The following is a 272425-nucleotide window of genomic DNA, read 5'->3' as shown; positions in this document are numbered from 1 at the left end:
TTAAAATAAAACTGTTGACCACTTACACATGTCTCATGCTGATATAGCTCTTTAGGTCAAGGCATCAGGTTTCAGATGTAAAGGAGGGTGGTTCAAGAACCACCACTGAAATAACATGTCTTTCAATATTATATACTTTACGATTTATAATAAAACTGTTGGACACTTAAACATGTCTCATGCTGAAAGAGCTCTTTTAGTTAATGCATCAGCTTTCGGATGTCAAGGAGGGTGGTTCAAGACCCACCAATGAACCAATATGTTTTTCAATCTTATACAGGGTGCACCACATAAATCCGGACTTTTTCTTATTTTTAAACAAATAAACATAAAATCGTCAATTTTAAAGATTTTATTGAATTTTAAAAACTGGGAAGCCACCTAGGTTTATGACTATTAGATTATTTAATAAAATCGCTGCCAGCCTCAATCACCGCCTCTACCCGCCCCCTGATCTGCCCGTTGACCCTGGTCACCATGTCCCTGTTCAAGCAGGCAAAGTTCTCCATGATGGGAGCAATGAGAGATGTCTTTTTGGTATGGGCGCGTCTACTTGTTCATGCTTTAATGGCGCTCCAGGCCCAAAAGTCCGTTGGATTAAGATCGGGGCTGCTGGGAGGCTACATCTCCATAAGGACGGGAGTAACCGCAGGATCCAAATTAACCCATCTTTAAAGCTACCCTTTAACACGGTAGCTCTCATTTGGGCCACAGTTAGGCTATAACAACGTTTTATACCTTTTTAAAAATGGCATGAAGATTAAGATTGGGTTATCAGCGCAATACATAGTCTAAAATGAGTTTCAAGGTTACATATTGGCCCCTGACGTTTTTGACATCTTAAAATCTACCACTATCCACTTTGTCGGATTTATTCAGCCAAGTCAGCTGGGATAGAGAGCTCTAGTCTTTTCTAGTGTTTTCACAAGGTATCTGATAGTATCTCCAGCAAGTTTTATTAGTCCATCTCACCTACAGATGGGTTGAGGTCAGATTTAGTAGGCCTAAGTCATAAATCCATGGTAAACTATCTGCGCAATTCGAATCTGCCTTGTTGAACATATGCGCGGCCAGCTCTGCGTACACGTCCTCTATCGTCCAAAGATTTTCATGGGAAAAAAGGTCATTACCTAAGCTTTTTATAGTGGGTTCAAACGTCCTGATTGGTCAAGTAGTTTTGGCGCTATGGTCGTTTAAAAAAAGTCTGGATTTATGTGGCGCACCCTGTATACTTCGGCATTTCAAATAAGACTGTTGAACACATACACTTGTTTCATGCTGAAACAGTTCTTCTAGTTAAGGCATCAGGTTTCAGATGTCAAGGAGGGTTGTTCAAGACCCACCACTAAAACAATATTTTTTTAATCTTGTATACATTGGCATTTAAAATAAGACTGTAAAACATATATACAAAAGTCTCATGCTGAAATAGCTCTTTTGGTTAAGGCGTCATGTTTCAGATATCAAGAAGGGTGGTTCGAGACCCACCACTGAAACAATATTTTTTTCAAACTTATATACTTTGGCATTTACAGTAAGACAAAACAATAAATCTACAAAACACAAATACCCCTTTAGAGATTTGGAGGTTTGGTGAGAAAATATTTTGTTTCAGGTCTCACCAAAAACAAATTAAAAAAATATTTTGATATTTTAAGTGACTGTATAATGTAAATGATTAAAAATATTTTTAAATTTTTTTATTACTTATTGTCTCAGACAGTGAAAATTAAATTTGGTGTTTGGGTTGTTGCAAACTGAAAACTTTTGGAATGGAACCTCATTTCTACCCCTGAGCTATGATGACAGAATGGAAGAGTGTGAAATTTTAAAGGATACTATAAGAAATAAGTTTTTGTATACATTGTCTATTTTCACAACTGATAATTGGTCTCCAATATAGCTCATTTATAGAATGTTGGTTACCTTATCTGTATGTTGCGGGTTTGAGGCTATCCGAGAGGGGCAGAGATTTTGTTGTTGTTAAAAATTGGGAGTTTCTGTGTAATAAAAGTTGTCACAAATATAAGTATTAAATAATTACTTTGTCCTCTAGGGGAGGGCGTGAGAGGTCAGGAAAATAGCTTAAATCCGCCCAGTAAGATAAGTATAAAGCTTATCTGAAAAGAATAAAACAATTGAGATCACCAATTTCTATGATTTTTAACTGTAGACAGAAAAAAAACCTTAAAATACTTAAAGTTATTGAATATGTTTTAACTAAAAAATAAAAAACTTAATTTTATCATAAAACAAGAAATATTCAAGCTATCTGGCTATTTTTTTAATATGATAGAGATGTTTTATGCTTAACAACGTTGCTTTAATTTTTTGTTTTGAAAAAATCAGTTTAAAACCGGTTTAATTGTGTTTGAAAATTTAATTATGAGTAATTAGTGCCATAAACAGCTTGAGTAAGCCTAGAGTAACCCTTGTCAAGCGGGAGAAGGTTAGTCTACTCTACCCTTAACCGTCAACTAGTTATAGGCACCTTTTCCTACTTAAGGGCCCTTAGACTACCGTAATCCAGCCTAAAGACACTCTTCCTTAAGCCAGGACACCAATACCCAGGTTATCTAGTACCCAGGTGGGCCAGGGTAACACCAAAGAAGTCCTCTGTAAGCTTGAACCAAAGATCTTTAACCGTTACTAAGATATCTTCAACCGTTGTCTACTTTTCAGCCTTCTATACTACGCTAAAGGGTCTCTAACTACCCCCTGAAGGACAGATTTACATCGTAGAGTACCTTAGTAGACACTTTTGTGTTGTCATATTACACTAAAACCTCTACCGAATTAATAAAGGGTCACCGTGGACATTCGGAGATAGATGCACATCATAGTTCCCCTAGAAAATACACTATACTTGAAATTTCACTTATAAATGTTTAAAAACATTTAATTCCAAATTGACAAAATCCATCTTTCTTCAATAACTAGCGAACGGATTGAGCTAGAATCGATGTTAAGGTGTCTAAATGACCGTCTCGACCCCACGGACTCACACAAAAAATTTGGGGGACTTAGGACAATTTTTAGGGGGGTAGACCAAACGATGTTTGATTTTCTGATGCAAGTTTTGGCAAATTTTTTAAAAATTTTTCTTTAAAAATCAGTTTTTCCTAGAAAAACTTTTTTATTTCTCAACCGATTTTGAACTTCAAGGTGGCAAAATGTCCATCTTGATGAGATACACACGTGTACAAAATTTGGGGTCAAGATTTCAACTCCTTCCCTGTCGGACCAAACGATGTTTGCTGAAAAAGCTACGCCAAAACTTGTATCGATGGACTTACATCTTGTGGTCCAGCCCCCTAAACGCTGAGCTATCAACCTAAAATTTTTTGTGTAAATTCTACTCATTAAGACGGTCATTTTGCCGTGTTTAAATCTTCTGTAGCTCTATCCTAACCCAAATGAGAAAGAAAATGAGATTTTTCAGTGGCACCCTGCTGGGTTCACGCCAAAACTTGTATTGATGGACACAAATCGTTTGGTCTACCCCCCTAAATATTGTCCTAGATATCTTCATCTTTTGCAAGCTGATGAGGATCATTGAGACGGTCATTTAGACACCTTAACCTCGACTGTAGCTCTATCCTAGCCCAACTGACAAACTTTTGCCAAAACTTGTATTGATGAGTTGAGAGGCCAAAGTCCAACTTCGCCAAAACTTATATTGATGGAACATACATCGTTTGGTCCAGCCCCCTTAACTTTGAGCTACTGACGTCAAATTTTGCACAGGTGTATGGCATGATAATGCGCTAATTTTGCTGTGTTTAGATCCACTCTAACCCAATCCGTTCGCTAGTAATAGGGGATTACTGAAATTAGTTTTAAATTTTTTTTTTAAATGAAGCTAGAGTGCTGGTTATGGAAAAACTGGATTAGAATCAGTTCTTAGCCATACTAAAAATCCATGTATACCATCGCATTATAGTAAATTTCCTTGTGTACCAAAATTAAAATCGTCAAATTTTCAACAGTTTTGTTAGCCCAGACAGTCTCCCCTTAAGACTAACAAAACAGGTTAAATTAATCTAATTTTTTATTTTAATATCCGCGGAAAGTTGTCTATATAGGATGCGATAAATAAATATCGTTTTAATGTGGAATTGATAAAAAGAAAATTTTCCTAGGGACCAAAAGGGATAAGACAATGGCAAATTGATGTACATTCCCAATGATGATAAAAATTTACCCCTTTATTTAAAAATATTTAAAATTTATGGGCTATTTATTATACTAGTCCCCAAAGTTATATAGTGAAGTTTTCATATTCGTTGGCTCAACAACTTTGGGAACAACATTAAAGTTTTATTAGTTGGATCATTCATTTGAGTGTTTAAACGTTTCAACCACTAATTTTACGCTACAAAAGGGGCAATTTTGTGTAACGTCATTGGGGATGTACATCAATTTATCGATCATTGTACTATCCCTTTAGATACCTGCATAATATATCTATGGTTACCAACACCCATCAGACAGACAACCAACCCTTTGATTGCATGACCTTTGTCTAAAGAGTTCTAACTGTGCATGGTAATTAGTGGCGCCTATTTATGACATAGAAGCAGTAGGAACCAAATTTAACGTCTTTAGTTTTGAAGATATAATTTTTAGAAACATAACTTTATAAGAAATTCAAATATTTTCAGCTAACTTATAATATGTTTTGTCATAGGCTTCCCTTTATACGAAACTAGTGGCTTCGCCCCTAGCCTCTAGGGGCTTCGCCCCAAGAGGTAATTGAAAGTCAACCCTCCAGAATAATTTTATAGTTATATTTTCAAAAAAGTTATTTTTTGCCGAATTACTCTTTGGTAAAATTAAACCCAGGTTATACGCCGTATGCACAAAAATTTCAATTCGTAAAAATTAAACCCAGGTTGTTCACCGTATATCTCGTACGGGGTGAGCATAAGCGAGTACCCTGTATGCGGCGCAAGCTCTGATAGTCCCACTGATTGGACCACATATACACAAAAATTGAAAACTCTCCATTGTAAATTTTATTTAATACCTATAATAGCAACTACTTTTTAAAGATGACAAAAAGCACAAAAAAAATTTTTGGTGAAATTTTTTTTTTTTTGGGGGGGGGGGTTCCTGGTGGCTTTGCCCCATGGTGCAGTGGGGTTCCCCCCACCCAATTCCTGGTTTTTGTTTACAAAAATAAAATAAAAATAAAAAATTTGGAAATAGGGATTTTTTTATTTTTAGTGGGGTTGGGGTGTCCCACCCTCCTAGAAAATAGCCTAAAACCACCAGAGGACCAGTAGGTATATTCCCAGAAGAGTAGAGCCCAATTTGTTCAGCAGTTACTGAGATTTTACAAAAAATGTAAAAAAAATTTTTTTTGGGGGGGTGATTTTTTTAGTTTTTGGAAGGGGTTGGGGGTGTCCCACCTCCCAGGAAAATAGCTTAAAACCATCACAGGACCAGTAGGTATAATCCCTGAAGAGTAGAGCCCAATCGGTTCAGTGGTTACTGAGATCTTAAGCTTCAGACGGACAGACAGACGGACAGACGGACAGACGGACAGACGGTCAGACGGACAGACATCAAGCTACTTTGTATTATAGATAATTCACCCAAGAAAAGCTTTATCCTAAGATATGCGTTAATCTACACAGAGAGAGAGAGAGAGGGGACAATGGGCTGTTTATTACAAGAGTTCCCAAAGTTTTATAATAACGTTTCCTTATTGGTTTGCTCAACAACTTTGTGGATTAAATTGAATTTTGATTGGTTGGCTTATTAAGTTTTGTGTCCAAACGTTTCAACCACTAATTGTAATCTACAGAAGGGGTAATTTTTGTGTATCATCAATGGGGATGTACGTCAATTTATCGTCTTTTGTCTTTTTATGCAAAATAAATGCAATAGTTAAGCCCTAAAATCTGTACAATATTTCAACCAATGACATAACCGGACTGTTACTCCGCTGTTATCCTATAGGCTTCCAACATTCATAAGTAGCAAAGCACACAAAAACGAAGTTTTTTTACATTTAACTTAAGTCCGTCCGCCCGTCCGTACGAGACAATTATGTCCTTTTTGACGAACATTGACAAATATAGAGTTCTATCTCTCTCTTTCTCCTAAATTACACCTAAATCATTAACCTTTAAACCTAAACGTATCTATAGTATCTATCTATCTATTTTTCTCCTTCTTTCTATCTTTAACTAATACATTTTAAAGATACTTGTTGCTTCGTCCCTGGTCCTTAGGAGAGGGAAGGGAAGTTATAAGCAGAATATTAACTTAAGGTATATAAACTTACTGTAAAATTGTAAAGATATAGGATTCTCTTTACAGGCATCCTTACATTTTTACAAAAGCAATTTATATATATTCTTTGCTTAAAATATTGTACCTTTTGGTCCTAGGAATCATTGCTCCATAAATCAGATTAAAGGGATAATTACATTTTATAAAAGATTGTCAAAAATTTAAAAATTTAAATTTTGGTAAAGTCAGTTTAAAATACACTAGTCCCCAAATTTTAAAATAAAGGTTACTAATTGTTGGCTTAACAACTTTGGGGAATTTTCTTGACTTTTGATTAGTTGGTCCATAAAGTTGAGTGACTAAACGTTTCAACCACTAATTGTAATCTACAGAAGAGGTTATTTTGTGTATCATCTTTGGGTTTGTACATCAATGTATCGGAAATTGTCTTATCCCTTTAGATCCCTGGTTATATTATAACCATATCTTATTTATCATTATCTTTAAATTGCTTCTTATGTTATCTTTTTTAGCAGCAAAGCTACTCTATAAATAACTTAATGCGTCTGTCCGTGCGTCCATCTTTATAACTAATGGGAAACGTGTATTTCTTGACTACTATTTAAGGTAGAAAGCTGAAATTTTTGTTGAAAACTTATAAAACCCATGCACATCTTGAGTGAGCCATACCCCGAATTTTTCAAGCGAAGATTCTATATCAGTGAGCATTAAGTGTGAATTTATCTTTTACTGTTAAAGAAAACAAATAAAGCTCTAAAAACGAAGGACCATAGAACATTAATACATGAAGAGAGTCAAAACTTTGGGTACTTATATTTAAATTGATAAGTATACTGACTTCTTAAATTTTAAAACGTCCCAACCTTTTAACCAATAATTTTAATCTAAAGAATGAATAAATTTGATAATCATCATTGAAGAAGCATAAACATTTATCTTATATTGTCTTATCCCTTAGAAACCCTTCAGAAAATAGATCTTTTAAAAGTTTAAATGCTAGAATTAAATAATTTATTGTCTGAGATTTTCGCAAACTCTAATAATCACAGTTAAGTACAATTTAGAAAGCGTAGAAACTCTATAATCGTTACCAGAAATTTCGTATATCCAATTAAACATGCTGATTTTCTTGACACTTTGACAAAATAATTTTGTATTACATAGTTATCTTATTCATCTGATTTTTTAAATAATGATTCTTAGGACAACAAGGTAAAGTATTATAAGCAAGGCAACTCTATAATCAAATCCTAAAATTGAAAGTATATATTAGAGAGAGAGAACAATGGGCTGTTTATATCACATGTCCCCAAAGTTTTATAAAAAACATTTTCTTATTTGTTGGCTTAACAACTTTGGGGACTTTTCCTGAATTTTAATTGGTTGGTTTAGTAAGTTGAGTGTTCAAACGTGTCAACCACTAATATTAATCTACAGAATGGTCAATTTTTTGTGTCATCATTTGGGATGTACATGAATTTAACAGCCATTGTCTTATCCCTTTAGATCCCTGCCCAATTATTTCCTAAAAAACAAAACGGTCACGTATTAATCTCTATTAGACTATAGACTATTGTCTGCCCATTTATTTTTATTTGACGGTCATGAGTTAATCTGTACTTGATTTTACAAAATTTGGGTTAAACTACCCTCCCCCCCATCCCCAGCTCTACAACCAAACAAGGAGAGGTTAAAAGCCTGCCCAGGATTTATATAATACATAATTATTTTAATAGAGATGCTTTTCCTAATACATTGAACATTGTTGTCCTAGGAATCAATATTCCAAAAATCAGATGAATGTCATACAAAAAGATGTTGTAAAAAAAACATTAAAAATCACCCTATTTTAAATGGACATTTGGATTTTCATAGAGTTGCTATGCTTTCTAATTCGTACCTAACTGTTATTGGAATCGTCATGCAAAATTTGAAAACAATAGAACAATTCTAACCCATCCAAATTACCATGCAGACAGAATTAGAAAAAAGTTTTGTTTAAAAAAAGGTTTTCAAGAAATTTGAACAGTATAATGTAATAATGGAACATATATAGTCTGGATGACATAGATCTAAAGGGATGTGACAATGGCAGATATATTGATGTAAAACCCAAAAGATGATACACAAAATTACCCCTTCTGTAGATTACAATTAGTGGTTGAAACGTTAAAACACTTATTGGACTAACCAATCATTATTCTTCAAAAGTCCCCAAAGTTGTTAGACAAAAAAACTTTGTGTAGAAGTGTAATAAACAGCCCAATGTCATCTCCCTCCCTGGTATTATGTAATAAGTGGAAATGTATGTAGCCTTGATGTGCATAGGTCTTACAAGTTTTCACCAAAAATTTCAGCTTTCTACATTAAATAGTAGTCAAGAAATTTATGTTTCCCCTTAGCCATACAGATGGACAGACGCACCAAGTTATTTCTAGAGTAGCTTTGCTAAAAAAATATAACATTAAATGATATTTAAATATTTCTGTATAACAAATTGTTATAATATAACGAGGGATCTAAAGGGATAAGATAATGGCCGATATATTGATGTACAACCCAAAAGATGATAAGAAAATTGCCCCTTCCGTAGATTACAATTAGTGGTTGCAACATTTAGACACTCAACTTAATGAACCAACTAATAAAAAGCCAAGAAAAATCCTCAAAGTTGTTAAGCCAATGACTAAGAAGAAAACATTGTTATGACTATAGGGACTAGTGCATTAAACAGTCCAATGTCCCCTTCCTCCCTGAATCTACAGAAGGGCTAATCTTGTTTATCATCATCGGGAATGTACAAGATTTGACTATTGTCTTATCCCTTTAGATCCCTGAGGTAACACCATGAAAGAAATGTGAATTTAAGATTGTTTTTTTTCCAAATATATTAGGGATGCTAGGAAAATAGCTTAAATCCGCCCTCTAAGATATTTATAATAGAGAGAGAGAGGGTATAATGGGCTTTTTATTACATTAAACCTCAAAGTTTTATGATTACATTTTCTTACTCATTGGATTAACAACTTTGGGGACTTTTAATCAATTTGATTGATTGGTTTATCAAGTTCACTGTTTAAATGTTTCAACCACTAATTTTAATCAACATAAGGGGTAATTATGTGCTTCATCATTGGATATGTACATCAATTTAGCGTCCATTGTCCTATCCTTTTAGGTTTTTTCTATTGATAAACACTTTGTCTGTAGCCTCTGGAGGAGGGCGTGGGATGTCAGGAAAATAGCTTAAATCAACCCTTAAGATATCTATAAAGCTTACCTGAAAAGAACAACCAATTGGGATCACCAATTTTCGAGAATTTTACTTTATATTAAAATTTTAAGTGGATAAAGTCATAGTGATTTATTCTATAAATTGTAAAGTATCTGGATGTGTGATTGAGTGTAAGTCCTATAAACGGCTTAACTATTCAATGTTAAATTGTCATAAAAGCTTAGCTTTGTTATATGGACAGGTTTCAGGTTATTTCTTTTTATTTGATTCGATCTATCTATCTGTATATCTATATATCTAACCATCTATCTTTTAATCTATCTATCTATATGTTTGTCTGTCTGTCTGTCTATCTGTCTGTCTATCTATCTATCTATCTATCTATCTATCTATCTAACTAACTAACTAACTATCTATCTATCTATCTATCTATCTTTCTTTCTTTCTTTCTTTCTATCTATCTTTCTATCTATCTATCTATCTATCTATCTATCTATCTATCTATCTATCTATCTATCTATCTATCTATCTATTTATCTATCTATCTATCTATCTATCTATCTATCTATCTATCTATCTATCTATCTATCTATCTATCTTTCTTTCTATCTATCTATCTATCTATCTATCTATCTATCTATCTATCCATCCATCTTTCCATCTATCTATCTATCTATTCATCCATATTTCCATCTATCTATCTATCTATCCATCCATCTTTCCATCTATCTATCTATCTTTCCATCCATATTTCCATATCTATCTATCTATCTATCCATCCATCTTTCCATCTATCTATCTATCTATCCATCCATATTTCCATATATCTATCCATCTATCATTGTCATTGTTAAAAAACAAAGTTTAACCTTCAGTTTTTCTAATGGACTTTCCCTTATTTTAAACATCTTTTAAACAGTTGAAAAATATCATGGATAGATAGATAACATTTGTTTTGTTTTATGAGCCCTAAAAGTAATTAAGGGGGGTGGGGGGGTAAAGAAGAAAGGGGAATAAGTGCTAAAACGAGCTTCCAATAAACAGGAGGATATGCGCTAACTCTCGGAGCCACTGTCTTCCCTTACTCCGTAAACTTTCACTCATATTATAGAGTGAAGGGGGAAAAGGGAGGGGGGGGGGACATATGTGTGTGTGTGTGCAAAAGACAGACTCCTTCGTTAGACATTATTGTAGATATTTTAGTAGCAAAGCTACTCTATAATTTACAATGTTTGTCCTTTAGACACAAAATAGGGGAAACATCATTCTCGGATCCTATAAACAACCAACTATTAAACATTCATGGTGGTCGGGCTGATTTTTAGTAGATTTTAGGCTATTTTTATATTTTTCATCAGACTTTTGGTGTTTAGGGTTCAATTTTCAAATGTTTTCGTAGATACAATTTTTTGTGCTTTTCTAATTATGGATGTTTTCATCCTTGTTTCTCTTTTCAACAGTTGACATATAAGAAGGATATATGGACCAAGATATGTGAGAGAAAAAACATTGTAAACAGGGATATTAAGGGATAAGACAATGAATGATAAATTGATATATGTACATCTCTAATGAGGATAAACAAGCTTACCCCTTCTGTAGATTAAAGTTATTGGTTGAAATATTTGGACTAGTTTTGAACTAACCAATCAAAATTTAGTAAAATTTCCCAAAGTTTTAAAGTAACGAATAAGATATCGTGGTTATGAAACTTTGGGGACTAGTGTAATAAACAGCCCATTGTCCCCTCCCTCCCTGCATTGTAAAGAAGTACTATATCTGAGAGGGGGGGGGGAGGTGTGTGTGTAACCGTCTCCTCTAAAATTTTTGACTTTTTTCATAATAAAATACAATGACCAGTACTAATTTTAATAAATACGATTTTTTGTCTGAAGCTAAAATTCTCAGAAATTACTGGTCCTAAGGGTTTAATTTTCAGAAAATCTTTATAAATGTCTTTGGGTTGTTTTAGACTATTTTTCCAAACTTCCCCTGTCCTGCCTGTCCCTAGAGGTTAGGGACGAAGCAAATAGTATGTTAAAAAGTAGTAGAATTTCCGTCTATTCATTCTACGAATTTTTAGAAAAACAAGGACAATGTTTAAAATAACAAGGACAATCTAGTTTATGTTGATATGTAGCGCAGCATTTAAAATTTACACATTTTAGGATGAAAAGGTGAAAGAAATGAAAAAAAAGATAGAGACAGAAAGAAGAATAGAAAGATGGACATACTGATATGTCCTTTAATTATTTGTGAAAAAAGTCGTTGAGTTCAGACCTTTTTGGGTGTTAGAAGATATTTAATGCTTTGATGGCTTCAATAAATTTTAATGTGTGTTAAAAGAATATTTAAAATTAAGGACAATAATGTTGACAGGTAGCGCAGCATTAAAAGCTTGTTAACCTATTAAATAAAACAGATGATCTCACTAATGGATGAACCGATATGGTTCTCCTTTACAGAGAAGCTTCTTATAGAGACTGCAAGGGGGCAAAACTGCTAGTCTTAATATAAAGAGAAAGAGAGAAATATCAATTTAAAAATAATTGAAGGAACAAAAAGTATGGATGGACATACTTTAATCATAGAGTAGCTGCACTTACAAATTAGCAACTTTCACAGTGGGGGGGGGGGGGGGGGGCAGGACAAGGATTAATATAAGCTTAGCCAGAGGTAGCTTAACAATTATACTAAAGTTTTTTAATAACAAAATGTTAATAATTCCAAAATACCTGGTTGTATAGTTTTACTAAAACAATAAACCTTGATTGGTTGGTTAAGAATAGCATTATTCAAACTTTTCAACAAAAGTAATTTTGATTATCATCATTGGGTGCAAACATTAATTTATCGTCCATTGTCTTATCCCTTAAGATCCCTAATTACATAAACATATGTACTCAAGCTACTCATATGTAAAACCCACAGAGATATAAAGGGATAAGACAATGGCCAATTAATTAATGCACATTCCTAATGATAATTCACAAAATAATTTCTTATTTATTAGCTTAAAAATAAAATCTGATACTTTGCAAGAAGGGAGGGGACATCTACCTTCCTTTAGTTTTAGACTAACCCATTCTATTTCCTCCTCCTTGTTTATCTTATCCTGTTTTAAATACATATGAAAATTGTTGAATAAAAAGTTTTTAAAATATCAATATGTTTTAAATGGACATATTTAATTTCTGATAACAATTATGGAGTTGCTTCGCTATAAAAAAAAATTTATTCAACTGTTATAAACTGTTACAGGAATCATCATTTAAAGTTTGAGATCGATATAACAATTCTAACATGCCTAAACTTAATTTAAAAATCAATATTTTTCAAATCATAGGTCAACCTATTTTCTCTAACAATTATAGAGTTGCTAAGCTCTGTAAATTGTACTTAAATAAACAAACAATTAACCCTTTGATTGCACGAATTTTTTTTCTGAAAAGTTCTAACTGTAATTGTTAATGAGTTGCGCCTTTTTAAAGGCCAAGGCATTATCCCTTCTCTAACTGTTTATGACGATCACATGACAAATCCAAAGTAGAGAGGATTTTTAACAACTTTAGTTATGACCTAGTGTCATTCAAACCTATCACCTCAATTTTTAAATTAACAAAAAGAGCTAACCGTTACGAACGGACGACCTTAATTGTAGTTTTATAAAAAAAATACTAAAATAAAAATTATTTCATATTTCATTCTGAATACTGAAAAAGAAAAAAAATATTATTATTACTTATCGTGCTGTGCTAATTTTGAATAATTTCATCCTTTTAATCAATTTTATTAAAATCTTTGGAAAGGTTGTGTGATTTAAACAAGACATTTTTGGTTTTCATATGTGAAAACTCTTAAACTGGCTCTAAAAAAAATATTGAGAGCCATTACATATTAGATTCCAATGTTTATCTCTAGATCAAGGTATTTATGACTTGGTCCTTATCTTAGCTAAAATCTTTTACATATAAGATTCAACAATGGCTCTTTAAAATTCTCCAATGAGCCGGCTCTCGGATTTTATATTAATACATAATTAAATCACATATTAATTTAAAGGAACTATCATACATTTAAATTAAATAAAACATAAACATTTTAAAGAATAATAAAAATTAAAAACATTAAGCTAACTACACAGTTATAATAGTGTTAAAAATTTGTAATTGTCAAATTATATGACATTTGACCCGTGGGGCTTCGGGTAGGTTGAGCAAGCTACTCACAATGAGCTATAATGTGTACAAGCATATAGCATTCATCAGTATTTTTTTCATTAAATACTGGAAATAATGTTAATGGTAAACATATACCACAACAAATAATGGATTCTTAAAGTAGCGCTTTTGTTCTTAAAATTGTATTAATTTTCGACATTTTCCTGAGCTAAAAATAAGACACATTTTATCAAAATTGTTTTTGGCGAAATTAAAAATTTAAATCTTACCTAAGGCATAATCCAGCATAGATGATAGAAACTTTGGTGACACTTGCATTAGAACAGCAAAATCCAAATATGTTAGATTTTCTTTTTCCTCCAATAGTTTAAACCCAGATAATGACACTTTATCTAAAAAAGTTCAACAACACTTAGATGAAAATGATAATATTTGAAAATGATTTCCAGTACGGCTTCAAAACAGATTAATATCCGCTATTATAGAACAAGTTATCAGCCATACTGAAAAATTATGTATTGCATCCTATTACAGAAATTATCCCAGCTTATACCAACAATAATTCGAAAAAATCACGAAAACAAAAAATACATGATTTTCAGCTATCGTTGGGGGGCAACAATACAATTTATCATATCAATAAAATATCATTTTAGATTTTTAGATTTATTGTTGGATATACATTATTCCTAGAATTGTCCACGAATGTTAAAATAAAAATCATTAATTTGATACCAGTTTATTTAATATCAGCGGAAAGTTGTCTATAATACGATGCGATAAATATTTATTAACTTTTACAAATACTTTCCTTCAGACAAAAATCATCGTGATTTTCTTAAAAACAAATATTTTAAAAGGGGGGGGGGCGAAAGTGACACTTTTTGAAACCAAAACTAAAAGTCAACAAAAGAACTCAACTAAAAAAAGAGTTACTGGTCTGAGATTTTGCATGGCAGTTGCTTTAAGGGGGTAAAATATGGAACTGTGAAGAAACGGCGGCGCAACCGCCGAAAACCGCCGTTTCCCGCTGAATTTTTTTTTGCCTTTTTTCGGCGTTTTTCGGCGGTTGCGACGCCGTTTCTTCACAGTTCCATATTGTACCCCTATAAAGCAACTGTCATGCAAAATGTCAGACCTGTAACTCTTTTTTTAGTTGAGTTCCTTTGACTTTTAGTTTTGGTTTCAAAAAGTGTCACTTTCGCCCCCCCCCCCCCCCCTTTAAAGTATTCAGCTAAAACTTGAAGGTGCCAAATAAGAATAACCTGTTCCTTCTGTAAAATCAGTCTTTGGAACATCTTTTAGAAATAGTTTAGCATCTAAACCAGTTTTCAATACTTCTTGAAGTTCAGCTATATCATTGTTCCTGTGCAAAATAAAGAATTAAAAGATTATGCAGTAATGTTTAGCTAAAAATTAAGCAAAATGAAATAATCGTTGATCAATGTTTAAGAATTTTGGAAGCAGCTTATAGTGCCTAATGAAAAATGACGTCATACAATACAAATGACCAATTATAGGCCAGTATACATTATGTTAATAGTCAATTACAATGTAAACTGGACTATTATTAGTCATTTGTATTGTATGACGTCATTTTTTATTAGGCTACCTCCAAATTTTGATTATGTATTATATAATTACCTTATTGCCTTAATCAATTCATTTTCGGGGTTCTTTAAAGCTGGTTGTTCTGAAACAAAAAGTGTAATCAATAAAAGTAAATTTGTTGAAAAACTGCTGGATACAGGATAATTTTATGGACATACTTATGTTTTTAGGACTTGATTGTAGAGTTGCTTCGCTTAAAACATTATACTTTGTTGTCCCAGAAAACAATATACCAAAATTCAGATCAATCGAATGATTAGATCACATAAAAAATGGTTGTTAAAAAGTAAAAAAATCAACATGTTTAAAATGGACGTAATCATTGAGTTGCTACGCTTTCTAAATCGTACCTAACTACTAAAGGAATCACCATGCAAAGTTTGAAATTGATAGGACAATTCTAACATGCCTTAATTAACGAAAAAAGCTATCCGTTACGGACGGACGGGCGGACCGACTCCAATTATAAGGCTTTGCTTTTAAAAATAGAAAATATACAAGTTATTAACGGTTTTTTTGGTGCTTAAATTCAAATATTCCAATGCAATGAAGACAGCCAGAAATTAAGGCAAATATGTAGATTACCTGGGCTATTGGGTATAATATAGGCTTCTTCATCAAGTGGTACAATCTGTATTATTTGCACATTTCTCACAAAAAGGATTTTTACAGCTAAAGAAAGAAGTATACTCCATACTTACAACTCTGTCAAAAATGCTAAAAAACAATTCTCTTTCGACCTAAGAAACTCAAATGGTTCCTTTACAAGCTTTTGTTGCAGACAAATAATGATGAAACATATAAAAAAGGAACAGATTGTAGATATTTTATTTCCAATTTCAATTTTAAAAAGCAAAACATATTTTTCTTACAATTCAGCTATTCACTCTAATAAGTATTAATTGTAAAATTGTGGAAATTCCTCAATTTCATCAACTTTCTTTTCTACTTCATGTATGTTATTTCCATTAACTTTTCCATTCGTGGTTTTATTCTCTTCTGATACAGTTTTATCTTTAACAACTCCATCTAAACAAAAAAAAAACAATTCATTCGTATCATCGTATCATTCGTTGATGTGATTACACTTGTAACAAAAGTTCTCAGATTGTTTTATATACGACTAGCGGCTTCGCATCTAGGCTCTAGGGGCTTAGCCCAAGGAGGTAATGTTAAGGGATCGCAAATTTTTGCGAATAAATGGCAAAATTGGCAAAATTCGTAAAAAAAATTTTTTGTTTTTGGGAGGGTTGGGGGTGTTCCACCCCCAAGAAAATAGGCTAAAACCGCCACAGGACCAGTAGGTATATTCCCTGAAGAGTAGAATCCGATCGGTTCAGTGGTTACCGAGATCTTAAGACAGACGGACGGACAGACAGACAGACATCAAGCTACTTTGTATTATAGATTGCACAAAGTAAATTCTTATTGCATTCAAATAAAATCATTAAAGACCTTACCTTATTTTTTTTAGCTAGTTATAGTTTGTTTAATATCTTTTTCATCTTATTTAAGAATTTATGTTTACAGGAAAAAATCACAGAATTTAATGAAAATTGTAAATATATAGCCTGGTGACAATAGAATGTTTATAATCTTAGAATTCATAAGCACAAACAGTCATAGATATATTTGGCTGTTTTCAAGACATTAATTTAATCTCATTTTTGATAGATTCAAATCAGTGTCTAACAAAAGCCTTTGATACTAAACTAAATTTTTTGCTAGGCTGTAATTCCAATTTCAGTATGGCTTCAAAACCGATTAATATCTGATGGATTAAAACCGGTTCTCTGCTATACCTAATTCTTATTGTGCTACATCCAATTTTCTACGAATATTAAAATAAAAATCATAAAATTAATACCAGTTTTGTTAGCCTCGGCGTTTTGTCTTTATCATTTTAATATTCGCTGAAAGCTGTCTATAATACAATGCGATAATTAACTATACCTGTATTTGCTGGCGTTTTGTTGGAACTTGATGGTTCAATATTTTCATAATGATTTTCTAATTCTATATAACAACACTCTTTATCAGAGCTGCTGACCATGGTAGGGGTTCTGTAAATCAACATATAATTATTCGGATATAGCACCAGATTTTTGCTACTCAAATGGTTCTTCCACCAGGCTAATATAACGATCCCCCATCCACCCCTTTCACCACATTCCCTCCCCTCTTACTAGATGAGCGAATTGACCAATAAATGAGGAGCCACTAAAATTGATGACAAAGGGAGGAGTAGGTTGCGCTAAAAATCCGTAAAAGTTGTGAGTTTTAAGTTTAAAACAGTAGTAGAACGATAAAAATTTATGTAAACTTATTGTTATAACTAGTTTAAGCAAAATAACGGGTGTTTTTTCTTACTGAAAATAAACTAATAATTTTTTTAGAATTAAACATTTAACACATGTAAAGAAGAAAAATCAAAATAAAGAGTAGCTACAGACAACTAAGATCCTAATCTTAAACGAAGAAATTTTCTTTTATGGTAATTTGAATAAAAATCATTCATTTTTTGGTGTCGGCTCGAACATTTTGAAAGTTTAATTTTAAACGTAGAATTATGAGATATCCTTATATAAAAGTAATAGGTTTTCTGTGTGTGTGTCTGTAGCGAAAGATCTGGCTATCCGCTGATCCGTTTTAGTTCTCCTTCACGTTTAAGCTTCTTTTAGGTCAAAATTTTGAGTAAGGGGTACCTCAACCCTCTCAAAGAAATCCCTTTAAAAAATAATCCCCACTCAAAATTTTTTGTTTAATCTTTATTTTAAATATAAAATTAAAATCAAAAGGGTAAACCCTTCCCTTACCCCAAGTGCCCTTTAAGACCTATCCGCTATTGTAACCTTTGATAAAAATTATTTCCAAGATAATTTATGTGATAGAAAAAAATCTATCAAAAAGTTTGATTCTCTTGACTTAAAATGATTTTGTATGCATTAATTCTAAGCTGACTTCTGAGCATTTATCATCTATAGTGTTAGAATGAATATGTTGTCTTAATGTATAATAATAGTTTTATAAAAGTAACAGGGTGTCTTTCTGTAGCTTAAGATTTCGCTAACCGCTAATTTAAAGTGAAACTTCTTTTAGGGGCAAGAAATTTGAAATTTAAAAGAAAAAGTTTATCTAACCTAATTCAGGATACATTCAGATATAGTATACTAACGGCTACGCTCCTATAGAGGCTTCTAGGGGCACTTAAATGAGGGGGGGGGGGGGGAGTCGGCAATAGATCTATACTTTTACTCTAATGAGTCGTCTATTAACCGGGGGAGGGGGTGTTACTTTTTAGCTTTTCAATCTTTTAAGCTTTGCTTTTATAGATAGTGCCGTTCTTGATTCTTCTGGTTTCTGTTCTAAGCCTATTAAATTGTTTGTATAAGATTGCTTCTTTAGATAGCCTATTTTAAACTCTACAATATCGTTCATTTTTCATTTCATCAAATGTCAAAATATTTAGTAAAAATTTATTTATTTTTAAACAGAGTGCGTGTTTTCTATCCACCGGATTCGAATGAATACGAAAAAGATACTTATTGACATCTTAATAGAGTAAACCTGCTCAAAGTAATTTGTAATAAATATGTAAAATTCATACTTTGTCTATGAGTTAACTTTTTATATATGTATCTTTTCTTCTAAATTTGTAAAGATAATTTCTGTAATGTAAAGTCATTTATTTTAATATCTTCAAATATAATCAAATAATGGAGATAATATCAAGTCTTGATGCAAAGTTTTAATAAACTTTAAAAGGTCGTTCTAAGATACAAGTAAATAGTTAACATTTCACAAACACCATTGGTATTCAAGATTAAAGTTTTTAAAACTAATGGAAACCATCTTTCCCAGATATCTAAAGAAATAAGACAATGGCCGATAATTTTTTTTATATCCATAATGATTTTACAAAAAAAATTATCTTCTGATAATTACGATTTGTGGTTGAAACGTTTGGACATTATATTTTTGGAACCAACCATTCAAAATTCAATAAAGAACCAAAAGTTAATAAAACTTTGGAGACTAAAGTAATAAACAGACCAATATCCCCTACATCCCCACATGCTTTCCCTTTGCAAAACCCTGTTCACCACTGATTACAATTTAGTTTTATAAAATAATAAAATAAATAACTAATAGATATTATCTAAAAATTTAAGTAATAGACTTTACTTTTAATTGGCTTTTATCATTAAAGTTAATTTTGATTAAAATTCCTTTAATACAACTATGCACAAAATATTCAATTATAATTTAGCCTATGGGACATCACAACTAATTCATTAAATTATTTTTTTTTATCTATTTATAAGTTAACTAAGGGCTGCGCCCCTGCAGTTAACTTGGGGGTTTGTTTGTTTTTGCACTGATTAAGGTAATGTTTTAACTACTAACAAAAAATATTTTTACGAGCACTAGAAAGATTTATCGATTACTATAAAGATTAGGTTTTCAATGATCTTTTTTAATTTGTTGAGATTTATTTAATAAAACAAAATTTAAATTAAAATCCCAATGTATTAAATGATCGAGCGATAGATAAAAAACCTTCTCCGATCTATATTCATTGCAATTTCAATGTTATGGAGACTCTAATCTGTTTAAAGCAATTTGCGAGATCTTCAGGTATAAACAGATAAACAACCAAACAACAAAAAATCTTCTCTAATCTTCTCCCTAGCACTAGATACTAGGGGCGCCTACTCTAGTACAAAAAAATTGCTGAATCAAACAGACATACACGTATTAAATGTGAAAAAGCTGTTATTTTAAAAAGCTAAGCTTTTCTACAATTAAGAATGGTCCGTCCGTCTGTACGGCCGCAACGGTTAGCTCTTTTCGTAAGTTTAGGCATGTTAGAATTTTCAAATCGATTTCAAACTTTGCATAATGAGTCATATAACAGTTATTTACGAATTAAAAATCGTAGCAACTCTTTAATCGTTTCCAGAAAGTCCGTATGTCCATTTAAAACATGCTGATTTTTTAACATTTTGACAACATATTTTTTGGATTACTGATTCCTAGGACAACATGTTAAAGTATTAAAAGCGAGGCAACTCTATAATCAAATCCTAAAAATTAAAGTAAGTTCATTTACTGTATCCTATGTTTACCCATGTTTATGTACAAATTCGTTTCGACTAAAAAATTAATAACATTTTTTTTAAATTTAATTATGAAAAGTAAACACAATTGGCCACTTTTAAATGCATAAAATGCCTTTAAAATCACAATTGATAACTCTTTTTTTTTTATAAATTTTATAACAATGTCCACATTCTTCCTCTAAAATAAATGAATTATAAACATTTAAAGGCCCATAAATATAGTTGTATTTGTGGGTGCTTGATTTCTCACACTAAACCATTTAAATATTTAACCCCCCAAAGCGATAGAGCTAACTTTGGAATAGACTGGAAAACAACCAATATTTTTTTATTGTAATTGAGAGTTCAAAGAGTTATAAAATTTCTTTGGTTTGCTCGTTAAGGTCTCTCTAACCGCTATATTAATTAAGTTTTCATCTCTGTTTAGGCTTTTATCATTATGTATTAAAGTATTGGGGTCGGTTTTAGGCTTTATTCTGTCTACTATCTCCACCTCAAATACGAACCCCTGAAATCTAGTAGCGAAGCCACTAGTAAGAAATATAGTACATGAAGAAAAATATTTTACACAGAGTTTTGTTTGTTCGTCAAAAATATGAAATTATACAGCAAAAATTTATTTAATTGTTAAGTAACTACGAAAAATTATATTATTATTATCCATTAAATTAAAAGTAGCATTGACTTACATATTGTTAGTATAATGACATTATAACAACATAATTTTGTTGACATAATAAAGGCACAAATTGTTAGCAATTAGCTATTTGAAAAAATTGTGTGAAATGGAGAAACATATTTTTACGCACGCACACCAAAGAAAAGCGCAACATTTTTGGTTATTGAGAGAGAGAGAGAGAGAGAGAGAGAGAGAGAGAGAGAGAGAGAGAGAGAGAGAGAGAGAAAGAAAAGAGAGAGATTTATTCATGGTATTTTAAAATAATCAATAGCATAAGCCATATGGTTTCAAACATTCTTTTTAAAAAGTATTTAGAAGTTTAAAACTTTTTCTTAAGAAAAAAACAACAGTCAAAAATTAACCAAAACCAAAAATCTTTGTTATATAAGTAATTAATATTTTATGAACCCGGCAAACATAAAATTAAAGGCCCTCCTCTCACCATCAAAGCTAAAAGTATAATATATCATCGAAAGTTGTGCATATAAAACTGTAAAACTTTATTAGATTTTCTCTGTCAAATTTATGTGCCGATCATATGTTGACTACTGCGACTGTTGCATGACATGTAGTTAATCTTATAAACCTAAGGAAGCTTTTTTGATAAAGGAAAACCATATCAGTTCAGAGTTCAGTGAGATCTTTATGGGCAAATATACAGAAAAAACATGGTGTTTCTTTTTATATAGCAATAAGTATATGTACCACAAATCAATAAATAATCAAACTTTTTGCAAATAAAAAAAAAGTTTTGCTACTTTAATAAAAAAAAACTTAGTTGATTCAACTGAACACCTTTCTTATTGACTGGACGAATGGACACACCTTAAAATCAAGTTGGCATACAAAATAGACAAACTATTTCTAGCCGCAATTTGTTTTCAAATTCAGAAAATCTGCTGCCGAAAGTTAAATACAAATTATTTTTGGTTAGGTTAAGTAAGGGTTTACAGAACCTCACGGGAATGGATATAGAATACATGGATATATTGACAACAGATCTATAGTATAGATGTACATATATACAGAACAGACAACTACCTACCTTCATTTTTCAAAGACCTCTTTCGTCTGCTTCTAAATAATTTTCTGCTACTTAGCTGTGTTAATATAAGCGATACCATAGGTTGATTTTCAATGACCCAATAGTAAAGTTACACAAGACGATTGCGATGGGGAGATACAGTTATTAAACCCTTTCTGCCTCCAGTGTTTTACTCTAATATATTGACAGGAGAAATTTGTCGTTAAAAATAGGTTGCTAATATAACCTCATTTATTGGCCAGTTGGTTCATCCAGTAGGTGGGGAGCGGATGGGATTAAGTGGGTTAAGGGGTTAAGAGGGTGGATGGGGGTAACCTTTTATTAGCCAGCTGGGAGTATCACTTTATAGGAGTTAACGGAAATCTGTTGAATTTGATACATCCAAGTAATTATATATCAATTCTATTTAAACAAGTTTTTTTTTTCATGGTAAAATAGAAGATCCAATTGGTTTAATGGCCCATATAAAATTGTCATATTTTCGTATTTTTATCAATATTGTTTGAACATAACAATATTCATGCATACATTATAGAATAAATATATATGTATATTGTTTATACCTACTAAATTTGTACTGTGAATTTGTGAAATCTGCTGGATTTTACAGTGAGGGCAAAAAAATACATTTTTTTCTGATAAAGAAAAAGTATTTTTTTTTGTTAAAATACGTCAAATCTATTACAGGTTTTTATCTCAAAAAGCAGAATGATACTTTAAAAGCACCAATCATTTCCTTAAAAATACAAACCTTTCAAAGTCCTCAAGCCCTAAAATGTTCCGTTGCTTTATGAGATAACTAGCGGCTTCGCCCTAGCCTCTAGGGGCTTTGCCCCAAGAGGTTTGATCAACCTATTTTTTGTATTTTAAAAAAAATTTGGGGGGGGTTTTCATTTTTTTTTTTTGGGGGGGGGTGTCCCACCCCCTAAGAAAATAGCTTAAAACCATCACAGGACCAGTAGGTATTAGGGTGGGTCGATTTTGGAATTTCACATTAGTAGACATTGGCAAGGGTTCCTGGGCCAATATAAAACCCTGTGAAACTTGAAAGAGTTTTTTTTCATCCAAAAACAACGAGCGCGCTCGGGGTGTAAAATGTGCCCGCCCCCTTATAAAACTAAAAATTGAAATTCCTTCAAACACATGCATGTTGCATATCAAAATGACCGCATTGAAATGCTGATTACAGATCTGAAAACCGTTTTAAAAAATATTGATTCAGTCTGGAATGATTTTCAAATAACCTACCAAAATGAACATTTTTGACAAAATTTGCTGTTTTTAGGTACTTAATGAGATCTTATTCGAACTAGGAGCAATATTTTTCAAAACGGTTTTCAGATTCGTAATCAGCATTTCAATGCGGTCATTTTGATATGCAACATGCCTGTGTTTGAAGGAATTTAAATTTTTGGTTCTATAAGGGGGTGGGCACTTTTTATACCCCCCGCGCGCCGGCAGCCATAAAAGCCAAGTCACTTTTGAAACTTGAATGGGGCTTATCATACATAATATATATATGACTTCCACAACTTATGATAACAGTAAAATCTAAAAAAAGGGGGAAATGGGCCCACCCTAGTAGGTATACTCCCTGAAGAGTAGAGCCCAATCGGTTCAGTGGTTACTGAGATCTTAAGCTTCAGACAGACAGACGGACAGACAGACAGACATCGTACTACTTTGTATTATAGATAACTAATACATAAAATGATGAAATAAATTTGATGTATTTTTTAACAGAGAACGAGAATATAAATGTCTTCACTAATTCTGTAGATACAGTCGGAAAATTGGAAAGCGCATTTTTTTCCTAAACACCCTGTACAAACACTCAGAGACATATTGGAGCCTTTTGTCTTATATCAAACACATATTTTCTATTATCCTTATACTAAAGTAACAGGATGTTCGTCTGTTTGTCTGTACCGAAGGATCTCGAAAACCGCTGAACCGATCGGGTTCTCCTTAACAGGGTAGATTCTCATAGGTCCTGGGAAGGTTTATAACTATTTTGGGGGAGGGTACCACCACCCTCCCAAGAGAAATCACAATAAAATCGAAAAAAATTGAAATATTCCCGCCGCATAGTGTCGCTAGCGTAGTGGCGCTGCGTAGAGACATGAATTTAACGGCTCAAATTAGATATTTAAAATTTTTTAAAAAATTAAATGTCACTAGAGGCCTCTAGGGGCGTAGCCGCTAGTCAAATATATCCTATCAACTAATATGTGGGTACTTTTTAGGAGCGAGGGAACGTAACATTGACTATAAATTTTACTGGTTCCCCAATGTTTTTTTACTTGATTATCTTATTATTCCTTGGCTTTAAAAATTATGGGTACTTTTTTTAAATGTTGTTTTGTTAGTTCAGACAAGCAGTGTTCTCACTTTTCAGGGGGTAATTTTGATAATGATCATTGTGAGTGTAAATTAATATATCGTCCATCGTCTTCTTATCCCTTAAAAATTTTTGGTGCTTTGTCTTTGTTTGCCAACGAGACCTTCTTAGACAACAGCCCATAAGTTGAATAAGAAAAGGTAATACAACCCCCCCCCCCCCTTGTTATTTTCAATTTTATTTCAAAAATTAAAAGGGGGTTTATCAGGGCTCAACTGGTATAACATACCAAAGTGTGTACGCTTTTTAACCAATAATGTTTACGGATTGTTCCTAAACTGGGTTACAATTGGTACAGGTAATGAATTGTTCATCTAGTCTTTCTATACCATTAAATACCAATATTAATTTTGGGTGTTAAAATACTTGGATCATGGAAAGAAAACGAAGTAGCGGGTTTTGTCGTATTTAAACAGTAGCTTTTGATATTGTATTTTATTTTAGGTTAGGTAAATGTTGATGATTGCCCCGCAGGGTTAGAGCGCCTGCAGGGGCTAGAAATAGGAGAAAAGCTACTGTGAAAATAGTAACCTGCTACTTCGTTTTCATTCCATAATCAAATATTTGGGATCTTGGACAAAGTAGCTTCAGGACAAAGTAGCTTCAGGACAAAGTAGCTTCGGACTAAGTAGCGTCGGGCAAAGTAGCCTCCACTGTTAATAAAGGTCATGGCCGCAGCGCTCGGCCTCCTGGCCTGCCTAGCCGCGGGCGCTCGGCCCCATAGCCTATAACCTAACCTAACCTAACCTAACCTAACCTAAAAATTGTAAAAATATAATTTTAAAAATTGTAAAAACAATATTAAAAATTGTAAAACTCTACCAACCACTTTTTGTAAAATCCACGAAATTCCAAACCACCTATGTATTAGAAGTTGAGGATATTTTACTTAAATAAATGTCCTGAGGCTAACATAGATTAGGTTAGGTTAGGTTATAGGCTATAGGGCCGAGCGCCTGCGGCTAGGCAGGCCAGGGGGCCGAGCGCTGCGGCCATGACCTTTATTACTATTGGAGAATAATTTTTCTTAAGAAGCTACTTTTCTTAAGTAAATGTCCTGAAGCTACTTTGTCCTGAAGCTACTTTGTCCGAAGCTTCTTTGTCCAAGATCCTATAGATACATGTTCTTTCATTCATTGGCTAAAAACCAGGGAGTAAGGGAGGGGACAATGGGCAATTAATTTAATTTAAGAGTTTTCGAAGAAAGGCTATGAAATCCAGAATAATCCAGAAAATTTGGTGGAAATTGTAAAGTGATTGTTAAGAGAAAAGAGATTTGGGGGCAAGTGATGTGAACAGGGAAAAAAGGGGCGTGTAGGGTAACTGCTAGCTGGCTGGGCTAGAATATGAGCCGCACGCCTTCCTGCCCTTTTTTATCCTGTTTATTTCCCTTGCACCCACCTCCCTTCTTCAATTCCCTTTCTCGTCTGCTTTTAAAAAGGAGGTGGGGGAGAAAGAAGTGAAATAGAGTATAAGAGGGGGGCCGTGAATTTATATTTTAACTACTCTCTGTCTGCAAAACTATATATATTCAAAGCTAACACAGCGAGTAGCGTCATTTCTTGCGCTAGTACCCAAACTCAGTCAGAAACTGCTAAATTCTTGCACATTCCCTTTAGGCCAGTACCCAAAGTCTGAGACTCCTAAAGATTGAATATTCGATCCATTGTACCCTCCCTGCTAAAAACCTTTTAGTCATTATGTCGGTCAGTACGGCTGTAATAATTTCTTTCTATCTAGGGTCGGTCCGTCCGTCCGAGATAGATAGCTTTTTTCGTTAATTTAGGCATGTTAGAATTATCAAACTTTGCATGGTGATTCCTTTTTTAGTTAGGTACGATTTAGAAAGCATGGCAACTCTTTAAGCATTACCAGAATGTCCTTACGTCCATTTTAAACATGTTGATTTTTTTACTTTTTAAACAACAAATTTTTATGTGATCTAATTATCCGATTGATGTGATTTTTGGTTTATTTATTCCTGGAACAACAAAGTATAATGTTATAAGCGAAGCAACTCTGTAAGTCTTAAAAATGTAAGTATGTCCATAAACATTATTCTTTATCAAGCAGTTTTTCAACAAATTTACTTACAATTTTGATTCGACTCTTATACTATATAGGTATTTGGGACAGCCACCTCTGCTTATTGTAGCTTCTAATATTTTTTTTAAATGGATAAGTTTTCATGTAAGGGGGGGGGGGGGCAAAGTGTCTTAAAAAATCAGCAATGTGACATGATAAAAATGAGGGATTATCCATCCCTTTTTTTAGGGGTTTTCTTTCCCACTTCTCCTCTCATCTCCCTCATTTTTATGATGCTACTTGGCTGATTTTTGAGACATGTTATCCCCCTACGTTTTTATTAAAACAAGTGATTTTTAGAGATGATATAAGAATATTAATATTCTTATGTAAAAAAAGCCATAAAAAATGAAAGAATGAGAAAAAAAACCTTTTTTTAAGGACCATTGTTTCTTAGTAATCATAAGGAAAAAGGATAAGAGGATGAATACTCACCCCAATTTCATTGTAAAATATTACTTCCCCCCTACTAAAATAATTTGTCTGCTATTTATCTAAACCGTCCGCGGCTTTTTGCATCTTAATCATAACCTATTCTATATATGTAAAAAAAAATAAAAAAAATTTTATCTTATTAATTATTATTATTTTTCTGTAATTTATTATGTTTTAAAAAAAATTAAAGAAAATATTTAAAATATAATTTGATTTAGAATCTTAAAAAACAAACAGCCGCGGACGGTCTTAGTGCAGCAGAAAAGTATGTTTCGCCTAGTTTAAAAATAGGAGGGTTCACCTTTTATGATCAAAAATTTATTTTTTTTCAAATTAGCCTAAATGCAATATTTAAATCTAATTAACATGATAAAACTTTTAAATGTTTACTAATAAAAAATTAATAGTTTAGCTCTCAGCCACCAGGTTCGCTAGTTGTCTACTTCAAAGACATACATTAAAACTAAGGCTAAATATTAAATAAAAAATTTCATAACTGAATAATCTAAATAAGTGAATAATCTGTAATGCTATCTATGTTCTTTCTCAGACAATACTCGTTTTTACAATATTTTTAACATTTTCAAGTGATGTTATTTACCCCTCAGGGTTTGGCCCTTTAGTGACAAAAATCAAAAACAAGAAAAATACAGGCAAAATAAAAATTGATGAACGCTTTGATATTCTAGTTCTATGTCCAAAGCTAGATGGCACTGAAAAACTGATTATTATAATTTACAATCAAATGTTCATATTAAATTTGTAAAAACGTTTATTTATTAAAAAATATAAGTTAGATAGACAGCAATATAAATCTTATAAGCTGATAATGAGTGTTATGATTAAAGTCAGTAGCAAAGTCATGAAAAATTAATAATGATAATTTTATATTCTTTCATTAGGTTTCATCAGAATGGATGATACTTCAAAATATTTCTATATCATCCCTTAAAAATTAGATTTATGCTTCAAACAGCAACTATATTGTCTTGAAATTATATTTAATTTTAAGATATTCCCATTTTGAAAAGTGGTGGAATAACATTAAAAATTCAGCGCGGCAATTGCTCAATATAGGCCTCTAGGCCCACTGCCTATTTTAGTCCTTCAAATACCTCGATTTCTCTCTTTTATTATTTTCTCTATGTTAGTAATAGTTTGAAAAGCTTGAAATATTTTCAGACATGATGTGCCTTACCATAATATACATATCTGTATAGATAATATACAGTGTGTTTTTTTTATAAGAACTTTTTAGACAGCAATTTTACCCCACTTATAATATCAGAATTTAATGATTAATGGCTTATTCTCTTCGTTTTGGAAAAAATTCTCCGCCATTTTGTTAAAATCTCATATCAGCCAAATTTTAAAAAATTCGTCGTCAATAAGCTATTGAATGTGATTTCACTGTTTCTTAATTATACAATTTCTAAAAAAGGATTATCAAAATTCAGCATCTAACATTAGGAAACATTATCCTATTATATAAAGTAGTAAGCTTTTTCTTGTCTGTAGCGAAGGATCTCGGGTATAAAGAGGGAGGTCATTTTCTAGTAAATCCCGTAAAGGTGTGTGTTATAAGGCCTAAAAATAGTAGTAGAACGATAAGGTGCTCTATATATTTGTATTTCCTATTGAATAGAACAATAGGGAAGCAATTTTTTTTTTTTTTTTTGATAACCGTACCTGGAATATCTTGAAATTTCTATCAAACGCTTTGTTTGGCTCAAACTGACACAAATAAAAAAAATATAATTATAATAAATCAACCTGTAAAGAATGACTTCTTCCTTTGTTTAATGGTATAGATTGTTCTTAACCTTTACCTTGTACCTATAGAAAACATTATTATTATAATTATATTTTTTTTTAATTTTTGTCAGTTCGAGCCAAACAAAGCGTTTGATAAAAATTTCGTATTTTTTAAAGATATTCCAGGTTCGGTTATCAAAAAAAAAAAAAAAATTCCCTATTGTTCTATTCAATAGGGAATACAAATATATAGAGCACCTTATCGTTCTACTACTATTTTTAGGCCTTATAACACACACCTTTATGGGATTTACTAGAAAATGACCTCTCTCTTTATGCTATTTTTCTGCACTTCCTTATTACTTTTTATATAGAGCCCCTAGATGCCATGGGCGCAGCCGCTAGTCCTTATACTAAAGTACCAGGATGTGTTTGTACCGAAGGATCTCGCTTAGGTTACCTCCCTCCCTGGATGTTTAGACTCTACAGACAGTAGACACTAGTAGAGAGTAGCTGCGCTGCTAAAATAATAAATTGTAAAAAATATTTTTATTTCTGAATGAATAGTATTACAAGAAACAAAGACAAACAGAATTGTTAAGGAATTTACATTAATAAAATAATATTCACATAAATCATAAATCACATAAGTTATACATTTACTACATAAAATACAAAAATAAACCATTTTCTCAAAATAAATAGTTAGTTTTTCATTTTTATTAAATTGAAATTTATTAAATTAGTATTTTCGAGAAAAAAAAGTGCAAGAGTTGCTTTACAATTTCAAGTGCTTATATATTTACAAACTTTGTTAAATTAAGAACCTGTGCCTTTAGAGGGGGGGGGGGCAATGTATAGCCCCTGTGATCAATTAAACATCGGATTTTCCATATTGGGACAAGGGGAAGGGAATACAACCTTCTTATCCCCCTTATTCCTTTGATCATTTTCTTTTTTTGAAGTAGAAATAACATATTATTAGCTGTGCTTTTTTTCGGGGGAAGGGGGGTTTAATACCTATCCCTTCTTCTATCACGGCTGCGGCTCCTGCCTCTCCTTCTTTCACCTCTGGATCTAGATCTATCCCTTCCATGTCCTTCACGTTCACGTCGTTCCCTAGAATAATAGTTATTTATAGCATAATATAAACAGCTTTCCGCAGATATAAACATGTACATTATAAGATCAAAACATATTTCGGCGAGCCAGTTTTAACGTCTTTAGCTAAAAAGGCGAGTAGGACAAGAAATCGAACCAATTGAATATTCAGATTTTTAAAAAAAATTGAATACCTGATTCTAATTTCTGCCTGCAGTTGTTCTCTTTGATCCTCCTCATAATGTTGGGCTAAGTTGGCTTTCCTAAATACAATGTTATGTAAACGTAAAATATAGTTTTATGTTATCCACTTTAAAAAATGGCTTGCATTTGGTTACTTATTAGTAAAGTATTAATTTATCGCATCGTATTATAGACAGTTTTCTGTGGGTATTAAAATCAGGGGCTGAAGGCCTGAGCTATCAAAACTAGTTTTAATCTTATGATTATTTGTCTGTAATACGATGATTTTTCAGTGAGGCTGAGAACCGTTTCTATTTTTTTGGCGAGAGGAGAAAATTTTCGTATAGGAGTTGATTTATAAAACGTAAATAACCCTAATTGGAATTAAAGGAAGCTGCAGTGCACTGTAGAGGAAAAACATATCACATCAGCGGTTAGCAAGATGGTTTAATATACACAAAAGATAAGACAACCTGTTACTTTAGTAAAGGGGATGGGTATTCTGTAATTGACTTGTTACTAACCTGTAATTAGTACGTCTATCATCCCCATACAGATGTGGGTTCATCATTCTTTCCCACTCCTCCTCTTTGCTCAGCTCTGCACTGCGCCCAGATGGAATGACCGGCAGCTGACGTGGTCCCTCCTACATTATAGAGTAAGTTAAAATAATGGATATAGAATCAGGGAGGAAGGGGACATCAGGCTGTTTCTAATGATTGAGTAGACAAACAAATAAATAGATAGATAGTAGAACAATAAATAGATAGATATGTATACTTTTAGACAAGCTAGAGAAGTTTAAGTATATGCCCCTTCCATACAAATAAGATAGATAGATATCAAACAATAGACAAATAGATAAATTATCTTTTAAGACAAGCTAGAAAAATTTTGAGTATATGCCCTTTATTTTTCTTATGTTAAGTTATACAGACATATACTTAGATAGATAGATAGATAGCTGGGTAAATAAAATAAAAGATACTAGATAGATAATTAAATACCTTTTTAGCCAAGCTAGAAAAGTATTGAGTATAAGCCCTTTCCATTTCTTTCTCCACCTCCTCTTTGCGCATTCCTTGTTGGCGTAAAAATTGATTCACCTAGACAAAAAAAGTATAACATTATCTCATTAAGAAATTGGCAAATGACAAAAGTTCTGGATTAGACTGAAAATTATACTGGTACCAAAAGTTTTAGAAACACTTTTCTCTCATAAGCTGGTATAGGATCGATGGGTACTTTTTATTAATACTTGCATTGGTTAGTTGGTTTTAACAATTATTCTAATATAAACTAAAGGGTTTAAAAACTTTATTTGAACTTTAAGGGGAAATATAAATTATCATAATTCAGGGCGTCCATTAATTTATCGTCCATTGCCAAATCCCTCATCAGTATCTCTATACTAAATAACTATTAACTAATTTATACTTGTATACATTACCTATATGTGAATTAAAAAAATCAGTAAGGAAACGCTTTATCTATAGTTTTTATTCCTTTTCCATTGGAATTTTGTAATGTGTTGGATACATTTTTATTGCTGCTCTAACTAGGGGTACAATTGTCCTTGTTCAATAATTATTATGGAACTGTATAAATCTTGACTGAAGATAACCAATGTAAATTTACTAACCCTTCTCATTTTAGAAGCATCTACAAACTTCTTTCTCTCCCTCTTATCTCTCTCTCTGTCATCAATATACTCATCATCTCCTACACAATTAAATACTTTAATCAAAATATCAATTCAAAAAAAGTTTGACAGCTATTAACCTATCCCTCACTAAGTTCTATGAATCAAACTTCAAATATTTGCCAAACTAAGAAGAAGGAGGGGGTCTTAGGCATAGACGTCCAAGGGTGGGGGTAAAGGGGTGTTTAACCCCCCCCCCCCTCAAACCTTGAAACATCTCATTTTACCCACTCAAACCTTTAAAACCGCTAATTTAACCCCACTCAAAATAAAAAGCTTGGACGTCCCTGGTCATAGACTTCAATACATTCCGTCTATTACAGACAACCACCCCATTGTTTGCATGGTCTTTGTCGTTTAATTTAAAAAGGGCAAAGATTACAGTTATAGTAACAATAGAAATTAACAGGGAAATAGGTGCCATAATTCTATACCCACCCCACTAAAAACCAAAAATTTGCTAGAGCAAATACCTTAGCAAACCTTGGGGCATTATTAAATTAAAAATTAATTGAGTAAAGTTATAATAATGCTTAAGCTAAATGAAAGTGCAAAAAAGAAAGAAGAAACGAGAGAAAAGACTATAATATTTACAGACAGTGGGACAGACAGAGAGACAATGATACTTTTATATAGAATAGAAGCTGATTAATCTATTTTCTTTAAGTTATGGATATAAAAAAATAATACCTGGAGAATGTCTTCGCCTCTCAAAGTAATCCCTACGCAATGAAAACAAAGATGAAATTAAAAAAAAAAATTATTTGAATTCCTAACCAAAAAAAATTACGACTGGGCAATAGGACAATTGGTAAGGTTTCCTAATTTATCTGTTTCTTTGGGGCCTGCTTTTTTAGTAATGAGAAATGACAAGTATATAAGTACACCCTTAAATTATTGCCTGCTCTGTCCTATCTAATATAAAGTTTGTAAATTGGACTTAGACGGGGACTAGGGACGAATGAGAGCAAGTGATGTTCAGCACCTTCCAATATATAATGAGTTCAGATTGTTAACTATTAAATGCTTTGACACAAAAGTACCTAAACTTTTTTGCTGAAAAAAATAAATTAAGGAACAGGGGTTATTAAACTGTAATAATGTAATCAGTTAGGTTAAGGTACTTATGCGTTTTGCAGCAAGGGGGGGGGGGGAAGTTCTGACACATTTGCGTAAACGGTGAGTATAGGCTTTATCTTTGGACTGAGAGGATAGGTTATTAGGGATAAAATCATTCTTATATGATGAATTTCCCCCAGATTTAAGATTTTTTGGATAGGCCTCCAGGTTTCGGAGCTCCAGGCCTCCAGGTGGTCTCTGTACAGGTAAAAATGAAAAAAAAAAAAAAATTTTAAAGTTAAAAATCAACTTATAAAACAAAATATGCATATTTTTTCTTCAAATATGTGAATAATATTAAAAAAGATGCATATTTTGTTTTATAAGTTGACCTGTAACTTTAAATTTTTTTTTTTTTTTTTTTTTCATTTTTACCTGTACAGAGACCACCTGAAGGCCTGGAGCTCCGGAACCAGAAGGCCTATCCAAAAAATCTTAAATCTGGGGGAAATTCATCATATAAGAATGATTTTATCCCCAATAACCTATCCTCTCAGTCCAAAGATAAAGCCTATACTCACCGTTTACGCAAATGTGTCAGAACTTCCCCCCCCCCCCCTTAATGATGTTTTGGCGTGTTTTTTATATATATCTTATTGGGCACTTTGAACTAAACAAAGCATTTGGGGATATTTGATTCTTCAAAAGTATTATATTAAACACATAAATCTAGTATATTCACTAAAAAAAATATTAAAATTTACTGCTAGAAGGTGCCTAAAATCACTTGCTCTTGTTCGTGCATATTCCCTTTTCTTGAAAGTATGCAAAAATATTGTATTTTGTCTTTTGACTTTGTTTAAACTTTCCTAATGCCATAGTAGCCAGTCGGGGTTCTTTCTCTTTCATCATCCCGACGTCTTCCACGTCTATCCCTAAATAGATCAAATATTATTATATTAACTGCTAAATAATAGAGATTTGAATTATTAGATCAATAGTGGATGTAGTGTAGAATATACGTGGATATGATGACAGGAAGAATTTAGTTTGCTAACATGGACATCACTTGTGAACAACATCGTTCAATTAGTAGGAGCGGAGGGGTAAAGTTAAGACTCTAGACGTTTCGGGTACTAGGTAAATATACATTTCTCCACGCACCTTGAAACATACTCCGCTTATGATTGCGGTGTAAAGCGTCCATTCGTCCATCAGACAACCAACTCTCTGAGATGCACGATCTTTGTCTGAGAATCCCAACTGTGCATGGTAACGAGTTGCGCCTGTTTTGGGCCAAGGCATTCCCCCCACTCTAACTATTTACGTCGCACATCTGACATAGGGAACCATTTTTAACGTCTTTAGATATGACGCGGTATCAGGCCGAGATTCGAACCTATCACCTTCCCGACGACGAGCGGATGCGCTACGTGTTGAGCCACGGTCGCGGGTTAGGAGCGGAGGGAGAAAGGTGGTGGATCGTTTATTTTTAATATTCACTTTATTTGAGTACATGATATCTGGTGTTAGGTCCAAGCAATAATAAATCCATTTGGATAATTGAATGAACGCATCAACGAACCAAACAGTTATTTATAAAATGGATGAAAAATTGATGCCCATTTCCAATGATGATAAACAAAGTTTTAAAGATCAAATTTGAACCCAGTAAAAGTGTCAGACTGATTATGACGTAAAAAAAAATAATTAGCCAATGAGAGGCCACTATAAATTTTACCATTGGTCAATAAGGGCCTCTCATTGGCTAATTTTTTTTACGTCATAATATTAATCAGTCCGACACTATTACTGGATTCTCAAAATTAATCGTTAAACAATAGGTGTGAACCAATCAAAAACTTTGGGTATTATCTAAAAGACCCTTCTCCTTGTTATATTATTTCCAGTGTGGCTTCGAAATCGATTAATATCCGCTGGATAAGAACTGGTTCTCAGCCACACTGAAAAACTATGTATAACATCGTGTTAAATTCAGTTTCTACGAATACCAATCATAAGATTAAAACCAGTTTCTGTAACCCGTGGCTTCGTCATCTTGGTCTAACAAAACTGGTTTTAATCTTGTAATTGTACACTTTATATCCGCGGTGAGCTGACTATAATACGATCCGATACATAACTTAACTATTGCTTACCTGTCCCCATATTTATCTCTTTCTCTGTCATATTTCTCATGTTCCCAAAGATCTGCTCGTTTATCTTCCCTAAGAATTTTTTAAAATGAAAGCTTTACATATACATAAAATATTTTTTTTTTTTACAGCAACATTTTTGTTTATCCTTATCAAGCTTTCTTTAATTTGTACTAGTATAGATAGTGCTTTTTGTTAGTTAAACACACCAAATAACCTAAAAACCTGACATAGGACAGCACTAAGCTTCGAACATATGGATGTAGTAACCTTGTTATAAAAACTACATAAAATCTCAAGATATTCATATCATTTGGTTCTTCAATTCTATATGTCAATATCATTAACTTTATTTATTTTGTACAAAACTTATAGCTATTTAGGACTAAAAACCTTCAAATTATTTTACCTTTCTGGACTTGATCTTTTAGCAATCCTTTCTGCCTTTCTGATTTCTCTTTCAAGCTCTCTTTTTCTATCGCTGTCTCGATCCCTACAATAAAAAAATAGCTTTGAATGAGAATTTTTAAAGCAGAACAACTGATTTGATTTCCAGTTACATTTGAATTCCCGTCTTAAAATTATTTTTCCAAATTTACATGCATGCTGGATATAGCAGGGACAAAATACCTAGTATATTATTGTTCAGTTATAAAAAAAAACATTATTATGTTTAATGTGTGTTAATTAAAAAATATCAACAAGAAAATGCATTACCTTCTCTTATCATCTTTCTTTCTTCTATCCTTGTCTCTGCTTTTCTCTCTTTTCTCCTTCTTATCTTTTTTCACCTTTTTCTCTTTCTTTTTCTTCTTGGATTTTCTAAAATAACAATGATGACAACATCCATAAAAGCGAATATTTAAAATCAAAATGTAGGACAAACAAATATCAACACTTGTTGTGTGTCAGAACTAAATACCTAAGCAGAATATAAATGCAGAAGTCTAAACAAAATTTAAAAACTGCTTAAACTCATAGGTACAATATATACTTTTTTTTACCAGTAGAAATAATTCTTGAATCCCTTTAAAATCTTCTATCTTGCAATTTACTTGTAATCATAATCAGTACATTATAAGAACATATAATCCATTCCTAACTATCTATCTGATTATCTATCTAGGTATCTACCTGTCCTCATATTCGCTATCCTCATCAGTAGACGTGAGCCTTAAATCTTCTTCTTCGCTATCTATTTCACTGGCGCTTACACTCTGAATCAAAATTAAATTTCATTGTGTATTACTTTTAATTAATTTTCTTTTCTTTTTTATATTTTAAGAATACCTAGGTAATTCATTCTCTAAATGTTTCTTAAAATTAATTTCAATATTGAATTTAAAGCAAGCTATTTTTAATCTCTGCTAAAAGTATCTTATAACTTAAGACAATGGACGATTAATTGACGTACGTCGTACATCCAACGAGTAATGGTACAAAGGGGGGGGGGGGGGGTTTAATGCAACCATCTCGTAATCAATGTATAAATGGCACTTAGAATTTGAATTTCGATCTGAAATTTTGCATGAGTAATCCTTGGTAGGTCTATTTTCTCAAATCGAACAAAAAGTTGAAAAAGTAACGGCTAACGGCTTAGCCGTCTTTTGGCTATTTTTAGGCCAAATCTGTCATAAATTACGTAGAAATCAACTTTTTAAAGCATATTTTTGCTTCGTGTGAAATGATACAAAAAAACATTTTTTTTAGATTTCTAGTACCAGCAACTTCCGGCTAGAATCGTTTGAAAACATTTTGGAGCAGCAAAGAGTATTATGTTGAGATAGGTTTGGAGATGGATTTGCATTGAAAATAGCCAAAAAATGGCTAAACGGCTAAGCCGCCAGCCGTTACTTTTCCAACTTTTTGTCCGATTTAGGGAAAATAGACCTACCAAGGATTACTCATGTAAAATTTTAGATCGAAATTCGAATTCTAAGTGCCATTTATACATTGATTACGAGATGGTTGCATTAACCCTCCCCCCCCTTATAAAACTTTGGGGACCAGAATAATCTACAGTCCAATGTTTCCAATATCCCGTACAAAATAAGAATAGATTAAAATCAGAAACAAACCTCAACATCAGACAACTCCTTGTCAGAAATCCTTTCAAGTCTCAGTTTTTTCCTTCGCTTTGTAGCACTTTCTGATTCGGTGTCAGAGACACTCTCGAAATCTGAAAATATTTATTTGTTGTTAAATATTTTCTCAAAGATATGTGTCTTCCTAGTAGTTCTTATATCTCAATTCTAGTGGTTACAGTTAAAAATAATAAATTTGGATTTATTTGAAACTTCAGCGATTTCTCTCAAAGCTCCTAGTCTAGCCCAGAGCCCCCTATCCCTTCTCTTTTTTTTGCTTTTTTCGAGTGTAAATGATTTACCACTTCTCAATTTTATTATAACGCCATATTCTTATTTTTAGAAAACAAGAAGAGAATATTCCCTCCAACAGTCAAGATCATATAAATATGGCTGATGTAAATAATGACGACAAGATAATCATGAAGAAAAGTCAGCTGCCAAGAAATATGATAGAGAAGATTTAAATGAAGATCAAGACTAAAATTGGCAGTTAATCTATCCATGATGTTATTACAAATGTTTATTTGATGATGTATGACTAATCTCTAATTGGCTGATGTATTTTAGAGTGGATCAAGCCTAGCCTATAATACTAAGAAGGTGCGCACACTTGTTTATCTATAATACAAAGTAGCTTGATGTCTGTCCGTCTGTCCGTCTGTCCGTCTGTCTGTCCGTCTGTCTGTCTGTCCCTTAAGATCTCAGTAACCACTGAACCGATTGGATTCTACTCTTCAGGGAATATACCTACTGGTCCTGTGGTGGTTTTAGGCTATTTTCTTGGGGGGTGGGACACCCCCAACCCCCCCAAAAATAAAAAAAACCCAACCCCCCAATTTTTTTTTTTTACATTTTTTGTAAAATCTCAGTAACTGCTGATCAAATTGGGCTCTACCCTTCTGGGAATATACCTACTGGTCCTTTGGTGGTTTTAAGCTATTTTCTTGGGGGGTGGGACACCCCAACCCCCCCAAAAATAAGAAAAATCCCCACTTCCAAAATTTTTAATTTTTTAAAATTTTTGTAAACAAAAACCATTAATTGGGGTGGGGGAACCCCACTGCAACATGGGGCGAAGCCCCCATAAATCCAACCCCCCCCCCCGACAAAAAAAATAAAAATATTTTTTTTTTCAATTTTAATTTTTGTGTATGCGAACAACCTAGGTTTAATTTTTACGAATTGAAATTTTTGTGTATACGGCAAACAACCTGGGTTTAATTTGTACAAATTAAAATTTTTGTGCATAAAGAGCACAACCTGGGTTTAATTTTACCACAGAGTAATTAAATAAAGAATATTTTTTTTGAATATTTTTATTAAGGAGGGTTGACTTCCCATAACTATATAGGGCGAAGCCCCTAGAGGCTAGGGGCGAAGCCGCTAGTTCAAAAATAAGGTGATAAAGTAGTTAAGTTCCTTGCTCTCAAAGCACTTTAAGTGAAAGCACTGAAAGTTTGAATGTTCCCTTAATGAATTTTTTTTTTTACAAAAAACGTAAATATCAAAGACAAAATTAGTACAAAAAGCGCATTGCTAGATGGCTAGAGAAAACATTGGGTAATCTAGGTATAGCATGTCTATTATGTAAACTAGGGTTGGGCCGGATATCTGGCCAACGTTCGATATCCGGCAATTTACCGGATATCCGGCCGGATAACCGGATATCTGGTGTCAAAAATCAGCCGGATATCATGTTACCGGATAGTTTTAATATCCGGTATCCGGCCGGATAATAAAAATGGCCGGATATCCGGCCCAACCCTAATGTAAACCTTACTTACCATCATTCTTAGACTTCTTTATTTTAGCCAGCTTTTCATTATTCTTGGAATCATCTTTCTTCTTTAGTTTCATAACCAGCTTATCCCTGTACTCTTTCTCTTTAGTCTTTAGCTCTTCATCTGAAAATAAATATTGTTGTATCGCATCGTATTATAGACAGCTTTCCGCGGATATCAAATAAGAAAATATAAGTTTAAAACGAGTTTTGTTAGCCCCGAAGGTACTAGATACCTAAACAGGTATTAATCTTATGATTTTTATTTTAATATTCGTTAAAAATTACGATGCTATACATGATTTTTCAGTAAGGCTGAGAACCAGTTAAAATTCAGCAGATATTATCGGTTTCGAAGCCATACTGGAAAAAATCTTCTTATTTTAATTTCAAAAAGCTGGATTTTCCAGTACCACCTTGATTGGGGTAGCCCACAGATATTATACAGCTTAAAACCATCCAAGGACAGGTATGTATATATCCTAAAAGGCAGAGCCTAGTAGGTTCAGCGGTTTATGAGATAATAAGCTACAGACGACGGACAAAACTTATATCAAGATATATTACCCTAATAAAACAAACACTGTCGCAATGTGTAAAAATGTTATTACACAACCTTCTTTTTAACATTGATTGTTAAATGTCAAGTACTTTCATTCATTCAAACTATTATGTTAAACATCTGGCTATTTGTCTATCTACCAATCATTAGTACCTGATTCAGAAGCTTTATCGCTTTCCTCTGATTCACTTTCATCCGACTCCTTTTCAGCTACCTTCTCCTAAATTCATTCAATTATATTTTTAGATAGTATTAAAAATAAACTAATCGTACTACTTTCTATAATAAGAGCGGCAGGGTTAAGCAAAAATAGCAACAACAAAAAAAACAACCCAAGACTAACAGGATGGAGGGAATCGTTATATTAGCCAGCTTAACTTTATTAATCTGGTGCAACATCCAATTAATAATATAAGAAAATTAAAGATATGTCTAGTCATTGCCTACCTTCTCTTTTTCCTTTATCTTCTCCTTTTCTTTCTGTTCTAACTTTGCTTTGAGGCCGGTGTTGATTTTACCTACACCCTAGAAGTGGAAAAAATGCTTTACAATTTAATTTTTTAAGTTTCTCGTCAAAAGGGTTTTGGGGGTTTGCTGCGTGATTTATGGTTGAACTTTTAAGAAAGATTAAATTTTAAGCCTATAAAAAGACATCCTACAATTAAGAGAGCAATAAAATCACGTAAATGTTAAGTTTTGATAATTAAAATGCATTAGAATTGCATTTGGAATCTACATTATTTTCAGAAGTATCGGATAAAAGAAAATGTTTGTTTTTTGTGATGTTCCATATAAGTATATGTAGGACTAAAATCCTGTGATGTTTCATTTTCTTCAATGTTATTGTAGATATTTCTTCTTGTGAGTTTTTGTGATATTCCTTAATTAGGTATTCTATCTTCATGTTCTCCATAAATCTACTTCAGACCTCATCCATTAATAGGGAAAGTTCTTAGAGATGTTATTCATGCATTTTTTATAAAATAACTTTAGAGTTTTAATTACCTACTCAAGATGAACTAAAAATAGTTTCTTATGAAAGAAAACAATAGATTTAAAATACATATTAAGGCTAGAATTTTTTGAAGATAATAAAGAACTAATTTATTGACGACACTTTCCCTCCAAAAAGATTGATATCTTGATAAATTAAAACAACAAATAAAAGCACAAATTCACAAAATTATAATCACAAACACTTATTTCTTGTATTTTCTATTTCATTTGTTTAAAATCACTGTTTAATTTCTGTATGTTATAGATAAAATGTCTAAAATGTCTCTTTTTAAATTTCTTAACTGATGATTTTCCAATTCTTGAATTCTTGTCTGATATTAGCTCAAATAATCATTTTGTTATAGCTTTTGTTAAAAATATTTAATCAACAGATGTCACTATCTATCCTAAAACCTAAAATACAAATATTATTTATTCATGAAATGCTAGGTATTATTAAATAAATTCAAAAGCTATGCACAGTATATTTTCCTCTGTCTAGTAGCTTCACTTTTAAACTATTTTCAATCACTCAATCCAATAGAGTTCTTTTCACAAAAACAATGTTAATTTTTCAGTTTAATGATGTTAAATTTTTTGCATCAATTTCACTCTTTCTCTCATCATCATAAAATCACTTTAATCACAAGCCCCAAAACATCACAAAAATAGCATCTTTCTCCACAATAACAGCCAAAACACATTATAGACTGTCTTTTTTCTTCTTTAGTTCAATCTCCACAAGACCAGACAGGCAAGATATTCATCTAGAAGCTCCACTCCAAAGAATTAACCAGAATACGGCAGTCAACAAAAAGCATATTTTTTTATTTGCGCATTTTCCTAATTTTTTTCTTTATGGGTTTTTAGTATTTTAAGTAGGTAGGAAACAACTAACTAAATACCTAATGTTTTTTTTTTAAATATTAATTTCAAATATGCTTTGTAAAATCCCTTATTGCTTTATCATTTTCTGTATTTATTTGATTTTAATAAATTTGTTAATCTTAATAAAGAAGAAGTTCTCCACAAATGAACTTTATTTATCAGTCAATTGGTGTATTTGATTTTTGAAAAACAGAAATATTATAGAAAAAAAGCGGGATTGTTCTTTTTCAATAAATTAAATGTAGATTTTCTCGTAGGTATTGTAGTTTTATTATAAAAAAAAAATACATTTTTATGAAAGGCTTTATAACTTAGTCTACATTGCTTGAACATGTTTATATTTATAACCTTTCATGAAACTATTCCTGTAAAAAGAACAAAAAAAAGAAATCGTATCTCGAATTTAAATAGGTGGTAAAAAATGGAAAATGATATTTACACCAATTGAACTCTTGAGAACCGTGTATCTGTATGCCTAGAATGACCAGTCCAGGTAGAACCTGGCTGCTGGAGGCCATTCTAGCCTCCAGAAGTATACCTGAAGAGATGCTTTAGTGTCAGTTAGAGGCCCTAATCAGCTTTTTGAATAGAAGAAGTAGGGTAAAGCGGGGCGATCTCGGTTTTGAGGTGAAGTCGGTATTTTTTTGACCACCTTCATTAAATGACATTTTTCTCCATGTTTTAATCGACTGACAGAAAAAAACATAAAATCAAATTTGTTCCTTATTAAATTGCCTACAAAAAAGTATAAAATTAAATTTTTGTGAGATGAATTTTTAGGGTACTTATTGGGTCTTAAAGTCGGACGACAAAAAAAATTTTTTTCGATTTTTTTGCTTCGGTCGGAAAAACGGTAAGTTGGACAAAAACTGGTAAGAGCTAGAGCTTAGACGTCTTCAGGGGACTTATTAAGAATCTAATAGGCTATCCATTTCCGTTTAAAACTTTAAAAAAGCTTGTATAGTTTTTTCTTAAATCGACTAAAAGTGAAGCGGGGCGAATTCGGTTTTTTCACTTTTTATACTAACTTTTTCAATTTTATATAAAAAAGTGAAATTTTCGAGAAAAAAAGTCAAATTTCTCGTACTTAGAAAAAATTTATTTTTTTTTGTAGAAAAAATTGTCTGATCTTCATAATTTTTTTGTGAATGCTCTTTATTACATTTAGCAACTTTAACCTTTAGGGCATGCTGTAATTAAATCACTATGTCATAGGTTTTTTGAAGCTGGAAAATCGACCACAGATTTTGCCAAACTTTTCTCTTTTTTTCAACTTGATTTTTTTAGGAAATTTTGCTAATAGAACTAATTTTTTTTTGGCCAAATCTATTCAAAATTGCCAGAATTTTAAGGATCAGGCCTTTAAAGTCATAAAAAGTTATTTTTTCTAGTAGTATTTTTATGTTTTTTATCAAAAAAAATTTCGAAAAAAAAAGTCAAATTTCGCGTACTTCGGAAAAATTATTTTTTTTGGTAGAAAAAATTGACCTATCTTAATAAAATTTTTTGTGCATACTCTTTATTACATTTAGCAACTTTTACCTTTTGGGCATGCTGTAATAAAATCAATACGTCATCGATTTTTTGAAGCTTGAAAATGCCCTACCGACTTCGCCTCAAGGCGGGGCGAAGTCGGTGCCGTTTTAGAGATCAATTTTGACAAACTTCCCAATGTCCTAGGTTTACGTCCCTTTAGGACCTGATCGACTTTTCCGAGATCTTTCTACTGGTCTTGGTCACATTTAAAAAAAATTATTTTTACGATTTGCAGGTTCAAAAAAGTGAAAAAAAGACCGAGTTCGCCCCGCTTTACCCTAGATTTGTAATATTTTACAAAAGTTTTAGTTGGAAAATTCTTAATTTCTTGTGAAAATACAATGCATATGTAATGCCTATCAAAACTATGTTTAGTAAAGATCTAAAAATTTCAAGGATAGAAACAAAGGGAAAAGTAGGTTGCGGGTAAAATCTGGTGTGTGTTTGAAGGCTTAAAAACAGTAGTAGAACGATAATATTCACTAAATATGTGTATTCCTTATTGAACAGAACTATACAAAAAAAATCATCGAATGCTTAGCCAATGTCAAAAAAATTGACAATTATAAAAAATTATTGGAATGAGTTTTAAAAATTACAAATAATGCCAATTATTTCAAAGATAGGTATCTATTTTTTGGACATTAAGGGGGGGGGGGGGGGAAGTTTGTACACTTATAGGAAATGAAATTCAGTACCAAAGTTTGGGAGGGTCGTATGGGCTTGTTTTTAAAGTTATCAACCTAATTCTTTTTGTAGGCTCTCTTATATGACTTGATATACACGGAAAACTTTGAAAATTGAATTTCGGTACTTTCCTTCTAGGGGCTTGTGGAGCAAAAGACCCCCCAAAACACTAAAAATATGAGTTCTGACCTTATTCTTAAAGATATCGACCTGATTTTTTCTTTATAATACTATTTTAACATACCCGAATCAACGAACCATTACAGATTTCATTTTGGGACTTTCCTTCTAGGGGCTTGTGGAGCAAGAGACCCCCAAAACACAAAAATATGAGTACTGGGCTTATTTTTGAAGATATCGACCTGATTTTTTTTTATAATACTTTTTTAACTTAACCGAATTAATGAACCATTACAGATTTCATTTTGGGACTTTCCTCTTAGGGGCTTTTGGAGCAAGAGACCCCCAAAACACAAAAATATGAGTACTGGGCTTATTTTTAAAGATATCAACCTGCTTTTTTTATATAAAAATAATATTTAAACATAACCGAATCTACAAACCATTACAGATTTCATTTTGGGACTTTCCTTCTAGGGGCTTGTGGAGCAAGAGACCCCCAAAAATCAAAAAAATATGAGTTGTGGGCTTCTCTTTTAAGATATCAACCTTATTTTTTTTATAAAATAAAAAAATACTATTTTAACATAACCGAATCTACGAACAATTACAGATTTCATTTTGGGACTTTCCTTCTACGGGCTTGTGGAGCAAAAGACCCCAAAAACACTAAAAATATGAGTTCTGAGCTTATTTTTAAAGATATCAACCTGATTTTTTATATAAAAATACTATTTTAACATAACCGAATCTACGAACCATTACAGATTTCATTTTGGGACTTTCCTTCTAGGGGCTTGTGGAGCAAAAGACCCCAAAAACACTAAAAATATGAGTTCTGACCTTATTTTTAAATATATCAACCTGATTTTTTTAGGAAAACCTTTTTTAACATAACCGAACTAAGAAACCATTACAGATTTCATTTTGGGACTTTCCTTCTAGAAGCTAGTGGGGCAAAAGACCCCCAAAAAATATTTTTAGAGATATTGAGCTGATTTTTTTCATGAAAACTTTTTTCACATGTTTGAACTAGGTAGCCACTAATAATTTCATTTTGGCACTTTCCTTTTAGGGGAAAGTAGGGTAAAACACCTCCAAAACAAAATAAATTGAGTTCTCAGTTTATCTTAAAAAATAAGCTCAGAACTCATATTTTTAGTGTTTTGGGGGTCTTTTGCTCCACAAGCCCCTAGAAGGAAAGTCCCATAATAAAATCCTTAGTTCTTAGTTCGGTTATGTTAAAAAAGTATTATTTTAAAAAGATCAGGTTGATATCTTTAAAAATAAGCTCAGAACTCATATTTTTAGTGGTTTTGGAATCTTTGCTCCACTAGCCCCTAGAAGGAAAGTCCCAAAATGAAATCTGTAATGTTTTCTTAATTTGGTTATGTTAAAACAGTATTATTTTTTAAAAATCAGGTTGATATCTTAAAAAATAAGCTCAGAACTCATATTTTTAGTGTTTTTGGGGTCTTTTGCTCCACAAGCCCCTAGAAGGAAAGTCAAAAAATGAAATCTGTAATGGTTCGTAGATTCGGTTATGTTTAAATATTATTTTTATGTAAAAAAAAAGCAGGTTGATATCTTCAAAAATAAGCCCAGTACTCATATTTTTGTGTTTTTGGGGTCTCTTGCTCCACAAGCCCCTAGAAGGAAAGTCCCAAAATGAAATCTGTAATGGTTCATTAATTCGGTTATGTTAAAAAAGTATTATAAAAAAAATCAGGTCAATATCTTCAAAAATAAGCCCAGTACTCATATTTTTGTGTTTTGGGGGTCTCTTGCTCCACAAGCCCCTAGAAGGAAAGTCCCAAAATGAAATCTGTAGTGGTTCATTGATTCGGGTATGTTAAAAAAGTATTATAAAGAAAAAATCAGGTCGATATCTTTAAAAATAAGGTCAGAACTCATATTTTTAATGTTTTGGGGGGTCTTTTGCTCCACAAGCCCCTAGAAGGAAAGTACCGAAATTCAATTTTCAAAGTTTTCCGTGTATATCAAGTCATATAAGAGAGCCTACAAAAAGAATTAGGTTGATAACTTTAAAAACAAGCCCATACGACCCTCCCAAACTTTGGTACTGAATTTCATTTCCTATAAGTGTACAAACTTCCCCCCCCCCTTGATTGTCCATGGTAATTATATGTTAAAAATAAATTTTTGTCAGCTTGACATTAGCAAAGCTTTCGGTGAATTTTTCAGGTTTTATTAACAATTTTCAGGTATCGCTAACTTAAAATTTTTTTTTTGCCTTTAGTTTTTTTCAATAAGAAATACACATATTTAGGGAATATTATTGTTCTACTACTGTTTTTAAGACACACACCTTTACGGATTTTAACCGCAAGATAATAATAATGTTTTAAGTACCTAAACAGATTGCTGCTGGGTGGTTCAAGCTTTTTATTTTTAAGGGGGTAAAATTAGAGTTTTCAAAGGTTTGAGGGTGGTAATCTGATGTATTTGTAAAATTTTGAGGGGCGTAAAATGAGGGGTTTCAAAGTTTGAGGGGGATAAACAGTACACCCCTTTACTACCCCCTCCCCTGGAATTCTATGGATTGCTATTATAAAGATGTGAATTGACATGTATAACATGGGGCATGGATTAACACAGAGAAACATAATAAGATTAATACTATTAAGCAATAAACAAAATATTACCTTAGCTCTAGAGATAAGCTCATCTAGAATACGAATACTTTCTAGCTTACGTTGAGCCATAACCAACTTTCTTTCCTCTGCTCCAATTCTAAAATAGATATAATATATCTAGATGGTCAATCTGACTTCAAACGATATGCGACTATTTATTTATAGCTGACTCATTATGCGAACGAAAAAAAAAATAATTTCCCTATCTAACCAATAATATTGCCGGATTGCTCCTCCACTGTTTCCTAGTGGCTGATTTAGATTATATAGAATAATTCTAGATTTATTTTAAGAAAAAGATATATTTATTTATAAGACAGAAATTATGGGACGTCACAAGGCCGTTTCTTCAAAGTTCCATATAATACTACATTTAAGTAACTGCAAAGCAAACTCCAATCAAATTAAAGTATCTTTGATTTTGCGCAATATACTTTTTTGTTGGTAAAAAAACGGCCTACTTATAATAAAATGTTATGAAAAACTGCGAAAATATATTTATAATTTAATGAAAAAGAGAAAAATGTTTTTTGAAAAACACAAAATGACTGAAAAATTTTATTCTTAACATTTATGTTTTAAAATATTTAAAAAATTATCTTATTTACTTGCAAATTGCAAAAATATTAACGTTGAATCAAATAGTCTGGCAGATATGCATTTATTATGGAGTAGCTACGGTACTTGAAGCAAAGCTGCTCTTTACCTCACCTTACCTCGAAAGGACGGGATTCTCCTTATATTTTAAATTTATCATCTAGAGAATCCAGAGCATCATTCGCTTTCAATGAGATGCAATACTCCAACACCCAATTATATTAAGGTTAAGTAACATCCAACATACAACCAACCCTTTAATTACACGACCTTATGACCTAGTGTCGGGCCGAGATGCGAACCTCTCACCAACCCGACGACGAGCGGATGCGATAAGTGTTGAGCCACGGACTAAAATAAACTGACCTATAAGCCATTTCCTCTTCCTCTGTGAGACCCATCTTCTTCAGTCTTATCTTCTTTCTTCTCTCTTCCCTGAAAAGTAAAGTTAGTTAGGAACTTGTAGGGTTAGCCACTTACTTAGGCAGGTTCAAGTACAGGCTTTTTTTGAAGGGATGGTGGTGGGTAATTAATATTTTGGTGGGCATAAAAAGCAAAAAATATGCTCCAGCCTAAGGTAGAACCTTTAAATGGAGGGCCGGGTTGGGTTTTAGCAAACCACATTTAAATGTAAAATGAAAAAAATAACTGATTTGTAAAAACTAACGACTTTGAACTATAACTATAAAAAATTCAGGGTTTAGGCACTTTTAATTTTTTGGGGGGGAGGGGGATCACCCCTATATCCTCCCTCCTTGGATGTCCCTGATAGCGTCCTTACTTTACCTTTATTACTTTTTGTACTTTTTCTCAACATAATTTATCAAACAAAGTATCCAATTTTTACCTTGCTATTCTTCGTTGCTCCGCCACTAGCTTTTTGGCCGCTCTTTTCTCCTCCGTTTCTTTCTCTTCTGCCTCTAGAACTCGTAGCTGCTCATTTTTCTTTAATTCTTCAAGTCTAAAATAATAAAAATATTAATATTCAATATTCTTGTATGTAATTTTAGTTTTTAAAACTACTTTCTATTTTTATTTTTGATATGTCAGTTTGTTTGTCAGTCATTTTTAGATTAAAGTAAGGCAGTTCTTTTACAGTACTTTTTTTATGTACATATTTTTTAAATAGCTATTAGCAATCTTAAATCAAACTATTCAAAAGAACCTTTTTGTCTATTCAAACTAATCATCAATGGATTTATCATAACTTGAATCTTACACCATCCCCTGCCATAATAACAACGTAAATTCTATATCCATTTAACCATCATCCTTATAATGAAGTAACAGGATGTTTGTCTCTTTTTCTGAAGGATCTCGCTAACCGCTGAACCGATATGGTTCTTCTTACAAGGTAGCTTCTCATAGGTCCTAGAAATGTTTAAACTATTTTGAAGGAAGGTACCACCATCCTCCCAAGAGAAATCACCAAAAAACACGAAAATTTATGAAATATTTCCTAGAGTAGAAACATAAATAAAGAACAGCTGATCCTAGCATGAAATAGATAAATTATTTCTCAAATTACATATTTCAATTAAAAAATAATCCTCTAGGGGCGTACCGCTAGTTCTATATACCTTGCTTTCTTCTTTTCTTCCTCCATCTTATCCACCTCCTCCTTGATCAACTTCTCTCTCTCTCCCTTTCTCTTCTTGATGGTAGACTCAGCCAAATGTTTACTCTTGTCAAAATCAACCTGGGATTTAAAATGTTTCATTATAGTAAGGGGTTTTTATTAGATGGACTCAATGTCTGATGGCTCTGTCATAATAAATATTGTTCAAATAGAGTCCTTTCAATAACTACAATCGAATTAAGAAGAATAGTTTTGATATGTGTTTAGAAACTTCAAGTTTCTTTAAAGGTATAAGGAAGGGGATGTTAAGACTGTAAATTACGCTAGTAGTACTCAAAGTTTGACAACCACATTATATAAATCTTATTTGTTGGCCCAAAAACTTTGGTTTTTAGTATCGTAATTTAATTGGCTTGTTTCAAACTAGTAGTGGACAAACTTTTCAAATAATAATTTTTATTTAAAGAAGATGTAGTGTTAATGGTTTTGTTCATTATCATTATTGGGAATATATTCTAATTTATTCAGTCGATTGTCTTATCCTTTTAGATCCCTACTTGTATCATAATCAATACCTTGATATTAGCTGTCCAAGCTTTCGTTGAATCTCTGTCTTTAAAACAGAGTTTCATTCCTTTCAAGGCATTCATACACTTCACAAATCCAATGTACTCCTAGGATAAATAAATAGATGGATAAATATGAAATAAATAAAAAGGTATATAAAATGGAGTTTAATTGCATAAGTTATTTTTCTGCATAAAAGTGTATTTGGAAGATCTGGTAAAATCAACACAATGTTCTTGTTCTTATTTTTTTTAAGATAAGATAAGATAAGATTTTATTTCCTCTAAGGTGCATATAATTAGGGCGAGTTACTAATAAAAGTTTACAATTTTTGACTATTAGGTTTCTTCCTGAAAAAGATTGCATATTAATTAAGGTACTAGGTTTCTTCCTGAAAGAGATTGCAGGCAAGATAATAAATAAATTATTACATATTATAGTGCATAATTCTCAATATGGTTAATGAATAAATAAATAATCAAATTGTAATTTATTAGCAATTTTAAGGTTCTGCAGTACATTTACTATTTATGTACCTAGCTCAGGGTTGTAGTGAACTTCTCCTTCCCCGTTCACCTACATTTTACATTTTACTATACAATTAATATATAATTGAACACTGAGCAAGCTGTGAAGCGAGTGGATGGCTTAACCCCGGCCGGGGTTGTTGAACCGCAGTTCTTCGCGGCGCTTACCAAATCGTTTCAGAGCTTTAGAAAATAGTTGTAACAATTTGTTTAAGTTACATATATTGACATATATAAGACATATATAAGACTACTATACTACGGTATGCTGAATATACCATCTAACAATCGTTCCACTAGAATCCATACGGGGTTTCCAAAAATAAGACCAATACAATTAGGTTATCGGTGCCATGGAAGTTAGCCATGTTTTTATTCCCGTTATAAACTGCGACTCCCACCGCCCTAACGTTCCCGGATTAAATGATTATAAGAACTGAGTAATTTAAAATCCTGTGGGATTTTAATCCCACACTTCTTTGATACCTGCTATTTATTTCCGAACCGACACTTTATTCCTACATCCCTGATGGCGTTTATTAAATAAGAATAAATTTACATATTTGAGTTTTTCGTTGGGTAAAAACTTGAGGGCTTGATGGATTTTTAGCCATTTTTAAACATTGCAATAACAAGGATTACATATGTACGTTAGGCGCGCATATGTACCTAGTAAGTTAAGTAAAAATTAGGATAAAATTACCAAAAAATGAAATATAAAAAGCTTGTGAGTATATTTTAGAGAAAAACTGGTTTTATTTGACTTTTAATTAGACTGTATAGTGGCGACGTGCATTGGCATCCCAAATTACGAGTGTATTCAATATCGGCTAGGTTAGTTATAGAGTGGCTTTGCGGCTTTGAAATTAAATTCTTGTTTAAGTTTGATATTAAGAAAGTGTTTTTTTTGCTAGATTCAATTTAAGAAGGATAAAAAAATCATTTTTAGAAACACATCAGTTTACTAGCATTGTTCTTCAAGTGAAGGTCCTTTTGTAAGGATTAATAAGGCGTTAAGACGTTACGACGTTAAGACGTTAAGACTTAAGGAGAAAGGTTTTGACTGTGGTGAGGATTTGACAACAAGGACTGGACTAGAGGTAAAGAGGAAATAAAGAAAGAGATGGCAGGTTTGGTGCTCGAGTGGCTGCGCACCAGAGTTCTGACCGCGGCGGCCGGTCCTTGGAGTAACTTATCTGAGCGTTTAACAAACGCTTCTTTGTTGGCAGAGTTTTACCTCTGGGAGGTTCAGATTGAGGACGCTGTTTACCTCGAAATGGCTGGGATTTATGACGAGATAAATGAGCTGCGCTCATTTATTTTTGTCAGGCAACCCCGTAGCTTGACAGGCCACCTGTCCGGGCTGTGCTCTTTGCGGCGCACACAAGCCGCCGTCCCTATCGTCGAAGAACGGCTCCTGGTGTGCGCGGAAAGATGCGCTCAGACTCTTAGTGCGCGGCGTCGGTCACCTTACCTGCCAGAAGTTGTTGACGCTAATGAGGATTAAATGACTGAGTGATCTGATCTGAGGAGGAACTGACCGACGGTATGGCTGAGTGTGAATAGAGATAAAGAAGAGTGTGAGGAGAGAGAGTGAGCTATAGACTAAAGACTAATAGACTAAGTGATGGATTTAATTTAGGTTGAACACTGTAAATATTATCGTCTAATTTGTAGTGATGAGTGTATAATTGAAAAGAGAATTGGAATATGTATCAACCAATCGTTTGGATGTTTAGTTTGAGTCTGCCAGAGCCACCCTGCCCCGGCGCTTAATACCTTGTAACCGCAGCAACAATATTAAATAAATAAAAAGTGCTTGAAAAAAAAAAAAAAAAAGTTTGTTTTGTTTGTAAGAATTGTTAAAATAAAATAATCTCTCCAAATTAATGGATTAATTATTCATGTTATCAATCCTACTGTTGTTGCTGTTGTCAGTAACTTACATCGCTGTGTCCCAACCTCACACCTAAGCCAGTACCCAACGACTTAATAACGCCAATGCTACTCTATAATTAAGTTTCTGTGCGCTCAAATATAAGACTTTCCGGCCACGACAGAAAAAGATTAAAAATAAAATAATATTGTAGAAAAGATGACAATGGAATTGGTGAAATTGATGGTTGATGGAGAAAAAAAAGATTTTTGGTGATATTTGATGATATTTGATGAATATAATGAGTATGAATAAACATAATTAAATTTAAAAAGTTAGAATTTAAAAAGTTAGAATGCAGGAATTTGGTGAAGTTTTGTAGGAAGCACTATATACCCCCCCCCCCCCTAGCTACCCGGGTGAGAGTTCGGATCTTACAGATCCTATTTTTGGATTTTTGAGTATAAGACATAGATAAATAAAATATTAGAACACTTACCATTTGTAAAAAAGATTTTTTGTTTGTTATAGGTACCTACGTAAAATCAATTTGGTTAAGAAAGTAGGTGAAACATTTTCTATTGAATTCTTTTTCATTTACTATTTGCTTTATATTGTTGGGAAGACTGTTAAAAATTGTGGGAAAAGAATGAAGGGGTGAATTTAGTAAAAAAGTTCTGTTTGCTCCATTTGCATATGCAAAATTGTTTACATTTCTTGTATTGTACCTGTGGCGATCACGGGAGATTTCCCAGGTATTATTAAAAATTTCTGGCTGTAAGCCATGTAGGTACCTATACATAAATTTACAAACGTTGAATTTAATTAATAGATTAATGGGCAATATCCCATTACTTTTAAAATACTCTGCGGTGTGTGCTCTACTAGGTAAGTTTTCTATGATTCTTACTGCTGCCTTCTGTACTTTCAAAATTGGATCTAAAAGATAGGCTGGACAGGCTGTGAAGAGAAGGCAGCAGTATTCCACATTTGCCTTAATATAGCTGGAATATAAAATCTTTAAGTGTTTCTTATCGAGCAAGTGGCGCATGACGCGCATAGAATAAATAATTTTTGAAATTTTTGCATGTACTTTTTTAAGGTGATAAGAAAACTTTAATTTTGTATCCAGACTGATTCCTAAGTGCTTTACAAAACCCTCATTATTATCATCTACAAGGTTTAATTTTGTGATCTTTTCAGGGATGCTTTCACCTACGTTGTTCATGTCTATGAAGACATTAAATTCTGTTTTTAATTGAATTTCTTCAGGGGTAAGATTTTCTCTAGGGGAAGTAAAGACCATAACTTTGGTCTTGAGGGGATGGATTAAGAGTTCATTTGCGTTATACCAGGCGGTCAGCTTTGGGATGGTTGTTTTTGCAAGTTCAATCAATTCCGCTAATGAATTTCTTTCCATGAAGGTTAGGGCATCATCAGCGAAAAGATTAATGAAAACTTCTGGGCTACAATTTGCAAGGTCATTTATGAAAATTAAAAATAATATTGGGCCAAGAACTGACCCCTGTAATACGCCTATGATAATCTCTTCCAACGTAGATGAAAACAGCCCCTTAAAGTACACCTTTTGACGCCTATTACTATAATAAGAACGGAACCATTGTAGTGGTAATCCCCTTATCCCTGCATTCTTTAACTTTTCAAACAATAGATTTCTAGGGATCATGTCGAAACACTTCCGTATGTCCAAAAATATGGACATACAGGAATTGTTTCGACCTAGACACTGAGTGATCATATTTGAGAGGTCAAGGACATTATGGTAAGTTGAGATATTTTTCCTAAATCCAAACTGTCTGCAGTTAAAAAAGTTTTTTTCGTCCAAAAAATTTACCAAGCTATCGCATACGTATTTTTCCAGGGGCTTGCTTAGGTTATCAATCAATGATATACCACGATGGTTATCCATTTGATTGAGTGAACCTGATTTGTGGAGGACAAGAATTTTGCTTACCTTCATACCGTCAGGAAAGATGCCAGATTGGAGGGAAAGGTTATAGATGTGGCAAAGGGGGTGTGCGATAACATCCGCACAGCGGGAAATTAAGAACATGCTGACATCATTAATGTCTGTGGACCTTTTGGGCCTGATGTTTCTAATCAAGTTTATTACTTTGAAAGGGTAAAGGGGTTCAAAAAAGATTGAGTCTTGGATGGGGGGGGGTAAAAATTCTGCAAAGTTTTTTTCTGTTGTTGGGATCTCAGGTTTAAGGGAGGTTCCAATCTGGCTAAAATAGGAATTGAATTCGTTAGCGATAGCTTGGTCACCCTCAACTTTCCTATCCCCGACTTCTAAGTATGAACACTCAGCACCCTTTTGATCAAATCCTAGCATATCTTTTAAACAACGCCATAATTTTTTACTATCTCTGCCGCAGTTTCTTATACTTGACCTATAGTATTCTAGTTTTGCACGACGTACATTTCTATTATAAGAGTTTCTATAAGAGTTATACAACAGCTCACTTTCCCTTGTTCTTTCCCTAAGAAAATTGTCGTGGAGGGTGTGTTTGTGCTCCCTCATTCTCAAGAGGTACTCGTTCATGAAGGGCTGCTGGGGTTGGACCCTAGAATTTTTTTTGACCTTTACAATGGGGCATGAGGTGTTATATAACTCAAGAAACTTAGTTATGAAATTACTATAGGCAACGTTGACGTCATTTTGGTTAAGTACATTTGACCAATCGGTACTGAAAAGTGCGTCATTCAGTGAATTAATGTTATCATCGCCTAGCAATCTTTTTTCATAAGAATCAGGTTGTTTTGGTTTTTTGTTAGCATTAATTCTATACGCATTTATCAGCAACAAGTGGTCACTTATTTGTGATGTCAGGACACAAGACAACATAAGATTTGGAATAAAATTACCAACACCGAAAATGTCAATCAATGTTGAAGTGTTTTTTGTGATTCTGGTGGCCTTGGTAATCGTATTCAAAATGCCGTTGAAATTTAGCGACTCTAGCAGACGCATACTAGGGCTGTTGTTTTCATTAATCCTGAACAGGTCAAGATTAATGTCTCCAACAATAAAAAACGGTAGGTTGAGTGACATAATCCTATCCAATAATTCAAGGTAAATTTCAAAAAATTCATCAAGTTCAGCACTACTTTGATTAGGCGGTCTATAGGTATTCAACACCAAGAATTTAAATCCATTAAACGAACATTTGAGACAGATAGATTCACATATACGTTCTTTGAAAGAGATATTGTCAAACATTCTTACTACTTTATAATGTTTTTGCACGAGTAATCCCACCCCTCCCCCCCTTTGTGATTTTCTGAGGTTGACATGCCAGTTATAGCCATCGATATTATACACGTCAAAATTTGCATTGGAATTTGCCCAGAGCTCTTGACATGCAAGAACGCTGGGCCGTATTCCTTTGCAATTAAATTTGTCTATGCACGCCACCAATTCATCAAATTTAGAATTAATTGATTGACAGTTTAAGGAAAATAAAATTATCAGTTGTTCTCTAAAAGATTTTAATTTTGTTATTGCTTCATTTTCTGACATGTATTGACAGTTAATACCAAATTCTTCGTTAAATCCATCAAAATGCTGGCCATAAATAGGGTTTAGGAGGTCTAGTGTAGGGTTAAGATTTAAATTAGCAGGTACCTATTCATTTAATCCATTAGGGAGGCTTGTAGGGTACTGGTGTGGAGTCTAGGTTTATCGCAGGAGGATTAATACGTATATCATCCAGTGGGAACGACTGAAAAACAATATATATCAGCATACATAAAACATGAACATATTTACAATAGTAATAATAGTGAATTAGATAAAACATTTAGTTTGGAGGTGATGTGCCTCCGCTCTTTACTCTTTCCCCCCCCCCCCCGTGGTATATTAGCTAGATACAAAAATCTTTTGATCAATAATTTTTTATCTAAAAGTTGGCATAGGGGGTAGGTAGGTAAAATAGAGTTAAATTCTATACGTTTTTTATTCTTTGACAAGCGATGACAAGACAAGAAGGAAAAACAGCTCAGAATTAATTGTGGTACAACATAACATAACATATGCTGTGTTACATGGATTAAATTAGTAATTAATCAATAATAAGTGTTTTTTAAGGACAGTAAGTATTTGTTATCTGCTCAAAATACTATCTAATCATTTTATCTTACTGTCGTTAGTTTTCTTTGCAGTTCTTGCAGGCATAGATTTCAGTTGTGGTAGCGGCTGCAGTTTAGATGGGTCCGCTTCTGGCTCCTTGGCTGCTGGGCGGGCTGCTGTTGTGGCAGGGGCTGGAGCTGCTGCTACGTTGGATGCAGTTGCTGGAGCTGGAATCGGCTCGGCTGGGGCAGCTGCATTCTCATCCTCGGCCTCAGGGACATCGGCGGCTGCCGTGTCAGAGGTGGTGGCGGGCTCCAGGGGTGGGAACTCGTCCATGTTGGCAGCGTTGGGAGGAGGTTCAAAGCTATCCTCAAAATCATCCTCTGTGATGAGGGGATTGCAGAACTTTGAGTTGGGGAAGAATGATCCTCTGTCTGCATAGGGCACACTGTTGTATTTGATCAGGGGGGGCTCCGTTGATGTGCTGAACAGCTTCTCGGTGCCAGGTATTGGCTTAGTCATACCAATTAATGTGTCGGCAAATGGATTTAGCACTTTTTGCCATCTAGATCCGGACTTGATCTGAAAGGCCACAGTTTCCCCCATTATTTTCGTGCGGGAGATCAGCTTGGTTGAGTGCAAAAACGTCTGGACGCTTTTATTCAAGCGCGTCGCGTCATATTGCATTTTTATCATTCTACCTGGATAATAGGGTGCAGGGGACACACTCTGGTTGGCAGTCTTGTACTGGTTCATCTTAGCTGTGTATTCCTCGAGGACGGGGCGCTTGGAGATCATTACCACTTGGAGGTGGACGCGGGAATGAAACCTGAAGATGGCCTGGGGGACTTCCTTCTTCTTGGGATTGAACGGCAAATGATGTGCGTACTCGATGACGTCCCCCCAGTACTGGGGGACGAAATCGAGAAGGCCATTACGGTGGGCTATCTTCAGTGAGGGCAGAATGAGTGTGTTGTAGATCATGAGCATGGTGATCTTCTCACGGCTGTGTGGCGACTGGAAATTCGTCACCCTCAGGCTCCACGCCCTACTACGCTGCTCGCGGCAGGAATTCTGAAAGAAGGAATAGCGTTTAAAATTGTCATCGTTATTTGATTGAATTTCGAACTTACTCTGGAGGACCGCAATACTATCCTTTATCGCTTTTAGGGTTTCTGCCGATATTTGGGCATCCTTAAAATTGTCAATTTGTTCGAGAACAGAGATTTTATCACTAAGTTCGGAAAATTGTTTTTTTACCGCATCTATTTCTTTTTTGTGGCTAGAGATAGTGTTACAAACTTCCTCATGTCTTACCTTGGCTTTTTTGTTATCATATTCCTCGAATTTACTGTCGAAAATCACTTCCATTTTTTTCCAAAATTCAGGAGATGATTGTTCCGGCAACATTTTCAAGCGAGTGAAGCCGTGTGGCTAAGATGGAGGTGATTTTGAGTGCAGCTAGCCAATAGGGAGCGAGGAAATATTGATAACAGCCAATAGCGTGGTTTGTTGTGGACGCTACTTACTATCTAGCCAATGAGAGGGCGACACTGATTTGGCCCTCGTGTGATGTGGCCAAGTTTTAAAAATAGAAATAGATAAAGTACTGCGGATTTTTATTTCACTTGATTAGGCGATTTTTCACAAGGATAGTATAAAACGGTTTTACACCGGCGATTTTACCTAGACGGCGGTGTAAAATATGGTGCCAAAACTATATACGAGTTTGCCCATGGCTACCATATCTTCCCAGTACCAACACGCGGAGGGACCACGGACGTGGGGTAAAGGGGAAATTAGTAAAGAGCGGGGGGTGTGCTGTACAGACTAGTACACACACATGGGCTAGAGAGAGAGAGATGTTGTTCGCTCCACGCTCTGAACTAAACTAAACTTTTTAAACTTTTTTAAACATCAATTTCATCCATGATCCATCTTTCATTATTAATCCAAGAGAAGAAGTTATATACATCGATCTAGCCATTAATATTATTTTTCCACTAACAACCTTACCTTAAATTGAATATATGCTTGAAATATAAGATCCTCCCCAAAAGAAAAGGTTCTGATTCCAGAAACTTCAGAAGTCATCTTTTGCCTAATAAAGAAAACTAAATAAACAAATAGATAGATAGAAAGGTAGATACCGTATTAACGTAATGGGTGATAAAATAATGCCACCTCCCCTAGAACACTTATGCAATACTTATGACATTGTACTTTGGTCAGTAGTCCAAAAATGAGAAGAACAAGATAATTCGAACATACAAAAATTTGTTGCCAAAAATGTAAAAAATCAGCATGTTCAAAATTAGTCTCTTGGATAACGATTATAGAGTTACTATGCTTCCAAATCGTACCTAATAGGAATCATCGTGCAAAGTTTGAAATCGATAGAACAATTCTAAACTGTTTAAATTAACGAAAGAAGCTAACTGTCCCGGATGGACCGACCCTAATTATAGAAAAACATCGATTTTTCAATTACCTGTAAGGATCTAACATGGGGATATCAACAATTCTGATGTCACCAAACGTAGAAAATGCTTTCTTGAGAACAAATTCTGATGGTTTGTCAGGGACCTCCCCAGTCTTGTTCTAAATAGAAATTATTCATTATTCATTCTAAGAGAGTTATTCATAACGGGATCTAAAGGGAGAAGACAATGGCCAATAAATTAATGTATTTACACAATGATGATTAACAAAATTACTCCTTCTGTTGATTAACGTTGAAAAGTTTGCACATTAACAATTTAGAACCAACCAATAAAAATTCAATACAAATATTTTTAAGGCAACAAATAAGATATGACGGTTATAAAACTTTGGGTACAAGTGTAATTAACAATCCAATGTCCCCTCCCTCCCTGGCAAATATCATATTCCGACGATGTAATAGTTAATTTACATAAGTAAAATATTTAACCTGCATTTGAAGAAACCATTTGACCGGAAGATTTTCCAGGTGAATTGTGTCCGGCCGTTCTCCGGCCTTCATCTCGTTCATGTCCACGTTGTCCCGGAAAAATTCGTCCCAGTCGGCCCTTAATTGCATAGTTAATTTTATTGTAGCTGGATGTGTGTTTATCTGTCAGTCTGTCTGTTACATTTTTATAGAACGAACTGACCAATAAATGAGCTCCTTGTTAGCAAGCTAAATTGCCGACAAAGTTTCCCCTGTTAAAATATATCCATTCCCCGTCCCAATAACTCATGTCTTATAAAAACCTTAACAAATCTCAAAATAAAAAACAACGCAGTTATTAATAACTTTTCAAAATAGCACAAGGAAAGCTTCACTAAATATTCAAAATGTTTCACCTTGTAGGAAATGGAGTTTTCGACTCAGCTGCTCTTATCTTCAGTAACTCAGTAAATCCTTAAAAAGAAAAGGTATATTATGACAATTTGTAAATATATTGTAGGCGTAGCTTTACAATACTGGGCATACCGTCAGACAAACACATCATAGTTAAGAGTTGCTGCAAAAATGAAATCCAAACATTGAAAAAAAGCAAAATTTTCTAGTGCTCAGTGTAAAATGTTCTTTTAAAAAAATGATTTTATTAAAAGTATTCCTTAACTTAGACTTTATAAATGGTAATTTAATGAATAATATTTACCTGATAATTTAATAGTTCGCATGTCCAATTTTGCCAGAACATTTTCCATAGACGAATAATTCTCTATCTCAGCTTCAAATCTAAAATTATTCTTAGATTATATAATACTAGCGGCTTCGCCCCTAGCCTCTAGGGGCTTCGCCCTATATAGTTTTGGGAAGTCAACCCTCCTTAATAGAAATATTCAAAAAATTATTCTTTGTTTAATTACTCTGTGGTAAAATTAAACCCAGGTTGTGCGCTTTATGCATAAAAATTTTAATTTGTACAAATTAAACCCAGGTTGTTTGCTGTATACACAAAAATTTCAATTCGTAAAAATTAGACCTAGGTTGTTCGCATACACAAAAATTAAAATTAAAAAAAAAATATTTTGATTTTTTTTTTCGGGGGGGGGGGATTTATGGGGGCTTCGCCCCGCCCCATGTTGCAGTGGGGTTCCCCCACCCCAATTACTGGTTTTGGAAATTTTGGAAATGGGGATTTTTTTATTTTTGGGGGGGTTGGGGTGTCCCACCCCCCAAAAAAATAGCTTAAAACCACCAGAGGACCAGTAGGTATATTCCCAGAAGGGTAGAGCCCAATTTGATCAGCAGTTACTGAGATTTTACAAAAAATGTAAAAAAAAAAATTTTGGGGGTTGGATTTTTTTTATTTTTTGGGGGGTTGGGGGTGTCCCACCCCCCAAGAAAATAGCCTAAAACCACCACAGGACCAGTAGGTATATTCCCTGAAGAGTAGAATCCGATCGGTTCAGTGGTTACCGAGATCTTAAGGGACAGACAGACAGACGGACAGACAGACGGACAGACGGACAGACGGACAGACATCAAGCTACTTTGTATTATAGATATACCTATTACTATAATTTTAGTTGTTTATAGTGGCAATTCTACTGAATTACTACTTAAAAGTTCGGTCTGTATGTAGTCAGAGATTATAGGTAATAACGTTAAAAAAAAATTCTTAAAAACTTTTTTATCTAAAACTGGTATTATTTAGTTTACCACATTTTATGAACATATTGGTACTTTAATTGTCGTTGAAACACCTAATGAATGATTCATTCGATGACTCCTATATTTGCCTATTTTGTTTACCTAATATTTGTCACAAGTTACAAAAGTCAAAATTTTGAAAATAGAATTTGAAGGTAGAAAGATTATTGCAACGTTCATTCTCCAATCCCATGAAAACAAGCTTAACCAAACCATAACCCCTCAACCCTTAGAATACACAGACCCTAACTGGAAGTCATAAATGAGCAGGATTTCCCCTCTAATAAAAATGTCACGCGCCTGAAATAGCAGCAATTCCTAATGTTTTTATTTGAAACTATAACAAATCATACCTGACAAATTCCAGGGAGGACTTGGACACTTTAAAAACAGGAAAAGTAAATGGTCTGGCCATCTCCTTGATTTTCTCCATCACCTCCCAGTTGGAGATTTTACTGCCGGATTTGCGCAGCTGTGGCAGCTGAACCGAGATGTTTAACCTTGAATAGATTATAAATAGATTTTAAAATTTTAGTGACAATTTTGAAATGATTTAACTGAGAATGATAGAGACTATGAAAATTATATCATACTGCTGCCAGCTATTCATAAAACTTTGAATACTATTATCAAATTTTGTTTGGTAAATATAAACTAGAAGTGTCTATACTTTTCCACCAATAATTTTAAACTGCATAGGAGGTAATTTTGTTTTTCATAATTTGAGGTCTTATCCCTTATCCCATGGCTATGATAATTTGCTGGGAAGCTACCACCAACATTACCTGACTATGAACTTCAGGTACAGACCCTGAGGCCTGAATAAGTCCACATAATCCTAGCTACCACCAACATTACCTGGCTATGAACTTCAGGTACAGACCCTGAGGCCTGAACAAGTCCACATAATCCTAGCTACCACCAACATTACCTGTTGTTGTTGTTTTGGCTGCTCGTAGTCAGTTTCCGGTACGGGTTGTCATCAGTAGGGTGAGGGGGGGGGGCGTGGGCTTATGGTGGGGGCTCTGGAGGGGGGCGTTGGAGGGGAGGAAGGCTGGTGAAACTTGGATGAGAGGAGAGGAAGGCAGCTACATGGGTGGGATTTTTCCAGAGGTCCATAGGAGTAAGATTTGTAGGATTATTTGGGCATGAAAAGAGGTGCTGGACTCTTTCTGGGGTAGGATTAACAGGACAGGATGGGCAGTTGGGGGTAAGAGAAGCGTTGATGGAATGGAGGTAGCTTTGGAGTTTAGGACAATAGTTGGATCTTAATTGGGAGAGGATGGTTCTGTAGTGCCTGGGGAGTTGGATTTCGGAGGGGTTGATGACAGGGGGAGCTTGATTAAGGACAGGATTAGGGGGGTAAGAATTTATGGCTTGGGTGACAGCTGAGGTGTGGAGTCTGGAGATTGTGGATTTGTAGTTTGTGGGAAGGAGGGTGTTGTCGGGGGAAAGAAAAGGTTGGAGAGTAGGAAGGAACATGGATTGAAGGGTGGATTTTTTGGATCTAGGGCCAGGGGGGGTTGTGACGTTGTGGAAGGATGGGTGGGAGGGGCGGAGGGAGGAGGCCAGGTATTGGGAACAAAGAAGGGAAAGGTGGTTCCGTACTGGTAGGATTTTGGTTTCTTGGTGGAGGTGGCTGATGGGAGATTTTTTAGTGGAACCAGTACAGATGCGGAGGGCTTGGTTTTGGAGGACTTGGAGTTTGTCAATGTTGTTTTTGGAGGTGTTAGGGAACCAAACAGGACAGGCATAGGTGGTGATGGGGCGGAGGAGGGTGTTGTAGGTGGTGAGGAGAGTCTCCTTCTGGTGGCCCCATTTGGTGCCAGCCAGACATTTGAGGATTCTAAGGCGGGAGGAAATTTTTGAGGAAATGGTGGAGACATGGGAACTGAAATTGAAAAAGGTGTCAAAGGTAACTCCAAGGATTTTAGGGGTTTTTTTCAAGGGGAAGGGTGGAGCCGTTGATTTGGACTTGAGGATGGAGGTTGGATTGGTGCTTGCGGTCAGAAGTGAAGAGGGTGACAGTGGATTTGTTGGGAGCTATGGAGAGGCCGTTGGTGGAGGCCCAGTCAGCGATTGAGGAGAGGTGGGAGTTGATGGATTCAACTGACTGGGGGATGTTAGGGGAGGAGTGGAAGGAGTTAAGGTCGTCGGCATAGGAGGAGGTGTGGGCAGGGGGAATGTGGGGGGCATCTGCTATGTAGAAGTTGAAGAGGACAGGGGAGATAACAGAGCCTTGGGGGACGCCAGTGTGGACAATTTTAGGAGAGGCATTGGTGTTTTGATAGGAACAGAAAGCCATCCTGCCACGCAAGTAGCAGGACAGCCATCTAATGATGTTGGGATGAAGGTTGGAGGAGGAGATTTTTTGGAGAAGGAGGTGGATGGGAATGCAGTCAAATGCTTTGGAAAGGTCGATGGAGGCAACAGTTGTGCGGCTGGGGGGGAGGTTTTGATTGAAGCCATTGGCAATGGTGGTGGAAAGGTTGAGGAGGGAGGAGGTGGTGGAGTGGAGGGGTTTAAAGCCGTGTTGTGAGGGGTGGCTGGAGAGGGATTGTTTAAGGTAGGGAAGGAGTAGGCGTTCAAGGACTTTTGCTGCAGGACAGAGGAGGGAGATTGGGCGGTAGGAGGTGGAAAGGTCAGGGGGTTTACCAGGTTTGAGGAGGGCAATGATTTTGGATGGCTATGGGATTTAGGTACAGACCCTGAGGCCTGAACATTAACAGGTCCACACAATCCTAGCTACCAGCAACTTTACCTGGCTATGGGATTTAGGTACAGACCCTGAGGCCTGAACAAGTCCACACAATTCTAGCTACCAGCAACATTACCTGGCTATAGGCTTCAAGTACAGTCCCTGAGGCCTGAACAAGTCCACACAATCCTTCGTGTCCGAACATGGTTGGATCACAGACATTTCTACTGTCTGAAATCTAATATTTTTTTTTTTACATTTCTTCCTTCTACCCGTATTATTAAAATCAATATTTGACTCTTGAAACAATAGTAATTAAAATTATTGAGGTGAAAATATACAATTGTGTTAATTTGTTTGAAGCTAGGTAAATGTAACATTTTTGTAAATTATTTTATTTAAAGAGGGGAGATGGTCCACTTATCATTAGTTATGTAAGTGATTTAAACATATTTTACTTAGGTTTCTTCTTACATGGATTCGCATTTCCAATTTACTTTGTGTTTTTAAAAAATACAAAAAATAAGTAAAATAAGTCAACTCTTCTAAATAGTTCCATTACATATAAATAAGAAATAATAGTCTATTTAATATTAATCACTATCAGACATAAACTTTTTGTAAATCGCTCCATTAGCAAATTGTTCCTAATGTTAAAAATGGCTTTAATAGGTGGTTCTTACAAAATCGATTACATCTTTGGTTAACATTTTATTATTTTTCAATCCTTTACAGTGAAGCTCATTATACGTCCAAGAAAGATTTTCATATACAATTTAATCGTTCAAAAAACAATACGTAATCATCTTGAATTTGTTCTCATAAATATAATTTGTAATGCCCATAGAAGCCTTTACCACTTCAGCCGACGACAAGAACATGGTCATGGGAATCTACACATAAAAATTCAAACGTCTATCTTGCATAGTAGCTGGGTAATATCTATTTTTTTTTTACAAACGGACAGAATTATCCCTGTCAATATTATAGCTACTTTGATAAAATCCAAATTAAAAGCCACCATTCCTTAGCAATGACAAACTTTTTATTTAGGCTCTTTGGAACATAGCTATAAATATCCATTGTTGGTATGTTGACTCTTCGCATGATTACATCTTTTTCTGGAATTGTTATATGTTTCACCTGTGTCGTAGATTAGAACTTAAATGCTACCTTATTAAATGTATAAAGTTGTAAGGTTTTTTTTCTGAAGCTAAATATCTCAATATCCACTGAACCAATTGGGTTCTCTATTTTAGGTAAGTTTCACATAGGTCCTGTGATGGTTTTAGGCTATTTCATTTTAAGATTTTCAGATTCTAGTATTCTATTCATACACTAATCATCTACATGATAAAGAAGCTGCCGTTCTTAAAGATTGTAAAGAATAAATCCTAAAAGTGTCAGTGAGATTAGATAGTGTTGTAAAATAAAGTTCTTTCCTTGAGAGGTTTTTTGATATCATAGGTTACCATTGTAAAAATTTTGTCTGTTTCGTCATGGTAAATTCTGTATTTCATAATAAAGTCTGAGTAGAAGATTTTATACTAGTGGCTGCGCTGTTAGCTACTAGAGACATCATTTTGGACAGAAGATGTAAGGAGGGATAAAGTCCCAAACTTAAAATTTAGTTTTAATTTAATAATAAATTCGTTTAGATGGTTGAAACCATTTTGGGACACACAAGAAGTCTTGCTGAAATTAAGGAACTAAATCAGTACAGACAGACACTCACACGCAAACAACCTACTTCTTTTTATTACAAGGAAGCCACTGTTATAAAGAGGATGTTTTCCTGTTTGACTATTTTTATGTTTAGATCTGACAGCCACTGAACCAATTAGGTTTTTTACTTAAAGAAATTTTCATAAAAGTTCGGAGAAAGTTATAAAATATATTATAGGCGTATTAGTGTGTGTCCAAAAAGATCCCAAAAATGACTTGAAATGAAATATGTATAATTCCACTCAGCCTCTTAACCTTGATGGGATCCTTGTTAGAACGATATACGCCCCTATACCATGGGCGGCAAGCATTGAAAGAGCCCTAAAACAATAAAGAAAGATTATAATACTCAAGTGGCGCAGCAATAACATATAAATTTGAAATATAGGTTATATCATATGAAATTTTATAACTGTACATTGTATAGGTATAGGGGGAGATGTTTGGGACACTTTTTGTAACCAACTATAAAACTCAAAGGATCTTGACCAATAAAAAAGTGACAGCACTGAAATTTGGCATGTCAGTTGCTTTACTGAGGTACAATGTAGTATATAGACCTTAACAAAAAAATCACTTATATTTGCACTTGAAAACTATTTTGTTCGCGTTCCTTTGTGTTTTTTTGGTAGATACAAAAAGTATTTCATCCGCCTCCACCCTTTAATACAATAATAATCATAAATTAAACAAGAATAGTTTTCATGAAAACTGATGCCCTTTGGAAATTAAAAAAAGAAGATAATTGAAAAAACATACCTACGGACAGACAGACAAACGTTTTGGGGAACATCGTTTTAGATGTTCCAAATACCATACAAATGACTAGAAGGTATTGAATTTTTGTTTGAATTGGTGGGAGAAGTAAAACCTATATGCCCTTTTTTCAAAAAGGCATAAAAATTACCTACCCAACTAATTCTGACGTAGTAGATAATAAATTTCCCGTGACAGCTAAAGAGATAGTAGGTAGCCCTGTTTAATGTTAATTTATTTGTGTTATTATTTCATTTGGAAATTAGCGGCTGTGCCCCTATTAATAACCTGTAGCATATGATAATTATGGGTTGACAATAACGATATTCGACATTTAACTTGCAGTTCTGATGAAAACTTAGATTTTTAAGGATTCATAATTTATATTTATCACATGAGTAATGTATTTCGTGCAACTGTTCTGGTCTCTTTACTAGGGCAAAAAATACACATGATAGCTAGCCGGATAGACGTACAGACAAACACTAGCTATAGAGATGCCGCACAGTATTTCCAAAGCACAAATAAATTCCTATAAGTAGAGATCCATAAACAATTCCATAAGCTCCATAAACGTAACCTTTGCTAATGGCAAACTTATATATCAAGCGCATATGCTGAGGTACACCATCCTAAACAAAATATTATTTTTGTGATATATTTCTCCTAGTGTATAATTTACTTGGAAGTTGGCCCGTTAGTCTGTCGGTTATGCTATAGAGGGTGCTATATAATTATACTAGCGGCTTTGCCCCTAGCCTTTAGGTGCTTTGCCCCAAGAGGTTTGATCAAACCAATTTTTCGTATTTTAGATTTAAAAGAAAAATTTCTTTAGGGGGGGGGGGAGGGAATTTTTTTTTGAGGGGTAGTGGACCTTTTTTGGAAGAGTTGGGGGTGTCCCACCCCCCAAGAAAATAGTTATAAACCTTCCCGGGACCTATGAGAAACTACCCTGTAAAGGAGAAACCGATCAGTTCAGCGGTTAGCGAGATCCTTCGCTACAAACAAAGAGACAGACAAACAAACAGACAAAAAACGTTCTACTTTGTATTATAGATGCACTAGCGGCTACGCCCCTAGAAGCCTCTAGGGACACTCAATGTAGGAAGGGGAAAAGTCGTCCCATTTTAAATTTAAAGAGTAAAAAAAAATATTTTTTTTTTTGGGGGGGGGGGGGTGGGGGTGAAGACACCCTCCCTAAAAATAGTTTAAAACCTTCCCAGGACCTATAGGAAGCTTCACTGTAAAGGAGAACAATATCGGTTCAGCGGTTATCGAGATCCTTCGGGACAGACAAAAAAGCTTACTACTTTATATAATAGGATAAAGATTTGTGTTTTTTTTATTCTATCATTCTACCTCTCTGTGTTATATGACCACCGAAATAAAAAAAAACTGCTTACTAATTGTCTGTTTGTTCACGATAATTTAGTGTGCTTCGCTACTCATGGATGTTGTCATCCTTGTTCGTATGATAAAAAATTTGAAACAAATAACAAGGCCGCAAATCAAAAAAATGCAGCATTACCTCTGATTGATAATCTTTATTATAACCAGCACTCCGTGCTCTTTGGCTGTACAAACATTTACTAAAAAATAATCTATAGTAAAAATTTGCAAACAAGTTTTCAGGGGTGTATATTCTGCAAAAGATTCTTTTTGTCCCCGGTTGCAAAATATTCCATTCATTTCACCTACTAAGTAAATACATACATTTACCCTAAGTAGGGAGAAAAATGGAATAAATATTTTTGGATCTACTGCAGTTCACGGTAAAATATTGCTGGTAAGCAATATTTCCAAAAATCTATGAACTTTAAAGGCTGTTAGCTGACAAACAACTGAACGTACAGATCATGCCCGCACACTGTATTAAGCGGCATAAGAAGGCCTACAAATAATCTGGAATAGCCATAAATCAATAATGCATAATTATCTCGCAGTTCAGAGAAATGCGCAAAAAAGACATATTTTACGTGTTTTTTCTTCAGTAAAGCTTTCCCTGTGCATAATTGGATCTTGGCTATTCCAGATTATTTGTAGGCCTTCTTATGCCGCTTAAAATGGTGTGCGGGTATGATCTGTACATTCAGCCGTTTGGCAGCTATCAGCCTTTAAAACTAATAGATTTTTGGAAATATTGCTTACCAGCAATATTTTACCGTGAACTGCAGTAGATCCATAATTTTTAGTACTCTTTAATTTCTTCATTTAATTAACCCACTCACATACTTGTCGAGTTCCCCTCCCCCCCCCCAAAAAAAAAATTTAAAAATGGGATCCCATGCAGAATATACCCACTGAAAGTTTTAAAAGTAAAAGGGCAAAATACAGCTTCCCCAAGTAGAATTGATATTTGTTTTAAAAATCTCTTTATTTTTTATATTCCAGTGATTTAACCCCTTTCTTTCTTCAGATATTTATAAAACTCAGACTAGACACCAATTTTAAATGATATGTACCGTACAAAAAAGGGCCTTAAATTAACCTATACAAGGGCCGTGAATCAGCAAATTAATATTTGAAAATTTGGATATTTGTATCGCGTAAAACTTGTTTTGGGCTGTAACTAAAAGGAAGTGGATAGAATTGTTTGTCATAATCCCTGTCCCTCAGCCAATAATAAACTTAAGAGTATAATTTAATTACCTGTTTTCTAAATAAGATGGTGGATTCAGTCTGCTTTGAATATTATTTGTTCTTGTGACTGATAATATTGAAAACTTACAACTAAAGTTTGTCACATTATTGTTGGATAATCTCAATATTCTGGGTAACAACATATTTGTCTGAAAGTTGAATAAATTAGATTAGAAATAATGATAAAATTTTCTTAAATATATTAATATAATATGGGTAAGGTTATATAATTTTATCTATAAGGATATATACACAAAGTGAAGATACAACATTAAAGCATCTTTAATAATACAGCATTTCTAAGCCACACACATTAAGTGGAGATGGTGGGGAGGGGGTGGCGTAATAACTCCAAAATTTTAAGTTTTCTGGTAAATAACATAGAATTTACCCCCCCCCCCCCCTAAACAAATTTATCTCGAACCAATATATTCTTGGGAGGGAGTAATATTACCCCTTCTCCATAAGAAGCCTCTGAATTTTAAGTTCTGTAATTTATTGACATTTCTTGCACAAATGTTTAAATTTTGACCCCCCTCCCCCCTTAAATAAAAGGCTTGGAAATCCTTGTATTTTAATGATCCAACCAAGAAAGATGGTTAATCTCCAGGTGCATCATTGTCTGTGAAGCTCCTATATAATATTGTGATGTCCGTCAACAGTCTTCTACCAGACAAATCTTTTAAGCCAGAGTAAGGTTGTGAGTATAGAAGCTCCCCACCACGTCATCATATACTGAACATGATCATTTCTTAGGGATATCCTGAATTTTAAAATAGGGTTTACCAAATATATTAAGGCATATCTGCTTTATAACTTAGGCTATCATCCAATAAGTGTAGAACTTCTGAACAGTTTCTATTTTCGCAATCGATTAGCAGGCAGACCACAATAAGCATGCACGCAAAAATTCTAGATAATTTGCCACTACGTAGTTTAAACATTTTTTGAAGATATAATAAACCTCCTATTGTTTGCTAAATTTTCATTTAAAGTAATTTAAAAGAACTTCATGTTTACAAGTTTAGCTAGTTGTATATATTAATGGTAAAACCCTATTCCTTGTTTGTCCCCCTACGGGGCCACCTCGTTGTGCCGCATACAAACTTGAAGTTAAATCAAGATCAAGGAATACCTAAAATATACCAGGGATAGGTCAATGGACTAGAAATCCTTGAAATAATTCTTATTGTGTTAATGTCTGCTAGAAATTGTCTGGAAGAATTAGAATATAGAAGTAATTATCTGTAAGTTAATTTGCCTCTACATATCTATAATACAAAGTAGAATGATGTCTGTCCGTCCATCTGAAGCTTAAGATCTCGGTAACCACTGAACCGATCGGATTCTACTCTTCAGGGAATATACCTACTGGTCCTGTGGTGGTTTTACGCTATTTTCTTGGGGGGTGGGACACCCCCGACCCCCCCCCCCAAAAAAAAAATAAAAACTCCAATTTTTTTTGTAGGAGATATCATTGGTCATTTTTTTATACGAATTTCACCTTAACTTTTTTTTATCATCTCTTGGGGCAAAGCCCCTAGAGGCTAGGGGCGAAGCCGCTAGTTTGCTATAATGCATTAATTTTAAGTATGGTAATATTCATTAGGCAGCAAAACAAAGATAATGTTAATTTATGGTATTAACGTTTTTTCATCAAAACATAGCTTTACTTGAAAAAAAGATAAAATACCTGTTCTGTATTCAATTTGGAGGCTAAGGCAGCAATATCTCTTGAATACCAAGTATCTTTATCAACCTAAGAAAAAAGTATTTTCGGTGATTTTTTTTGTACCTACCTACAGATTTTTTTTAACCGATGCTTTAAAATAAATAAGGTTAATATTTACAAACATATTTGTTTTTATACCTTTTCCTATTTATATCACTAGCGGCTACGTCCCTAGAGAACTCTTGAGGAAGAAGGAGTTGAATTCGATAATCCAATTTTTGTTTTTTGACGGTAACCTCCCCCAAAATAGTTATAAACCTTTCCAGGACCTATGATAAGCTTCCCTGTAAAGAATAACCATGTCGGTTCAGCGGTTAGCGAGATCCTTCGGTACACACAGACAGACAAACTGAAAAAACTCCTGTTACTTTATTGTACAGATTGTCAATGAGTGAAAAATAAAAATTGAGACCTGATTTTTAGGAACCATTGCAAGAGTTTCTTCATCTGATCTTTTGACACCAACTAATTCAACTAATCCCTAAATAAAAATATTTTATTTAAAAATGGGTTTTAATGGAGATAATAAGAAAGTTATGATAATCAATTTTTAAAAATCTATATTTTACCTCAATTTGTCCTTCTTGGCGTGATTTGGGATCTAAGTGTGTTCTTGGAATCCAACCCCTGCAAAGAATCATTAAAGGGGCGTCGTAGCTCAGTGGTAACGCACTGAGTTACGGTGATGAGAGTTCGAGTTCTAGTCCCCATGTGGAAACTCGAATTTCTCAGTTGAATACATTCACACAACTTCCCCTGGTTGTGTAAGAAGGGGATTATTGAGTAAGTTTGGATACTTAATAGTCAAGTACATAATATCAGTACTACCCTTATCCCAAGCTCCTCTTCGGAGAGCGTCATTCATTACGGTGACTTAATTTGGGACACCTGCCATACTCGGCGAGGGTGAGGTAATAATGAGTAGCTCTCATGAGATAGCGGGTCAAGTCATAATGTGCTTGAACGTGGAGCTTGATAGCCCTAGTGGCTATACAAAAGTGTCTCAGCCTACTCCATGACTACTTAGGTCCAAACCCTAAGAGACTATGGCTAATCAAATCAATCAATCAAAGAATCATTAAAAACGCATGAACTTACTTGCAGCAAATTAGATTTATAAGTTTTTGTTGCTGGTTTGTTAAACATAAATTTAAATTTTAGATATATTGGATCTTAGTGCCTAACTTTTGAAAAGCAACCTTTGAGAACTTCATCAATATTTTCAAATACCATTTTTATTGAAAAAAGGGTAGATTTTTCCTATAAAAACTAAACAAAAATAATGTTAATACCTGTTTATTAGAATTCTGGGTCCATTTTCAACTTGAAATGGTGTTATTACATGATACCCAACCTAATAAAAAAAATTAAAAATACTTCTGTCGTTGCACATGACACTTTTATTTGAGTAGTAATATGTTTGAAATGTTAAGAACAACAAATTGTCAACATAAAAATGATTGATATTCACCTTTTCACCGGATGAAATTAATCCAAACCCCCTGGTACCACCCTCGTCACTTAACAATGACCTAAAATGTAATAAAATTAAAAAATCTTCCAAATAGAAAATAAGAAAGCAAACAATTTTCTAATAAGTTTTCCAATATTACTCTTATTTTATTTGAACATTACATAGAATTTTGAATGATTTAGTATATAGGTTTCTTGTGAACTTGTTATGGGGCTAAAACTTCTCCATTTTACTAACTTTTTAAAACTCCTTCTTTTGGATTAAACAAGTTTATCACCATTAAGCTTTGCAATAATCTCTCAACTAATAAATGGTACTATAAAATAATATCATACGAACATTTCACAAAAGCCCTAAATATTTATAGAAATAAACAGAGGCTAAAATTGTTTTAGAGACTGGGTTTATAAGGTTGACAATATAGATATTTGATTATTGACTTATTATTGAAAACTTCTGTACCTGGGTCCAATGAAAATTTCTTGTGAATTATCAAAACTTCCTCTGACTTTATACTTTGTGTATTCTTCCTCGCTTATCATTTCTAAACTAATAAGCAAAAATTCATTACCTTATATCTGCATTAAACACTTGAATTTTTGTTGTTGAGAAGTGTCATGTTTGAATTATTACATGTGTCAGACGAAAAAATAAGTGCAATCCATTGAAAAAATAAGTATGCCTCAAATTATCTATTTTGGCAGGGAAAATAAAAAAAATATCAGCGCAGGGGTGTATATTCTGCACAAGATTTATTTTTTTCCCCTGCTACAAAATTTTTTATTTTTTTTCCCCCCTAGATTTTTCTTAAAAAGTAGGGGGGAAAATAGAAAAATATTTAAAGAACTCTATATTTTATTTATTTTATCCCTCCTACCACACATTTTTTTAGTTTTTTTACCCAAGGAGGGGGGCGAAATGGAAAAAATGTTTTCAGTTTTCTTAATTTTTACATTTTTTTTCCCTCCAACCACTTATTTTTTATTTCCCCCCCCCCCCTGAGCCGGGGATCCCATGCAGAATATACACCCCTGTATCAGCGGTAAACAGCCGGTGCGGCAGTTTTACCACCTTTACTTCACAGTTTTACATTATTCTATACTGAAACAAATAATTTCAATGTTATGAGTCTATGACTCCTTTTTTGATTGAGTTTTATTTTGTTTAAGGTTTGGTTACAAAAAGTCTCTTAGCCCCCGTCCCCCACGCCTATTTTTTAAATGATCTAATTTTCATTTGATTATCCTTTTCATTAAGTAGAGAATAGAAATGACGTGAAGTTTCGTTTGTAAATACAGAAGATCTTGGCTTGTAAAAGTAATGATTTACCTGTCTGGAAATTGCAAAGGCACGGACTGTTTCACTTTGTAATCCAACTCTGCTATTTTATCAATTTTCCATCTTCTCCTAAATATTATCTCATGTTACACCTCCCATTTAAAATTATCCATTTTGTATATTACAAATAGTGGTTGAAACGTTTGGACCCTCAACTTTATGAACCAATAAATACGTCCCTAAAGTTAAGCCAACGAATAGGAAAACGTTATCATAAAACTTTGGGTGCTAGTAATAGACAGCCTAATTTCCCCTCCCTCCCTGATAAAATTAGATAATCTATAATACAAAGTAGAACGATATCCGTTTGTTTGTTTTTACCGAAGGATCTCGCTAACCGCTGAACCGATCGCGTTCTCATTTACAGGGTAGCTTCTCATAGGTCCCTGGAAGGTTAATAACTTTTTCTTGGGGGGTAGGACACAAAAAATGAAAAATCCCCCCCCCCAAATAATTTTTTTTTAAAATCTAAAATACGAAACATTGGTTTGATCAAAACTCTTGGGGCAAAGCCGGGCAAAGCCCCTAGAGGCTAGGGGCGAAGCTGCTAGTATACTATATAGGTACAAATCTGTCACCAAACTTTATAAACTTGTTCTGTCATTAGTTAGCATAACATTCTTGAGAGAAAAGTTTGAATTTCATAAAACACAAAAAAACATTCTAAAAACTTTTCATACGTGAATTTTTTATCTTCTACAAAAAATTTTTTTTTGTTCATTCTGTTTTAATTTTGAATTTGTATTATTTGCAATTCTAACTCTCTAAGATTATGTCCAAGAAACTCCAATGACAGTTTTGGTCTTCATAATCTTAACATCGATAGCTTTTTAATTCTGCGCTATGAACGTAATTGTTCTTGTTATCTAAAGAAAAAAGTAGTTTGTACCTGTTATATTGCCAAACACCAAGATAAAACGTAGTAGCTGGTACAATCTAAATAAAACTGTATTAGAATGTGTGGTTGTGTGTTTTTGTATATCAAAAAAGATGCTTTTCTGTGATCAATTCAATAGTTAAAAATCTAATGTCCAAGTGCTTATCCTCTTCTATAGTTTGAAATTATCTGTTAAACAAGAATGAAAAGAAAAATACTTACTAAAAAAGCATAGCCCAAAAATCCGATTTTTTCTTTCGGCTGTTTTTTATAACCCCTTGGGGTTTTAGAGTAGAATACAAGTTGTTGATTTTGCTTTGTTACGCCTGTTTTTAAATGGCAATAATATCAGGGATCTAAAGGGATAAGACCATGGGTAATAAATTGTTTACATTCCCACTAATGATACACAAAATTTGCTCTTCTGTAGATTATAATTATTGGTTGAAGCGTTTGGACACTCAACTTAATAAATCAACCAAAAAAATCATTAAAATTCCACGAAGATTTTAAGCCAACGAATAAGAAAACATTATTAAAAACTTTGGGGACTAGTATAATAAACAGCACAGTGTCCCCTTCCTCCGTGTATAATATAAGCTTATTCTTGTGCATCAAACAAATACAATAACAGAAAGGCATAGAAAAAATAAAAACACACGGATATTGACGAAATATTTTTTTTCATTTTCTTACTAGGAATTTAACCTCTATTTTAAGTTAGGAAGACAACATCCATAAAAGCGAAGTTCTAAAGGGGTGCTGCCACTTTTACAACAAATAGCAAACAAATAGCAAAATACAACCACTGTGTTTTGGACAAAAAGTGGGTGTGTTTTTGTCAATTTCGTTTTTAGCTGTATTTTTGGCAATATTTTTTTGTCCACTGTCAAAATTACACCTTTCCCTAGTAATCTCAAAACGTGTAAGTAAGCAATTAACATTTTTTTTGGCTTACTTAAATGTGCCATTGTGCCATTTTTGTGGTAAATTACTGATAAGCCATAAAGAATACTAATTGCCTACTTATATCAGCATTCTACAACAATTTGGTCTTACTTGTGAGATAAAAGAGGGTGGAGTAAATAAATACTCAGTCATTTATAGTAAAAGTGGCTTATATAAGTTGAAGTGAAGAAAAAGAAGGAGGAGTAATAATTAATCCCTTCCTTCCTGTAAGCAGTTTATGAAAAAAAGAGAAGATTTGGCTGATATAAGCCAAATAAGCAACAAATGTGATTGATTACTTATAAGTAATTTATCCAAAAATTGCATGATTTGGTATATAAGCCGAATAAGCATTTATTGTGATTGATTGCTTGTAAGTAATTTATCAACAAATTGGATGATTTGGTATATAAGCCAAATAAGCATTTATTGGGATTGATTGCTTATAAGTAATCTATCAAAAAATTGTATGATTTGGTATATAAGCCAAATAAGCAATAAATGTGATTGATTGCTTATAAGTAATCTATCAAAAAATTGCATGATTTGGTATATAAGCCAAATAAGCATTTATTGTGATTGATTGCTTATAAGTAATCTATCAAAAAATTGGATGATTTGGTATATAAGCCAAATAAGCATTTATTGTGATTGATTACTTATAAGTAATTAGCATTTTCATTGATTGCTTATAAGTAATATATCAAAAAATTGTATGATTTGGTATATAAGCCAAATAAGCATTTATTGTGATTGATTGATTGTAAGTGATTTATGAAAAAATAGCATGATTTGGTATATACGCCAAATAAGCATTTATTGTAATTGATTGCTTGTAAGTAATTTTTCAAAAATTGCATGATTAGGTTTATAAGCCAAATAAGCACTAAATGTGATTATTTGCTTATAAGTAATCTATCAAAAAATTGCATGATTTGGTATACAAGCCAAATAAAGATTTATTGTGATTGATTGCTTGTAAGTAATTTATCAAAAAATTGGATGATTTTGTATATAAGCAAAATAAGCATTTATTGTGATTGACTGCTTGTAAGTAATTTATAAAAAAAATAGCATGATTTGGTATATAAGCCAAATAAGCAATCATTTTCATTGATTGCTTATAAGTAATTTGTAAAAAAAATACCATGATTTGGTATATAAGCCAAATAAGCAATCATTTTCATTGATTGCTTATAAGTAATTTATGAAAAAATAGCATGATTTGGTATATAAGCCAAATAAGCAATCATTTTCATTGATTATAATATTCACGGAAAATTGTCTATAGTACAATACAATGCATAAATCCACCGAATATTAATTGGGTTTGAAGCAATACTGAAATAGATAGTAATCACATTGTATTATTAACAGCTTTCTGCAGTTATAAAAATGTAAAAGTTTAAGTTAATAATCAGTCTTTTCGTAGAAAAATGGATATAAAACAAATACATTTCTTTGTATGGCTGAGATCTGGTTCTAATCCAACGGATTAAAACATTTACTAAACTTTCAAAGAAATTTAGAAAAGCACAGCTTTTATAAAATTAGGGTTGGTCTGTATGTCCCTCCGAGATGGTTAACTATTTTCTTTAAGGCATATTAGAAACAATCAATATTTTTGCTTATTTGGCTTTTATTCCAAATCATACTATTTTTTATAAATAACTTATAAGTAATCAATGAATATTTTGACTTATTTGGCTTACATGCCAAATCATGCTATTTTTTGTTAAATTACTTATGAGCAATCAATGAAAGGCTTTTAATAATTTGGCTTATATAAGCCAAATCTTCTCTTTTTTTCATAAACTGCTTACAGGAAGGAAGGGATTAATTTTTACTCCTCCTCCTTTTTCTTCACTTTAACTTATATAAGCAAAATCATGCATTTTTAAAATAAATTACTTATAAGAAATCAATCCCAATAAATGCTTATTTGGCTTATATACCAAATCATGCAATTTTTTGATAAATGACTTATAAGCAATCAATCACATTTAATGCTTATTTGGCTTATATACCAAATCATGCTATTTTTTGATAAATTACTTATAAGCAATCAATGAAAATTATTGCTTATTTGGCTTATATACCAAATATTGCAATTTTTTGATAAATTACTTATAAGCAATCAATCACATTTATTGCTTATTTAGCTTATATATCTGATCATGCCTTTTTTTGACAAACTACTTATAAGTAATCAATGAAAATTATTGCTTATTTGGCTTATATACCAAATCATGCAATTTTTTGATAAATTACTTATAAGCAATCAATCACATTTAATGCTTATTTGGCTTATATACCAAATCATGCTATTTTTTTATAAATTACTTATAAGCAATCAATGAAAATTATTGCTTATTTGGCTTATATACCAAATAATGCAATTTTTTGATAAATTACTTATAAGCAATTAATGAAAATTTTCGCTTATTTTGCTTATATACCAAATCATGCCTGTTTTTGACAAACTACTTATAAGTAATCAATGAAAATTATTGCTTATTTGGCTTATATACCAAACCATGCAATTTTTTGATAAATTACTTATAGGCAATCAATCACAATAAATGCTTTTTTTGGCTTATTTGCCAAATTTTGCAATTTTTGTTAAATTTCTTTTAAATTGTCATTTTAACAAGGATGACAACATCCATAAATGGCGAAGCACAAAAAAATGTGGATGGGAATACGTAGTAGTAGTGTATTTATTAAAATCAAGAATAGATTTGTTGGAGAAAATAAACATGAAACCTTGTTTTATTTTGTATGATGAAGATGGTTAAAGTAAATTACATACTAGATGTACATAACAATAGGAAAAAATATTTTGAAACTGTTAATGCAAAAAAGTTTTAAAATTGGACCAAAAATATCACAAAAATTTAATTTTAATATCTTTAACTGAAAATTTTTTGAAAATTGGACCATAAACACCAAAGATATGAATAAAAATGTGAAAAATGTAAAAATAGCCAAAAACCTGCATAAAGGCAGTCTGACTGTCATTGTTGTTTTCTTCAAACAACAGGATATTTAATTTTGATATCTTTAACTGAAAAAAAATTGAAAATCGGACCATAAACACCAAAGATATGGGGAAAATGTGAAAAATATGAAAATAGCCAAAAACCTGCAAAAAGGCAGTCTGACCGTCAATGTTGTTTTCTTCAAATGACGGGAAATTTAAGTTTGATATCTTTAACTGAAAAAACTTTGAAAATCGGACTATAAACACCAAAGATATGGGGAAAATTTAGAATATATAAAAAATAGCCTAAAACCTGCTAAAAAGCAGTCCGACCGCCATTGATGTTTTATAGTTAATTGTGCTCCTTCATGACAGGAATGTTGTCAAAAAATTTCAGCTCTCTATCTTTTATAGGAGCCGAGAAAATCACGTTTCCCCCAATTCATTAATCACGGACGGACGGTCATTGTGAATAATAGAGTAGCTTCGCTTCTAAAAAGTAACATAGGTTAGGTTAGGTTAGGTTTTAGGCTAGGGGGCCAAGTTCCGAGCACCTAGCCAAGGGCAATCACCTAATCTAACTTAACCTCTCAAAAGCTACTGTGAAAATATGACTAATCGCCCCTTAAGAGGCGTTGACGTGAAAGGGACTATACCCAAAATAAATTTTTCATTGTTCAATCCCTTGCGAAGTTTATGTATAACTTCTGTTAATTAATAAATGTTATCATGTTATAGATTTCAAACTTCGGGTAATGATTCCTGTAACATAAATAAAACATGGTAAGCGAAGCATTTCTATTATCGTTATCAGAAAGTCTGTTTGTTAATTTAAAACATCTGGCTAAGCTCTTTACATTATAAATTAGTATACACTTTGGTCCACATGTCTTGATTAGGTGGTACCAATCTAGTAGTGACCTAAATTTTTAACCAATTATTATAATCAAAAGAAGTGACTGGTATGATTTTATTAAGATTTTAATTTACTCTTCATAGAAAATGTCTATATTTGGATACAATACATGATTTAGCAGTATGTTTGGGAAATGCTTCTAATTCGGCGGATATTAATCGATTTTGAAGCCATACTGGAAAATCAAATAAATTACGGACTGAATGACGTGAGGCAGTAAGTGAATCATAGAGTAGCTTTGCTTTTTATTCTTTCTTGGTTAGTATTTTTTTTCCAGAGGGAGAGAGGAGACAATTGGCTGTTTATTTCAATAGTCCTCCAAGTTTTACAATAACGTTTTCTTATTCGATTGCTTTGGGGAGTTTTACTGAATTTTGATTAACAGTCGGGCCCCTTACCGCACCTTTATCGGTCGGGGTGGGGGGGGGGGGGGGGTCATTCAATGCCCCCCCTCCTATTATCTCAGTTCCTATTAAAGAGGGCTAAAAATTTTGGTGCAAGTCCCCTGTTTGATAATGAATTTCCGACCTTATGTAAGTCAAAGTCAATTTTCGCTTCCTTCACCCTTTTATTTAACAACCTTTGTTTTTAGGTCCTTTTTTACTTAAAATTTACAAACATCAGTAATTTTCTCATTATGGAAGCTAGAAGAACATTTTTTTGCAGAAAATGTTTATCTTCATGTAAATTTTATATTAGAAATATCAAATATAAATTTCAGCAGCCGCAGCTGTATTTGTCAGCTGCAAGCCGCCGCAGTTGTCGGGAAAACGGCGGCGAATCTTATGAAAAGTTATTACAATATGTAGAAATGTTATAAAAGCTTATGTTTAAAATTTGAATTATCTAAGTCAAAAATTACGGCTACAGGAGCCTTTTCAAGATTTCTGTAGACCTGGAGGATCAGGACCTGCAGGATCATACCTGGAACCTAATATTGACTTGAACACCTGTATTTCATATAAGGATGTACTACTAGAGAATATTTAGTATTTTGGCAAGATAAAATGCTTTGTTTAAGTCAAAAAATATTTTGATCTTCACCTGGACGACCATGCCATGTTCGCTGGCATCCTGTGCCCGCTAACATGGAGATATTAAAAAAATTCCAACTCCCAGTTATGTGTCATACTCATGCCTAAAAAGTCATGCAGTTACGCTCTTTATCTTTCACACACAGAAAATGAGATAGAAAAAAACGGAGGGTGGGGTGGGGGAGCGTCCCCTCCCCCTCCGACCGTTAAGGGTTAAGTTGAATGTATAAACGATTCAACCACTAATTTAAATCTACAGAAGGGATAACTTGGCATGTCATATTTAGGGATGTGCATCAATTTATCTGCCATTGTCTTATCTTCTTAGATCCCTGATTTGTTTCATAATTTTATTTGTTATTTTTGTTTAGTGAATGCTTTTTATTACACGACAACAACATATAAAGTTTGAAGTTCCATGTATGTGTTGTAACACTTAATATAGGCCAACGTTACACTTATTTTGGAATGGATAGGACAATGGCAGATTGATTATTATACATTTTTACATAAAATATGAAATGGTTTGGCAAGGATAATTAATATTCCATCGTCCTTCACCAATATCCCAAAGTTAATTAAATCTACAGACCTTTGAATCTAATTTATTAAGCTAGGTATATAAAATTTAAAGTTGAAATCTATTTTTTTCCATTTAAAGAATCAAAAGATAATTTCTCTAATTTAAATGAAAACAATCAATTCTTAATCTTTTGTCCTAATCCTCATATAAAAGAAACAGGATGTCTGTCTGTGTCCCTGTATGTCTCTATGTCTGTATGTAATGAGGAACTTTGCTAGCAGCTGAAAAGATATTGTTTCTCTGTATGGTTCTTTAAATGTATCTTCTCATATGTCTTAGGAAGGTTTATTACCATTTCATAAGGGTACCAAACTTCTCAAAATATAAATAGTTCCTAGAAAAATTATTTCCCCCTCCCTAAGTTTTTTTTTTACTTTTTCTTTTAAAACTAAATTTGGGGGAAGGTCAATTTACCCTTTTTTCCCACTTCAAATGCATCTAGTGGCCTCTAGGGGCGTATCTGCTGGTATACAAAAGAGTGATGATTACAGGGGGCTTGGTGATGCTTTGGGTACAAGTCCTTTCCAGGTCACCTTTAAACGCCATTATTTACATCTTGATTGAGATGTATAAACTAGCAATGTCCAAACTTTTCCTCCAAAAATTAAGAATTAAAAAGTTAACGGACAGACAGACAGACAAACGGACAGACAGAAGGACAGGCAGACGGACAGACAGAAGGACAGCCAGACGGACAGACAGAAGGACAGACAGAAGGACAGACAGAAGGACAGACAGAAGGACAGACAGACGGACAGACAGAATGACAGACTGACAGATTGACAGACTTACAGACGGACAGATAGAAGGGCAGACGGACAGAAGGACAGGCAGACGAACAAAAGGACAGGCAGACAGATGTACAGACAGACGGACAGAAAGACAGACAGACATACACACACACACACACACACAGACGGACAGATAGACGGACATAAATACAAGCAGACAGACGGACATGCATAAGAACAGACAGACGGACAGACAGACGGACAGACAGACAGACAGACAGACAGACAGACAAAAAGACAAACAGACAGACAAAAAGACAGACAGACAGATGGACAGACAGACGAACAAACAAGACAGACAGACGGACAATCGGATGGACAGACAAACGGACATTTGGAATTACAGAGTAGCTTCGCTACTAAAAAGTATTAAAAACCGCTTCAAATTTAAATTTATCTGGCCAAAAAAAACAGTTATAGATATAAAAAATTTATGTTACAAAAATTGATTTGCCTTAATAAAAGTACTTCAGAGTTATTTTGATAAAACAACATTTTCTTATACCCGAAGATCCCTGAATTAAAATATGTACAAAGATTCTTAACAAGTTAACTACTTCACATTATTCGTTGGCATAAAAGTTTTCGGTAATTTTAACCACCAGGGATCTAAAGAGATAAGGCAATAGTTAATTGGACGTACATCCCCAATGACAATATACAAAAATACCCCTTCTGTAGTTTGCCATTACTGGTTGAAATGTTTGCATGCTATACCTAATGAATTTACCAATCAAAATTCAATAAAAGTCCCCAAAGTTGTTAAACCAACGATTAAGAATAAAACTTTGGGGACTAGTGTAATAAACAGCCTTATGTCCTGACTCTACCTGAAAACCACGCCCGCTCATCTTAAGAATATTGGTGCTTTCACCCAGACTACCAGGTTGAGCACTGAAAATCCCTTTTTTATGAGGTGGGGCCAGGTAGTTTTACAAATTTTCTCACAAATTAAAAGGTGGCAGGAGTTATCAGTGCTCAACAAGTACTTTGTGTGAAAGCACAAAAATATTTCTACAAATAATCATAAGCTACATAAGACATAATTTGGTTTCTAAAAATTTAATGTAAAGTTTATTTTGTCAATTGCCTTTTCCCTTCCCATAACAAATCTATTTTAGATGCCAATTGTAAGTGTGTGTATAAGTGCGTGCGTGTGTGTCGTGCCAGTACAACATGGGTCAACACATGCTGACCCAAGCTGACCCAGGCTGTCGCGTCAGTTGGCCAAGGTTACTCCTGGTGGAAACATATGTATTTGTTAAAAATCTGTGCAATTTCTTTTCTACAGTAAACGTTATTTTTATTTATGAAACCTTCTCTTGTGAATTCTATATCTTTATTAACAATGCATTTCCAAACAATTCTAAATATTAAGTATTACTTTTAAGAAAGGTATTTAAATTGTAGGAAATCGTAATGTTATATAAATCTACACATCTTATTGAACCAAACTTTGTTGAAAAGAAACTGGGTATACAGTTCTGTTAATGAGGTAAGACTCTATTTTTATTATAAAGTTTATTTTATTACATGTATTTTAAAAAGTGAAATGAAATCAACAAAAAATGTATAGACATTAGATTTGATTAGTTACTTATTGCATCGTATCATAGACAGCCTTCCGCGGATATCAAAACAAAACAAAATAAGAATATAAACAAAGCTATACGATGCTATACACAGATCAGTATGGCTGAGAAACGGTTCTAATCCAGCGGATATTAATCGGTTTCCATACTGGAATAGTAATTTATCGTATTATAGTCAGCTTTCCGCAGATATCAAAATGAAAAGATTAAAACCAGTTTTTTTTAGTCCTAATTAGAGCCGAAGATCAGGACTAAGAAAACTGGTTTTAATTTTATTATTTTTATTTTAATATTCAATGAAAATATTCTGTAATACAATGCTTTACATAATTTTTCAGTATGGCGTAGAACCGGTTCTAATCCAACGGACAATAATCGGTTTCAAAGCCATACTGGAAAATGGATTATCAATTGATAAAAGCAAAGCTTTTATAATTGGTGTCGATCCGTCCGTTTGTGGAAAATTGTCTCTAAAGCGATGCTTTACATAATTTTGCAGTATGGCATAGAACCGGTTCTAATCCAGCGGATAATGATTGGTTTCGAAGCCATACTGGAAAATGGATTATTATCAGAAAACTGGTTTTAATTTTATTATTTTTATTTTAATATTCAATGAAAATTTTCTGTAATACAATGCTTTACATAATTTTTCAGTATGGCGTAGAACCGGTTCTAATCCAGCGGATAATAATCGGTTCCGAAGCCATACTGGAAAATGGATTATTAATTGATAAAAGCAAAGCTTTTATAATTGAGGTCGGTCCGTCCGTTTTTACTTCCATTGGTTAGCTTTTTTTCGTTAATTTAAACTTGTTAGAATTGTCCTATCGATCTAAAACTATGCACTATAACACTATAATTAAGTAAAAAAAATGTAAGTATGTCCTTAAACAGTATCATTCTTATTTCAGAGCTTCCTCGTTTCTTTGATATTTATCAGGGGTCCAATGGGATAAGACACTGGCCGATAAATTGATGTACATTTCTTTTTATAATTTGCAAAAATTAGGACTTCTTCAGATTACAATTAATGGTTAATATGTTTGGGCTCTCAATTCAATAAACCACCCAATCAAACTTTATTTAATGTTGTTAAGCCAATGAATAAGAATAGTTATTTCTCGCATCGTATTATAAATGGCTTTCCGCGGATATAGAATGTACAATTATAAGATTAAAACTAGTTTTTTTAGCCCCAAGGTGCCGGAGGCACCGGCTAAAAAAACTGGTTTAAATCTTATGATGGTACATTTTTATATTCGTAGAAAGCTGGATATAATACGGTGCTAGACATAGTTTTTTCGTATGGATGAGAACCGGTTCCTATCCACCGGATTCAAATGAATACGAGAAAACTAATTATAAAACTTTTGGGACTAGTGTCATAAACAGCCCAATGTCCCCATCCTTCCTGGATATTTATATTGTTGTGTCCCATGATATTATATTAGTTAATAAAATTTTTCGTCAAATATTCCATCCCTGCAGATATATACCTAGGAAGGGAGGGAACATTGGACTGTAAATTACAATTATGCGAAATGAGTGGAGAGAAAGGTACCCAAAAGTTTTATACTATTTATACTATACAAGTTTTATAAACAAAACTTTGGGGAAATTTAATGAATTTTGGTTGGTTGGTATTGCACTAGTTGTTCTCAAACTTCAATCAATTCAATTAATAATTTAAATCCACAACAGGGGCAATAATATTTATCATCATTTTCTAATCCTTTAAGATCCATGAATTATACAAAATGTTTCATAAATACGATGTCTTATTTGTTGACTCAAAACCTTTTTGTACTTTTATTGAAGTTTTTTTATTGAATCTGTTTTCTACATATATTTTATAACCGTGGAAGGCTGTTTATTATACGATGTGATAAACAAATATTATTTCATCATATTATGGACAGCTTTCCGTGGATATTAAAATAAAAATTCAAAATAATTCAATTAGTTACATTAAGCGCTATCCTATAAATTCTCACCAAGTTAAACTGGTTATAAAACTTTGAATAAAAGTGTGATTTACCCTCCAATGGCACCTCCCTCCTTTGCTCAAATATATGCATCATGAAACGTTTTAAGTAATAAAGCCAATAATCGACCCATTTTAAATATAATCCAACTATGTAGTCCCCAAAGTTTTATTATAATGTTTTCTTATTCTTTGGGTTAACAACTTCAGGAGAGGTAATTTTGTATACATCAATTTATTGGTCATTGTCTTATCCCATGAAATCAATTCCGAATTAACCAACTCTACTGAAAAATAATGTATTATAATTATGTAGACAATTTCCTGGGTATAGTCCCTTTCGTGGCAACGCTCTTTAAGGGTCGTATTTTTAAAATGGCTTTTGATAGGTTATTTTAGGTTAGGTTAGGTTATATTGGGTTAGGTGATTGCCCCGTAGGGTTAGACAATTGGTCCCGCAGGGTTAGAGCCCCTCACAGGGGATAGCAGTAGGAGAATAGCTAATGTGAAAATATGAAGAAACGCCCCTTAAGGGGCGTTGCTATGAGAGGGACTATACCCAATTTTCGAATTAAAACGAAATTTCCAGTATGGCTTCAAAACCGATTAATGTTCGCTGGATTAGAACCAGTTCTACGCCATACTGAAAAATTATGTATAGCATCGTATTACAGAGAGTTTTCTACTTATATTGAAATAATACTCATAAACCTAAAACCAATTTTCTTAGCACGGGCCATGCGGGGTTAAGAAATCCGCGGAAAGCTGACTATAATACGATGCAATAAATAATTACATTCTTTATTTTTCACATATAAATTTCCTGTATGGCAACAAAACCGATTAACATCCGCTGGATTAGAACTGGTTTTAAGCCATACTTAAAAAGCAAGTATCATTTCGTATTATACCCAGTTTTCTACTATTATAAAATGCAAAATCATAATTTAAAAATATTTTGTTTTTATTTCCGTTGTGTTAGAATAGTATTTCAACCCTACATGTTGAATTATAGACAATTTTACACAAAAAAATCATCAAGGAATTAAATCCATCAAATTTTAATTATAAACTTAGTGTATAGTTTTTTTTATCCGTGGAAATCTATCTATAATACTGAAATAATGTATCATTTAAAATAATCTTTTTTAGAAGCGAAGATACTCTATAATTCACTTTGTCCGTCAGTCTGTCAGTCAGTCCGTAACGGGGGAAATGGGATTTACTCAGCTCCTATAAAAGATAGAAAGCTGAAACGTTTTTGACAACATTCCCATCATTAATGAGCACAAATAGCTATCAAACATACAAGGCGGTCGGACCGTTATTTAGTTATAGATATCAAAATTAAATTAAACAGTGTCTATTAAAAAATCTAAAAGATTATTACATTTCTTTTTTACCTCATTTGAGCATTTACTTTATTTCATTATAAATACATACATGTATAGTTACATAACAGTGCGTCTGTTATATATTTATTTTTAAAAACTATTTTGACGCAAACCTTTTCACATTTTTTGAGCTATGCATTTTGTTATTTACATTTACTTGTTTTAACTTAACAAATATAAGAAATGCGCGGGGTTTTCACTAGAAATATTTGGTTAATAGAAGAAATAGGTTAATGTTAGGTATTATCACGTTTTGATGTATATTTAAGAGCAAACAAAGAAGGGAGGTGTCATTGGACTGTAAACTGTACACTGGTACCCAAAGTTTTATTACAACTTTATCTCATTCTTTTACTCAAAACTCTAGCAGGTTCCAAACTATTAGTTATTTTGTTGTTCGTTTTTTTTTTGGGGGGGGGGCGATTTTTCTTGGGAGGGTGGTGGTATCCTCCCTTAAACAGACAGAGACACACATAGATCCTGTTACTTTTTAAAAACAGTATATTATTCAAAAATAATAATTATTTATCGCCTCGTATTATAGTTTTATATTAGATTGAAAAAATTAAAATATTAAAACCAGTTTTGTTAGCTCTGAATGGTTGAAGGACCTGGCTAAGAAAACGGATTTTAATTTCATGATATTTTGTTTTAATACTCGTGGAAAATTGTCTGTAATAAGTTGCTATACATGATTTTTTTCAGTATGGATTAGAACTGGTTATAATTTAGCGGATTTTAATTGGTTTTGAAGCCAAACTGGAAAAAATATTTTCGGTACTAGGCCATACTGAAAAATGTACAATCATAAGATTATAACCAGTTTTATTAGCCTTAGGAATCTCGGGGCTTACAAAACTTATTATTGTACATTTTTAAATTCGGGAAAATTGTTTATAATACGATACAACAAATAACTATTCCAGTATGGCTCAGAATTTAATTAATTTCCGCGGTTTAAAAACAGTTTCTGAGCAACTCTGAATAAAACAACAAATCTGGAATTAATTTTGTAATAAAATTTTGTATCCTTGAAAATGCTTTTAAAACGATGTGATATATAATCCTTCACCAGGGAGGTGGGGGGCATTGGACTGTTAATTACAATGGTATCCAGAGTTTTATAAACACATTATTTTATTTGTTGTATGAGTAGATTTTCAGCCAATAACTTAAATCTTGAAGGAGTAATCTTGTTTATTATCATTAGGGAGTATTATAATTTATCATGCATTGTCATATCCATTAAGATCCCTGTCCCTTACAGCTTAAAAATTATTATCTTTACGCTGCGGTGGATACAAGTTGTTGGTGAAATTCGTAAAATCTTAGTTATATGAAAATGAATAAAATTAATCTCCCTTCCAATAATTAATCATAAAATTTTTTACCAAGGGCTGTATATTAACTAACCTCTAAGTGTCCTATCCCTCCTCTTAACATTGTAGCATGGTTAATAAAATTATCACGATTGAAATTATATTTTAACTATAATGTTAATGCATTATTTATCTGCTATTGACCTCTCCCTCTACATTATATTTTATTGTTATCCAATACTATCAGATATCTGAAGGGATACAACAATGGACTAAAAATGCAGTTAGGACTTGAGACAAAATTCGTGCAATCAAAGATTTGGTTGTCTATTGGGTGTTACCTTACTTAATACACTGGGCGATTGAGCACTTTACACTGCAATTTAAAACACAGAGTAGGTTCAAGGTGGCGTGGATAGGAATTGCACCCGAAGCGTCACCGAGCCCCTAGAGGTAATACTGGTATAAGGACAAGTATGTTCATAAGAAGAACAGCATTATTTTACTATACTGAATTTAACATGGACAAGTATAAATATAAGTAGAGCAGCAATATTATACAATAGTGATGTTTAAGTAATGTTGAAGTATATTCATAAATAGCGCAGCAAAATTATATTATGCTGTCCCTAGTAATCTCTCCTCGTGGAGTAAGCATGAAAAAAAGTAAATTGCTTACTTAATTGTGCCATTTTTGTGGTAAATTACTGATTTTAACATGTGCATTTATTTCCACAAGTTTGTCAGCAACATTATAATAATCTAAATTTAACAAGGACATTAGTAACGCAGCAACATTATTCCTTCTAATGTTAACAAGGACAGTAATATACATATTTAGCACAGCAACATTATACTATACTAATTTGAAACAAGGATAAGTATATTCATAAGTAGGGCAGCAACATTAAACTATTTAACAAAGTATCCTCATTCCTCTCCCCCTCTGTTTTTTAAAAACTTTCAAAATATATTTGGTTCTTATACAAATAAATTTTGTTTTATTACTCCCTTATCATTTCTATGGCATTGGGGTACCCAAAAATGTAGGTACCCAAAAGTTTTTCTATGTGTGTGTGTTTTAGTTATGCAGCAAATGATACAAGAATATGTATAATTCAGTACCAAATTTTGCCCTGGATTGTTGGGCTTGTTTTTATAGCTTGTAAGCTCATTTATATGATTTGATCTACCTGTAAAATGTAAAAATTGAATTTTGGGACTTTACTTCTAGGGGCTAGTGGAACAAAAGAACCCCCAAAACACTAAAAATATAAGTTCTGAGCATATTTTTAAAGATATCAATCTGATTTTTTTAAAGAAAACTTTTTAAAAATAACTTAACTAAGTAACCATTACAGATTTCATTTCAGGACTTCCTTTCTAGAGGCTAGTGGAGCAAAAGACCCCCCTTAAACTATAAATATGAGTTCTGAGCATATTTTTAGTAGCAAAGCGCTACTCTATAATTAGTTGTGAAGCTACTCTATTATTTGAAATGTCTATCTGTCTGTCCATCCATCTGAGACAGAAAGGGGGAAACATGATTTTTTCAACTCCTAAACCCTGAAGCACTTCATTATGCATTTTACATTTTCTGTATATTTTGTCTATGGTAGTCCATAATTGTACAGATTTACTGTACATTGTTTCTATTTGATAAAGCAACACATATGATAAAAGAAAAAGATTCTGTTTAAAGTAAATTGCTTATGTGTCAATGAAAAACTATTTTTTTTTTATTTTTTTCTGGTTTCCTTCATTATGCAAATCCAAAGAAAATCAATGGAGAAACATTTATTATGCACTTTTCTCCTCTTTTAAAGATTGAATCTGATAAAATAACAATTTTTTAAGGGATTTATGCATTAGTTATTATGAAAAACAGTATAAGGTAGAAATTAATGAATTTTCTAAATAAGAAATATTAGGAAAAAAAATTCAACCTTTATCACTTTAGAGGACAACTGCTGACCTCCAGTCTAATGGATGTAGCTTAATACATGTTAAAGATAAAAATTACCCTTAAAAGTATACTAAAATGTTTTTTAATGTATAGAAAAAATCAACTTTAAAATTTTGATTTTAAGGATGATGTCCTTTGAGATACTCCAGGTGATGGTGATGGTGAGCCAAATGTACATGCCCATTACAACAACTTGTCTATTAACCTATGTACCATTTTTTGTAGTCATAGCAGCCTCCAATGGAGCCTCCCGACACAAAATATAACCATTATCTAAAAAATACAATATTTACCTTATGAATTAGAGTAATTTAAATTGCATTTTTTTTCTATTTTAATACTGCATGGCTTGAGGCTGCTATGACTACAAAAATTGGACCATAGTGCAATATATAAGTTGTCATCATGGACATGCACTCTGATAACTTTGGCTCACCATCACCACCAGTAAGAGCACCTTAAAGGCCACCATCATCAAAATCAAGATTTTAAAATGGATTTTTTTGACACATGAAAAACATTTTTGTATACTTTTGAGGGTAATTTATATCTTTAACAAGTATTTAGCTTCATCCATAAAACTGGGGTTCAGCAGCTGTCCTCTAAAGGATAAGGGTCGAATTTCTTTTTTTCAAATATTTCTTATTTATAAAAATCATTAATTTCTACCTTATACTGTTTTTCATAATAATTAATGCATAAATTCCTTTTAAAAATTTTATTTTATGAGTTTCAATCTTTTAAAGAGGAGAAAATTGCAAAATAAATCTTTTCCCATTAATTTTCTTTGGATTTGCATAATGAAGTGGATCAGTAAAAAATCAAAAAATTTATTTTTTGATCAATACATAAGCATTTTACTTTAAACAGAATCTCTTTCTTTTATCATATGTGTTGCATTAACAAACAGAAACAATATACAGTAAATCTGTACACTTATGGACTATTATAGCAAAATATCCAGAAAAATGTAAATTGCATAATGAAGTGGTTCAGGGTTTATAAAAGATAAAGAGCTGAAATTTTTAGGGATAATTATGCTAACAATCATCATATTTTCACCAAGTTTCATTAAGTTTTGCCAATTGTTTGTGGTTTTAGATTGATTCTTACTTTTCAAGGACTTCCAAGCTTTTTTTTGAAAGTGGTGGTAATTTCCATTTCAGGTTGTAAATTCCCAAAACTTTTTACCTTGGACTAAAATTTGTGGGTATAAATAATCCCAATAATAGAAAAATGCCTTTAACTTTAAAAACTTAATTTTTTCATCACAATGTGTATAATAAAGGATGAATTCCGACATTTATTTGGCCCCCTTTTCGACATATCTCTTTAGATCTCTGGTAAATTATGCTTTTGAAAATCAAAACTCATTTTGATGAAATTTTATTTTGTTGATATCTTTTTTGTTAATAAAGTTAGGATCATGAAAATATCATTAACCTTACAAGACTCAAAAAATGCTTTCAACTTAAAACTTATTTTAACTTTTTACTTAAAACTTATGTAAGTTACTTTTTCTTAAGTTACTTTTTCAAAATTTAGGCTCTTTCTAAAACTTTTTTCTTGTGTGGAAATGTTAAGAAATCAAGAACATATGCTACTTTTTTTGATACACTAAGTAATATGGTCTGTAAACCCTAAAAAATACTTTTTTGTGTGTCATGCTGTATTACATAGAAGCTCCACAATGATGTCTTAGTTCCTAAATGCCAAATTTCATTGGGGATGGGGGTTATCATACCTGTACATCCCTCCCCCCTTAGACATCAGTGCACTTCATTGCTTGTTTTTATATAAAATAGCTTTAAATTTTTAAAATTTTTTTTGAATAAAAGTCTAATCCCAAATGACAAATACTATATTAGATATTTTACTATTATTTATTTATTCTAAATGTTAATAATAATTCATGAATATTTATTGTAAATATTAAAGAAACATATGTTAGAAAGAGTAGTTTTGTGTATTTCATATCAATATTAAATATATATTATTTTTAGTAATTTTTTCTCAGGAGTTTACTTCATTGGAGAACAGAGTTGATAAATCAATCAAAATATCATTAGAGTACATTAGAATCACTTCAAAGGCAGATTGTCTCAGTCTGTGGTTAGAGTGGTTTTGCTGGAACTTTATAACACAACTTTAAATCAGAAACAGAAGATTGATTTATGCAGAAAACTAGTGAATTTGATTTAAACATCTAATTTGTATAAATTTAAAACAAACTTTTATCAGTCCTTTTTTAAACATGAAAAGAATATAAAATTTTTGAATGTATTGTAATACTGTATAATATCATGTAGTTTAATATAATTTGACTTATAAAGTTTTTTTTTACATTAATTATAGGTTCAATTTTGCCAATTTTCATCATGAAAGTAGGAAATAAATCACAAAAAATGGCTTGTTTAAGTAAGGATTTTGTAGCAAAAATGGAAGATTTAAGTAAGGAATTAATCTCAAAAATGGCTTGTTTAAGTAAGAATTTTGTAACAAAAATGGAATATATAAGTGGGAGATTAATTACAAAAATGGCTTGTTTGAGTAAGAATTTTGTAGCCAAAATGGAAGATATAAGTAGGAATTTGATCACAAAAATGGCTTGTTTAAGTAAGGATTTTGTAACAAAAATGGAAGATATAAGTAGGAAGTTTATCACAAAAATGGCTTATTTAAGTAAGGATTTTGCAACCAAAATGGATGATTTAAGTAAGTAATCAACCCCAAAAATGGCTTATTTAAGTAAGGGTTTTGCAACAAAAATGAATGATTTAAGTAAGCAATCAACCCCAAAAATAGCTTAATTAAGTAAGGATTTTGCAACAAAAATGGATGATTTAAGTAAGTACTCAACCCCAAAAATGGCTTATTTAAGTAAGGACTTTGTAGCAAAAATGGATGATTTAAGTAAGCAATCAACCACAAAAATGGCTTATTTAAGTAAGGATTTTGCAACAAAAATGGATGATTTAAGTAAGTAATCAACCCCAAAAATGGCTTAATTAAGTAAGGGTTTTGCAACAAAAATGGATGATTTAAGTAAGCAATCAACCCCAAAAATGGCTTAATTAAGTAAGGATTTTGCAACAAAAATGGATGATTTAAGTAAGTACTCAACCCCAAAAATGGCATATTCAGAGTGACCACTCAAAATTTACAAATATATAGTACATTTATAGTACATAAAAATTTTCATATAGTACCATATAGTACACAAAATTTAAACTAATATAGTACCATATAGTACCAAAATTTTAACTTATTATGTAGTAATACCATATAGTACCAAATATTAAAAAATAGTACCTATATATCTTATTAAATAAAGTAGTAAGGGTTTTATGACTGAAGCTTAAGATCTCATTAACTACTGAACAATTGGGTTAGCAATTTTAGGTAAGCTTCACTGAGGTCGTGTGTAGGTTTTGGGCTATTTAATTTTCAGAATTCAGGAATATACATACTGGCCATATAGTGGTTTTAAGCAATTTTTGTGGGGTTGGTAAATCCTAACCCCCTCAAAAAAAAAGAAAATGATATCCCCCACTAAATTTTTTCTTGTAAGTAAAAAGTAATTGCTGAACCAATTGGGCTCTACTCTTCAGAGAATATTTGTACTGTTCATGTGGTGGTTTTAAGCACAGTGTGGGGCGAAGCCGCAAAGAAAAAACAAACAAATAAAGGGGATAGGAAATCCCCCTTAACAACCCCCCCCCCCCAAAAAAAAGGGATATTCCTAGTAATTTTAAACAAAAATAGTTTTCCTTAAGGTTTTTGTGAAATGATGAGGGAGCATTAAACAATTTTATAATTGGTGGAAGAACCTAACACTAGAAGACTTTTTTTCAAATAAGTCCTAAAAATGGACATTTTTTGCGTAATAAAAGGGACGGTGAACGAGAAAATTTATCATCAGATTATCAAATTGTGTCCAGGAATGGGGAAAAAATTCCCGACTATATAAATGTGCGGTTACTTGTCTTTTTTTTATTTCTATAGCCAACACTAACATAGTTCTCTATTTTTCACAACAGTTAAGCTGACTTTTAACACAATCCTTGCTTTAAACCAATGTATAGTTACTTATAAATTGATAAAATAAGCAATATTTTTTATTGAATACCAAATACAATAACAAAGCTAGAAACAGGTTTTTTTATTAGTATCTAAGTAACTTTAGATGGCCCACCTTTGATTAAAAATTTGTAAATAATAAAGGTGCAATATTTATTTATAAACAGTCTGATAAAAGTGTAAACTAGTTCTCCAAAGTGGGTTATTTTTTGTCCAACACAATAAAAAAGGATATTATTATTTTAAATAACCTCTGAGATTCAACCCTTTGTAGACAGTGAGTGTTTACGCGTTTTTTCTTCAGTGAAGCTTTCCCTGTGCATAATTGGATCTTGGCTATTCCAGATTATTTGTAGGCCTTCGTAGGCCGCTTAAAATGGTGTGTGGATATGATCTGAACATTCAGCCGTTTGGCCGCTAGCAGCTTTTAAAATTCATAGATTTTTGGAAATATTGCTTTCCAGCAATGTTTTAACGTGAACTGTAGTAGATCCTACTCTTCAAAGCAAATTCAGGAAGGTGTATAAAGCCATATCAAAAATTCTTTTTTTTATGAAAATCAAATTGACATATTGCTGAAAAAAGCTACCAGAACACTTGTTTTGGTGTCAATTGTCATTATATCATAAAAGAAATGGGTTAAAATAGTGCGCCAATTTTTTTTGCATTTTGAGTCGGTCTACTATACATACACCTCCAAGGTCCAGCAGGGCATTCTTTACTTAACCTAACTTGGTCATCTATTAATATACAGGAAAAGCACTAATTAAAAATTTAGCCTATGTATTTAGCCGCTTCAGCAATCATAAAAATGATTGAAACAAAAAAATATATGATCAAGGTGATTTTAAGAGTCATTGCATATTTCAAAGCTTATAATTTTACTTTACATACCCAAATCACTACTCTCTATATTAGTATGTATTAGAGCTGAAAGTACATTGTAATATTACAAACAAATAATATTATAATACTTTGGTTGGTAATAAGTTTTAAAATGATATAAAAAAATTTCATATAGTACCAAAATTTTAACTCATATAGTACATATAGTACCTAGTTTGTCATATAGTACCATATAGTACAAAATTTTGACTATATAGTACATAAAGTACATATAGTACACAGTGGTCACCCTGCATATTTAAGTAAGGATTTTGTAGCAAAAATGGATGATTTAAGTAAGCAATCAACCTCAAAAATGGCTTATTTAAGTAAGGATTTTGCAACAAAAATGGATGATTTAAGTAAGTAATCAACCCCAAAAATGGCTTATTTAAGTAAGGATTTTGTAGCAAAAATGGATGATTTAAATAAGTAATCAACCCCAAAAATGGCTTATTTAAGTAAGGGTTTTGCAACAAAAATGAATGATTTAAGTAAGCAATCAACCTCAAAAATGGCTTATTTAAGTAAGGGTTTTGCAGCAAAAATTGAGGATTTAAGTAAGCAATCAACCCCAAAAATGGCTTGTTTAAGTAAGGAATTTGTAGCAAAAATGGAAGATATAAGTAGGACATTAATCACAAAAATGGCTTGTTTAAGTAAGGATTTTGTAGCAAAAATGGAAGATATAAGTAAGCAATCAACTACAAATATAGCCTAAATGGCTGAGAAGGGATTAAATTTTGAGGAAAAATAATCCGGATTAAAATCTTAATCTGTAAGACATTTACCTCAAAAGCGTCCGATTTTGCTGATTCTTATCAGCCACCCTTATTTTTGGGGTTTTTTAGGGGTTTATAGGGCAATAATAGTTCTTCAAGTAAGCAATTAACCTACGAAAATGGCTCGTTAGTCCGACATGTCCGATTTAAGTAAGCCACTTTTGTTGTAAAGTGCGGACTTTCCCGATGTGAGCACGTCCTACTTAAATCTGACAAAAATGCTTATATAAGCACAAAAAAAGGTAAATTGCTGAGACAGAGATTACTAGGGTTTACTATGTCATAAACACAGTTTTACTGCAATAACTGTATTTTTGTCATACCTCTAAAAATGCAGGTGTGAATTTGACAATAAAACTGTGTTTATGACATCAAATCACTATGTTTATGATAGAATTATCACTGTATTTTTGCTAGTGGTAAATCTGCCATGTACCCGTTCCAAAATCAGACGGTAGGACAAACGAACAATAATACTTTTCGAGTGTCAGAATTTTAACAGAACAAAATTTGTAAGTCTAAACAAAATTGTACTCAATTTATTGCAAAATTACGTAAATACAGACTACTGTATGAGGGACATTATTTCAGTTTTAGGACTTGTTATAGAATCAATTTTAAAAATTAGATGTATAGGAAAATAATATCACAAAAAATGGTTGTCAAAAAAGTAGAAAATCAGCACGTTTTAAATGGACGAACGGACTTTCTTCCTAAATCGTAATTGACTGTTTTAGGAATCATCATGCAAAAAGTTTAAAATCGATAGGACAATTCTAACATGTCTAAATCAACAAAAAGGGCTATCTTTAATAGACGGACGGACAGAGGAACTAAATAAGGACTGACTCTAATAATAGAAAAGCTTCTCTTCAAAGAGTCAAATTGTTATTTTGATATATTGTCATTCCTTTAAGGTTATTAAGAGTTAAAACTGGTTCTTTTGCATGTCTAACAAATTGTTGGGCTCTGACACCCATTAAATTCCACATTTTTATTCTGTAAATAACATCAAACACTAAATAACTGAGATATAACAAAACTGGTGCTGTATTAATAATTCAAAGAGGTCAATGTACGAAGATGTCCTTCGTTTATGTTTTGAAGTTTTTTTTATGGGATTTAAATTGTCCCAAAAGGTTCAACAAAACTTTTCCCTAATACTTTGTGATTTTAATCAAAAATAATTTCTATAAATCTCGCCAAAAAAATGAAGAAAATTGGATGTAAAATTGTAACGAAAACACTCAAAACATTTAGAAGAATCTATCATAAATTGACCGCTTTCAAAAATTAAAATTGTAATACAATAATTAAAAAGCTTTCATAAATGCAGGAAAAAATGTAAAGGGGACTATCCACGATCAAGAGCAAGTGATTCTAAGCACCTTCCAACATTGATCCATAGTATTTTTTTAGTGAACATGCTAGGTATATGTTTGATATTTGGTTTATCGACTAAAAAGTTAGGTATCACCATGGTTTTATATGAAAAAACTTTGAAATCTAAAGCATTTTTTAAAGCAATATCAAATATGCTTTGTTGAGTTCAAAGGACAAAATAAAATAACACGGCAGAAAAGCATCAAATGTTGTAAATTGCAGAAGTACATTAACCCTTTTTTCTAAATATATATTTTAAATCACAATAATATACTTTTGTGTCAATGCCTTTAAACAACAGTTTGAACTCATCAAAACATTTGATGATATAGCACCAAACAATGCTTAACATTTAAAAGTTTTTTTCATATAACACCATGGTGAAACCTAAATTTTTAGTCGATAAAGCAAATATTATACATAAACCTAGTATATTCACTAAAAAAATACTATGGATCAATGCTGGAAGGTGCTTAGATTCCCTTGCTCTTGTTCGTGGATAGTCCCCTTTAATAAAGCTAAAACTGGTAGAGATCTAAATTTCAATACTTTTCTCGTTAGAGTGCAATTTAAAGAATTAAATATATATATTATATTACAATAATAAATGCAAATTTAATTAAATACATAGATTGCCTAAAGGATACATTACTAGATCTAAAAAGTGAATATTTTTAATAGCATTAATAAAACTCATAAACTTTGGAATGTAAGAGAAGTACCTAATGTTTTTTTTTCACATTGAAAGAATTATCGTTAAAAAAACAAAAAAAATACTTAATGACATTAAATAGACAAAATGCTTGAATATATAACTTTATAGCTTGGAAATTATAAAGGCAAAGCTCAAATAAAAAGCAAAATGCTAAACGGTTGCCTGTTAAAGGAATCTTTAGGGTTTTGTGATGTTGTTGAAAAGGCTCACAAAGAAATGGGTTGAGGAAGGGTAGGGGAGGAAAAAACTGCTGTAAGGTTACATAAGAATTGATAGAAGTTGTTAATTAATGGGAACTAACATATATCATGTTCATATGAAAAGGAAGAAATGACATAGCTTAAACCCAAATGTGATTTATCTATTAATCAAAAGATTTACAAGAAAGTAGGAAGTATTTTTGAGTAGATTTTATTAAACTGCTGGATTAAATCCTCTGAGTGGGTTAAATCCTATATGGGTGATATTGCCATGATCCTTTTTAAGATTTAGCATCCTGGAAGACCTGAGATGCGACCATAAGATTTTCAATGTATTGTCCTAGGACCTGGTTCTCACTACGCAGACGGAAATTTTCCTCCTTCACCTGACAATTTCAAATCATTTAGTTTTTGAGTGAAAAAAACAAGGATGAATGAATTCAATAAAAGCAAATCTTTGTGCAGGTATTCAGGGAGTAAGGGAGGGGACAATGGGCAATTAATTCAACATAAGAGTTATCAAAGAAAGGGCATGAAATCCAGTTTAATCCAATAAATTTGTAGGAAATTATAAAGGGATTGTTAATTAAATAATAGATTTCCATAGCGTCATGTAAAGTGAAATCACAACTTGTTTTTGATGAAATATATTGAGGTTTTTTGGTGTGATTTTTATATTAAAAGAATATTGGACCCGGCCAGCTGCTAGCAAGAATATGACTGCCCCTTTTTATTCTGTTTATTTCCCTTGCCCCCACCTCCCTTCTCCCCGTCTGCTACATTCCAAACTAACACAACGAGTGTTTATTTCCCTTCCCCTCACTTCCCTTATCCCTTCTCCCCGTCTGCAATATTCAAAACATACATAACGAGTAGCGGCATTCTATGCGCAAGTCCCCAAACTCAGTCAGAAACTGCTAAATTCTTGCACATTCCCTTTAAGCCAGTCCCCAAAGTCTGAGACTCCTAAAAATTGAATATTCGATCCATTGTCCCCTCCCTTACTCCCTGGCAGGTATTACTATGATATTATAATTTTTTTAAAGTCCTAATAGGATAATTGAGATATAATAATTCCTTCACTGTCTTAACAAACAAACAAAGTATTGGAACACAATATTAGGAAATTTTAAGTGCACAAAACAACATATAACAAAAACGTATATGTAAAAGTACATAAATACAATTTTGGTTCAATGGAAAAAAAGATTTTCCTACCTTGTCCACCCTGGTGCTTAGATCCTCCAGAGTATTCTGAAGCTCCAGCACTTGGGCAATCAGCTTGGCTTTCTCCTCCTCTTCAGAATAGGTTCCATCAGGAGAGATGTTCTCGGAGTAGTTGCCATCTCGGGAAAAATTTTCATCATCCATTTTTAATATATCTTTTTTCTTGGTGGTTCTTGTCTGTTTTGAGGGATAAGTCAATGGAAAAAAAACAAAGCATAAAGGGATATTCAGCTTGTTTTAACTTTGTCAGGGATAATACACAAAATTACCCCTTCTGTAGATTATAATTATAATGGTTCAAACGTTCGGACACTCAACTTAATAAACCGACCAATCAAAATTCAATAAAATTCCCCAAAGTTTTTAAGCCAACGAATAAGAAAATGTTATCTGACAAATTTAGGGACTAGTGTAATAAACAGCTCATTGTACCCTCAATTCCTGTTATTATGTACATTAAACAAGAAGATACAGAAATTAATAGGTACATTTTGTGTCAATAATGATTACATTTTTTACGGATTTCTATTGACGTATACCTTCCTGTAGTTCAGATTATTCAATTAATTGCACATTAATATCTCTGAAACATGACAATAATAAATAATAACATACATGGTACTGGTTTATACATTGAAAAAATGTACACTTTCAAAAAATCAATATATTATCGAAAGGAAAAACAAAATGATTAATTCCTGTTTGATTGCCTCGAGGAGCGGAAGGCCCGTGCCAACGAGTTAGAGATTCTTTCTTTAATTTTCTTTTTTGTTGAAAGTTGTCTATGATACCTACGTATCAATATTTTTATTATTACGGCTTAGAGCCAAATTTTATCTAAAGGAAATCTGAGTTTCACTTAAAAACATAAAAAATGAGATTGATTTTATAATTGAAAAGAAATTTTGAACATTTTGTTAAAAATCTTTACAGTTAAAATTGATGAAAAGCTATTGATTATTTTTTAATCACAAATTTTTAAAAACAATTAACAATAGGTACTTTTTAGAAGAATTCGAAGTTGTAAACATTTTGAAATAATTAGGTTTTTAAAGTTCAGTGTATTGTAACTAAAGTTTCATGCATTGGAATGAATATTTACAGAGTACTTAAAGAGTTATTTATAGCATTGTATTTTAGGCAGTATTCCGCGGAAATTCGTGGAAAATTGTCTGTAATAAGATGCAATACATGATTTTTCAGTTTGGAGGAGAACTGGTTCATATCCAGTGGATATTAATCGGTTTCATAGCCAGACTGGAAAAACGTTTACACTGTATAACTTATTTGTATGGTATCTTGAAAGGTTATTTCATGAGAGAAGCTCCTCTGTAACTAGCTACTTCTATGGTTCCTGGGCAGGTAGATAATCACAAAAGTAGTAAATCTCCACGGGCCGCGTCAATTTCTGTTCAGATATATTCATTAATATATATGAAAGATTTGTAGTTAGTTAGAGAAAGGGAGAAGGTTACTGTACCCAGGGTTGGCATATCGGGCGGGAAGTTTTGGGCTGCCCTTTATCGGTCCTTTTGAGCAGAGTTGGGCACCCCCCCTTTTGGGGTGTGAAAAAAAGGGGAGGGGGTGAAAAAAGAGGGAGGGAGGGCCTTTTTTTTTGGGGTGATATTAACTATTATATAAATTGGTAATATTTTTTTTTATCTAGAGAAGGATTTCGCTAACCGCTGAACCGATATGGTTCTCCTTTCCAGTGGAGCTTTTAAAGGTCCTGAGATAGTTTTAGGCTATTTTATTTCTAATAATAAGTCTCGGTATGGTTTGAGGCTATTTTATAACCTTTTTATATGCTTCTTACTAGTGATGGGAATCCGGATCCGGAATCCGAATCCGGAATCCGGAATCCGCCCAATTTTCGGCCAATTTTGGAATCCGAATCCGGATCCGGAATCCGTTTTTTATAGCGGATTCCGGATTCTAAATTGGTAGGCTAAATTTAATTGAAATAGGTTAGAAAATACCAAGCACATTTTTAGGACATAAGTAGCACTTAAATTTTTAAATTTACTAATGTGATGTAAATGTTTTAGTTATGCTGGAAGTCAACACTTTAAACAAATCAAGGCTTCAACCAAGTAACATAGTGATAAATTAACGAAAAAAGCTATCCCTCTGTGACGGACGGCCTTTTAAAATACTGCTAGAATCCGGAATCCGCCAAAAATAAGAATCCGGAATCCGCAAGAATCCGTCACTTTTTTTGACGGATTCCTTCAGAATCCGGAATCCGAATCCGGCCCAAAAATTCGACGGATTCCCATCCCTACTTCTTACGACATTTGTCAAAAAGGGTGCCCAAAACCCCTTATGGGCAAACGGGCAGTCCAATATAGAAAAAAGTGCCCGATATCATATGCCAACCCTGACTGCACCCAATTTTTTCTACCATAAAATTTAAAACTAAAGTTTCAACAAAAAAAGTTGATGGTAAATGATGATGGTAAATGATGATGAGAAATTTACGAGTTCTTCTATATAATGAATTTTAATGCCACGCATCTGACATAGCAGCGCTAATCATTAATGATATTAGGCAGTAACATGACCCATCATTAAGATCACACAAACTGTATATACATACATATATAGAAACTTACAAAGAAAAGATTAAACACAGCGGCCAACATATAACTGCCAGGACGTACATGATAAGTCAGCTGATTTGTGTCTATGTGAGAGTTCTAGTGGACTTTTAAGTCCAAAAGTAGCGCAGCATTAAAAAACAAAAAATTATTGAATTCCTTGAGATATTCTTCTTTAATCATCTCCAAAGTTTCAGGTCCCGTCAGCTCTATATCTTCACCTAAATAATGTTTTATTTCTAGAAGCGAAGCTATTCTCTAATATACTTTATATATCCGTCTTTTTATGGGATTCTTGTGTTTATATAATAAAGATAAAAAAATTGAAAAATTACCATCTTTAATGAGATAAAGTTTGAAATTATCAGGTTGATTTGGTTCTGATGAAAAACTGTCGTCAGCATTTGTTTCCAAATCCGCCTGAAATAACAAAATTATAAAAAAAATCAATAAAGACCACATTTTAACTTAATAGTAGCGAAAGAAACATGAAATTAACAAACAGTTAAATCAAATAGAGTATCAACTTAAAATATCATTTGCAGATTTTTGTCCTATTGACAAATAATATTTTTTTACAAGCAAGAATTTATTTATTTTTCATTTATTGATGGAAAACTTTCTTTTCAAAATAGAATTTGCTTTTAAGGAGGCTTTAGTTTAGCTTTTTACCATTAAATAATCTACCCTAAATATAGTTTTCCGGTTCTCATAGGAGTGAAATAGTTATCTTAATCTTCCATAAGCATATGATAATATGAATCACTTACCTTTATTCTGAGATCCAGGTATTTAATGATGTGGTCTACACTGCAATCCAATGTAGTTTTAATATATCTTACATTTGTCTCTCCCAATCTCTCAACTAAAATATAATTAATAATCTAATGTAGTTCTAATTTATCAAAATTTAATAATCTTAAATTGATGAATATCCTCAACTATGATAAAAGAAATAGCCCCCTCTGCAGATAAAAAATATTAGTTGAAAAGTTTGGAAACTCCTAGATTAAATGAGCCAATCAAAATTTAACTAAAGTACCCAAGGTATGTCGGTCTATGGCCCAAGAAACAATAAATGCATCTCTCTTTTTCTTTGATTTACAATAAGACTTACATTTTATTACATGTTAAAATATACTGTACATTAATGGTAAATTACCTAATTCTTGAGATACATCTGGGTGAGGTCTGATGATGGCTTCAGTTTCGTTGGGACCCAACGCGTCTGCCATGGCGTCCCCAGCTTTCTTCTTCTTTTTCCTAAAGATATAAAAGTAGAAACCAGTCGAAATAATTCAAGCAATTCCTGATAAGAAGGTAAAGTATAGCAAACTGAAAAAATTACTGCATTGAAAACTTGGGTATAGTCCCTTTCGTGGCAACGCTCCTTAAGAGGCGATTCTACGTATTTTTCACAGTAGCTTTTCTCCTATTTCTAGCCTCTAACCCTGCGGGGCAGTCGCCTAACCCAATATAACCTAACCTAACCCTTTAAAACAGTTAAAAAGCCATTTTAAAAATACGACGAATCGTCCCTTAAGGTGCGTTGCCACGAAAGGGACTATATCCGAAAACTTTTTTTTATAGGACTAAAATCTTGATTACATGTAATTATCTTACATATTATAGCATGACTACTTAAGTCCAAACACTGAGAAACAATTGCTACACACACACACCTACCTTACCAAATCTCTTACCTAAATGCTTCCACTTCAATAGGATCATCATCTTGATCAGGAGTTAATACAACTCTAGCATGGCTAACTAACAATTCTCTTACCTAAATGCTTCCACTTCAATAGGATCATCATCTTGATCAGGAGTTAATACAGCTCTAGCATGGCTGACTAACAAATCTCTTACCTAAATGCATCTCCTTCTATGGGATCATCTTCTTGATCAGGAGTTAATACAACTCTAGCATGGATAACTAACAAATCTCTTACCTAAATGCTTCTCCTTCTATGGGATCATCTTCTTGATCAGGAGTTAATACAACTCTAGCATGGCTGCCTAACAAATCTCTTACCTAAATGCATCCCCTTCTATTGGATCATCATCTTGATCAGGAGTTAATACAACTCTAGCATGGCTAACTAACCAAATCTCTTACCTAAATGCTTCCCCTTCTATGGGATCATCTTCTTGATCAGGAGTCTCTCCCACTGCTGCATGGCTGGCTACTAACTCGTCATAATCTTCAACAAGATTAGGTTTACATTAGTTGGAAATAAAATTTAAAGGTTTTAGGGAATTTTAAAGGAACGCTGTTTTAAAGGTCTTTAATACACAATATAATACACAAAATTCCAGACAAATTGAACCAAGTCAGCTGTAACCAGCAACGGAATTAATTCGAAAAAAATATTTGGTTCTTTCAGCAGACTTTTTCGTTTTTTATGGGACAACGCTCCGTAGAAAAGACAACCTTTTTATCTACCCCCAAATATTTCATTATTTCAACATTTATTTCGCTTGTTATAAGGGGGGGGGGGGGGTTAATGCAACCATCTCGTAATCAGTGGGCAAATGGTACTTAGAATTCGAATTTTGATTTGGAATTTTGCATGAGTAATCCTTGGTAGGTCTATTTTCCCTAAATTGAACAAAAAGTTGGAAAAGTAACGGCTAACGGCTGGCGGCTTAGCAGTTAAGCCATTTTTAAAACTATTTTCAAGGGAAATCATCACGAAATCTATCTTTACATAATACTCTATGCTGCTCCAAAACGTTTTCAAACTGCTCTAGCCGCTAGTTGCTGGTACTAGAAATCTAAAAAAAAAATTTTGTATCGTTTCACATGATTTAAAGCAAAAATATGTTTCAAAAAGTTGATGGCAAATTTGCCCTAAAAATAGACAAAAAACGGCTAAACGGCTGAGCCGCTAGCCGTTACTTTCTCAACTTTTTGTTCGATTTAGGGAAAATAGACCTACCAGGGATTACTCATGCAAAATTTCAGATCGAAATTCGAATTGTAAGTGCCATTTGCTCACTGATTACGAGATGGTTGCATTAAACCCCCCCCCCTCCCTTTATTCCTGGAAATGGCTTAAATAAATTTTCACCTGATAAATTCTTTTTTCTGTTGATCATTTTGACATGTTCGGCTTGAGCTTTGGCGGCAGAACTTATGCCACTCATAAGCTGCTGGCTGTGTTTCTTGCTGGCAATTGCCAGCGCCTTCTGTTGTTCTTCCTCATATTCTTCTCTGTAATTTAGTTTAGTTGAAATTAGAAAGAGAGAGAGGGGACAATGGGCTGGTTATTAAACTAGTCCCTAAAGTTTTATCATAACATTAGCTTAAATACTTTGGGGACTTTAAATGGATTTTGATTGGTTGGCTTATTGAGTTGTTTGTCCAAACGTTACAACCACTAATTGTAATCTACAGTTGGGGTGATTTTGTTTATAAACAATGGGGATGTATATCAATTTATCGGCCATTGTCTTAACCCTTTAGATACCTGAGTTGAAATATAAGAACATGGTACACAAAGATTTTAAAAAAGTAAACTTATGTTTATTTAGGACTTCATACTATTTATGAAAAATATTTTCTCATTCATAATCAAATCTATCTAGCCGTTAAAAAATCCTATTACAATTCTAAGTTTGTCTTTAACTCTGCATCCCATCCTTGATTGCAAAATCATTTATGTATAATGTGAACTAAGGATTTGTGCTACTTAAGCTGTAGCAATAATGAGGTCAAAGATTAAAATCCGCAAACATTAAAAGGAATAATTAATTACTATAAGAACTGAAAGAAATAAAATAAAGAGAAAAAGGTATCAAAAAATGAAAGGAACATCTCACTGGTTTGTTATTCTTATTCAAAGTTAGGTAATGTAAGGAAATTGAAGAGCCCTACAGGGCTAGCACATCTAACAAGATTATGAAAATAGGGGAAACTGGTTTTGAGGAAAACAAGTTTTGTGTACCTGTCTGGAAATATTCTGGCCACCAGCTGGTCAAAGTTAGGATCATGTCTGAGAGACCTCTTGGAGACCAGTTTCTTTCTGCAGGTTGGACACTCTTTGTTTCCAGATCTCAGGGCTGTGATGATACATTCTGCACAAAACCTTAATTAAGAATTAACTTAGTTTTGATTTTACAAGTTGATATTATAACTTTTTGTTTCTTCCTTGATACGAACATAGCCTTAAAATGAACATTTGCCCCTGAGTTACAAACAATAGTAAATTAGATCCTACTTGTTTTTATTAAACAGGAAGTGATTTATATCATAATCACTACTTAATTACTTAAATTAACCTTCATTTATGTAGTATTTATGATCAGAGATAGAGGGGACAATGGGCGGCTGTTTATTACATTAGTCCAAAAAGATTTATAAAACGTTTTTTATTTGTTGCCTTAACAACTTTGAGGACTTTAACTGAATTTTGATTGGTTGGTTTATTAAGTTGAGTATTCAAACGTTTCAACCACAAATTTCAATCCTTAAAAAAGGGTAATTTTGTGTGTCATCCTTGGGGATGTACATCAAATTATCGACCATTGTCTTATCCCTTTAGATACCTGAAATTTGTAGTACCTGTGTAAACATTCTTTAGTTGTCATAGTCTGTGTGAGCATGTCTAGACAGATGGGACATGTGAGCTCACTCTGCATGGATTTGGGACTCACAGCTATCTCTGCTTTGGGGTCTGTAATGGCATCCTATACATCAAAAGTATACATAAAAAATATATAAAGAGGGTCATTTTTTCGCTTATTTTCCGTCTTGTCCGTGTGTAAGCTTTTTGTATACTACTCTTAATCATTCAAACTGGTCCTAATTATGACCATTTCATATTGATACATTTGATCATAATTAAGAACAGTTTGACTTTATAAAAGCATTTGACTAAAAGGGGGGGGGGGGATGTGGTGACACATACCAGCAATTTTATTTTGGGTGCTACTCCCTTAGTTTTAGAGATAATTGGGTGAAATCTTTTGGGCTGGGTCACTAATTACCCCAACTATTGGTATCTTTCAAAAAAAACTGCGGCGGGTCCGCCGCTCCCGCCATTCGCCGCCATTTTCCGCCGCCGCCAAAAAATTTTTTTTTATTGCATTTCTCGCCGAATTAGGCAATTTGGAATCATGTTATTTTTTTCAAAAATTTTTCCCCTTATAACCAACCCTGCGGGGGGACTTAGTCATTTTTTTCAAATTCTCGTTTATAAAAAATGGCGGCGGTACCGCCGCTCCCGCCGTCCACCGCCATTTTCCGCCGCCGTCAAAATTTTTTTTATTGCATTTCTCGCCGAATTAGGCAATTTGGAATCATTTGAGACCATGTTATTTTTTTCAACAATTTTTCCCCTTATAACCAACCGCGGGGGGACTTAGTCATTTTTTTCAAATTCTCGTTTATTAAGGTATATCTAAAATTCAGTGCTTCTCCTGTGCTTTTAAAGATATTGAAACAAAATCTTTTGAGGTAGATCAGCAAAACAATATTTGAATAAAAAATGGCGGCGGTACTACCGCTCCCGCCTTCCACCGCCATTTTCCGCCGCCCACAGGACGGCTTATAAGGGGAAAAATTTTTGAAAAAAATAACATGGTCTCAAATGATTCCAAATTGCCTAATTCGGCGAGAAATGCAATAAAAAATGCAATTTGGCGGCGGCGGAAAATGGCGGCGAAGGGCGGGAGCGGCGGACCCGCCGCCGTTTTTTTTGAAAGATACCAATAGTTGGGGTAATTAGTGACCCAGCCCAAAAGATTTCACCCAATTATCTCTAAAACTAAGGGAGTAGCACCCAAAATAAAATTGCTGGTATGTCGTGGCACGAGTCACCACATTTCCCCCCCCCCCCTTTTACACACAACTTTACGAAAATTATTTTGCAGTGAGGGAGGGAAAACGACAATATATTTTTTAAAAAATTTAACTGCCATAATTTACTTACAGTCTAGTCAACAATCTGATTTTTTTAATGTCTGTTGGTATAAAAAAATAGTAAATGTTAAGGAAAACCGTGGAAATATTTTTGAATCAATGAAAAACCAAGTTAAGGTAGGTAACAAATGATTATAGTCAACGATATTTTCTGAGGACAGTATGTCTGTCTGTCATAACAGTATTCCACTATACCTGTGTGGTCCGTAATGATTCATACAAACTCAATTCCCAGGATTTCTCCTCAACCTCAGTCATTTTACAATCCTTGGAGCGAGCAATTCTGAAAAAATATCAAAAAATGATAATTGTGACATTATCTGTGACAAGTTTGAAAGGGAACTATCCAAGAATGAGAGGTTGAGAGATTGACAACTTAGTGACTTAACTAAATCATTTAAAGATTTCAAGAAAGAATTGAACATATTTTATCAAATATTTGGATCATGAAAGAAAACGAAGTAGCGGGTTTCATCATATTTTCACAGTATTTTTTAATAGTTTAGGTTAGGTGAATGTTAATGATTGCCCCGCAGGGATAGGAAAAAGGTCCCGCAGGGTTAGAGCCCCCACAGGGGCTAGAAATAGATTAAAGCTACTGTGAAAATACGAAGAAACCCGCTGTTTCGTTTTTTCCCTGATCCAAATATTTTAGTACGTATTTTACAAACAAAAATGACTCATGTTCTAGGATTTCAAACTCTCTACCTACATCTCATTCATGAAATTTGCCTCTTAAATATACTTTTATTATTTATAATATCACATTCACAGCCAAGTTGATTTATAACTGATTGATTGGTTGGTTAATATACTCCTCTGCATAGCCTGGTTACAAGATGTTTTATGAAGTTAGGTGAGGTTTTGTAATCATTAAGGATATTTTTTTTATAAATATAGAACCAGTTTTCTACCTTATATTATCCAATTACAAAACTGCATAATACTAAACTTAATATTTGTGTAAAATTAATGTGAAGTTCATTCTGGTTGGGTAGTTATTTATTTAATCAAATTAAATAATAAAATATTTATAAGGCACTTTAATTTAATCAAGATGGGAGGAGAATTAACCTTTCCCACATCCCTCAAAAAAGACTTTAGAATGGGGATGTTTATTTATCTGCATGGTTCTATTACTGGATCTCTGGATTTAATGGGATTGAAAAACCTCACCTTAAATATCTATAAAAAAAACTAAAAATGTCAAAAAACTTTACAATTAAGAATAAGAATTTGCTTTGTGTTTAGGAACAAATTCAAAATTATCCTTCACTTTGCCCAAGAATATTTCTGTTATCTTCACCCAATCCTGAAATAAAGTAAATTGTTAATTAGCGCAGCTACTCATTGAGCCTTTGACTATAATTTATCTTTCCATGTGGCCATACCTATGATTTTGAGAAATTCAATGTTTATTAACGTATCATGGAAGAAAAGGTCTGTTTTTTGCAAGGGTAGATTCTCCTGAATTAAATGAAAATAAAAATGAATAAAGGTTAAGAATTTCAGAGGGTTGTGAGTAGAACGTCTCCTTGACTACTTTTTATGATTTATCTAATCTTTTTTAATGGTTTATCATAATTGAAGCTTCTCTGACCTGAAAAGTTCAACCCGTTTTTTTCATCTATCAGAATACATGTATGTGTGTTTTTCTGTATGACGTATAAATATTTAGCTATGAATAGAACAAGTATTTAACTATTAGTCAGCCTAAGTATCTTTCTATCTGCATGACTAACTATCTCTCTGTACCTGGCTATTATTTGAGGACAGTAAAGTTTCCATCTCGCATCTGCCCCTGTATCGGCCAGGAATCCTCTCATTAATTCTTTGTGGCGGATTTTTTAGAATTCCAAACGGAACATATCTGTAGGTAAAGCTTAACCATTCAAGTAGGAATCTGAAGAAAAAAATCACTAGGCTGAGTTTATCAAAAAGAAAAACGCATTTGAAAAACAACACTGAAGAATGAGTGATAATGAATTACAAGAGTGAAATAACTTTAAATATTATCTAGTAGTGCAAAATTCTTATAACAAAGTAACAGGATATCTGTCTGTATGTGTGATCCAAAGGATCTCACCAACGACTGAAACGATATGGTTTTACTTTACAATGTAGCTTCTCATAGGTCCTGGAAAGGTTTATAGCAATTTTTTTTTTTTTTTGGGGGGGGGGGTGTAGCACCACTCTCTCAAGAAAAATCGAAAAAAGTTAAAAACATTACAAACACTATCTAGCGGCGCAAAAATATATTTTGACAAACAGCTGATCTTAACAGATTGGAAAAAAACATTTTACGTGCCCCTAAAGGTCTCTAGGGGGCGTAGCCGCCAGTTTAAATATAATGCTAGAGTAGAACCTATTGAACCTTTTAAACTAGCAAAACTAATAGTAATTAGATTTATCAAAAGAATATGATTTTAAGACTACTATGATATAAAATCGCATACTTGAAAAGAAAATAATTCCAACATAATTTTAATGTGAATTGAATAATAACAAATTAGAAGATCAACTGTATTTTTCATCACTCCTTTTCAGAGTGATAAAAGTATCTAGTCTCTCTTACAAAAATTTAACATAAAGCTTACTTTCTCGTAGTTTCAAGTCCTTTATCATCCGAGCCCCAATGTTCAAGACCAAAGTTACAATAATCTTTGAATATGTCCAGACGTTCTTGTGCTGATATATCCCAGTGTCGCTGTTCCTAGTATAGATAAAGTCTTGATAACGTACTTTCTAAATCAGCCAATAGGAAAACAGTGGATTAATAATCCGGCCATATTATTGGTTAGAAAGTAAAAATGGCAGTGAAATAACTATATTTTTGTCATACCCGGCCCTAGAAATACAGGTGTGAATAAAAAAAAAAATTGTGTTTATGACAGTCGGATGACTATGTTTTTGCTAGTTGTAGATCCGCCATGCACCCGTTAAGAGTCGACTTATTATATGGATAAAATGAAAATAAAACAATTCTTTCAAACCAAAATGATAATTACACTTTCTGAACACTATTGTTTCATTCACTATGCTATTTTTGGTCCTATTCGGAGAATGATCATAAAAAATTTCTATATTTATCGTATCTGTAACAAAATCACTCTATACTTACTTTAATTTCAGTAAAAATCCAGGGTTTGATTAAAGCTCCTCTGGCAATCATAATACCATCCACTCCTGATTGCTCTTTCTTCAATATGTAATCCTAGAAAATAATAAATGTTAAGAATAGTAAAATCAGGTAGGGAATGGACATTGAAATATAAAATTTACTACCTCCTTCAGTTTTAAAACCAAGATATCTCTTAGTTAATTTTTAAATTTTGGTTACTTTGTTACTTAAGGATTTTTTTGTAAACCCCGAACCACTTCATTATGCAATCTACATTTTCCTGGATATTTTGTCTATGGTAGTCCATAAGTGTACAGCTTTACAGTACATTGTTTCTATTTGTTAAAGCAACACGTATGATAAAAGAAAAAGATTCTTTTTAAAGTAAAATGCTTATATTTTAATCAAAATCTATATTTTTTTATTTTTTACCGATCCACGTCATTATGCAAATCAAAAGAAAATCAATGAGAAAACGTTTGTTTTGCACTTTTCTCCAATTTTAAAAAATGATTCTGATAAAATAGCAATATTTTAAGGGATTTATGCATTAATTATAATGAAAAACAGTTAAAGGTAGATTTTATTGATTTTTCTAAATAAGAAATAATTGAAAAAAAGAATATCCTTATCACTTTAGAGGACAGCTGCTGACCCCCAGTCTTATGGATGAAGCTAAATACATGTTAAAGATAAAAATTACCCTGAAAAGTATACAAAAATGTTTTTTGATGTGTTAAAAAAATCCATTTTAAAATCTTGATTTTGAGGATGATGGCCTTTAAGATGCTCTTACTGGTGGTGAAGGTGAGCTAAATATTATCTAAGTACATGACCATTACAACAACTTGTCTATTAACCTATGTACCATTTTTTGTAGTCATAGCAGTCTCCAGTGGAGCCTCTCGACATGAAATATAACCATTATCTAAAAACTACATTATTTACTTTATGAATTTTAGTAATTAAAATTGCATTTTTTTTCTTTTTTAATATTGCTTGGCTGGAGGCTGCTATAACTACAAAAATTGGACCATAGTTCAATATATAAGTTTTCTTCAAGGGCATGCACTTTGATAACATTTAGCTCACCATCACCACCAGTAAGAGCATCTTAAAGGCCATCATCCTCAAAATCAAGATTTTAAAATGGATTTTTTTAACACATCAAAAAACATTTTTGTATACTTTTCAGGCAAATTTATAATTTTTACATGTATTTAGCTTCATCCATAAGACTGGGGGTCGGCAGCTGTCCTCTAAAGTGATAGGGATAGAATTTCTTTTTTTCAATTATTTCTTATTTAGAAAAATCAATAAAATCTACCTTAAACTGTTTTTCATTATAATTAATGCATAAATCCCTTAAAAAATTGTTATTTTATCAGAATTATTTTTTAAAAGTGGAGAAAAGGGCAAAACAAACGTTTTCTCATTGATTTTCTTTTGATTTGCATAATGAAGTGGATCGGTAAAAAATACAAAAATATAGATTTTGATTGAAATATAAGCATTTTACTTTAAACAGAATCTTTTTCTTTTATCATACGTGTTGCTTTAACAAATAGAAACAATGTACTGTAAAGCTGTACACTTATGGTCTACCGTAGACAAAATATCAAGGAAAATGTAGATTGCATAATGAAGTGGTTCGGGGTTTATAAATCTTAGCTTGATTGTCTAAACTTTTAAACCCAAATTTGTTATCTACACATTGTGATACACCCAGTTCATTTTCTTACCATTTAAGATCCACGAAGGAAAGTCAAAATAATAGAAAAATGTCTAACAATTAATAAGTAGTTTTGACCAAGAATCGAACCCATTTCTTTCCCCATAACATGCAGATGTGCAAAGTATTAAGCTACAACCACCGGTTTATAAATCAACAAAAAGACACCTACCTCATAATTAAAGACATCACCATTTCCAAAAACAGGAATATCTACAGTATTTTTACATTCCCCAATGTAATCCCAGTCTGCTAGCTTTGTGTAGCGTTGCTCCCTCGACCTAAACAGGACATACTTACTAGGAAGGATGGGGACAATTGGCTTTTTATTACACTAGTCCCCAAAGTTTTACAATAACGTTTCCTTATTCGTTGAATGAATAACTTTGGGGACTTTTATTAATTTTGATTGGTTGTTCTTAAGTTGAGTGTACAAACGTTTCATTCACTAATTGTTATCTACAGAAGGGATAATTTTGTTTCTCATATTTTTTCGGACATTATCTTATCCCTTTAGAGATAAGATAGATTGGTACGTTTCAAATTATCATTAGATATACAACGATAGTTAAAGTATGAAAATTAAAATGCATTACCTTCCATGAATTGTAAGTGCAGCAACCCCGAGGTCTTGCAGTTTGGGAAATAAATTATGTGCAATGTTCTTGTCCTAAAAAAACAACAAGGGACATTTTAAAATCGTTCTATCAATTTTGAACCTTGTAAAAATCATTATAATTCAAAAAATCAAAATACCAGTGAAGACATGATAAAGTATAATCAATATTATGTTTAAATCACTGTGGCAAATATAGTCCCTTTAGCTTTTTTTAATACATTAATAAAATGAAAGAATACATATTAGAAGAAAACATTTGTTCTGGTTGAATCAAATATACAACTTTTAAATAGAAATATATAATTGTCACTCACCTTATAAATACCCGTTCTCATTTTGATTGTAAGTGGTCTTGACATAATATTAGCCATAGTCCGAGATATTGTTTCTATTGGACGATTCCTTGAAAAAATTTAATTAATCAACATTTAATCAAACATTTATAGCAACATAAGGTATTTTGCAAGAATGGATCTTACGCCAGATTATGATGTACTCTAATAAGGTGAAACTTGTAGCTGGCTACAATTATAATCCCCCCATCTATCCCCTACACTCCTACTGGATGAACGAACTAACCAATAAGTGCGTCCATATTAGCACCCTAAATTGATGACAAAATTTCCCCTTTTATAAAATCCATGTTTATTCTATATTCATGATATATTATATTATCCAAGTATGTTTGTGAAATTTATACCTAATAGAAATTTGCTTCATCAAAAAAATAGCTTCATTACCTAGGTTTGATGATAAATAAAACACTTGTTGCGAAATATTGAAGTAAATCTTTACTCTTTATTTGTCGAATTTTTTTACACATTGACGTAAGGTCGGACCTGCACTACACTATAAAATAGCTACACAACTAAAAAGATAAAAATAACAGACCTAGCCATGAGTCCCGAGCCCATGCCCTTCTTAAAGACTAGATCAATAGGACATCCCATGTTGATGTCCACAAAATCACACTCCACATTCTCCTCTAAGAGTTGTGCCACACGACCCATCTGGTTCGGGCTACAACCACAAACCTAAATAAGTGGCGGCGTACACAGAGATTCAACAGGTTGTAAAACCTTGAGAAGGTGAGAAAAAAGGGTAAGGCAGTCCTTCCAAATAATAGGTTTTAGGGGGATGGGGGGGGGGGTGTCAACAACCCCCGTCAGTGACAAAAAATATTTGGCTGTTAGTGGTTTACGATGTTCATAACAAATCAATAAATGCCTACCTTAAAACAAATCGTTACAATTTGGGATTTTTCTTAGAAATTCAGAAAAAAAATGTAATTTCAATCATAAGCACCAGAGCAACAATGGCTTATGCGGACAAACAAACAGACCCTAGGTATGTATAGAGTAGCTACAATACAAAACATAAGAAACCTGAATTCCAAAGAAATCTTCAGTGTGATGTCTCTGTAGAAGTGCCCATTCTGGTTGATGACCTAAATTACAATTAGTGGTTTGAAACGTTTGGACATTCAACTTAATGCTAAAACTAATCAAAATTAAATTAAAGTCCCCAAAGTTGTTACCGGATACTAGAATTGGGCCGGATATCCGGCCATTTTCAATATCCGGCCGGATAACGGATATTAAAACTATCCGGATACATGATATAAGGCTGATTTCTGGCGCCGGATATCCTGTTATCCGACAGGATATCCTGTTATCCGACAGGATATCCGGTAAATTGCCGGATATCAAACGTTGGCCAGATATCCGGCCCAACCCTACCTGATACCCTCAAGTAAGTACCCAAGTAATATAACAAAACTTTACCTTGAAGCAATGGCAACCCCATGGCCATTTCACTGCAAGTAATGTCCGCCCCCAATTTCTTGCAAAGCCGTCTGAATGGCAGGTTACCCACTGTTGTCAGGGGAGCTAAATACAGCTTGTTACGGAAGTCCAGTTTCTTCCTTTCCTATATAGTAATGGATCTATTAATACTTGGATCTTGCATCGGATTATCGTGTACTCAAATGAAACTCGTAACTGGCTAAAATGATGATATACCTAACCCCTCCCCTCCTAATGGATGAACGAACTGGCTAATAAATGAAGTCCATGTTAGCCACCTAAATTGACGCCAATTTTTCTCTGTCATAATATTCACGTATATCCTATATTCATTTAGATGGTAAATATTTTGATAAGCGCAGCTACTCTAGAATTATAGTTAGTACGTGTCGTCTGTCACTACATAGGCATGGCATTGGCCGATATTACCATACAGTATACAAAGATAGTAAATTGACAATGACACGCTCTATATCTCAAAATTATTTAATTTTCTGTCATAAGTTTCATTTTTTTGTACATATGTTGCGGTAAAAAACAACAACATAAAACTGTGAAACAGAAAACAGTCTACGTAAAACCCTAGTTAGAGAGTTGATACGATACTAATATACAGAAAATTAAGTAACCTGTGGACGCATCTTAATCAAATCTTCTTCTGGTGCGTAGCCAATTGGCTTTTCCTCTACTTCAATTTTGGCTTTCTTGGTCTCGGGTTCTCCGTTTTCTTTAGATTCATCTTTTTGTGCATCAAGCTCTAGTCATTTTTTTTTTTGTATATTTATGATATGATAATTAACATTTAAAAAATAACTAATGCAGCAACATGTGAAATTTAAAAAGAACAGTGAATTGTTGTAAATTAAAAATAAAAACAAGGATGACAAGTGACAACATCCTTAAGTAGCGAAAGACCAAGAAAAGGGACAAACAGGCAAAATTAAGTGAGGAAGATGTCATAACAAAGAACAAAAGAATAAATAACAAGCAAAAAATAAAAGAAATCACATAACCTTTTAAAAGTTAAGTTTATGTCTGTTTAAACAAACAGGCGGACTAAACATAGATGAGCATTACCCCGTCCCGTTTTAGAAATATTTTGTTAAAATTTTTGCCCCCAGCCATAATATGGTTGATTTATGCAAAATAATGACCCATGCAAAATATTTTTTCTGTAATGCAAAAATTGCGATGGTACAAGCACTGCAAAGTTTTTAAAATTTGCAAAAAGACCTGTTTTTAAGGATCTTGTACCATCTCAATTTTGAAGATTTTTACAAAATTTAAATTCTATTGTGTCAATATAAACCTGAAATTTACCAAAAAAAATGGGGGCAATCTCAAATATAACATATGAAGGACAAAGGTGTAGCAAGTAATTTTCCAAAGTAAAAATTGCCAAATTTCATACATAGATAATAGGATTGGGCCGGATTAGACAGATACGGATATCCGGCTGATTTATAATGCTGGATATCAAGTATTCAGGTTTATATTGCCCCTCTAGAATTGAAAGAAGGTGTATCAACTTTTTTTTTATAGCTAGCCGGTTCTTTTAGTAAGTAGTAGATGTAAAATTTTTCATAGAATTCAGATATGCAATCGGTTTTTTTTGTAGACCTCTTATTTTTTAAGTAATTTAAGTTTTAAAAAAAAGATTAAGTCGATTTTAAGGTACTAAAACGCAACAAAAAAAGGAAGAAAATGTCCATTATGTACAAAAATAGTAAGATCTTTAATTTGACACCTTACTTTTTGAATTTTGTCAGGTAATTATTAAAAAAATTGATTTTTTTAAACCCACGAGAATAAAAACTTTGATCTTAATTTTATCATTTCTTAGGTAAAAAAATATGGGTTAATATATACCTTTAGAACCAGAAAAATATTACGAATCCATTGTAAGCAAAATTGAAAAAAATTAAAAAAAATAAAAAATAAACAAATGGCCAATTATATTTTTTGTTCAGGCAACACGTTCGTCTTCCCTTTTTTACCCCCTCTTTACCCCCTTCCCATTTTTATACTCAATTCAAGAATTAAGACGTTGCCTGTATAATATAATATGATATTTTCATATAATTCCTTTTATTGTAGTTTATATACTATATTGTAAACTTTTTATTTCAATTTTGCTTAGAGTGGATTTGTAATACTATTCTCATTCTAACAGTATATATAATGCCTATTTCTTATGCCTTGGGAATGAAAAAAATAAGTTCAAAGTTTTTATTCTCGTGGGTTTAAAAAAATCGATTTTTTCAATTATTACCTGACAGAATTGAAAAAGTAAGGTGTCAAATTAAAGATCTTACTATTTTTGTTCATAATGGCCATTTTCTTTCTTTTTTTAGTTGCATTTTAGTACCTTAAAATCGACTTAATTTTTTTTTTTTAAACTTAAATTACTTAAAAAATAAGAGGTCTACAAAAAAACCGATTGCATATATGAATTCTATGAAAAATTTTACATCTACTACTTACTAAAAGAACCGGCTAGCTATAAAAAAAATTGATACACCTTCTTTTGTAAAAATCGTTAAAATTGAGATGGAACAAAAGCTTTAAAAATTGTCTTTTTGCAGATTTTAAAAAGTTTGTACCATCTCCATTTTAAAGATTTTCACAAAATTTCAATTCTAGTGTATCAATATAAACCTGAATACTGGATATCCAGCATTATAAATCAGCCAGATATCCGTAACCGTCCAATCTGGCCCAACCCTATTATTTATGTATGAAATTTGGCAATTTTTACTTTGAAAAATTACTTGCTACACCTTCGTCCATCATATGTTATAATTGAGATTGCCCCCATTTTTTTTGGTAAATTTCAGGTTTATATCGACACACTAGAGTTGAAATTTTGTAAAAATCTTCAAAATTGAGATGGTACAAGAGCTTTAAAAACAGGTATTTTTTGCAAATTTGAAAAACTTTGCACTGCTTGTACCATTGCAATTTTTGCATTACAGAAAAAATATTTTGCATGGGTCATTATTTTGCATACATCAACCATATTATGGCTGGGGGCAAAAATATTAACAATTTTTTTCTAAAACGGGACAGGGTAATGAGCATATGTAAAAGAATTCACCAAGGATTTCAGCTATATATCTTCAAAATTAGCCGAGAAAATCATTATTTCCCTCAGAACGTTAAGGACTGACTGACTGACGACAGACAAAATGAATAATAATAATAGCTTCACTACTAAAAAGACGCGGTAATATAGGTACTCATTTGTAACAGGGAGTAAGGGAGGGACAATGGATCGAATATTCAATTTTTCTCAGACTTTGGGTACTGGCTTAAAGGGAATGTGCAAGAATTTAGCAGTTTCTGACTGAGTTTGGGGACTTGCGCATGAAATGCCGCTACTCGTTGTGTATGTTTAGAATATTGCAGACGGGGAGAAGGGATAAGGGAAGTGGGGGCAAGGGGCAAGGGAAATAAACAGAATAAAAAGGGGCAGTCATATTCTTGCTACCAGCTGGCCGGGTCCAATAATCTTGTAATATAAAAATCACACCATAAAACCTCAATATATTTCATCAAAAACAAGTTGTGATTTCACTTTACATGACGCTATGGAAATCTATTATTCAATTAACAATCCCTTTATAATTTCCTACAAATTTATTGGATTAAACTGGATTTCATGCCCTTTCTTTGATAACTCTTATATTGAATTAATTGCCCATTGTCCCCTCCCTTACTCCCTGCATTTGTAAAATAAGGAATTATACGCAATTTTCTAAAGAAATTCATGTTTTGATATTGTTCTAATAATCAGGTTAATACAGATAATTTTTTAACGAAATTTACGTTTTGATATTGTTAGTTGTTAGTCAAGTTGCAAAGTGTCCCTTAAACGTACAGACTAACGAAAAATCCCAATTATAAAAGATCTTCACTTATTAAATATACAATGAAGTTCCTGTATTTTTCTCAGGATTATTTTTTCTCCAAATATCAAAGCTTAGTTGGATAGCTTTGTCCGCTAGGTTAAAGTCATACGTTTTCTTCCTAAATTGAGAGATTTTCTGTAAAAGTAAATAATGCCTGTTTGTCTGTCTTTACGTCTCAAATATTTTGATAACCACTAAACAAATCCCATACCGACTCCTTTTAACAGGAATCCCTAGGGATAAGACAATGAAAATTGGTGCACACTCCCAATTAAGATAATCTAAATTACCCCATCTGCATTGGTTCAGAAGATTGGAAACTGTCAGTTTGACAGCCAAATCAAGATTTAATTAAAGTTCCCAATGTTTTTAAGTTAAACATAAGAGACCATGTTTACACTACTTTGGGCAACAATAATATTTACAGTCCAATTATATTTACATTCTACCAGCCCGAATTTAAACTCTGTTGGTCCCTGAAATTTACCTGAGTTTAATTTGTACATCTTTAGAAAGCATATTTATTTCTTGTGGTTCTCCTGGTTTATTTTTAAAATTACTTTTTTTGAGGGAGGGGGGTCTTTGGGACTTATCCATTTTTCCCATTCAATAAAGGAATATTCCATTATCAGATTTAAATGCAGAGGAATCTGCCAATTCATAGACAATGCTATACGAATCCTATTTTATAAAAAATAGCTTAGATTACTAATCCTCAGTCTTAAAAAAAGTAATCGATTCCTGTAAAGATATCTTTATTCTTGATATTTCTGAACTCATGGTCAATATGTTGGCTGGCAAATCTACAAGTAACACCTCTTGGGCAGTAGCCTAGGGTTTGGTACACAAAACATTCAGCACCTTAAACAGTACGATATTATATTTTCTTCAGGCTTAGATTTAACGGTATTTACAACTCCACAATATCCTTAACAGTCCCCGCTACAAAACTACCATCACATTTGAAGACAAAACGGATTAAATGGGACACCTGTCATACTAAAATCGGCAAGGGTGATGATAAAACAAAGATCTCTAATAAGAAAGCATGACAAATCACAATGTACTGGAAATGAAGTCTCTAAATACTAGAGAAATCTTAGGTCTAAATTCTAAGAAACTATTGCTAGTTAAATGAACAAACTAGGTAATAATTTAATAAAAAACTTACTGAACACACGGACATTTATAAAACTTTTTGAAATGGTAAAAATAAGACCTTAAAAAAATTATTCTTCAACCATTTCTTTTTCCCATATAATAGAAAAAAATATATCTTTAAATCTTACCTATATCTTCTTCCTTAGTCTCCATATATGTTTTCAAGTCATGAACATATTTACAGTTTGTGTATTTGCAATCAGGTTCGGTGCCAGGCTCTGCGTTCAAATAGGCTCCACAAATTTTAGGCTAAAACAAAAACATTTACCTATATAAACAACATTTTAAAATAAATCACCCAATAGTAACTCTTCCGTGATATTAATACATATTTTTTATGTAAAAAATCTCTATTTTACCTTATGTTCCATTTTATAAACTGGGCGATTTTTGTTTTGTCCGCGTTTTTTCTTTCCTTTATTTTCTTCTTTGATTTCATTTTCGCCATTCTTATTTTCAGCGTCAGCATTGTTACCATTCGTTTTGTTTTCGTGGTTATCTTGTTCTTTAGGCGGATCCTTTAAAAATGTATTATCAAGAACGATTTAATAATAAAAAATGAGACTCAAAGATTAAAGTTTAATGGAGGCTTACTAACACTATGACTCATGAGGTAGGATAAACAAGATTAGCTTTAATAAAAACTCATTAAAATAAAAAAAAATACTGCCCTTTCGTTTACAGCCAAACATACTAACCTCATAGAAAGACGGATGTTACACCAGATTTCCATGTACTCTATAAAGTTATACTAGCAGCTGGCTTAAATAACGAAAAACCCCCTTCCCTATATCCAAATTGACAGGTAGACATAAAATTATTGCATTGAACGTATCAAAATTAGTTTTTACCAAAAAATTGATAACGCGGGAAAAAATGGCAAAATCGCGCATAATCGTGAATAAACGCACATACATCCTATTACTTTGGCTTTTATCATCACCTTTATCATATATTCATCTAAAACATAGCATTCAGCCCCCCAATTACCGCCATTCTTATTATCAGCAGCAGGCTTTGTGGTTTCCTCAATTTTAACATTATTCATTGGAGTAACATTTTCTATGTCTGTCATTTTTAAAGAGGAATCTCTCTGAAATCCTATTAACTGGGTAATATTAGGTGTAACTGTAAAATGCAACATGTACTGTTTTATTTCTTTTGTTGGTAAAAACAGACAAATGGAGAAGTATTTCAAAAACAATAAAATAGATAACAGTATTTAGGTAAAAGTACTGAAGTAACCACTGGACGAAACTGAACGTGCCTCTCCATCATTTTTTTGAACGAGGGAGGATATTGGTAGCCAAATAGCAAGATAAGTAATGTTATTATAACCTACTTGTCAAATTTTAAAGTTTCTTTTCAAAAAGCTTTACCTACTTTTCTAGGTATAAGTATAACAACATGTAAATTCTAATATTGACAATGTTTAATAACTATATAATATAATTAGATTTATTTTTAGGGATAGGTTAATGGAAGATAACTTAATCTATACTAAAATTTAGAAAGAAAAAAATTCTTGGCAAAATGCAGGAGACTTTGAAATCATTGAAATAAATGAATTTATTTCATCCATTAACCTATCCCTACTGACCAACATCTTAAAGAATAAGATAAAAATCAATTAAGATTCCTAGACGCCTCTTATTCATTACATAAAAAAATGCTAAATTTCTAAAATAACACAAAGCATATTTTCAGCGGGGTTGAACTTTAATAAAAAAAATGAGCATGATACATGCTTCGAAAAGTTTATTTCTTTTATCAAAAGTTAAAAATATAAAATCGTATCTAAACTACCTATTTCATTTTCAAATTTTGAAAAAACAATTCTATTTAAAAGATTGTTTATTCTTCTAATTTTCTGTGTTATTTTAAATCAATTTTGCCCACTGTTGAGTAAAAAAGGTGGTTAGTAGGAATTTTTCTTGGATGGTAACACATTACAGTAAACTCAAGCAATTTTCCATATCTAATATGACTTAATGCCTACAATTCTTTTACATGATACCATTGACACAAAATACCTTTCTAAACCACCTTGAAATAGGAATCTCAACGAGTAGGACCCTTATGTCAGACTTCTCTATTGCTCAAAAGATCTCTTAAACTCCCTTCTCCTCCTTTTAATTGTTCATTGATACCTTATTGTGTTTTCAGGGGTGTATATTCTGCACAAGTTTCATTTTTTCACCCGGCTGCAAAAAAATATTTCTGTCGCCCTAAAGTTCTTCCCCACGGAGGAGTAAAATAATTGAATAAATCAATAAAGTAGCTATGAACCTCTCCCCCTCTACCCTAAATGCATTCAGATAACTCTTCATTTTGGTAAGGGATCAAATGCAGAATATACATTATACATACACCCCTGATGGTTTTTGATAAACATGGGAAAAAGGATAATCAATGAATGCCTTGTTGACCGGGTTGTTGCTGCATCATGCCCCCAGGACCTCTCATTCTATTCTGCATCATCATACCTCCCTGCATACCTCCACCCATACCCTGCATACCTGATAATATGAGGGATAGTAGCACAAAATAAACCATGTAAATTGCTGTTATATACTAAAATTGTGTTTTCAAATAGAGAAAAAAACATAAAAACATTTATTGAAACTCAAGGAATCTTTTGGTTTGAGACTATGTATACCCCCCCCCCCCTCTCTCTGACATAAAGTATAAATCGGAGCATAAGATTTATTTACTCTAAATATTTTTCGTATGACAGCTGCCCTACTATCCTAATAAATAGAATATAAAAGTTGTGCATAAGGAATTTGAAAGTTATACATCCCTGTAATAATAAAGAAGCCCTCAACACTAAACCACCGAACTTTTATGCAAATCAATGACTAGCTGTAGAATAAAGAAACATAGTAAAGGAATAATAAGGAGGAACATATTTTTATAGCCTAAAACCTAAAACAAAACCGAATACAGTAAAAAAGAACTAAGATTATATAGATATTATCTTATGTATAGAGAAACTATGTAGATATTGTTCAATAAAGATAGCACATACTGAAATTATTAAGTTAGCTGCGCTATTAGTGATAAAATTACCTTGCATGGTTTGCATTCCCTGCATGCCTTGCATACCTCCCTGCATCCCTGGGTTCATGCCCCCCTGCATTCCACCTGGACCCTGCATCCTGGCACCCTGCATTCCTCCTGGTCCCTGCATCCTACCACCCTGCATTCCACCTTGCATTCCAGGCTGCATTCCACCAACCATCTGAAAATTACAGTTTACTCGCAAATGTCAGACAACATCTAGCAAATTTTTTTTTTTTTAATAGGGTTATATGTAATATGTATGGATGTAGAATATACCTGGATATTATAACGGAAAAAAATGTCAATTTAATTTGTAACTCGTTTATTTGGCACTTTATTCATCAAGTAGGATAGGAGGGGATGGGGTGAAGTGAGTAGATGGGAGTTTCATTATTTTAGCCCGCTGCGAGTTTCACTTTTGTAGAAAAAATGAAAATCTGGTTTCAGCTTAAAGTAATAATTTAGTATCCATTGTTATCAGTTAAACTGTATCCGTTTCCCTAATAACTTTTGTCATGAAAGTCATTGCGTCTCTTATTCTTTGAATTTGTCTTTCTGTCAATAAATCGGAATTTATAATATTATAGTAATTATATTTATTTATCTATTTATTGTGGTACCTGCATCCTAGGGCCACCAGGTTGTTGTTGTAGTATCTGCCTGAGAGCAGGATTATGCTGCATCATCCTGTTCTGTTGTTGGGCCACCACAGGCTGTTGTTGCTGTTGCATTCTCATAAACTGTTGTTGACCACCTCCACCCTGCAAACCACATTCGTAACTACAAGTTCCGGAAGGACATTTTTTTAAAATCAAGGATTCGAACCAGTGAAAAATTTTTACTTAAAACACGAGGAATTTCTTTAACCTCCCATAATTTTACTATTAATGTCAAGCATCTGATATAGCAGCAGTAGGTATATTTTTAATCTTTTTCAGTTTAAACGCAATTTTGGGCATTGATATAAAACACATCACCTCCTAAATAAGAAATGTAAGCAATTCCTACTAATACTCAAAGCTCATCCTATAAAATGTTTTCATTGACTGTAAGAATTTTGTTGAATTATATTTCTTACGAAGTAGTGATGTAAAAAAAGCAGATAGTGTTGAAATTTTAACAGGTTTAGATTGCTCGATTGTTAAAAATAAAATGAAATATAAACGTGTCTTCATGTTGTATCTACAGATAAAGTAAATTACAGAAAGGGACAATAGCAGTTATCTATTCACGACCCTTTCTACCCCAAAAGACATACGAATCAGATTGAAAACTTTACCGACCATTTTCCAATCCCCACTATAGTTTAAAATGTGGCATTCCTGCATTCTAACCATATTTCCGCCGGTCATCATCACCATCTGCCCCTGTTGACCGCCCTGGCTGGTGATCACCTGTTGGCCACCCCCAGCACCACCCATCATCATGCCTCCACTAGCTGTTGACATTGGCTGCTGCTGGCTGACCTGCTGCATCATGCCCTGCTGTTGTTGAATTATGGTTGGATTTTGATGCATGGACACCATACCACCCTGCTGGTTCATCATGCCCTGCGGATTTACTGTCTGCGGTTGTGGTTGTTGCTGCTGTTGTATTCCCTGCTGTTGCTGGCGCATATTTCCTGATCGTTGCTGCTGAATAATTGTCATAATTCTTTCCACAAAACTGTTCTGATCGTTGGGAATAAAACCCAGGTAGCTTTTCTTTTCCGCGCCGTACAGTAGGATCAACACTTTAATGTCTCCATTGTTGGATATATGTACACAACCAGCAAAACCTGACGACATTTCTTTGGACAGGGCCTCGAGACTGTCACTCTCTTGAGGATGAAACAAGACTGATTTGGAATCTTTAAAGTATTGTCCACCTATGGTTTGAACAACAGATTTTGGAATAAGTTGCAGCATTAGCTTGGTTGGCCAATTATCCGGCATTACTTCGGGTTTACCATTCTCTTTCACGTTGGAGGATACTGCACATATTTTTTTTATATTTATGAGAGGTAAAGTAAAAATATTATATAAATAGCATATTTAAATACCACCATATGGCAATTTTGGGGAGATGAAAGGAATGTAGATTAATCATTACCCCACCCCACCCCCCCCCCCCCCCCCGTCTGCTAAAATGAATCATAAATAATTTCCTGTGCAAGAAACACTGTAAGATATCTTCTGATCAGTAGGATTTGGACCTTTTTTCTGCCATTCCAGGTCACCTAGTAAACAAGATCAAAATTGTCCATAAGAAGCGCAACTTTAAAGCAAACAAAAAGTAAGAGCAAAGTATAAGCTAGTATGTCAATTATGAATTGGTATTTTTATTTTAAAAGGTACTTCATAGACAAAAAAAAAAAAACTACCTACCCCTGTTATCGGGTAGCTAGACTTTTGAAAATATCGTCATCGCAATTTGTTGCAAATGGAACAAATTCTGTTTCAAAATAACGAGATTTTTACAAAATTTACCTTTCCATATCATCTGTTTTTCTCTCTGTTGTTGTGGGCCAACTCTCGTCCCACCTGCCCCAACAGCCTGTTGTTGACCTCCTTGTGCCCCCATCATGCCGCCAGCAGCCCCCTGGACGCCGACAGGTTGCTGTTGACCAGCCATAACCCCACCAGGCTGTTGTTGGACCATCCCCCCACTCTGCATCATTCCACCCCCGCCTTGGGTGCCTAAAATTAAATTTTAAGACTTAAAGATTTGAGTTGAATGTTCAAACGTTTTAACCGATAATTTTAATCTACAGAAGGAATAATTTTGTGTGTTATCATGTGTACATGAATTTATCGGCCATTGTCTCATCCCTTTAGATCCCTGGTATTTAACACAGTAAACTATACCTGTCATATTGATATTACTCTGCATACCTCCCATAGTACTCATAACCACCCCCATGCCCTGCCCTGGCATCATACCCCCTGTGTTCCCCTGCATCATCCCCCCGGGCACTGGCATTCTATAATGAAATGATGTCAAGTTTTACTAAATTTTTACACAAGTTTCTAGAACATTTAGAGACATCTTAGAAAGCTCCAAAGAGCTTCCAAATAATAGGCATTGAATAGGCAATTGAAATGAATATCTTAAAGAATTCTTGACCGCCAAAAACTGACATCTTACGGTATTTGTTAAAATAAGAGAAAGCATAGTTGCCGTTCTTTTAAATTTTTAGGAAAAATGAACTCAGCCTAAAAACAAAGAGTTACATAATTGGCAGATGTTGTTAATGGTACAATGATTGTGGAAATTTGAAAATACAGCCATGTTCTTTCTCCGACATGTTTTATATTTACATCGATCACCAAAAGAATACAGCTTTAATTAAATTATTATCTTTTATTAGGGTGTCTTCAAAAGAATTTACATTCATTTTTTACTTCAGATTTACAAACAATTAGACCTTACTATTTTAAAAACATTGCCAACTTAAAGAATTGACATCATTCCTTTGATTAGGCATTTGTCCTCTGATTTGTTGTTGTCCATAGGGCCAGGCGGCCCCTGGATTCTGTTGTACTTGGTTTGTTATAGGTTTTCTAAATAGATAAATATTTATTGGGCAAGATAGATGATAGTTTAGTTATAAACAATAAACATCTTTGATTACTTTTGTTATTTAAATACCCTTTTTTCTTTCCAGTTTTTACAAAAGTCAAAACTAAAAGACAAATGTCCTGTTTTCTGCATAATATCTAGGTACCTAGACACTTACAAATTTAGCTTTTAAAAGCAAAAAATATTTATAGCCTTCCCTAGACCTATGAGAAGCTTCTCTGTAAAGGAGAAAATAAATCCTGATACTTCTGGTGCATTATTTGCCAAATGTACCACTTTTCTGCACTACCTCTCCGATTTTGCTAATACTCTATATTTTGGTCCGTTGGGTCATTCAAGGATGCTGGATGGCCAAAAAAAAGTTTCAGAGTCCCTGGATGTCTAGATATCTAGCTATCTATGAAGGTAGGTAACAAAAATGTAAAAAACACCCATTTTTTCACAATTTTAAAAATCAATTTTTTCATCAATCTTACATCCAATCTATACATTTTATACACCAAAATGAGCGTTTATTCATGTAAAAAGCGAACATAATGCTATTTTGGCCAAAACTCTAATTTTACAGGGTGTCCAACAAAAAGTGTATTTTGGATATCTAGCGTAATACCCAAAATACCTGTCCGAAAAAAATCATTTTTTTTGGCTTAAATCCTGTGTTTTATCTGTGTGCATATGTGGTATATAACGGTTCGGACCACCCGGGACTATAAGGTTGTCAAATTTCACTTTGGGACACCCTGTAAATGTGATTTTTGCGTTTGTAGAGCTAAAACTTGGTCCAAAATGGCTATTTTTTTCAAATTACTCTAATATGTGTCTTAGTATGTTTGGCCATAGTGTTTTCTGACCAGATCAATATTTTCATATTTTTTGGACACCCTGTATTTTCAAAAAAAGAGAAAAAAATTTTTTGTTTTTTTTTAAATTTTTTTTCTATTTTTAAGTTACTTAAAACTGTCATATAGATACAGATTTTGACTAATAACAATAATATTTGCCTATTTTACAATTTTTTACACTTTTGGGACACCCTGTGCATGTTTTTGAAAAATGATGGTTTTTGCCCATTTTTTGGGGGAAGGAGTCGTTTTAGGGCCATAGACTATTTCTTCATTATTGTAGAACTTTTTAAGACACATCATTTGTTATTTATGCAAAAACCGCAAAAACCGAACCGTTTTGCCGTTATTCACCGCCAAAGGCAAAATTTTTTTACGTTTTTGCCGTTCCGGAGGTTGTAATGGGCATTTGTGGTAAGAAAACGTTGATTTATCAAGATCCCTCTTAAATACTTTTATTTAGGTAATTTAATTTACTAAATTTCATATTAAGTAAAAATTTTTGTGCAGCTAACCGTTTTTCGTCGAGATGGATTTCAATTGTTAAAACAAGAAAATTAAGTGAATATAACATAAATAATTGCTATAACATAAGTGATAAAAGAAACATAAATCATGTGCATTTGAAATTCCTTTTAACAAAAATCGGTTGGATATAAAAAAAAATTTACTTCACATGAAATTTAGTAAATTAAAATGCCTAAATAAAGGTATTTCACAGTTATCTTGATAAATCAACGTCTTCTTACAACAAATGCCCATTAGAACTTCGGGAACTGCAAGAAACGTAAAAAATTCTGCCTTTGGCGGTGAATAACGGCAAAACGGTTCGGTTTTTGCGGTTTTTGCATAAATAACAAATGATGTGTCTTAAAAAGTTCTACAAAAATGAAGAAATAGTCTATGGCCCTAAAACGACTCCTTCCCCCAAAAAATGGGCAAAAACCATCATTTTTCAAAAACATGCACAGGGTGTCCCAAAAGTGTAAAAAATTGTAAAATAGGCAAATATTATTGTTATTAGTCAAAATCTGTATCTATATGACAGTTTTAAGTAACTTAAAAATAGAAAAATAATTTTAAAAAAAACAAAAATTTTTTTTCTCTTTTTTTGAAAATACAGGGTGTCCAAAAAATATGAAAATATTGATCTGGTCAGAAAACACTATGGCCAAACATACTAAGACACATATTAGAGTAATTTGAAAAAAATAGCCAATTTGGTCCAAGTTTTAGCTCTACAGACGCAAAAATCACATTTACAGGGTGTCCCAAAGTGAAATTTGACAACCTTATAGTCCCGGGTGGTCCGAACCGTTATATACCACATATGCACACAGATAAAACACAGGATTTAAGCCAAAAAAATGATTTTTTTCGGACAGGTATTTTGGGTATTACGCTAGATATCCAAAATACACTTTTTGTTGGACACCCTGTAAAATTAGAGTTTTGGCCAAAATAGCATTATGTGCGCTTTTTACATGAATAAACGCTCATTTTGGTGTATAAAATGTATAGATTGGATGTAAGATTGATGAAAAAATTAATTTTTAAAATTGTGAAAAAATGGGTGTTTTTTACATTTTTGTTACCTACCTTCATAGATAGCTAGATATCTAGACATCAAGGGACTCTGAAACTTTTTTTTGGCCATCCAGCATCCTTGAATGACCTAACGGACCAAAATATAGAGTATTAACAAAATCGGAGAGGTAGTGCAGAAAAGTGGTACATTTGGCAAATAATGCACCTTCTATATAAGATAAAGCTGTATTTGTTATATGTACTTACGTGTTAAGCAAAGTTTTCAGTGTGGAGTTATCTTGTGGCAGAGAGGAAATAGCTGGGTTCAACTTTGTAGCACCAGGATTCTGATTCATGCCTCCAGCTGGGTTCTGTACAACAATATATTTTAACCAGGGAGGGAGGGGACATTGGACAGTAAATTACACTTTATTACTAAGTTAGTCCTATCTCATGCGTTGGCTAAAAAACTTCGGATAATTTTTTTGAATTGAATTGAAATGTCCAAACGTTTGAACTAATAATTTGATTCAAATACATTCCTGAATTGTATTATACTGCTGTTGCATTCCCATTTGTTGCTGTTGATTTGGATTAAATCCATATGCTTGGTTTCCTCCTCCCTATAAAAAATAACAAAAGTTAGAAGAAAAAAAATAGGTATACAGACAGTCAGGGATGTACATTGTAAATTCTGCACAAGATTCATTTTTTTCTCAGCATTAAAAATATTTCATACCCTCAGCCTCCCCCTGTTTTTTTCCCAAGGAATGAAAACAATTGGAAAATGGTTTAAGTACCTACTATTTATTTTATTCATGTTTTCCTCTTCCCACATAATTTTCTAGTTTTTCCCCAAGGAGGAAATTGTCAGTACTTTTATTTTTCCCCCTTTCACACTTTATTAAAGAACATGAAAATCTGGTGAAACATCCAAGTAATAATATATCCATTATTATCTGGGAGTGGAGTGTACCTGTTTAACCCCAGGAGCCGGGGACTGAGAGGTTCTAGGAGTAACGGGTCTTTCTTCCAGCACCAGGTTTTTCAATAATATCATATGGCGAGAATCTAAATAATCCATGTTGTAATAAAGCTACTCTATTCTGAGGAACTGTTCGTGTTCGTGAAACTTAGTGACAAATACAAAGTGGTCTAAGAAAGAGTAACATGTCTTATTTTAAAAAAGATCATATTAAAAGAATCCAAATAATTTCAGTCGTAATACAGCTACTCTATGATTAGGGCCTATCTGTATAATGTAAGTCTGTTAAACTTTTATCAGGGACTACTGAGAGGTTTAGGAATTAACCAGCCGTTCTTTCAGAACCAAGGTTGTCTATAGGTAAGATTATGAGGTTAAGATTCTGAGTAGTTTCATAATAATTAGTAGAGCCTGCAGTCACTTTATTATGAGTGCCTGGTCGTAACATTAGGGGGTAGGAAACTCGAAAATTCTATGAAAAACTAAAACCTAACCATCACGGACATAAGGACTCATTCTAAATGTAGAAAATCTTTTCTAAGAAAACAATAGGTAGGTAGGTACAATGTCTTACCTTTAGCATAATTTTTTTCTTTGGCTTTGATTATATCTCCCCCAGCTGTTTCGTACAGTTTAAATAGATATGGAATCTTTCGCGGACAAAACACTGATAGGGATATATGTCGTTCCTAAGCAATCAAAGGATGTCTTAATTTCTTTCATTGCTAGAAGGGATAGGACAATGGCCTAGGCCTCTTCCCATTATTTCAATGTGTAGATACTAGAATTCTGCAGTAAATATTTAGACTATATTAGGGAAAAGTGTCTAGATTTAAAAATAAATTAGCATGGTCCCTCAACTATTGATTATTGTATTCTTTTTTTTTCTCATTAATTAAATAAGTAAAAATCATCGGTAAGTGAACATTTCTATTTCCTAAAACATCCTTTCCTTAATATCTTGGCAGAGACTATCGATAGATTTTCCTGCAAACTGGGTACATTCCATCACTGAGACATTTATTTTTACTTTCACAATTTCTATTGGGGATTTAAATATATTTTTAAAAATGCGGTTTTTAAAAAGCGAAATTTTCTATCATAATGGTCGGTCCCCTCTGGGACAGTTAGCTATATTAGTTAATTTAATCAGGTTAAAATTGTCCTATCAATTTCAAACTTTGCATGATGATTCCTATAACAATGAGGTACAATTAGGAAGCGTAGCAACTGTATAATTGAGATTAGCTTTTATGGATGTTGTCATTCTAATTTTTAAAAAGAGCTTCACATGTATCTTTACAGAATGTAAATGGCTGTCAACCCGTCAAATTGTCATATCCCTGCAGGGATTTTCTAATCTTTTTTCAAACCTAACCCAAAATATAAACCAAACTAAGTTTTCATTTCTTTAAAAGTTCGTTTGTAATGTATATGCGATTAAAAAGTTACAGTTAAGTAAATATTAAAATAAATAATATCTTAATCTTAAATATACTTGGTTTAGGCTTACATGCATTGCATAGGTACCTAAAAAACTAAAAGGCATAAAATTTATAAAAAAAAATATCCCTGGTACGTCATACATGGGAGAATTTCCCATATATAGAATATGTCGAGAGCTTTTGAAATTTATTTCTCTCATTGTTGATAACTTCTCAAACACCTAAACATAATAAAATAAAATAAGAATATAAGCAGAGCAGCAAACCAAAAGACATCAAAGAATCATTTGTAAAGAATTTTATTTTCATGCATTCTACTACATTTGACAATTTTATTTGAATATTTGGACCATGGAAAAAAACGAAATAGCGGTTTTCCTCGTATTTTCACAGTAGCTTTTCTCCCATTTCTAGCCCCTGTGGGCTAATGATTAACATTTACCTAATTTATCAAAAGCTATTGTGAAAATACGACGAAACCCGCTCATGCGTTTTCTTTCCATTATCCAAATATTTTGATATTTTTTATACTTTTAATACTAACCTTAATGGCTGTAGCTAGCCCCTCCTGACCGAGACTATAAGCTTCCCCACCACCTCCATTGAAGTCCAGACTTTCGAAAACGTCGACCAGTTTTTTAGTGGATGTGTAGGGGCCGTAAACTCGACAGCTTGGCTCTGTAAGGTATCAGGGATAGAGGGATAAGAATTATTTTAAAGAGATAAGTTATTGGAGTGCATTTATAACCACTTTAAAAGTAGATACATATAATTCATATGTTCCATTAAATCCTAAGGTTATTTAAAAGAGAAAAGTACCTACCTAATCTACCTAAATATAAATGATAATAAACTGTCTTTTAATTTCATTTCTAAAACTATTAGGTATAAAATTTTAAAAACATCAATATGCCATTTTTTTTTTTTTTAAGTATGTTTTTCAGATGATCTCATTATAAAACTACATGGTAAAAATTCAGCGTTTTTTTATTCTCCTATCCCTGGAAAGCACTGGGCATTTTTGAATGGAATAAGAGTATATGTGGAACTCTGATCAATACGACAAAAATTTACATCAGACACCTGTTCAATGTTAAAGTATATGAATTTATTTCTTTTTAGTCTTTATTGAAATGTTATCTACCAGTAGCACAGCAAAAATTTTAACCAAGGTATGTCCGTTCGTAAGATACATTAAGAAATTACAGGGTCATATCTTTTTTTCTGTAGACCAGTTAAAAATCTAAACCAATATGATAGGCCTTTATATATTTAGGTTGACGTGGAAAATTTTGGATCATAGAAAGAAAAAAGTAGCTGGTTGCGTCGTATTTTTACAGTAACTTTTCTCCTATTTCTAGCCCCTGCGTGGTCAATTTCCTAACCATGCGGGGCAATCATTAACATTTACCCAACCTTATATAACCTATCAAAAGCCACCGTGAAAATACGAGGAAACCCGCTACTTCGTTTTCTTTTAATGATCCAAAATTTCTATAAAACAATAATAGATATGTATTTATTCAAAGTTTAGAACCACTTTGTGTACTTACAGTCGGAAAAAATGAGTTATGGGAAAATAAATTCATGTATTCCTGTGTTCCACTATAATACTCCAATGCCGGAATTAAATATTCAGTTTTTATATTCTTAATATTATATCCTCCAACTGCCGTAGCTTCAACACAGACAATAACATCCACGTTTTCTCGGACCATTTTAATTTTTTATTTTCAAATATTTTTTAATTAATACATTTCTCTCTGAAAATAAGTTTGATTTAATGAATAAAAATGTAAAAATATATAATATAGGTACAATATCTATAAAAAAAAATTACATAAAAAGTTAAAAACAATCAATTAAATAAAATTACTAATATAACTGAGATAAATGGCAAGGATAAATGAAATCAATGTTAAGTTTATGTATTAATTACATCATTAAAGGCACAATGAATTTTGTATCGCAGCTACTCTTTAACTAGGGCCACGTCTGTCCCTTACAACTAATCAAAATTAAATGTAAATAACATCCTTGTTTATTTACGGATTTAAAATATTAGATTTAGAAATCAAGAAGGCAAATAGGTTCTCATATCGAAAAAATCAATAGGATTTAACATTACTGTCATTTTTCAAAAATAGGTTAGGAACTTGTAATTACTACGTTATTGATTTTTTTGATCTGATAAATAAAATTCTTTGTTACAATTATCGAACATGATGATTATAAAAATAAAATAAATGTTAATCAAATGAGTTTTATAATGAAATGAAAGCAACTAAATATCACAGCAAAAAAAGAGCCAGATCATCATGAGCAAACAAAATATTTTATCTGAAATTGATTTTTGTCCAGTCTAATTGTCATCTTCATCAGCGCCAGGCATTAGACTATACATAACATCCCCGGATTTAGGTGTTGGAGCACTGGGTGTAAATAAACTGCTTACATTTTCCAATCTAACACCTTTGGTTTCGGGCAGCTTCCATGCAAGCATGATTGTACATATGAGTGTAACAATGGCATATAATAGAAATGTTAAGGGTCTTCCTAGTGCAGCTACAAGGCTTAAAAATGTCATGGAGACAATAAGATTTGCCATCCAATTAACTGATGTTGCTAGAGCTTGAGCTTGTGCCCTACACCATGTGGGATGTAGTTCACTGTTAATAGCCCATGGCAAAGGTCCGAGCCCCGGTGCAAAAGCTGCTATGTAAACAGCTATTGACATAAGGACTAGGATTTCTCCCGCAAATGAATCTGTGTTAGCATAGAATGTATCAGAAATGTTATTGTCAATGTTTGAATGATTTGATGATGAATTTGTATTATTATCACCTAAAATTTGAAAGCTTACTGAAGTGCTTAATAGAGAAAATATAACTCCACATAAACTAAACAACAAAAGCTTTCTTCGTGTTAGTAGTTCTACAAGTTTGAGACCAACTATGGAAAATACAAAGTTTATACCAGCAAAAATACAGGAGAACCAGATTGACATCTCATCAGAGGCCCCAGTCATTTTAATAATAGAAGCTGCATAGTACATTATTGTGTTGATTCCAGCAAACTGTTGGCAAAATTGTAAAAGGCAACCTAGGGCAACAGATTTTCTAGCATGTCTATCACTCATAAAATTCATAATGAAATGTCTGAATGATAAATTCAAGTCTTGATTCTGAGCACTACTACTGCAAGCTATGCGTATGTCCTCCAGTTCATCTTGAATTTGGTGGTATGGAGATCTTATGGAGGCAAGAACGGTTTCAGCTTCACTATATTTACCTTTCTTTACCAAATATCTAGGACTTTCTGGCATGAAATAAAATCCAACTAACTGCAGTATAGCAGGTATTGTGGCCAAACCTAAAATTAGGGATAAGGTAAAATCAAATGAAGGCTTAAAAAATTATTTTTCAGATTAGGAGACAAAAATTATTCATTGATTCTAACCATAAAATTCAGAAAAGATTTATCTTTCAATAGCAACTTTGTTTAGACTGATGTAGAGTAAAACTACAATTAAGTAGTAGCTACGCTACAAAAAGCATTGTACAATATATAAAATACAAAATATTTATTTTAGCCTTCATAAAGTTTAAACTTATCCCAACCTAACATTAATCTCCATCCACTTGGGACATATAAAAATGCGCCACAGCATAAACCAGCCACCAGCTGACCGGCGGTAACCGCCACAATATTAACGGCCACCAGGACGCCCCTCAATTCCGCCGTGCTACATTCTCCTATGTATAACGGGACAACAGAACTTGCAAAGCCCACTCCAATACCCACAAATATTCGGCCTATTAGAAGAGTTATTTTGCCGGCGGCAACTGACATCAAGGTTGAGCCTAAGCCAAAAACTAGACTGGCAAGAAGGATTGTTGGCCGACGACCAATTCTATCAGCAATTTCACCTTAACAAAACATTTGTAATCAAAGATGATATGAAATATAATTTACCTAATTGGAATCTAGCACACGCAAATTCGATAGGTTCATGTTATATTCCAATTTACAAAAAAAAAGCATTACCAGATTTCAAACAATCTATCATCTCTAAAAAATACATGTAAAGGATAATTCATACAACTTTTCTTAATTTCTTATGAAATATAGGTTATTGTCCTTTTCTGAAGTATACACTAGGATAAACTTGTAATCCTATGATTACTGTGCTACTTGTTGAGAGATTAATAAAATAATGTTGTGTCAAAATGCAATTATCTTTACCTGATATTAGAGCAGTTATAAGTGCAGCAGCTATAGTGGCTGACACAATTAACTCATGCCAGGTGTCTGTCAAATGCATTTCTCGTCTTACCAACAAAAATGCTCCAGATACCACACCTATGCAGAAAATAAATCTATATAACTTTGATTAATTTTATTTGAGAAGAATTGGTATATCAGCCTCCCCCTTTTTATCCCAAATTAAGTTCACAACTGCAAACTTTGGCTGAAACTTAAGGGTAGTGAAAAAATTAAAAATAATCAAAACTCCTATTAATTTTAAAATAGGTAAATATTATATATTATAACTATTTAATTCCCCATTGTCTTCAGTTGTTTGAGTCAAATATTAATATCATTCTATTATGGCTAATCTTATTTCAGATATATCTTTCTGAAGACATACATAATGGTAATTGCTCTAGATTTAGAAAAGTACTAATTAAATTTGAAAGTGGTTAACATTACAATTCAAAATATTGTTACTATCAAAGTATTTTAAGTTTGTCAATTTAAAATAAAACTCTGAATAATTAAATATATATTAATCGTTGCCTTACACAAACCTGTATCGTAGCCAAACAGAAAACCGCCGAGAATCGCCAGACCGGTCAATAGAAAAAGTTTAGGTGGCGTTTTATCAACATTTTCTCGCATTCTACTCCCTCGTAAGGGAGAAAAATCACGGCTTGAGCTTAAATCTCCCATTTTATAACAACAAAATAATACTTTTAAGAGTAGTTTAACAGTTTACCATCTTTCTGACTTCGATTTAAATTTCATAATTTTAAATATTAAATAATAGAATTCCGTCACTACTCTCTCTCCTTCCTTCTGTTCATGTTTACTATTTTTCAAAATTGAACGCGGCATTTGCAGCATGAAGATCAGTTTTTTATATATTTTGCCCATTTCTTTTTAAAAAATATTTCTTCTTTTTAACCTTTTATAATATTTTCCTCATCTTTAAAATATTGTAGGGCTTTGGTTATTTTTGTATTGTCATTAATACAAATGTCCACACTTAAAAATATTATAGATTTAATTTCTTTTATTGGTCATAAATGAGAGAAAAAAATTAGGAATAACAAAAGTACTGAACTTTCTTATTATTTAAGGTATATATAGAGAACTTTATATTTATTTAAGTAGAAATACGATTTTAGAATTAAAGAGAAAAATCTTTTAAAAATGATTATTTGGTAAAAATATCTTTTTTTGTTACGAAAAAGTCTCTTTAAAACCGGGCACTAAACCTTTTTCTCCCAAAGTCACAAAATTTTCTCTGACATTTATTCCTTCATTATATATTTTCGAAATTTTCACGATTTAAGTTTGATTTATCATAGTAATAGGTAAAAATTTTATAGTTTAATATTAAATTTCTTACATTTTGAAATACATAAGTTGATCATTTTATCGTTTTTGACATTCAATGCATACCAACAGTCATTTCTAGCTTAAAACATGTCCATATAACCATCCAAATAATGGGTGATCCTCTTAGTTATTTAAGAGATCATACTGAACACAAATACATCTAGTTTGTTGAGATTTTTCCCTTTTTTTCCATCACAATACTAGTTTATCAAATACAACCTTTTTTATTAAATTCCAAATAGACATGTTTGGGGGGAAATGACACAGAAGAAAAAAGCCGTATCCACTTTTCTCCCCTCTAGCTCGATTTCTTGAACAAACAGCTTGGTACATCGGGTTTACTAGGGGGAAATTCCTTATGTGTTCCCGATGTGGACTTCGGGAAAGTGATTCCCTATGACGCACTCTCAGAAAGTGTCTCATGAATAATACTTATGTTAGCTGTGCGTATTTTTTACATATGTAATTAGCTGCGGGTATGTAAGCTGTCATGGGTTTTTTAGATCAGCTGATTTAACATAAGGAACAGTGTCGCCATACAATATGGTATTTTTGTGACCATCAAAACCAAAACAATGAATTACATTAAGCCCATATTTGGTTTGGCATCTAAATGTCGTCATTAAAAATACTTTAAATTTACTTGTCATTTCGATCATTAACTCAATAATAGAGAACGAAGCACAATGAATAACAATTACTTTTATGAAATTTTCGAGGAACAAGAATTTTTGGAGGATTTCGATATTCTTGAGAATTTTCAACCTGTAGATAGGTTAAGGCAGGTCAATGCTAGATTTGACCCGTTAGATCTTAGCGAAAAAGAATTTTATACGAGGTTTCGTTTTTCGAAACAATCTGTTGAAGACCGTCTTGTCCCTCTTCTTTACCCTGATGGAGTTCGAGCTGAAAATAACAGAGGACACCCCTTTGAACCTGAACAGGTTGTTTGTTCAGCCTTACATTTGTTGGGGGGCAACAGCTTCTTTAGAATCGAAGGGGTGTGTAATAGGTCCAGCAAGGCCACTGCACATCGTCATTTGACGGAGGTGGTGGATAAGCTCTGCAGATTGAAGGCGGCCACTGTCCACATGCCCAACCCTGCCATGATGAGGCGTAATATTGATGAAATTAGGGCAAAATATCACCTACCGAACGTAATAGGTAAAAATATTATTTTTTTCTTATACCAAGAAAATTTTTTAAAGGAATAATGTAAAGCTTCCCTCATAAGTTTAGACTAAAAGACATGTAAATTTATAAAAGTACCTACTTATAAATTTGCAAATACTTTATTTCTTTAAATGTTTGTATATATTCTTACAATTTAAAATCAATGGTGTGCACAGGATTTTGTAAAGGGGTATTGTCTTTCAAGTTGTATAAAAATGGAACTTGTAAGCATTTTCAACCCTTTTCTTTATTTCAATTAAATTAAGATGGGGAGGGGAGTCATTAACCTAATTATTGAAGACCATTTTTTATTAAAATTAAATTATTATCTATATAGCACAATACTTTATTAGATGTCAACAGCAAAGCATAAAAATTTCATAACAGCATAAAGTGTTGGTAATTAAAATTATTTATATGAAATATCATTCAATTATTCAGGAGGCTTGGATGGAATGTTTGTTCCCATGAACAATTTGCGTGGATGGCCAGAGGGACACGACGCAGCACTATATTATAATAGAAAGGGATTTAAGTCATTAAATACCCTGATTTTTGCTGGCTTTGACCGCAGGATCTATGACATAGTACCGAATGCGCCAGGATCTTTCCACGACAATACCGTTTACAATTTGTCAACGATGAAGCCCTACTTGGAAAGCAGAGTTCCAAGAATTCAAGTTCTAGGTAATAATTATTGGTACATAAACATTCTGGCCCTATATACTGTAAACAAGTGGCTACGCCCCTATAGGTTTTTATTGGAACTTAAAATGTTTTTATTTTATTTTGAATACCTATGTAATTTGAGAAATAATTTGTCTAATAAAGGAGAATCATAGCGGTTCAGTGGTTAGCAAGATCCTGTAGTACAGGCAGACCGACAAACAGACATCCTGTTACTTTATTATGAGGATTTAAGATAACTTTAAAATTTTTTTATAATATCCAAATTTTAAATTACATTATTCTTAGGATACTATTATTGGATTAGACATTCTTGCTTTAAAGGGTATAGGTAGCTAATATGGTTCTTGTAGAACCCATGTAGAAGCTTTAGCTTAATACAATAACATTGACCACTTACATTTTTGTAATCCCATAAGTTTTTTTATAGAAAAATTAATAGAATTACTTTTTAGCACCAATATTCTTGATCAAAAAATGGTGGTTAAGGAAGCGTTGTTTAAAAAATAATTTTCTTGATATAGGATGAAAATTAAAAATCGAGGTAATAGAGACTGTGCAGCAATAAACGGCTATTTAAAAGTGCAATTTATATTCAGTTTCCTTTATTAGGTATATAGGAGATAGATTTTTAATATTCTTACTTTGCTTATAGACTTCTTGCCCTAATAGATGATTTTTAAAACATAATTTTCTCGTTTTTGGGAGGAAAAATAAAAAAAAAATTTACTAGAACCTATAAACAATACAAATGTCTACAGATTTATGCTTAAATTATAAATTTTAGCATAACAGGAATATATTTGATAGAAAAAATCGAAACCAAAAAATTCTTAATTTTTTTGGTCTTCGATACAGAGTAAGCGATTCAAACCGCTTACGCGTTGTAAGCGGTTTCACATAAAAACATGTCTCTGATTCCGTCTGTGCTGGCCTGTGTAAACACACACACACACACATATACAGACAGCTGATTGCAGCCGGGCAGGTACCTGTAGTTGGTTCTACCACACACACACACATACAAATGTAAACAAAAATAAACATATGGCCGTCGTCAATATTCAGTTTTGTGTGATATTTTATCAAATTATCATTTAAAAACTTTTTGTTATTCAAAAGTTATTAATATTATTATACCTATTTATTCAAACCACATTATGATTAAATATTCATATGATTTTATTTCATTTCAACGAATGTTGCTACATCAATAAAAATTGTTTTCTGCCGGTGCAGTCTTGGATATTCTTTTTTTTAAAGATGCGCATCAAAATTTGAAGTAAAAGTAAAAGTACATTTAAAGATTTATTAGTAGGATTTATTTATTTTTATATTTTGGTATATAATAGATTTTGAGTTAGGTTGGAACAAAAAATAATTTATTTTCTACAAGTTAGCTACAAGTTCCTGTGCAGTGGCGTGCACAGGGAAATGCGCGAAGCTTGCCCGAAACTTATGATACCCCTCGATTAGAGGGGTTTTATGTCATTATTCAAGTAACAACCAAAACTTTTTTCAATTAGTAAATGTTTTTCAGGAACATAATTAAACCAAAATAAATTAGTGAGGGTTTTTGTTTGAAGCCTAAAATCTCAATAACTACTGCATGAACCGATTGGGTACTCCTGTGGATGGTTTTAGGCTATTTTATTTTCTTATTTAGGTCTTGGGATGGTTTTCAGCTCTTTTTATAGCTCCTCTCTAACCCTTTAAATACAGAGCCCTAGATGTTAGGGACGTAGCCCCACTAGTTAATTATAATACTTTAAACAATAATGCATGTTTCAGATTTTTATAAAATGGCAAGTAGTCATGAAAACATAAATTTTAAATTATGAAGAAAAAGGCAAGGAACTTAACAGGACAGGTAAATTATTGGTTTCATAGGGAAAGTGATTTCAACAATTTTAAATCTTGAAGCTAGGGACGCAGCATTCAGAAATAAAATGATGTAAAAAGTACATATACTTCTTGATTGAAATAAATAAAACTTAATATATATGTACACCTAAACTTTCTTCTCTCTCTGCACTTTGAACTTTTAAAATATAGATTCAAAGGCGGTTTCACTCAAAGCACTTGGTCTAGCATAGAATCCATCCCTCCCTTCTTTGATTTTAAATATATTGAAAAAAAGTAGAAGGAACTATAATCAGGAAGATTCGGCTGTGTTTATTTTTCTTTGGTTTAATATTTTAACATATTTAAATATTAAGGTTGAGTTTAAGATTGGAGTCGGCAAGAACCCGTGAAACGGTAATTTTTATTATTTTTTATCTTCCCCCACATCTATTTTATTCTGACGGGGGGAAGGTGGGAAACAAACGTATTAGTTATTTTTATGTAATCTAATGTGTTAAAAACGTGGATGACAACATCCATTAAAGCAATGCTCTGAAACAGTAGGACAAACGTACATGAACACATAAAGTGTGACAAAACTGAATAATCAGAATATAAATGTATAAGACATACCTACCTAACAAAAGTGTAGGTAATTTTTAAAACTTTTGAAATACAGGATAATTAAATCACTTAAAAATTTGTTGTAGAAAGCTAAACATCAATAATAAAATAATAAATGTACTGACATTCTGGTAACAATTGTGGAGTTGCTACGCTTCCTAAATCGTACCCAAGTACTACAGGAATCTCAATTCAAAGTTTAAAATTGATAGGACAATTACAACATGTCTACATTAACAATATGAGCTAACTGTTCCACGGTAAAAGCTAACATTACAGACGGACAGACTGACCCAAATTATAGAAAAACTTCGCTTTTAACAAGGGCTATGAACTATGGCACAAAGTGCTAATGTTATTTATATTCAGATATTAAAAAATTCCATTCATTGGAATACCTAATATTTTTCAGCTAATAATAAAATATACGATTTTTATTAGTTATTTAACGTATCGATTCCTATTTCCGCTGATAGTAAAATGAAAAAATTAAAGATTAATTGCAGTTTTGTTTTCCCTGGCCAACAAACCTGGTATTGGTATTGGGGGGGGGGGGGGGAGTTTTGAAACATTTGAGAAAATAGTGTGCTTAGGCTTTATCTTTGGACTGAGAGGATAGGTTATTAGAGATAAAATCATTCTTATATAAAGATTTTCCCTAAGTTTTAAGATATTTTGGATAGGGCTCCAACTTCAGGTGCGGCAGGCCTCCAGGTTAGAGTTAGACCGACTCAAAATGCAAAAAATTTTGGCGCACTATTCTAACTCATTTCTTTTATGATATTATGACTATTGAATATTGATACAAAAAAAGTGTCCTGGTAGCTTTTTTCAGCAATATGTCAATTTCGATTTTCATAAAAAAAGGAGGAGGGTCCCCCCTCGGGGAGAAATTTTTTTTTTTAATTTTGACTTTATATACCTACCTTCCTTAATTTGTTTGAAGAGTAGATAATGAATCAAAAAACGATTTTAAAAGATTTTGATCATATCAAGGGCTATCATTAAAAGACTTACAATTTTGGCCGTTTAAGCAAAATCAGCTAATTTTGACGGTTATTTGAGGATAACATTTGCTAGGGTCTGTCCAGAGTCTTCTTAGAGGCCTTCAGCACCTGAACCTGGAGGTCTATTGTAATTTTTTTTCAAATATGTTAATAACATCTAAAAAAAAGTAAGTGCTTTTGATTTTTTTAACTGTACAGAGACCACCTGAAGGCCTTCAGCACCTGAACCTGGAGGCCGATTGTAATTTTTTATTCAAATATGTAAATAATATCTATAAAGATGTTTATGTTGTCTTATAAGGGGGGGGGGGAAGATGTGGTGACTCATGCCACGACATACCAGCAATTTTATTTTGGGTGCTACTTCCTTAGTTTTTGAGATAATTGGCTAGGTATAATCTTTTTGGTTGTGTCACTAATTACCCCAAGTTTTGGTATCTTTAAAAAAGAACGGCGACAGGACCGTCGCTCCCACCATTTTCCGCAGCCGCAAAAAAAAATTTATTGCATTTCTCGCCAAATTAGGCAATTTGGAATCATTTGACACCATATAATTTTTTTTTTCAATTTCCCCTTACAATCAACCCTGCGGGTTGATTTTTTTCAAATTCTCGGTTATTTAGAATCAATTTAATTTGGAATCAATTAAGACCATGTTATTTTTTCAAAAAAATTTACCTTACAAGCAACCCTGCCCCCGTTAATTCAGTGCTTCACCTGCTGTGCTTTTAAAGTTATTGAACAAAATCTTTTTAGGTTGTTCAGTAAGAAATATTTGAATAAAAAAATGGCGTCGGGACCGTCCACCACTCCTGCCATTCAACGTCATTTTCCGCTGCTGCCAAAAAAAGAACAACATGGTGTTAAATGATTCCAAATCACTTAATTTGGCGAGAAACGCAATAAAAAAATTGAATGGCGGTCATATCATCGCTTTTTATGTTATCTTTTTTTTCTGACCCATGTTAAAGATTTGTTACAATATCTTTAAAAGCACAGGAGAAGTACTGAATTTAAGTTAAACATTTATAAAAAGGGAAAAATTTTTGAAAAAAATAACATGGTCTCAAATGATTCCAAATTGCCCAATAAGAATTTTTTTATATCATTAGGTATATAAGAAGTAGAATGATTTTATCTTTAATAACCTATCCTCTCAGTCCTAAGAAAAAGCATATGCTTCCCCCCCCCCTCTCCTTAATTATTAAAAACACTACGTAACTTTGATATTAAAATACATGACTTTAGTTTTTTTTCCGAAACCGCTCTAATCCAGCATACATTACAATTTTTCATTTTAATATCCATGGAAATTGTCTATATATTACATTATCTATATTTTTTCTGCTTCGTTTAAGATGTACCTATTAGGAGTTTGCCATGCATGGCAATTCAGCTGGATATTGGCAAAAAAACTAGGCATTAAAATCAGCACTAAATTAAATTGAAGTGATATTATGTCTTCTAAAGGCTGTTTAAAAAGTAAACGATCTGAAACGTTCGGTAAACGTTAATAAATATATTTTTTTTCGTAGGATGGAAGAAAAAGAGAAAAAGTTGTCATGTAGTCAACGGAACTTAACCAACAAAAGAGTTTCAGCACTGAAATTAGAACTATAAGGGAATGGAAGCGTAGACGCTGCTGCTGCATAAAAACATAATTTCTGCTGCATTTTTTTGTCTTTTCTTGCAAAATTTTGCCTCCCCACTTGGAGTTGGAATAATAAAACATATATTACCTAGTAGGTACAATTTAGCTTTTTTAAATCTTATTTATATTTATGTATTGTAATGCAGAATTTTAAAAAGAATGTACCTATTAATGCAACTGTTGCATCTAACCGCAAGTCCTAGCTTCTTGTTAAATTAAGATAAAAAAATGGTTTATTCCTTCCCCCCTAATTATAATTAAGATTGTTGTATACTCTTCAGCATTAATGAACAGATAAATTTATTGTGCATTTGAACTATGGGTGTCAATCCAAATAAAAAAATCTGCATTCCGGCCAATTTTCGGACCCAGAATCCAAATTTGCAATTCAATTTGTGGATTAGGATTGTTGATTTTTATGCCTTTTGTAGCACGTAAAAGGGGGGTGGGCGGATGTGCCACTTTTTGAAACCAAAAGTAAAACGCGCATGATCTCAGCCCATAAAATTTTTTTTGGAAAACCATATGGAACTGTGAAGAAACGGCATCGGAACCTCTGCTCCCTCCGAAAACTGCTGTTTCCCGCTAAATTAGACAGTTCTCAATCATCTGAGATAAACTTTTTTTTTGAATTTCCCTTATATTTTTACTTACATTTTTTTAAAATATTGACATGTTTGAAAGTGTCAAGGGAAATTTGTATAAAAAAAAATGTTTATCTCAGATGAATAAGAAATTGTCTAATATGGCGAGAAAAGGCAAAACATAATTTGGCGGTAAAGGGCGGTTTTCGGCAGTAGCGGCGGTTATGTTGCAGTCTCTTCACAGTTCCATATTGTTCTCCACCAAAATCAACTGCTTTGCCAAATTTTAGAGCTGTAACTCGTATATGTGCTGAAATCATGCACGTTTTACTTTTGGTTTCAAAAAGTGGCACATCCACCCCCCCCCCTTTTTTATACATATAAAATTTTAAGTAAATAAATGTTTTATTTATGTTAAAAGTCAACGTTTTTTGTATTTTATTTTCATAGTAGCTTTTCATGCTTATTCTAGGTTATGTTAGGTTAAGTATGGGTTAGAAAATGGCCAAAGTGGGAGCTAGAAATAGAAGAAAAGCTACTAAGAAAATTCTAAAAAGCGCTACTGTAGATTCTTTCCCATGCCGGGTAAATTTATTCCTTTTTTTATTTATGAAAAGACCTTTAAAAATATTGCTAGAATCCGCAAACCAAAAATCTGCAATTTGCAAAAAGACAAGAATCCGCAATCCCTGGATTAATCCACTTTTTTGATTGATTTCTGTAAGAGTCCGAATCCGACCCAAAAATTCGGCAGATTGACACCACTAATTTGGCAGATTGACACCACTAATTTGGCAGATTGACACCACTAATTTAAACACACAAGTTCACATTTTGAATTGTTTAAAGATATACATTTCTATTAATTTAGTCTTAAAAGTAAAACAGTGACTAGCAAGTTGATATTAAAAATCGATTTTTTAGCATTTTCCTCTGTTGAAATTTAAACATACCTAGCCATACTGAAAAATTGATTTTCCACGAGTAATGAAATAAAATCTTAAAAAAAACTGATAATTATAATTTTAACATTTTAATATCCACGGAAAGTAGTAGGTATATATTGTGATGCAATAAATATTCTTCTTCTTTTAATTATTGAATTAGTCACACTATGCCTGTTAATGTTTGTTAGTTCATCTGAATTTTTAAGATTTGCTTGGTTTGATGCTATCATCCTTATATGATCATTTAACGTTTTGATTTATGTTTTGTTATCCAAACTGTAATTTAATAAATAAATACAAAATAATGACCTTTTTTTAGTAGCAAACTACACTAATAAATGTCTGTCCGTTAGAAATCGAATGAGAGAAACATAGTTTTCTCTGTATCGCTTTAAAATACTTTTTGTCAACATTTTGGAGCATAATTAATGATAAACCTGGCACTCAGATTAGCTTGTTTATTTTAGCAATTTCATATTATATAGGATTCCCCGTTGTCTTTTTGGTTTGATTTAAAAAAATTTTTGTGAAAAATAGTATCAAAAAAAATTTCCCGGATGTAAGGTAGCATTATCTTCTACCTATAATTTTTTTTTTCTCGCATTTTTGGCCCGATTTACACATTTCTCTGAAAAATTGTATTAAAGGGGTGGTTTCACAAAATGCATTTGAACTTAATTTAGTGAACCGCATATTTTTTCCTGGTTAATTTGTAAAACTGCAATTATATGGCACATAATTGAAAGAATTTAAATTTTCTACCACGTAGTTTTTAAAATATCAAGACTACGTAGTAGAAAATTGAAATTCTTTCAAATATATGCCATATAAATATAGTTTAACCCATTAACTAGCAAAAAATTTGCAGTTCACTAAATTAATTTCAAATGCATTTCGTGTAACTACCCCTTTCGATTTCTCGTTGTGAAGGGATTTGTGTGTCAATAAATTCTTTTTTTAGTAGCGAAGCTACTCTATAATTCCAAATGTCTGTCCGTCAGACACGGACAGTGGGTAACGTGATTTTCTCAGCTCCTATTTAAGATAGACAGCTGAAATTTTTAGTTAAGATTTTTTTTTGATATATGCCCTCTAATCTATGCATTGTTTTGTCCATCTGACTGTTATTTGGGATGCTATCTCGATTCCTAGATTTTTAAGATTTTCTCATCTCTTTCCAGATAGAGGGCTGAAACTTTCGGGGAGGAATTAATTATACAGTAATACATTCTACATGTTTTCGCCAAGTTTTATCAAGATTTGTCTATTTATTGGGGTGATAGATCGATTCCTAGATTTCAGTTTTTTTGTGATTTTCTCGATTCCTGTTCAGGATTGAAGGCTGAAATCATCAGGGATTGAATATGCTCATATGATATTCTACATATTTCCATTAAGTTTCATTAAGATTTTCTATTAATTACAATGCTTGATCGATTCCTAGATTTATACATATGTTTTCGTGATTTTAAAGGTTTCATGATTTCCCTATTTTATCAAATTTAATTTTTATTGTATGAGAATGCTCTTTAGTAAATGTTTTCCTGATATCCATTCATATCTTTTGAGCTTCGCTACTTATGGATGTTGTCATACTTGTCTACTTCTATTAACCAGTTTTGTCCAGTTTAAAAAAAAAACTGTTACTGTTTTAAAGCTTTGCTACTCATGGATGTTGTTATCTTTATGTGTTAGTACTAGGGTTTGCAATTCAGACCCCGGATCTAGAATCCGCCCAATTTTGGATTCCAAATCTGGAATCCGTTTTTTAATAGCGGATTCCGGATTCTTATTTGGTAGGCTAAAATTAGCGTCTTGAGTTTTTTCTTTCAACTCCTCCTCTTTGAAGGCAAAGATTTTCATCATTATATATAATATCTTTTAAAATCTGGTTCGATTCTCTGAAGTGAATTATAGAGAACAACAAGAACATTGATTTTTAGGACATATGTAGCAATTAATTTTTAATTTATTTTTTTAAATCCTAAAATTTCTAAAATTGTCAAAACGATCCTGGAACACCAGAGTGTCCGCATTTTATCATTTTATGTTCGCTCATCCGTATACTATTACCTACACCCTAGAGGCCCTTGTTGGCACTTGAAAGTTTTTTTTCGAATTGTTAATTTTTTGTAGGGTTGATTTCTCTTGGGAGGGTGATAGTATACTCCCCTAAAATAGCTTTCTAAGTCCATTTGGTTTAGTGGTTAGCGAGATCCGTGAGTACACAGAAAAACTTACATCCTGTTACTTTCATAAAGAATAGTTTCAGTATAGGAACTTTTCTGTCTCATACCTCCAAGGAATAAGGTATGGCCAACAAGCGAAATAAATCCAAAATGGTATTTTGGGGGCAGAGAAAAGGTCATAGCTACAATGTGTTGCCCCCCAATGACAGCTGATATTCATGAATGGTGATTTTAAAAAAATTGAATTCATTGTTGGTTTAAGCTGCATACCTTCCCTTCCGTCTATGGTTGAAGGCTTTATTTCAGAGCAATTGAAAGGTCTGAATGATATTAAATGTGATATGATGCAGGAGTTCTTTATCACTGCATTTTTAGTAGCGAAGCTACTCTATAATTCACTTTATGTGTCCATCAGTCAGCAGTCAGTAACGCTATGGGGGAAACATGATTTTCTTGGCTCATATTAGAGATAGACAGCTGAAATTTTTAGTGAACATAAATATGACAAATGTTTATCTAATCTATACATTGTTTTGTCCATCTGTATTAATTGGGGTTCGATTCCTAGATTTATACGTTTTTGTATTTTTCTCAATTCCTGTTCAAAAGAAATGGCTGGAATTTTCAGGGATTACATAAATTCATACTCTACATATTTTCATTAAGTTTTATTAAGATGCCTTTATTGGTTGGAGTGCTAGATTGATTCCTATTTTTTCAAGTTTTTGTGATTTTCACAACTCCAGTTCAAGATAAACGGGTGGAATTTTTAGTGATTAATTAAGCCAACATTCTATATGTTTTGACAAAGTATTATAAGCACTTACTAATTGGTTATGGGGCTAAATCGAATTTTAGATTTACGTATTTCTTATTAGCGTAATGCTTCAAAAAAGACCTTAAACAATTTTTAAAGGTTTCATGATTTTTATTATAGAATTTTTTTTTGTACTCTAGATCATTTTTTCCAGATGTCTATTCATAATTTTTTAACTTCGCTACTTAAGGATGTTATCATCCTTGTTCATTATAAAATTATAATGTGATGACTTCCTCAAGTTTAATTTAACTTACACTGGGCCTAAAGGAAGCTTTACTGTAAAGGAAAACCATTTGGTTCAGTGGTTAGCACGATCCTTAATTACATAGACAATAACTCATCCTTTTATGAAACTTACTGGCATTAATGAGTTGCTATGCTTTATACATTGTACCTTATTGTTGCTGAAATACTTATGCCAAGTTTGAAATCGATAGGACAATGCAAACTTGTCGAAATTAACAAAAATAAATTTCCGTTATTGGTGGTGAGAAGTACTATTCCTACATGTATAAATAGTTAGCCAGGGGTGTATTTTTAGCACAAGATTAATTTATTTCCCTGCTGCAAATTTTTTTTATTTTTTTCCCTCCTATTTTTTTTCCAGCAAGGAAGGGGATAAAATTGAAAAATATTTTCAGAACTCTTTATTTTATTTACATTATCCCCCATCCCACATATTCTTTTAGTTTTTTTTTCACCAAAGAGGGGAGAAAATGGAAAAAAAATGCTTTCAGTTCTCTTAATTTTTACATTTTATTCCCCCAACCACATATTTTTATTTTTTTACCCCACTTTTAGCAGGGTCAAATTTGCAGAATACACTCCTGAAGTTAGCCTAAAAAAATTGTTGCGATAACGCAGGTGATCATGAGATTTAAATAATAAATGTTTTACATCGATGTATGTACAAGCTTTCTGGTAATACCTAATTATATAAATGCTATGCTTCCTACATTGAACCGTGTTCAACGCATGTACGAATTTGTTCAGATTTTTTTTTCAAAATCTTGGTAGTCCTCATGAAGATATTTTAACTACGCAAATCTTAATATTCATAAAATCTTGGAGGCCAGTTAACCTTTCTAATTGCAAATCTCAGTGTCCAGAAATCTTTACGGCTAAAAAAACACATTGCATTGTAAGAGAAATTTCCATAACTAAATTAACTTATTTCGGGAACCAAATAGAGTTTTTTTTCTAGATTTTAAATTTTGGATTTTCTGGTAATTTTTTTAAAATACCTACCTACTTAGCTTTAAAATCAAATATTTTGGTTGTGGCATATTATAAAAGTTAGCTGACAACAGTAAGAGGCTGGCTTCAGCCAGTCATTGGTAGTAATGTTTTTGTTGAGATTTGATGACTGGTGGCATGACGTGGAAAAAAGTATTCATAATTTAATTTCCTAAAAGTGTTCCAACTCCATTTTCAATTTTAGTTAAAAAATCTAATTTAAAATAAAAAAAATTTTCTAGGGGCTATTTCTCTTGGGAGGGTGGTGGTACCCTCCCCAAAATAGTTATAAACCTTCCCAGGACCTATGAAAATCTACCCTGTTAAGGAGAACCCGATTGGTTCAACGGTTATTGTGATCCTTTGTTACAAACAGAGAGACAGACATCATTTTACTTTGTATTATAACAGTTATTTCTCGTATTGTATTGTAAACGGCTTTCCGCGGATATAGAATGTACAATTATAAGATTAAAACTAGTTTTTTTAGCCCCGAGGTGCCGAAGGCACCGGCTAAAAAAAATAGTTTTAATCTTATGATTGTACATTTCTATATTCGTAGAAAACTGGATATAATACGATGCTAGACATAGTTTTTTCGTATTCATGAGAACCGGTTCCTATCCACCGGATTCGAATGAATACGAGAAAAGATATTATTTTTCACCGTTTTGTATCCACTCCATTTGTACAGGGTGTTTTAAGAGAAAGTTCTTGTTTGAAAAATGAATTATTCATTATGTTTGAAAACGGACTGACGTAGAATGAGACAACTGAACCTTTGATTGCCCAACCTATGTCTCCTGTATTCACCCATGCTGTAACAATTTACGCCTCGAACCTGACATAGCAAGAGTAGGCATCATTTGAAATGTTTTAATATGATATGGTGTTCGAGTTAATTTTATAACCTATCACCTTCCCAACAATTAGCGGATGAGCAGTAGTCACTGGTTAAATCCTTAAAGTAAAGTAACAGGATCTTTTTGTGTGTACAGAAGGATCTCTAACCATTGAACCATTAGGGTTCTCCTTTACTTGGTAGCTTCTCCTAGGTCCTAAGAAGGTTTTAAAATATTTCAGGTGAGTGTACAACTATCTTGAGAGAAATCGCCCCTAAAAAAATCTTTTTGTAACTTTCATATAGAAGCTACAATTAAAAGTTGTGATTCAACTCCCCTCCTCACAGGCCAGTAAAACCTCTAGGAGAGTAGCTATTAGTTTAATTATTAGTTAACTAAATAACTAAAACTATCTTATAAAGCAGCAAATCAAAACAGTAAAAGGAAGATCATTTATATTGGTATGCACATAATTATTAATTATAGAGTAGCTTTACAACTAAAACATTTATATGAAACTATTCGAAATATAGCTTAAAGATTAGTTTATTTTCCGAAAGGTACCTACAATTTTAACAATTTATTAATATGATGTACAGTTTTCATACACTTTGAAGAAAGGGGGGGGGGGAGTGCGTAATGACATCTAAACTTAAACAGTGAGCAAAATGGTCTACATATTGAGCTAGATTCTTGAAACTTTGTACATAAGCCTAGTCGTATAGGTAATACATCTAAATGAAAAAAAATTAAAGGGGTAGTTTCACGAAATGCATTTGAACTTAATATAGTGAACCGCATATTTTTTCTTAGTTAATGGGGTAAACTACATTTAAATAGCATATATTTGAAATGAATTCAATTTTAAAATATCAAGACCTGAAAATTGTCTTTTTGTGATATATGCAATTTAAAAAGACGATTTTCAAGTCTTGATTTTTTAAAAACTGCGTGGTAGAAAATTGAAATTTTTTCAAATATATGCCATATAAATGTAGTTTAACCATTCAACCAGGATAAAATATGCGGTTCACTAAATTAAGTTCAAATGCATTTCGTGAAACTATCCCTTTTTTTTATTTAAAGGTTAGGTAAGAAAACCCTGCAAAAATGGAATTATTAGGCCTATTTTGGTGTAATTTGATGTAAAAACTTTTTCCTAAATTATTTCCTTGATTACTGTATGTCAATTTATAAGGACATTGTTAAAGATAATTGGGGCCAAAACTAAAAAAACCTATATTTGATATATGATTAAAACCTACAGGACTAGGCTTATGGACCAAGTTTCAAGTTTCTAGCTTGATATTAAGACCACTTTGCTCATGGTTTAAGTTTAGATGTCATTACACCCCCCTATCACATTTCATTTTATATGGTACAAATAAGGGGGGGGGGGGGGGGGGGTAAAATGTGGTGACTCGTGCCACGACATACCAGCAATTTTATTTTGGATGCTACTCCCTTAGTTTTAGAGATAATTGGGTGAAATCTTTTGGGCTGGGTCAGTAATCACCCCAAGTTTTAGTATCTTTCAAAGGACCGGCGACGGGACCGCCGCTCCCGCCGTTTTCCGCCGCCGCCCAAAAAAAATTTTATTGCATTTCTCGCCGAATTAGGCAATTTGGAATCATTTGAGACCATGTTATTTTTTTCAAAAATTTTTCCTCTTATAAAATTCAAATTCTCGTTTATCAAGGTATATCTTAAATTCAGTCCCTCTCCTAAGCTTTTAAAGATATTGAAACATAATCTTTTTAGGTAGGTCAGTAAAAAATATTTGATTAAAAAATGGCGGCGTTACCGCCGCTCCCGCTGTCCACCGCCGCAAAAAAAATTTTTATTGCATTTTCGCCGAATTAGGCAATTTGGAATCATTTGAGACCATGTTATTTTTTTCAAAAATTTTTCCCCTTATAACCGACCTTGCTGGGGGACTTTTAAAGATATTGAAACAAAATCTTTTTAGGTAGGTCAGTAAAAAATATTTGATTAAAAAATGGCGGCGGTACTGCCGTTTTCCGCCGCCGCCGCAGGATGGCTTAAGGGTAAAAATTTTATTTTGCGGCGGCAGAAAACGCCGGTGGAAGGCTGGAGTGGCGGTACCGCCGCCATTTTTTAATCAAAGATATACCTTGATAACGAGAATTTGAAAAAAAGTCAGGGTTGGTTATAAGGGGAAAAATTTTTGAAAAAAATAAGATGGTCTCAAATGATTCGAAATTTTTTTTGGAGGCGGCGGCGGAAAACGGCGGTGAACGGCGGGAGCGGCGGTCCCGCCGCCGTTTTTTTTTTAAAGATACCAAAACTTGGGGTAATTAGTGACCCAACCCAAAAGATTTCACCCAATTATCTCTAAATCTAAGGGAGTAGCATCCAAAATAAAATTGCTGGTATGTCGTGGCACGAGTCACCACATTTTACCCCCCCCCCCCTTTTTACAATATTAATAATTCGTACTAACCCAGATAAGTAAGATAAACATTTAACTACAAGAAGAAAAATGATTTGTAATACTTTGAGCAAAAATAGTTTTTAAATCCAATTAAAAATGGACATGATAAAATTAAAAACTAAAAAAAACTAAAAAAATTAGTGCATTGATTCTCTGTAAACGTGGTATCCCTTGATACAGTAATTTCTTTTGTAAAAAAAAATAAAACAAGAATTAACAAACAAAAAAAGATGTAATTTTTTCTGCAACTGGCGTGCCTATTTTGCATTCTACTCATGTTTTAAAGCCTTAGAACACATTCTTAATAAAAAATACTAGCGGCTACGCCTATAGTGGTACTTTAAAGTTTTTTTATATTTCAAATACATGATTTGAGAAATTATTGTCTTAATGCGTTCAAGTCTCTAGGAAAAACTTTGATTTCTCTTTATAGGTTGGTAGTACCCTCCCCCCAAATAGTTTTAAACCTTCCCGGGACCCATGAGAAGCTACCCTGTTAAGGAAAACCCAATCGGTTCAGCAGAGATCCTTTGGTACAAACATACAAACACATAGACATCCTGTTACTTTATTTTAAGGATGACCCCTATTCCAATTTTAAGAAGACAATAAAGAAAACCAAAGAAAGTATTAAAATAAGAAGTTTCAACGGGTGTATCTCATTCCTGTACAGCATTGCAACATCATGGTTTCCTAAAACAAAAAACAAATAATTGAAATACATTTATCCTTTTATAATACTTCAACATAAAGACAAAAAAATCTGTTAGTTCTAAAAATACTCGTATATTTATCCGTGTTCAATTATCGATCCTATATATATCCACTACGCCCCTTGAGGCCTATAGTGGCACTTTAAATGTTTGGATTTTTTATTTCAAATATCTAATTTAAAAAGTAATTGTCTGTGTTCAGTTCAAGTCTATAAGCAACATTTTTTGTGATTTCTCTTTGGAGGGTGGTGGTACCCAACCAGAAAATTGTTATAAACCTTCCCGGGACCTATGAGAAGTTACCCTATTAAGGAGAACCTGATCGGTTCAGCGGTTAGCAAGATCCTTGGTACATACAAACACACAGACAAATAAACATCCTGTTGACTATTGACTCTAGGGGCGTTGTGACGCTTCGGGTACAATTCCTCTCAACGTCACCTTTGAACATACTCTGCCATTTCAAATCGCAGTGTAATGTACTCAATTGCCTAGGGTATCAACACCAATCAGACAACCAACCCTTTGATTGCACGACCTTTGTTGGATAAGTTGCGGCTGTTTTGGGACAAGGCATTCCCCCTTCTCTAACTATTTATGTCCAGCATCTGACATAGCAACAATAGGAACCATTATTAACATCTTTAGTTATGACGCGGTGTCGGACCGAGATTCGAACCTATCACCTTCCTGATGACGAGCGGATGTGCTACGTGTTGAGCTACAGTCATGGGTATAGACATCCTGTTACTTTATTAAAACGATACATACATACACATTATGACGAGTGTTTTGATTTTGAAACTAAGGGAGTCTGGCTTGACAATAACTGGTTTATTTAAAAACTCATACTACTACCTCGATAATTAATTTAACTGCATTGCATCCTATAGGTTCGGCGGTTTTCGAAATCCTAAAGGACAAACAGACAGACAAACTTACTTTTAAGAATAATTTAGAGTTGAAATTTTATTCGCGTTCTAAATTTGACCTATTTACAAATGTAACTATTGACAAATGTAAAATATTTTTTTGTCGGAAACTGAAGATTTAAATAACTGAAGTTTAAATCTTTAAACTTAAAGTTTTAAAATTCAATAAAACAGATGAAATTAATTACCTTTACTATTTCATAAAAATGTTGATAAGTACCATGATTTTGGTTGCATTTTATTTCTGAAATAAAAAATATCCCGTTTACTAAAATTATCTAAAATTCAACATTATATTAAATAAAGAAGTTTGTTTGTCTGAAGCTTAAGATTTAATAAACTGATTGAGCTTTTCTTTATAGGGAAGTTTCACATAATTCACGAGTTGGTTTTAGGCTATTTTAATTTAAGATTTATTCACTGGGATGGTTTTAAGCTATTTTGCTGTACAATATCTACCCATTGACTACAGAGCTTCCTAGATGCTCGGGGCACACCCAAAGAGTCTCGCTAACTGCTGAACCAATATGGCCGGTTCTCCGGCCTTTTTACAGAATAGCTTATCAGGTCCTGGAAAGATTTTAATCTTTAAAAAAAAAAAACAATTGAAAGTAGGGAGTGGGTTCGACTCCCTCCTCCCCCCCCCCCCCCCAAACGAACTCTAGGGCCCCCAACAATGTAGCTGTTATTCCTTATAATAAAGTAAAAGGTAATCTGTTAGTGTGTCTCTGAACCAATATGCTTTTAATTTAAACTAAAATGTAACTTATCATAAGTCATCTAGGGCACTTTTAACATCCCTGTTTAACAAAAAAAATGAAATATTGAAAATGGACAGATCTAACCATTCAAATTTTGCTAATATTTTATATTGATAAAAAAATCATATAAATATTTTGTTTGGAAACGTCGTTGGTATGAGTAGCAGACGACACATAATATCAGCTGATACTGGCAAATGTAATAAACAGAGTTAACAACTTACAGAGTTAACAACTTACAGAGTTAGCAACGGACGGTCAATTTGAATTTTATTACATTTTTTATATAAAATGAACTGAATTAAAGATAAATACTTTAATGATATTTGAAATTCTCTTGTCTAAATACATATTTTATGTGAAAAATTAGAATGTAATGAAATCTTAAACTCAATCCGTCATAATTTGGCAACTCTTTTTAGAGAAAGTTCAACGAAACAGCTACACTGCAAAAATTGGCCTCCCCCTTCCAACCCTCATCCCCCAATGAATTATCTGAGATCCTATTGGCCAGAAGAATTTTTTGGCAATTTATATAAGAGAAAAATTACAATTTATGTCGTAAAATTATATAAAATTAATTTAATATAAAAATGATGAAATCCTAATGTTTTTTTTTGTTAAGACAAAACCACTAGAAAAAGTCAGAATCACCATTTTGTAATAAAAAGAGCATTTTCCTTTAACCCCTCATCCAATTTAAAATTTAGTGCAATAAAGACATGCTAAAAAACTATCTCTTTTGCAAGAATTTAATATTATCGCATTATTTCAATTTGAAAAGAAAGCCCATATTATACCCAATAGCGTCTAGTACATAAGTTTTCTTGATTTTTTGTTTAAAAGTAATAATCTTAAATTTTTCCCGTTATTTTACTGTCAAAAAAAATTAAAGAGAAATAGTCAAAAAAAATTTTTTATATTTTTTTCATGAAAATCAAATAAAGAGGTTAAACTAAAAAAATGCCTTTCGATGCTGCTTATATTAACCCCTTCTAAACCACTGTTAAGTTTTGAATTAGATTCTCAATCACTTTAAGATTTTGTTTTAATGGAATATTATTGTAGGAGACTCAGCATTTGGTTTGAATGACACTATCATAACACCGTTTGACAGGAATGTGGCCCATCAACCTCAGTTCAGTTTATTCAATATAAGGTATTTGTCTACAACTATGTCATTTAATGCCTGCATAAATTCAACATTTCGTGCACAAAAAAATATTCAGTTAAAGAAGAATAACAAATTTTAATTCAGACATTCTGGTGCCCGAGTAGAGTGCACTGAAGATACATTTGGCATTTTCAAGAAGCGATTTCCTGTTTTGACTGGTAAACTTAATTTTGACGAAAGCAAGTTATGTCAATAATTGAACACTTCTTCACTTACATTCTAATTTAGATTACATGACTTTAGTGCAAGAAATTCAATGATAAAATATTTATTTTTATTTCTCATATGAATATAAGGTCTGCCATTCATAACAAATTAACTCTCCACTATTATTAATAAATTGCTACCTATGCACATATTTAAACAAGGATGACAACATCCATAAAAGTGAATCAGTGAAACGGTAGGACAAACGGACATTAACACTTGTATAGTGTCAGAACTGAATAATCAGAATATAAATGTATAAGAGTCAAAGCAAAATTGTAAGTAAATTTGTTGAAAAACTGCTTGATACAGGATAATGCTTATGGACATACTTACATTTTTAGAACTTGATTATAGAGTTGTTTTGCTTATAATATTGTACTTTGTTGCTCCAGGAATCAGTATATCAAAAATCTAATCAATCGGATAATTAGATCACATAAAAATTTGTTGTTAAAAAAGTAAAAAATCAACATGTTTAAAATGGACGTACGGACATTCTGGTAATGATTATAGAGTTGCTACGCTTTCTAAATCGTACCTTACTACTATAGGAATCATTATACAAAGTTTGAAATCGATAGGACAATTGTAATTTCAACAAAAAAAAGTTACCCGTCACGGACGTACGGACCGACCCTAATTATAGAAAAGCTTCGCTTTTAAAATTTATTTATAATGAACTGAAATGATAGTACCTACAATATTTTTTTTTAGATATGCGATATACAGTGCAAAAAGCAATCAAAGTAATTGATGCTTTGTCAGTTCTTCACAACCTTTCTCTGGAATGGGGTGACATCATGCCAGATTTCATCCCTGACTTGGAAGAAGAGGAAGAAGTAGATGATCCTGAATGGGAGTTTGAGTTCCTTGTCAACCAACATGATTTGCCCAGGTACGGTTGGAACAACTAAAGGTTTGTTCTCCTTAACCATTTAGTTGTTAAAGTTAAGCAACCATCATTATCTTAAAGGGGTAGTTGCACAAAGTGCATTCAAACTTGAATTTAGTGAACTGCATATTTTTTTTCTGTTAAATAGTTTAGATTACATCAATAGGACATATACTTAAAAGAATGTGAATTTTCTACCTGGTAGTTTTTAAACTACCAAGACTAGAAAAAAATATTTTTTAATGTAACATAAATGGCTGTCCTGTTTTCTAAAAAAACATCGTCATGGCTGGTACCTAATTGATTGCTATTTATTGTAATACAAATTTAATAGGTATGTTAGATCGTATTCTTGTAACCTATGCTTGCAATCAAACTTTTTAATGGACTTCATGCAACTATCCCTTTCTTTTTATTTCAGAGCAGTCAGATTTCAACAAGGTGTCGTTCAACGAAATGCTATGATGGCCCACACTGTTCAATTTCCACCCAACCAAGGGGAACGTGCTAAAATGGGCATATGATTATGTACCTATGAGCTAAATTTTTCAACCAAACATAAAATACACAAAAATATCTCTTAACTTTAGTTAATCAACAGTGGTAGAATTAACGATACTGGCCAAAAAAAGTTTGTGGCATATAAATGCATTTTATACTCCAAGAAGTGAGAAAATATTTGTCACAGCAGTTTTTTGTGGTATCGGTTGTTCTATATATCTAAACTTTCATATCTTAAAAGCAAAAATATTTAATTCAGTTTCTTGCTTTTTAGGTTTGGTTTTAAAAGGCAGCAAGTCCGCAACCCCCCCCCCCCCCCCCACTCTACACTGTTTTAAAATCATTGTTCTATTTAATAAATTATATCTAATTTAATCAATTTTGTTTAACTTCTTTATTAATATGCTTCTTTTACTCTGTGAAGCATTGTACCTTGTTGTCCTAGAAATCATTAATCAGTTCAATAGCATAAGCGTTTCATTCAAAAAGAAAATATCCAGCATGTTTTAAATAAATTTACTGACTTTCTGTTAATGATTATAGAGTTGCAACGCTTCCTAAACCGTACCTAACAGTTGGAATCATCATGCTAAGTTTGAAATGGAAAGGACAATTCTAACATGTCTAAATTAACAAAAAGAGCTATTCGTTACGGATGTACAGACTAATCCTAATTATAGAAAAGTTGAGCTTTTAAGAATGAATATTTTAAGTTAAAAAAAGGTGTATTATAAATAACACTGAAAATATAACAAATCTTTAAATAGATAGGTGTATACCTACATAACATTTAACAATTAAAACAGATAGCTGTATATAAAAAACATTTAACAATTAAATACGGTTTAATTAAAAGTTGTGCAACAAATGTTTTATTTCGAAAAAAATAGACTTCATAGTTGTTCTAACAGTATACATAAAATTTTTCTACTATTAACAAAAGCCGCGCAATTTTAATTTTAAAAAGCTCTGCATTCTTTTGGCACACACATTTACCAATGAATTCGGTTTTTAATTAAATAGGTGTACCTATACATCCTTATACTAAAGTAACAGGATGTCTGTGTGTCTGTCTGTGTGTACCGAAGGATCTCGCTAACCGCTGAACCGATCGGGTTCTCCTTAACAGGGTAGCTTCTCATAAGTCCCGGGAAGGTTTTTAACTATTTTGGGGGAGGGTACCACCACCCTCCCAAGAGAAATGACAAAAAAATCGAAATTTTAAAAAACGTTTAGGAGACTTCAACGTCAAATGAAGAGGTATCGTACGTAAAAAAATATAGTAGATCAAACAAAAACATTTAAAGTGCCACTAGAGGCCTCTAGGGGCGTAGCCCCTAGTAACATCTAACAATATTAAAATAAGTTTTAAATTAGGGTTTAGCCGGATATTTTTTTGGCCGGATACCGGATATCCGGCTAATTTCAAATTTTAAACTTAGGCTTTTTTATATATCTTCATGACATATTACAATTTCATAAAATCTGTTGCCGTTTACCTGCCAACCGTCGGTTTGCGGCTGGCAGCTGCCAAGTACTGCTGCCACCGCCAAAATTTATGTTTTGAGATTTCTAATATAAAATTTACATAAAGATAAACATATTCAGAAAAAATTAAATAGGTGTATAGGTATACATCATCTAACAATGAAATAAATTTTAAAATTGAATAGGTTGGTTTATCACATACCTATATTTTAAGTAAAAATTAAGTTTTAAATTGAATAAGAAGTTTTACATTTAATAGGAAAGTAAAAATTAAGTTTTAAATTGAATAAGAAGTTTTACATTTAAAAGGAAAAAAAAATTATATTTTAACAATTAAGTATTTGATCAATAGTTGTATCGTTTTTTTCTAAAAAATTCAGAAGTAGGTATTTATTTTTTGGAATTATTGGAAGTTTAGTAGGTCCCCCCTCTAAACAAAACATAAAGTCTAAAACAAAATATATAAATTAAGGGCTCAGTTCAATAGTTTGAATTGTAAACCTATTAATTATTAGTAAAGTTACTCTGTAAATTGAAATGTCCAGCTGTCTGCAAACAATTCCAAAATATAAATACACTCCTGTTAATTTTTGAATTGCCAATAACCTCATACTGTGTATTTCCCTTTCCCGCGCTTCCCTTTTAGCTAAATTCCCCATTTCCCTCCTATGTTTTAGTCGTGCGTTTTTTATTTGGAGCTCCAAGAGCTCCATTTGTTTGTCATGTATGAGGTCCTCGCGGCTGGTTCTACCATCGATGGCTCCTTCCATTTTTCCCAGCCGCAAGGCCTCATACGGTCGAAGTTTTCTCAAGTATTTTTCACGTAGTGTGGGTGGTGTCTTTGATGATGATGATGATGTTGGTGCTGATGTCTGTGCTGTTGTTGTTGATGTTGCCGATGTCTGTGATGTTGTTGTTGTTAGTGCTGATGTCTGTGATGTTGTTGTTGTTAGTGCTGATGTCTGTGGTGTTGTTGTTGTTACCGATGGTTGTGGTGTTGTTTTTTGTGGTTCCCATGTCAGTGATGCGGATGTCTGTGGTGAAGCCGTTGGTGGTGGTATTGTGGGTATTGTTGTTGGTGCTGATGTCTGTGGTGTTGCTTTTTGTGGTGCCCATGTCAGTGATGCTGGTGTTGGTGATGCGGATGTCAGTGGTGAAGCCGTTGGTGGTGGTATTGTGGGTGTTGTATAGTCAGGTTCAAATGAGAAATCACACACAACTTCTCCTGTCACTTGAGTTGTCACGTAAGTCCCGGTGGCGTCTTAAAAACAATGTCAATGATTTTTTTATAATTTTAAAATTGTATTCCTAAGTAACAAATAGACAAAATGCATTTTACAAAGGGGGAAGGCGGATGTGCCACTTTTTGAAACCAAAACTAAAAGTCAAAGGAACTCAACTAAAAAAAAGAGTTACAGGTCTGAGATTTTGCATGGCAGTTGCTTTATAGGGTTACAATATGGAACAGTGAAGAAACGGCGGCGCAACCGCCGAAAACCGCCGAGAAATTGAAAAAAAAAATTCGGCGGGAAACGGCGGTTTTCAGCGGTTGCGCCGCCGTTTCTTCACAGTTCCATATTGTACCCCTATAAAGCAACTGCCATGCAAAATCTTAGACCTGTAACTCTTTTTTTAGTTGAGTTCCTTTGTTGACTTTTAGTTTTAGTTTCAAAAAGTGGCACATCCGCCTCCCCCCTTTTAAAGTCTGATCCTTTAAATGTATTGCCTGGTAAAAGTTATAAAAATTATGTTAACATAAAATAGGTACCTAACACAATTATAAATATCTTTACAAAAGACAATTTTTTATTCATAAAATCACTTCAAGATTTAAATTACTTAAATTTTTAAGAATATGAAATATCAATGTTTGGTTAACAAATTACCTATCAATTTTCTAAATGGCAAACTACACATGATTTTTTTTTAAATTTAATAAAATAATCATTGATGTTCCTCCCTGGCATGTCGAGGATCATGTCAGTGAAGTTGGATGGCAAGGGGAGGTTTGTTTGAGTTACATAATTTTCGGTGGAGATCAGACTGTGCTTCCTAAAAAACATAATTTTACAAAGATGATGACTACATGCAAGTGACTGCGAAAATAACAAATTATGAACAATCTTCAAACTGACGAAAAATTAAATCCTTCTATCCTTATAATAAAGTAACAGGATGTATGTCTCTCTACCTATTTGTCTGTGTGTTTGTATTTTGGGGGAGTGTACCACCACCCTAAGAGAAATCGTCCCTAGAAAAAAAATACAACCCCCCCAAAAAAAATTAATTTTTAAAATTTCTTATTAAAATTAAAATTGAAGGGTATGATCTTCCCATTACCCCCCCCCCCCCCCTAAAAAAATACCACCCCACAAAATTTTTTTTTTTTTTTAAATCTAAAATAAGAAAAATAGTTATCAAATTCTCTGTATGTCAGGGAGATAATTTCAACCCCCCCCCCCCCCCCCCACCTACCCCAAGTGCCCCTTGAAGTCTCTAGGGGCTTAGAACTACTTAAAAAGGTAAAGTCAATATTTAATAAATATTTTTTTAAGGGACGACTCTAGCATGCCAAAATTAACTATCAGTGCTATGTCATGTGATGATGTATTACCTCCAATCCACCCCAACCGGAACACCGTCACGGAAAAAATCAGAATTTGCAGGGTGAGTTGGAGGCAGTTGGTCGCCAGAGGGGATGAAGGGTTCTTCGACAGCCGGGCCCCCGCCGGTTTTCTTGGTTTCTCGGCGGTATCGGGATAGATCCTTAATAAAATAAATTACAATTCTTAACACCTTCTAAAATAGTTTTCTGGTTGTGATAGTTCAGAATCGAAGAATTTTATATCCATATTTTAAAATGTTAAATACTTTGTTTTCGGCCTTTAACTAATAGAGAATGAGCCTGAGGAGAACCATATCAATTCGGAGATCTTTTGGTACAAATAGAAATAGAGATCCTTTTACTTTATTATAATGATATGCTACCTAGTAATACCTGTTTGTAGTTTTTGGCTACTTCATTAGGGTCCGACCCTTGCATCCCCTCCTTCGCAGCCATAACCTCCACCTGCGCCTTCTTCACTATCTCACGGGCAGCACGGCTGGCAAGATTCGCCTCCTTGTTTGTTTTACGTTTGTTGAGACTAAAAAATGAATAAAATTAAGAATTAATTTATTCCTTATTTTTAAAAAATTATTTTCATTTTCAAAAAGAGCCATAAAATAAGTAAACATAAAGTAATGTAATTTTTATCTAGAACATTTTCTTGTCATGTAATGAATATTATTTACAAACAATATTATAGATATGTCTCTTAAAGAGTACGAAGTATAGGCATAAGCCTATGCCATTGAGTGCAACAAAAAAGATTAAATATAACATACTTATACTATATATAAAAGGTTGTTTTATATTATAAAAAATGAAAATACTTACTCTTTGTATTTTTCCTTAACTTTATGGACGTCGAAGTTCTGTCCATATACCCTTTGCATTTCTGCCGCCACCTCATTCCACCCTTTCTTCATTGTTTCCTTCCCCTTTCCCTTCCGCCACCCAAGATCCTTCTCCAGGGATTCCTCAAAGGTATTGTTCAGGGCGTTCTTTACAGCCATTTTCAGGCTTTCTACTGCCGCCGCATCCCACTTTATTCTACCCCCCTTAGGGTTTTCCCCCAATATTCCCGCCGCCCCCTCCACAACCCCCGCCGCAATCATACTCAATCTCCATTGTTCATTAAAATCAGCCATTTTAATAATGAAATCTGAATAAATATACATAATACAATTAATTATTTAACTTCATACCACAAAAAATAATTAACATAACATGATCCAAATAAATTAGTAATAAGGTCACAAAATTAAAACTTAAATTAATTCAAATAGGTCTTTTTTTTTAAAATAGGTGTTGCTTTGCTTGAACAAGTCGAATGTTTACAAATAATGCAGACAAAAAATAATAGAAAGCAGAAAGCAAGACAATCACGAGTGTTTACAAACAAAGCAGAAAGAAAAAAAAATAAAGAAAGCAGAAGGAAATTATTTTGTAAAAGCACAAATGCCGCGTCCTATTTATTTGCTTAAACCACATTTTTCAAGCTGTTTTACATAAGTAATACAGCTGTTTAAGCTACCGAGAGCGTCTGTCCCCGAAGTTACATCGGGATTGAATTCACATATGTAAATGACTTCCACTCAGGGAATTTACTTCGGGAATTCACTTAGGGTTTACATCAGGATTGTTCATGATACACTTTCCCTATGAGTTCACTCAGTGAAAGCTGTCATAGGGAAATTCAAATTCTTCAAGAAATCGAGCTTCTGCACGGCCAAACCAAAGAAATTTTAATCAACAAAAAAATTGCGACAGAAAAGAAAGAAGAAAGGAAAAGGTGAGAGAAAGAAAAAGAGAAAGGAGAAATTCGGTTAAATTTTTGGTTATTTTTGTAATTAATTTGTGTAATATAAGTGACATTTGGTAAAGTACTGTTATTTCGTTTTTAAATTATTGATTTTTATGCTTACACACGATTTAGATATATTTAAAGACATATTTAATTATAATAATCGATCAATGATATTTCGTTGGAATCCTTTGTCAGAATTGTTTTAAATTATTGATATTTTCTTCTCGTAATCTGTTATTCATGTTGTTATGTTTATTCCTTGTTTTATTATGATAACTTATAAATTACAAGCCAACTCCTATTTGTTTTATTAGAATTTGATTATTGTTCGTATGTACGTATTCTCAGGGAAGTAGGGGACATTGGACCGTTTTATTACACTAGTCCCCAAAATTTTATAGTAACGTTCTCTTATTTGTTTGCTTAAAAACTTTGGAGACTTTTCTTGAGTTTTTATTTGTTGTTTCAGTAAGTTGTGTAAAAGGAAAACAGCTTAAAATCTGTCCAAGGCATTCATATTTCTGTACTGAAGACGTCCATAAAATGTACAACTTTACAATTTACTAGCGGTTACGCCCCTAGCCTATAGGGACTTAAAGTAGCTTCAAAAACTTCCCAAGACTTAAATTTGAAAATAGATTAGCCTAAAACAAACCATCATAGGACCTTACAGTGGTCTATATCAAACATTGAAAATTATTTATTTGTTTATTTTCAGAGATCTGACCATAATGTATTATTGACCAAATAACACTAAAAATAACAAAAACAAACTACAATTTTAATCCCTAGTAAACATATTGAAGTATATTGACACGATGGCTTCAAGTTCAGTTAGCCAGGAGGATTTCGACAATGACTATGAACGACTCGAGAGGAGGTAAATTTGATATTTATATAAGACAATTTATCTGGAAAATATATAAATGTGCTCTTATTATTTTACTCCTAATTGATTCAAAAATAAGAAAATTAATTTGGGGGAGGTGTAGGTTGATTATTTTTTATTTATTGAGAACACTTTGATTTACGGAGATTTGAATATTTCTATTCTCCTCGGTCTTCTTTATAGCTAAAACCATCATAAAATTGAATTGAATTTTAAATCGTTTTAAGGTGTCTATACTATCATGCCCTAAGGACAGGTAGCTTTTTTTTCAAATTACGAACCCTTAATTACATATAAACCTATTTTTAATCTTTTTTAACTATTTAGATCTCGTATTCGGACAGCTCGTGCAAGACAAATAAATCCGCAGCAGAGCTGCAGACTTGAAAGTAACCAGGAGAGACTTCCACCTATAGGTAAACTTTTAGTACAACAAATTCCAATTTTGTCAATAAGTAGCGCATCAATGATAGTACAATAAAAGAATCGTAAAAATAAATAATATAAAGTATAGTAAAACGAGTTATTTTGTGTCAATAAATCCCAAAATATGACTCTAAAATTGAATCTTAAACAAGTTTTGTTTTGAAATATAAATTAGTAAGGTATGTTTGTAACTATATTGTTATGGTGGACATCCCCTAGGAAGATGTAGAGTAGCTGCGATGTTCTATGTTATGGTTGTTATTGCTTTGCTTCTTTTTTAAGTGGATTGTCCTCTCAAAACAACAATAGGTATATTCAATATATATTTTAAGGAATTGAGATAGATGACAGTTTGGATCATCCCTTCTCCGTCGAGAATGCTGTCACTTTGTCTCCTTACTCCGTGGATGGGGACACAAGCCCGAAGCCTGCCACAAAACATACAAGGTATGTCTCTTACAACCAAGGGAGGAGAGGAGAATCTATGTTAAATAGTTTTCAGCTAGATGATGTCATTTCTATTCTATAGATTAGAATTATTAAAGTAAAAGTATAAACCAATCAATGAAACTTCAAACAAAATCATAAAAATGCTTTGCTTTTAAAAATGTATCTTCATATTTTATTTTAGAGAATCAAAGAATTCTTCTGAGAAACGACCAGTGAAACTTATGCACCATAGCAACAAAGGTAAAATAAAAACAACCTTGGCCAGGGTGGATTTGTTAGTAACAAGGGGGGTTGCTTTCAGGAGTTTCGCAGCATCTAGCTATATACAAAGAAATTCCCACAAAAAAACCTTTGCTGCCAAATGATTTTTTATCCCAAACCTTTACACCACAAAACTTAAAAAATTCTGAATTATTTCAGACATGCTGAAAATACATTTTCTCATGTTTCAAGGTAAACAGCATAGAGATAGAAGAAAGTTGAGAGAGAAGAGAAGATCAACTGGAGTTGTACATCTTATCAGCACTGAGAGTACAGGTATGATAAAGTATAACTAATCTTTTATCAATTTGTTACATAGGAGGCCTCAATGGAAACTTGAAGGTGGAGAATAGGCCCTGCACTTTCATTTCAGTTTAAAAAAAAAATATTTTTACAATAAAAAAATTCCCTTGACCTATAAGACGCTTTCATGTAAAAGTTTACCATTTCTCTACAGCGGTCAGCGATATCTTACGGTTTAAACAGGCCGACAACCTGTTACTTTTGTACAAGGAAGAACTAAGATTTAATTACATTTAATGTATTAAAATAATAAAATTTCTTTCTTAATCAATATATTGCATGTTAGGTTTTATTGCTTATTTTTTCATCTTTCATGTTATAGACACGACTTGTGATCTTGTGTGACACAGTGTCTAATACAGTCCTTATGATAAAGTAACAGGATGTATGTCTGTCTGTACCGAAGGATCTCGCTAATTGCTGAACCGATATGGTTCTCCTTTATAGGGTAGCTTCTCATAGGCCCTCTGAAGGTTTAGAACTTTTTAGTGGTAGGGTACCACAACCCTCTCAATAGAAATTGCCCCTAGAAAAAAAAAATTAGGTTATCAAATTCAACTTCCCCCTTCTTAAGTGCCCCTAGAGGTCTCTAGGGGGGGGGGGGGGTAGCCACTATTTGCTAATATTATAATTTTAATAAATGTTAATCCTGTTTATAGGCGGAAGCACAAGCGATGGAGAGGATGAGGAATCCTCAGAACCAATTGAAAGAGAGAGGGGAGCGGGTATTGCGAGTAGCTCCGCTCCTCATAGCTATGATACCAAGAGAAATACACTCCTGAATGAATCTGCACAGGTTAGAAGATGGACATACAATTACACACTCATAGATGAATAGATTGGTTGATAGATATACGGGCACACAGCACTGAATTGTGAGTAGCTTCGCTCCTAGTAGCATAGATAGATAGATGAGTAGATAGAAAGACACACATACAAAACTGTAGTATTGCGATTACCTTCGCTTCTAGTAGCGTTTATATCAAGAGATTTTCACTGCTAATTGAATCAGCAGAGGTTTCTAGCTATGTGGATAGATAGAGTGACATACAAAAAAAGCATAGAGTAGCTTTATACGCATATATTATATACCATTTGACAATCAGACAGATACAACATACAGACACTAGTTGATTGTAGGACATACCAATAAGAATTAGCAGATTTACAGTCTGATATACAACAGAATGATAAACAATGACTATTATTAAAAATAGAAAAGTCTCTCATTTAAAAAGAAATTCCGCTAACAAGTACCTACCTATTTTAGGATGGGCAAGTTACATCGTCTCCAGTCGAAGTTCCAGAAAGAAAAAATTCAGGTTTGCATAAAAATATATTTCTAGTTTAATAGTTACTCTATAATTAGGTATAGTCTAAGCTTTTAAGGCCTAACTTTTCATTTTTTACCCCTTGGCATATCCCTGTGCACTTTTTGACAAGCCAAAGATTCATTAATATTTATGAATTTTTGTCATTTTATCTTTTTATTTATTTAGGTAGGTATATATCTAAGACTTTATAATTTCTCGTCGCTGTAGTACAGCCGAAGGCATATATCTAACTATCCATCTTTCTATCTACTAATCTATCTTCTATCTATCCATTTATATATCTATACATCTATGTATCTATCAAATTATCTATTTATTTATTAATCTATCTTTCCATCCGTCAAAATCTATCCTATCATCTATTTATCAATATCCATCCATGCATCTAACTATACATCTTAGCTAACTATCCATCTATAAATGTTGTATATATTAATTTGTTTAGGTCACAAGCATCACTCTCCCCTGTATAGCCGTCATCGTGGACGCGGGGATAAGTCCCCACGCTCCGAAGATCTGGAAGCGGACGATGAACAGGAAACAACTTGCGTTTTTTATATTTTTTCTGATTAAAAAAAATAGGATAGGTATATTTGAGTGTCCTGTCCATTGAGAGGTAGTTCATTGAATGATTTTCAATGAGTTTAAGTTATCTATTTTTGTATTTTACGTTACACTTTAAACTTTAAAGCCCTTTCCATGTAGTATTAGGAAACTTTTTTGTCATAAAATATCATTATCATAAAGTCCAATTTTGGGAGGTTTCTTTTATAGCGCTAGGTACCTACATAAATTATAAAATTCCTGTTTTAACTCATATTTTAGAAATTTACCTATAGCTTAGTGCAAATTGGAATTTTTGGATTAAAACTGACAAAAATGAAATTAAAAACAAAAATTCTCGTTTACTATGTAATAGTAAAGCTAAAGAGTTTTATACGCATGAAATAAAAGTTTGTTAATCCAGGGAGACAAAACAGACAATGATCATGACAGCCTTAATCTATCTGAATCACATCCCATTAACACAGGTATCTTATCTACCAATTATTCGTGCATAGTACTCTTTTGAAAATAAGAAATTCAACCTCTATCACTATAGACTTTAGAGGTCATCTGCCAACTTCAAGTTTTCAGGATGTAGTTAAATACTTCTTAATTTCTATTTCAAAGCAGTCTCCATATCTTGTATACCTATATAATATGGTTACCAATCTGTAAAAGTGTATAGCGTCTATTTATCCATCTTATTTGTAAGTATCCATATTATTTCAACGTGGTTACTGTATCAATAAGGTATGCTCGTTTGTCATCTGATGATTTTTAACAAAAACAACTTTTACAAAGGATTATTGTTTGTGTTTCAACTATTGTTAGCTTGTTTCAGGAATTTGTGCTTGTTTTTGTAACATTGACAGAGTAATTTATATAACAAATTTGATGTTTCAGGCGCAGGCGGTTTATTGGCGGAAACCGCCGCCATCCCATCCAGCAGTTCTAGCCCGGTGATAAGGCCCAGCAGCCCATCAAACATTCCAAACTCCAGCTCAACCCCGGCGCTAAGATCAGGTACCTAAGTCAACAGAAATTCAGGGATACAACAATGACGATAAATCAATCTTACCCCCAACTATAAAGGCACTGATATCCAAAGTTTTATAAACAAGTTATTTTAAAGCTTTGGGTACTTTTAACGAATTTTAAAAGTCTTGATTTTTATTGTATACCAGAGGTGAATTCTTAAAACTTTTGCCCCACTAAAATCAGTTTGCCCCACTATAATTTAGAGGGAATAATTTTGCCTCACTAGAATTTTAGTGGGGCAAAAGTTTTTTTTAAAGAATTCACTCAGCTTAAGGATATTTTTTTATCAAAATATTAACAAGCTTGTTGTTGCTACAATATTAATTTACTTATATTATCATTGATAAGCTTTTATTGGAGTTTTATTGGATATGTCTACTCTATCTTATCTAAACTTAAATAAATAGGTAGTAATTGTGTATGTTATGTTTTAAGGAACTCCAACAATTCCATCAACCACAAGTACCCCCGTACAACGGCCAGCCACCCCCACAAGCATGGAATCTTTTGGCACTGCAGAGGATAGGGATAGGTAACTATTTTCTTTCCCCAAAAATAATAAAACTAAGAACACAAATTTTCATATTAAGTTTTGTTGGCTTTACCAAGTAAAGGGAGTGGTTTTTAATGCAACCATCTCGTAATCAATGTATAAATCGCACTTAGAATTCGAATTTCGATCTGAAACTTTGCATGAGTAATCCTTGTTTGTTTCATTGACATATTTTTCCTATTATCATATGAATTTATCATATATCATTAATATCGGGGGGCGGGGATATTTTGCAGCCGGCAGCCGGGTATATAAAATAAATCTTATACATAATATACACCCCTAATTTAAACACAAGTAGAAATAGCAGCTGAGAGGCAGATATAGCGACCAAAGTACATAAAAAGTACCTACAAAGAGTACAAATATTGTTTATTTTAGATGCCTCGAGGAGAACAGAACTCTTATTTCTCTCATGGCAGAAAAAGACAGGAAAATACAATTTTTGGAGCTCAAAATTCAACAGTTAACACTGGTAAGCAGGCTAAGTTTTGTGATTGATTGATTATCTGAAGGAGTATTTGTATTTGTGTAGTTATGGAGATCTGTTGGGCATTTGTGTAAAGTCACCAGGGCCATCTCAAGCTCCATGTTTAAAAACACATTATGGCTGGACACTTAGTCTCATGGTCCCTTTAATAAATTCCCTCCTCCTCAATTTTTTTTAAATTTTTAATTATTTAAAATTAATGGTGGCAGCTCTAGAGGAACTTAATTTTTTTAAAATTATTTAAAATTAGTAGTGGCAGCTCCAGAGGTCCTTATTTTTTTTTTAAAATTACCTCTTGGGTCAAATCCCCTAAGGGCTAGGGGCGAAACCGCTAGTTATTGAATATAGAAACAACTTATTATCTCCATTCCTACACACTAATGCTTGATTGTATTACAATTAAAAAGTTTCAGTCAACATAAATCTGCGTTTTACCAATGGTCTACGACATCATGTTTTAATTCATACTTTTTTCTTCTGGGAGGGGAAGATTGGGGGACGTAGACCGGCGTTCTTTTAAAGTAGATCAAAACCTGTCCTTTGCCATTCTGGAATATATATTAGCACCCATACATTAACCCGTATATATGTTTAGGAAACTCAGAGTATTATTGAGGAACAGACCAGACTAAGAGAAGAAAATGCTAATCTTGTTAAAACTGTTGTCAACCTATCAAAATAAAAATAATTTCATCTGTCTATCCTTACCAATAAATGGAGCAGGTTTTGTTTAAATCCTTCGTAATCTGTGTACAAATGGCACTTAGTTTTAGAGTTTTGTTTGGAAATTAACATGGGGATACCAACAAAAGGGTTCCTAGTATGGCTTCAAAACCTATTAATATCCGCTGGATTAGATCTGATTCTCAGCCATACTGAAAAAAATCATGTATAGCATCGTATTACAGACAATTTTCCACATTTTATAAAAAGATCATAGAATACCATTTTTTAGTTTTCGTCCTCTCGGTGTTATGAAAACAGTTTTAATATAAGTTTTAATTTAATATCCTCGGAAAGCTGTCTATAATACGATGCGATAAATACCTATTACAAGTTGCATTTGGGATATAAATAGGAAAAGTAACCATTAGCGCAATTTTCCTATATTCTTATTTTTTTGCAAAAAAAAATATTTGTTATGTTATCCTTATGCCAATTTAGAACCAAGGTGCCAAGTGCTATTTATTTACATATTACGAGTTGGTTAATCTAAACAAAATCCACCTTAACTATTTATAGTAACTGTTCATTCCAAAATAAAGCTACATAGAATATATATATCATTATATCCGTTTAAAAATTATCTAATAGCGATCCTAATGAAAGAATTAAATTTTAACAATAACTATACAGAAACCTATCTATCCTATTGAATTTATAAATTCATATTTATCACTTATTTAAAAAAATAGTTATTTAAATAAGAATTAGGATGATAAAATTATTTAATCAATATAATATAAAGCCTGTAAAATAACCAACATAAATTACAATATTTAAATCAACCAATATATAACATAAATTACCCAAACAAGATATAAAATAGTTTTAAAAATAAAGTACCACAGTATATATTTAATCATACCATCCCTTGTATTAGACTTAAAATTGTTGAAAACCTTTTCAAACTTTTGAATTTAAGTATTAAACATTTGAAAGTATTTTTGACTGGAGATCTGTTTTTTTTTATTTATGCTTATAGGGGGGAGGGGGGGGGGTCAGGATTGTTGTATCGATTACCTTATCTAAGTTTCTAATACATTTGATTACATCATTAAATTTAAATAATAAAGGGAACATGAGCTATATATAACTCTCCCCTCCAGCAGGGACCTTGTTCCGATTTTGTATTGGGTCTTTATATTCAGCTAATATCATCGGATATATAAAAACAGCTGAGTCCCTACAAAAGGGTCTCTGCCACTATGGGTCATTCTAAATGTATAAAAACACCTGTATTACGAGATTGACACGTTACGGCGTTCCCACTTTAGATGTTTCTTAAAGATCAGTATTTCAATTTTCTTTTCTTCCCGATAGTAAAAATAGTTTTAGGAATATTAATCGCAGGTAAATACCAATAGTATATTATAATGTATTACTTTAATTTAGTTTTAAATGGAAATTTTAAAGGTCAAAATATGGCTTTATTGTTAATTAAATCCTGCATAGATGTATTACAGTTAGGTAACATTTTTTTGTAAACTAGATTATGAAGTACAATATCATTTTAATTTATCATTTTAATTTGTAATGTTTATTTAATCATGACCACAAAAACAGAATGGGTGGTAAGGAGGGGATATTTTATGCTAATTGTGCTAAAAGTACCCGTGTGATTTAATGACTGTTGATATCGAAAAAGGACGTTCAAGCTTTTTCTTTCGGTTGGAAGGGGGCTAAAACTCACCTAAATTGTTTTGTTGGAGGTGGTGTAAAAACCTTAATTTTAGGTGTGATAGGTCACAAATTTTATCCTTGATTTATAAAATCTAATAGCTTTGAACCATGCGCTATTTTTTTTGGGGGGTTGGGGGGGGGGTACACATATTGAGTTTAATCACCCCTTTACTCCAACCCCCTTTTATCGAAATTGAATCCTTAGGAACATTGGGTAATTTAAAGGCTTAAAACTTACTCTGTACAATTTTTTAAAAATGGATCCAGTCATTCAAAATTAAGTGCACTTGGTAAAAAAAATCCACCCCTTCCCACCCTCTTTAAAATACTCTATAAAAGAATGTCATAATTATTATAATTTATCTTGCCTACGCTTTATGTGTCTGTTATTTGCTGCTTTATTTTAATTAATATTTGTATTCCATACTATATTATTATACTCTTGTTATTATGTTATTCATCAATGTAACATAGTAATAATAATATTCTTTATTTATTTATATTTACCTTATAAACTTAGTATGTTAAACTTGATAATTATATATTCTTAGTTTTTGAATATTTTAACTTTACAAGAGGGGTTAATAACAGTAAAATAATTGTCTTTAAAACCTGTCTTTAAAATTTTTAAACATTAAGTATAACTTAAAAACTACAAGGTAGAAAGTTAGTCCCTTTGGAGTTTTGTGTAAAGTAATATATAAGTAAAAGTTTATTATTAACTGTTTTAGTCCTTTTATTTTTTGTACTATAAACATTTTGTAACAATATGTATGTACATAAAGTTACATTTATTTGTTATTCATTAAGATTAGCTTCCTATTTTGTGAATCTTGTTTGTTAAATTGAGGTGAAAATGGACCATTAAATCATATTTTATTATATTGTTTAGTCATGCTTGAAATTTTTATTAATGTAGAAATTTTATTCTAATGCATAATGTAATCCTTGTTTACTTCCAATTGTTATTAAACTACATTTATATTTCTCTAATGAAATTAACATTAATTTTGATGACATAATTTAGTTTATTATTGTTTTCATGGCCTAATTTTAAATTAGAGGAAGGAAGTTTTTTTTTTACCTAGGTAAGACAAAATTAAATAATTGAAATATTATAGCAAACCCTTAAAAACATATAACCAAAACACAAAAACAAAACTCAAAATTAAAAATGAAAACTACTTCCCCTCCTCTAAACAAGTCAATTTAGAGAGAGAAAGAACTTTTTACTTGAGAAATTTGATTTTTATAAAGATCATTAATGACCATATATATTTAACCAAAATACATAATACATATAATATAAGGTAAAAAATAGACATATAATACTATAATCCAAACTTGTATGACTGCTTAATTTTTTTTTCAATTGCAGAAAAAAATGTTGGTTAGATGATATAGAACTTGTTCTGGTAGATCCAACATTTATCAATTTATTAACAGGTCAGTGTTACTGAACAGGGATGTAAATGGCCGATGAATTTATGTACATCACCAATGTTGGTACACAAAATTACCCCTTCTATAAAATAAAATTAATGGTTAAAACGTTTAGACAAACAACTTAAAGATTTGATATTAGATAAGTTTCGTCTATACATTTAGCATTAGAAATGGACTTACGGACTGTCTATTAATGATTATAGAGTTCTCACACTTTCTAAGTTGTAACTATTTGCCCAAATATACGTGACACTGCGTGTGATCTTAAAGTTTCGGATAGACAAATGGATAATCTTATGAATCATAAAGTATCTTTGCTATTTAAAAGTTTACATTAAAAACTATCTATTGTAGGTCTAATTGTCCTGTTTCCATCTAAAATCTGATTGGTTGAAAAGTTTGAGCGGAAATGGCTGCAGACGGTGGTGTTATGCTCAGTTTGGATGAGGCTCTCAGTGAACTAGGTAAATTCATTTTATACTTTTGGCGGTTTCCTCCAAGTACGTTGTTTACCTAGCAAAGACCACACCCCCTTAATTTTGAAAAAAATGAAAGTAAGGTGGGGTGGGGTAGTAGTATAAGTGTTTATTTAATTTTTAGTTTAGGTAACGTTATATTGTTTGCTGGGTTACCACGCATGTTTTGAAAATTTATAAGCAAGCATTTTCTATCATTCTTCTTGGATGTATGGTAGCTGTCCTGCAAAAAAATGTAGTTTAGGAATGGATATATTATTACTTGGATCTTACACCAAATTTTCATTTTCTTAAATAAAGTGAAACTTTCAAAGGGCTAAAATAACGATTTCCCCCTTTACCCTCTTTACCCCATCCTCTCCCCTCATCTACTGGATGAACGAACTGAGCAATAAACAAGTTCTATATTATTATTGGCAAGCTGACTACAATTTTTCCTCTCATAATATCCACGTATATTCTACTACATCCATTATTAATTTAGGTATGTTGAATACTGACAACAGATGTAGAAGAGAATACATTCAGGTTAATACAAATCTTAATATAAAGAAAAATACTTTTAAAAAGATACCTATATTTTTTTCTATACTCAAAACAAAGGGTATTTACATGCATAGGGATGTAATCAATCATATTGCTGAATAAAGCTACCAGAACACTTTTTTTGGTATCAATAGTCATTATATTATAAAAGAAATGGGTTATAATAGAGCGCCAAAATTTTTGCATTCTGAGTCGGTCTAATATACAAGTGAATTGTTGATTGTGTGGGCACCTTCGAACCATATACCTCCCAAGAAGTGTAAGCTAGGGCCATAACCACTAAAGCCACTGAGACCATATTTGAAATAGGTAGATAAACAGGAATTTGTTGTGTCTCAGGATATAGAAGCAAAATTTGAGAGACGCAAGGCTGAAAATGCAAACTGGCTGAAGTGGCAACAGAAAGCTGATATTGTCAGGTAAAATATTATTGTCTAAACAAGAGGTATGATTTTATTACCAAGGAGCATTAACGAACTGACAACGTTTGTACTTAAAATAATACCTATTATAGTAGGAAGTTAAAAAGTAAGAATTTAGAATAGAAAAAGCAGGTTAGGACACATCAGCTACCTAACAAGAAAATATACCTACCTAGATACTTTAATTTTGTGGCGAACTTTAAAAATTGTTTTATTTTTCTAATATCTTGATTTCTTGAATCCTTTCAATAAAGTTATGCCTGTATAGTAGGTAAACAAGCTTTTGTAATTGTTATATTTAAATCACAAAAGCCGGCAAAACATTAATGTACATAAAACGTTCAAACATTTGTGGGCTTAAAGATTTTGTGTACTTTTTTAAAGTCTTAATTGGCTGGCTCGAACTAGTAGCGTTCTTAACCAATGATAATTTTGATCATCTTCAATGGAGAAATATACATTATTTTATCTTCCATTGTCTAATCCCTTAATATCCCTGAACTATCTGTGTTTCAGGGAAGACAACACAGACCACCTGCCTCCCTTTAATTATAACCAATCAAATGTGATGAGTGACTCAGGGATGTCAGGCAGCAATGATGTTTATCCCCAACAGTCGTCAGGGATGTCAAGTAATGGTGCTACAAGTATTGTTGTTAATCTACCCTCAGGGATGTTGTACAGATGTTTAATAAGATTTTTTACCTTTCTATATCATAAGCATAGCCTATAGGTATATTCTTATGTCTTAGCAATTGTCGATTTACATAGGCAACTCGTTAAACTATTCCTGACATAAAATGTACTAAATAACTTGCTTTAGTTCGTGCACAAACCCCTTTTGGTGCTATATAACCAGGAAGGAAGGGGACATTGGGCTATTTATTATTCTAGTTCCAAAAGTTTAAAACAACGTTTTTTGACCAATTAGGTGACTGAACAATTTTGGGGACTTTTATTGAATTTTGTTTGGTTGATTTTTTTAAAGTCTAGTGTCCAAAGGTTTCAATTCAAACACTAATTTTAATCTGCAGAAGGGATAATTTTGTGCTTCAACATTGGAGATATACATCAATTTATCGGCCATTGTCTTATCCCTTAAGCAGGCAGATAACGCATTTTGCTTGCTTTTCTTTATTGATTGCATTAATTTAACGGTAATTTGAGGACTGAGTTTCATGTGAAACATTCTCACGTATTTACCCTCCTGATTCCAAATGTACAACTGATAATTACCTGTAGGAGAAATGAACGGCGAGGGTGGAGATTTTACTCGAATCTTGCAGCAGCAGAATTCAAATCCTGGCAACGGTGTTATCACTGATCCAGCAAATTCGTCCAGAAATAATAGGTCAGTGGTTTTTAGGGAAGGTGGGAGGAATGTCAGTCAATTATGCTGGTACCCAATGTTCTCTCATTTTTTGGGTACTTAAATTAAATCTTGACTGGTTGGCACAACCAATTTTTTTTTTACTTAATGAGGACTCAGGAGGAGGGTTTTATTTTTTTCTAAGGGAAATTTATCTCAATTTACCCTCACCAAAATAGTTAAAATCTTTCTATGACCTAGTCTATAAGATGCTTCACTTTAATGGAGATTCAGATCGGTGCAGCGGTTAGCGTGACATTTTGGTGTAGAGAGACAGACGCACAGAAGACATCCTGCATTTTATTTAAAAGAATATATATATTTTTGTGAAATAAGGGTATTTTTATTAAAATACTTTAGGTGATGATTAAATAAATCTCGTGCTTTAATTTTTGAGATTTATTTGTGTTTCATATTATATTTTTCTGTTCAGTATATCCATCCAGATAAATCAGGGGCCCGCCCCATTCATACACAGAGACCCCATGCCTCCCCATCCAAGGGTGACCCAACCTGGCCCCCTGCAGATGAGGTTCCCCCCCTCGGCGCCCTACCCCGCCTTAAGGGGGGTGACAAGCTCCCCCTCCATCACAAGGGATTCTCAGTTTGTCACAAATATCACAATTCAAAATCAAGGGTAGGTAAAATTAAAAATATTTTCGCGGATATTATGACAGGGGAAAATTTGTTGTCTATTTAGGTTGCTATTTAGGTCGTTGTTTTAAACAGCTACAAGTTTCACTTTATATAAGAGTACATGATAATCTGTCGTAAGTTCCAAGTAATAATAAATCCATTATAATTTGTTTATTTCAAATTTTAGTGTTATGCTAATTTATTATTGTCAATTCAATTAAATAGACATACCAAGTGACGTAATATCTATTCAACATAAACATTAACACAATAGTCTTGTGTAGAATAGCATTACTACAATGTTATTATATTTGCTATAGTTCTTTGATGTATTGGGATGAGATTCAACCATTTGAGGCTAGTAACTCCTTTTTATTTTTCTATGTGATCCAGGGGTGTATATTCTACATGGGATCCCCTGCTCAGGGGGGGGAATAAAAAATAAGTGGTTGGAGGGGAAAAAATGTAAAAATTAAGAAAACTGAAAGAAAAAAATTCCATTTCCCCCCCCTTCCCTCCTTGGTGAAAAAAAAACTAAAAAAATGTGTGGTAGTAGGGATAAAATAAATAAAATATTGAGTTCTTTAAATACTTTTCCATTTTAAGAAAAAAAACTAGTGGGGGGAAATAAAAACAATTTGTAGCCGTGGAAAAAGAATAAATCATGTGCAGAATATACACCCCTGATGTGATCTGCAACGATAAGACTATGTCCAATAAATTTATGTCACAATGATGATACACAAAATTACTCCTTTTATAGTTAACAAGTACCTAGTGGTTGAAACGTTTGGACACTAAACTTATGACAACCAATAAAAATTTAGTAAAAGTCCCCAAAGTTGTTAAAACTTTGGGGACTAGAGTAATAAACAGCCCAATGTCCCCTCTCTCCCTGGCATCTTTTTCTTATATCTAAGGAAAAATACGTTATTAATATTGAAATACCTTGGCCTAATCAATTCCCATTGAGCATGACAAATATTATAATTTAAAAATCTAGGAAAAATATGAAGAAAATCTTCTGTTTAGATTTTACCCAAGCTATAAACTGGAGCAAGATTCATTTAACAGAAGAATGCAATTTACTCCAAGGTAACATAGATAGGTTGACTCATGTATTAGATAGACACACCTATAGGGTAGATTGATAAATCTATGTAAAGAAAACCCCTCGGTTATTTAAATGATTCTTTGCTGCAAACATTAAAAACCTTACTACTTTTTTATACACTAATTGGTACAATTTTTAGTAACGGAGCTCCTCTATAATTTAAATTGTCTGTCCGTCTTTATGTCCGTTTGCAACGTTTTGGGGGAAACGTAATTTTCTCGGCCCTTATTAAAGATAAACGGTTGCAATTTCATATTAACATCCATGGCGGTCTTACTACTAACTTTTGAGCTGCTTCTAATGTTTTTGCTTCGCTCCTTATAATTGTTGTCATCCTTGTACTAGAAGAAAATGTGGTATTAAAAATATTTTGTTTAAGGAGAATTTGGAGCCAACAGCATCGTCATCAGTATTCTAGTCCCTATCCGTTCATTAGTCTCCCACAGTCTTTACCACCCCCCTGCACTACAGGTGAGATTAATGTTTTTTTTAGTGAAATATGTTGAAAGGTTTCGTGATATTTTAGTTAAATATGTCGAAAGGTTTCGTGATTTTCAGTGAAACATGTTTAAGGTTCTCATTTTTAGTGAAACATGTTTAATGTTTATAGATTTTGTGTTTTTTTTTGTGAAATATTATGAAAGGTTTTGTTATTATGATATTGCCATGAATGTCCTCTAGGAAGTCATTTAAATCGGAACCTGGAGGGCCAAATTTAAATTAAATATTATAAAGTGCACCAAAACCAACTATAAATTTTAGCCTAATATTTTAGCTTATAGCTGAGCAAGACCGTTACACGTATTATATATTCCTAAGTCTTAAATCTAAAAATGAAGCTTTCCTTAGAGGTTTACTTAATCAATTCAGTGGTAAATAAAATCTTAGGTTTTAGGTAGAGTTGGGCCGGATATCCGGCAATATAATCTTTTATATTAGGTATATAACAAAAATCCTTGTTTTTCAGATTTTGATTGAGTTTAATTTTTTGTAATTTTAGAAGCTATAAGAACAAGTTTTTCAGAAAATGTTTATCTTCGTGTAAAGGGATAGTTGTATGAAGTGCATTTAAAAAGTCTGATTGCAAACTTAAGTAACAAGAATATTATCTAACATATTATAATTTTGTATTACAATCAATTATGAACAACCAAAATAGTCATCATGCTGTTTTTGTGAATATCCGGCATTGGAAATCAGCAGAATAACCGGTATCCGGCCAAATATGTATCCGGTCCAATCCTATTTTAAGGAAAAACAAAATCTTACTACTTTATATACCTAATAGAATATTATAATTATAGTTGTTCAACCGTATCACTGCTACCCGTCAGTACTGAAGCTATCTGGAGTCCTAACTTCATTCAAACACAGAACTTTCAGAACAAGGTAGGAGCCATGCTAGTGATCTATATTCAGTTGGTCAATTATTCAATACTTTACCAAGAATGACTTTTACGTTACCATGTTCTCTACCAAAATTGTAATATACTATAGTATATTGATGATGCTGTTTAGATATAGTAAGATAATTGAAAGAAGCATTATTTTCTTTCTTAAAATGTAAAATTCAAAATAACAATGATATAGGCATCAATACCACCGTTTCATATGACTAAAGAAGCAGAAAAACAGCAATCTTACATCTAAATTGAAAAAATACAAATGTAATTTTAGGGCCCGAGTGAGATTTTGTCTTCACGAGGAGAGTAACGCAGATGATCTAACTGCTCAACTGGCTAATATCAAGCTAGATACTTCAAGGTATGCTGCTAGAGGGATACTCTTACAGAGAGATAGTTTGATAGATAGATAGACAGGCCAACAAAACTAATTCGGGGGGAAATCACGAAAACTGTACGTGATTTTAAGCTGTCGTTGGGGGGGGGGGCAACACATAGTAGGTATAAATGACGACCTTTTTATCTGTTTTCAAATATCGATTTAGATTTATTTCGCTTGTTGGTTTTACCTTATACCTGAGTTAGACTGACAGAGAGATTGATAGGCAGACAGACAGCCAGCCAGACAAACAGACAGATATACAGACAGACATGCGAATATACTATTGCTGATAGATATTTCAAGAAAGCAAAACTAATATCATCATCAGAAGTTTTGTTATTATGATTAATTTTTTTCAGCTTTACCAAACTGAACACAAATGGTATTCGGTCTCCCCCTCCCCCCACACTAAACTCCTCCCCCAACGGTCCCTGTGGTCTGTCACTCACCCCTCCCCCCTCCACATCTAATTGTTGTACGACCACTACATCAGGTTAGTAATATTCTAGGGATAAGACAATGGCAGATAAATTGATACACAAAATTATTCTTCTGTAGATTACAATTAGTGGTTGAAACGTGTGAACTAAAAACTCAACTTAATGAACCAACAAATCCATGTTTAATTAAAGCCCCCCAAGCCGATTTTTTTTAACTGAGCATAATATCTTAATAAGTTGTAATTATAAGCAGTGAAAAAAGTGACAAAAACAGATATTTTTTAGGCCTTTTCAAAGGGCAGTTTTGAAATCCCGTTATTTAATAAAAAAAATTAAATGCTTAGAGAATGGCTTGGAAGATGACTTTAGGTGTTCTGCATATTTCAATTTAAACATATAAGGCCAAAGATATAATATCCCAAAAATCTTTTGTCAAAGTCTACTCTACACCTAGCGCTGGCGATTTCTATTTTCACAGGTATAAAATGCATGATTTTAGAAAACTGACTGGCGCTAGGTGTAGAGTAGACTTTGACAAAAGATTTTTGGGATAATATACCTTTGTCCTTATGTGTTTAAATTGAAATATGCAGAAGAGCTTAAAACCTGCACATTGCTGAGATATTGTTAAAACCGCCGTGCTACCGTTATCTGTTGATATTTTACATGCCTGGCGCTAGGTCGCCAGTAGAGATAGAGAGCTGAAATTTTGTACATGTATTTCTAGGCTCCTAAAGTAACTTTTTAGGTTAGCAGAAGACTGAAATTCGAAAAAGTGTATTTTCATGAAAAGATCTAATATATACTATATAATATTACATTTATATAACAAAAACGAATATTGTCAGTTTTGCGACAACGCCTCTTAAGGTGCATTTTGTCTTATTTTCACATTTGGTTTTCTCCTATTTCAAGCCCCTGCGGGGGGCTCTAGCCCTGCGGGGCAACCAATGACCTTTATCTTATCTAACCTAACCTTCAATAACCTGTCAAAAGATACTGTGATACGACAAAAATGAATAAAGCTCTACAGTAAGAAAGAGTTGAAGAAAATCCATTCAAATATATTATTGTTTGTGATTGTGATTTAAGTATCAGTTATTTTTCATTAAAGAATTAACTTAAGGTGGAGGGAAAAGTTTTGCCACTTTCACTTACTCCATGATTATTACTAAGGCTAGGTATTAATGTGAGACTAAAGGTTATTTGGGATAAAAGTTTACTTTTGGGTAATAGTTCACTAATATTGATTCATATTTTGGATAGGTCTCCAGGTTCAGGTCCTGCAGGCTGGAAGGTGGTTTCTGGACAGGTAAAAAAAATTATAATTTGTTTGAAGAGTTAGAGATCAACTTATTAAACAAAATACCTATGCACCTTTTTGAATTTTATTAACATACTAATCCGAAGAAAAAAAATAAATTAGGCCTCCAAGTTTTGGTCTTGCAGGCCTCCAGGTTCACTCTGGACAGGTAAAAATCGAATTTCTTATTTTAGGAGGTCCACTTATAAAACAGAATATGTACCTTTTTGGATGTTACTAACAATTTTGAAAAAAAAATTTAAATCGACCTCCAAGTTCAGGTCTTGCAGGCCTCCAGGTCTACTCTGGACAGGTAAACAATCAAATTTGTTATATGACGAGTTAGAGTTCAATTTATATAACAGAATATGTATTTATTTGGATAATATTAACATGTCAGGCTCCAAGTTCAGGTTCACTCAGGACAGCTAAAATATTCAAATTTCTTATTGAAGAGTTAAGAGGTCAGAATATGCATCTATTTGGAGGTTATTGACATATCTAAAGAACAAAATAAAATTGTCCATCAGGTTCAGGACCTGTTGGCCTCCAGGTATTCTCTGAGGTCTGAAGTCTTCTCTGGAGGCCTGCAGCACCTGTACCTGGAGAGCAATTGTATTTTTTCTTCTGTTATGTAAATAATGTCTAAAAAAAATGCTTATGGTGTTTTAAAAACTAACCTTTAACTCTACAAATAGGAAAATTTTGATTTTTACCTGTCCAGAGTCCACCTGGAGGCCTGCAGCACATTAATATAGAGGTCAATTGTAATTTTTTCTTTAAACACATAAATAACATCTAAAAAGATGCCTATGTTGTTTAATAAACTAACCTCTAACTTCTTAAATAAAAAAAATTGATTTTATACCTGTCCAGAGTCCACCTGGAGGCCTGCAGCACCTAAACCTGGAGGCCAAATTTTTTTCCTTCAAATATATGAATAACATCCAAATATAAGCTCATTTTTTTAACAAATAGGTATACCATTAATTGTTCAAGTAAGAAGTCCCTGTCCAGAGTCCACCTGATGCTCTGCAGCACCTGTACCTGGAGGCTAAATGTCATTTTTCTTCAAATATGTAAAAAAAATATTCAAATAGATGCATACTTTGTTTAAAATTTTACCTCTAACTCTTCAAACAAAAAATTTGAATTTTACCTGTCCAGAGTAGACCTGGAGGCCTGCATGACCAGAACTTGGAGGTCGATTTTAATTTTTTCTTCATTAATGTTAATAACATCCAAAAAGATGCATATTCTGCTTTATATGTTGACCTCTAACTCATCAAATTAAAAAATTGATTTATAACCTGTCCAGAGTGGACCTGGAGGCCTTCAAGGCCAGAACTTGGAGGCCTATCTTAATTTTTTCTTCAGAAATGTTAATAACATCCAAAATTATGCATATTCTGTTTAATAAGTTGATCTCTGACTCTTCAAACAGAAATTTTAATTTTTTTTTACTTGTTCAGAAACCAGCTAGCCTGCAGCACCTGAACCTGGAGACCTATCCAAAAATGATTAACTATACATGAAATACTATACAAAAGTAAACTTTTATCCCAAATAACCTATAGTCTCAAATTAATACCTAGTCTAATAATCACAGATTAAGCGAAAAAGGCAAAACTTCCCCCCCCCCCCCCCCTCCTTATATGTGAAATTGCTGTGATAACACCTTTGCTTTGAGTTATTATTGAATGATGTATATACTATGTATTACTAAATAATTCAAAGTCAGATACTATATCATACTATATGAGTGAAAAAAAATATACTATATATACTATATGGATGAAAAAAATATACTATAAAAATACTATCTTTTTTTGGTTTTGGAGTGGTCGCCCTGTATATAATAGACGATTCTTTCTATGGCACAGCGAGTTTCATAGTATTTTCACAGTAGCTTTTCTCAAATTTTTACCCCGGCGGGACAACCATTACCCCTTAACTAACCTAACCTAAAATAACCATGAAACCAAATGGGTCCATTCTTTAAATATTTAGAAACAGGCTAGGACATAGGAAAGCTGAAAAGTTGGCTTCCATTTACAGGACAAACAGAAAAAATGCAAAATCTAAAGATCCTAAAATTGTACGTGCTTTTCTTGATGTAATGTCAGTGTGTGTTATGAGTCTATTTCTTTGTTAAATACATGCAAGGGGTCAATGAAAACATATTTGTTTATATAAATAATGAAAAATGTAAAATAAACTTATTTTTTTAACAATTTTTGCTTTCTTTGTATAAAAAAACCCAAAACCCCTTGGGGTTTTTTAGATGGGTTAGAGGGCAAAAAACCCGGGTGGGTTTTGGGGTGGGTTTTTTGTCTGCCAACCCTGCGTCCATCCTGGGTAAAAGTCAATTCAATGGATGATAGACTCCACGATTTTTTCATTCATGTTTTACTTGCTTTCAATCGGATAAAGAATTTCGTATACAATAAATTGGGTCAAAAATAAGGTAAATCATTTACATTTACTAATTTTACCTTAACATTCTCATTTGATTTCTGTTTCACACATTATTGTTCTATTTTCATCACAGATATAACTGCATTGCTCGTGGACATAATTGTTATTGTCTAGGTGCTTTAATTGGACGTCGGGACTCGACCCCGACATCCCAAGCTGACGAGCTGGACGAGTTTTCCTGTCGGCGGCTGATCCTAGAGCCGCGGTCAAGACACATGTCACTGGAACCAAATGATCCTTTTATAAAGTCAGGTTAGTGAGTTCTATATTTTAGAAAATGATATAATATTTTGGGGGGTTGTCACTAATGTGACCTTAAAAAAGCCAATGACTCAACCGACTTTACCAAAAAAGAAAATATATCCTTAAATTTTTTAGAGGTAAAATAGTATTCCTCAACCCGCCCCCCAACGATATATAGCAAAGGGGGGGGGTTTTAATGCAACCATCTCGTAATCAATGTATAAATGGCACTTAGAATTCGAATTTGGATCTGAAATTTTGCATGAGTAATCCTTGGTAGGTCTATTTTCCCTAAATCGAACAAAAAGTTGGAAAAGTAGCGGCTAACGGCTGGCGGCTCATCCGTTTAGACATTTGTTGGGTATTTTCAAGCGAAATCCATCACGAAACCTCTCTCCACATAATGCTCTTTTCCGATCCAAAACGTTTTTAAACGGTTCTAGCCGGAAGTTGCTGGTACTAGAAATCTAAAAAATGTTTTTTTTGTATCATTTCACATGATTTTAAGCAAAAATATGTTTCAAAAAGTTAATTTCTACGTAATTTATGAAGATTTGCCCTAAAAATAGCCAAAAAAAACGGCTAAACGGCTGAGCCGTTAGCCGTTACTTTTTCAACTTTTTTTTCGATTTAGGGAAAATAGACCTACCAAGGATTACTCATGCACAATTTCAGATCAAAATTCGAATTTTAAGTGCCATTTATACATTGATTACGAGATGGTTGCATTAACCCCCCCCCCCTTACTGTCGAATTTACATCCAGACAAACAATTTTGACAAAAATACATCCACTATATTTCTGCCAGTTGCAGGAACGGCAACGTCCCCGCCCCCTCCCCCCTCTCTTCTCCAAAAAAAATTTAGTTTTTATTAAAAAGTCAAAATCCACCCCCTTCCTCTTTGAAGTGGGTTCTAGAGGCGTAACTGCTAGTTGATATGCGTCATTTGCAACACCCTGTCAGTTACGCGATCCTACCTAACACAATCATACAACTACTTTGGCATATTTCTAGATTTGCTCGCAACTTCACTCAACAACTTGGATCTAGACGAGTCAAGCAACTGACAGAGCAGCAGTAACCAATAATTTCATCTTTCATTTGTCATTTTTATTTAATTTACAATAACAAACACGTAAAGGTATTCCAGACCCTAGAAAAGTTTTTTTTTTTAATTCGTTTTTCATAGTAACCTAAAAGTATCATTAAAGCTCAAATGAAGTAAAAGTATAAAAATGTTGAAAATCTTATAATCCTAAATTCCTACGTGTCTTTTGTATTGTGAAAAGCAAATAACAAAAAAATCGTTTTGAAATGTCCCAAAAAAAGATTCTTGAGTCTTTCGTTTAATATCTTTTTAAAAAGTGATTTTAAGTTGTTGTTTTGGTGCTATCCCTGAATGAGCCTAGCGAGCACAGAAATGAAAATTAAATTTAATAATTAGAGGGGAGGGGGAGTTCTCTTTGCCTAAAATCTGCGAGGGTTCTTAACCCTGCGGGGCTACCCTGTACCATATACAACCTAATCTAAAGTCAAACAAGAATCCCCTGCTTCCTTCCTTGTTTCCAATTTTTTTTTCAAAATAGTGTTAGGCTCGACCAGGCACTTTCAGGAAAATCACCGTTGTTTTTTTCCCCAAAAATTCTTACTGGATAAAATTGTATTATTTATGTAAACTAATTAACTTATGTATTTTGTCTTCTTTTTAAGTAGTGAGTGATTATGGTTGAGCTTTTTAATTATTAATATTTCTACAAGAGGAGCATTCATGAATAAGAGGCAAAGTGAGTTAGGTAACTTATGCAGCGATTAAAATATTTTCTAGTATGGCTAAGAAACTGATTAATATCTGCTCTGGTCATACTGAATTATCATGTATAGCAACGTATTATAGACCATTTTTTTACGAATAGTAAAATTTTAAAAATCCTAAAATTAATACACGTTTTGTTAGCCCAGGCCTTCGGCCCTTGGCTAACAAAACTGGTTTTAAAGATAATAAGATGCGACAAATAACTATTTATAATAGAAGGTAATAAACTAAATTAATAAGAACCGCTTGTTCCATGAATTGCTCCTTTCTTACTAAAAAAAAGTATCATTTTACTGCACCTTACTGTATTTACATGAAATTCACTCATTAACACTTAAATTTGTGCTCTGCCTCAAAGTGCCTATAAAGCACTGAATCCTTTACTTTTAAAACAAATTTAAAATAAAAATGGGTAGTCTTTTCTGATATTCATATAACCCAACCTAACTTATCTTAACTTGACCCAAAGTAATATTCAAAGAAACGAGAAACTACCGCCTTATTTTTATTCATATTAAAATAGATCAACTAATTAGGCACTGAAGGAAAAAAGCCCTTAAATTCAAGAAGAAAAAAAAACCTATTATTTTTATTGTAAAAAATGAAAATTTTAATGTTTAAGTAATAAATTGAAATTCTCTGTAATCTATGAATATTGAATAAATATGTAATTTTTTGTGATATATATTTTAATAATTTTTGTTCAGTGAATCTTTTTTATTGGTAATTAATCATGAATTTTAAGGTTTAACGCAAGAAATGTACGAATTTTCTGTATTACTTTTCTAACGTAGGTATGAGATCTCCTAAATATCTAAAAGAATGGGGGGGGGGGGGGTCATTGTTCTATAAATTACGTAGGTTCCCTATCCCAATCAATATATCATTACTCGGATGCTACATCAGTTACGCCTTTGAACCCACTTCAAATGCTCACAGCTGGCTAAAATAACGAAATCCACTCCCTTTTCCCCATCCGCTCCCCTCATACTGGATGAACTGTCCAACTAATGAGGTCCATGTTAGCAAGCTAAATTGACGACAAATTTTCCCCTTTAAATATATCCTATATCCATTCCTATTTAATTTTTGTATATTCATTAAACTTTTATTGGTTGGATGGTTAGGCTAGAGTACTACATATAAATTCTGACCATTCTTCAGTTGAAGTTTTGAAATTCAAATAAATCTCAATGTTATTATTTTTTTGGTAAACTATCTTTTGTGCTGTAAACATTGTAATTTTAAGGGGACTATGCATGAACAAGAGCAAGTGATGTTGAGCACTTTCTAGTAGTGAATTAAACATTCCTTTGCATTTATTTTAAGCAATAGACATTTTATGACTAATCAAGAGAGAAAAAATAATTCGAATATACATATGAGAAAAGTTGATGTACTTTTGATTTTTTAGCATTTGAGGTTCGACAATTAAAGAAACCTCGAACTCATAAAAAATGTTTGATATATTTTTGACCAAACTTGCTGGATATTTTTTCACTTTTCTTCAACTTAAGGTGGTGAAATATATTTTTTTGTTAACAAAATGGTGATCAAGTGTAACCCTGAAAGAAATTACTTAGTTTCATTGCTGGAAGGAAGGTATTAAAAATCACTTGCTCTCGTTCGTGCATCGTACCCTTTAAAAATACCATTAACATGTATAAGATTGTATTATCATTATGTGTTTTTCAATCATAAATTATCACAATAAATTGTTTTAAAACAGTAACAGAAAGGTTATTTGAAAGCTTTAAAAAATCGTTTAAAAATAGTTGAAATGTTTGGAAATTGGAAAGGACATACAACGATTTTTTCTTTTTAGAAAACGTAAAGTAATAATCAAATATCCTTTATATTACTGTTTTTATATCAGTCATTATCGTTTGCAGTTATTGCACAAGTAAAAAATAAAAATTTTACAAAAAATTCCAATGTAAATTTGAAAGGATCTCAGAAGGATTAATAAATTTTTTAATGCCATTTTGTGTCGTCTTTATTCATATTTTGTCCCGTTTCAGATTATTAAATTGAATTATTATTTCAGATACAAACTAAAATGTTGTAAAGACTGATAGTTAGAAAAAAATATTAAATTATTTTCACATAGGTAAAAATATTATCTAATAAGATTTCAATGTTTGAACTGTAGGGCGGGTGGGGGGGGGGGGGGGGGGATTTCCTTTTGGATGCTTCATAAAGTTTTCTTCGCAAAGATACCAAGTGCGGTATATAGTAGATGCTCTTTAGTTCTTTTCTTCTACATCAGTACTTACTGACGTACTGACCGAATGAGTTAAATACACGATTGAAAAGTGAATGTTAACAAAATAAATGGACCGTCTCTTAGAATAGGTACTAATGTTGGCAATCCGAATCCGGAATCCGCCCAATTTACAGCCAATTTTGGAATCCGTTTTTAATAGCGGATTCTGATTCTTAATTGGTAGGCTAAAATTAGCGTCTTGATTTTTTTCTTTCACCTCCGCCTTTTTGAAGGCAAAGATTATCATCGTTATATATAATATCTTTTAAAATCTGGTTCGATTCCCGGAAGTGAATTATAGAGAACACCAAGAACATTAATTTTTAGGACATTCATACGTAGCACGTAAATATTTTAATTTAAAAAAAACCTTTTAAAATATAGCTAGAATCCGGAATCCGCCTTTTTTGGACGGATTTTTGTTAGAATCCGAATCCGGTCCAAAAATTTGACGGATTTTCATCCCTGATAGGTACACACTTTTCTATATAGTAGCTTTGCTTCTAAAAATTACTATGACACTACACATTTTTAAATGCAATTAAGCGTGAATCCTTAAATAAGCATAATATGGATTAAAAATGAATATCAAAAGTTCCTTCTTAGGTAGCTACATATTATAGAGATGGAGGCCCAACGACAAAAAGACCTGAAAAACCTGGCACGTGACTGTACTAAGAATGGGAAGCATACTGAAGCTTTTCTACATCTTACACACGCTCTAAAGTAAGGTTTTTTATGGTTGCTTTTGTATTTATTCCTGTGTTTAAGGATCATGTCTTGCAGTTACTAAATTACAAATAGTTTAATGTATTCAGTGGTTTCCCTCACAGTGCTATAGGACACAGAAACACACCCTTCCTCTTTATTTTTGAAATAAATAAATGATAAGTTTCTTTTTATGCCTAAACCCTGTGGGGATGCGTTAACCCTTTGGGGCCTATACCTGCGGTCCTCTAACCCCGTGATGCTACCCTATACCTATAAACAAATTTACGGAAAAATTTCCTTTCTCTTATGAAAAATGTGATTAAAAATTGTGGGTGTGTTGTTTTATGCATGAAAACTGGTATTTTTTTTCCTAGGTACCATATTAAAACGTTTAAAATCTTTTCAGTTCCGAACCAGAAAACATAGAATTATTATTACTGAGGGCCAAAGCTCTAACACAATGTGAACAATACAATCTAGCTTTATTGGTAAGTACCTATTTACTTATTATTTAATATAAAATAGAACACATACCTACCTTTTTATTACTCACTAGTTTTACCTAACCTTTACTAAGGAATCTAAAGGGATTAGACAATGGCCGATAAAATGATGAAACACAAAATTACCCCTTCGATAGATTACAAATATTGGTTGAAACGTTTGGACACTTTACTAAATGAACCAACTAATAAAAATTAAATACCTAGAAGTCCCAAAAATTTAAAACTTTGGGAATAGTGTAATAAACACTCGCCCAACATCCCCTTCATCCCTGACTGCCTGTACTAGAAGCTCTTCCTCTAGAGGAATGGGGGATTCCCTCGCAAATGTCTAAAACCTTCCAACAGACATCCTGTTACTTAGTATAGGTATAAAATATTGATTTTTGAGCTTTATTTGTAAATTGTATGTTAATTCCTAATAAAAAATTGTAAAACTGTTATTGATCTTTAGGACGCAGATAAAGTGGTCTCCCTTGCCCCCGAGTCTGGAGCAGGGACGTGCAACAGCATTCATTGTTACCAGCGCAGCTACTCTATAACTTGATGAGTGTTTACATTTTTTTGATTTTTTGTCTATGTCTGCTTAATCGATATAGTATTACTTGGATGTTGGATGCACTATAGTAAAGCGATACTCGTAGCGGGCTAAAATAGCGATACCCATCATCTACCCCCTGGCTTAACCACAACCCCCCCTCTTTCCTACTGCTCTTGTTCGTGGATAGTCCCATTTAGTGTTGGAAAAATTTGAACTCTCAACATAATGAATAAAACAATTAAAATTCACTAAAGTCCCCAAAGTAGTTAAGGCATTGAATAAGAAAACGTTATTATTAAACATTGGGGACTATGGTAATAAACAGCCCATTGTCTCCCCTCTCTGGTTGAATGACGTATGTGTTGGCAGAGAAAATGTCTACTGATTGACCGTAATTTAACAAAATTTGACAGACAGGTAATGACGGACATAACCTTATAAAATAGTTGCGCTACCAAATATGAATGTTTTGTCATGGGTTACAGGATATACCGCAAGAGCAGATATTTTCTTCACCACATTCAACTTTCAAGATGCCGTGGAAAATTATAAAAAGGTTTGGTCCCCTATTTAAGAAAAGGCAAAGCTACTCTAAAAATTGTAAATTTGTGTTAGTCTTGCGATCAACTTTAAATATTGCAACCTTTATATTTTAAGAAATTTTAATCATCAAAAAATTTGTAGCATTGTTCGTGTCATGTATATATCTATATTATTAAGTGGAATTCCTTTTTTTTACTTTCCCAAAAAATATATAATGTAGGTTTAGTTTTTTTTTAAAGGCATTCATTTTATTTTTAAAATATTTAAGTATGTTAGTTCTGAGCTATTTATGGCGATTGTTATTAAAGTATCATTTTTTTCTATATTTGATTCAATGGTGCCTAAAGGATAAGACAATGGACGATAAATTGATGAACAATTACAGCCCAAATTATGAAAAAGAAAATTACTCTCATGTACATTAGGTAATATTATTGGTGGAAAATTTTAAAACTGCTAGTTTGTGTTTGGACTATGGTTTGGCCGGATATCCGGCCATTTTCAATATCCGGCAGGATACCGGACATTGAAACTATCCGGATAACGGATATCCGGCATTGGAAATCAGCCGGATATCCGGTATCCGGCCAAAAAAGTATCCTGCCCAGTCCTAGTTTGTACCAACCATAAAGATTTGATAAAGGTTCCAAAATATTATGTGTTTTTCTTCTAGTAAAAATTATCATTATTGAAACAAACTGTATTGTTCATCTCATTTCATTTTTAGGGATTTCAAACAAAAGATGGTAATAAAGAATATTGTATGGATGGAATGAATAAATCCAAAAAGGAGATAGCAAAGGATAAAGAATTAGATATGTAAGTATTCAAGCCTTAGATTCCTGTAGTAGTTAGGTACAATTTAGAAAACGTAGCAACTCTATAATTTTACCAAAATGTCCGTATGTCCATTTAAAGTATGTTATTTTTTTTAACTTAATTGACAACAATATTTTATGTGATTTTATCCAATTCATAAAAGTTTTGGAAAACTGATTTCTAGGACAAAAAAGTACAATGTTGTAAGCGAACTATATCTATAATCAAGTCCTAAAAATGTGAGTAGGTCTTTAAACAGTATCCTTTTTTTAAGCAGTTTTGCAAAAAAAATACTTACAAGAATATTTTCACTTATTTTTTATTCTGCTTATTCAGATAATGTCTCAGAGCTCCGCTTTTTTGGATGTTGTCATCCTTGTTTTCATAAATCTAATATTTTTTTCTATTTATCAATCTAACTACCATATCTATTTAGACAATACCCGTATATCGGCTGTGCTATGGGAATATTTCTGAGCAGTATTGTCCTTGTTTTAGACTATCTTTCCTTTGGAAGTGTAAGTTTTATTATATCAAGAACTATTTATAAACTAAGTAGTAATTAAAGCAACAATAACAAACTAGTTTTGTATTAGTATGATTAGTAAATCCTTATAATAAAGTAACAGGATGTTCGTTTGTACCGAAGGATCTCGCTAATCGCTGAACTTTATCAGAGTAGCTTCTCATAGGTCCCGGTACCCCCCCCCTAGATATACCACACTTTTCTGGGATCTTGCCAGATCAAGTATCAACTGTGGGGAATACCAAAGGATGACTCCATGCAAAATTTGAGCCGGATCCGGCCTAAACCGGCCGGGATTTTTATAAAAAACCGTTTTTTTCGGTTTTTAGGGGGTATCTGTAAATCAAGCCCCCTCCTGGGTACGCCCCAATGATGATTTTTGCTTTAAGGTCTGATCTGAATTCCTCAACACTGGATATGACCCCTAGAGTTGAAAAAATGGTTAAAATCCGGTCTTTTGACCGGTTTCCGGCCATTTCCAGCCCAAAAAAAAATTTTAAAAATCAAAATTTTATCTAAAATTAAAAAAAATATGCTTTAAATTACATTTTTCATTAATGATTTTTCAAAATCAAAAACCTTAGGTAATGAAGATAATTTTAGCAACTTAAAATGTGAAAAAAGGTTGAAAATTGATAAACTTGTGTCAATTTGAAAAATGTTGGTAAATCCTAAAAATTTGACGGATTTATACATATGTTAAAATTTAGGTTGACTATGGTCTTTAAGAAACGCCATATCCAACAAAATTGCAATGAGAGGGTCTAAATGTTTTTCTGAACCAAAATTCTACATACCCTGGCGGTTCCAGGGATATATCATTGAGGCCGTACGGCTGGCCAGAAAGCTTTTAACAGGTGGCCGACTAAAGGCCGGATTTGATAGTTATCAACCGTAAAAAGTAGCGATTTTCGTTTTTTTGGCCAAAACTCATGCAGGGAGTTGTTTTTTGGGATTGACACATAAAAGCAAGTTTGTACAACTTTTTGGGGCGGACTTTTCTTTACTTACGCATTATCTGCCACAGGTGTACCGTTTGGCCGATATGCGCCGCCAAAGGCACAATTTTTGCATTTTTCAAAAAATCTTGGTTTTTTGCTCCTTTTGGGGATGACAGAGCCGATTTAGCGACTTTCATTAATGTTCAACTTTTTGAGGTGGCCATTTCTTTACTTATGTATCATTCACCTCTGGCAGACCGTTTGGCCGTTATTTATCGCCGAAATCGCGATTTTCTGCGATGTTGCTGTTTGCGAGGTTTTAACGACCATTTTTGAGGGGAAGGAGTTATCCAATCAAGATAGCTCTGAAATACTTTTCATTTGCAAATTAAATTGGCTACGTTTCATATGAAGTAAATTCTTTTGTGCGTCCAACCATGTTTGTTCCAGTTGAAATTTAAAAATTATTACTTTTTAATTATAATTATTTTTTTCTTGTAATTTTAAAATTAATTAAACACTAATTGTTAGTACATCATAATTTTGATAATTAATTCCACATTTCAATCACTGATATTTACTACTTGGTAGTTTTTAATTTATCTTTTAATTATCTGATTAATCTCTAATGATTATTACTTTGTAAATCTGAATACTTCTCATTCATCTCTAGCAATTATTTATAAACTAAAAAGTAATAAAAATTACTATAAGATATGTATAAGGTTAGGTAGTTCAATTGCTAATCAAATAAAGTAATTTAGAAATGGTGATAGTTACTACATTATAAAAAAAAAATTATAACAATATGAATAAGTATTGATCAATTAGTAATAGGATATTTTATATGATTAATAATGATAAAATTATAAATAATAAGTAATAAAAAGATAATTATAATTAATATGAGTTATTATTGATATATTTAAAATAGGTTATGTAATATAATTTATTGATTGATTTGTAATAGGTTATATATGATAATTAATACTTATAATACTATAACTGAATAATAATAATAAGATAATCATAATTATTATGCATAAATATGGTAAGATAATATAATTCATAATTATAGTGTCATAATCAATAATAAGATAATTTGGAGCCTACGGCTTAAAAAATTATTTTACCCAAACTTGTTTCTTGTGGGGGGTAAATACATTTCATGGGGTTGGTGTAATTAGTAATTGTTTTCCTTTTTTTTAAATTCAGTTGGAACAAAAACAGTTGGACGCACAAAAAAATTTACTTCACATGAAATGTAGCCAATTTAATTTGCAAATGAAAAGTATTTCAGAGCTATCTTGATTGGATGACTTCTTCCCCTTAAAAATGGTCGTTAAAACCTCGCGAACGGCAAAATCGCCGAAAATCGCAATTTCGGCGATGAATAACGGCCAAATGGTCCGCCAGAGGTGATGATACATAAGTAAAGAAATGTCCGCCTCAAAAAGTTGAACATTAATGAAAGTCGCTTAATTGGCTCCGTCATCCCCTAAAGGGGCAAAAAACCAAGATTTTTTGAAAAATCGTCAAAAATTGTGCCTTTGGCGGCGCGTATCGGCCAAACGGTTCACCCGTGGCAGATAATGCGTTAGTAAAGAAAAGTCCGCCCCAAAAAGTTGTACAAACTTGCTTTTGTGTGTCAATCCCAAAAAACAACTCCCTGCATGAGTTTTGGCCAAAAAAACGAAAATCGCTACTTTTTACGGTTGATAACTATCAAATCCGGCTTTTAGTCGGCCACCTGTTAAAAGCTTTCTGGCCAGCCGTACGGCCTCAATGATATATCCCTGGAACCACCAGGGTATGTAGAATTTTGGTTCAGAAAAACATTTAGACCCTCTCATTGCAATTTTGTTGGATATGGCGTTTCTTAAAGACCATAGTCAACCTAAATTTTAACATATGTATAAATCCGTCAAATTTTTAGGATTTACCAACATTTTTCAAATTGACACAAGTTTGTAAATTTTCAACCTTTTTTCACATTTTAAGTTGCTAAAATTATCTTCATTACCTAAGGTTTTTGGTTTTTGAAAAATCATTAATGAAAAATGTAATTTAAAGCATATTTTTTTTAATTTTAGATGAAATTTTGATTTTTAAAATTTTTTGGGGGGGCCGGAATTGGCCGGAAACCGGTCAAAAGACCGGATTTTAACCATTTTTTCAACTCTAGGGGTCATATCCAGTGTTGAGGAATTCAGATCAGACCTTAAAGCAAAAATCATCATTGGGGCGTACCCAGGAGGGGGCTTGATTTACAGATACACCCCTAAAAACCGGAAAAAACCGGTTTTTTATAAAAATCCCGGCCAGTTTTGGCAGGATCCGGCTCAAATTTTGCATGGAGTCATCCTTTGGTATTCCCCACAGTTGATACTTGATCTGGCAAGATCCCAGAAAAGTGTGGTATATCTACCCCCCCCCCCCCTCCTAAAAAAATAGGAGAATTGTACTTTTTCTTTGTGTCACTAAATCTAGCGATGGGGGGGGGGGGGGTTCAAATCCAATTCACCATCACCTAAGAGGCGTAGTAATAATGATTTTATATTTAGGAATCATATCTAACACATCCGTTGTTGAAAGTTTTAGCTACAGTTGCAGCCGCTTTTATTTGTTATGGGTAAGTTTGTTATAGCCATCTTATGTCTTTCAGTAGCAAGCTACTTATCATTTATATATATTGTGTGTGTTGTGTACTTACGGATATATCAAAGTTATGGAGTAGCTCTGATATAAGCAACAAAAAATATTTAAACTTTGAATAATTCTATTCTAAATCTAATGTAAATGATATTTATTTGTATGTAAAAAATTACGGACATACTTTATTTAAGAGTATTTTAGCTTTTAATAAGTTAATCTATTGTCTCTAAAGTTGTTGAGCCAACGAATAAGAAAACGTTATTATAAAACTTTGGGGACTACTGAAATAAACAGTAAATTGTTTCCTATCTCTCTGCTATTATCTGTATTTAAGGTTTGGATATCTGTACCGAAGGTCTGTGAAACACCTGAGGCGTGCCTTACTAGAACCACCCCCGGATTTATTCAATCTGGACAATGAGGACTCAAGCTCACATCCCCACAGTGAATAAGAAGCAGAAAGGAGAGATCCTTTATGCTGATTATTTTAATCGACATCCTTTTCTCTCTACAACAATTACAATCAGTTTCGCACAAATGTCGGTTAAGCACTAATACCCCCCCCCCTCCCTTTTTAAAATAAATCGATAATAAGAGGATGAGAAAGGTTTTTTCTACTATACATAACTCTTGCATAGGGCTATAATTCTAGGGGCCTATACCTTCGGTGACCTGACCCAGTATGGTTACCCAGTATATCATATGACCTAGCCCTACCTAAAATAATAAACAAACAAACAAAAACTAACCCCCTCCCCACCCCCTTTTTTTCATTTTATTTCAAAATAATTTGGGGGTTTATCAATGCTTACCAGGTTACTTCGAGTGAAAGCGCCAATTATACTGTTAAGAATTATAGGGAGGATTGGAATTAATTTGACTGGTATAATTATATTCATTAAATTACGATAATTAATATTTGTTAAGACAACATAAATATTTCATACTACTTACCTATACATCTGATTTTCTAATTTGTAGCATAAAAATATTGTGCTATTTTGAAACTATTATGCTCTATTTTTCATTATGTGTTATTAATTGAATCTTGATTTGTCTAGTACCTAGAGGCCTTTTTTTAATTGAAAATATATAAAACAGTGTCGATTTATGCAATCATGGGGTAAGCCTTAAGGTAATAGCTTGATTTTATTTTAAATCCTTTTTTAGTATTAATTTAAGTTGTATATTAGTATTAATTCAAAAAGTAATCAATAAGAGAGAAAATGTGATTTTATATTATTTAAACTGTAAAGGGGGGGGGGGAATGTGGTGACTCGTGCCACGACATACCAGTAATTTTATTTTGGGTGCTACTCCCTTAGTTTTAGAGATAATTGGGTGAAATCTTTTGGGCTGGGTCACTAATTACCCCAAGTTTTGGTATCTTTCAAAAAAAAACGGCGGATGGTCCGCCGCTCCCGCCGTTCGCCGCCATTTTCCGCCGCCAAAAATAAACGAGAATTTGAAAAGGGTTGGTTATAAGGGGAAAATTTTTTGAAAAAATAACATGGTCTCAAATGATTCCAAATTGCCTAATTCGGCGAGAAATGCAATATTTTTTTTTTTTTTGGCGGCGGAAAATGGCGGCGAACGGAACCTTTGTCCCTCTACCAATAAAGTTTTATATTATTAAGCTAATGTTTTACGATTTGCCTTCCCGACAAAAGCATTATATTAACTGTGATATGTAGTAATTGATATTTATTACATCGTATTATAGGCAGTTTTCCGCGGATAGTCATAGAAAAATTAGAATATTAATTTCCAGTTATGGTGGCCACGAGTGGACGAAGGCCCGGGCCAACAAAAAAAGGATTAATTTTATGGTTTTTACTTTATTGTTCGTGGAAAATCATCTTTGATACGATGCATGATTTTTCAGTATGGCTAAGATCCGATTCTTATTCAGCGTAAATTGATCGGATTCGAAGTCTTGCTGAAAAAATTTGTATTGTTATTTCTTGAGCTAGTATTTATTTTGTATGTTTGGTAATTGTTCAATAATTTATATAAATACTATTTCAAGGACTTTTAGTACTTAAGTAAATATGGTCTGTCGGTATGCTTTATTCAGTATATGTCTTTCTCGGTCCATCAGACATAAAGAAATAAAAATATTTTTTTGAAGGTTTCGAGATTTTCTATAATTCTTTCTTTTATCCTTCTTTCTCGAAGGCTACTGAACATTTGCTATATAACTTACTTTGTCCGTTTGTCCATCCATGATTTTTGATGCGCTTCGCTACATATGGATGTTGTCATCCTTGTTCTTTTTCCTTCTTCAAAAATACTTCTTTCTTTTATGACATTCCTGACAAACTGAAGTAAAACTTTGTAGAGCAGCTTCGCACTTTATAAAACAATATTGTTCATAAGTCCAGTTAAAAATGATTCAAAAGGGGATTTCCAATTATGGAAACAGGTTTTAATTTTGTCGTGCATTATACTGAATATAAAGTTACCAGTTTATTTTTTATTGGCTTTAAATATACAAACTTTAGATTGCTAACGATTGTTGAATTAATATCATGTATTCAACCCACCGACCTCCACCCCCCCCCCCCCAAACTCAATAAACAAGATGGCCTAAAACTTGACATTTTTTCATTGCTATTACAAAGCTTCCCTAAGTCATGAATTCTTTGAAATATTTAGCGGCTATTACGTTTTAAACATCCTAAAAAGACACAAACATACAGATACTTAAGTTTTTTTAATCGTCTTCAATATTATAAATCAAGTTTCATTTTTATTGTTTATTTTAAACTCTACATACTATTGTTAAAATTTCGGCTCAGTTACAATTAGACACTTGTGATAAAATATTGTTTTATATGATTATTATTAAAATAGTTTTTCATAAGTGCAGTTACTCTATATGTTCGTATGTCTATACATTTGACGGCCAGTTAAAAGCTGAATTATTGACAGTAATTCCCTTCTTTATAAACGGATTTCAAAATCCCAAACATAAAACTGAAAATAGCTAGGTATGTAATTCAAATGCATTTTTTTTAGACATTACATTCAAATTTTTTTCCTTTTACTGTTTTTTTTTAAATTTAGCTTTTTATGAACATATTTGTTATTTTTATTTAAAACTTTTTTTTATGTATAGGACAAACAAGTGTGCATTTTTATATATTGTAGGACTTTTTTTCAAGTTTTACACACAAAAAAATTACATAGAATGGAATCTGCTTGTACTATTTTGGTATAGTAACTGCTTCGCCCCTAAAAGCCTCTAGACCTTTTAAAAAGAATTTATTTTTTTTTTTGGGGGGGGGGAGTTTAGTCGACCGCCACATTCTTTTTAATCTTTTTTTAATTAGATCTTTTTGAGGGGGTGGTTTTTTTTCTAGGTGCGATTTCTCTTGGGAGGGTGGTGCTACCCTCCCCCAAATAGTATTAAACCTTCCCAGTACCTATGAAAAACTATCCTATAAGAGAACCATATCGGTTCATCAGTTACCGAGATCCTTCGGTACAAACAAACAAACATCCTGTTACTTTATTATAAGGATTAAACTAACGTAAGTGTTCTAACTTAGTCTATGTATAGTAGAAATTCTACACATTTCATGAATTATTGAAATATAACACATACACGAGAAAAAAAACTAGTAGTTGTTTTACAATGTGTGTTTGTGAATATTTTAACTTTTTAAGTCAATTTGTATGTTTTTTAAAAAATAAATAGCGGAGCAAATTTACAAGTAATCATGTGACAGTCTGTATGCCGGTAACGTTCGCTTTACTTAATTTTGTTCTACACCCCCTCCCCCTCCCCATAAATTGATTTATCTTTTTGTAAAAATAACTTTATCTTTGAGCCATTAATTTCTTTTATACTGATGCTAAATTATTGCGTAATGTGTAGGGTATCCAAGAAAATATCATTTGCAGTGATTTATCGACAAAATCTGATAAAATGGAAAACTTTTGTAATTTGTTATTACTGCGCTACTTATGTAAAATATTTTTTTTATCTTTTTTTCTATTGGGACGTATTTGTTTTTGTTGATAGTTTAATACTCTTTCATTGATTTAATTTCACTGTAATTTACATATTTTTGTCTTTTAGTTGTTTTTATTTGAAATGATTGTTTAATAAAATGATTTTAATACTCGTATTTAATTTTTCTATTTTCAGATTTAAATGTGATATAATGTACCATACAAAGTAAAAATTTATTTTATGTTTATTTTTAGAAGGTTTGATAATTTTACTTAGAATTTCAATAGTAAAGTTGCACTAAATATTTTACTAGTCTGTCGAAAAAAACGTATTAAGTTCTCCGCTGCTATTCAAGATTTCATATATTTGCCTTTAAATATGGGCCAGTGAGAGTTCAATTACTCAACTATATTCATATAAGATTTTCTTAAAATAACCAGTGAGCTACTCTTCAAATTGAAATGTCCGTCTGTCTGAATACTTTGAGTAAGTAAGGTGATTATTATCTCACAGGGAGTAAGGGAGGGGACAATGGATTGAATATTAAATTTTTAAGAGTCTCAGACTTTTGATTTTTAGTTTTGAATATAGCAGACAGAAAAATTTGTTATTAGATGGCTGGTTTTAATAAATATTTTTCCTAACAAAATGTAATTTCATGTATAGAAACTCTACTGTGATATTTATGTATTAAACAATCTAAGAACCCCTTGAATTTAGGTGGCATTTAAAAATATATGAGAAGGGTTAACGAAGTTCTATACACGATTTTTCTAGTGATTAATTACAGAATATTACTACATTGTGATGTATTGTTAATTTAATTTTCAAGTAAATGATTTTTTTCTTAGAACTAATTTTGTTCTAAATTAAATTACCATGATCCCTTTACAATTTTCTGGATAAATCTGGTTTTCATTGCTTTTCAGAGAAAACTCTTATATTGAATTAATTGCCCATTGACCCCTCCCTTACTCCCTGATTATCTCAGCTCCTATTTTATTTAAGATAGATGGTTGAATTTTTTATCCAAAATTCCTATATCAATAAGAATTCATTATGTAATTTACTTGATCTGTAGCTCATGGCTTCAAAAGGCATAAATATGCTTATTTAAAGTTTTTGTGAATTTTCGTTATCACCTTTATTTCTTTTTCAGGACCACTGAACATCTGCTCTATAACTAACTTTGTCTGCTTTTCCAGCCTTGATTTCTTATGCTTTACTACTTTTAGATGCTACAGTTTAATATTCTTATTCCTTCCAAATCTCTAAATCTTATCATTGATGCGCTACATCTTGCCATAGTTATTAATTATTCTTGTTTCATAGAAATTTATGACAACTGAAATGGCGAAAGAAGCAGAAAAATCACTGAAACAACGAAGTAAAAACAAGGAGAATAACAACCAAGTCAATGCAGCCACGGAAAATGTTGATGATAGCAATGAAATAGTAAAAAAGACAATCTCGAGACTAGAAAGGAACAAGATTTGAGATCTCGAAGTAATCTATGATATCTAGTGTCCAATGTTTAAGACAGCTCTTTATTTTACAACCTGTTTGTACTGTTTGGGTCAAGACATACCTCAATTAATGCATATTTTAAACATCAACCTATATAACACCTTTAATCATCATAAATTCCGGTTTTATGAATTCTGTTGAGGAACTATGCCCAGGGCGACCACTGCATACTATATATACTCTATATACTATATAGGATGAATTTGGATACTATATCATACTATATGACCAAAAATTACTATATATACTATATAATTTTACCTTTATTGGACCAAAGTTTACTATATATACTATATAATATTACATTTATATAACAAAAAACGGATGATATTGTCAGTTTTGTGACAACGCCTCTTAAGAAGGGTTTTGTCTCATTTTTACAGTAGGTTTTCTCCTTTTCTTGCCCCTGCGGTGGGCTCTAGTCCTGCGAGGCAATCATTAACCTTTATCTTACCTAACCTAACCTAAAATAACCTATACTGTGATACGACAAAAATGCATAAAGGTCTACAGTAAGAAAGAGTTTTTGTTTGAAGATTTAGAGATCAACTTATTATTCAAAATATGCATCTTTTAGGATGTTATTAACATATCTGAAAAAAAATCGGCTTCCAAGTTCTGGTCCTGCAGGCTTCCAGGTCCACTCTGGACAGGTAAAAAATCAAATTTCTTATTTTAGGAGTTAGAGGTCAACTTACAAAACAGGATATGTATTTTTTTTTTGATTTTATTAATATTACTGAAGAAAATATTAAAATCGACCTCCAAGTTCAGGTTCAGCAGGCCTCCAGGTCCACTCTGTACAGGTAAAAATTCAAAGAGGACTATCCATCCACGAACCAGAGCAAGTGATTCTAAGCATCTTCAAGCATCTTCCAGCATTGACCCATAGTATTTTTTTAGTGAATATACTAGGTTTATGTTTAATATTTGCTTTATCGACTAAAAAGTTATGTTTCACCATGGTTTTATATGAAAAAAACTTTGAAATGTAAAGCAATTTTTAAAGCAATATCATCAAATGCTTTGTTGAGTTCAAAGGACAAAATAAAATAATACTGCAGAAAAGCATCAAATGTTGTAAATTGCAAAAGTACATTAATTAAACTGTTTACAAGTTACCAACCCTTTTTCTAAATATACATTTTTGATCACAATAATTTATTTTTTGTCAAAGCTTTTAAACAACAGTTTGAACTCATTCAATGATATTGCACCAAACAATGCTTAACATTTCAAAGTTTTTTTCATATAAAACTATGGTGAAACCTAACTTTTTTAGTCGATAAAGCAAATATTAAACATAAACCTAGTATATTTACTAAAAAAATACTATGGGTCAATGCTGGAAGATGCATAGAATCACTTGCTCTTGTTCGTGGATAGTCCTCTTTATAATTTGAATTATGATTAGAGGTCAACTCATAAAACATAATATGGACTCCAGGGTTAAGTTGCAGGCCTCCAGGTCCACTCTGATCAGGTAAACTATCAAATACCTATATGAAGAGTTAGGGGTCAATTTATATATCATAATATGCATTTATTTAAATAATATTAACATATCTGATGAAAAAATTTAAATCGGGCTCAAAGTTTAGGTTCAGGACAGGAAAAAAAATTCAATAAATTCAGGATTCCAGGTCCACTCTGGACAGTTATAAATTCAAATTTATTATTTGAAAAGTTATAGGTCAACTCATAAAACATAATATGTATTTTTTTGGATGTTATTAACATTACTGAAGAAAATATTAAAATCGACCTCCAAGTTCAGGTCCAGCAGGCCTCCAGGTCTACTCTGAACAGGCAAGAATTCAAATTTCTTATTTGATGAGGTTGAGGTCAACTTATAAAACAGAATATGCATCTATTTGAATGTTATTAACATATCTGAAGTAAAAATTAAAATCAGCCTTTAAGTTCAGATCCTGTAGGCCTCTAGGGCTTCTCTTGACAGAGTACATGGAAGCCTGCACCTGAACCTGGAGGGCAATTGAATTTTTTCTTCGGATATGTAAATAACGTCTAAAAAGATGCTTATGGTGTTTTATAAACTAACCTCTAACTCTATAAATAAGAAATTTTGATTTTACCTGTCCAGAGTCCACCTGGAGACCTGTTGCACCTGAACCTGGAGGTGGATTGTCATTTTTTCTTCAAACACTTAAATAGCATCTAAAGATATGTCCAAAGCGGACATGGAGGCCTGCAGGACCAGAACTTGGAGGTCAATTTTAATTTTCTTTTAGATATGTTGATAACATCCAAAAAGATTCAGATTATTTTCTATAAATTGACCTCTAACTCTTTAAATAAGAAATTTGAATTTTTACCTGTCCAGAATGTACCTGGAGGCCTGATGGACCTTAATTTGGAGGTCGATTTTAATTTTTTCTTCAGATTTGATAAAAGCATCCAAAAAGATGCATATTCTGTTTTATAAGTTGACCACTAACTCCTTAAATAAGAAATTTGAATTTTTACTTGTCCAGAATGTACCTGGAGCCCTACAAGACCAGAACTTGGAGGCTTATTTTATTTTTTTCTTCAGATTTGGTTATAACATCCAAAAAGATACATATTTTGTTTAACTAGTTGATCTCTAACTATTAAAAAAAAATTTTAAAAGTATATGTGAAATTCTACTCAAAAGTAAACTTTTATCCCAAATTACCTAGGTACCTATAGTCTCACTTTAATAATTATCCTAATAATTACGAAGTAAGCAAAACTCCCCCCCCCCCCCCCTTATATGTGAAATTGCTTTAATAACAACTTGTTTTTGAGCTATTACTGATGATGTATATACATTGTATTGCTAAATATTTCTAAGTCCGATACTATATTATACTATATGAGTAAAAAAAAATATACTATATATACTATATGGAGAGAAAAAATATACTATAAAAATACTATATTTTTTTTGTTTTGGAGTGGTCGCCCTGTATGCCTAATTGTTTGATGAATCACCTTTAAATACAACTATTTTAACTTGACCAAATTTTTTTTCAATGTTGCTTGTGCTAATATGAATTTTGTATGGTTTCGTGTATGGTTTTATTTGTAGAGCGATTCTAACTAACCTTTATCTATTACATATAAATGGCTAAAAATTAAGAGCAGAAAAACATAACTTTTAAAATATCTAATCTTCTATTGATTTTACCAGAAAAATCTACCAAGACCTGCCTGCCCTTGAGTTTTATCTGTATGCCCTGCTATGGCTTGGAAGCATTTCATACGCGGGATATCTTTTTCATCTGGAATCCTTTAGTAAGTCAATTTGATAGATCTTTACAAGGATATGATAACAGAATATAAAATTCATTTCTCCCTTTCTTTTTGTGTTTGTAATGTATAGGACGGAATAAATGGTTGTAGATGAATATATGTGTCGAATCCTTTAGTTAAAGCAGTTTTTTTAATTAAATTTAGATTAAACGCATTAATATTTTTTAGTTTTGAATAGATTAAGATACTAGTGGATAAACTTATTTTACTTTCATTAACCTCTCCCTATAGTTTTCCCCTTTCTGTTATTATTGTTTTGACCAAATCATTAATAATTTCCAGGAATTAAGTGGACAATGGGCTGTTTAATACTAGTCCCCAAAGTTTTATAATAACGTTTTCATCTTCGTTGACTTAACAACCTTCGGAACTTTTTATCAATTATGGTTGATTGGTTTTGAAAATATATAAGGGTTAATTTTGTGTATCATCATTGTTTATTCACATCAATTTATTGACCATTGTCTTATCCCTTTAGATCCCTGAATAATTTCACCTTTTGTTTAGAGAGAAGATCTGCCTTGCCTAAAGTTAAGAAGTATAAACCTTGGTGGTATGTAATATTTTTATTAGCACAGATACTCTAATATTTATACATTTAATTCTCTAGATGGTCAATCAAACACAATTTTCTTTCCAAATTAAAAGGGTAGGCAGAGACTTATTCCCATTGCATGTACTGGCATACAATTTTCTACAAGGCATTTTCCTTAGAAATTCAACTTTTGTAGAGAATTATTAAAAATTGCATTTTGTACTAAAATCAATTTACTTTCTTATCAATAAGGCAGTTGGATTGTTTCTCCACTATTACTGTTGGTTTAAATAAGAGATTGTTCATCTATATTTTCTATATTAAATAGTTGCATGAAGTGCATTTCAGTAAATTGATTTAAAGCAGAAGTTACAAACATAAATAATTTGTATTACAATAAATATCAAACAATATTGAAAATAATATATGCCCTATAAATATTATAGTTTAAACTTTTGAACAGAAAAAAAAATATTGAGTTTACTAAATTCAAGTTTAAATGCATTTTGTGGAACTACCCCTTTCTGTTAGATATCATATTCTGATATTATTATCTATCTAGGTATCCACTGGATGGGTATCTGTACCAGGATCATTATGATATTATCTATCTAGGTATCCTCTGGATGGGTATCTGTACCAGGATTAGTATGATATTATCTATCTAGGTATCCACTGGATGGGTATCTGTACCAGGATCATTATGATATTATCTATCTAGGTATCCTCTGGATGGGTATCTGTACCTGGATCAGTATGATATTATCTATCTAGGTATCCACTGGATGGATATCTGTACCAGGATTAGTATGATATTATCTATCTAGGTATCCACTGGATGGGTATCTGTACCAGGATCAGTATGATATTATCTATCTAGGTATCCACTGGATGGATATCTGTACCAGGATCAGTATGATATTATCTATCTAGGTATCCACTGGATGGATATCTGTACCAGGATCAGTATGATATTATCTATCTAGGTATCCACTGGATGGGTATCTGTACCAGGATCAGTATGATCATGAATGGGAAACTTGGAAAGTTATATCCTCAAATTCCACCTGGTTGCTGGCAGGTATATTTCTGAGATTTTAACTGACAGATTTTTTTTTATTTTGATAGCAAAGTGAATATGAATTTAAGACATATAATATATTTTCTAATGGCGTTTAGGTATAATTTCATTTTTGTATTTTGAATACAACCAAACCTTTGATTACACGACCCTTGTCTCGTCTGGAAGTCATCTTCTTTAGTTGCATCTTTTTATGGGCCAAGGCATTCCCGCTAAATGTTAAAAATCGCGTTATTAAATCAACTGTCTTAATTTTAAGTTTTGGCTCTAATTTATTATCACAACAACTCTATAATCTTCTCCAATTATAGCTCTTCTGTATCCTGTGCTATCACAAGTTGTAAAACATGTAACTTTAAGATGGAACACTTTATTTACAGTAAGTTACATTTCAATATTTTAATCCAAATCCATATATGAAAATATTAGGATGTCTGTCTGTAACAAAGTATCTCGCTGAACCGAAATGTTTCTCCTGTGAAGGTCTACAACTATATTGGGGAAGGGTACTCCCACACCACCCTTACCCCCCCCCCCCCTCCAAAAAAAAAATCCTACTAGGAGGCGCCATTGGCGTAATAAACTTGAAAAAAACTAGCTGATCTTAACATAGACAAAGTATTTTTATCGAAGATATTTAAAAAGAAAACAGTTTAAAGTACCGCTAGAGGCCCCAAGGGGCGTAGCCGCTAGTTTCGAAAAAAAGCAGCTACTATATTAACAATGTGTCCATCAATACGGGCGTCTGTTAGGAGACTGTCAATAAAAATTCTTGAAGATACATAATATTTATTTATTTCTTCATCAACTAACTTTATATATCAGAAGGTAAACTTAGTAATAGCATAATATTACCTATTGTATAAATTTTTTTTATTTATTTCTATATAAATAAGGAAGGAAGTTAATTGTTTTTTTAGTGTATTTTTCTGTGATATTTACAATTACAATATCTCTTGTTGGGTTCAGTCCAGTTCTATATATGATGGTTCATATTATTATTATTAGTATTTAGTGTATCTATTCTGTGATATTTACAATATCTCTTGTTGGGTTGAATCCTGTTCTATATATGATGGTTCATATTATTATTATTAGTATTTAGTGTATCTATTCTGTGATATTTACAATATCTCTTGTTGGATTGAATCCAGTTCTATATATGATGGTTCAAATTATTATTATTATTTAGTGTATCTATTCTGTGATATTTACAATATCTCTTGTTGGGTTGAATCCAGTTCTATATATGATGGTTCAAATTATCCTGATCTTTCTGGTGTACCTCCTTACTAATAGAGCAATGTAAGTATACTTATTTTTAGTAGCCAAGCTATACTATAATTCCCTTTGTCTGTCCGTAATGCTGTGGGGGAAATGTGATTTAAGCTTAGAACTGATAATCTGCTCTAAAACTTACATTGTCTGTTGTCCATTCAATTCCATGATTTTTTTTTGCTTTGTTAGTTACCTATGGATGTTGTAACCCTTGTTTAAGATTTAAGAAAGGTATTTTACATTAAGTAGTTCATTAACAACAACAACAAACATCTGATCTTTAGCCTTGCAGTTTCTACAGATTTTGCTATATTACAGTTGACTGTTCTTTTTAGTAGCGAAGCTACTCTATAATTCACTTTGTCTGTCCGTCAGTCAGTCCGTCAGTCAATAAGTCCGTAACGCTATGGGGGAAATGGGATTTACTCAGCTCTTATAAAAGATAGAATGCTGAAATTTATTGACAACATTCCTATAAATAAGGAGCACAATTAACTATAAAACATCAATGGCGGTATTTTGTATTTTTCACATTTTTCTGCATATCTTTGGTGTTTATGGTCCGATTTCTAAAATTTTTTCAGTTATTGAAATCAAAATTAAGTTTCCTGTCGTTTAGAGAAAACAATTATGACGGTCAGACTACCTTTAAACAGTTTTTACGCTATTTTTGTATTTTTCACATTTTTCTCTATATCTTTGGTGTTTATGGTCCGATTTCCAAAATTTTTTTTTTAGTTATAGATATCAAAATTAAATTTCCTGTCAAAACAACCATGACAGTCAAACTGTCTTTGCAGGTTTTTGGCTATTTTGAATTTTTTCCTTATTTTTCCATTTCTCTTAAGTATATAGTCCGATTTTACAATTTTTTTAAGTTAAGGATATAAAAATTGAGTTTCCTGTCGTTTTAAGAAAACAACCGTATTCCCATCCATGAATTTTTGGGCTTCGCTACTTATGGATGTTGTCATCCTTGTTATCTTTCATTTCTAATTAATTCTAACATTTAAACAAATGCGCTTATTTGGTCAAACTGTTCTTAACAAGAGGATTTGATTAAAAGGTTACACCCAAATTTACGGAAAATACGCGAAAAAAATGACCCTCTTATTTAGATTTGTCTGGATAGTGGCTTTGGGATATACCCAATTAAAAATCAAATTTGATGACTATGTCTTCCAAACGTACGAGGACTGGGTTTTTGCAGGTAGAGTCAATGAATATTTATTTGTTATAAGAAAAAGTTTCAAACTATTTTTTGTTCATTATTGTATTATTGTTTTCAACTTTTATTGCATTTTAATCTTTGTAATTGGCATAATGGTTAAATACAAATCCACTGTCAAAAATGTTATTGTATTTTGATTTAAAAGGGATACTTTTTAAAACTTTTCCAGTATGGCTTCGAAACTGATTAATATCCGCTGGATTAGAACCGGTCGGTTCTCAGCCATACTGAAAATCCTGTATAGCATCGTATTACCGATAATTTTTCATTGCCTTTAGTCCCTCGGGGTTAACAAAACTGGTTTTAATTTTAATATCCGCGGAAAGCTGTAAATAATACGAAATAATTTTAAGGTTATTTGACAATGGTTTCAACTGCTTGGATGAATTCCAGGTAAACAAAATTTAAAATCTTTACTATCTTGTTATTATCAGTTTTTTAATGATTCTCGAATCTCCATCTTTAGTATTTTGTCTTTTATCGGTATTAAGGGGGGGGGGGTAATGCAACCATCTCGTAATCAGTGAGCAAATGACACTTACAATTCGAATTTCGATCTGAAATTTTGCATGAGTAATCCTTGGTAGGTCTATTTTCCCTAAATCGAACAAAAAGTTGAAAAAGTAACGGCTAACGGCTCAACCGTTTAGCCGTTTTTCGGTTATTTTTAGGGCAAATCTGCCATAAATTATGTAGGAATCAATTTTTTGAAACATATTTTTGCTTTAAATCATGTGAAATGATACAAAAAAAAACTTTTTAGATTTCTAGTACCAGCAACTAGCGGCTAGAACCGTTTGAAAACGTTTTGGAGCAGCATAGAGTATTATGTAGGGATAGGTTTTGTAATGATTTCCCTTGAAAATAGTTTTAAAAATGGCTAAACTGCTGAGCCGCCAGCCGTTAGCTTTTACTTTTCCAACTTTTTGTTCAATTTAGGGAAAATAGACCTACTAAGGATTACTCAAACAAAATTCCAGATCAAAATTCGAATTCTAAGTGCCATTTGCTCACTGATTACGAGATGGTTGCATTAAAAAAAACCCCCTTTATTTATGAAATGACATGAAATATTTTCTTATCTGCAGCTTCACCCTTAGAGGAACTTTCAATTTTTTTTGTTATTTATAGAGGTGATATTTCTTGGGAGGGTGAAGATATCCTCCCCCCTTGATAGTTATATTATTATAGTATAAATACTAGGGTTGGCAATCCGGATCAGATTTTCATCATTATATATAAAATGTTTTAAAATCTGGTTTATTTCTCGGAAGTGAATTATAGAGAACACATTGATTTTTAGGACATATGTAGCACTTAATTTTAAAAAAAAAATTAAAAATCCTTTTAAAATATTGCTAGAATCCGGAATCCGAATCCGGAATCCGCCAATAATAAGAATCCGGAATCCGCAAGGAATCCGCCACTTTTTTTGACGGATTTTTTAAGAATCCGGACTCCGAATCCGGCCCAAAAATTCGATGGATTGACATCACTAATATATACCTTCCCTTGACTTACAAGAAGCTTCACTGTAAAGAGGATATACCAGTTTAGCGGTTAGCAAGTTTATTCGTTACAAACAGATAGACAGATAGACATCCTGTTACTTTTATTTAATGATAATGTTCTACATATGTCTGTCTTATCTACCTGCCTATCAATAAATCCATTATTTTAGATGTGTGAGTTTCTGTCTTGATAGAATATGGGGCAAAGTGCCCAAAGAGACGTCAATAATAGAATCATTTATGAATTTAACAGCTTACTGTTTCTACCTTCCCTTGGGTGTTATGGGCCCTCTTATTACCAGTAAAGAATTCAAGGTAAGTGTTTCGGCGTGACTGGACTCGAGATCTTTTTCTCTCAGTCAAATTGCTGATAGACAATCAACCCAATACTTGCTGTCCGACGAGGATTTAAAAGCAGATAGTTTACAAATCTTTATTTGAAGATGAAAACTGTACATCTAAAAAATATATAAAATACATTAGAAAAATAATACATACAAGTGCAAGTCAGATCAATTAAGCGTAATAGGGTCATAGATTGTTTCAAACGAATAAAAAATATTATTTTAAGCGTTATACATCATAATTAACATGTTACATAGGTACGATTGGTCTTTTTATCAAACAAAACATAGAAAATAATTTGCTCTTCATTTACCGAAAGAAATTACTTTTAGAATTTGGCCTTATATTCAACACGCATGTAATAAATCGTTACCTGGTTACATCTCGTGCAAGCAGGACGGATCTTGGACAAAGTAACTTCGGACAAAGTAGCTTCAGGACAAAGTAGCTTCAGGACAAAGTAGCTTCGGACAAAGTAGCTTAGGGCAAAATAGCCTCTACTGCTCATAAAGGTCATGGCCGCAGCGTTCCCCCTAGCCTATAACCTAACCTAACCTAAATTAAAAATTTTAAAAACATCATTTTAAAAATTGTAAAAACAATATTAAAAATTGTAAAAAATCTACCAACCACTTTTTGTAAAATCCATGAAATTCCAAACCACCTATGTATTAACAGTTGAAGATATTTTACTTAAATAAATGTCCTGAGACTAACATAGGTTAGGTTAGGTTAGGTTATAGGCTAGGGGAAAGCGCCCGCGTCTAGGCAGGCCAGGGGGCCGAGTGCTGCGGCCATGACCTTTATTACTATTGGAGACTATTTTTCTTAGGAAGCTACTTTTCTTAAGTAAATGTCCTGAAGCTGAAGTATAGAATAGGCAGAAAAAAAGAATAAAATCTAAAAATAAAACAGACTAAATCTACCCTAGGACCTAAGTGAAGACTCCCTAAAAGGAGAATTTGATCAGTTCAGTAGTTATTGAGATTTTAAGCTTCGGACCAAAAAAAGAAATTGTCCTATAAGTTGAACATTAAAAATGTCAATCTATTTTGAAATTTATTTAGCAGCCTTTTACGAGTTCTTATTCGTAAAAACATATGCTTCATCAAATAGATTAAAACATTTTTTTATGTACTTTCCAGGAAGGTATGGAGAAAAAGCATGCACCTGACGCAAAATTAGCGAAATTCACAATTGTTGAGGTTACCATTTTTTATTATTTTTGAAAATTTGTTATTTAAATTTTTATGGGAAGACAGTTATGGGAATGAAATGAAAGAAAAAGAAAAAAAGAGGATATGAAAAGAGAAGACGTGATTTTAAAACATCAGCATATAACATGATAAATGGTTCCAGGAGTGACAAACGTTGGAGTGTCTAAAATAATAGGTTAATTAAGTTGATTCACTTCGTAAAAAATTTAGAATCGCCCCTAGAGGCTCTCTAGGGGCACATCCTGAGCCTTTCCAAAATTAAAGATTCGAATAATATTCCATGTTTTATTTAGGCACTACGATATTTGATATGGTTTGTGGTGCTAGAACTCCAAATTTGTTATGTTTATAACCAGTCTTTTACTGCTAAGGTAAAAAATTTGTTTGTGTAACAAACTTACAACTTATAGAACTTTGTAATGCAAAAGACGCATTATTTTTTTCATCTCAGACTTGAGAAAATTGATATTATCAGATGGTTAAAATTTTAATTTGCAAACATGGACATCATTTATTAGTCAGTTCGTTCATCCAGTAGGAGGGAAGGGGATGTGGTATAAGGGGTTGATGAGGAGTATCGTTATTTTAGCCAGCTACAAGCTTCACTTTTTTAGATAACATGATAAGCTTGAGTTTGTCACCAAGGACACACCACTTTTTTTTAACTCCTCAATATCTTACAACCTTAAGTGAGAAATGTCTGAAAAAGTGTTTAAATCAAAATCCGATATTACCAATTTCTTCAATAGTCAAGCTAACCAACTAAACGAAATAAGTGATGGTGACGTAACCAATATTAAGCAGTTAAAGCTTAATAACTTTGAAGAAGCATTATTCAGTTTTTGCTTGAAAGCAAACAAAAAAATTCAAGTATTAAGCGAGATGCTTGAAAGCTTCAAAAAAAGCAACGGAAACTTGGGGGAAAGGGAGGAGGGCGTGGGAAGAGGTGTGAGCGCCTCTGTTATCGGAGGGGGAGAGGGGAGCCCTAATTCTCGTCAAGAGAGAGGTAGGGCAAGAGAAAGAGAGGAGAGGAAGGATGAACAATGGGAGGCTTCTAATAGTTTCAGACAAAAATTTAACAGAATAAATAATAGACTAGACTATCTGGAAAGCCAGGTGGACGAAAATTCTACACGTCTTAGGAAAGGCACCCTGATTTGCTCCTCCTCTAACAAAGAAGGTCAAAGCCTCTTAAAACCCACCATGGCTATGTCTAATGCCACAAATACTGGTGCTAATAACAAATGCACAGAGGAAGATCTTAAACAAGTCTTGGAGCTTATTGACAAGAAGTATAAGGTTAAAGTAAAACCTTCCAGTGTATCAGCCTCTCATTGGCTGCCTAATGGATCCTTCATCATAAGGTTCACAGATAGAGGATTTAATTCTCCATGGCAACAGCTGGTCGAAGCCATGGCTGAAGGAGGGGACAGAAATGTAAATGTTTTCCTAAACTTTAACCTAACAAGGAAAAGATTGTCTCTTCTGACAGAGGTACGCAGGCTTAAACAAGAGAAGAAAATTGAAAAGTATGAAGTTAATGAGAACGGACAAATTTCCATCAGAATTAAAAGTAAATGGATGAAAATAACACACCATTATTCTAAAAAGACTGACATTCAACCAAGTGAGCTGATTTACACATACTCTAATTATAAACTTCAAACAACTGTAGAGGATTTGTATTCTCGCTCGTAATTTGGTATATAGTTATAAAGTTATGTAGATACTGCTGATACTCTAAATTATTTGCTCTATTATTTGTTCTGCAATAATACACTCACACACACACACTCACACGAGAGCCTTCTTTACATTACAATTATATTTCTCTACTCACACGCGCACGCACGCACACACACACACACTTCCTCTTTTCTTTTTTACTCACATGCACACACACATACATTTATACATATATGCAAACACCTACAAATATTTTTTTTTCACATTTTTTTAATCATTTTTTTTGTCAAATGGCTTATATTCTACTTTTCGTTTTGTCAATCCTTAATGTTTTTTTTCAAACATATTATCTACTTACTGCTTTTATTCATTTCCATAAGTATAATTTTCTTTTTCTTAACCCTTACTTTAAAATACATTTTTTTTGGATATCTTTTGCTTAAAATGTTTTATAAATGGAGCAAAATAGGATTCTGAATTTTGAATTAAACAGTAACTTTTTCTCAATTTTAAATAATGAAACGATAAATGAAGATTTATTATTTAATCCATATGAAAATATTGATATAAAATGCCAATACTTTGATATTTGTAAAGTTATAAACCACTTAAAATCAAAGAAAGGTCTCAAAATTATTGGTTTAAATATTCAAAGCCTTCAATCAAAATCTATTGATTTTCAAGAATTTGTTGATGAATTCTTGAGGCAAGGTTGTTATCTTGACATTATATGCTTAGGGGAAATCTGGAATATAAAAAATGATGATTATGTTAAGGGGTATGATTTTATATACAAATGTCGATCTCAATCTAATGGAGGTGGGGTTGGTATATATTTAAAAAAAGGTATTGCATTCAAGGAAATAAAAGCTTTATCTAGATTTGAGGAAAAAATAATTGAAAGTTTAACTTTAGAGATTAGTATTGGGAAAAATGATAAAATATTTCTAACAAACGTCTATAGATCAAATTGTAAACATCCTAATCTAACTGAAAGTGAGCAGTTAGACAGGTTTATCAACTTGTTCTCTGACTTACAAGCAGATCTAAATAGCCGCAGATACCCTTCCTATATTATTGGGGATTTAAATTTTGATCTATTAAAATTTGATCAACATGATAAAACTAGATCACTGCTTGAAAATAGCTTTGCAAATGGTTTCTTAGAATTAATCTCATTGCCAACTAGGATCACTCATACAAGTGCTACTCTCATAGATCATATTTATACCAATGATAATAAAAATAAGTTTGAGTCATTTATTATTACAGCAGATATTTCTGATCATTTCCCTACTTGCACTATTATTCTTGACAAAGTTAAAGAGTCTGGTCCTGTTTTTATTCAAACTCAAAATTTTAGTGAGGAAAATATTTCCTCTTTTAAACAAGATATGTTAAATGCTGATTGGAGTTCAGTGTCTAATAATTACAGTACTCAAGATGCATATAATAAATTCTATAGTATTTTTAATGAGTCATACTCAAGACATTTCCCATTTAAAAAAGTTAAACTAAATAAAAATATTCATAAAGTTGAACCTTTTATGACAAATGCTTTACTTAAATCTAGAAAGACAAAATTTGAGTTATATGACATTAAACTTAGAGAACCAACTCAAGAAAACATTTCTAAATACAATGAATATAGAAAATGCTATAACAAAGCAATTAAAACAGGGAAAAAATTGTATTTTCAAAAATCTTTTGAAGAAAATAGGAATGATTTGAGAAAAACATGGTCAATATTAAGGGAAGCAATAAGGAAGCACAATGACAAAAGTTCAGTCATAACTGAAATTTTTAGTGATGGGGTTTACTATAAGGAGGGGAAAGATATTTCTAACAAATTTAATGAATTTTTTACAACCATTGCAGATGATATTACATCTAAAATAAATCCATCTGATAGAGACTGCACTTATTATACCACTGCATCTGACTCCATATTTTCATTTACTCATATTCAGCCTAAAGATATAGTAACAATTGTAAATGGCCTAGAGTCTAAATCAAGCCAAGACATGCTAGGTGTTTCTAATAAACTTATGAAAAAAATCATTGAAGATATTGCTATTCCTCTCACTCACATTATAAATTTATCCTTACAGTCAGGCAACATTCCAAATGAGCTCAAAATAGCCAAAGTTTTGCCAATTTTCAAACTTAAAACAAAAGAATCTGATCTATTAAGTAACATGTCTAATTATAGACCAATAAGTCTTCTGCCAATCTTCTCAAAAATCCTTGAAAAAATAGTTGCAAATAAACTTACTGCATATCTTGATGAAAATAACCTTATTTACAAACATCAATATGGCTTTCAGAAAAAAAAGTCAACCATACAGCCCATTTTTCATCTAATAAATGAAATTGTAAAGAATAGTAATGATAAAAAGTATACAGTTGGAGTCTTTTGTGATTTACAAAAGGCTTTTGATTGCTGTTCTCATAGGATCTTGCTGGACAAACTTTCTAAGATTGGAATCAATGGTACAGAATTGACTTGGTTTAAAAATTACTTAGCAAATAGACAACAATTTGTTTACATTAACAATGAAAAGTCTGATATGAAATATATTAACAAAGGTGTACCTCAAGGATCTATTTTAGGACCCTTACTATTTTTAATTTATATCAATGACTTAGCTAAATGTACTACTCTATTTACATTACTTTTTGCTGATGATACCAGTTTTTTAATTTCGGGTAAAAACCTTCATGATATTATTAGTATTCTTAATATTGAATTAAGAAAAATAACTTATTGGTTTAGAACTAATGAGTTAAGCCTACATCCATCAAAAACTAAATTTATGATATTTACAAAAGATGAATCAACAATTGACTTTGATAGCATTAGTATTAATCTTGATCACAATAATGATAACCAAAATGATCCAAATTTGGTACACAAACTTTCATATGTCAACTCAAGGAGTGAAACTCCTGCAATTAAATTTCTAGGTGTTTATCTAGATCCTAAATTAAACTTTAAATATCATATTGATATGATAAATAAAAAGATTTCACGCTCATTATTTGCTATAAATGCTGCAAAACATATTATTGGCGGAAAAGCATTGCAAACTCTATACAACTCACTTGTCCATAGTCATCTTACATATTGTGCCCCAATTTGGGGAAGTGCAGCAGCATCAACTCTTGATAAAATTGTAAAACAGCAAAAAAAAAGCACTGAGAATAATTACCAACTCAAAATATAATGCACATACTACAATCTTATTTAAAAATTTAGAAATTCTTCCTGTAACTCAACAAATTGTCTATTCTAAATTACAATTTATGTTTGATTACGTTAATCATAGGCTTCCATGTTCTTTTGATAACTTATGGATTAGAAATAGCACAAGAACAACAAGAGTTCTTAGAAATAATCAACAGTACAATGTTCCATTTGTTAGACTTGAATCTTTTAAAAAATTCCCTTACTCTGATCTACCAAAGTTATGGAATGAAATCATTATTCCTAATACTAATCCTAATCCTGAAAATGATAATAATAATGACGAGGTTATGTATACTTTTAGCACAGTTATGTCAAGAAAACAATTTTGTATGAAACTTAAAGATTTTTTATTTGAAAAACTTAATTTTATTTGTAATAGAGAAAACTGTTCTGAGTGCATAAATAGATCTTAAAAATTGATTTCATAAAAAAACCTGGTGATTTTTTTAAGGAGGGGGGGGGGTTGTCTTTTTTTGGCGGGGAGGGGAGGGTTGAATATAGGGCAAAAGTCAAAGTGGCATTCTATAAAAAGATATTATTTTGAATTGAGAAATTTTCTGTTTTTTTGAAAAATAATACAATGACATAGGCTTGAAGTATTGCTTTTTTTCCTTTTTATGAATTTTTTTCTTCCTCCTTTCTTTTTAAATTAAATCTCTACTTATTAATCTTCAATGATATTTTAAAACTTAAAATATGGTATTAAACTTATATACAACAATGATCCATCTTATTATTTTTTATATTTGATTTATTTTGTTTTACTTTTTTCTAAATTCCTTCATCTATTTTTTTTTCTCCATCTTTCTTATTTTTTACTGATTTCTCTTACATAATATGAATGTTTATTTGTGTTTTTTTCTTTTTTTTACCATCCTCACAACTCAATTTAACTAAATTAAAGTTTCAATTTTCCCTTTTTACAATTAATTTGTTTTATATTCTTTTTTTTTCTTTTCGTCCTCCTTAAAAAGGGGCTCCAGGAATCAAATACACTATCCCCATTTTGGTCAAGATAGTACTCCTGTAGCTCCTGGTGCATATCCTAAAAAATTTTTCCTTTTATTCCACCAATTTATATTTAGTTAATAATTAAACTTAGTATATATTATAATATTTTTGTATGAGACTAAACATCATAATGTAAACTCTAAATTGTCAATAGATAGCAGCAATTTAGAGTATTTTATGTGCTATCTCCTAAGCTAGGGGGTACCTGGCAGCACCAAAATAAACATTATTATTATTATTATAAGCTGGTAATATTAAATCTCAATTTGTTTTTGTTTCAGCCATTTTTTGTTGAGTCCATGAACATGTGGGAATTATGTGGAATGTGTTTTCTATTGGGACAATTCTTTAATTTCAAGTGAGTAACTAGGATGAAAACATCCGAAACAAGTTGAAAGTAAGTAACAAGGATAAATGGATAAATAATATATGTGGATATGTTGATTGTTGACAGGGCCAAATTTTTCGTCAATTTAAATTGGGGGATATCGTTGTTTTAACCAGCTGCGAGCATCATTTTATCAGAATAAAGATAAAATATATACCCTACCTTACTTTCTTTCTATCTACCCATCAAGCTTTATAACTATCTACCTATCAATCTTTATAAATATCTATCTATCAAGGTATGTCATGATGTATGGCTGTAGCAGTTACTTGGCCAAGTTGGATAATATAGATGCCCCACCCCACCCTAAATGGATTGGAAGGTATGTATCTAATATACTATGTAGCTAAGCGTATAGAAAGGCAGTGTTTCCATCTAAGAGTTGATACTTTGTTTATGATCTAAAATTTTACCCCTTCTGTAAATTTAAACTATTGGTCGAAAAGATTGGTTACTACCAGTTTGGAACCAACCAATCAAAATTCAATAAAAGTAGCCAAAGTCTTTAGGCATCAAAGAAGATAACGTTTTATAAAAAAAACTTATGTACCAGTATTTCCCCATATCTTTGATCCGATTTTTTCTAGATAATAGTATCAGCTGATGTTTTTAGTGTACTGTGATACCATGCACCTGTCCCATAGAGTAGTGGTTAGCGCACTACGCTGTGGTTGGGAAAATCCGAGTTCAAGTCCCCTCATAGATATTGTACTTGAATGACAAATGCTGTTGCAATTTGTCAGTATATAATCACGCAACCTTCCCTATGATGCCCTTAGGTTGTAAGGAGTGAGATTTGTAGGAAGTTAGGATCCTACCTATCAAGCAACTGTAATTGTGCTTTCCCTCGTCCATGCTCATCATTCATATGAGAGTGCCATTAATTAGGGTGGCTTAATATGGAACACCTGCCAAAACTCTAGGCCAGGGTGATGTAATAATTGAGTAGCTTCCACGAGAACTGCGAGAATTGTAATGTAACATAGAATACACTCAGCTGTGCGCGAAGCTTACAAATCTAGGATTGGTCAAAGGATTCTCACCTCCAATCTCCTCGTGCATCTGAATCCTAACTTCAGAGAATCAAGGCTACATACATACATACATACACCTGTCAAACATTTGTAAGGTTAAGAGTAAGCTTTAGGTTTAATATCTTATTTTAAATTCTATATGATTATATCTCATCCCTAGCCTGTATAAAAACACACAAAAAATATCAGCTATTAATATAATATAACTCTATTTAGAATCCATCTATATTCTGATATGTGGCGCCATTTTGATGTTGGTTTGTACAAGTTTATGCATGCATACATCTACACACCTTTGGCCAGTGTCTTCCCTGATAACTTCGCAGGAATAGTGAAACAATTTTTATTATTATTTTTTAAATTGGATGTATATATCCAATGATAACACACAAAATTACCCCTTCTGTAGATTATCCACAGTGGTTGAAACGTTAAGACGCTCAACTTAATGAAACAACTAATCAGAATTTAATGAAGTCCCCAAAGTTGTTAGGCAACGAATAATAAAACGTTATTATAAACTTTGGGAACTGGTGAAATAAACAGCGCAATGTCCCTTCCCTCCCTAAATTATTTGACACCAGTGGGTTTTCTAGAAACTCTGACATTTTTCACTTTTGTTTAATCTAGTGTTTAATTTACATAAAATTACTCGCAGTCCACACTTTGATTACAAAACCTTTCTTTAAAGTCCTGACTGTTTAGAACAATGATTTTTGTTTTTTGTTTGTTTCATTTACTTTTAACTTTGACTTATGATCACGCTTTTGACAAAGTCAGAGATCTAACTGGATAAGGCAATGACCGATAAATTGATGTACATTCCCAATTATGATAGTTGTCAAGCCAACGAATAAGAAAACGTTATTATAAAACTTTTGGGACTTGTGTAATAAACGGTCCATTGTCCTCTCAAGAGTTTCGGATCCGGATTCGCAAGGATCCGCATATTTTTGAGTCCAAGTAAAATTCAAGTAGAGAGAGAGGACCAGAGTTTCGGATGCGCATTGATTGTATGCGGATCCGGATCCTTGACCTCAAAAATATGCGGGGAAAATGGAAAAATCTACCTAAATTTATATAAAATCTCAGACATTCTCTTGATGAAAGCCAATCTTTAAGGTTTAGGTTCAGACTTAAAAATTAAAAGTATTTTTGACTTCGAATTAAAGAATAAGATTTTGTGATTTTATTTTTATTGTCAAGGATCCGGATCCGCACTGACCAAATTTTGAGGATCCGGATCCGCATACAATCAATGCGCATCCGAAACTCTGGTCCTCTCTCTCTACTTGAATTTTAAAAAAGTCTTGAGAAAAAAAAAATCTTGCCCCAAATACAGAGTAGTTATGCTATAATGAACTAAACAGATGACGTATTGACAAGAATTATTAAAATTGTTTTACTTTACCAGTCCGCATGATAATAACCATTGTCATCTTTGGATTTGTCTACATTTGGCATGGTGAGATTTTATTATTTTGGTACTGAAGCTACTCTATAGGTCAAGCGTTTCTTCAAATGGTCTGTATTGTAATTACAAACCCCTTCTTTTAATCCTCTTTTCTTAAAAAGTCAATTTTGGTTAAAAAAACAAGAAATATCAAACACTCCTGTGAAGTCTAAGGTACATTAATTAATCTTTTTTAAGAATAGTTTAGAGAAATAGAAGATTTCCTTAAAAGTGTTTACCGACCAAAATTTTTGAAATATTTTTGAAATACTCTTTTTTTTACATCGTATTGGTGCTTTATCTTTGATTATTTTAGGTAATAAAGATTATAGGGTAACCCTGCAGGGTTAATGTACCGCAGGTATATTCTTCGTAGGATTTTTACTTAGAAAAGGCTTGAACTCAAGACATAATCAATTTGAAATTTCTCGATATTTACCATTTATAGGTGTGCAAGATTTCATCCTTGTTTGGAGTATTTTAAATTGTATTGGAATACTTTGTGAGAATATTTCTAGAGAAATTGGAAAAACTCCAGCTTACTCTAACTTTGAATCAGGTATTGATTTTAGTGTAGCGTAGGACTACTAATTTGAGTTTGTCATTACGTCCAAAATTTTAGTTACAAATTTTAAGGAATTAAAACATACTCAGGGCGACCACTGCATACTATATATACTATTTATACTATATAGGATGAATTTAGATACTATATCATACTATATGACAAAAATTTACTATATATACTATATAATATTACCTTTATTTGACCAAAATTTACTATATATACTATATGATATTAAATTTAAATAACAAAAAACGAATATTGTCATTTTGAGACAACGCCTCTGAAGGAGTATTTTGTCTTATTTTCACAGTAGGTTTTCTTCTATTTTTAGCCCCTGCGAGGGGCTTTATCTCTGAGGGGCAATCATTAACCTTTCACTTACCTAACCTAACCTAAAATAACCTATCAAAAGATACTGTGATATGACAGAAATGCATAAAGCTCTACAGTAATTGAGAAAATCCTGAAAATATACCTATTATTGTTTGTGATAAAGTTTTAAATATCAGTTATTTTTCATAGAATTAACTTAACTAGCGAGGAAAAAATGTTTTGCCACTTTAGCTTACTCTGTGATTATTAAGCTAGGTATTAATTTGAGACTATAGCTTAGTTGGGATAAAAGTTTACTTTTGTTCACTTTTATTTATTCATTTTTTGGATAGGTTTCCAGGTTTAGGTGCTGCAGGCTGGAAGGTGGTTTCTGGACAGGTAAAAAATTTAAAATTTTTGTTTGAAGATTTAGAGATCAACTTATATTAAACAAAATATGCATCTTTTAGGATGATATTAACATATGAAGAAAAAATGAAAATTAGCCTCCAGGGTCAAGTCATGCAGGCCTCCAGGTTCACTCTGGACTGGTAAAAAATAAAAAAAATTTATTTTATGTTAAAGGTCAACTTTTAAAACAGAATATGTATTTTTTGATCTTATTAACATATCTGAAGAAAATATATAAATTGGCCTCCAAGTTCAGGTCTTGCAGGCCTCCAGGTCAACTCTGGACAGGTAAACAATCAAATTTCTTATATGAAGAGTTAGAGGTCAATTTATATAACAGAATATGCATTTATTTGGATAATATTAACATATTATTATATATTAACATAATATTTTACCTGTCCAGAGTCCATCTGGAGGCCTGCAGCACCTTAACATAGCCTGGAGGTCGATTGTCATTTTTTCTTTAAAACACATAAATATTATCTAAAAAAGATGCTTCTGTTGTTTAATAAACTAACCTTTAACTCCTTAAATTTAAAATTTTGATGTTATACCTGTCCTGAGTCCACCTGGAGGCCTGAAGCACCTAAACCAGGAGGCTAATTTATTTTTTCCTTAAAATATATAAATAACATCCAAATATAAGCTCATTTTGTTTAACAAATATTCCATTAACTGTTCAAATCAGAAGTTTGATTTTTACCTTCCCAGAGTCCACCTGAGGGTCTCCAGCACCTGAACCTGGAGGCTAAATGTCATTTTTTTTCTTCAAATATGTAAAAAAAATACCCAAAAAGATGCATACTTTGTTTTATACGTTGACCTCTAACTCTTCAAACAAGAAATTTGAATTTTACCTGTCCAGAGTGGACCTGGAGGCCTGCAGAACCAGATCTTGGAGGTCGATTTTAATTTTTTCTTCAGTTATGTTAATAACATCCAAAAAGATGCATTTTCTGTTTTATAAGTTGACCTCTAGCTATTCTAATAAGAAATTTGAATTTTTCACCTGTCCAGAGTGAACCTGGAGGCCTGCAGGACCAAAAATTGGAGTCGGATTTTATTTTTTTTCTTCAGATATGTTAGTAAAATAAAGATACATATTTTGTTTAATAAGTTGATCTCTAACTCTTCAAACAGAAATTTAATTTTTTTTTACTTGTCCAGAAACCAACTTCCAGCTAGCCTGCAGCACCTGAACCTGGAGACCTATCCAAAAAATGATTAAATATACGTGAAGTTCTACCCAAAAGTAAACTTTTATCCCTAATGACCTATAGACTCACATTAATACCTAGCCTAATAATCAAAGAGTAAGCGAAAGTGGCAAAACTCCCCCCCCCCCTCCCCCTTTATATGTGAAATTACTTTGATAACAGCTTTGCCTTGAGTTTTTTATTGATGGATTATATATTATGTATTACTAAATGAAACAAAGTCCGATACTATATCATATTATATGAGTAAGAAAAAATATACTATATGTATATACTATATGGATTAAAAAAATATACTATAAAAATACTATATTTATTTGGTTTTGGAGTGGTCGCCCTGCATACTAGCAACTACGCCCCCAGAAGCCTCTAGAAACATTTTGGTGGGGTCATTTTTAATCGGAGGGTGGAGATACCCTCTTCCAAATAGTCGACAAACGTCCTACTACGACAAACGTCCTAATGCGACAAACATCCTAATCCGACAAACCTCCTAAACGATAAACGTCCTAAGCGACAAACCTCCTAATGCGACATATCTTAAGTAAAACCTCCAAAAAACTTGATATCACATTTATTAAGTGTGAGGTAAGGGTCGATATTTTTAATGCAAGGTTGTATCGTGTTCGAAACCATGCCGTTGGGTAGCCAACACAGACTTTGGGACAACTGTCGGACGGATTTTTAAATTTCACCCTGTGGACAAAGTTATTTAAGAAATAATTTTCGGTTTTGAATTTCGTCCTTGTGTGTTTTATCGCCATATTGGATTTTATTGTTCAACTTTTTTAACAGCAGTGGTGGATTTTGTCCTCAAATTTTGGAAGATTTTTTTTATTTTTTAACTTTTGAAAAATTTTAGGACGTTTTACTTAAGAAATGTCGCATTAGGATGTTTGTCCCTTTAGGTGGTTTGTCGCATTAGGGGGTATGTCGCTTAGGAGGTTTGTCGCATTAGGATGTATGTTGCATTATGAGGTTTAGGACGTTTGTCGCATTAGGACGTTTGTCCCTTTAGGAGGTTTGTCGGTGTACCGAAAAATCTTCCCTGGACCTAAAAGGAGCTTCACCGTAAAGGAGAAACATATTGGTACAGCGTTTAGCGAGATGCTTTGCTACAGACAAAAAATCTTACTACTTCATATAATAGAAAATAATGTATGTATTAAAAAATCAACTTTTTTAAAAAAATAATGTTATTATTGCTCCTGTGCTTTTGGGATTACATTAGTTCAGGATTTAAGATATAAGTGTTTACTAGGGATCGGCATCCTCGTGTCAGCCGCCTGTAAGCATCAGGGAAATCAACCTTTTACAATATGAAAAATCTGCTTTAAGTCTAAATGTGAGGCTTAGTGGCGGCTGATGTGCGTCTGCCGAGCCCTAGTGATTATATTATTGTTTGTTTTTATTTTAGGTTTATTAAGCACAAATGGACAACGAAGATTCCATGCCATGTTAGGAGCGCCGCTATTTCTTATGTCTTGTCTGTCCAACTTTTATTTCTTCACTGGGATGCAGGTTTGTATGTTGATTTGCTACCATATAGTTGTGTTTGTATGTTTGTCTGTGTGCCAATCTTTACCAACTTATACCATAGATTTTTGAAGAAAGTCTTTATAGTCTTTCATGTAATCAAATACTAAAATATCCTATAATCGTACATCCTCATATGAAATATAGGTGTTCAAGTCAATTTCAGGTTCCAGGTATAATCCTGTAGTTCCTGAACCTCCAGGTCTCCAGAAATCTTTAAACGGCTCCTGTGACCACATTTTTTGACTTAGAGACTTCAAATTTTTAAACTTGAGCTTTTCTAATATGTCCTAATGACATATTAAAAATCCGCCGCTGTTTTCCTGCCGTCCACTGGTTGCGGCGGCTGGCAGCTGCTAAGTACAGCTGCCGCCACCAAAATATATGTTTTTACTTTTAGATTTCTAATATAAAATTTACATAAAGCTAAAATAGGGATTTTTATTGAAAAATATATATAATATTATATTGCCGGATATCCGACCCAACCCTACTTGAACCAATTCATTTTTTGTCAAATATTTATTGCACTTTTAACAGTTATAAATCTATCTCAACCGTAACATTTATAAATTAGTAAACACTGCTGCTTCATAACGAAATATATTTCAAAGAAAAAAATCTTCATTATCAATCGCATCTCTTGTAGAAGTGAATCAAGCAATATTAGCTTGGTCATTTTAGAAATATTTATTAATATAGTGTTATATTATATAGTTATAAATGCTTTGTTAATGCACTAGTGTGTCTGATTTGTTAAGCTTCCCTTTATGGATGTTGTAATCCTTGTTTTTTTTTAGGTTGGCAATATTATTGTGAGACGAGTTTTTTATGACACGTGGCCTGTTGGGTTTCCATACCTCATTTTTGTTATGTACTGCGGCTCACAATTTTCAATTCAGGTTAGTTTTTGTATTTTTTTTATCTGTGGGAATAGGTTAGGGATCTTATGCTGCTTGGTGAGGTTTTTAATATAAAGAAAGGGAATGGTGTATTGCTTCCTTTCTTTGTGAATATTGCTAAACTTGTACATTTTCCGTGTTAAATCATTCTGCTACTAATATAAACATTACATAATATTTATTTAACTTTAGCATGGTTAAATACATGTAATAGAAAAAATAATTATCTATTGTAACACGTATCTGAGGTCATCTTACTAAGAAATATTATTATTACATAAAAACTTTTTAGGTGAAGAACTGGGAGCTACGAGAAGAAATTAAGAATATGAAGGAAAAAAACAAACTGTTATAAAATTGATTTTTTGTTGAAATATTTATAGTTTTATGATCTTTTAGATCACTAACTAACTTGTATCTAAAGTAAAAAAAGTTTTAAATCTTTTTTAAAATCTTTACAATTGCCATAAGTAAATCTCACAAAAACTATCGATCTGATTATAAGCATTTACATGTTATTGTTATTATATGACTTTTTATAACATATTTTTATTTTTGTATTCTAATGTATATTTTATACTTAACAGGGCAAATGCCGAAAATGGTTGAAACGATCATGTTAACTAAGTGTTTGGTTCATTTAGAAACATCATAAACAGCTAAACTTTCAAATATTCCTTCAATCGATATATAATTACTTGGATGTTGCACCAGATATTAATGTACTCTGCTCAAGTGATGCTTGCAGCTGGCTAAATTAACTGTCCAAGAAATAAGGTCCATATTAGCAAGCTAAATTGCTAATAAGTAAGGTAAAATATTGCGATTAATCGATAATTTTAAGAAGCTATATAATATTCTATCTTTAGCTTTATAGGTTGTTTCTATATGTACTTAAAACATTTGTCTTACTGGATTGTGTTTAAGATTTTATTATCTTAATAGCCTTATTTTTTGTGATATTTGTGATGTTCTGCATTTAGTATTTTGTAACCATTAAAAGGAGAATTGGCAATAAAATTAATTTATTTGCCAGTGTCCTCGACTCCTCTCCCTTATAACTTTAAGTAATATGTTATAGTACCGGTTTCTTGCCTTTATATGGTAAAATTTTTATTTTCATTACTTAACATTAATTTTTCGAATAAACTTATTCTTGTAAAAGGTATTTTTTGGATTAGCGCAGCAATTTTATAATTATGTTTCATCTGTAACAAACAACGCTTAACTAATATTATGTATTGACTTTAAGTAAAACAGAGATTATTTACTTTTAGAAGCTAAGACTTTTTTTTAACTAAATTCAATTTTATATACTTTTTGACACAATTATGGTTATCCATAATGATAAAAATTTAAAGGTCGTCTTATATGATAATAAAATAAATATAGACTTAGACATTAGTGTCTTAAGATAGTGAATTACGTCGTTTAAATCAATACATTTGCTTTTCAAAGAAGTTTTGTTTCTAAAAAAGATTTATGATTATGTTCTCTCATTCCTTGGCTGAAAAACTTTGGGGACTTTTATTGAATATTTATTGGATTGTACAAACTAGCAGCTTCTAAACTTTTATGACATTTTTAATGAATCTTATTTAAGTAATTTAAAAAGTTTTGTCTAAAAAAATGAATAAATAAATAGAGGGGTGATTTCTCTTCGGAGTGTGGAAGTACCCTCCCCCAAAATATTTATAAACCTTCCCTGGACCCATAAAAAGCTTCATTATAGCACATAAACACATAGGTCAAGTGGTTAATAAGACCTTGAGCCACAGAGAGACAACCTGCTACTTTTATATAAAGACTTTCGGCTGCAACCCTTCATAAGTGCTGCTTATTTAAAGGGGTAAGAAGAGGGTAGAAAATTAGCCTAGAGCCATTTCAGGGCTTTAATCTAAAAAAATATTTCTACGACCCAGGTATAAGGTATAAACAGCAAGTGAAATAAATCTTAAATAGTAAATGTGGGGCAAATGGAGAGGTCGTCAATTCTATTATATGTTGCCCTCCCCCAACGACAGCTGAAAACCACGTATAGGTTTCAAGACGTTTTTTCGAATATTTTTCGTTATTGGTATAAGCTACCTACGACCAGTCTGCATCTTATATGAAGTATCCTTAAAAAGTAGAACTCGATCGGTTCAGTAGTTATTGAAATCTTAGGCTTAAGGCAAAAACCTTTCTATATTATATAATAGGATGTCACGGTTGGACCCTCAGATGTAAAAACTTTATTTTAGTGTTTGGCCAAAATGACTTAGCAATTGTATCTGTAAGTACGTCTAATAACACCCTTTGCTATTTTTAAAATCCTAGAAAATTTTTTTTGCAAGAAAATTGCATAATTTCGCAACCTTTTTTAGAACCACTACATAACTCGAGTTTTAAAACTTTTTATATAAAATCCTTTTTACAAAAAATATCAATAATTACTTAAAATTAAACCTGAAAGAAAAAAAATCTCATTACACGTGTTAATTTGCATGTTTTAGGTCTTTTTTTGAGGAAAGTATAACTTCCACATTTTTGACAATAATTATATTTTTTTAACATTTCAAAGTAAAATATAATAAAACTTAAACAATTTTTCTTGAATTATCAGTTGAAAATTTCATCAAACATGCAATTTAAGTGATGAAAATTTAATAAAATCATTTTTTGAATGTTTAGAATTACCAATTTTCTACATTTAAAACAAAATGTTAACAAAATTTAAAAACATTTTTACATATAACTTCAAAAATCAATAACATTTTAAAAAAAGATGTTTCAAAAAATAAATCATTAAAAGGTATTAAAATGCATTTGAAATTACTTAAAATTAAAACGAGAACATCTTTTTTTACACTGTATTCTGTGTAATAGAGTTTAAATGACATGATTAGTGAATGAAATATTTCCTAAACTCATTAAGCCTTTTTGTGACTATATTAAAAATAATTTATTTTGTTTTATATTGTTTTTTTATTCAAATATTTGACAAAATTTTCCCTACGTCAATAAAATAAAGTCAATTTTTTACTGTTTCCAGGTTTTTCTTTATAATTATAACAATTAAATATAATATAAATCTTCATTATCTTTTATTTGAATTATCTTACACATTAATGTAAAGTATAAGCTAGAATAGCACTTTTTTCAACGAATATTTTAATGACATTATATCAAAATAATTCCTCTTAAATATCACACAACATATGATTGGGAAGTATAGCCATTTCTTGGAGGTATAATATTTACAAAAATACCATTAATTCTGTTTTTATCAGAAGTTAAAAAAAATGAACAATTCTAAAACAATGGTTGGCTGTCTAGATATTGAGTACACTAAGACTACGGCTCTGTTCTATTGAAATAACGTTGCAAAAAGAGGGGTTCTGAAAGTAATCTACCTAATTTTTTTAAAGAACCAACAAGTACTGTCAGTATCTTTTTTCTTGTAATCTAGCAGACAATCAAATCATAACACAATTTTCATGATAAAATATTCAGGTTTCTACTTCACATGTTAAAAAATATACTGATCAATAAAATGTTCAAAATTTTACTTTGTACTAATTGAAAAAATATGTTGTAATTCTTATTTTAAAGTTACATTTTTATCCCTGACAAAATCATAGACGACTTTTAAAGGCATCTTATCTAAACTTTTTGAAGAAAAACTTAAAAACGTTAATTAAGTATGAAAACTATTTTCTTCAATTTTTCTGAAGTTATTATCGCATTCTATGGGTTTTTTATTATCATTTACTTATATCGAAAGTGCCAAACATTGTACCCTATTTTATTCATTTAATAAAAAACCAACCGTGATGTGTAATATAACTGTAACCAGAGAGAGGGGACAATTTGCTGTTTACCAAAATAGTCCCAAAAGTTTCAAAATAACGTTTTATTATTCGTTGGTTTAACAACTTTGGGGATGAATTTGAATGGTTGTTATCATCCACTATTTGTAATCTACATAAGAATTAATTTTATGTATTGACATTGGGGATGTAAATAAATTTATTGGCCATTGTCTTGTCCCTTTAGATCGCTGAATTGTACCTAAATTCTTTTTATTTCCAGAGCAAATAAATTGTAAGAAATTTTAGATTGAAAAGATATAACAAATCAACCTTTGTATTCAAATCAAAAGAATCAATAATTCTTATAATAGATTTAGATCATTTCATTGGAAAATAATTCCAATAAGTTTTTTTTCTAACAATTCTCTTTCTGTTTAATATGATAAAAGGACCTTTCTTAGAGTAATATATCTTCCAGAGAAGTATTATGAAAGTAAATCATATTATAATCATACTTTAAAAGTTTTCGAATTTCATTTACTTTGAAAATCTCACATAAGAAAACAATTTGAAAATTTAGATTATATGGTATGAAAATTTGAAATAAAACTGTACCGTAAATTGTTAACCACTTCCTAAACAATCATACTTCTAGCATAAATATAAAGAGCGTCATTCACCCCTGTCCTGGATAAAATGTTTATTTAAAAAAACATGCGCGTTCAGTTTTTTTCATTTCCTGATAAATTTTTGTCCCCCGATTCCAAAAATATCTTTCCCGAAATCCTAGCTGTTCTATAAGATCTTCAAAACTGCAAATTACTTTTGTCACTGATTTTTCAATAATTTTTTACATAACTAATACGAAATTTTGTCCAAAACATGTTTTAGTGAACAGTAAAAAGTGTCTAACACACCTTAGAATATACATTACTTGAATGCCAACAAGACCTAACAGAATCAATAAAAATATACCTGCCCTTTTGACAGTTATTAACTGTTAAACAGAGCCAATTTGGGTTTTAACTAGAAAAGACATTGAAGGAGTAGTTTTTCAGACTTGACTAAGAAAAACAAAGTTGTAGAACTCGCCAAGCCTAACAATAGTTGTAAGATGAACTGTTGCAGCAGTGGTGGAGATTATCTTCGTCAAAAATATATATAACAGCGCATAGCAACGTTGTGCCCATTCTATGACAAGAAGGACTCATATTAGGGGGACCTGAACATCAGACACTAAAATAAAACCAATGAAAACCTAACAGAATTTAAGCCAAAAATTTGAACCTGCCAATGACGGTTTGTTCCATAGTGGTGGTTAGCTCACTATGCTGTGGTTGGGAGAAACTGAGTTCCCCGCATAGACTTTGCACTTGGTTGACAAATGCTGTCGGAATTTGTCAGATTATAATCACACAACCATCCCTGAGATGCCCTAAGGTTGTAAGGAGGGAGATTAGTAGGAAGTTCTACATAGCAAGCAGCTTTAACACTGCTTTTCTTTGTCCATGCTCCTTGTATGAGTGTGCCATTAATTAGTGTGGCTTGATATGGAACACCTGCCAAAACTCTAGGCCAGGGTGAAGTAATAATTAAGTAGCTTCCATGAGAATTGCGGGTCAGTTTGTAATGTAGCATAGAATACAATCAGGTGTGCGCAAAGCTTACCAATCTAAGATTGGCCAAAGGATTCTCACTTCCAGTCTCCATGTGCATCTGAGTCCTAACGTTAACAACAACTATTGTCAACAATTAAATGTCAGAACTTTCAGTTTTTCCCAAAGCAACTTAAGTAACTGTTTTTTTGTGCTTTAACAATAAATACAAAGTTATAGAACTTGCAAGGCCTAACATTGACATTATTTGCATCTACTTAGAACACATTGTATGCTGGATGGTCAGGTTGATGGCCAGTCAAAAGGTATTGTTTTGATTTCATCACTCAATGTTTTTTGATTGGTCAAATTTTTGTTTCTTGATGTATATGTTGTTCTGGGTCCATCTTAAGGTTAACAGTAATGAGTTTAAGAGTTTCTGTGATCTTTGTAACTTTTTCCAGATGTTCTCTGAGATGACAGGACTACATTTGTGTCTATTTGTCCAAGTTTCAATGATGTTCTCTATTGTTTTTAGGATGCAATAATATTGGTGTGGTCTGAACAAACTAACAAACCAATGAGGACAGAATAAGATAAAAATTTGAACCTACCAATCACTGTGTTGACTGTTATTCATGTTAAACTCACAATTTTCAGTTTTTCAGGATGCCAATAATGTCTATTATTATTAGGCCTAGTAAATTCTACAACTTTGTATTTATTGGAAAAGCACAACAACATGAGTCCTTCCTGTCCAAAAAAGGGCACAACGTTGCTATGCGCTGTTATATATATTTTTGACGAAGATAATCTCCACCACTGCTGCAACAGTTCATTTTACAACTATTGTTAGGCTTGGCGAGTTCTACAACTTTGTTTTTCTTAGTAAAGTCTGAAAAACTGCTCCTTCAATGTCTTTTCTAGTTAAAACTCAAATTGGCTCTGTTTAACAGTTAACCCTTACAGATCGGGCCCCTATTCCCACCTTAATAGATCTGGGGGGGGGGGGTCATATTGACCCCCCCTCTATCTCGGCTTCTGTTACAGATAAAGACGTAAAATTTTTTTCTGGTGGTTCATGTGTATTTTTAGAGAAAATTACTTTTTCTAGTCATAGCAGTCAGGCCGCTCCTTAGCCGCTTTTTAGCGGCCAGCCGCTAAATTTTAAAACAGCTGTAGAGTGGCCAATTTTACAGCTAGGATGACCAAATTTTAGGACGAACTTTTATTTTTCATAACAAAAATATTACTTTTTCTGATCATCGCCAAAAAACGGCAATTAACGGAAACCGCCATTTTCAGCGGTTACGGCGGTATTTGTTTATTATTGCTCAAGGATTTACCAAAAAAATTTATAGGTCTCTAGCTGTAATAGAAGCCACGATATTCATGATATATGTCTGTAGTAAAAGCCGGACAAAAATCGGTCATAAAGTCGGTCAGGGTGCGGTCAAACGGTCATAACACCACTTTTCTCATAAGGTCATTGATATCTCAGTATTCAACAAAAAAATTTTAGGTTTCTATCTTATATACAAAGTCATAATGTAGAAATTAAGAATTATTTAGAATTTATTTTTAATTTTGGTGCTACCCAACCGACTTTGACCGGACACCATGACCGACACAGACCAGATATCCTAATAAAATCAACTCTTGCCGACGTATAATTACTAAACTTAAAAAGTCATGAAGTCACAACTCTCTATCTTACCTACAAAAAAATGACATTGAAAAAATAGAGGGGGGGGTCAATATGACCCTCCCCCCCAATCTGTAGGGGTTAATAGCTGTCAAAAGGGCAGGTATATTTTTTAATGATTCTGTTAGGTCTTGTTGGCATTCAAGTAATGTATATTATTATATATTTAAGTTGTGATGTCATATATTTAAGTTTGCAGACATGTTTTAGTTGTTACTCTCAATTACTCTTCAATTGCTCTCAGAAAGAATAAAGAGAAAATGTATTAAAGACAGTTGATATTGAGAGTCCTAACACAGAACATTATCTGGTTTGGGTTCGAGTCTTATTAAGACCAATTCAGCTATTTACAGACATCCTATTACTTTAGCTAGTTTGCATAGGCAGATATTCTACCCCTTCAAAGTGCATAGTTAATTAATACATTGTATTAATTAAACAGACAGTCATCCTGTTGCTTGGTGTCCTGATATACAGACAGACATCCTGCTACTTCAGAACTTTCCAGCTTAAATAATCAGTAGTTTTGAATTATTAATATATTTAACCATTTCTAAATAAAGTATATATATCTAATCTTATTTACTCAAAAACTGCATTTAATCCAATATAATAAATACTTAAAAAACTGTTTGCATTTTGAATTAAATATTAAGTCTACTCTATCATTAACTTATGAAAGTCTGTCTATATCTCATTTGGCGCAGTCTTATTGTGCTACGTGTTATTTAGACCTGCTACTGAGTTAAGGGTGGGGGAAGTGGTGTTTAATTTGAATTCAATCACTTTTTGAGATTTTTTTATCTCGGATTTTTCACAGTTTTGTTTTATTTTTTTATATTTATAACTTGATTTATATTTTAGGTTTCTGTGGAATTTCATTCTTTAACTCTTCTGATCTAAATTTCACGGCGAATCTAGTTCTAGTGCTCGGATATGGCTGATGGAGAAAAAGGAGAGCGGGGTAAAGGTGAAGGCAAGCGTGGACGGCCGCCTAAGCGTCCTCGGGAGACTGACAGTCAGGATGATGATAGAACTCCCGACAATTGGGAGGAGGATGATGATGTGGCTGAGGATGTTGGTGCAGGTGCCAATGCGAATGTGGAGCCGGCGTTGGGCGATGTGGAGAATGATGTTGTGCCTGAAAGCATAAAAAAATATGTTAGGGCAATGTTAAAGGAGCATACGACTGTCAAGGGTCAGGTGGATAAGCTAACGGCGGCGAATAAACGGCTGGAGAATAAGGTGAAAGAGTTCAAGAATTCTGATGAGCATGATGTTAGGCTATGATGTTGATTTGGCTACTATTAAGAAAAAGGTGGCGCAACTGCCACCGGATGGGGATAATAGCGGTATTTTGTATGAGACAAGTATGGGGGCTAGTGTATCTGCAGTCAAATTGACGGGAGATGATTCGTTTAATGCATCTTTCATTAATCGTTTGAGTGTGGAGGCTAAATTGGATTCTACCAATTTCGAGGCTAAAAGGGTAAAAAGTGCTCCTGGACATCTGAAGTTTTTGCAGATTGAGTTTTTGGGTCCAGTTGGGAATGGAAATTGGATGAATGTTCGTGAGAGTTGTTTGACCGAATATGAGAATCAATTGTTGGATATATTTCCTTTAATTGAGGAAAGGGCTGAAGTGCTTAAGGCTTATAAAAAGGTGGCCGGCGGTAGTGTAAGTCAACAGACTGTAGAGGAACAGTTTAAGGAGTTTTGTCTTGTAAGAGGAGTCAAGTGGGATAGTGATTTTGTGCGGGATGCTCCATTTTGGGATGGAAACATTGATTTTGAGGATTATTTCTTATCATTATGGAGGGTTGCTCGGTTCGCAAAATTTTCAAGGACGTTCTGTACAATAGGATATTTGAGTGCAAAGGAAAGAAGATGGGGAGGCTAATTACGCCGGAAGCCAATGCTTCTCTAAGTGCTTTAGGTTATTACCTGTTGATAAGAAGGTTGGTGATACCTTTTGCTGATATTGAAACTGCGACTGAGTACTTTTATGACCTGAAACAGAAAAGTGGTCAAAATGTGGATGGGTTCTTCAATGCTAAGTTACGGTTGTTTAGGCTTATGCATCCTGGTCAAATTTCTAGACAATCTTGGCGTGATTTCTATAATAATGTGGCTAAGAATTTGCTGTTTTCTGATCTAGCTAGAGATATGGCTAATTTCATTGAATCTATGCATTACCTGGAAGATTACAGCGCTTTCTTGACTTATTTGATTCGCAGAGGTCAGCATTACATAAGCTGGGCTCGTTCTGGACACGTTTCACCTGAAAATGTAACGTCCTGTTATTCTCAGGCTATGGAAGGGTTGAAGCTAGAGGATTCCAGGGAGGTAAAAGCTAGGCCTGTAATCAGTGAAGTGCATGTATCTGATTTGGAGGGCAGGACTGAGATTGGCGATAATAATGCGTGGATTGAAGGGGATGATGATATTCCTTGGGATCAGGTTGAGAACGTGATTGGGGCTCTGAATTCGAAGGCTAAAACTATGATCTGTTGGTATTGTGGGAAAAAAGGTCATGTAGTGGCTAGTTGCTGGCAGAAGAGGGACGGTAAGCCGCCAGCTCCTGATTCTCGCATAGGAAAGACCAAAGCTAGGTTTTTCTCAGCAGGCAACGAAAAGAAAGAAGGTCCTGGAGTGCCTAATAATAGGGTAATACCTGAGCAGTTTCTGAAGAAGACAGTCAATCAGGTGGGGCCTGTTGTGGATTCTGAAAAGAGCAGAGATGAGAAACAGTATGAGGCTATGATTGCTGACATAGCTAGGAACAATTTTCAGCAATATCCTATGTAATAGATATGATTGATTCGATATATAAATTTCATTTTGGGATGAAATTTATAGGTCGTTCTTTTATTCGTATTCATTATATACAGGGTGGGGCAAATAAGACCGGACAAACTTTAAACGGCCATAGCGCCAAAACTACTTGACCAATCAGGACGTTTGACCCCACTATAAAAAGCTTAGGTAATTACCTTTTAGCACAAAAAAATCTTTGGACGAAGATGGGCTCGTACTCCGAGCTGGCCGCGCTTATGTTCAACAAGGCAGATTCGAAATGCGCCGGTGGAATAATCTAGATTCTCGACTAGGGTCCACTAAATCGGATCTCAGCCCATCTGTAGATGAGGTAGAGTTATGCAACTTGCTGGGAATACTGTTAGATACATAAATAAGACACTAGAAAAGACTAGAGCTCTCTATCTTAAGTGGATTGGCTGTAGTACTCCTGCAAAGTGAAACGTGGCAGATTTTAAGCTGTAAAAAATTGTGTGAAATCGTGAAAATTTCTCGGTTCTCGACGTTAGAGACCCATATGGAACTTAAAAACTCATTTTAGACTATGAATTGCGCTGACAACCCTTGCTAAATCTTCATGCCATTTCTAAAAAGGTATAGAACGCCGTTTCAGCTCAACTGTGGTCCCAAAAAGAGCCTCCATGTCAAAGGGTAGCGTTAAAGTTGGGTGAATTTGGATCCTGCGGTTACTCATGTTCCTAAGGAAATGGGGCTCCCCAGCAGCCCGATCTTAATTAAATGGACTTTTGGGCCTGTGGCTACTTTGAAGCATGCACCAATAGACGTGCCTATAGAACAAAGACCTTCCTCATTGCCCCCATCAAGGAGAAATTCGCCAGCTTGGACAGGGACATGGTGACCAGGGCCTGCGGGCGGTTCAGGGGGCGGGTGAAGGTGGTGATTGAGGCTGGCGGCGATTTTATTGAATAATCTAATAGTCATATACCCATTTAGCTTGCCAGTTTTTAAAATTCAATAAAATCTTTAAAATTGACTATTTTATGTTCATTTGTTTAAAAGTTAGAATTTGTCCGGTCTTATTTGCCCCACCCTGTAGGCTATAGTACTGTAGTTGATTTTTTGGGTTTGCTATGTGTAATTTGTTAATTTTGCTGTTTTGTATTCAGATAATTGCTCTCAACTTTATAAAGTATTTCTGTCCTGTTTATTCTTCAGTCAAGGTATGATCGTGTTAGTGGCTGTCAATGAAAACAATATATATATATTTATATATATATATATCTACTATATATTATATTTTTGATAGGTACCTATGCAAAGTTGTAGTGAATATTAAAACTTTGAGAGGTACTTACTTGTATGAGAAAAGGCTTGGTGTGTAGCTGTGTGATGCCGGTAGTCTGGAAGTTGTACAGGATTTCATAAATCGAACAGTATGTTGGCGGCTGGTGACGGACGGAGGGCTGACTGCTGTGTAGTGGAATGATGTATATCTAAAATTTAAAATTAATTAACATGGATATATTAATTATTTGTAATACTGCATTGAGATTTTAATTCGAAGGTATATTGATAGAAATGACTAGGGTTTTCAAGAGATCGTGAAGTTTTTGAAGATAACAAAAATGCCTATTTGTGCGGATTTAGAATTTTTTGTGCCAGGGGCTGATATTACGGTGGAGGAGTTAGGAATTATTGATACAGGAAATAATTTTAATTCTTTAATATCTAGAGAAATTCTTGATAAACATGGAATTGGGTTTTGTCCTGCTAAATTATCAGCGTATTCAGTAGATTTAAAGAAAGTTAATATTATTTGATATGTCGAGTTGAAATTTAGATTTGCTGGAACTCAAGCTGTGTTTACGGAGATATTTTATGTACCTGAGGTAACGAGTAGGTTGGTGAATCTTGGATCTGATTTCCTGAAAAAGAATAAAATTAATATTTGTTTGGATGAGGATAAATTTAAATTTTGTGGGGAATCTGTTCCTATTAATTCCTGTTTACAGAAACAGGTGGTGGCAGAGATACAGAAAATTCCTATTTTGTCCGGACGAATGAATTCTGAAATTCCATCTAAACCTACCTTGCCAGGGATAAAGGAGGGGGGTGGGTTTGGAGAGTTATATTCAACAAAGTATAATGTGAAGTTGCTGGACAAAACTATTTTTTATCCTGGAGGATCTACAGCTGTTGTGCATGTGGCTGGATTAAAGAATGATGGGTTTTGGTATGTGTCACCTAATTCTTCTAAGATGACAAGTGGTAATGGGATTATGATCATTGAGGGAGTGTATCAGCCACGGAAAGATGGGTCCTGCGTGGTTAATGTAGTTAATGCGTCAATAAAACCTATTACCTTGCTGAGAAATGTGAAGATGGGGCATTGTTTTGTCATGGATAATCAAGATGTCACCTGTAATAAAACAATTAATGAGTTGGATAAGCCAGAAAAGTTGTCGGGGCAAAAAATGCATGAGCGAGTACAGTTTATTATTCAAAAATTGAAGTTAGATGAAAACCAGATGATTAAAGAAAATCCAGAATTGAAACCTAAGATTATTAAAATTTGTTTGGAAAATTTTGATATCTTTTCAATGAATGATTCAGATATTGGTGATTGTCGATTAATGACATATAATATAGAATTGTTACCTGGAGCTAAACCTGTGAAGGCCAGAAATATTCCGTTGAATCCAGAGTACGATGCTAAGTTGAAAGAACAGTTAACCAAATGGTTGAACGCCGGCATTATTGAAGAGGGTTTCTCGGATTGGTCTAGTCCTATTTTTGCTGTGAAAAAGAAGGCTGCACCTGGAGCAGAGGCGAAGTTGAGGTTTGTTATCGACTTTCGCAATTTGAACAATGTGACTAAGCGGGTGGCGTGGCCGCTGCCATTGATTTCTGATAATCTGACGAAGCTGGGTTCTGGCAAGGTGTTCAGTACTCTTGACTTGACAGCTGCTTACCATTCGATGACTATGGATGAAGACTCGAAACTGTTGACAGCTTTTAGTGCAGCAAACAGGATGTATTTGTTTAACAGGTTGCCATTTGGGTTGTGTAATGCACCCAGCCTGTTTTGTGCTCTGATGGATAAGGTGCTGTCTATCTTGCCAGGAATGTATGGATTCTGTATCAGTTATTTGGACGATCTGATCGTATTTTCATCCAGTCCAGAGGAACATGTGGAGCATCTGCAGGCGCTGTTTCAAGTTCTTAGGCAGGTCAACCTGAAATTGAATTTAGATAACTGTGATTTATTGACTAGAGAATGCCATTATTTGGGGCATATTATTAGTGCCGATGGATTGAAAATGAATCCTGCATATTTGGAACGGATTAAGGATTGGGGCAAGCCTAGAACAGGGAAGGAGTTACAGAAGTTTTTGGGATTTACCAATTATTACAGAGGATATTTTGCTGATTATGCCAAGAGGTCGTGCATGTTGGATAGTCACAGGAATGACACTATAATTAAGTGGACAGAAGAATTGAATAGAGTATGGACTGAATTTATGGACATGTTTAAGACTGAGATGTGTAAAGGCTATCCTCAATGGGATAATCCTAATCTTTTTATCGTGGATGTAGATTATAGTTCTCAGTATTTTGCAGGGATTATTTCGCAAGAACAGGATGGTGTAGAAAGAGTGTTCGGTGTCTGTAGTAAAAAGTGTAATGCTGCTGAACAAAATTACCCTTCTTATAAAGGAGAATTAGGTGCATTAGTATATACACTAAAGAATTTTTTACACTTTTGTAGGTTTCGTGAATTTTTGGTTCGGACAGACAGTATTTCATTAGTGCATTATAAACGCTGGGCTAAAGGATCAATAAATGGTGTCACCTATCGATGGATAACTTTCTTGCAAAGTTTTGACTTTACAGTTATCCATCGACAGGGGACTAAGCATGTGAACGTAGATTATTTGTCGAGAACTGAGTTAGATTGTAAGGAACATCAACTGAAGGATTGTCAGGAGTGTAGAGAGACAGATAGTAAAATTTTGGATCCTTACCTGGATGATTCACCATTTCTGGATCAAATCTATACCATTATGCAGGTACATTCTGCAGAGGATGAGGTGGATGTTGAGTTTGTCTGGCAACGTAGTCTTCAGCAGGACGAGATTCTAAATGAAATAAGGTTATGGATATTGGAAAGGAGACAGTTGTCTTCTTATGAGAGGGCTGAGTTATCGGGCAGAAAAGAACTATTGTACAATCTTATTGGTCATATGTATGTGCTAGAGGGGGTTGTAATTTTCAGACAGCCTTTGGCCGAAGGGGGTTTTGTCGAGAGGCCTGTAGTGCCTCTTTCCTTATATAATGATATATTTGATTCAGCTCATGGTGGATATGGTTCTGGATATAGAGGTGTTCAGGAGACAATACGTAAGATAAATGAGAGATTTTTTATGCCTGGCGTGAACAAGTTTGTGGAATCGAGAATGCGAAGTTGTATTACATGTTTGAAAAAGGCTGGAAGTAATCCTAAACATGTTTCACCTATCACTCATTCTGTTCAAAGTAGTGAAGTTTTTGCTAATATGTCAGTGGACCTGGTTGGTCCTTGGACTCCATGTTATCATCAGGGACAGACGGTTAAGTTTGTCTTAATCATGGTTTGCTTATTTTCCAGGTATGTCTTTACATGTCCGTTAGTTGATGCTAAAACTGAAACAACTGTAAGGGCTATATTGGAAAATTTTGTACCTACCTATGGCTTATTTAGGGCTTTGAGATCGGATAGAGGTACAAATTTTACAAGCAGTGTGTTTAAGGGGGTGATGAAAGGATTGGGGGTTGATACTGTTCTAGTTCCCCCCAGGAATCCAAATTCGAATCCTGTAGAGACAAAATCAGAGTTTATATGCTGCTTTGAAAGTAGATGAAAACCATGGAACTAAGGACTGGGCTAAAAAATTACCTTTGGCTACGTTGGTGATTAACTGCTCCAAGAGTTCAAGAACTGGTTATTCTCCATTTTTTCTGGTTTTCGGCCGTCAGCCACGTATTCCCCTTGATTTTCTGTCACCAGCTCCGTCTGTTGAATCTTCATCCTCGCGGTCGTATTTGGAATTTCTGAAAAATATGGAGGACATAATTAAGAGAATTTCTACGAAATCCAAATTATATTTAGAGGTTCAAAATAAACACAGAGTACAGAAGGAGGCATTGAGAGTGACAGATGTTTGTTATGCTTTCTTCAATATTGTGAAGACTGACGTGTCCAAGAAATTACAGTCTTTTTATGGGGGGCCTTTTATTGTAGTTAAGAAATTTTCGGATGCATTGTATGAATTGGCACCTTTTGGGAATAATCCCATCAAGAAAAATCAGGTTGTGGCTAGAGATAAAATTCGAAAAATTCATGCTCGAACGGAGGTTTTAGGGGAGGAGGTTAATTTTAACGTTTTTCCTTTACCTGAAATTTGCCCTTCCGATGAGATATTTTTGGAAGTGGACAATATGCCTGTAGAGAGGGAAACTGTAGAGGAGAGAGAGAGTGAAGATGTTGTGTATTTGTCACCTGAAAATGATGGTTTTGAATTGGCAGAGGAAAGAAAGAGTGACGAGGTTCAGGAGAAGGAGAGTGAGATTGCGGTTGATAATGACAGAGTTTCAAGGGATGGAAATGAGTGGGATATTAATAGAGAAAATATACCTGTAGGCGAAGGAATAGAGGTGGGAGTGACAGATGAATCTGTGGTGCCTGCTCCTGTAGCTGAGGGTAATTTTGACGAGGTTGAGCTTCCATCGGAACAGTCGTTTTTGACTCTGGCGCCGCCGCAATCTTCGCCTGAAAGATTGGTGACAATTAAGAAAAGTGGGTCACGGGTGGCGAAATATTTATGGGACACTGGGAGGAGGTTAAGATCTCAGGTAGGGGGTCCTGTGGTACATGTTCAGATAGGAACTCGAGGACGGAAAAAGTAGGGAAAGGAAAACTGATAATAATTATTCTTGTATAAAAAAATATATATTATAAAAAAAATATATTATAATAAGAGTTCATGAATTGTTATTTGATTATTTTAATAACAAATATGTGCTGACAAAGCTAGTAGGTGGATAGTTGTTCTACAATGAAAGGCTAGTTCAGTTGATATTTGTGGGTGGACTTGTGAACAGTTATCAGCTAATAATGTCGGGTCATAATAATAAATTCAAATCAGGTAAATATTTTTTAATTTGGGGATTGTATTTAATATCCTGTGGGGCTGACGTGGTACCTGTGCTAGTGAAGGAGTGTGTTGGCGGCGGTCCTGAATTGAGAGCTTCAGAGTGTACAGTGTTTGGACAGCATGAGTGTAATGGGACAACCAGCGGTCACCTGTTAAAAAAAGTAGGAGTGAGATTTCTGCCTGCGGTACAATGTCACGTCGACAGAACGGTTCATACCTGGTATTGTGGCAAATATAGTCATATTCATTTAGGGGCACCAGCTGTGGTTAGTAGTGATGAATTAATTTCTAGAGAAGATTGTAAAAGGATGGAGGAACAGAGGGTGTTAAACATAGATGGACGACAGTTGCCTGTAGCATTTTATGACCGGTCAATGACTTATTTCATAAATGGTACCATTCTGTATGATGATATGATGACGTATGGAATTGACCCTCAGTGCAGAGGAGATGGTATTTATTTAAATAATACCTTTGTGCCTAATAGTTTCCAAGAAATTCAAATTACAAGTTATTTGAAAAATATACAAATTTCAATGTTACCTGATAACAGTTGTTTTCTTGAGGATCAGTTCATTGGTGCACATTGTCTGGAGTCTGATCTGCGGCTTGGGCTTGATCGAGTGATAGTTCACAATAAATCACATGAAGATAGATGTCATTTTAGTTATTTTCGGACTGTTGAAATTGTAAATTTAACTTTGTTTACATTTTCCAATATGGTGGATGATGCTAGTAATCAGGGTGGCCAAAGTTGGTTGGCGATCTCTCCACATTTTTCGTTGGGATTGAAACTGGGGAAAAAAGTGGAGTTTTCTGACTTTCTGACAGATTTGCATTATTTTCATACCAACGTTCCGGATGTATTTTTGTGGATTACAACAGCTAAAAAGAATTTTTTTCCTTGGATGCGTAGAAAGGAGGAGGATGGTGCTTTATTATTACAGCTGACTTCTTCATACCATCAGGTGGAAAGGATTTTGCGGGCAGAACAGGGGTGTTGGGGGAATAATTTGTTTCATTCCAACATCAAACAAGTAGGAAATTTGTTGGTACAACATCTAGGGGAGATGGAACTTGTGTCTGTGTGTAAAAAAAGGTGGTTGAATGTGACCTTAGGAGTGAATTTGCCGAGTTATCTTGGTCATTTTTCTTTGTCCATGGACAATAGAATTGTTGCTGTAGAACCGTTTACAAGATTAGTTAAAAATGTTTCCTTGTTGATGGCAGTTGAGTGCAGGAAAAATCCAGTATTTGTGAGGGTTAAACCTGGATTATATTTGGGCAACAAGGGGGCAGGAATGCAGCTGGTTCAGACTAAACGGCTGGAGGATAGTTGGCTGGAGGTACCGGTGAATTTTGAGCATCTGTTGGATAAGGGAGAGATAGGACAGATGTTGGAGTCTGTGGAAGAGGCTAAACTTTCGGAATTGGCTGCTAATTCACATGCTTTTGTTGTAGAGGTTACAGAAGATTGGTTTGTACATCTATATAATACGTCGATTAATTGGTTGACTAATAGTTGGCAGCATTTTGTTATGGCTGTGATTGGTGCTGCGGGGGTGGTAGTTGGATTGCTGTGTATTGGTTGTTTGGGAAAACTGTGTAACTGCGTTAAATTTTCTCGTTATCCTTCGGGGAGGCAGTAATTTAAATTTGGCATCCCTGATAAATATAATTTGTGTAAAGTATTTCGTTTTGAATGTCGTCTTATATATGCAAAATGTTAAAATATTAAAACATTTAATTATTGATTATTTATCAGAAAATGGTGATGGAAACGAGAGGCGGTATCAGCGGGCGTCTGGACGGCGGGAGGAGCGTGAGCTGTCTGTTGAGATGCTGGATGCTGATAGAGCTAATCGGCGGCATGTTGTGTATAGGAGAGATGATAGAGAGGGGTCTCGGAGGCGGCAGTATGAGGTGGAGTCGCCCAGGTATGAGCCTGAGTACGATGACGAGGGCGATGTTGGCAATGTGGGCCTTGAGGTTGAGCTTGACTCCAGGGATTGTCTGCCTAGTGATCAGAGTGGTTCGGAGCTAGACAGTTGGGCTGAGCCTCCAACGGACAAGCCTGAACAAAAGGTGGCAGATACTAGTTCTGGCGAGGGATGGCATAGGTCTGGCAAGTTCGTGCCAAAACAGGCAGCTGTGTTGGTCAGGACTAAGGGGGCCAGCAAGGCTTATGATGATGCTGGGGAAGGTACTTCCAGAAGGGGCGTGGTCAAGCGTCCTGCTGGGGCAGATTCTTTGGGTCCTAAACAGAAGAGGGAGTTACCAGACTTGCGTGCGGAAGTCGAGAGGAATAAGGCTGAGCGCAAGAATGACAGACGTGGTTTGGCGCCGCTCAGTGATGAAGATATAGGTCGTATCAGTAATTCTGTTGCTTCAACTTTAAAGCCTATGGTTGAGGAAAAAATTCGTGAGGCTGTAAAAGAATCAGTCAAAAGTTTGAACGTTGCACAGAAACTTTGGCAGACAGACGGTCATAAACGTATTAAAGACATGTTGGCAACGCATAAGAAGGATCTGATGGAATGTATTAGGAAGGTGGATACGGAAGTCCAGCAAATGGTAACTACTACTGCACAACAAAAGGCTTCTTATTTGGTACAGCGTATACAGACAGCAGTGGCTGATAATTGGGAAAGTGGTTCAACCAAGTTGGGACAACAGGTGGGGCAACAGGTAGAAAATGTTTTGACAGGGCAAGGAACTAAGGTTCAAGAGGCTATTTTTGAGATGGCGCAAAAGGAGGCTGAAGTGCAAAGGCACCTGGCTAATATTTTTAGCGAGTTGTCCGAGATCCGGCGCAGAATAAACAATGACTTACCGGCTGCTGCATATTGGCAGCTGCAACAGGCTGGGACTTCTGGCGGTGCTGAGGCTACCAACGAGGTGATGATGGTTCCGGGAGGTGTTCAGGTCGCTGGTGGTGTTGAGATGGAGGTGGCAATGTCGGCGGATGGGTCAGCGGTTGCTGCAGGGGTGGCGGCTGTGGATGATACTGCCGCGGCTGTAGATGATGCTGTGATGGTTGCTGTAGGAGGGCCAGTGGCTGCTGCAGCGAGTAAGGCGGTCATGGCGGCAACAGTGGGTGTCTCGGCTGAGGTTGGTGGAGGGGCACTGAACACTCCTCCTCCAGTGGGAGAAGGAGATGAAGGACTTGAGGCCGGGGTTAATTTCGATGTGGGTTCACCCAGTGAAGACGTTGATCCCAGTTTGTTGGATCAGCCTGATGGATGGTGAAACCATGCCTAGCTGGATGGTTTCAGAAGGGGGTAAATGTCATATATTTAAGTTGTGATGTCATATATTTAAGTTTGCAGACATGTTTTAGTTGTTACTCTCAATTACTCTTCAATTGCTCTCAGAAAGAATAAAGAGAAAATGTATTAAAGACAGTTGATATTGAGAGTCCTAACACAGAACATTATCTGGTTTGGGTTCGAGTCTTATTAAGACCAATTCAGCTATTTACAGACATCCTATTACTTTAGCTAGTTTGCATAGGCAGATATTCTACCCCTTCAAAGTGCATAGTTAATTAATACATTGTATTAATTAAACAGACAGTCATCCTGTTGCTTGGTGTCCTGATATACAGACAGACATCCTGCTACTTCAGAACTTTCCAGCTTAAATAATCAGTAGTTTTGAATTATTAATATATTTAACCATTTCTAAATAAAGTATATATATCTAATCTTATTTACTCAAAAACTGCATTTAATCCAATATAATAAATACTTAAAAAACTGTTTGCATTTTGAATTAAATATTAAGTCTACTCTATCATTAACTTATGAAAGTCTGTCTATATCTCACTAAGGTGTGTTAGACACTTTTTACTGTTCACTAAAACATATTTTGAACAAAATTTTGTATTAGTTATGTAAAAAATTATTGAAAAATCAGTGACAAAAGTAATTTGCAGTTTTGGAGATCTTATAGAACAGCTAGGATTTCGGGAAAGATATTTTTGGAATCGGGGGACAAAAATTTATCAGGAAATGAAAAAAACTGAACGCGCATGTTTTTTTAAATAAACATTTTATCCAGGCCAGGGGTGCATTATCTCACATAATTTGGTAAAGTTAGGTGCAAGCTTCCAGTCAAATGCACTTATTAGGTCAAATTGTTCTTTGATATGGGTTATTATTGGTCATAATTAGGTACAGTTTGATCTAATAAGAGCATTTGACTGGAAGCTTGCACCAAACTACGAAATTATGCGAGAATATGATGCTGTTTCCAAAGTATACTCAGAGTTTCAACCTGAAAAGAACAATAGTTGCTAAAGCACAAAATTGTTTTATTTTCAAAATTTCAATACATCAAAATGGCTTTCAGTAGATTACAATTTGTGGTTGAAAAGTTTAGACACTCAACTTAATGAACCAAAAAATCAAAATTCAATGTAAGTCCCCAAAGTTATTGAGCCTAAGAACAAGAAAATGCTATCATAAGTTTGGGGACTAGTAAGAAAAAGCCAAATGTCCTCTCCCTCCCTGCCATGAATGGGCCTGAACATTTGAGTTATTTTACAACTTTTATATTCCAACTTTGGTGTCGTTATTGGATTTCAATTATATTTCTGAAGAATAGGTTTTTAATCTATAGATATTAGAAAACAAGGATGACAACATCCGTAATAGCGAAGCTCTTAAATCAGACAGTTGGAGAAACGAACAGTAACACTTGTAGATTGTCAGAACTTTAAAAAAGAATATTAATTCATAAGTGTAAATAAAATTGCTTATAAATTAATTGTCTGAAAATAGGACACTGTTTAAGGTCATACTCACATTTTTAACATTTATCATAGAGATGTTTCGCTTATAATATATCTTATTGTCCTAGGAATCATAATTCCGAAAAGTCAAATGAATTAAAAACAACGACGATAACGTACATTCGCAGCGAAGCTGTTATGATTATGATTATATGATTATGATTATGATTATGATTATGATTATGATTATGATTATGATTATGATTATGATTATGATTATGATTATGATTATGATTATGATTATGATTATGATTATGATTATGATTATGATTATGATTTGATATATTCTTTTTCAAAATGGTAACCCCCCAACAATCACTAATATAGTACATTATTCGCTAATAAAACTTTGAAATAGGAATTTATATCAAAAATAAGAATAACTAAAAGAATCTAACAAAAAATAGAGGTTGAAACAAACAAACAAACATTCTAATACTTTCTAATATTTAAGTTAGTAAAAGTTTAATGGTTATACGTAAAAGATTTTATCAAACAGCTAAATAAATTTTTTTCTTAGAAAAAATAAGATAATTGGTATAAGGGGAAACATAAAATAATATTATATGGTTCTCCTTTACAGTGAAGCTTATTATAGATACAGAGTCTTAAGTATTTTAAGGGAGGATATCTCAACCTTCCTAACATAAATCGCCTCCAAAAATTGACTTCCCGTCCTATTTTTTTTTAATTAAAAGTGGACGATTCTAGAATCTCCTTAAATGCTCCCAGAGGTCTCTAGGGGCGTAGCCACAAGTATTACAATAATTACTTACAGCTTTGTAAAGAAGAGTAGGGGTGAACATGTTTTCCAATGGATCAAATATACGTGGTTATTATGACAGGGGAAAATTGTCGTCAATTTAGGTTGCTAACATGGGCAACATTTATTGGTCAGTTCGTTCATCTAGTAGGAGGGAGGGAATTGGGTAAAGATGGTGGATTGGGAAGATGGTTATTTTAGCCAGCTTCAAGTTTCACTTTATTAGAGTACATGTTAATCTGGTGTCAGATCCAAGTAAAAATAAATCCATTTGTTTTTCACTTTATAAGAGGGGTATTGGTTCCCCTTACTGTCCCCTTCCTCTTGCAAGTTCGTAGCTCAATTGTTTCTTTGTGAGAATATAAATTTCTATCCATGAGTTTTTCAAGTATAAAGTTGTACATAAACACATTTATGCTTGATTATAAGGGATAAGGCATGTTATATAAATGATCTCCATTAAAAAAAAACTTTTCCACGTAAAATTATCTATAATACAAAGTAAAACGTAGCTTCTCCTAGGTCACGGAAAGGTTTATAACTTTTTTCTTGGGGGATGGAACACCCCCCACCCCCCTAAAAATTAAAAAATCCCCCCTCCCCCCCCCAAAAAAAAATTCTTTTTAAAACTAAAATTAAAAATAGTGGGGTCGACTATCCCCCCCCCAAAAAAAAAAAATATTTTTTAAAAGATTTTTCTTTTAATTCTAAAATACGAAAAATTAGGTTGATCAAACCTCTCGGAGCAAAGCCCCTAGAGGCTAGGGGCGGAGCCGCTAGTATCATATAATGTAATATTATATTCATAAAGCTGCAATTTCTTTTGTCTAATGCTTAAAAGTTTCTATGAGTACATAACAAATTTAGGGAATCTTACACAATACGCAGGTCCCAGAGTTGGTTTAGGCTTTTTTATTTAAACATAAAAGTCTTTGAATGGTTTCACGCTTTAAATAAAGAGCCCCTAGATAAGAATAAGAAAGAAAAACAGACAGCGACGGTATAAAGTAGCTTTGCTTTCAAAAAAATACATTTTGACCGTGTAATGATCCCTTGTATACCTGTCTTTATGTAGAAAACAAAATTAAATATTAATATCATTCTTTTCTTCAAGTATAAAGCCACTTTTTTCTTTTTCTTGAGGGATAAATATTCTAATAATTAGATAGTGTATTTCAATGGTTTTTCCTGTAAGCCGCTAATCTTCCTTGATGCTGAGTGGTTGGTTACGGCTGCAGCTTCGTAAAAGCTGAGTTTGGCTTTGGCTGAGTTAGACTGCCTGCCGAGCCCTGATAAAAATTTACTGTATCTTTTTTGTTTATAGACGGGTTTTAGCTTGTTGAATTTACATAAACCTAATGTACTCAAAAAAAATTTATGTCATATTTCATGATTTGTTGACACTATATGTTGGAAAAGTAGATTTTGGAGGGTCTGTATATATCAATTTTTATCATTGAATATTTTTTTATTTTTAAGGTTCACGAAAATAGTTGAAAATAGAAAATTGACTATTCCCTAAAGAAATACAACCACCTTTCAAAACCCTGTGTTCGCATCTGTATTTGTTCCTATTTTTTCTTAAGGCTGAATCCTGAACCTCGAATAATTTATTTTTATTTATCATTGTCTCTTTCATTATTTTTGTTATTCTTTTTAGTTTTTATTTATGTGTCTAAAACTTATAAAGTTATTTTGGACTTGAAATAAACAAGGGTCGAATAATTATCTTCAAATTGTTAATAACGAAGCTACTCTACATATTACCAATGTAAGTTTGTCTTTCTGTAATAACGTTTAACGCTCTTTATTCATTAGTATCTAATTCTTTACATAAAAATGTCATAACAAATGTAGAAGAATTTAAATCGCATCAAATTAGTTTTTTATCGCATCGTCTTATATACATCTTTCTGCAAATATTAAAATAAAAACTATTAAAACCAGATTTGTTAGCCCTGAGGAACCAAAGGGAACAAACTAACCAACCTGGTTTGATTTTATGAGTTTAGTTAGTAGAAAAATGTTTGCAATACGATGCTTTACTTGATTTTTCAGTATGTCTAAGAACCGGTCCTAATCCAGCGGATATTAATCGGCTTTGATGCCATACTCTCAAACTAAATTAATTTGAATTGTTGATAATTCCTACCAAAATAGTTTTAACTCTTCTTTTTATCCGAATGTTCTCGCTTGATGTCTTTGTCTTTTTTGTATCTATAAAAAGTTACATGGGTTAAATATATATTTTAAGAAGGATTTAAAGCAGATATAAAATTTCTTTAGAGTTTTTTTTTCCTTTTTTCCACATTGAAGTAAATATTTAAAATCAGCTTATGTATTGACACAATATTTAAAAAGAAACAAGGATGACAACGTTCATAATGTTAAAAATGAAAATTTTGTTTCCAACTATTTAAAAACACATTAGATCATGAATACATTTGAGGCTTTTTATAGTGCCTACAAAAAATGACGTCATACTAGCCCACCATTGGTTAATTAAATTGTATACTGGCCTGCTCTTGGTAATTTAGTCTGTGCATTGGCCTATCATTTGTCATTTGTAGTGTATGACCTATTTTTTTTTATAAACACTATAAACAACTTCTTATGTGGAAATAACATTTTGAAGGTTATATATACTAAGATACAGCAGAAAAACATTTTTTCATTAATTTTCAAAGTGTACCATTATTTTAAAGACCTTTTTTGTTTCAAAACCAGGAATCTAAGTTGTATATATCATACTTTACATGGCTAAACTTTGAGAATATCTGTACAGAATTTAAATTTCTTTGGTTGCATTTGAAAGATTTTTTCTCTAAAATTTGCACATTTTTACCAAAATATTTTAAAATAAATCTCTTAATTCAACAAAAACTCAAATAGTATACCTTTAAAGCTATCCTAAAAAGCATAAGATGGCTAAAGTATCCTTAAAGATGAAAAATAATATTGAGAATAGCAATTAATTATTGTTTCTTGTTTATAATGTTTTTTTTTGTTGTTCAAGTTTAACAACAAGGGTTTTTCTAAAATTTAAATAAGAAAACTAATCTTTTTTTTTATTAATTGATTGGGAAGCTCTTTAAAGTGCCTATAAAAATGACGTCATACAATACAACTGACCAATGATAGGCCAATACATAAAATACCAATGGCAGGCCAGTATGACATAGCCGGCAGTATAAAAAGCTTCATTGATTGATTGTTTGACTTTTTGTTTAGTAAGATTAATAATTCTGTATTAATAAATCTTGATTTTAAAAATTTTTGTCTCTCGTTTTCAAAAAACTATCTTTTGTAGAAACCTTGTTGATTACCCTGAAAAACAATTAAGTGATAAATTTTGTTTCCTTACTTTAATATTCTTGCCATAACATAAATTTATTACAAAGCCCTAACAAGTTCATGGGATTCAGGGATTATAACTTGACATGAAAAGCTTGTTTTAAAGCGTAGCTTATATTGGTCCGTCCGATACAGAAAGGCGACAATAGGCTGTTTATTACACTAGTCTTCAAAGTTTTAAAATAACGTTTTCCTATTCATTGGCGTAACAACTTTGGGGACTTTATTGAATTTTAATTGGTTGTTTAATTAAGATGAGTGTTCAAACGTTTCAAACAATAATTTTAAACTACTGAAGAGATTATTTTGTGTATTATAAATGTGTTTGTACATAAATTTATTGGCCATTGTCTTATCTCTTATTACTGTGAATTGCCCTATTTAAAGATTTTAAAGAAACAAGTCTTGTTTGACTTGATGAAATTTTAAGATTAAATGAATGTAATTTTTTATTGTCCGCTCCTTTAATCCCTGAAAAACCTTAACTTACCCAATTTTCTTATCAACTTTCTAGCAGACTTTGAAAACTGTTTTGTTTAAGTGGTGCCGTGTCATACAGGAAATTTATTAGCCTAAATTGTAAACCTGCAATGTAATATCATGAATGCCAAATTTAAATTTTGTATTGCTGCTAATTTTGAAGAATTCATAAATACAGACTGTAAAGCCATTAATTTGATATCATGTTTTCTTATTGATGATGTATTATTTTAAAAAGTCATTTGCTCTTTGTTTTTGGACTTATGTTTTCAGTTATATTATAAAAGTTACAACAACAAAATAAAGCGAGGATTTAAAATACATCTTAGGTAAGTTTCAAGAAAACAATAGGCAACCTTTGATTTAGTCATAGATGCTGCTACTTTCTCACACCAGGGATTTTGTATATAAACTGAAATTAAGAGTAGTTTATTTAGAAAGGTCATTATTATTATTTGGTTAGGGGGGAGGAGGGGCTAAAATATCCCCCACTATCTATCCCCAAAAATAATACATATTTCTAGACAGACTCAAAAGCAATGTTGTTCTTTTTTAATTTCAGAAGTTAGATATCTGAAACGTTTTTTTTTCATGAAAAGAGGCATATTTGTGCCATGTTCGAAAAGTCTGGAAATTTTTAATTGTATCTTTCACACAATTAAGAGGACAGACAAAAAACTTAGGTGAAGGGGTTGGAATTTAAGTTAGGATATGTTATAGTTATTGTTCCACAAAATTTAGCAGTTGTCCTGTAGATTGTAGAGTCACTTAGAGTAACTTTTTTGTTGTTGAGTTGACAATTCTCATAAATAAGGATTATGTACAAACATACTTTTTCAAATGTATGATTTTGGAATTAGTACCATGCCCTAATATTATTGTAACCTAATAGTTGGCTATGTATGGCGAGCTGAGTATATAGATCAAGTCTACAATTAGTCTATGGTAGATTTTAAAATAATTTGTAAAAGACATATAAGCTAATCTAAGTAGAAACTCTAACTGCTGTGTCTCTAAGCTGAATTTGGTGCATTGTCAAACCATTTATTCTGCTTTTCCAATGGCACTTCATTAATTCTCTGTAAGAATCACACTTCTATTTGTGTTTACTCGTGTCTATTTAAGGATTCAAATCTAAAACTATGAATAGATTTGACAAATGATATATATATATTCCAATAATTAATTTTTATTAATATCTAATCTTTGATTTGTTTTGTAAACTTATTTACATTGTTAAGTAAAAGTTTTATATCTTTCTTTTTTACAAAGTACATAGCTCATTACTCCTATATCTGTATGTAGAAACATAATTTTACCCATTACAACATACATCCAATTAGAACATACTGAGCATTAAGATATATAAATTGGAAAGAATTTTAATGTTAGAGGGAGATTTGAAATCTGCATCAAATTTTAAGGATTTTTTATAAAATTTATTTTTTGTATAATTCTTTATCTAAAAGCGGAAATACAATTTCAGTTAATTAATTTTGACATCTGTGATTGGTGGATTGAAAATTATCTGCGCTCTGATGGAGAAGCCTAAGTGTCGCACATTATTCAACCAATTAGAGCGCAGGTAGTTTCCAATCCACCTATCCTATTGGTCAAAATTTATGAACTTAAATTGTATTTCCGCTTTTAGATAAAGAATTATACAAAAAACGAATTTTATAAAAACCCTTAAAATTTTATGCAGATTTCAAATCTCCCTCTAACATTAAAATTCCTTCCAACTTATATATCCTACTGAGCATAGTGTTGTTTTTGTGATATATTTATAATTCATATCTACTAAATTCAATTTTATTTATATCATTCTTAAACAAAAAAAAATATTTTTTAGGCTGCCTCTTTTTTGGAAAAGATTGTCCTTGTTTTGTTATATTCAAGCATTATAAAATCTTCCTGTTTTCTTTCCTGATTAAAATTTCCTCCCTCTTGCTTTACTTAAAATATGTATGGAATTGAACTAGTAAAAAGTTATTGTTAGTGTTTACCCTAAACCAGGAAAATTAAATCTAAAATGAAATCAAGTTTTTCTTTTGTATAATTGTTTATACTGCAATGATTCTTCATCAATCTAGTTTCATTAAATTCAATTTTCATTTTTTCATATTTAGTCATTAAACTTCTTTCTCTTTTTGTTTGTTTGTGTGTATGTAAGAATTTTCAGTAAATTTTCAGGTACCTTTATTAAAAAACATTCATATGTAATAGGTAGGTACTAAATTTTTTTCCAGAAACGATCTAATCCAGTTACTTTTCCCTTGATTAAAATAGGTTTAAGTCATACTTAAAAAAAAACATGTATCGCATCACATAATAAACAATTTTCTATATAAATAAAATAAGAGTTAAAATATTTTCTGCCTTTCCACAGCAGTGAAAAATATATTATATGATGCAATAAATATATTAAAAATCCTAATAATCCATAAAATAATACCCAATTTCATGGCCTGCCCTAAAACTAAAAACTAAATAGGGTAGTTTGAATTCAAAATCTAACAGCAGCAATTATCAGAATTGAGGCCTGAGGATTTAACCTCACCCACCGCTGGCTGGCATTAGCACCCATTTATATTCTACTTGTAAACTCTCTCTCCTCTCGTGAGGATTGGGTTGGGGGCTTATCATAATTCAAAATTTGCTCTTCATGCTTTAGTATTAGATAATGTTGATTTGGACTGATAACTTTTAAGGTTTTGGCAGGCTTTTTTTTCTGTTTCTATCTATGTCACACTAAAATTGTACCAACTGTTGCTATTACAGATGCATTGAAATAAAAGTTTCATTAGATGAAATGCCTTGGCCCAAAAGAGGCACAACTCATTAACATGCCCATTTAGGACTTTCATACAAAGGTCATGCAACCAAATCACCAACCATTCCCCAAGTTATCCAGTTATTCATGAAATCCCCAATCACCAAAAAGATAAAAATACATTACTTCTTCTAGACCAAATCTAATGTCATGATACATCCTAAATGTATATTTATGTACACATACAACATACTTGTAGTTCTTATGTTTCTTTACGTTTTTTCATTCTTTTCAACAGGGATATCGAAGTTGAACTAGCTTCTCAAAAATTATTTTAAAAAGATATTAACTGTTTGGCTAACTAGACATGGCAAATAAATTAATATAGAACCACAACGATAATACACAAAATTACCCCTCTGTAGATTAAATTAATGGTTAAAACGTTCAGACGCTCATCTTAATGAAACAACCAATCATCATTCAATAATAATAATAAGTCCCCAAAGTTGTTAAGCCAACGAATAAGAAAACGTTATTATCGAGCGTTTGGGACTAGTGTAATAAAATCCCAATGTCTTCTTCCTCCCTGAGTAATTAGAACTGAGTAAAAAACAAGATATAGAGCAAAATTCTATTTAATGGGTGATGAATTGACACCCCTAAACCCAATCTGACTTGCCAACGCTATTTAAGCCTTACTCAAACAGGTTTCTGTATTCATTTTGTCAAAGCTGATTTGCACTGGAGTTGTATTGTGATATTAAGTTATTTAATATTTGTAGGAATAGTTAAGCGCAGTGCAGAGAGAGAGGGGACAATGAGCTGTTTATTACCAGAGTCCCAAAAGTTTTAAAACAACGTTTTCTTATTCGTTGGCTTAACAATTTTGGGGAACTTTAAATTTTGATTGGTTGATTCACAAAATTCAAACGTTTTAACCACTAATTTTTAAACTGACCAAGCTAAATTTGCTTGATTCACTTCACTAATAATAATTTTAATCTACAGAAGGCGTAATTTTATGTATCATCATTTGGCATGTACCATTATTCATCGGCCATTGTCTTATCCCTTTAGATCCTGAGCGCAGTGGGTGTATCATGAGAGGGGTGTATAATACTAAGTAAGTCATGATTTCGTCCATTTCAACAAAAAGATAATAAAATACAGCAAATTTAATGATATAATAGCGTCTTTACTTTATGTTTTTTTTCCTTTTTATGTAGCTTTGGATATAAATTAAGATTTTAAATCTACATCTCATAATTAGATAAAATGTTTGGAAATAATTGAGTTAAATAATGATGTCAAATAATATTCGCTGAAAATAAGGTTTTTATTTTTGTTTGAAAGTATGGACTACTTTCTGTGGTTGTAAATGTGTGTTTTGTTTGTGTGTGTGTGTGTGTGTGTGTATGCGTGTGTATGTATGTGTGTGTGTGTTTGAGTATTATATGCTTAGAATATAAATCATTGCCTAGCTCATATTTTATACCTTTCATTTCACAATTGTCTATCTATCTATTCTTCTATTTATCTAGCAACACAGCCATCTGGACATCTATCAAACTATTTCTCTCGCCCTGTCTTTAATCCTACATACAGTGGCGTGCAGGGGCGTCCAAGCTTTTTTTTTGGGGGGGGTAAAAAATTTTAGGGGGGGGGGGTAATTCGTGTTTGGGGGGGGGGGTAAAATGGCGCGCGAAGCGCGCCGAAATTTTTTTTTACCCCCCCCAAAATTTTTACCCCGGGGGTAAAATTTGATTGGGGGGGGGGTAATTACCCCCCCTAAAGTCTGTTGGGGGGGGTAAATACTCCTCCCAAATCTGTTGGGGGGGGGGTAATTACCCCCCCCAAACTAATTTACCCCGGGGGTAAAATTTTTGGGGGGGGTAATTTAATTATGTAAAAAAAGCACCTACCTAATCTATTAAGTTAATAAGTACTATCCTATAACATAAAGTAGTAAGTAAGGTTTATTTGACTATAGCTTCAGATTTTATTACTTTTAATACTGAGTTCTCCTTTTTAGGAAAGCTTCACATAGATCCCATGATGGTTCCACACTATTATAGGTCAATCCTTTGAGTGGTTTTAGGCTATTTTTCTCCTCCCTTTTTACCCTTTAGAAAACACGAGTTCTTGGATGCTAAGGGCGCCACTACTATTCAAATATATAGTAGTATCTCATTCTTTAGAACATAAAAATACAATAATTAACTCACTAACCAATGAACCAATATGATTATACTTTAAAGTGAAGCGTCTTATAGGTCCTGGTAAGTTTTATAACTAGTTTTGAGACACCCTGACATCCTCCCAAAAGAAATCGCCTATAGAAATTCTTTTTCATTATTTAATGAAATATTTAATTTAGTTAGGTATCTATTTAGTGAATCTTCAGTGCTTTACAATTACATCATAGATCCCCGGGATGGTTTTAGCCCTTATAAAGGCCCAAGCAAATAAAACATGATCAAACTATTAAATTTTTTGTTATCATGGTTAAGAACTGTTTTAACTGGTTGGACTATATTGGGGTATAGTCCCTTTTGTGGCAACGCTCTTTAAGGGGCGTTTCTTCGTTTTTTTCACACAAGCTTCTCTCCTATTTCTAGCCCCTGCGGGGGGCCAATTGCTTAACCATGTGGGGCAATCACCTAAACCAATATAACCTATCCTAAAATAAACTATCAAAAGCCATTTTAAAAATACGACGAATTGACCCTTAAGGGGCGTTGCCACGATGCAAATTATGTAAAAGACAATAAAAAGAGAGAGAAACAATTTAACAACAAACAACTTATGTTTCATGTAATTTTCTGTCAATCCATTAGAACATGGAGATAAATGTCATTTAATGAAGATATGTCAAAATGATAACGATTTCGTCTAGCAACTGACTTGGCCCTGCCCTACCCTAAAGATTTTATGACTGACTGACAGTTTGCAATGATATAAAGCTTGATATTTCAACGACTAATGTACTACTTATTTTTTTTTTTGGTAACACAGTTCACCAAAATAACTTTAAATCTTTTTTTTCAATTAAAATATAACTTCACTTTTTTATCCTCGTTTAGCGTGTATGATGAAATTTGTAAACAATAACAATCTGTCTGCTATGAACGTATTCGTAAGAAACCTGTTTTTTGGAAGCCGGTTTAAATGTCGTCTTCAAGATCTGATTTAATTGAAACATTAGGATATACTTTTCATTAACTATTAGGAGACCAAACGAGGAACATAAAATATATTACACCTCAAGGCTCGAGTCACACTATGACTTTTTTTAGGGGGGGGGGGGCGTGGATTACTCCCTCCCCCCCCCAAAAAAAATTTTCAGTTAAATTTTTTTTTTTAGAACATTCAATTTGGGGGGAGGGGGTAAATGCCCCCCCCCAAAAAATTTTTTAATTTATTTATATAACCCTCCCCAAAATGGTTCGGGGGGGTAAATACCCCCCCCCAAAATCGTTGGTGGTGCCTACGGCACCCCCAAGGTAGGGGTAATTTTTTTTTGGGGGGGTATTGTTCAAAAAATTTTGGGGGTGCCAAATGGCCCATTACCCCCCCCCCCCCCTTGGACGCATATGGTGGCGTGCACAGTATTTTGCCAGAGAGGTGCACCACCTTACGATTTTAGGCACACCTTTGGCACCTATAGGGTTTGACCACCCCTCTTAATTTTTTTCAGGGGGGGGGGGTGATACAACCCCTTTTGTACGTACTACCTACATATTTAAACACTGCCATCTGCTCAACCTCTCATTTAATTAATCATTAAAATGGTTCTGTGTTAATTAAAGTCAGCTTGATATTTGACCACCCCTCTTAATTTTTTTCAGGGGGGGGGGTGATACAACCCCTTTTGTACGTACTACCTACATATTTAAACACTGCCATCTGCTCAACCTCTCATTTAATTAATCATTAAAATGGTTCTGTGTTAATTAAAGTCAGCTTGATATTAACAAATCGTTTGATTGTGACTTTTATCTTTCAGTATATACGATAACATTTAGGGGACGGGTACAACTTAAAATTAAGGACTTCCAGGGGGGTAGGGTTGTAGTGGGTAAAGGATTTTTTATAATCATTTTATACTGGCCTATCATTGGTTATTTGCATTCTCTGACGTCATTTTCCTATAGGCACTATTTGTTGGCTTAACAACCTTGTGGACTTTTGATTACAATTTTGATTCGTTGGCTTATTTAGTTGAGTGTCCAAACGTTTCAACTACTAATTAAAACTACAGAAGGGACAATTTTGTGTGTTATCATTAGGAATGTACATCAATTTATCGGCTATTGACTTATCCCTTTAGATCTCTACATATAAAGGCTTCATATCAAAGGCTTCCGAAGCCCCTTATAGTGCCTAGTAAAAAATGACGGCATGCAATACAAAGGGCCAATGATAGGCCAATTTACATTTTATGTGACCGATGTTAAATGTATATTGGCCTATCATTGGTCCATTAAGCTGTTTGCACTATAAGCTACTTCATGACTTACACTTGTTTAAAATTACAGGACAGCCATATAAATAATACATATATATGTATAGTGTACGTATCATAATTATAAAAAATCCTCACGTTCAAAAAAGTTTAAGATAAGAAACTTTTTTTCTATTGTATGTAGAGAGTAATAGACTGACAAATTTAATTTTAATTTTCCTTTCCATTGTTATACAAATGTATACATTATACAGGGTGGAGTTTTTAAATTGAACTTATGTACTTAAGAGTTAAGTAACAAAATTAATATTTTATGTTTATAAACAATGAATATTACGTTAAATTTTAGTGAAATTTTTTGAAATTATGTAAGACAAATATTCGGTTAAACCTTGAGATAGAATAAAAAGAAAACAAATAATTAAAAAAGAAGAAAGAAATTAAAATTTAGAAAATAATCCTTATACTAAAGTAACAGGATGTCTGTTTGTCTGTGTGTCTGTTTGTACCGAAGGATCTCGCTAACCGCTGAACCGATCGGGTTCTCCTTAACAGGGTAGCTTCTCATAGGTCCCGGGAAGGTTTATAACTATTTTGGGGGAGGGCACCACCACCCTCCCAAGAGAAATCACATTAAAATCGTAAAAAAATTAAATATTCCCGCCGCATAGTGTCGCTAGCGTAGTGGCGCTGCGTAGAGACATGAATTTAACAGCTCATTGTAACATAGACAAATTATTTCTCAAAATAAAAAAAAACATCTAAATGCCACTAGAGGCCTCTAGGGGCGTAGCCGCTAGTAAATACATATATAACTAGATATCTAGAAGTTGCAGTGAAGGGTAAGTGAGGGTATGTGGAATGAAAAAAGTTGGGGAAGGAAAGGGAAGTGGAAGAGAAAGAAAATTGAGTTAAGAAAGTTAATTAACGGGGGTAGGATAAAAAATCAATTATCCCCCTAAAATCTTAAATTTGTTACTCCTTAACATTACCTAGAGACAGAAGGACAAATACTAACTCTTATAGAGTAGCTTCGTTAATAAAAAGAATTCTTGTCCGTTTATAACCCATAAATTAGTTGACATATTGATATTGATATTGATATTGTAAATGCTTCTTGGTAAAAAAATCTACAAAGAAAATGTCAGCCATTGCTTTTTAATAGCAGCCAATGACCGTACGGACAAAGTAAGTTAACATATAAACGTACAAACATTAAGAACAGATCTAACGTTCTTTGAATTGCAGACCGTCAAAGCAAATATTAGTCTATTCATATTCCACTCTGAGTAGGTATATGTGTATAAATGATATAAGACTTGGATGGATACTAGTCCACCCATATTCCACTCTTAGTAGTTATATGAGTATAAATGATATAAGAGTTGGATGGATACTAGTCCACCCATATTCCACTCTGAGTAGGTATATGTGTATAAATGATATAAGAGTTGGATGGATACTAGTCCACCCAAATTCCACTCTTTGTAGGTATATGTGTATAAATGATATAAGAGTTGGATGGATACTAGTCCACCCATATTCCACTCCTAGTAGGTATATGTGTATAAATGATATAAGAGTTGGATGGATATTAGTCCACCCATATTCCACTCTGAGTAGGTATATGTGTATAAATGATATAAGAGTTGGATGGATACTAGTCCACCCATATTCCACTCTTAGTAGGTATATGTGTATAAATGATATAAGAGTTGGATGGATACTAGTCCACCCATATTCCACTCTTAGTAGTTATATGAGTATAAATGATATAAGAGTTGGATGGATACTAGTCCACCCATATTCCACTCTTAGTAGGTATATGTGTATAAATGATATAAGAGTTGGATGGATACTAGTCCACCCATATTCCACTCCTAGTAGGTATATGTGTATAAATGATATAAGAGTTGGATGGATATTAGTCCACCCATATTCCACTCTGAGTAGGTATATGTGTATAAATGATATAAGAGTTGGATGGATACTAGTCCACCCATATTCCACTCTTAGTAGGTATATGTGTATAAATGATATAAGAGTTGGATGGACACTAGTCCACCCATATTCCACTCTGAGTAGGTATATGTGTATAAATGATATAAGAGTTGGATGGATACTAGTCCACCCATATTCCACTCCTAGTAGGTATATGTGTATAAATGATATAAGAGTTGGATGGATATTAGTCCACCCATATTCCACTCTGAGTAGGTATATGTGTATAAATGATATAAGAGTTGGATGGATACTAGTCCACCCATATTCCACTCTTAGTAGGTATATGTGTATAAATGATATAAGAGTTGGATGGATACTAGTCCACCCATATTCCACTCCTAGTAGGTATATGTGTATAAATGATATAAGAGTTGGATGCATACTAGTCCACCCATATTCCACTCCTAGTAGGTATATGTGTATAAATGATATAAGAGTTGGATGGCACTTTACAATTAAGATATGAGTTTAGATAGCTTTACTCCATAAATTATACAAAACAGCAGTCTATCTTTAATAGCAGTTGAGAAAAACACATACTCTCTTTAAAAAGTTGATGTCTCCAAGACTTATGCCGCCACTACAAACAGATTGACAGCATAAGTTAAAGAAAATTTAAAAGCTAATTGGTCACTAGAAACTAAATGCAAGTTTCTATCATCTATCTCTGATATCAGCTGAGTTAACCACCTTTTCCCTATAACAAGAATGAAAACATCCATATAAACGAAGCTCTAAATTTAAACTGTATGACAAACAAACATAAAAACTTGTAGAGTGTAAGAACTTAATAAGCAGAATGTATCAATTATAAAAAAGCTTTGCTTTCAAAAAATAGATATATTTCAGAGCATTACAGACAAACAGTATGACAAAATGACTGTTAATTGATTCTATATAAAAATAACAATATATCTTGGATAACAGCCGGAAAAATCATTATTCCTTTAGAAGATAGAGGGACAAAAATGTGTTTAAGGAGTAGCTTCACTACTAAAAAGTACACTAACTAACTTACATCTATAATTTATATCTCCAACACACAAAAACATACACATACATACACACACACACACACACACATACACACACACACACTCAAACAAGGACACGCAGACAAACACATATTCATAATTAAAATACTTTATGTGTCGGAACCTGAAAGTCTGACTAGATTATTCTTCTAAACATAGACAAACTACCATTTTTCCAATATGGCTTTGATTAATATCCGCTGGATTAGAACCGGTTATCAGAGGTACCAAAAAAAACTATGTTTAGCATTGTATTAAAGACAATTTTCCACGAATATTAAAATAAAAAAATAAAAATTTGTTTTAATATTTGTTTTTGGCCTTCGGCTCTTCGGGGCTGACAAAAATGGTATTAATATTACAATTTTTTATTATAATATCCGCGGAAAGCTGTTTATAATACGATGCGATGATAAATAGTCTAATATTATCTAATTCATAAAACCTGCCTTTAACATAAATTGAGAGTGTCTGTCTGTTGACGAAGAGTATAATAAAAAAAGAGTATAATTTAAAAAAAAATCATACTCCTTGGTTGGTTGGTTCAACTAGCAGTTTCACTGTATTTACATGAAAAGAAATAAAGTAAGATTTTAATTTCTTTATTGAAAAGCATGCTGATTTCATTAAGGTTCTCTTAAATCAAATATGTTTGCCTTAAACATATATTTCCTAAATAGATATGTTTGGTCTATGTTATTCATTAAGTTAATAAATTTCAGGAAAATGTTCTACCATATTTCAAGTGGATATTATACTATACAGGATCTAATTATACAGAGAGAGAGAGAAAGGGGACAATGGACTGTCAATTACACAAGTCCCCAAAGTTTTATGATAATGTTTTCTTATTCGTTGTTTTCTTATCAAAGTACTTTAGTGATTTTTGATTGGTAGGATCATTAAGTTGAGTGTTCAAACGTTTCAACCCCAAATTTTAATCTACAGAAGGGGTAAATTTGTGCATCACCATTGGGAATATATATAAATTTTTCGGCCATTGTCATATCCCTTTAGAACCCTTGCCCTGTTTGTTCTTTAAATTAAATTTGACCGCCAAAATACAAAAGTATTTACCCGACAAGTGCGAAAATCTGGTTCATTTTGACCGCCATCAATGCGCTGAATAATTTGACCGCTGGTTGCTAGCGCACATTCCTCACTTGTATATTAGGTCAGGAGTATATAAACTAATGTTTTCACAAATGATTAATCATATTAAAATATGTTGATTTAGTATATTCATTTGGGTTGTTAAATTAAGATTTAAATCTACTATATATCACAATTAAATGATCTTTTTGGAATTTACTAAATTTACCGTTTTATATTTTTAAAATTTCAATAGTTGAATGCTTTCTGGTATATGGATAGATTCAAAGGAAATTCATTATCTTAATTCATAGAACATTGGTTTGTGATTTGTTTTATTATCAATCACTGGTTGATGTTCTTTGAAATATGATTTTGCTACTTAAATTCGCAGAAACCATCAAATTCTATAGTCTTCGTTGTATGATGTACATGACGAAAGTAGATACTGGTTTATTATCAACCATCTACACTGTATAACTATAGATAAGGTAGTGTCTCTATAGTCATGGTTATATAACATACATGACTAGAGTAGACACTGCTTTATTATCAACCATCTACGCTGTATATTCTATATAATTATATATAAGGTTTTGTCTCTATATTCATGGTTATGTAACATACATGACTAGAGTAGACACTGCTTTATTATCAACTATCTACGCTGTATATTCTATATAACTATATATAAGGTAGTGTCTTTTATAGTCATGGTTATATAATATACATGACTAGAGTAGACACTGCTTTATTATCAACCATCTACACTATATATTCTATATAACTATAGATAAGGTAGTGTCTCTATAGTCATGGTTATATAATATACATGACTAGAGTAGACACTGCTTTATTATCAACCATCTACACTATATATTCTATATAACTATAGATAAGGTAATGTCTCTATAGTCATGGTTATATAATATACATGACTAGAATAGACACTGCTTTATTATCAACCATCTACACTATATATTCTATATAACTATAGATAAGGTAGTGTCTCTATAGTCATGGTTATATAATATACATGACTAGAGTAGACACTGCTTTATTATCAACCATCTACACTATATATTCTATATAACTATAGATAAGGTAATGTCTCTATAGTCATGGTTATATAATATACATGACTAGAATAGACACTGCTTTATTATCAATCATCTACACTATATATTCTATATAACTATAGATAAGGTAATGTCTCTATAGTCATGGTTATATAATATACATGACTAGAATAGACACTGCTTTATTATCAATCATCTACACTATATATTCTATATATTTAAAGATAAGGTAGTGTCTCTATAGTCATGGTTATATAATATACATGACTAGAGCAGACACTGCTTTATTGTTAACCATCTACACTATATAGTGTATGACTTATCCCTTTATCTCTGATAATAATGACTCAGCCCTTAATCCCTGATAATATTGACTTATTCCTTTATCTCTGATAAAATTACCATATTCCTTTACCCCTGACTTATCCCTTTATTTCTGATAATATTGAATTATCCCTTATCCCTGATAATATTGACTTATCCCTTTATCTCTGATAATATTGACTTATCCCTTTATCTCTGATAATATTGACTTATCCCTTTATCCCTGATAATATTGACTCATTCCTTTATTCCTGATAAATGTTTTTCTTTCCTTTTATCCCTGATAATATTGACTTATCCCTTTATCTCTGATAAAATTGACTAATTCCTTTACCCCTGACTTATCCCTTTATTTCTGATAATATTGAATTATCCCTTATCCCTGATAATATTGACTTATCCCTTTAACTCTGATAATATTGACTTATCCCTTTATCTCTGATAATATTGACTTATCCCTTTATCCCTGATAATATTGACTCATTCCTTTATTCCTGATAAATGTTTTTCTTTCCTTTTATCCCTGATAATATTGACTTATCCCTTTATCTCTGATAATATTGACTTATCCCTTTATCCCTGATAATTTTGACTTATCCCTTTATCCCTGTTAATATTGAATTATCCCTTTATCCCTGATAATATTCACTTATCCCTTTATCCCTGTTAATATTGAATTATCCCTTTATCCCTGATAATATTCACTTATCCCTATATCCCTGATAATATTGACTTATCCCTTTATCCCTGATAATATTGCGTTATTCCTTTATCTCTGATAATATTGACTTATCCCTTTATCACTGATAATTTACTTATCCCTTTATTCCTGATAATATTTACATTTCCTTTTATCCCTGATGATATTGACTTATCCCTTTATCTCTGATAATATTGACTTATCCCTTTATCCCTGATAATATAGACTTATCCCTTTATCCCTGATAATTTTGACTTATCCCTTTATCCCTGTTAATATTGACTTATCACTTTATCCCTGATAATATTGATTTATCCCTTTATTTCTGATAATATTGACTCATTCCTATATTCCTAATTAATATTTTTCTATCCCTTTATCTCTGATAATATTGACTTATCCCTTTATCCCTCATAATATAGACTTATCCCTTTATCCCTGATAATTTTGACTTATCCCTTTAACCCTGATAATATTGAAGTATCCCTTTATTCCTGATAATATTGACTTATCCCTTTATTCCTGATAAATTTAACTTATCCCTTTATCCCTGATAATATTTACTTATCCCTTTATCCCTGATAATATTGACTTATCCCTTTATCCTTGATAATATTGACTTATCCCTTTATCCCTGATTATATTGACTTATCCCTTTATTCCTGATAATATTGACTTATCCCTTTATCTCTGATAATATTGACTTATCCCTTTATCTCTGATAATATTGACTTATCCCTTTATCCCTGATAATATTGACTCATTCCTTTATTCCTGATAAATGTTTTTCTTTCCTTTTATCCCTGATAATATTGACTTATCCCTTTATCTCTGATAATATTGACTTATCCCTTTATCTCTGATAATATTGACTTATCCATTTATCCCTGATAATATAGACTTATCCCTTTATCCCTGATAATTTTGACTTATCCCTTTATCCCTGTTTATATTGAATTATCCCTTTATCCCTGATAATATTCACTTATCCCTTTATCCCTGTTAATTGACTCATTCCTTTATTCCTGATAAATGTTTTTCTTACCTTTTATCCCTGATAATATTGACTTATCCCTTTATCCCTGATAATATTGACTTATCCCTTTATTCCTGGTTAATGTTTTTCTATCCTTTTATCCCTGATAATATTGACTTATCCATTTATACCTCATAATATTGACTAATCCCTTTATCCCTAATGATAGTGACCTATCCCTTTATCCCTGATAATATTGACTTATCACTTTATCCCTGATAATATTGATTTATCCCTTTATTTCTGATAATATTGACACATTCCTATATTCCTAATTAATATTTTTCTATCCCTTTATTTCTGATAATATTGACTTATCCTTTTATCTCTGGAAATATTGACTTATCCCTTTCTCCCTGATAATATTGACTTATCCCTTTATCCCTGATAATATTGTGTTATTCCTTTATCTCTGATAATATTGACTTATCCCTTTATCACTGATAATTTACTTATCCCTTTATTCCTGATAATATTGAATTATCCCTTTATCCCTAATGATAGTGACTTATCCCTTTATCCCTGATAATATTGATTTATCCCTTTATTTCTGAAAATATTGACTCATTCCTATATTCCTAATTAATATTTTTCTATCCCTTTATCTCTGATAATATTGACTTATCCTTTTATCTCTGGAAATATTGACTTATCCCTTTATCTCTGATAATATTGACTTATCCCTTTATCCCTGATAATATTGTGTTATTCCTTTATCTCTGATAATATTGACTTATCCCTTTATCACTGATAATTTACTTATCCCTTTATTCCTGATAATATTTACATTTCCTTTTATCCCTGATGATATTGACTTATCCCTTTATCCCTGATAATATTGACTCATTTCTTTATTCCTGATAAATGTTTTTCTTACCTTTAATCCCTGATAATATTGACTTATCCCTGATAATTTTGATTTATCCCTTTATCCCTGATAATATTGAATTATCCCTTTATTCCTGATAAATTTAACTTTTCACTTTATCCCTGATAATATTGACTTATCCCTTTATCCCTGATAATTTTGACTTATCCCTTTATCCCTGATAATATTGAATTATCCCTTTATTCCTGATAAATTTGACTTATCCCTTTATCCCTGATAATATTGACTTATATCTTTATTTCTGATAATATTTACATTTCCTTTTATCCCTGATGATATTGACTTATCCCTCTGATAATATTGATTGATTTATTTATCCCTGTTAATATTGACTTATCCCTTTATCCCTGATAATAATGTGTTATTCCTTTATATCTGATAATATTGACTTTTTCCTTTATCCCTGATATAATTGACTTATTCCTTTATCTCTGATAATATTAAATTATCCCTGATAATATTGAATTTTCCTTTTATCTCTTATAATATTGACTTATCCCTTTATCCCTGATAATATTGACTTATCCCTTTATCCCAGATAATTTTGACTTATCCTTTTATTCCTGATAATATTGAATTATCCCTTTATCCCTGATAATTTTGACTCATTCCTTTATTCCTGGTTAATGTTTTTCTATCCTTTTATCCCTGATAATATTGTCTTATCCCTTTATCCCTGATGATAGTTACTTATGCCTTTATCCCTAATAATATTGACTTCCCTTTATCTCTGATAACAATGACTTATCTCATTATCCCTGATAATATTGACTTATTCCTTTATCCCTGATTTATGTTGTTCTATCCTTTTATCCCTGATAATATCGACTTATCCATTTATCCTTGATAATATTAACTTGTCCCTTTATCTTTGATAATATTGACTACTTAACTCTTTATCCCTGATTTATGTTGTTCTATCCTTTTATCTCTGATAATATTGACTTATCCCTTTTTCCTTAATAATATTAATTTGTCCCTTTATCCCTGATTAATATTTACTTATCCCTTTATTCCTGATTATATTGACTTATCTCTTATTTTAATCATTTAAAAGATATGTAATTAGAAAGAATGGTAGTTAGATAGGCATATATATATAGATAAAATGATAGATATGTACAATATGTTGTATTGAAATATGAATTTTAAAGAAAAGTTATTATTTTCATCAGAAAAAGAGGGGTAGGGGAAGTTTTAAAAAGAGGGGTAATGCAGTCGTTTCATATATGTCTCAACAAACCAGTTACTTTTCTTTAAACTTTTAGTAAAGAAATTGTCATATTAAGGGGAATACTTTGGCCAATGAATAACTCGTTTTCATATAGACATGGTTGGTTGGGAACCTTTTCCCCAGGAATTTAAAGGTATAAGACAATGGCCGATAAATTGATGTACATTCTTAATTATAAAATTACCCCTTCTGTAGATTACAATTAGTGTTTGAAATGTTAAGACACTCTACTAAATAAACCAACCAATCAAATTCAATAAAAGTCCCAAAAATTGTTAATCCAACTACTATGGAAACGTTTTTATTAAACTTTGGGCTCTAGTGTAATAATCAGCCTAATGTCTCCTCCCTCCATGTTAAATGGTAAACTGTCTAAATGTTCACTAAAATTAAAATTTAAGAAGGCAACGTCAAAACACTTTTTTTGTCTTGCAATTTGTGATGGATTAAACTAAACTTAAAACATTATGATAAAACTTTACCTATTTTACATACCATTATTTTGCTGGACAGATATATAAATTGGATAGATAGTCAGATTTATCAAAAGATAAATATATTATTTGATTTCTGTACGTTAATGTACAAATTAAAATTATTTTTGCCAAAATGGATAGAAAAACTTTCTTGGCGAATAATTAGTGAAATTTTTGTGGTCTCCACTATGATGACCGTCACTTTTCCTTGGGTTGGGGATTGAGATGAAAAAGGAGAGGTTTGTACGGGAGGGGGGGGGGGGCTATCTGTACTAATAAGAATAGGGTATTCCAGACAGATAGACAGACAGGCACTAAAACTTAAAGAGAAGCTTGGTTAAGCATTATTTGAATATTTTAGTAGTCAACAGCACATAGAAACATGCTATGTAATTATATGAGATTAAAGAATATGTATTTTGTAATTTAACCTTTAATTAAGACACTAATATATTTTCAATGTATTATGATAAAGGAATATGAATTTTTGTAATTTAAGCTTTACTAAATAGGTTTATTTTTAAGGTTTAGCAACCTCTTGTAAGCTTCCCTTCAGCTGCCATTTTAAATCTGTTTAACCATTCAGCTGATTTAAAATTAGACGAAGCCCAATCTGTCCTACTTTTGATTTCTGTGACGTCATAAAAATGAGGGATTATCCGTCTCTTTTCTATGGGTTTTCTTTCCCACTTCTCCTCTCATCTCACTCATTTTTATGACGTCACAGGAATCAAAAGTAGGACAGATTGGGCTTCGTCTAAAATTATAAAACGGAGAATTTTCTACGGCTTACAAGTGAAGTTACTGAGCTTTTGTTTTTGCATGACTTATTCACAGTTCACTCATAATATAAGAATTTACTGTTGTATTTTCATGCTTTTATTTCAAAATTGTATGGATTATAATCTACAATTAAACTTTTATTTTAAATTATTGTTGTTACATGAAAAAGAGTAAGAAAAGGAAATAAGCAAAATTGTTACGTATTACCGAACAGACCGAACATAATCATAAAAAGCTTCGCTATTTAAAAACCGACAATAGTGACAGTTGCAGACAAATCCCTTCTCTCCTTTTCAGACGAGTTTAATAGTTTTTAGAATTCAAAGTATAACATCAAAAGATATCTTACACTAGCTTGAAAATAAGATGTCACATTAATGTAACAAAGACTATAAAAGTATACTGTCTGTTTACGCATAATTAAGCAAGTTTATTTGTTATTGATTTTATATTATTTGAAGAGATAGTATAAAAAGCAGATCTGACAATATTAAATCACTTTTCTTTTTACAAGTTAAGCTTTTCTACATTAAGGGTCAATCTGTATGTATATAGTACGCCCGTAAAATGTTAGTAAAGTAATATTTTAGCACTCTATAAATCAGTAAACTTTGAATAAATTCACCTATTTGTTAGATCAAACGCGTTGCTTTAATCAAACTTACTATAATTCTTACTAAAAGGGGAGGGGGTGGACCATGGGTTTGAAATTTGAAGTTGCAGTTGGGAAGAGTGGTAATGTATTTACCCCCCATTTGTATGCTCTTGTGTCTGTTAGAAGATTCCTGTGTCTTTTAAGTAAATTCTTAAGTCAAGAATTGTTATGTATTAAGACCAAAAGTAAATTGACTCCAAGGAAAATAAGGATAAAATTAAAATTAATTTGACATCTTAAAGAAGCTCCTAATTTACTATTGTTTAGAGCCCCTTTTTGAAACACTGGAGGAGAGGTGGGAAAGGAAACCTCTAAAACAGAGATGGATTTAAACGTATTTTTATGACGTCACACATGAAACTTTCCAGTGCTTTTCCTATGTTTTTAGCTATGATGTGTAGTCCTACTTGTATATGAAATATACGCGGAAACACTTTACAATGTAATTGGTTATCTGTACAAGACATTTCTACAGCTTTTATAATCTGTTTACAAATATCTTTTTATCTATCTATCTATCTTTAAGAGCGAAGCTTATCTATTATTAGGATAGGTCCGTTCGTCCGTCCATACGAATGTATATAATAATCCTATTCATATGCTTTATAGAATATCGATTCCTAGGATAACAAAGTACAATGATATATGCGAAGAATATCTACATATAATCAAGTCCTAAAAATGGTAGCATGTATTCTGTACTTAAGCAAATTTGCAACAAATTTACTTGCAATTTTGTTTAGACTTGTACATTTATGTACTGCTTGTTTAGTTCCGACACTCTACAAGTTTTTACTTGTCACATTATTAAAAGTGAAGTCCGTCTGTACGTAACAGATAGGTGTTATCGTTAATTTAGTCAGATTTGAATTGTCCTATCAATTTTAAACTTGGTATTTTGATCATATAACAGTTATTCACAATTTTGAAAGCTTAGCAACTCAGAATTTAAGCCTAAACGTACATTTTAGACAAATTTAAAGCAACATTCAACATCCTATTTACTTGAATTTTAGAATATGAATTCAAAGAAACAATAGGCATAATGTAATAAAACATCAATAATGGTTTCTTAAAATATTTCTATATAATATTTTTTAAATGCGTATTTTAAATATATACAATTGTTAATATTCGTTTTTATAACTTGCTGATTCGTCATGATTCGCTTTTCTATTATGTTGTCATCCTTGTATGTGTAACTATACAGAGAGAGAAAGAGAGAGGGGGAACTATGGGCTGTTTATTACACTAGTCCCAAAAGTTTTATAATATTATTTGATAATTCGCTAGCTCTTTTGGGGTCTTTTATAAACACTAATTATATTCTACAGAAGGGGTAATTTGTGTATCATCATTAGGGATGTGCATCAATTTAACGGCCATCGTCTTATCCCTTTATCTCCCTGATGTGTAACTGTGTCAAGTATGATAGGTTAGACCCTTTACTATCAATTATGTAATAATGATTTGTTACACTTCCATAAATAGCGCAGCTACTCGGAGAGAGGACAATGGGCTGTTTATTACACTAGTCCCCATAGTTTTATGTGAAGTGTTCTAATGTTTCAACTACTAATTTTAATCTACAGTAGGGGTAATTTCGTGTATCATAATTGGGGACTTACATCAATTTATCGGCCATTGTCTCATTCCTTTAGATCCCTAGCAGCTACTATATCATCGGGATATGGCTGCATGATTATAAGTCAGCAATAGCCACTTTGATTTAATGCCATAAAGTCGACAAAAATAATAGTCAATAATAAGTTTGATAAATGAAATTTGTATCAGTCATGACCACTTTAAGTTTCAGAATATTCATTGTAATAAAGTAACAGGATGTCTATCTGCCTGTCTGTCTGTTTGTACCGAAGGATCTCGCTAACCGTTGAACCGATATGGTTCTTCTTTACAGGGTAGTTTCTTAAAGGTCCTTGGAAGGTTTATAACTATTTTGTGGGAGAGTAACACCTCCCTCCCGAGAAAAATCACCCCTAGAAAGATTTACCCCCCCCCCAATTTTTTTTTATATTTTCTTTTTAAATCTAAAATAAAAAAAATTGGGTTATCGAATTGAACTCCCCCCTCCTAAAAGCTTCTAAGGGCGTAGCCGCTAGTTTAGTTTAAAGCAACACCTAACCCATCCCATTGATCTTAATTGACAAGCAAAGCCAAAATTATGATAAAATTGTCTCCTAACAAAGCCTAACCCAGCCATCAAAGACAATGCAGTATAAAACTTCACAAGAATGGCAATGGTAATATGGGCGCAGCTATTTTCTTCCATACACATTCTTTAGGTACAGACACACAGAGAAGCAGGCATACTTTCTATTACTTTTATGTATACTAGCAATTTAGAAAAGGGTGGGGGGGGGGGGGGTGAGTGGAAGAAAATGAATGGGAGATGGGGCGACGGTACCCTCCCCCAACATAGTTAGAAATCTCTCAGGGACTCAAAAGAAGCTTTACCAAAAAGGAGAGGCAGTTCAGCAGAAGCAATATCTTTAGTTACAAACATACTGCCAATTTTATAAATATATATTTACTTCTGATTTATGTATACAGGAATAGTTATTTATCACATCGTATTATAAACAGCTTTCCGCGGTTATGTACAGTTACAAGATTAATACCAGTTTTGTTAGCCCCAAGATGCCGAAGGCACAGGCCAACAAAAGTTTTAAAATTATAATTGTACATTTTTATATTCTTAATTTGCGATACGATACATGGTTTTTCAGTATTGCTTAGAACCGGTTATAATCATGCGGATATTAATCGGATTAGAAGCCATACTGGCAAACTTATTTTTAAGTGAATTAAAGAGTAACTATGCTACTTAAAAAGTTGTGGTAAAAGAAAAATAAGAAAAGAAATAAAGAGACAGAGAAAAGAAAAAGGGGGAGGGGGGAAGAAAAATATTATGTTCATGAAAAACATCTAAAATTTGCTTAATGCATGGATTTGAAAATTATAGTCCTAGCACCTATGAGAGAAAGGACAGTAAAATAGCATTATACCATCCGAAAACCTGAATCTAAAAATAAAAATTAAAGCGCTGAAAAGTGTCATGTGTGACGTCATAAAAATAGGGTGAGAGGA

General features: G+C 32.8%; 16 protein-coding genes across 24 annotated transcripts in view; 5 read left to right on the top strand and 11 right to left on the bottom strand.

The window, feature by feature from the left end:
• The window catches only part of LOC145332360 (uncharacterized), a 28673-nt gene extending 11323 nt beyond the window's left edge, over positions 1–17350 (bottom strand). The window contains exons 1-6 of the mRNA XM_080177361.1: positions 17245–17350; positions 16216–16320; positions 15877–15924; positions 15325–15373; positions 14946–15046; positions 13950–14072 (exon numbers count right to left, since the gene is read on the bottom strand). Coding sequence (XP_080033487.1) covers positions 13950–14072; positions 14946–15046; positions 15325–15373; positions 15877–15924; positions 16216–16320; positions 17245–17344 — 526 coding nt within the window. The 5' untranslated portion in view covers positions 17345–17350. The remainder of the gene's footprint in view (positions 1–13949; positions 14073–14945; positions 15047–15324; positions 15374–15876; positions 15925–16215; positions 16321–17244) is intronic.
• Positions 17351–29348: 11998 nt separating this feature from the next.
• Positions 29349–63136, bottom strand: LOC145331088 (uncharacterized). Its single transcript, XM_080175715.1, has 27 exons — positions 63029–63136; positions 60548–60694; positions 59197–59276; positions 58895–58952; positions 58500–58617; positions 58059–58168; positions 57584–57668; positions 49080–49178; positions 48506–48624; positions 47773–47886; positions 47292–47360; positions 46338–46425; positions 39892–39969; positions 39598–39664; positions 38887–39006; positions 37094–37194; positions 36150–36232; positions 35733–35837; positions 35425–35508; positions 35019–35087; positions 33732–33794; positions 32491–32525; positions 31741–31820; positions 31106–31204; positions 30623–30744; positions 30110–30178; positions 29349–29933 (listed from the first exon to the last, which is right to left on the bottom strand). The coding sequence occupies exons 1-27, from the start codon at positions 63112–63114 to the stop codon at positions 29828–29830; spliced, it is 2454 nt and encodes an 817-aa protein (XP_080031841.1). The 5' UTR covers positions 63115–63136; the 3' UTR covers positions 29349–29827.
• An 872-nt stretch (positions 63137–64008) lies between these two features.
• Positions 64009–68157, bottom strand: LOC145331096 (uncharacterized). The gene is made up of 6 exons (XM_080175726.1): positions 68023–68157; positions 66902–66962; positions 65908–66005; positions 65529–65594; positions 64873–64938; positions 64009–64401 (listed from the first exon to the last, which is right to left on the bottom strand). The coding sequence occupies exons 1-6, from the start codon at positions 68154–68156 to the stop codon at positions 64305–64307; spliced, it is 522 nt and encodes a 173-aa protein (XP_080031852.1). The 5' UTR covers position 68157; the 3' UTR covers positions 64009–64304.
• On the bottom strand, positions 68158–95689 carry Surf1 (surfeit locus protein 1). The gene is made up of 12 exons (XM_080175723.1): positions 95605–95689; positions 73657–73763; positions 73447–73493; positions 72549–72626; positions 71682–71768; positions 71217–71277; positions 71038–71099; positions 70315–70372; positions 70158–70226; positions 69707–69772; positions 69077–69148; positions 68158–68778 (listed from the first exon to the last, which is right to left on the bottom strand). The coding sequence occupies exons 1-12, from the start codon at positions 95684–95686 to the stop codon at positions 68680–68682; spliced, it is 888 nt and encodes a 295-aa protein (XP_080031849.1). The 5' UTR covers positions 95687–95689; the 3' UTR covers positions 68158–68679.
• On the bottom strand, positions 95686–98825 carry LOC145331098 (short coiled-coil protein B-like). 2 transcript variants are annotated; one of them, XM_080175729.1, is made up of 3 exons: positions 98767–98825; positions 98211–98400; positions 95686–97378 (listed from the first exon to the last, which is right to left on the bottom strand). In XM_080175729.1, the coding sequence occupies exons 2-3, from the start codon at positions 98361–98363 to the stop codon at positions 97274–97276; spliced, it is 258 nt and encodes an 85-aa protein (XP_080031855.1). In that variant the 5' UTR covers positions 98364–98400; positions 98767–98825; the 3' UTR covers positions 95686–97273. The 2 variants fall into 2 exon arrangements, with proteins under 2 accessions (XP_080031855.1, XP_080031854.1); XM_080175728.1 differs by having other exon boundaries at positions 98211–98396; positions 98759–98821.
• Positions 98826–100766: 1941 nt separating this feature from the next.
• Positions 100767–107003, bottom strand: LOC145331253 (E3 ubiquitin-protein ligase RING2-like). The gene is made up of 10 exons (XM_080175869.1): positions 106941–107003; positions 105387–105511; positions 104770–104910; positions 103894–104036; positions 102939–103023; positions 102689–102742; positions 101982–102082; positions 101590–101684; positions 101155–101239; positions 100767–100804 (listed from the first exon to the last, which is right to left on the bottom strand). Exons 1-10 carry the CDS (start codon positions 107001–107003, stop codon positions 100767–100769), a joined length of 930 nt encoding a protein of 309 aa, XP_080031995.1.
• A 29-nt stretch (positions 107004–107032) lies between these two features.
• Dus3 (Dihydrouridine synthase 3) lies at positions 107033–225087 on the bottom strand. Its single transcript, XM_080175868.1, has 18 exons — positions 225053–225087; positions 120038–120197; positions 119454–119612; positions 119223–119343; positions 118678–118794; positions 118421–118475; positions 117948–118051; positions 114652–114779; positions 114002–114146; positions 113603–113664; positions 113109–113251; positions 112532–112619; positions 112195–112268; positions 111771–111879; positions 109867–109959; positions 109343–109458; positions 108501–108648; positions 107033–108057 (listed from the first exon to the last, which is right to left on the bottom strand). The coding sequence occupies exons 2-18, from the start codon at positions 120167–120169 to the stop codon at positions 107968–107970; spliced, it is 1884 nt and encodes a 627-aa protein (XP_080031994.1). The 5' UTR covers positions 120170–120197; positions 225053–225087; the 3' UTR covers positions 107033–107967.
• Positions 120196–132255, bottom strand: LOC145331087 (mediator of RNA polymerase II transcription subunit 25-like). 4 transcript variants are annotated; one of them, XR_013883682.1, is made up of 19 exons: positions 132120–132255; positions 131525–131607; positions 131065–131201; positions 130651–130741; positions 130030–130089; positions 129650–129766; positions 129067–129161; positions 128636–128713; positions 128358–128464; positions 125615–125702; positions 125007–125124; positions 124629–124838; positions 124310–124378; positions 123488–124135; positions 122781–122926; positions 122167–122338; positions 121515–121613; positions 120681–121223; positions 120196–120533 (listed from the first exon to the last, which is right to left on the bottom strand). XR_013883682.1 is itself a non-coding variant. In XM_080175713.1 (18 exons), the coding sequence occupies exons 1-18, from the start codon at positions 132236–132238 to the stop codon at positions 121177–121179; spliced, it is 2484 nt and encodes an 827-aa protein (XP_080031839.1). In that variant the 5' UTR covers positions 132239–132255; the 3' UTR covers positions 120196–121176. The 4 variants fall into 4 exon arrangements, 2 of the variants coding, with proteins under 2 accessions (XP_080031839.1, XP_080031840.1); XR_013883683.1 differs by having other exon boundaries at positions 120695–121223; XM_080175713.1 differs by having other exon boundaries at positions 120196–121223.
• On the bottom strand, positions 132283–135650 carry LOC145331089 (proton myo-inositol cotransporter-like). The gene is made up of 4 exons (XM_080175716.1): positions 135332–135650; positions 134766–134882; positions 134141–134449; positions 132283–133892 (listed from the first exon to the last, which is right to left on the bottom strand). The coding sequence occupies exons 1-4, from the start codon at positions 135471–135473 to the stop codon at positions 132883–132885; spliced, it is 1578 nt and encodes a 525-aa protein (XP_080031842.1). The 5' UTR covers positions 135474–135650; the 3' UTR covers positions 132283–132882.
• On the bottom strand, positions 158238–162546 carry LOC145331090 (uncharacterized). Its single transcript, XM_080175717.1, has 5 exons — positions 162316–162546; positions 161875–162022; positions 161491–161642; positions 160839–160928; positions 158238–160139 (listed from the first exon to the last, which is right to left on the bottom strand). The coding sequence occupies exons 1-5, from the start codon at positions 162492–162494 to the stop codon at positions 159344–159346; spliced, it is 1365 nt and encodes a 454-aa protein (XP_080031843.1). The 5' UTR covers positions 162495–162546; the 3' UTR covers positions 158238–159343.
• Positions 163977–171271, top strand: LOC145331093 (uncharacterized). Of its 2 annotated transcripts, XM_080175722.1 has the most exons (14): positions 163977–164168; positions 164505–164593; positions 164936–165050; positions 165235–165293; positions 165507–165590; positions 166277–166413; positions 166888–166939; positions 167397–167489; positions 167920–167982; positions 168401–168520; positions 168971–169067; positions 169470–169563; positions 170174–170301; positions 170821–171271. In XM_080175722.1, the coding sequence occupies exons 1-13, from the start codon at positions 164107–164109 to the stop codon at positions 170258–170260; spliced, it is 1152 nt and encodes a 383-aa protein (XP_080031848.1). In that variant the 5' UTR covers positions 163977–164106; the 3' UTR covers positions 170261–170301; positions 170821–171271. The 2 variants fall into 2 exon arrangements, with proteins under 2 accessions (XP_080031848.1, XP_080031847.1); XM_080175721.1 differs by lacking the exon at positions 170821–171271 and having other exon boundaries at positions 170174–170743.
• Positions 172819–186410, top strand: LOC145331091 (uncharacterized). Of its 3 annotated transcripts, XR_013883684.1 has the most exons (16): positions 172819–173427; positions 173782–173891; positions 174388–174431; positions 174759–174868; positions 175388–175543; positions 176115–176222; positions 176674–176877; positions 177909–177971; positions 178370–178461; positions 179295–179379; positions 179668–179754; positions 180135–180268; positions 184111–184248; positions 185255–185375; positions 185530–185626; positions 185853–186410. XR_013883684.1 is itself a non-coding variant. In XM_080175719.1 (14 exons), the coding sequence occupies exons 2-14, from the start codon at positions 173837–173839 to the stop codon at positions 185305–185307; spliced, it is 1299 nt and encodes a 432-aa protein (XP_080031845.1). In that variant the 5' UTR covers positions 172819–173427; positions 173782–173836; the 3' UTR covers positions 185308–185401. The 3 variants fall into 3 exon arrangements, 2 of the variants coding, with proteins under 2 accessions (XP_080031845.1, XP_080031844.1); XM_080175719.1 differs by lacking the exons at positions 185530–185626; positions 185853–186410 and having other exon boundaries at positions 174789–174868; positions 185255–185401; XM_080175718.1 differs by lacking the exons at positions 185530–185626; positions 185853–186410 and having other exon boundaries at positions 185255–185401.
• LOC145331095 (uncharacterized) lies at positions 188098–196680 on the top strand. 2 transcript variants are annotated; one of them, XM_080175724.1, is made up of 9 exons: positions 188098–188163; positions 188926–189045; positions 189437–189518; positions 189988–190031; positions 190561–190630; positions 191345–191436; positions 191873–191954; positions 195468–195535; positions 195893–196680. In XM_080175724.1, the coding sequence occupies exons 2-9, from the start codon at positions 188945–188947 to the stop codon at positions 196008–196010; spliced, it is 657 nt and encodes a 218-aa protein (XP_080031850.1). In that variant the 5' UTR covers positions 188098–188163; positions 188926–188944; the 3' UTR covers positions 196011–196680. The 2 variants fall into 2 exon arrangements, with proteins under 2 accessions (XP_080031850.1, XP_080031851.1); XM_080175725.1 differs by having other exon boundaries at positions 188099–188163; positions 188943–189045.
• LOC145331250 (protein-cysteine N-palmitoyltransferase HHAT-like) lies at positions 199701–219580 on the top strand. The gene is made up of 16 exons (XM_080175867.1): positions 199701–199776; positions 200852–201003; positions 204222–204325; positions 204851–204896; positions 205865–205959; positions 206271–206338; positions 207152–207264; positions 208356–208447; positions 208822–208861; positions 210150–210294; positions 211470–211529; positions 211835–211912; positions 217770–217846; positions 218115–218198; positions 219127–219241; positions 219569–219580. The coding sequence occupies exons 2-16, from the start codon at positions 200858–200860 to the stop codon at positions 219578–219580; spliced, it is 1275 nt and encodes a 424-aa protein (XP_080031993.1). The 5' UTR covers positions 199701–199776; positions 200852–200857.
• Positions 220234–226476, top strand: LOC145331097 (protein-cysteine N-palmitoyltransferase Rasp-like). Its single transcript, XM_080175727.1, has 5 exons — positions 220234–220375; positions 220812–220922; positions 224292–224395; positions 225211–225312; positions 225605–226476. The coding sequence occupies exons 1-5, from the start codon at positions 220330–220332 to the stop codon at positions 225665–225667; spliced, it is 426 nt and encodes a 141-aa protein (XP_080031853.1). The 5' UTR covers positions 220234–220329; the 3' UTR covers positions 225668–226476.
• A 9988-nt stretch (positions 226477–236464) lies between these two features.
• LOC145332147 (uncharacterized) lies at positions 236465–240256 on the bottom strand. Its single transcript, XM_080177091.1, has 6 exons — positions 240121–240256; positions 239210–239323; positions 237843–238420; positions 237547–237603; positions 237069–237109; positions 236465–236677 (listed from the first exon to the last, which is right to left on the bottom strand). The coding sequence occupies exons 3-6, from the start codon at positions 237937–237939 to the stop codon at positions 236495–236497; spliced, it is 378 nt and encodes a 125-aa protein (XP_080033217.1). The 5' UTR covers positions 237940–238420; positions 239210–239323; positions 240121–240256; the 3' UTR covers positions 236465–236494.
• Positions 240257–272425: the final 32169 nt, after the last annotated feature.

Source organism: Acartia tonsa, chromosome 11 (genome assembly GCF_053477335.1).
Source record: "Acartia tonsa isolate MP-2025a chromosome 11, ASM5347733v1, whole genome shotgun sequence".
Classification (NCBI taxonomy): domain Eukaryota; kingdom Metazoa; phylum Arthropoda; class Copepoda; order Calanoida; family Acartiidae; genus Acartia; species Acartia tonsa.
The sequence above is the reverse complement of the archived record's forward strand: the minus strand, read 5'-3'. Positions and strand labels throughout refer to the sequence as shown.

Bases quoted from the DNA above. Each gene is read 5' to 3' on its own strand.
- LOC145331088 (XM_080175715.1), bottom strand. From the start codon at position 63,114: ATGTCTGTGATCCAACCATGTTCGGACACGAAGGATTGTGTGGACTTG. The intron at 60,695-63,028 runs GTAATGTTGCTG...AATCTATTCAAG, and splicing joins TACTTGAAGCCTATAGCCAG to GTTAAACATCTCGGTTCAGC. The intron at 33,795-35,018 runs GTAAGCAATAGT...TGATCTATTTAG, and splicing joins AGAGATAAATATGGGGACAG to GGATAGACGTGGAAGACGTC.
- LOC145331096 (XM_080175726.1), bottom strand. From the start codon at position 68,156: ATGTTGTTACCCAGAATATTGAGATTATCCAACAATAATGTGACAAAC. The intron at 64,939-65,528 runs GTAGGTAATTTT...TTATTGTTTTAG, and splicing joins ACTACGTCAGAATTAGTTGG to GGCTCTTTCAATGCTTGCCG. The intron at 64,402-64,872 runs GTTAAGAGGCTG...TATGAAATACAG, and splicing joins CTAACAAGGATCCCATCAAG to AATTTACCATGACGAAACAG.
- Surf1 (XM_080175723.1), bottom strand. From the start codon at position 95,686: ATGTGGAATTTAATGGGTGTCAGAGCCCAACAATTTGTTAGACATGCA. The intron at 73,494-73,656 runs GTAAGTATTTTT...AGTTTTATTTAG, and splicing joins TTTTGGGCTATGCTTTTTTA to ATTGTACCAGCTACTACGTT. The intron at 70,373-71,037 runs GTATTAACATTA...GATTCTTTGCAG, and splicing joins CCCAGAATTCTAATAAACAG to GGGTTGGATTCCAAGAACAC.
- LOC145331098 (XM_080175729.1), bottom strand. From the start codon at position 98,363: ATGGATGATGAAAATTTTTCCCGAGATGGCAACTACTCCGAGAACATC. The intron at 97,379-98,210 runs GTAGGAAAATCT...TGAAATTGTCAG, and splicing joins TAAGCACCAGGGTGGACAAG to GTGAAGGAGGAAAATTTCCG.
- LOC145331253 (XM_080175869.1), bottom strand. From the start codon at position 107,003: ATGACTGAGGTTGAGGAGAAATCCTGGGAATTGAGTTTGTATGAATCA. The intron at 104,037-104,769 runs GTACACAAAACT...ACTAAATTACAG, and splicing joins GCCAGAATATTTCCAGACAG to AGAAGAATATGAGGAAGAAC. The intron at 100,805-101,154 runs GTAATTTTTCAA...ATGTATATACAG, and splicing joins ACTTTATCTCATTAAAGATG to TTTGTGTGATCTTAATGATG.
- Dus3 (XM_080175868.1), bottom strand. From the start codon at position 120,169: ATGACAGACATAGAAAATGTTACTCCAATGAATAATGTTAAAATTGAG. The intron at 119,613-120,037 runs GTGATGATAAAA...ACATTTTTAAAG, and splicing joins TAGATGAATATATGATAAAG to GATCCGCCTAAAGAACAAGA. The intron at 112,620-113,108 runs GTCTGTTATTTT...AATTTTTTCAAG, and splicing joins GGCTCGGGACTCATGGCTAG to GAATCGTCCAATAGAAACAA.
- LOC145331087 (XM_080175713.1), bottom strand. From the start codon at position 132,238: ATGGTCCGAGAAAACGTGGATGTTATTGTCTGTGTTGAAGCTACGGCA. The intron at 124,136-124,309 runs CAGGAAATTATT...AAAAAATATGTG, and splicing joins ATCTTACAGTGTTTCTTGCA to CAGTATCCTCCAACGTGAAA. The intron at 121,224-121,514 runs GCATTCATTGAT...AACAATTAAAAG, and splicing joins GCAACAACCCGGTCAACAAG to GAGGAGAAGGGAGTTTAAGA.
- LOC145331089 (XM_080175716.1), bottom strand. From the start codon at position 135,473: ATGGGAGATTTAAGCTCAAGCCGTGATTTTTCTCCCTTACGAGGGAGT. The intron at 134,883-135,331 runs GTTTGTGTAAGG...TTTTCTGCATAG, and splicing joins TCTGTTTGGCTACGATACAG to GTGTGGTATCTGGAGCATTT. The intron at 134,450-134,765 runs GTAAAGATAATT...TGTTTTGTTAAG, and splicing joins TATAACTGCTCTAATATCAG to GTGAAATTGCTGATAGAATT.
- LOC145331090 (XM_080175717.1), bottom strand. From the start codon at position 162,494: ATGGCTGTAAAGAACGCCCTGAACAATACCTTTGAGGAATCCCTGGAG. The intron at 160,929-161,490 runs GTAATACATCAT...TATGTTTTTTAG, and splicing joins CCGGTTGGGGTGGATTGGAG to GAAGCACAGTCTGATCTCCA. The intron at 160,140-160,838 runs AGGGAGGAACAT...ACATTGTTTTTA, and splicing joins GACATGATCCTCGACATGCC to AGACGCCACCGGGACTTACG.
- LOC145331093 (XM_080175722.1), top strand. From the start codon at position 164,107: ATGGCTTCAAGTTCAGTTAGCCAGGAGGATTTCGACAATGACTATGAA. The intron at 167,490-167,919 runs AAACAACTTGCG...TGTTAATCCAGG, and splicing joins GGAAGCGGACGATGAACAGG to GAGACAAAACAGACAATGAT. The intron at 167,983-168,400 runs GTATCTTATCTA...TTGATGTTTCAG, and splicing joins ATCACATCCCATTAACACAG to GCGCAGGCGGTTTATTGGCG.
- LOC145331091 (XM_080175718.1), top strand. From the start codon at position 173,837: ATGGCTGCAGACGGTGGTGTTATGCTCAGTTTGGATGAGGCTCTCAGT. The intron at 178,462-179,294 runs GTGAGATTAATG...TTATAATTATAG, and splicing joins ACCACCCCCCTGCACTACAG to TTGTTCAACCGTATCACTGC. The intron at 180,269-184,110 runs GTTAGTAATATT...GTTATTGTCTAG, and splicing joins TTGTACGACCACTACATCAG to GTGCTTTAATTGGACGTCGG.
- LOC145331095 (XM_080175724.1), top strand. From the start codon at position 188,945: ATGGAGGCCCAACGACAAAAAGACCTGAAAAACCTGGCACGTGACTGT. The intron at 189,519-189,987 runs GTAAGTACCTAT...ATTGATCTTTAG, and splicing joins AATACAATCTAGCTTTATTG to GACGCAGATAAAGTGGTCTC. The intron at 195,536-195,892 runs GTAAGTTTGTTA...TCTGTATTTAAG, and splicing joins GCCGCTTTTATTTGTTATGG to GTTTGGATATCTGTACCGAA.
- LOC145331250 (XM_080175867.1), top strand. From the start codon at position 200,858: ATGACAACTGAAATGGCGAAAGAAGCAGAAAAATCACTGAAACAACGA. The intron at 204,897-205,864 runs GTATGTAATATT...TTATCTATCTAG, and splicing joins AAGAAGTATAAACCTTGGTG to GTATCCACTGGATGGGTATC. The intron at 211,913-217,769 runs GTAAAAAATTTG...TTTTTGTTTCAG, and splicing joins ACCAGTCTTTTACTGCTAAG to CCATTTTTTGTTGAGTCCAT.
- LOC145331097 (XM_080175727.1), top strand. From the start codon at position 220,330: ATGATAATAACCATTGTCATCTTTGGATTTGTCTACATTTGGCATG. The intron at 224,396-225,210 runs GTTTGTATGTTG...GTTTTTTTTTAG, and splicing joins ATTTCTTCACTGGGATGCAG to GTTGGCAATATTATTGTGAG. The intron at 225,313-225,604 runs GTTAGTTTTTGT...AAAACTTTTTAG, and splicing joins GCTCACAATTTTCAATTCAG to GTGAAGAACTGGGAGCTACG.
- LOC145332147 (XM_080177091.1), bottom strand. From the start codon at position 237,939: ATGCCGGCGTTCAACCATTTGGTTAACTGTTCTTTCAACTTAGCATCG. The intron at 237,110-237,546 runs GTAATAGGTTTT...ATTCTTTTTCAG, and splicing joins TCTTCACATTTCTCAGCAAG to GAAATCAGATCCAAGATTCA. The intron at 236,678-237,068 runs GTACATAAAATA...TTTAAATTTTAG, and splicing joins CAACCTACTCGTTACCTCAG to ATATACATCATTCCACTACA.